Source organism: Durio zibethinus, chromosome 22, assembly GCF_047325235.1.
Source record: "Durio zibethinus cultivar Kanyao isolate XHJ-2024 chromosome 22, ASM4732523v1, whole genome shotgun sequence".
NCBI lineage: Eukaryota > Viridiplantae > Streptophyta > Magnoliopsida > Malvales > Malvaceae > Durio > Durio zibethinus.
Genome location: NC_143183.1, coordinates 793,451 through 1,010,606, shown reverse-complemented (window position 1 = coordinate 1,010,606; position 217,156 = coordinate 793,451). Strand labels below are relative to the sequence as shown.

The following is a 217,156-nucleotide window of genomic DNA, read 5'->3' as shown; positions in this document are numbered from 1 at the left end:
CTAGATGAGAAATTTCTTTAAATTTATCCCAAATGATGAAAGAATTTAAATGAAATTTCAAGAAAAATAATAATCATATTATTTTCTTTAAAAAAAAGGGAAATAAAAATAATTTCTAAATAGGCTCAAACGGTGGATAATTTAGAAATTCAAAAAGAAAATATTTTCAGTTTTATCCAAATTGTGGAATAATTGGATATATTTTCAATAAAAATAAACATTAAAAAATTAATTTTTTTTCGACGACGGAGCTTCTTTAAGAAATCAATAGGATTCTTAAATACTCTTGAATTAAGAAAATATTTTTAAAAATTTTACCAATTTGATGGAGAGTCTTAATAATTATTTTCAATATTCAATACATAAAGATTTAAACCATTAGAATCGAGACCTTAAGATAAATTTAAAATAAAACAGTATCATCTTGCGAATGGGCATGTAAGGGTGATATAATCTTTCACATATGTAACCAAACACTCGAATCTTGTTACAGTTAATAGACCTGAACCTATTATTTTAGAGACCCTTAATTAAGCTTAGGAGCTCTTTAAAAAAATAGATTCCTTAAGTGGTCAATCACACATAGTAAAATAAAATGGTGGTGACTCAATTTATTAAGTCTATTTATAGATTTTTCGATTTATATGTTATGATAAACGGTTCGATTCAATCTATTTATAAATTTTCAGATCTATATGTTATGATAAATGGTTCGATTCGGATTGGATTCAATTCAATTTTTTTGATATTACATATTATTATGAAAATTTAAAATCTTATCCAAATCCAAACCAAATCTTTATTCAATCCGAATCGAATTAAATTTTATCAGTTCAATTCAATTTATTGATTTTTAATATATAATATTTTAAATTTTTATATATCATTTTACTATAAAATTTTAATATATTTAAGTAGATTTTGATTTAAAATTATTATTTTTATTTTATAAAATTTTAAAAAATATATAAAAACTTAAAAAAATATATATAATTCGATTTGGTTCAATTTTTTTCGATTTTTTTACTTCTCGATTCAAAATTTGATCTAAATATAATATATATATTTAATATTCAAATTTAATTTGAATTGAATAAAAAAAATTGATTTGAATTAAATCAAATATTACAATTTCTAATCGATTTTTAGATTTTTTGATTTTTTTCTTACCCTTAAGTAAAAGTGAACTAAACTAAACTTAATGATTTTCTTAATTTAGATAAAAGGTTCAAAGTGGCTTAGAAACAATCCAAGTTTCCTAAAAGGTATGAGTTTTCATGCAATTAAGTTTGTATTAATTATCACATCATCATGAGAACTAATTAGTGCTACTTGAAAAAGCATTTCTAATATATTAAGCTTGAAAAGTTTGATGTAATTTTTACCTTTTTTTTTTCAATGTTACACATTAATCTCATTTTAATGATAAATTACATAATAAAATATTTTGAACTTTTAATCATTTAATGGAGAAAGAAAAAAATAATAAAAAAAGATTTTATCTTTTCAGGGAAAGACTAGTCATGAGAGATTTAAAAAAAAAATAATTTATTGAATTTATTTAAATAAATTTATCAAGTAAATTTATTTAATGAAAGTAAAATTTTTTATTTTTAAATCAGATGAATCTTATTAATATGTATAATAAAAAGTTTTTAAATGATAATTTTGAAATATAATGAACATAAAAATTTATTTTATCAATTTAAAAAATTTTCACATTCGTGCTTATATATATTAATATAGATTAAAGATATATTATAAATTATAAATATAGATTAAATTCAAAAATTTAATCTCAAAGTAAAAAATATGTATCATATAAAGTGTTTTAAGTGTCTTCGATTTCTTGATTTAATGATTAAAAAATTTAAGAAAACAAACAAGATGAAAGTACGAACCTCAATTTTTATTTCCTTCCGAATGGATAAAAAAAATATATAATGTTTTTGAATAGTTAAATTTTGAGTTATATATATTATATATATACACGTGTATATATATGTATGTATATACGTATAGAGTTTGCCACCGACTCTGAGTCTTCAATTCCAAAATTTGGAGGATTTACGCGAGTTTTTGGAAATGAAATGCAAATATCCAAGGCCATTAGATTTAAGCCTTGACGTGACAGTCGTCCAACCAAACCAAACAAAACAAATCCGGGGCAAGTCCTGTGAATCGTGGAGGGCCATCCATGGCGGGAGAACCCACCCCTGCGGCAACAGTGTTGCAGTCAAATTAAAGAAAGGTTAGATGGGTCATCGTCCTTCCTCACCCGTCAACAGCCATGAAAATTGCTGGACCATATATACATAGTTACATATATATTTCAGAAAGTGATGGGTGACGAAGAGTGTACGGGCCATCATAATAAGCCCACCAAACTTCGACATGCACCACCACCTCCATATCCATATAAAAGCCACCTGTGATCCAATGTTGATGACTTGTGCTTTGACTTCCTTTTATCCATAATTTTTATAGTAGTGATAAAAAAAATCAAATTGATTTTATTATGGTAATAATTAGTGATTTACATTAAAAATTATTTTTTATTATAAGAATACAATTTTCCTTTAAAATAATAACATTAAGTAGGTAAGTGTAGAATAAACTAATTTTTAGTCAAGAGGCAGGCCAATTTATATATGTTAAACTAACACTTAGCGAGGAATTAATTGGCTGAGATTTTGGACGTACGGTGATAATTTGGGTCATGAGGCAATATACTTGAATACGTGTTGACAGAAATGAAGAAAGAAGTGATCACTCTCCCATTACCATTTCAGGATATAAATGGAGAAGGAATCAGGAGGTGGATTTGGTTGCTGATAATGGGAGATTGACAAGTCATCTTGAATTTTGTCATCTGAAAGTGAAAGTGGAAGGTTAAGTGATACAATTAATATTTATTTTGGATGGGTTAAATCAAATCTTCACTCATCATCTTCCATTCTCACAACAATCATCCAATCCAACCCTATAGGGGTTGACTCAATAATAGTAATTCTGGCCTTTTGCTTTGCTTTGCTACTCTCTGATAGTTTTCGAAACAATCCAACGAAATTATTGGTTGGACATTTGCTCACTCCCATTGGCTAATGTTGCCTTATGCATGCATGCTTGAAGGAGTTTGAAGATAGATTTCTACTCCACCTGATGCACACTGTAGAATTAATATATATTTCAAAAAGTAGCAAGCATTCTTCAAGAGGATCATATAAATTAATCAAGCAAAATTCTTGCATTGCCAATTACGTTCTAATACAGAAAAAAAAAAGAAAAAAATAAATAAATATAAGCTGACTTATAACCTGTAATTGGACACACATTAGACTTGCAAGAAACCAATACTAAAAGTCAATGCATTAACAGCACTAGTACAGTAGAATTGGAACGAGGATAATCACGCATGCACCACCCCCATTGCGCTTCTATATAATGGTAATGGTGGGAATGAAATTAATCATGATGATGATATATATGAATATGTTAGTGGCACTGGTTTGTAATGCTACTAATATCATCTTTAAAGCTCCCCAAATATGTGTAAACCCTCCTACCTACATGGGATCGATTAAGTAATAAAAATTTATATTCAGTCGTCTCTTAGATCACAGTTTTTTTTTAATAAAATTACAAATACAAATAAAAATTTAAATCAAAATTAACTAAAATATAAAATCAATGTGTAAATTATACAATAAGTTATTGAATTTTCATTTAAATCGTCGAGTTATGATTTATCAATCGTTTTTTAAATCACAATTTTTTTTAATAAAATTACAAATACAAATTAAAATTTAAATCAAAATTGACTAGAATATAAAATCAATGAGTAAATTACACACAAAGTTATTGTACTTTCATTTTATTTTCATTTGAATCGTCGGGTTATAATTTATTTCAATAGGGTTATTAAACTTTAATTTGTAAATCAAATCTAGTTTCCCTAACAAAATCTATCCAAATAAATTATGGAAAATGACGTGGTAGTCATGTAATATGCCTATTCTATTAAGAGGACTACATTTGGTACACAAATAAAGTGATTTTATCGAGAGAAATGAAAGTTTAATAAGCCAAATGAGTATTGAGTGAAAGTTCATTAATGACTTTGGGTGTAATTTACTCTAAAAGCAATATAATAAACTTAACAAACAAATAGATTTTGTCAACAAAGTTACAGCTAGACCAAATTCAACATTGAATTCGATCAAATGGAATCTGATACAATGTGAAGGGTATCAAGCCACTGAGAAAACACCTCGTTGGTTTCTTGAATCAAGTTCAGACTATAAAGTAGGTTGGCATCGAGATGAGAAGCACCTAATTGTTATTATTATGATAAATTGTTAGCATTGGTACATTGAACAAGGATTGGAATACAGAATAAGTAAAATATTTACAGATGCACTCGATGAAGATGGAAGACTTGAGTGAGCAGCGGTAAACACATGCATGGCAAATGCTAAAGGTAATTAAATGGTGAAAGGAAAAATGGAATTGGGGATTGTATAATTAATAATAGACTAAACACTACGTAAGGAAGGCTAGCAGTGCATCCACTTTGTGTGGAAGTGTATGTGCTCTGACTCCAACCCCACTTTTGTGGTTAACCCTTGCTTCCTTGCTTAATGCAGACCCCGGCGGTTGGTTTACTCCCTCGCTTTTATTTGATCATCAATATTTTCACTGGCACATTCCTCTTCTGGACCACATCATCACAACCCTTTTTGTGATATTTTCACTGGCACATTCCTCTTCTGGACCACATCATCACAACCCTTTTTGTGCTCTCTGACGACACCCGCACCCACATTTTTGCTGCATAAGTAGAGGGTTTAAGGTTTCTGCTCTCATCTCATCTCATCTATTCTCTCTTTATATATATATCAACCTAATCTTGGTTGTTGGTTGTTATCGTTTGCTTTTGCTTTACATTGCAAGGTCTTTTTGTAAGTACCATCCTTCCTTTCTCTAACCTATTAATGTTTGCAGGGTTATTCATTTTGCATTTTTCTTTGGATTGTGCTTTATTTCTTTTTCCATTTTCTATATTATATATATATATATATATATATATATATATATATATACACGCGTGTGTGCATGCATCGCTTGACAGTGGGGCTGCCCTGCCATGGTTGTTTATGAATAGCTTTCTGTTATATCTTCATGTTTTAATTCAATACAATTATGATTATGTTTCTCAAACTAGCTATTCATAAATGATATATTTCTACTTGTATATATGTGCAAGAATAATGTTTATTCTATTGTTAATTTGATCACAACAGTAATCTTAATTTATCATGCATGTATAATTAGTACAGGGAATTGTGAGTTTCATGTAATTAATTTTTTATGCAATATTGTGTTTGTTCAAGTGATGTTATATTGCTTACGTTTTGGATTTATTTTGATTTTATATTCAAATCAATTCTCTCCATGCATTCTTAATTAACTGATTTTAAATCAGATGTTAATACAAAATTAAAATTAAAATTTATCATGGTACTTGTTGTTCTTGTGTTCATATCCCTTATAATTTGCTTTTCCAAGTGTCAAGGCCATATGCCTATAACTAACGTGTAAGTTTACCACAGTTAAGTTTCAGATTTATATAATTTAAAAAAAAAGTTTTCGAATTTATATTTTGATGCATTTATATTTGTATATAAATATTATATTTTATCAGTACATTATAAATCTTCATATTATTATTTAATTTCAACATAATTACATATTTATTTTTAAAAATTTTAAATTTTTTATAATTATCTAATAATTTATGATATACGGATAATGTATATCTCTACTCCCTAATCTTGCATTTGACTTGGTTGACTAATTATTTGCAATTGATTTATACTATATGCATGCCACGTGCTGAAAACTTAGCAAAAAGTGAATTATATATCTAATCTACCCGTCACTTCTTTTCATAGTTGGCCCCTTTCGGCCTTCAAATTATTGTACCTTCGAACACTTCATTGACTAAGAAAATAAATTAAGTGATCGGAGATCCTCTTGGAAAAAGCAAAACAAATAATCCACTCCATATAGAATCAGTTCAATGATAAAATTTCGCATCCATTCAAGAATTTTGTGAACGTGGATGATGGGTTAAAGACTTAAAAGAATAAAACCCGTTCAACTGTCAGTTGAGAGGAGAAGCACAGTATAGTAGTTAAAGCAGTTCAAACACTGCACTAAAATGATCTGATCAGATGCTGTGTTCTTTTGTTGCCGACATATAGCACATTTCTTGCTCTTTGCAGGCCACAGCCTCCAAAGAGAGGTTGCTAATTTTGTGCCCATCTATATATATATATTTAACATCTTTCATTATCCTTTTGAGATCTCTTCCTTTATTCCAAGAGTATTATTTGTGTTGTTAGGATAACTTGTTTTGAGCACACAGTTTTTGTTTGCTTGGCATTGGATCTATTCTCCTCCTTATCTTTCACGCAATGCTATCAAAATTAAGTTTAATCAATTGTCTTTTTGTTTGATGAGTACAACAAATGGCAAGAATATGCACTCAAATTGTAAGGTTGGGAAATTAAATAATTTGATCTTAAATTATGTCTGGGTTTGGAAATAACATCTTCTTCCATTGGATTCTTTGTTTAGTTGAAGAAAAAACAAACAAACAACAGCCATTGGCACCGTCGCTTTTTGGTTTTAATATGATATCTATGGCTATTAATTTCATTCCCAAGCCACTTATTGAAGCTTGCTTATGCACCTTTGCTTCTGAAATTAGCCAAAAATGCAAGACCAGAAGTCAACCAATAATAGCTTTTTATAATTCGATTGGTGCAAACTCAAGTACGTGGCAGACAAGGCCTTGTTGTTTGGGCAAAAGTGCCAGGAAGATGAATATATTTTCCACAAAAGCTGCCATTTTTCCTTCCTATAGCTAGCTTAAAATTACACAAGAATATAATATTCTTCTAGATGTGGACTTAAACTTCCTGCCCGCAGCTTACGTTAATTCCATTGCCATCATCTAATGATGGCTGCCAAGTGCTCGTCTTGCCTTCTATTAACTATATAAAACTAGCCAACCCTGACCAAATCCCTCAACTCCATTGTCTCGTTCTCTTTGGCAATTCGTGTGCCAAGAAATACACTAGTAATGGTGATTGCCCTTTTTATCTCTCCTTTTGATCCATTTGTTTTCTATTTATTAGTTAATGATTAAATGGGGGTTTTTTTTTTTTGGGTGGGGGGGGGGGGGTGCGCTAGGGCTTCCTGTTTATTGAGGTGAGAGATATATGCGCCAATAGCTAAGCCAAATATTCGAAATTCCACTAAGATAAAAACAATATTTTTCTATCCATTTTATCCAAGCAGTTAGTATAGCAATGAAATAATCTACTAATTGTTATATAGCTGGTTGACATCTTTAATTTTCTCCTTCATCTCTCTTAATTTGCCTATGATTAGCTTAAGGCCATTAGAGGCTTGCTGTTAATTATGATATAGATGCTATAAAACAATAACATAAATATGCTATGAAGTATATATTTTATTTATAAAAATTTTCTTCTTTAAATTATAATTTCTCGTTCCAATTATAACTGAGACATATATTTTGCATTTGGGTTTTGATTCGTAGGAACAGCATATGATTTCAGCAATGGTGAAGCGGGTGCGAGAGATGTTCATATTTTTCTTCTTAGCAATATTTTCCAAGGCAATTGGTACAAAGCCCTACTGGAAAACGATCGCACCAGCTGACAGTGGCTCTAACCAGTGCTTGAGTTGGCGCCTGGCGGTGGAGGCTAACAATGTCCGGGGGTGGCGCACCGTCCCGATTCATTGCCTTGGCTACATTGAAAATTACATGATTGGCGGGCAATACGAGCAGGATGTTAACTATATCGTGGAACAAATACAGAGTTACATTACTGATCTAGTTGTGGCTGACGATGGCATGGATGCATGGATCCTGGATGTTGATGACACCTGCCTCTCAAATATCTTTTACTACAAGGGAAAGAAATACGGGTAAACAACTGATTTGCTCAACAGATATTCCTTCCTAGCTAATATACTTTCAACTTAATTTGTGAGCCATTTTGTAGGTGTGATCCTTATGATCCTTCAGGTTTCAAGGCATGGGCAATGAAGGGAGGGTGTCCAGCGATTCCTGCAGTCCTTGGACTGTTTACCAAGCTGGTCGAAGGTGGATTTAAGGTGTTCCTGGTCACTGGGAGGGATGAAGAGACCTTAGCCCCTGCTACCATTGCCAATTTGCATAACCAAGGATTCATTGACTATGAAAGGTTGATTTTTAGGTAAGATGTTCATTGGAATTGGCACGCCAGCTTTTACTTTTCTTCTGATCTTATATATTCATGTGGAGTACTAATTTCTTGGCAAGAATTAATCTCCTTATTTCTGGAGAAATTTCCAGGAAACAAACTTAAACTTTCCTTGAAACCATAATAGAAGATCAATTAGATTGAATAGTTGCAAACAAATTATATTATTAATTAATTAATACTTGTTCCAATTAGCATATATAATTGTCAGATGCTATTTACAACTTTTGAATCATAAATTACAAAATAGAACGCTGCTTAGTATAGGGGTGGAAAATTAGTGTCAGAGTCAACATCCACGCAAGTCTTAGTTATATTAATTTGGAGTTATCAGGCACCCAAATGTCATACATAAGACGCACCGAATCCAGCCATTTGAGAATCAGGTCCCTCTTCATCCTCAGCTGTCCGACCACGCAACTTGACATTGACATATAGTGACCTGCCTCCCCTTGCTACCCACCTGTCCAATCTTGAAATCGGAGTCAGTGTGTAGTTTTTCATGATTTGCTTTATCTTATTAAAGACGTTAAACAAGTAAATGTGATGAAGTTTGAGGATACTGAGTTTGTTTTTCTGTTTGAAATGAACAGGACCCAACCTTTCAAAGGGAAAAGTGCAGTGGTTTTCAAGTCAGAAATCCGAAAGCAATTAATGGAAGAAGGGTACAGGATATGGGGGAATGTTGGTGACCAATGGACGGATTTGCAAGGAGAATGTTTGGGCAACCGAACTTTCAAACTCCCTAATCCAATGTATTGTGTTCCTTAATAGAACAAAAACAATATGGGATGCCTCTGCATCTGCTTATGCAATCAACTTGTCAATTGGCTTTCTTTACTTGAATCGTTTAGACAACCACATAACCCAAGCCAAGCAGCAATGGCCAATGGACTTCTTCATATTTACTTGTTCACCAAAATCTCAACAAAAGTCAATCACGTGTAATCATTGCCCACAATGAATTAATGTAACCATATATGGAATGGAATTAAAGGGTGTCCAGCAATACTCACTTGACTTGCTATTTTCAAATAAAAGAAAAAAAATTAGCCATACTGATTGGTTGGTTGGTGAGAAAAAAATAATAAATTACTTGAAAAATGGAAATGTGGAATTACCCACGGTTGGTGCATAGAATAATAAAACAAAAATTATTTCCTTTTCAATTTTCTTAATAAATAAATTAAAATATCATTTAAGGTCCAAAACCGAAATAAAGTTAGCAAGAAATTTCGCCATAGACAGAGGAGGGAAGCGGTTCTATTACCAGTGTTTGACATGCACGCCTGGATGTTGCTTTCAGAGAGAATTAAACTACCTCAGCTTTCTTTCTTTCCATTTTTATTGAGACGGTGGCCTCTGGGCTGCTAAGTTTGGGTAAAATCAGCATAATCTACTTAGTCAAAGAGGCCATGGTCAACAAATCCAGGCTGAACATACAACATATAGCACATTGCTTTACCATTATGAAAAAATAAATGCCATTGCCATTAATTGCCTCCTCAAGAAAGGTATGTATATACATTCAGAAATCACAAACGTCAGGTCCTACTTTCCTACCGTTAATTCAACACAACAAAGGTCAAATTAAGTTTCAAGAGACAGAATACCTTCGACTCCTTCCGGTTTTGGCGTCCGATCCCCGAGACTTCCGGCCTGTTTTTTGCCCTTTCCCTCCACCCGCCCCGCTAAATATCCCAATCCTTCCAATTCCTTTAGATAGAGAGGTCAAGAAAGTTTTTCCATTTCCTGATTTATCCATCAACCCCCGTTTCATGAACATCTGCTCTTTCTCCAACTCGCTCACTCTAACTCTCATTCTTGATATCTCAAGCTTAAGTTCTCGGTTTTCCCTTCTTAGAGATGCATAATTATCTCGTGGTGACATGGCTGCACTAGGGACACCACTGCTTACTTTCTGGGACAGGAATCCATCTCCGGAGCTTCCACACAAGGCATTCTTCAATCGAAGCTGCTCAAAGTATAGGACTCGAACCGCCATCTGTACAGGGAGTCGCTCATTCTGTGCAGCATGATTGCTGGCTTCTTGAGAGAGTTTCTGGCAGTCTATTAATTTGCAGAGCTTTTTACACTCAGGATCACTTAGCATTGGATGAGCCTAATCGAAACCAATAAAAATCAAGTCAATGCCTAGAATACATGTATAACATTTCGGCGCTAATATTCATCCAGATGTTATTCTTACAATTAAAATTTAAAATGAGCAAATATAACATTAATCCATGGGATTAAACAAAACAAGGTCATCTTTTGACATCATAAACACACGTTGCCAAAGGAGACCCAAATTTTCTTTTAGAATCAAACACACGATCTTTCAAACCCCAGATAAAAGAAAATATAAGAATTGGCAGGCAATGAAGTTCCCATTGGGAAAGGGCACAGAAATAACCCCATTTCTGAGGAAACTGAACCAATAGAATAAGAATATTTAAGCAATTGAAGAAAAAAAAAAAAAAACCCCTGGATGGAAAACAGCCAAGATTTTTTTTTTATTTGTGATATGGTCCGTTGGAGCATAGAATGTAGGTCAATATATACCTTCAGTTCTAAAATAGACAACGAACATTCTGCTCATAGATTCTGACTATATGCTTGAAAGGTATCTCAACCACAAAAGGACACCATAGGTACAAGATATTAAAATGAGAGAAAATACCCATAACTTTGAACAACATATGCCCTTTAGTTAAAGGAAAACATAGAATAATTTCCAAGATATAATGAGTTTATATTGAATTGTGAAAGGAAAATTACCTTCAAGTATATATCAATTGCTCTATAAAGACCGTCATCAATAACTCGAGCATAATCTGGTAATATTTCTATCATAGCAATGAATTTCTGCAAACTCAAATAAGGATCAGGAGCAATTTCTGCTAAATATGTGTCAATAAGTCGTCCCACCTTCAACAAAGAACCATGGCCCAGAGAACCAAGGCCATCTGACGCATTCTCACAATCTTCATTTTCTTCATCTTCAATCCGCTGCAGAAAATTTACAAGTATCCTGTGGACAGTATCGACATCAAACAGAGAATCTCCAGTCCGGAGAGATGGTATAAGTAAATCATCAATTGAAACCATTTCTAATCGAAAAGCTATCCTCCTCTCAAGCTCAAGCCTGCAGGCTATGGTAGCTTCCACCATAATTGCCATCCTAAGCATCCCAAACAGGAAAGTCAATGGAACAGAAGAGCTCTTCTCCGTTGGCAAAAGATTTACAAGGATTTCAACAATTGTTTTCTGGTCATTTTCTCCCATGCCAGGATTTGCCTTTATTCGTACTGGATTCCAAATCTGGCATTTTCCAATATCTTTCAATGATGCTTGAGCATAATGCATCAATGATTCAACAATACTGTCTGGTCTAACACCTATTCTTCCCATGGCACAGATAACCTTCTGATAATAATCAATCCTTAGAACTGAAAGATCCTCAATCCACCACTCCAGACATCCACTCTTAAGCTCTGTAGATTCACCATCACAGTCTAACCGAGACAAACCTGACACCAACTGCTCTTTGCATGCATTCATGGCAATAGCCTCCACACATCTATTTGAAATTCCCACTTCCTCTGCTATTGGTGGTAGTGTCTCACAAGTACAAAGGACTTCCACAGACTTCTCAAGACTTAGAACTACAACCTCATTCAAGTAAACCTCTGTTCGTGCAATAAGATTTTCTTCCCGGTAGTCTTCTGTCATTTCCAAATATTCTGCAGCACAGCGCAGGAAGGCAACGTTTGCGGTTGTGATCTCAAAGTTCATGCCATAGCAAAATTTCATGGCAAGTTCAAATGTCTGAGGTCCACCTGGAAAGTTGAGGAGCTCCAATTTTGAAGTATTATGATCCTTACCATCAGCAACCATTTTCCGGATCTTTCCACTTCGAGATACCAATGGAAACTTGAGAGTACCAAAACAAAAAACATGCTTCAATTAATTTGAAGTACTTAAGAAATGTGAAATTCACATATTCTTTCTGTGCAAGGCAAAAATTAAGCCCATTATTTCAATCACTAACCGAATACAGTTGCAATTGCCAATGCATATCTACCCTCATGTACAACTAATTACAGAGTAAACACATTCAAGCTTGGTGTAGCAAAATAAAGCTATGTTTTGAATTGTGCAGGGATGCATGGTCATAAGGTGGTTAATTCTTTTTTTACTTTTACCTTTTACCAATTTGGATTGAAAGATCTGATTCCCCATTCCTTCTGTTAAACTTCAATGATATCAAATCAAAAACAACAGCTAAACATTAAATACCAAAGTGCTTTATTGAAATTATAAACTTGAACAATAAATATGAAATAGAACTCATTATAATGTACAAACAGAATGACTAAAAGATTTTGAAAGAAAAGCTTACCTTATGCAGTAGAAAGGACTCTCCACCAACAGCAATTGTAATATCCCCTGCAACATCTGAAAAGATTCTGCATGAAGAGCTTGAAGTCAGGAATGCCAAATAGGGTAAAAGTATACTATTAAACAATATTGCACCAGAAAGAATTTTAGGCCAAGTAGCACAACCACAGAATTGGAACCATATAAAAGCCTAATATTCCATTGATGGTTCCTTATGGACAATAATATGCAGGCTGATAATATGAACCCTTGTTTCCATTTCCTTCATTTTCCATGACTTGATAGACATTTTTGTTTATTACTAGTATTTGGACAGTAAGAGTAACAGTAAGAATTACAAATTTTGGTTGGTGTTGAGGTTTATAACAAATTTGGCTTTGTATTTGATTAGCCAGTTGTTTCAACTTTTTCAACAGCAAAGAAATCATCGCCAGCTTCATTCTCCATCTCGAAAGCGAGATCATTGTCTTCACTCTCAATTAGGGAAAGTAGAGAGCCTAAGGAAAACTCAATCAAACAGAATCTTATACAAAAAAAAAAAAAAAATCCTAGCTATTAATAACTGTAAAAAAATCGTATTTAATTAAATCCCAAGTCCAACATAACATTTGAGTAATGAGCTGATCTTAATCTAAAAAGAAACGTATGAAGAAGACAAGGGATCTCCTTATTATAATGCAAATCCTTAACATAAAACAAAAAGGAAATGTTTTAGTACCTAAAACGATTTTTATATATAACCACAGAAAGCAAATGTACTAATCATTAAGAAAAGAAAGAAAGAACCAAATTATAGTCCAAGAAACATGATCAATGTTTGCCAGGTCAAGCAGTAAGATGATAATGCATGAGGGTGTTGGTGCTAAGACTTAAAAGAGGAATAATTAGTAAGTAAAGATTACCGAGTGGTGAAGGAGTTGGCAAACTTGGGAGCTGGGGAAAGATTAGAAGAAGAGAGGGAAGTGTTGTCTGAGACCATTTTGTGTCCTTTAGCTTTTTCTTGGTTGACGTTTGATTTTCAGGTCCAAAGCAGAGCAGAGTGCAGAGCCATTTGCAGGCAGGAATATGGGAATGATGGTTGATGGCAGAGTAAGATGTACTACATACTTGTGTCTTATATGATTGTGATCTATGAACATAACTGATACGAAAAGGGTACTGGTTTGCCTCAGTTTACGCAAATAGCCTCCTGGTGAGTGAGGATTTTCTAGACGCAACCTTTATCTTTCTCACCTTTTCATAATAAATTTAAACAAAACAAAATCAACAGTGTTTGAGTGGAATGGAACAGGCAGCCCAAGCCACGCCAACAATCCATATTCTCTTTTGCTTTTCTAAAAGGACTAAAGAGGTATGACTGCTGACTCACTCACGCCATTCTTAAAAGCCGAAACAAATTATCAGTTTCCAAGTTCAAGGGCTGCAGCCTGCGCCATGTTAAGTGACTGACACCTAATTAAATCTCGGTGAATTTATATCATATTAAAATTTATATATTTATATTATATTTTATATAAAAATTATATATTAAAATTTATATCAATAAAAAATATAAAATATATATTTTTAATTTTGTTACACCATATATATTTATTATAAAAATTTTAAGTTATCATTTTAATATTTTTATTTTATTTATATTATATTAATATTATGTTTAAATATATTAAAACCTTTAACCCTATTGCATATATGTGTCATGTCATTTTTATGTTATTTTTAAGTTTAAAAATGTATACTTAAACCCTTATACCTTATTATATATTGGATTAAAAAATACATTAAACATATAAATTATTTTAAACTCACAATCTTTAAATATCAAATCTAATAATTAATTTAAAATATAATTTACATTACTTTTTTCTTTTCTTTTTCTATATTATTTTTTTATTTTTTAGAAACAAACTCAAAACACTGCCAAAGTTAGTAGGCAAAGGCATTGTAATTAATATAGATAAAATATAATATAATAACTTTCAATCATTCAATTCAATAATTGATTTAGTGGCTAGAGATATTAAGAATTTGATTTTGAATCAACTTTCTTTTTTCTTTTTATTTGTGTTAAGGTTTTATTTTCTTGATATAATAAAAAAATTCAATAATTAATGTGGGATTCATATTCAAATATAAATTAAAATTCACTTTTTGATTTCTTTTAATATTACTATGAAATCATGTTATTTATCTTTTAATTCGTTGCTTTTATACCAATAAATATTTTAGTTAAATGATCCGCCTAACACGAAAATCTCATAAATTTAATATTATCATTTTTTTCAAAATATTAATTATTTAACCAAAAAATAATATATAACAAAAGAGGAACTAAGGTTTCCCTTTCTTTATCAATAAATATAATTTCTTTTATATATAATTACATATGTACAAAAAAAAATCATATCCCATCTTAAAATTATATTTTTATTTTCTAAAATTCAAAACCAAAATCTTAAAAATAGAGTACGAAGTTTTTACCAGCTGCAACATTGATTAGAAATGATTTTGTAAAGTTTTTTCGAAAAAAAAAAAAAGAAATGATTTTATAAAGCTGGTCATTGATCAAAATCAACGGCCACAACAGTATCTTTTTACTTTTAGTCAAAAAAAAAAAAGAAAAGAAAGTGAAAGGTTCACATGTGTTGTGGAAGTGGAGGGCCCGGGAATTTGGATGGCAGTTTAGTAAATAGAAGAAAATCCATGACGAGAGTTGAAGATGAGTGGATGCGACAGGAGTGGCACGGAACTCTATAAAGACGCTATTATTGCAAACAAGTACATTTGCATTTTTTATTTTTATATTCATTTCCATCAATTATTTGTTCCTACCACTAGTATTTTTTTTTATAGTAAATAAAAATAAATTTTCCAAAAATTAAAAACCATGAATTTCTGCCAAAGAAATTTTGCTTAATTCCCTATCCTCCAATAATTTACATTATCAGGTCTGATATTGATATGTTCAAGATGGACGTATTTATGAATCAGGTTTAAATTTGGGTAGGAGCAAGACCTAGACATGGTCTTATTACTATACATATCTTTTAAATTCATTCGATAATTAAGACTTCATATATATTATATTATTGTATTTAGTAATTACATATTATTATATTGAGTATTATTAAAAATTAAAAATTATTTTATTTAAAAAAACGAAAATATTCATATATATTATAATGATAATATATCACAAATTAATGATTTTAATGTTATTTAAAGATAATAATTTATAAAAATTAATTTAATTTAATAATAAAATTAATTAAACTATTGAATTAAAAATATATTTATTAATAGGTAAATTAATTTTATAATATAAATTATGTAAAAAATATTTGAATTAAAAAATAAAATTAATCTATTAAATTCATAATAAAAATAAAATAAAATATTATATTATATTAAATATTTAAAAAACACAAATTAATTTTGAATTCATTATAATAAATATTAATTTTAAAATATAAAATTTTATAATGAAAATAATTATAATTTTAAAAAAAGTCAAATTTTCATTAACATATTAAATAAATAATATTAATTACTATTTGATAAAAGGTTTCTCATTCTTTTAAATAAGAATTAAATGACTCTCCATAAAAATGATTTGATCATTTTTAATAATCAAAGACTGTTATCACATAAAATCAAAAAATGCTTATAAAATATAATAATTTAATCATCATACATAAAATTTTATAATTTTAAAAATGATCATTTGTACCAAACACTATTTTAAAAATTTATTAATATATAAACTATCAAATCAAATCAAACATGATCCTAAATAAGAAATCCAAATAAATCTAAAACATGATTTTTTTGCAAAAATCAAAATGAAAGACTAAATGTGTTTTTATGCAATGAAATTAAAATAAAATCCTAAACCAATATAAATCCATAATTAATCATAAAAATTAAAAATATAAAAAATAAGACATTAGTAATATAACATAAATTTTATTAGTATAATGTTATATTTTTAATTTTAATGATTAAGAATCAAATTTGATAACTTCAAATAAAAAAAATACATTCTAATTATTCTCGGTGCATTGCCCCAATTTGATATTCCCTTTTTTATTTGCTTATAGCCAACTGCAATCAAATTAGGGATAGGCAGGGGCTCAACATAAAACTAAAAAACAAGAAGGAAAAAAAGGTAATATAGAAGAAATGTTTGACTGGGAGATGATACTTGGCATCTGCGGTGTCTATGTCTCTATGAGGATGTCGAGTCGACCAGGATAAGCAGAAAGTGTCCTAACTATACACCACCAAGCACAAATAAACATAAACAAAAAGAAATGCTTACTCACAACGTTGCTACGCCGTCTTCTCTGTAAGAACTCAGTTTCAAAAGATTCTCAATTTTTTTTCCTAATCTTTTTATTTGATGGTGTTTCATTTGTTCTTTTGCAGATGCCCAATTGTTTCCTATGATTGTTATCGCCAAGTATCTAATCGGTTGTTATTTCCTCACAATCTAAATCATGAGATTTGGAGGGGTATTTACTTTTGCCCCATCTCTGGTTTTCTTTTCTTTTATGGTTCCAAAGGTCTTAAAGCTGCTTGTTTTATTATTTACACTAAGTTAATGGAAAACTACTTGTTCGTTCCTTTTTGTGCTGGCAGTTTTTCTATTATTTGACTGTTCTATTTGTGAGTTGACTTCATAGGTTTTTTTTTTCCCCAGATTTTGTTATACCAGACAAGATTGAATGATACTAACATATTTAGGATTTAAACAGTTCTGTTTTGTTTTTGCAGCAAACAGAAAGCTTAAGGGATGTCGACTTAAGGCTAGCTTTTGGGAGTCCATCAGATCTGGGTACTTTGATTTGTTTGTTGTTATAAACCATAGACACTGATCACATGCGTGTATGCTGAGATTGGTAATCTTAGATTGTTTCAGTTTTATCTGTTCCTGTGATCATTCTGTTAAGTGTTATGTTAATCCCAAAGGATAATATGGGTTTTAGTCTAAATTTCATCCAAGCGAATGAGGCCTTCATCCAGCGGTAAAAAGGACTGGTTAAGGCTTTGGGACGCCCTAGATACTGATCCCCATTCTTTTGTGTTTGTCGAATTCACTCTTCAATTATCTAATTTTTTCTCTCCTTAGCGGCTAGCTCAGGTTCACCATAGTACCAGTAGAACAAACACATTTGTCTCATTTCTCTAGTCTCATTGGAGAAAGCCTCTGCTTTGCTTCTTGTCCTAGGATTTTGAAGAACAACACAGCACAAATCATTGAACCACCCTCCACACTTGAGGAAGAGGAAGAACCATTGCCAGAAGAATTTGTGCTTGTTGAAAAGTCTCAACCAGATGGAGAAGTTGAACAAATAATATTCTCTTCCGGAGGAGATGTGGATGTCTATGAGCTTGAAGCCCTGTGTGATAAGGTAAGGATCTTTCTTAGGATGCTTGCAGAGAATGCCTCATGGAGTATGTATGCTGTCACAGTGATTGCAAGTGTATTGCCTTTAAGTAACGCCGTACTCTGCACCTGATTTGTAGATGTTGGATTTATTGACACCCATAATCTCATGTTTCAATAGGTTGGCTGGCCAAGGAGACCATTGTCAAAACTAGCTACAGCTTTAAAAAATAGTTACATGGTTGCCACATTGCATTCTGTTAGGAAATTGCCTAGTTCAGGTATGCGGTTAATGTTAAAATGCCTGCTATTTGATTTTAGTAATTCATGTTAATCTCTATTAACTATATTTCTATTCCTAAAACTATTGATAAATATCTTAGTGTACTTGGGGAAGTTCTTTGACAGAAGGGAATGAGCAAAAGAAGCTAATTGGCATGGCTCGTGCTACATCAGATCATGCGTTCAATGCTACAATATGGGATGTTCTTGTTGATCCTAGCTATCAGGTACTTGAGTGTGGAAAACATGATTGTCTTGTATGTAAAGGTTATCTTCCTGAGCAGAAAGCTCTATATGTACAGCACAATAGATCAGGATAGATCCTCAAAAATCTTAATAGTTAACTAGGAAGTCTTTGTAGATGAACTGTAATTCTCTGTTAAAATCAGTATAAGGTATTTGTGCTTTCTGGTTGAGGAGAGAAGGTATCTACTTATTACTGGAATACCTAATCTGGCATGATCTTGCCTTTGATGTGTAAAATAGAGAATTTGGCTGCCTTGGGACAAAGACCTTGGTATTAACCAACCAGCAACAGCTATTTAGATCAAATGAAGTCCAGATTGAATAGGTCTTGATCATCAAAACAATGTTCTTTTATTTTTTTAATTTGGGATATAAAAATTTTTTCAATGCTCTTAGTAGGATCTATAAGCCAAGTGCTTGAATCCTCCCCACCCCCCCCCCACCAAACACACACACTTCCTGGGAGAAAAAAAACTGTTTGATAATCTTCAGTATTGCTTTCTAAAGCATACACACAATGCAGGGCCAAGGCCTTGGTAAGGCCATGGTTGAAAAGCTGATAAGGCATCTTCTACAGAGGGATATTGGTAACATATCACTTTTTGCGGACAGTCAAGGTATGCTTAAATTTAACTTAATTGCCATGAAATTGAACTTCAAGTCCAATCTGAAAAGTTAAAACAGATTGGCTCTTCAATTACTGCTCAAAAGTTATGCCGCATATGTATATGTATGTAAGTTGTTGAATTGCTTCAAAATAATTGTGTTATACTTCATTGCAGTTGTGGAGTTCTATCGGAATTTAGGTTTTGAACCTGATCCAGAGGGCATTAAGGGTATGTTTTGGTATCCAGGGTATTAAAGAATCAGTTCATACTTCAATTAGGTGCTTTCATCATGGTGATTCATCTATTAGAGTTCACAGGGGCTTGGGACATAAGAGGAGGAGATCTGTATGTAAGTCTTAGTCATACTTTTTTCATTGTAACACTTTGTGCCGATGTTTTTTGTTACCAAGTGATTCATTTGCTATGGATTTGCAATACCAATTACATTAGGGGGGCATTTTTATCTAGTCTTTATCACTCGCTATTAGACCAGCTCAATGCATGAAGGGTTTTTTTAAAGCCTGTAAATTCATAATTTTAATAAATTAATTTTATTTTTATGTCAATAATTTTTATCATAATTTATACTATAAAAATTAAATTACTTGTCAATGAATATATTTTTTAATTTAATAATTTAATTATAATTGTAAGTGATGTTATGGAACCGTTTACTTTAGCATTTGGGATTTCTCTTCTCCAAATGAAGTCTTACTGCATCATAGAAAAAGACCTTAATTGAATGGTGAAACAATTAATCGAACGGATTTTTTAATACTACTCCATCAAAAGGAAAAATAAATGAGCAAATAAAGGACAATTGATGATGATGATGATGATTGGCTATATTAGAAAGAATAATTCTTGCCTAGGTGTAGGGTTATAATTCACTGACTCCGTCAGGATCACTCCCCAGTCCTACCTTCTTTTATGAGTTAATCGGACATTGAATATTACAGTTCACTGTTTCATAGTATTTCAATTTTCAAGGCTATTGGCTGTATATTGCAAAATGAAAAGGATTGTTGTCATATTCATTTTCATAGAAGAATTCCTTTGTCTATGCTGAATGCTGCTGCTGCTGCTGCTGGCCTGCTTGTCTCACTCCCCCAGATGCCATTGATACTTGACATTATTTGCAAATTGTCATCACAACGAATCAGACAAGCAAAGGAATGGGAATGCAAAAGCCTGCCTGCCTTCTCTACTACTTGATTACAAAAATAACTGATTCCTTTTGCAGTATGGATTGATTCCAACTTTCGACTATGAATATCTGGGAATTCGTATCTTATTATGTAGTGTTTAGGAATCACCTTTTCCGATCTCTTCCGCTCCACTTATTTGTTCCTCACCATTAGATATAAAGCTAAAAAGTCTATTATTGTTCAACTTCCAATTACAGAATTGCCTTGCGTTATTACAATAATAGTAATAATAATAAAGAACAGAAGATGGTCACAAATGGGCCACAAGGTGGAGTTGACTTCAATTTCTCCATGCCCGCCTAGTGTTGAAAACTTCTAAATCTCAAGTATAACTGTCACGAGGAAAGACTTGAAGTATAATTTCAAGTATTGCACCTATATGAATTAAGATGTCTCTAAACTCCAATCTCTAAGCAAGCATTTAAATCTTAAAACACAAAGTCCTTGATTCTGAAAACCACATTTAAATCTTAAAATTTCCAACTTGGAAAGTTCCATTTTACCTACTCTTTTTACTTGCTATATTTGACAAGAATGTTCTACATTTACCACTCATAGGCCTGATGTAACTCCAACCCAAGAATTAAAAACGAAACAATAATTGTACTTAGATCAATTCACACCTAATAGATTAGGATTTTAAATCCACTACTTCCCCCTCGTATAGACATTTGCTCGCTTGGCACACTGAAGCTTGAAAGCCTTTTCCCCTTGGACAGCTATTGGAATGATACCAATTGGCACCTTCGCTACTAGTTGAATACCTCGTTTACACGCGCGCCAATGTTTTTCAGGGGAGTCTATCATGCAATCAAAAAAAATTGATCCTTTTGAGAAATCGATGTCTGCTTCTCTACCTCATTATATATCCAATTTTCTGCATAATTAAACCGTCAAACTTCTCTTGAACTACAACCTCTTTTACATCTTGCCTTTGCATTGCATTGGGGTTTCATTTCATCATTCCTATGGCTCGTTAATGCATCTACATATGTTGTTGACTCTGTTCTTTTTGTTGCTCTTTTATTCATCAACACTATCTAGTTCTGATTCCTAGAAAGAATTGAGAGAAATGGAAAGAATGGATACTGTTCTGCTAATTAATTAGTAGTGCTGTGTTTGTTTCGTTTCCCTCCTTAAAAAATATTACACCAATATAATTTATGTGTCTTTTTGAATTGTTTTATGAAGTAATTTATTGATTTTTTTTTCTTTGTATAGATTTTAATGATGTTCTTTTCATTAATATATTTGCACTGATCATAAGAATGTTTTGCGTTGAACCTTTATGCTTGACTGATGGCAAAGGCAATATTAAGTATTGTTCTTGTTTTATGTTACTTTGCTCTTCTTGCTTCACCACAGGTTACTTCTCCATCGGAAGGTTGATTTTGTTTTGGTTTAAATCCTTTATTTTTGCTCATATTTTGTTAGTTCATAAGAAAAGAAAATGATATATTCTAGACACCATTTGGTACTTCATCATTTTCCAATGTTTATCATTTTTAAAATGATTTTTTTTTTGTGTTGAATTACAGTTGATGCACTGAATGTCATTAGGAGAAAACTCAAAGATCCAAAAAAAAATCTCAGAAATTGGAAAAAAGGTGATCCATGTACATCAAACTGGACTGGAGTAATCTGCCCACGAAGCAAGATGATGGTTATTTCCATGTTCAAGAATTGTATGCTTATTCATTTATTTACCGGCTGCTATTGATTATTTTTTTTTCTGCATTACCGATTGAACTAGTATTCTATATATCAGTAGTGGGGTGAAATGATTCCCAAAGCGGGTTTGATTCTTCACAAGTGGCGTTTAAGATAATAATCCTTAACAATGGTGAAATGCTAGACTTAAGATGGTCTATTTTACTGACACATCTTTCAAAATTATATCAGGGTAATGTTCTAGTAATGTTTTTTGCATGGTTTCTCCTGTGATGCAGGCGGATGCTAAATTTGAATCTTTCCGGAAATCTTACTCCTGAACTTGGCCAACTATCTAATTTAACTATATTGTAAGTGGTATCAGGTCAACACCTAAGTTTTGGGTTGATCTTGGTGGAGATATTAAGTCTTCATCTATGTCTGTCATTGAGCTATCGTCAAATTCTTGCATCACCATCAATAACTTATTGTTTCTGTTCGTTCCTTTTGGGCAGGAATTTTATGTGGAACAATATTACTGGCAGTATACCAAAGGAGATAGGCAATATAAAATCATTGAAATACCTGTAAGTAATTCATATTTAGAAACTAACAAAAGGCATTTTTTCCTATAAAAAACTTTATCTGTGGTATTACTTCCTTGCCAACTGCTGTGACAAATTTCTAGCTTTTTCTCTTGTTTTATAGATTGGAAACAAAATTTGTGCTTAGCAAGACAAAATGCTTCCGCTGTCAAAACATGTGTAAAGGCAGTTTTGATATGTTTGGAATTCCAGATGTTTCTTTTTACCGATAAAATACAAAGAAAATGATGATACATAATCAATTAAAGGATGGAAGAATTTACAGATTGACTACATATTTTTCCTGTACAAGTTGAAGTTTATGATGCATGATGCACAAATATTGGCAGATGGGAATACCTATATCCACATTATTTGGAGAGAAAGAAAATTCATGCTTCATCAACATCCTTGTCAGACAAATACTAAAGTTTTCAAGCTAATAGTTGATTCTGTTCAATGTAAAGTTTCTGGTTTCAACTGGATCATAGATTCTCCTAGGAACAGAAATTTGCTTATTAAACGTAGGATTAGTCAGCAGGTTTTTTGGTTCTCAATTTTTGTTTCCATGTTTTGGCTGTCATCCCAAAAAAAAAAAAGAAAACAAAAAACAAAATCAAAAGAAAAGAGAGGGTGCTGGCAGATGGTGACTGGTATGGATTAGAAGGTTGATTAGAATACCATAGACTTTGTATGGATACGATTTCTAAAGTTTATAACTAAAGCTCATAATAAGTTAATTACACTGTGGGACATATTAATTAGAAACAGAACTTTCAAAAACTAGTTTGCATTTTTCTTCTTTAAGTTTAATACTACTTTGTGAGGCTTAGTCCTATTTCTAAATTTTCTTAAATTGTTTACTTTGTGCAAGTAACTTCAGATTGGATTCTGTGATTTCATCTATCATCTGATTGCAGATAGATACGGTTACATAATCACTAGGAAATAGTTCCTGATTTGTTCTCTCTTTTTTTTTTTTTTTTTTTTTTTTTCCAGTTTTTCTTTATAATTTTGACACGTTGTAACGACGGAGCAAGAGATTTTTTGTTAAAGATACGACTTCAAGTAAATGATTGCAGAAAGCTTACACCAGTACTCATGGTTGCAGGTTTTTAAGTGGAAATCAGCTTTCAGGATCTTTAGCGGACGAACTTGGTTATTTGCCTAACTTAATAATGTTTCAGATAGATTTGAATCAGATATCAGGATCACTGCCCAAATCTTTTGTGAATCTGGTCAGATGCAAGCATTTGTGAGTAAATAATACTAAATTAAATGCTTCTATATTAGGAAGTAATTGCATTAATAATCTTTTTTGAGCATTTTGTTAACTACAGTCACATGAGCAACAACTCAATCAGTGGGCAGATTCCACCGGAGCTCTCCAACATGCCTCAACTTCAACACTTGTAAGCTCACTAATAATTTCTATTCTTGTGTTTGTCACTAATTTTAGAAACTTATAATCATCTTATAACCATGGATGTGCAGCCTGTTGGACAACAATAACTTATCGGGCTATCTATCACCAGAACTTTCACAGATGCCAAGCTTGAAAATACTGTATGTGTGCTTTTCCTTTTAAGTATTCTTATGCACTACTATTAGATTAATTCTCTTCTACCGGGGTACAAAATATCATGGTTTTGGGTGCTGGTTCCTGGTCAATTCCTTTTGTATCTTGCTGCTATTAGATGAAGCATATCAGCAATTTAGTTCATAATTAACTAATAGTATCATGTAAATGCAAAGTAAAGGATCCCATATTTTTGTTTGTTGCTGGACAGTACTATTACTGTTTCTATCCTACATGCCTTTGATACATCCAAACAAACTAAAGCCTTTGATGCAGTGAAGCATCTCTATTAATCTATTTTCTTGTGAAATGAATTAACCTGTGCAATTTTACTGATCATTAGTTGAAGGGTTATTGAACAGCTTCCCGTCCGGTGTGAGACACTCTTTCCGAAAGTTCTTCCATCTTAATGCTGTCTATTGAAATAAATATGGTTTCCTTGAATGGAATTATGATAATTCTCATATGTTTCTTTTTATTGTAGCCAACTTGATAATAACAATTTTGGTGAAAATCAGATTCCTGCTTCTCACGGTAACATGGCCAACCTGGTAAAATTGTCAGTTTCTTTCTCTCCCTCTCAACTGACTTTCAGTTTAGTCATGGTTTTCATATCAAAGCATACCGTCAAACATGTTCAGATTGGGGAGAACTGAAAGTATATGAAGAATGGTCAAATGTTCAGAGTTGTAGCAAGGGCTTTTATGGTCTTATGTCTTCACCATTCTTTTACAGTTTCTCTCTTTAAATTTATACTGTTCCTCAAACTGCTATTCCATTCATCTCAACAGAAGTCTTAGGAACTGCAACTTGCAAGGAGCTATTCCTGATTTCAGTAGTACACCACTTCGTTTTCCGTAAGTCTTTGAGCACTTTTTAAGAGTGTTCTATTGCTTTTGTTTGTAATATTTCTGCATGTGTGCTGATATTTTTACCAGTAATTCTGTTCTATATTTTTTATATCAAGCTTGTCATACTGAGATAATGCTAATTTGTGAATTTGATATGTGAGTATTGATGTTTTCCTGTACGCAAATGGTTTAAGCAATACAACCACCGTTTTTTGCAGATTAACAAATTTAACTGTATCTCACTTCTTTGTGTTGTCCATATTCCAGTGATCTGAGACATAACCAACTTACAGGAGGGATCCCAACAAATAAGCTTTCTGATAATATCACAACTATGTAAGGGTTGCTCATGTACAAAGTCATCAAAACTCAATTCTCTCTCTCTCTCTCACTCTTTGACACACGCACACAAAAAAATTTTAGCTGCTGGTACCTTTATATGAATTTTCCTTTGATTTGTTATGCTAAAACGAGTCATTATTGTTTTTGTTCTTTAAATGGGGCAGTGATCTATCCTATAATTTGCTGAATGGATCTATCCCTTCAAATTTTTCTGGCCTTCCTAATCTTCAGAGATTGTAAGAATTATTCTTCACTTTTTGTTGCCAATTTCCTTTGCAGAAATTTTATATTGCATGTTTCAGCAATGTTGATTGATTGCTTTTATAGTGGTTTTTGAAAATGTTTGAGAAACTATCTTACTCAAGTCGAATGATATTATGACCAATGGACTTAACGAAGCTAACCTTTTGTTGCAGGTCAGTGGAAAACAATTCGTTAAGTGGAGATGTTCCCTCCAATGTTTGGCAAAATGTGAATTTTACTGCTAAAGCAACACTTCTCATGTAAGTCATTAGGGCAGAAAGCTATCATTTTGAGCTGCATGCATTTATTGCAAAAAGGTTTCTTAAAGAAACAGGAAAGTAGGATATTGTTGAGATACATATGATATATTTTCTGCTATTGAGATTAATTACGTCCAGCTAGTTGGAGGAATTGCTGGACTTGCCTGGTTCATGATAACATATATACCTGACCCTCTGTGCACATGCTTTACTTGCAGAGATTTACGGAATAATTTGCTTTCAAATATTTCTGGCAGTATAGATCCTCCTTCAAATGTTATAATTAGGTGAGCCTTGTTTGATATTTATTTCTGCATATGAAAAAGTATGTAATATACTTTAACATAACAGTTGCAAAATACTTTGATAATCTCTGATTAGTGCTTCCTGGATACTTAGGCTTGAGGGCAATCCTATCTGTGTCTCAGCAAATCAACTAAACATAGCCCATTTCTGTGGAATTACAATTGGAGATGATTATTCTGTGCCTGGAAGCTCAAATAACTCTACTGACATCTGCCTACCTCAAATTTGTCCAGTTAGTGAGAACTGTGAATATGTCCCAGAATCTCCTGTTGGCTTCTGTGCTATACCTCTTCTAGTTTGGTTACTTTTAAGAAGTCCTACCATATTAGATTTTCGACCATATATTGATGCATATAAGGAGCTCATAACAACCAGTCTTGGCTTGGATTTTTATCAACTATTTGTGGAATCATTTATATGGCAAACGGGGTTCTAGGCTACGGCTGAGTTTAAAATTTTTCCCTCAATACACCAGTAGGAAGCATAAATTCAACCCATATGAGATACAAATGATCATTGACATGATTGCTACATTTTCAATCCCTCCGAATGACACCTTTGGTCCATATGAGCTGATCACTTTTTGTCCTCCACATTATTCAAATGGTATCTTTACTATGTCTTTCCTTTCTTGTTCTTTTTTCTTTTTCAACCAAGCATCTAATTTTTCCTTTACAAATTTCATTTTTCTTTTTTATTATAGTTATAAATGACTCCTATCCTTTTTCCATTTTTTTTTAAAGGAACGTCTGACCAAACCAGCTAATTAAAATTGTTAGTCTAATTTTAGGCATGTGCATAAATGCTTTTGTCATTTGCTCTTCCCTTTCCAATGTTAACCCTCTGATTAATACGTAGTCTAGTAGATTGTATGTTGAACAAGGTGCTCCAGTAGTTTCAACTACTCTAATTTCTTTAGTGGAAATTAGCTTGATGATTCTTGTTATTGCTGTGAAATCAGGAATAATTAAAGGTGTCTTAATAGGAATAATCATAGTGGCCACATTTGTACTTGCACTATCTTTGGTTATTATGGTCCTCTTCTATAAAAGGCGCACCAGTTTCGGGCAGGAAATGTTAAAAAAACAGTCAAGTAAGTGTACATATAATTTCTCAATCGCCAGGCCTGGATATCATCTCTTGTTTACCATATATAACGGCAATGATCCTTGTTCCTTTTTTATTCCCACTGCAGCTTCAAAAGTTCCATTCAGAACTGAACGTGTTAAGGAATTCAGCTTTGTAGAACTTGAAGCAGCTACAAGCGGTTTCAAAGATACCTCTCAAGTTGGTCAAGGAGGCTATGGAAAGGTTTACAGAGGCATTTTGGCTAATGGAACAGTAGTGGCAATTAAGCGTGCCCGACAAGGATCTTTGCAGGGTCAGATAGAGTTCATAACTGAAATAGAACTGCTGTCACGATTACATCATCGGAACCTGGTTATTTTGGTTGGATACTGTAGCGAACAAGGCGAGCAGGTGCAGTCATTGCATTCCGTGCCATTTCTTGGAAAAGTATGATATAACAAACTAAATTAACTGAACACAAGGGGAACGAAGATTTAGCAAGAAAAGAAAAAAAAAAAAAGCCATCCGTCACCGAAAATCATGAGAAAAGCCTATGTATAGATACCTAAGCCATCGAAATTTCACTTGAGCGCAATACATTTTATCTGATAAATGTAGGATCTTGGTGCAGACCTGCTGATATGCTATATATTTTAAGCTTTATTTGCACATTTTTAATTGGATAAATCTTTCCTACTACATTTCAAGGCTGCAATAAACTTGGATATTCCCTTAGGAACCCTTTAATGCTCCTTTGATTATATTGGCTGATTATGCATGTCTTAGACATGGTGAATTTATTTCCCCATTGTATGAAAAGATACCAATTCAGCTTAAATCAGATGCATCTAATATTTGCATAGAAAAAGAAAGATAATGTTTGGCATTTTTCTTTGCAGATGTTAGTGTACGAGTTTATGCCCAACGGTTCTCTCCATGATCTTCTCTCAGGTAAATTTGTCATGTTTTTCTGATGTTAAGGGCTCAGTTGTATCAAGTAGAGGTTTTTACTTTTCAGAATGAAACTATTGATGCCAAATAAAGCAATACTTTTCCTTTGGCTAAACTGTACATGTGGTTTCTTTCAAACGTATAATTTCTGAAAATCCTGGCCATTTTTCTAATTCCACATGCTTTTTGACTTCGTCTTGATATTTGTCTGGTTCCTTCAAGATGAAAATCTACCAAAATTATTTTCCAGTTCACTGATTTTGACAGTTAATGTATATTGTTGCAAAATTTTACATTGTTTTAAGTGAACCAATCACAGATAGATACAGACATACCTTGAGTTTCTCCATGCGATTGCGTATTGCATTGGGTTCAGCCAAAGGCATCCTCTACCTTCATACTGAAGCTGATCCGCCGATCATTCATCGGGATATCAAGGCAAACAACATTTTGTTGGACTTCAAGTTTACCCCTAAAGTCTCTGATTTTGGAATCTCAAGGCTTGCACCAGTACCAGATGTTGAAGGAGCTTCAGCTCATGTATCCACAGTTGTGAAAGGCACACCAGTAAGATATTTGTGATAAATATATCACGTTTCCACAAGCAAACTAGCATAGCTTAGTTCTACACTCACACCAGGGATAGGGATTTAATTTTTCCCCAAGAACAGAAACCTTGAACTTTATCTGCCAATTTCTGAGCGACCTGGAACTCGTATATTGGTTTGAGCTGCAGTTAAAAATATATTTTATACACATCATTTTTGAGAAATGTTACAGCTGTAATTTGATGCATGAGTTCTTGCTTGCAGTGGAATGTTATCATGAAATTCACTTCCATTTTGTATTCTATATAGGGCTACCTGGATCCAGAATATTTCTTGATTCACAAGTTGACAGAGAAAAGTGATGTCTATAGCCTTGGAATAGTGTTTCTGGAGCTTTTGACAGGGATGCGGCCTATCTCTCATGGCAGAAACATTGTTCGAGAGGTACCAATTGCTAAGCTTCTTTATCTTTCTGCCACAAGCACTTTATTCAGTTTTCCTGGAAGATTTTTCTTCCCTTCCCCCCCCCCCCCTCCGGGGAAAAAAGAAAAAACAGTTAATCTCTACACTATATCAAGTCTGTAATGTAAATAATTATACTTGTGAATATAGGATTGATTTTGTATCTCTAAATTCATCACAACATTCTTAATTGAACAAAACAGTTAGAAACACCGTGATGCTATTATTAAGTCGAAAATCTTCTACTGTGGAATTTTCTCATTGGTAAATAAACATATTGTGGCAAGCAATCTGGAAATCTAGAACCCTTCTTTTCTTTAGTGAAATCATAAGTAAACACTTACTGCAGGTTTATGGAGCTTGTCAATCAGGATTGATGTTTTCCATCATAGACCAGAGAATGGGTTCATACTCTTATGAAAGTATCAAGAAATTTATGGCACTGGCGCTGAAGTGTTGCCAGGATGATCCCAAGGAACGACCAACAATGTTGGAAATTGTGAGAGAGTTAGAGAACTTATGCTTACTGCTTCCGGAGCCTGATATGATTCCAATAGAGCCAGATGCATCCACTTCCGAATGGTCAGGGGTTGGCTCATCGCTTCTCAACTCTGGAAGGAAATCCAAATTAAGGACCACTGAAATCTTAGGAAGTGAACTTGTCAGCGGTGAAATCCCCACCATCAGAGCTCGCTGATACTCAATGCAGGAATCAAATGTGGTCTTATCAGTTAATCATGATGAAATTAAGTTCATAATGTTGAATATTAGGAAAACAAATGGCTGCTAAGTTTATTATCTTTGTACGGCTTTGTTTTTACACATAAGAACTGGAAAATAAAATAAACATAGAATATCATGTTAATAATGAAGACAGTATTTTGGATTGATGATGCAAAAATCGATGTGTGCATGAGATAGTACAGATACTATGAATCCGACAGATAGCCCCTTCAACGTGTCTTATCATATGTCAACTTCCTTTTGTATCTCTCTCGATCAACAAGTTGATGATTTGATAACAAAGTCAACTAGTTGATCACATTCACAACCCCTTGCACTAAAAATGCCATCGTGAATCCACAACGAACTTCAAACCACGTGCACCGACTAAAGGCAACTTTTTAATAAATGCATCTACATATATTGCTGACTCTGTTCTTTCTGTTGCACTGAGGTTCATTAACACTAGAATTGAGAGAAATGGAAAGAATGGCATGCATTTCACTCATTTTATTTAACTATTCTGCTAATTAATTAGTAGTGTTGTGTTTGTTTCATTTTCTTCTTAAAAAAATATTAATGTATTTGTCTTTTTGAATTGTTTTATGAAGTAATTTATTGTTTTTTTTTCTTTGTATAGATTTTAATGATGTTCTTTTCATTAATATATTTGTACTGATCATAAGAATGTTTTGTGTTGAACCTTTATGTTTGACAGATGGCAAAGGCAATACTAAGTATTGTTCTTGTTTCATGTTACTTTGTTCTTCTTACTTCACCACAGTTTACTTCTCCGTCGGAAGGTTGATTTTGTTTTGGTTTAAATCCTTTATTTTTGCTCATATTTTGTTAGTGAAGAAATCTGTAGAATAAAATTATTTAATTTTTCTATATTTTTCTTATTATAATGCTAGAATTGCATGAAAATATAAGTTAAAGGCTGAATATTTTCAGTTTTAAAATTGAAGATTTTCATGTATTAAAACAATTAATCAAATGAGTAATTTACTTTGTACTCCTAATAAAAAAAATCTAATAGATTTGGTATAATTATCCAATTCACTCCTTATTCTAAAAATATGATATTTAACTAAAATAAACAAAGTCAATTAATCAAGTAATAATAAACATTAGATTTTCACACTCCCCCTCAAACTAGGTGGTAGATGTCAATTATACTCAGCTTGGACTTTAAATTCTCAAAGTTGTTTTGAGAAAGAGTCTTAATGAGTATATTTGCAGTTTGAAGGCATGTCGGAGTATAAACTAATATAATAATTCTTTCTTCTATCTTTTTTTTGATGAAGTGATGATCAATCTCTACACTTTTAGTGCTATCATGATGAATAAGATTCTTTGCTATACTTAAGGTAGCTTTGTTGTTACAGAATATTTTCATGAATTCTTCCGCAAAGACCTTTAACTCCCCTAGTAATATTTTCAGCCAAATTCCTTCACATATAACATGAGACATAGCTCTAAACTCAGCTTCTGCACTACTTCTAGCCACCACAGATTGCTTTTTATTTCACCAAATTTCATGAATTCTTCTACAAAGACCTTTAACTCCCCTAGTAATATTTTTAGCCAAATTCCTTCACATATAACATGAGACATAGCTCTAAACTCAGCTTCTGCACTACTTCTAGCCACCACAGATTGCTTCTTATTTCACCAAATAACCAAAATTTCCCACATATAAGTACAATAACTAGTAGTTAATCTTTGATTAATAACAGATCTAGCCCAATAAGTATCAGTGTAAATTTCAACGTGATATCTTCTTAAAAAATAATCTTTTACCATGACTTTTCTTTAGGTACTATAAGATTGGATACATAGCTTTCGAGTGTTCTTCAGTTGGGTTATTCATGAATTTGCTTACTAAGCTAACTGAAAAACCAATATCTAATCTTGTATGAGAGATAGAGATGAGTTTTCTAACAAGCCTTTGATATTTGCCCTTGTTAGTTGATGGACTTCCTTTTTTCATTCCTACCTTATTCATTGTGTCTATAGAGGTGTCAGAAGGTTTGCATCCAAGCATTCTAGTTTTCTTTAGTAAGTACAAGACATACTTACGCTGTGAAACAAATATGCCATTCTTTAAGCAAACTACCTCCATGCCAAGAAAATATTTGAGGTGTCTCAAATCTTTGATTTCAAATTCTTTAGCTAGGAGGTTCTTTAGGTTGCTAATTTTTTCTACATAGTCTCCAGTAAGAATAATGTCATTCATATAAACAATAAGATTGGCTATTTTTTCTTCAGGTGAATGTTTGACAAAGATGGTGTGATTGGTCTAGTATTGTGAAAAATCATACTTTTTTTACCATTTTTGTTAGTCTATCAAACTATGCATGTGAGGATTATTTGAGACTATATAAAGATTTTTGAAGCTTACATATCTTGCTAGAATTAACCTGGTTTTTGAATCCTAAAGGGATTTTCATGTGAACTTCTTTTTCTAGGTCTCCATTAAGAAATGCATTTTGGACATTTAGTTGGTAGAGTGACTAATCTAGATTTGCTGCTAATGATAATAATACCCTAATTGAATTAAGTTTAGTAACTGAAGCAAATGTTTCCTCATAGTCAATACCATAAGATTGAGTAAATCATTTTGCAACAAGGCAAACTTTGAATCTATTAATACTTCTATCTGCATTATGCTTGACAGTAAAAATCCATTTACACCAAACTAGATTTTTCTCTTTGGATAGTTCTAAAATCTCTTATGTTTTGTTCTTTTCTAGGGCCTTGATTTCTTCTAAAATAGTTATATTTCATTTTGGTAGCATGAGTGCTTCATGAATATTATTGAGAATTTGTATATTGTTTAGTGTGGTAATAAAAGTTGGATAACTGGGTGATAAACCTCTATAAGAAACTATATTACAAAATAGGTTTTGAGTACATGATTTCACACTTTTTCTTAAAGTAATCAATTGATCAAGATCATCAAAAGATTTAATTGCATCAGATTCAGTAAAAGTGTTACCTGTGCTGGTTTCAAGTATCTCTGGTATTAGTTTAGATTCTTGATTTTGCTTTGAAGGTGTACATCCTCCTAGATCCTTATGAGTTTTATGTCTTCTTGAATAGATAATCAATTCTTTGTTTGTTTTCCCTTATGTAGACTTTAGGCTTGGAGGATCTGGTTGGATGTTTTGAACTTGAAAGGAAGTTGAAGGATTTCATTAATATTTTGGATGTGAAAGAGAGTTTGAGAAGTGTTTGGTGGTTTGGTAATAGGATCTTCCCAAAGTTGATATTTCCTTGTGATTGGATTTTCCCCCTAAATGACAATTTTGGAAAAATATGGTTGATTTTCAAAAAAGGTAATATTCATGGAATGATAAAATTTCTTTGTTATTGGTGAGTAATACTTGTATCCTTTTTTATTCAGGGAGTATCCAAGAAATATGCATTTGATGAAATTGGGGTCTAAGTTGCTTTGGTTTTGTTGGCTAGTAAGAACAAATCAGTGCATCCAAACACTTTAATGGAGTAGACAAGATTATCTGAATGTGATGATAGGAACTGAAAAGGGATTGGCAAAGGTTTTGAAATTTTAGAACTAAGGCATTCTATTTATTAGATATGTAGCAATAAGAATAGCCTCACCCCAAAAATACTTAGGTACATGGGCAGCCTTCATGAAGGATCTTGAATTTCCAACAAATGTCGATTCTTTCTTTCAGCAATACCATTCTACTGAAAAGTGTCAACACATGAGCTTTGATGAATTATACCATGCTTCATCAGATATGATCCAAGAATTGAATTGTAATATTCTCCCCCATTGTTGGTTTTCAACACTTGGATTTTGGTTTTGAATTAATTTTGGATCATATTGTTGAAGTTTTGGAATAGTTGGCTCACTCTCGATTTTTTCTTCATAAAGAATACCCAAGTAACCTTGGTGCAATCATCAATAAATGTGCCAAATCATTTAGAGCTAGCAATATTATTTACTCTAGAGGGACCTTAAATGTCATTATGTATCATTGAAAATGGATGAGATGATTTGTAAAGCTAATTAGAATATGTGGTATGAGTATGTTTGGATTGTAATTGAATAATGAGGGAAACAACCTTTTGAGGTATAAAAAATTTGGATGACCTAATCAATAGTGCTACAACATTATATTATTATTTTATTATTACTGAAGGATGAAACCACACAAGAGGTCTTTTGATATTGTTTTTTTAGAATCATTAGCTTTTGGGATGTCACGTCCCTAGACCAAGATGCAATTCAATCATATTACCTTGAAGTAAAATCACAAAATAATACGAAGCTTTCTTTCTTAATCATTGAACAACTCTCAAATAAAATAAGGTTCTCAATAAGTAAAATATCTATATAACAAGTCTTCAAAGGTTTAATGTTGAGTATTACAACTAAAAGAAATAATACTTCATAAATCTTATTCTCTAAGTAGTTCTTCAGTGTTTAGATTCTTCTAGCTTTTCATAAGACCAATCATATTTAACATTCATATCATCTGTAAAAGAAAAGAAATGAAAAATAAGCAAATCACAGCTCAGCAAGTATAGGCTCACACACCTTATCGGATCAAAAATCATTTTTATATATATCATATAGAGTGTTCAAAATAGTCATCAAATCATAATGTCAAAACATTTCAAGATCATCGTTTTGTCAAATATTTCGTAAATTCATAAATTAATGTCAAAATATATCAATTTATCAATTATAAATCACAAATCACGGTCAAATACATATTTCATACAAATCATAGATCAATGGTTAAAATCTTCATAAATCATCATCATCATAAATTATCATTATCATTCATTTATCGTTAGCTACAATCATTGCTATAACTCGTGACATTGGCCGTATCGATAATTTTATCATCATGAACATTGCTAATTATTATAACCTGCTAGCTAAGGCCTTACGCTATCTACTATTACCCGTTAACAGAGTCGTATGATCATGTCTTTATTAACTACTATTACCCATTAGCCAGGGTCTTAAAATTAGTTCTAGTATCGATGATCTCACTTCTCATGGATGTAAAAACATAGCTATCATAAAATCATTCTTTAAATATAAATCATTTTCCCATTTCATTCATAAGCATGATCCATAATTTACATAGCAAAAACACAAAATAATTATATGTTTGATCCTATTTTCATATATAAAAAATAAAGAAATAAAACATTTACTCATTTAAAAACATACATATATACATAGGTTTGAAAATAAGAAAAGTGTATGAGATTCTACTTACCTCCTTCTGATTCCACCTCCTAGTTTTTCTTCTCAAATAATTAATAGCCTATTCAAGATAATTTCAACATAACAGTAATTAATTAACCAATTTGAGACGCTTATACTAAAACAATTAAGTTAAACAAGAATTAATTCGAGTAACTAATTCTAGCAGTTTGCACTACTTTCACTAAAATGACTATATCTTAAGATATCCAACTCAAAATTAAAATCTTTTTAATAGTTAGAAACTAGACTTGATAAGCTTTCTAACCATGTATGGCTCATCTCGTGATTCGTTATGGATTAATTATAACCATTTTTGCAATCCATATCATATGCTACTGCCAGATAGCCTGTTTACCTTCTCATAAAAATTATGTATTTGTTCATAAGAAAATCCAAATTCAATTCCACTTATTTCATTGGAAAGTAGACTCAATAAGCTTTCCAAACATATATGGCTTAATCTATAAATCCTTAAATAAAATTTAAGATAATTTTCGTAATTCAACCCTAATGCTACTGTCTTACAACTTGCATATCCTTAAGCACAGATTAGGCAACTTTTCATAAGAAACTCAGATTTGACTTCCATTGTTTTATTGGAAAGTAGATTCAACACGTTTTCCAATAATTTATAATGATCATAGCAATAACCTATCCATTATTACAGAATTCTATTTTATTTACTATTATAGATTATAACATCTCATCCAAAAATAAAATTTCTTCTTTATCTTTAAAAACTTAAATCCTCATTTTCAGCTATTAAACTCCATTTAATAATTATTAATAAATCTTAAAAACATGAAATAAACAAAGCTCAGTAATTTAACCAAAGGGATCATGAAAATTAATGAAAGATTTCATAATTTTCTTAGTTTTTCTCTCAAAACTTTAACTCCATATAATAACAATCAACATAATAATTTTTTCTTAAAATAAAGGATGACATATACTCATATTTAGGGATTAACTTGATTGTAGCCTCTGATTTTGAATCGCCAACTTGATTTTTCATTCTCTCTAGCCTTAAGGAAGATGAGAAAGAAGAACTCTTATTTCTTTTGTATTTCATAATAGCTAGGTTTTCTTTCATTTAATATCTCAGCAATTTTTCTTTTATTAATCAATCTCTTAATAAACTGATGGGTTTTGGTATTAGTCTAGCCCTATTATTATTTGGGTTAGAGTATCACATAGGATATAGAGTCCTGCACACATCTTAGTAACACATTTAAGGTCTGTTGTAAGTTTTCTTATAGAAAGTAGATTGTAACTTAGATTTGAGACAAACAGAACAGAATCAATTGCTATCTTTTTAAAAATAATAATAGAACTTGTACTAGTTACTTTTGAAAGTGACCTATCAACAATTTGAACTGTAAAATTTTTATGACACGGGTTGTATTTACTAAATATAGATGCATCTCTAGTCATATAATTTGAAGCATCTGAATCCATAATTCATGAATTTGATTTCTTTAGTTTTACACTCAAGGCACTTAGAAAATTATCTTTTTGTGCTAAAAAATTTGTTCAATAGGAGTGGTAATGTTTTGCAGTGATTGGAAAACACTAGCTTCGGGATTAGAGGTAACCTCCGATGTCAACCTCTCTTTTTCGCATGCTATGCTAGACTCTTAGCAAAAATTTTCAACAATTTAAATCGTATTCTGATACCATAAAGAAATCTCTAGAATAAATTAATTTTATTCTTTTATGTTTTTCTTATTATAATGTTAGAATTATATGAAAATATATAAGTTAAATACTGAATATTCTTAGCCTTAAAACTAAAGATTTTCATGCTTTAAAATAACAAATCAAATAAGTAATTTACTCTTTACACATAATAGAAAAATATCTAAAGAATTTAATATAATTATCCAAATTACTCTTTATTCTAAAAATAAGATATTTAACTAAAATAAACAAAGTCAACTAATAAAGTAATAATAAAGATTAAATTTTTGCAGTTACTTTATGAGAAAAGAAAATGATAAATTCTAGAGACCATTTGGCACTTCATCATGTTCCATTATTTATCATTTTTAAAATGATTTTTTTGTGATGACTTACAGTTGATGCATTAGGTGTAAACTCAAAAATTAAAAAAAAAAATCTCAGAAATTAGGAAAAAAGTGATCCATGTACATCAAACTGGACTGCTGTAATCTACACCACGAAACAAGATGATGGTTATTTCCATGTTCAAGAATTGTATGCTTATTCATTTATTTACTGGTTGCTATTGATTATTTTTTTCTACATTATCGATTGAACTAGTATTCTATATATCAATAGTGGGGTGAAATGATTCCCAAAGTGGGTTTGATTCTTCACAGGTGGCGTTTAAGATGATAATCCTTAACAATAGTGAAATGTTAAACTTAAGATGGTCTATTTTACTGACACATCTTTCAAAATTATACCAGGGTAATGTTTTAGTACTATTTTTTGCATGGTTTCTCCTGTGATGCAGGCGGATGTTAAATTTGAATCTTTTTGGAAATCTTGCTTCTGAACTTGGGCCAACTATCCAATTTAACTATATTGTAAGTGGTATCAGGTCAACATTTAAGTTTTGGGTTGATCTTAGTAGAGATATTAAGTCTTCATCCATGTCTGTCATTGAGCTATTGTCAAATTACTGCATCATCACCATAACTTATTGCTTCTGTTGTTTCCTTTTGGGTAGGAATTTTATATGGAACAATGTTACTGGTAGTATACCAAAAGAGATAGGCAATATAAAATCATTGAAATACCTGTAAGTAATTCATATTTAGAAACTAACAAAAGGAATTTTTTCCTATAAAAAACTTTATCTATGGTATTACTTCCTTGCCAACTGCTGTGACAAATTTCTAGCCTTTTCTCTTATTTTATAGATTGGAAACAAAATTTATGCTTAACAAGATAAAATGCTTCTGATGTCAAAACATGTGTAAAGGCAGTTTTGATATGTTTGGAATTCCAGATGTTTTTTTTTACCGATAAAATACAAAGAAAATGATCATGCATAATCAATTGAACGATAAAAGAATTTACAGATTGCACTACAGCAAAATGGTATTTTAGCGGTAGTTTTGTAATAGCCTTTCACTTATAAACGCTGCTAGCTTCCGTGATTTTATAAAACTTCAAGCGTTTATTATCCAAATGCCACTAAGTATTTAAATAGCGGCATTGTTACTTATAAACGCCACCCAAGACTTGATATTATAGGCGTTTTTCGAGTAAAACACCTTGAATATTTTTTATTAAAAGTTTCGGTGAATAGTTAAGGCATATTTTTTTATAGACAATGCCTTCAATAATCACATCATAAGGTTGTTGGTTCAATCTGTCTTTTAGCATTTTTTTGTTATTGATTATTCTAGGCATTTTCTTGGCAAAAATGCCTTCACCAGTTGCTTTAAAAAAATTTTCATATAATATTGAAGATATTTTTTGTGGAGAGATGCCTTTAATAATCTATAGAAAAAATATAGAGTCGTTTCTTGAATGCGTTTTTGACCGAACTCACCTTTTATAATCCAATCAATAATTTTTTTTTTATTTTTAAAGGCAATTTTGTAAGAAACGCCATCAATATTTCATAGACAAAACTTAGATGGGATGGTTGAATGTGGTTTTGGCTCGATACACCTTTAATATTCCCAACGATAAATCATAATGGTAGGATTATTGGAGGTGGCTATATCCAAAAATGCCTTGATAAACATTTTATTGGGATTATTAAAGACGTTACCTGTAGGAAAATGCCATTCATAATCTATTCTATTAATTTTTAATTGGTATTATTGAAGGCATTTTTTACCTAAAATACCTTTAATATTTTAGACAATAATTTTCTTAGAGGATTATTGAAGGCGATTTGGGTAAAAAATGCCTTCAATGTTTTCAGTTTGGGTTGATTGAAGGTATTTTCTTGCTAAAAATGCCTTCACTAATCGCATCAAAAAAATATAATTGATATTTTATATGTGAAGACAATTCTAGATTTATGCTTAGAAAAACGTTTGTTGTCAGTTATATATTTATGCCTAGAAAACATTTGGTTTATATATCTGATACTATGAATTACATTTTGAAATTTGCATAATGAACATTGTTGTATTTAAAAAAATTGACTACATATCCGAAATTAAAACTGATAACGTTGTCATATTAATATACTTTTTTAAAATAATCGTACTCAGTAATTTATTCAGTATACATAGTGTATTCATATTAAGTATAACAATAATATTAAACCAATACCCCCAATATACAAACTTAAAGTTTCCATTCAAAATGACATGTTAAAAACATTATAACAATTTGTTCCATATATATTTACATTAAACCAACAATGTCTAACCTGAAGGTTTATCCACATTGATAAATGACTGTAGACACCTAATTTGGTCCAAGCTCGGATCAATTAGGCTTGATCCAAATGGGTAAGCTCATTTTATTTTATTTTATTTTTTATTTTGTATTTTGTATTTTTATTTTTTGTATCTTATTTATTTATTATTACTATTTATTCATATATATTTTTTTATTATTATTTATCTGTTAATGTATATATACTTTATTATTATTATCTATTAATATTTTTATCAATTAATATATTATCTTTGTTTTTTTTCTTTTCTTTATTTCTTTTTCTACTTACCTGATTAGAATTGAGATTATGAGCAACTGAAATTCTGACGTGAATTTGGGGCTGGTAGAGTTGGGATTGGATTCAAAGATTGAATCTAAATCCCAGAGGAAATTGGGATTGATCAGAAACTCTTCTGATCAATCCCTATAAATAGGTGCTAGAATAGAACAGAAAACACACTGATAGAGAAAATAAACACTAGGAAAGAGGGAAAGTAGAAGAAAAGAAAAAAAAAGCGTTCAGAAATATCAGAAGTAATTTCAGGAATTTTTTAGAAATTTTGGAGAATTTAAGGCGATTTTTTTCTGAAAATGTTTGAAAAATTTTTAAATTTCGGTTGAATTTTTTGACAAAATTTGAATTTTTCGGCCAGCTACCCAGTTTCTAATAACTATTTCCAAAAACCGACCAACTTTCCAATGAACTTTCAATGAAAAACTCAGATTTTCACGATATTTTTCAAAATTCGGTGAGATTCAATCAGAGTTCTTCATTCGGATAGAGAGAGAAGAGGAAAAGAAGGGAAGAGAGAGAGAGGATAGGGGAGATCTGTTAAAAAATAGAGGTTATAGCCTTTTATACCTATTAAAAATGACATCATTTTGGCATTACTGTTCCCAGGGGATCTGCATGTTTTGAAATCGGATCACCCGAGCTCTAACCCAAGTGTGACCCGAGTGTGAGCCATTTTTGAATTTGAGCCGAGCTGAGTCGCGTGCTCCCTAGCTGCATCTCCGAGCTGTTTTCTTTTTCGAGCCGAACCGAGTCGAGTTGAGCCGTTCCAAAGTTTTATTTATTTATTATTATTATTTATTGATTAGATTAGAATTATTTAGTATTTTTTATTTTATTTTATTTATTTTATTTTCTTTAAATAAAATTCAAAAAAAATATTTTTAAGGAAAAGTTGAAAGTATCAATTTTCCTTGAAAATAAGTTTTCTAAAAAATATTTTTGAGAAAAAAATTGAAAGTATCAATTTTTCTCGAAATTAAAGTTTCAAAAAAATATTTTGGGGAAAAGTTGAAAGTATCAATTTTTCTTGTACAAAAGCAATAAATTTTTGAAGAGAAAATAATTTATATCTAAAGCTGAATCATTTTTTTATTTTATTTTTTTCTTAAATTTTTTAATGTTAAATAATCCGAAAATGAAGCCTCTGCAAGTGAAACAGTAGTTTCGTTGCATACTCTTGAGGTGAGGAAATTTTTTCAATTTTCTACTAAAAGTATTGGAGTCAATTGAGAATAATTTTTAATAATTAATTACTTGGTAATTTTTAAGGCTTATTGGATAACACAAAATTAAGCTGGTACCATCTTTCGATGGACATTGTGAGGGGCTATAACCTTCATCACACGTAACCGAATTCCTGAACCCTGTTCTGGTTAGTAGACCTAAACCTATTCTTTTAGGGACCTTTAAGTTTAGGTGTTCCTTGAAAGGATAGATTACGTAGGTGGCCAATCGCACCTAGATAAAAAAGATTGGTGGCGACTCTTTCAAGTCAACGTCTAGCGATAGATCCCTGGATTCTAGACGTTATGATAGTTTGGCGACTCCACTGGGGACATTTAAGAGTCAGGCCAGCAAATAAATTTGTGTTATCCAAAAGCCTAATAAAATTGAACCTTTTGTATAGATTTTTTTATTCATTCATGTTTATTTACTTTATTAATTATATCATTCATATGCATATGCATAACATGAGCTCTATACCCGAGCTCTGTCCCTCTAAGAGAGAGTAAAGTACCTATTACTTTTATGAGGTTTAATGCCTTCGTCGTTGCTAGCAAAATACTTTTATTCAAATTGAACTTTTTTCGCTTGTAGCTTGTAATGAGTGAAGATTAGGGTATCTTACTAGTCTGTGATAGACAATGATGTAAAGAGCAATTTGAAAACCTTTAGACTTTAACCTCAAACCACATATAGTGAACCTTAAGAATGCCTAACTTATAGATAGAGCCATCATTCTTCCCTTTTAGAATTGACCACAAGCATAGGGTTCATTCCTCTTATTCTGTGTGATGTTTTAATTTACTTAGTTATTTATTTATTTCTTTTTTCTAGGCATACTAACCTTTTCTCTCATTCTTTTGCATTGGTTCATACTCATATCATAAAGTTGCATAAAAAACATTTGCTTGAAAGATGGTCTTCAACAAAAATTTTTCATAGACTCCACAGAACGACTAGTTTGTTCTTCATCTGTATTAACACCTTGTGAGTCACCTAACGAAGTAAGGGTCCAGTCAGAAAAGATTCAACTGAAGATAAGGGATTACTTACCAATCGGATATGATTCTACCTTGTCTCAGGAAACATTTATCCTCTTCAAATAAAATAATCTGAAAGATTTGGTTGATATATGGAAAAAGATGAGTCTGTTAAGACAATAGCAGTTTTGCTAGAGACACGAGCATATAGCACACATTCTCGTAGTAGTTGTCGATGATGAACTAATCAAAGCTGTAGCATAATTCTGAGATCCTGCATACAAGTATTTTATCTTCAATGAAGTTGACATGACACCAACCATCGAAGAATATTCGACTTTGTTGGGTTTGCACCTCAAGGCTCATGATAAAATATATGTCAAAAAACATTAGTTAGAATTTCATAAGGGTTTGGCTCGACTCATGGAGATAGACAAAGAAGTTGTGGATTCTCATACAAAGAAGAAACAAGAACAAGTTTGCCTATCTTGGAAGTTCTTTCATGAGTTTCTAGTGCAACATGCCAACGAAGAATAAGGGTTAGATGTATTTGCTTTAGCTATATATGGAATGGTAATATTTTCAAAGGTTTTGGGTTACATTAAAATAGCAGTGGTTGACTTTTTCAAGAGTGTGATCAATGATTGTAACCCTTCAACGGTAATATTAGCAGAGACTATCAGATTTTTGAGTTACTGTTGTCGAAATGAATGATGCTTTATAGGTTGCATACAGTTATTATACTTATGGATGAAAAGCCATTTCAAATGGAGAAAAAGTGCTTTCTCGAAGCTTTATGTCCGTAATTGAGCTCTGATCAAGAAATTCTGTGAAAGTGGGTGGTCAGAACAAAAATCTAAAAAAGAGTGGATAGCTTTCTTACAAAAATTGACCAGTATCGAAGTAAGATGGTCGGTCCCGTGGATAAATCAATAGCCTATTTTGTATTAGTGTGGGGATAATACTGTGGTCTCACTTTTGGGTTTATGGGGAGTAACAAATTATGCACCACTCCTAGTGAGAAGGTAATTTGGGGTAGAACAGTTCATTCTTATGACGTATGGGCTTCATCAGTTAGATTTCTCTTACAGCGAGCCAAAAGCATTTCAGAAGATGAATGAGATGATTAAAGCATGGAAAAACCCCCGAAGAATGAGTCATGGACCATTTACTGATAAAGTCACTCTAGAGTATTTGCCTTGAAGAGTAAAATGAAGATAAAAAATGGTATTCATTTATGAAAGCTTTCAACCGCCAATAGGAGAAAAGTTTGAAGAGATCCCATCAGAATTATAGCTTGCAACAAAAGAGTTTGAGTCTGAAAATGATAAGTTAAAGCAAAAAATTTAGAAGCTTCAAGACAAAAAAGATCAGTGAAAAGATAGAGCTGAAAGTCATGAAGCCAGAGTTTGTAAAATTGCTAAAGAATGTGATACAGCTGTTGAAAACTTAACAGAGCTACACCAAGAACATAAAAGGTTATGTGTGAGAAAAAGGGCCAAAGAGATAACCATTGTTGAGCTGACTGAAGAGAATGCAAGATTGAAACAAGAATATGCTGAATTGGAAGAAGAAAGTACCCAAGTACAGACAAAGAATAGCATGTTGAATAACTACATAAGTAGGTTGAGGCAAAAGTTAAATGAATAAGAAGATCATATTGCTGTATTGGTTAAAAAGCATAGAGAGTTATCATACCAAGTTTGGTGTGGTAAAAGAGAGAACTTAAGAAGATAAAAGTACATTGAGCACCTAGCAACCCAAATTTGTAAAGGGGTATGCAAGGTAAGAAAGATGATAGATGAGACAGAGGTAAGAAACAAGTGGCGACCCCAGTAGAAGAGCATGGACAGTGTCTATTAAACTTCATCGAAGAAGCCAAGGCCCAATATGAGCAGATAAAATGATTTTATAGTTATAACTCTAGGATGATAAACTCATTGTAAATAAAAGTTTTTTGGAATAAATGAAATTTTTTAGTTAAATACCATCTTAAGGCAAATGTTCTTTGCATACATGCATTTTCGTTCATTGTATTATCACTTATTACACTTAACAAAGTAACCATGAGATAGTCATATAAATTTACTAATTCTAAAATATGGTATTCAAGGTTCAAGGATAGCTCCATCTAACAAGAACCCTGTCCATCGATATAACACAAGAGCTAGAGCCAAACAAATAGAGCAAGAAAATTCTCACAGATTTGAAAAGTTAGAAAAAGCACAGAAAAAGATTGAGAATGAGTTGAGCAAGATTCTAAATGCTCTCAATAAGCTAAACAAGGAAAAAAGAATAGAGGAAAACACAAGCCAATAAGGCCTTTCATCATAAGAAGTGGTCGACCCTTTGTATCCTCTAGGTTTCAGTCCACAATAAGCTCAGCCCACATAGGATATTCCATCACAACAGTTCTCATATCCTGTATACCTTAGAATATCATCAGCTTGGAATCCAGGGAATTACCATAGCTATGTAAATCTTGTATTTACTAAAAAGACAGTAGAACTGATTCTTGATCTAGATGACTTGAAAAAGAAAGAGCAAAAAAAAGTAAAGGTGGTAGAGTCTCAGGAAGATCCAAAGATTAGTATGCTTGAAAAAAGATTACAAGCTATAAAAGAGATTGAATTTATGGTTCTATTGATGCAGCTGGGCTGTGTTTAATCCCAGATGTAGTCATCCCACCAAAATTTGAAGTACCAAAATTTAAGAAATATGATGGTACGAAGTGCCCAAAAATTCATATCACCATGTATTATAGGAAGATGATAACCCATACCCATAATGAAAAAGTACTAATGCATGTTTTTCAAGATAGCTTTACAGGCTCTGCTGTCAACTGGTATGTCTAGCTGGACAGAACCTACATTCATTCTTGGAACGATATAACTCATGACTTTATCAATCAATATCGACATATTATCGATTTGGTTCCTGATCGTTTGTCTTTACAGAACCTGGAGAAAAAGGTAAATGAGTCTTTTAAAGAATACATCCAGAGATTGAAGGATGTAACTTCTCAGTACAACCTCTTCTGACTGAGAAAGAGACTACAGTACTATTTGTTAGCACTTTGAAACCTCCATATTATGAAAAGATGATAGGAAATGTAATCAAAAATTTTGTTGATATAGTAATTTTGGGAGAAATTATTAAGAGTGCCATCAAGAATGGCAAGTTGAAAGAAGGTGAAGCATCCAACAAAAAAACCCCAAAGAAGAAAAAAATTGAAGCTCAAGATGTGAGCTTTGATAGGCAACAATTCAGGGGTTATCAATCCTACCCATCACAAGGATACCCCCCATATTATCCTGCTATAAACAACACCTCTCTTTATCCATACCAACCCATCTCACAGCCATCCTACCTCCAAACATATCAACCTTCTTTTAGGCCCCAGAATGCCATATATAGTCCTAACATTCAACCTACCTCAAGGCCTCAGACTCGTCTAGCTAGCCCAATTGGAGGTTTACGGGAGCAAAGAATTACTCGTGAAAAATTTGTATTTGATCCAATTCCAATAACCTATACAAAATTATATCGTGAACTTTACAACAGTTATCTGATTGCTCATAGTAAATTAGAGCCCCTCAAGTCACCTTATCTTAAGTGGTATGATCCCACAGCCCATTGTGACTATCATTATAGGATTGCTAGTTACTCTACTGAAAATTACACCGTTTTGAAACATAAAGTGTAACGATTGATCAAGGATGGAATGATTAGCTTTGATACAGGAGGGTTGACTGCACCAAATGTTAGTGGCAATTTTTTGCCTAATCATAATGTGAATGCTTTGAGTGAAGAACAGAGTGCCATTTGAAGAAAAAAGTGACAGATATTAAGACACCTTTTAATAAGCTATTTGATATTTTATGAAAAGCTGACATGATACAACCAGTGAATCCACACAACTATCATGAAGTATATATAACAGGCACTAGTTATAAATATCATAATAGGGCAATGGGCCACTCTATCGAAACTTGTAAGCAATTTCACCAAAAGGTGCAAAAACTCTTGGATTCATACCAGATGAAAGTTTACAAAAAGGGAAAAGATTTAGAAAGTGTTGAAGTATCCATAGCTGATAAGCCTATAAAGCTGTTTCTAAAGTCAGTGACAATTCATTGTGAGAATAAGCTAAAATCAATTCTAGATAAACTTATTCCCAGGCTGATAACTTTTAAAGTTTCGACTCTATTCTTATATAAGGATGATAAAGCTATACCCTAAAAATATGGCTGTAATACAGTAGTTTAGCGTTAAGAAGGGGATATCTCTAAAGCTAACACCTCCAATATAATTGGTGTATGAGGCATTACCTAAAGTGGAAGGTGTTACGCTCCAAAAATATTGGAGAAGGCTAGAAGAGAAAAAGCCAAAGAAGAAAAAGGATGAAATAACCCTGAAGTAAAATCTGAAGAAGATTGCTCGAAGTCGGTGTCAAAAAAAGAGACTTGTGAATTCTTGAAGTTGGTAAAACACAATGAGTATTCAGTTGTTGAACAGTTGAACAAAATGCCAGCATAAATCTCATTATTATCACTGTTATTGAATTCAAAACCATATCGAAATGCCCTACTGAAAGTATTGAACCAAGCATATGTGGCTGGAAATCTAGTCATGCCGAATTACATTTCATTTAACGATGATAAGATTCCCTCGAAGGGAAAGGGAAATGCCAAAGCTTTGCATATCACAATCAAGTGCAAGTGCCATATCATAGCTAAAGTTCTTATTGATAATGGCTTCGTTATCAATGTCATGTTTATGTCAACTTTGGTAAGGTTACCCATTAACTACTCTCATATAAAAGATAGTCAGATGATCGTGAAAGCTTTTGATAGGATTAAAAGAAAAGTCTTGAGAGATATCGAGATGCCCTTACAAATTGGGCTGTGCACTTTTAATGTGAAGTTTCAAGGGATGGATATCTCTCCATCCTATAGTTGTCTATTGGAAAGGTCATAGATTCATATGACAGGTGATGTGCCCTTTACCTTACACCAAAAGATCAAGTTTAATGTAAAAGGTCAATTGGTAGTGGTAGTTAAGGAGGAAGACATACTAGTGACCCAACCGTTGAATGCTTCGTATGTAGAGGCTATCGAAGAAGCAGTAGATAACTCCTATCGATCTTTTGAGCTAGTTAATTCTGTAGGTGAAAGATTTAAAAATCAATCTTTTTCAAAGATAGTGACGAGTCAAGTCATTAATAAGGGTTGGTATCTAGGATTAGGACTGAAAAAAAACTTACAGAGAATAAAGAAACCCCTAACAGTGATAGACAATAGTGAAAGGTTAGGTTTAGGCTATGAAGTAACAGAATGGAAGATCAAGAGAAGGTAAGTAGGTAAAACAGTAAGACTAATGGTTATCCCACACCTGTACGAGACTTTCAGACTTGAAAAATTCATGTACCCAAATACAAGAAAAAACATGAAAAGAACTTTTGCCCAGTTAACCATTCATGCTATTGAAGATGAAGTGGAGCTTAATCAAGAAAAGTGGGTTCGTCTTTGTCCGTCAGATTATAAGCTGAATAATTGGAGTGTCATTGAAGTGCCTTTGACTTTTAAAACTAATTCAATATAATTGTACATCTCAATAGTTATTGCCTAAAGCATTAAGGTGATCTTTCTTGTTTAGGTCATTTATCTTTTATTGTTTTAATAAAGATTAGGAAGGATGCATTTTCATTCATTTTTTCTTATGTCTTCATTATTGCCATTTTTTCAAACACATATTATCAACATATCCCATTTCATCCAATTTCAAGTCTTTAAATGAACATGAAGATAATTATGATAACAATCAAGAGGTTAGTTTTGAGAATTCAATTAACACTGATGAACTTGACAATGAAGAGAATTTTGAAGAATATGTTATATTTTTGGACCTAATGAGATTGATCGAACAAGAAAATAAACTAATTGAGTCTTATCAAGAGATAATTGACTTAGTGAATTTGAGAGATAAAAAAAATAAAAAAAATGTCAGAATTGGCACTTCACTTTCATGAGAAGATAGGTAACATTTGGTAGATCTACTTTGAGAATTCATAGATGTGTTTGCTTGGTCTTACAAAGATATGCCAAGGTTAAGCACAGAGATAGTAGAGCACAGATTACCTCTAAAGCTAGAATATACGCCAGTCTAATAGAAATTGAGGTGAATAAAGCCTAAAATGCTACTAAAGATCAAAGAAGGGATGAAAAAATAGTTTAATGCAAGTTTTCTACAAGTGGCTAAGTGATGCAGATTTTCTACAAGTGGCTAAATGATGCAAGTTTTCTACAAGTGGCTAAGTATCCAGAGTGGGTAGCCAATATAGTATCAGTTTTTAAGAAAGAGGGAAAGGTACGAATATGTGTAGACTATCGTGATTTGAATAAGGCTAGTCCAAAGGATAACTTTTCTTTACCTCATATTGACACACTAGTAGATAACACAGCTAGGCATTCAATTTTTTCCTGTATAGATGGTTTCTCATGATATAATCAGATAAAAATGGCTGCAGATGATATGGAAAAGATTACTTTCGTGACTATGTGGGGAACCTTTTGTTACAAAGTCATACCTTTTAGGTTAAAGAATGCTGAAGCAATATACCAAAGGGCTATGGTGACATTTTTTCATGATATGATGCACAAAGAGATTGAAGTATATGTAGATGATATGATTACAAAATCTTATGAGAATGAAGATCATGTCACCAGCCTCAAAAAGATATTTGAGAGATTGAAAAAGTTTCAACTCATGTTAAACCCAGCCAAGTGCACCTTTGGGGTAAAGTCAGGGAAGTTACTAGGCTTTGTGGTCAATAAAAGAGGAATTGAAGTTGATCCAGACAAGATACAGGTCATTCAAAATTTATCACCTCTGAGTACACCAAAGGAAGTTTGAGATTTTTTGAAAAGATTAAACTATATTTCTCGATTTATCTCTCAGCTTACCTACAAATGTGATCCCATATTTAAGCTTTTTCATAAGAATAATCCTAGAAAATGGAATGAGAAATGTCAAGTGACTTTTGATAAAATTAAACAATACTTGTCAAATCTTCCAGTGTTAGTGCCACATGTTCTAGGAAAACCTTTAATCCTATACTTGACAGTATGTAAAAATTCAATGGGATGTGTGCTGAGGCAACAAGATGAGTCTAGCCGAAAAGAGAGAGCTATTTACTATCTGAGTAAAAAGTTCACAGAATATGAATCCAAGTATTCTTCATTAGAGAAAATATGTTGTACATTAGCATGGATTGCTAAAAGACTCAGATAGTATATGCTCTATCATACCACATGGCTCATAGTAAAACTGAATTCAATTAAATACATTTTTTAGAAGCTTTTTTTGTCTAAAAGAATTGTTAGATGGTAAGTAATGCTCTCGAAATATGATATTATATATGTAAGCCAAAAGGCAATAAAAGGGAGTGCTATAGCGGAGTTCCTTGCAGATCGTGCTACTAAAGAATATGAACTAATGAGGTTAAAATTTCTTGATGAAGATCTAATGACTATTTTTCAACTGAAAAAAGGGAAGCATGAAGAAAAGTGTTGAAAAATGTATTTTGATGGAGCTAACAATGCCTTGAGACAAGAAATTGGGGTGATTATGATCTCTTCAGAAGAATAATACTGTCCTATAACAGTGAGGTTAAATTTTAATTACACAAATAACATTGCTAAATATGAGGTATGTGTCATAGGTTTACAAGCTGCTATAGATAGAAGAGTGAAAGCATTAAAAGTGTTTGGAGACTCAACTCTAATTATATATCAGTTGAAAAAAGAATGAGAGACGAGAGATTCAAAACTCGTTCTATATCATATGTATGTTTTAGAGTTGATAAAGTAATTTGAAGATATCCAGTTTGATCATTTACCTCGAGAAGAGAATCTGATTATCGATGCCTTAGCTACTCTGGCTGTAATGATTCGAATTAATGACAATACTGATATTTAATCCATCAGGCTAGATGTTAAAGATATGCCAGCTCATTACTCCAATGTAGAAGAAGAAGATGATGGAAAACCCTGGTATTATGATATCTTATAGTATATTAAAGATCAGCAATACCCAGTTCAAGCAACAAAAAATGATAAAAGGGTTATCCGAAGATTAGCTGTGAGTTTTTTCCTGGATGAGAATTTTTTGTACAAAAAAAATCATGATCAAGTATTACTAAAATGCGTTAGTAAGGCTGAAGTAAGAAAAATCATTGAAGAGATACATGATGAAATATGTGGGGCACATGCCAGTGGACATATGATGGTGAGATAGATCATAAGAGTAGGATATTACTGGTTGATAATGGAGAGTGACTGCATTGACTATGCTCGTAAATGCCATAAATGCCAGATATATGCTGATAAGATCCACGCTTTGTCATCTGCTTTACATGTTATGGTACCACTTTGGCCATTCTCAATGTGAGGCATGGATGTCATCGGTCCTATCACCCCAAAGGCTTTTAATGGACATAGATTTATTTTTATGATGATAGATTACTTCACGAAATGGGTGGAGGCAGCATCATATGCAAATGTAACACAATCTGTGGTTTACAAGTTCATAAAGAGAGAGATCATTTGTAGATATAGACTTTCAAAAAAAATTATTTCAGACAATGCCAAAATCTAAATAGTAAGATGATGCAAGAAATATGTGCTCAATACAAGATCAAGCATCATAACTCAATACCATACTTTCCAAAAATAAATAGGACAGTTAAGGCAGCCAATAAGAACATAAAAAAGATTTTTGAAAAGATGATCGAGACTTATAAAGATTGGCATGAGAAGTTACCATTTGCAATGTATGCATATCGAACGTCAGTGAGCACCTCTACTGGGGCAACCCCATTTTCTTTGATTTATGAGATAGAAGCTGTACTACCAGTGAAAGTGAAGATCCTATCCTTGAAGGTTATAAAAGAAGTTAAATTGGAAGAAGCTGAATGGATTCAAGAATGCTATGAATAGTTAAATTTCATAGAAGAAAAGAGATTGACTACATTGTGTCATGATTAGTTATATCAAAAAAGAATGATGAGAGCTTATGACAAAAAGATTCAACCCCATTACTTTCGAGAAGAAGAGTTGATTTTGAAAAGAATCCTCAAAACCCAGCACGATAATAGAGAAAAATAGACTTCGAATTGAGAAAGGTCGTATGTGATGAAACGAGCTTTCTCGGGTGGAGCACTGATACTGACTGAGATGGATGGAAATGATTTACCCCATCTTATAAATTATGATGCTGTGAAGAAATACTATGCTTAAAAAAAAAAGAAAAAATGAAATGAAAAAAATGAAAAATGAAAAATGAAAAAAATGAAAATGAAAAGAAAAAAAGAAAAAAAGAAATGAAAAAGTAGGACTCAAGGTGAAAACCCTAAAAGGGCAGTTTGAGTTATAGGGGGTTTATCTAAGTTGAAAACCTGAAAAGGTAACTTAGATAAGGGGAATACAACATCAAATTTGAAAATTCGTTGACATGGAGACTAGCAAATTCAGAGGAATTCTAAGTTGTTGAATGCATCAGATGGTTGAATTTTCAGAAAAACCTTAAGATGTGTTATCATGATTGTCCGATTGTTCATTTTTCGGCTTTGTCGCCTCATACTTATCCTTATAATTCTTTCTTGGCCAAAGTTTGTCAACATCTTGCTAATAAAAGATATTCTATTTCACTCTTTGTGTGCCTCTTCTGTTGACTATTTCTCAACCATTCTTATTCTTTTCTTCTTAATATCCTACAATGGAAGAAATATGCAAATGCATTCTTACTTTTTGAGTTTGGAATAATGATTGATAAATGAATAATGGCATGAAAGATTTTTACATTACATTAAAGAAGTCAAGAGTGATAAAGGCAGAATCGAGATGTTCAGTTTTTAATAAGGACATTGAATTTGGAAAGAGATTTCTTACAGGAAAAATGTGAGAATTGAATGGAATAGATGATTGAGAGCTACACTGGCTTGATCTTAAAAAATCAGCGTAATTTTGTCTTTGAAGAATCAAGGGTTTGGGGCCTAAGAAAAGAGCTTGAGAAACTTAAGTACCACAATTGAATAGGAATCAATTAGCCAATATTTGCATAGCATGCATTGTATAGCATATACTACATTCAAGAAAATATAGTGCATAAATTCAAGAAGTAGGGGTATTCCAACATCCTACATAGAGAAGACAAATGTAAATGCATTTTTAAATTTGAGAAAAAGCTTGTCAGGTAAGTTTTTAATCTTTGAAATAGGATATTTCTCGGTATCAGGGTTGATTTGTAAGACCTTTGAGCATAATCTCCTGAAATTCTTTCGAACATGATTTTTAACTCCTTTGGACTTGATCGTCAATGAGCTTTATTTATTTTTTCAAAGTCGTGATGCCTCTGTTTAGAGGAGCAATTTACTTTTCGAAAGTCATTAAGCCTCTGTTTAAAAGAGCTTTATTTATTTTTCAAAAGTCATTGAGTCTCTGATTAAAGGAGCCTCTTATTTTTTAAAAGTAATTAAGCCTCTGTTTAGAAGAGTTTTATTTACTTTCCAAAAGTTGTTGAGACTTTGTTTAGAGGAGCAATTTACTTTTCAAAAGTCGTTAAACCTCTGTTTATAGGAGTTTTATTTATTTTTTCAAAGTCGTTGAGCCTCTGTTTAGAGGAGCTTTGTTTATTTTTCTGAAATTGTTGAGCTTTTATTTAGAGGAGTAATTTATTTTTCCAAAGTCATTGAACCTCTGCTTAGAGGAGCCTTCGTTTATTCTTCCAAAGTTGTTGGGTATCTGTCATTGAGCCTCTACTTAGAGGAGCTTTGATTAAAATTTAAAAAAAAAAAAAGAAAAAAAAAGAAGCAAAAAAAAATGTGCCAAGTTGAGTCTTGAATGAGTGTCTACGTCTTTGCAAAATTCCTGTTTCATAGAAAATATATAATGAGGGGCAGCTATAGACACCCAATTTGATCCAAGCCCGGATCAATTGGGCCTGGTCTAAATGGGTTAGCCCATTTTATTTTATTTTTATTTTGTATTTTGTATTTTTATTTTTTGTACCTTATTTATTTATTTATTATTTATTTGTTTATTTTTTTATTATTTATCTGTTAATGTATATATACTTTATTATTATTTATCTATTAATATTTTTATCTATAAATATATTATATTTATTTTTTTCTTTTCTTTATTTCTTTTTCTGCTTACCCAATTGGAATTTAGATTAGGAGCAATTGAAATTCTGGTTTGAATTTGGGGCTGGCAGAGTTGGAATTGGATTCAAAGATTAAATCCAAATCCTAAAGGAAATTGGGATTGATCAGAAACTCTTTTGATTAATCCCTATAAATAGGTGCTGGAATAGAACAGGAAACACACAGACAGAGAAAATAAACGTCGGAAGAGAGGGAGAGCAAAAGAGAAGAAAAAAAGAGGTTCAGAAAGATCAGAAACAATTTCAAGAATTTTTAAAAAAATTTGGAGAATTTTGGGTGATTTTTTTTTTGAAAATTTCTGAAAAATTTTCAGATTTTGGTTGAATTTTTTGACAAAGTTTGAATTTTTCGGTGACTTTTTCGGCACCGTTTGAATTTTTTGATCAGTTACCTAATTTTCGGTAACTATTTCCAGAAAATTGATCAACTTTTCGATGAACTTTCAGTGAAAAACTCAAATTCTGACGATGTTTTCCAGAATTTGACAAGATTCAATCGAAGTTTTTCATTCGGGTAGAGAGAGAGGAGGAAAGGAAAGGAAGAGAGAGAGAGGGAAAGGGAGATCTACTGAAAAACAGAGGTTATAGCCTTTTTATACCTGTTGAAAATGACGTCGTTTTGGCGTTACTGTTCCCAGAGGATCGGTGTATTTTGAAATAGGGCGACCTGACCCGAGAGCCAACCTGCGTGTGACCCGAGTGCGAGCCGTTTTCTTCCTCGAGCCGAGCCGCTAAGCCGAGTCGTTCAAGGTTTTTTTTCATTTATTTATTTATTATTATTACTTATTGATTAGATTATAATTATTTAGTACTTTTTATTTTATTTATTTTATTTTCTTTAAATAAAATTCAAAAAAAATATTTTTAAGGAAAAGTTGAAAGTATTAATTTTCCTTCAGAATAAGTTTTCTAAAAAATATTTTTGAGAAAAAGTTGAAAGTATTAATTTTCCTTGAAAATAAGTTTTAAAAAAAATATTTTTAAGGAAAAATTGAAAGTATCAATTTTCCTTGAAAATGAGTTTTCTAAAAAAATATTTTCGAGGAAAAGTTGAAAGTATCAATTTTTTTTAGAAATAATTTTCTAAAAAAGGTTTTTTTTAGGGAAAGTTAAAAGTATCAATTTTTCTCGAAATTAAAGTTTTGAAAAAATATTTTGGAGAAAAGTTGAAAGTATTAATTTTTCTTGTACAAAAGCAATGAATTTTTGAAGAGAAAAAGATTTATATCTACAGCTGAATCATTTATTTTATTTTATTTATTTTTCTTTTTTTTCTTGAATTTTTTTTAATCTTAAATAATCCAATGATGGAGCCTTTGCAAAGAAACAGTAGTTTCCTTGCATACTCTTGAGGTGAGAGAATTTTCTCAATTTTTTGCTAAAAGTATTAGAGTCAATTGAAAATAATTTCCAATAATTAATTACTTGATAATTTTTTAAGCCTTATTGGATAACAAAAAATTAAGCTGGTACCATCTTTCGATGGGCGTTGTGAGAGCGCTATAACCTTCTTCACACGTAACCGAACTCTTGAACCCTGTTCTGGTTAGTAGACCTGAACCTTTTTTTTTAGGGACCTTTAAGCTTAGGTGTTCCTTGAAAGGATAGATTCCTTAGGTGGTCAATCGCACATAGATAAAAAAGATTGGTGGTGACTCCTTTAAGCCAACGTTTAGCGTTAGATCTTCGGATCTAGACATTATAACAATCACAATACATAATCACACCATTCTTTACGGACTTCATCCAGCTCCTCTTTCGTGAAGCTTTCTTTACCCTCCTACTAAAAAAAAAAAAAGAAGTCAATGTTAACAAATGGGAACATAATGTACCATTTTATTTTTTTAATATATAACGAGTATATGAAATTTATACTAACCATGAATGGTGTGGTCATAAAATCATGTAACAGTATCTCTCACATAAACCGAAGGACATAATATCCACATTTAGTATTATCAGGTTGATGAGGTACTTGAAAATTAAATTGAGTCTATTTAAAAAGTATTTATCTACACAAACTCAGTATTAAAAGAATAAATTTGACATTTACCAGTAATGACACCCTTTTCGATTTCTTTATCTTCTTATTGAATACAAATATTATCCTAAATTGAAAAGAAAAAAAATTAGTGGTACCATAAATAAAATTTTTTATGAAACAACAGAACATGTATAATATAGTAAAGTATTGTAATATCTCTTTATAAAAGTTTGAATATCGGGGTTAGGCATCGCCGTTGGATTAACTGAATTAAGAAGGTATGACATTAAGGATTTGGTGTCAATCACAATAAGCACCCAATGACGACTGAAAAATAATAACAATGATATACTCAGAATATGCATTAGATCATAGAATGGAGCAGGTTGGAGTAATTAAGGTTGGAATATAACTTACTGCGCATTATATGGGAGCAAATAATAATCAATCAGTCTTTTCATGCATTGAATCACATGATTAGTACGATACACAACTGTGTCATTCTGCTCACTAATGAAGTTGAGATCAATGAATATAAATCTATTCGTCAATTATCTCCCTTTCAGCTCTCTGTATAGGAAGCTATACGATACCAATCAACACTGCTGGTTAGTGTGACACTATAATACTAACTTACTACATATTGAATGTGCATAGTTGTATTTATAAGCTAACTTTATATAAGTAACAATTTCAGCAGCTGATAATTCATTTATTTCACAAAATTCATTTATTTCACAAAATTCATTTATTTCACAAAATTCTTTCACCTCATCTACACCAATGAAAGAAAATGATTGTTTATCAAATAAGTCTTCCTTAGACTCAATGGATATGAAGTTTCTGTCAGTACAATACTCCAACGAATATTTTATTAACTCATCCATAGAAGCTTAGGCAAAGGTCAGATTTTGAGTCTGAACATCCTTTTACAATATGTAATGAAATATAAGTATTAAAACCAAATCAATCAATGTAATAAACAAATTAATATTCAAATTATAAATAATTTCATACTTTTTAAGTGGTAACGAATGATGGGATGGCTTCCTTACTTGCATTGAAAGCTTTTCATACGGGGATGATGCTATCAGGCTGGGGTACTGACATAGCCTGTTGCATTACTGCTAACATAGACTCTAAAGCAGTGAGTCTTTGCTGTTGGTCATTAAGGCGTTGCTCCTAGTCATTAATTTGTTGCTATTATTGCTCAATTATTGCTTTATATTGTGCATTTTTCATTCGTGAGATTTTAGATTGTTTACCAAAATACGTTGATGGTAAGATAAAATTACCAATCCCATGAGCCCAACCAGGCCTTTCTTTAGTGCCTAATGCTAAAGACAAAGGATCTTCGTCATACTAGGTTGCCTGTTCACCAGATTTTACTTTGGCAGCATAATCATCCTGAAAGACAATAATAAGTTGGGCTGTTAGAACAAATCTACACAAGCTAGTAGACATTCATGCATACATCCACAATGCCAATCATACATTATTTAAAAAAATCAGTTATACATACAATCTTTTTTACCATTTCCTCGGTTGCTTCATCTGTGAAAGATCCATCCTTTCGTAGATGTTCTTATTTCCAGATATCTCATCTGAAAACTTTTGTGTTTGAGCTCACCGATTCTTATTAAATTATCATAATAAAAGAATCAGAATGTATGAAATGAATATTCATAATTATTCATTAATGAGTATAAATCAAGTATGCGAATACATACAAGCTCATACTTTACATTTGCGTATCCTTTTCTTGCTGTCCGATGGTGATATTACTGTTTGGCCCTGATGTTGTTCTTTAATTTTTATAATATCAAGAAATTACGTCAATCACATATGAAGATCAAAGGCTATAATGCATAAAGACTTATAAACTTAGACTAATTTGGTAATGGTTTTGCTACCGAGAAATCTTCTGAAAATTGATATTGAACAAAATTTATCCAATCTTCAACAGTTATTATCGTAACGATTTTGTGTTCACTCGACGAATTTAGAAATGAAATAAAAAATAACGAAGAATGGAGTCGCCACCAATCTTTTTTGACTAGGTACGATTGGCCACCTATTAAAATTTATCATTCTAATAAGATTTTAAAATTAATTAAAATTTATTAAAAATATAATTTCACGATCTGCAAAACAGTTTGGGTTCGGGAGTCAGTTACTTGTGGGGAAGGATTAGCACCCCCATGACTCCCGTTTAAAAATGGTACCACTTAACTATATGTTATCCTTTGATTTTGATTAAAATAATCTCATTCTCAGTGTTTGGAAAAATAATTTTCTTGATTTTTTTTATTTATTGAAAATTAGTTTGTTTTGTTTTTTTTTTTTAAATTATTATTCAAATTTTATTCGAGAAAAATAAATTAGAACCTTTTTATTGAAATAATTCTTAAAATATTCCATTACGTTGGTAACATTAGAAGAATTTTTTCTCACCTAGAGATTTCTTAGGCATCGCTTCTTGAAATACCTTAGAATCTCATCTTAGGAGGTCTAAATTTACTTTTCGTAAAAATTATGTCATGTATGCAATGCAGAATGTTATCATGTTGATGCATATATTTTATGGTCTTTTTTTTTTAAGAAAATGGGAACTTTTGTTATATTGAAGATTTTATATAAATATTCCAATACACTGGTAATATTTTTAAAAAAATCCTTTTACCTAGGGATTTTTTAAAGCATATCTACTCGAAATACTTTTAAAATCTTATCATCGGATAAAATTTCCTTTTTGTCTCATTTTTTATTACTTATTCTTAATTTATTAATTAGTTTTTATTTATTATTATTTTATAATAAAAAAAGAAAATTTTTTATTTTATTGAAAATTTTTTATAAATACTCCAATACGCTGGTAGTACTTAAAAAAAAATCTTCTCACCTAGAGATTTTGTATGTATCACTACTCGGAATACCTTTGAATCTCATATTCGGATAAAATTTCCTTTTCTTATTTTTTTTATCAAATTTATATTATTAATTAATATTATAAAATAATAAAAAATTATTTTGTAAATTTAAATACTTTTACATGCATAAATATCAATAATAATAATTAAAATAAGAAAAATAATATATAAAAAAATCTTTAAAAAAAGTCAAAAAAAAAATTTTTTTACCTAAATCAGACCGATCAATGGTTAGGTCAAAGCGGATCCGATCAAATTGGTGGTTCGATTTAGTCTGATGGTTCAAGGATGGTTAGGCCTGGCCTAGGTTAGTTCAGATGAATCAGTCTGGGTCTGAAGATGAGTCTGGTAATCGGGTCGGTTGCACGGACTTAGGGTCGGGTCACGGGTTGACGCGCAGATTTTCAAAGACTAAAACGACGTCTTTTTGGCTTCGACAGTTTCTATAAAAGGCCCAAAATTTTTTTTCTCATTTTTTCTTCTCTCTTTCTCTCTCTCTACATTTAGACCATCTCTCTCTAGACCAGTTGGTCGATCACTGTCCGTCGTGTCGATCGTCGTCAGTGGTTATGAACCGATCATCGATCAGTTGCTGAAAAATCCCAAAAGATGCCAAAACGTTTTCCTCGACATGTGCTTTCTGGATCCAATATCCTTTTCATAAAAAAATAGCCTCGATCGACGTAGATCGGGGTTCAAAGTTTCGATCTCTTTTTTTTTTTAAATCAACTGACTTTTTGTTTGTAGGTAGCTTTTTTGGCACTAGGTTCCCCATTTCAGGGGACTGTTTCTGCCCCTTTTTTTTTGTTTTTGCAAAATGGTTTTGCTTTTTTTTTTTTACATAAAGCTCTTTTTTAAAAAAAATTTTTTTACCTTTTTTCTTTGATTCCTTTCCCTCTTTTTTTTTTTGCAGATTACAAGCTCTATTTATAGAGCTTACTTGGATTCAAATCTCAGATCTTTAGGATTCGAGTCCTATTTTTTTAATTGGCGTGATAAGTTGATATTCACGCATTGGCTAGTGTCAGTGGTTGCCTGTGGTGGTTTTGGATTTTAGGGAGAGTGCATTTAATGCACTCATGCCTAGTCAACTTGAATCGGATAAGGAAGAAGAAAAAGGAAAAAAAAAAAGAAGGAAAGAAAAAAATAAAAAAAAATAAAAAATGAAAAAAAATATAATAATAATAATAATTTAAAAAAATGGTGTTTACAGTTGTCCCTCTTTGCCTATTTTTGAGAATCAAGAATAAGGCAAAGACAAACAAACAACCATTTTTGTTTTGAAAGAAAAAGAACATTGAGCACAAAAAAAATTATTTTAAGACTCCAGAAGTTCAACAACATTTTTGAAAATTTAAAAGGCTCTTCTGAGCAGAGGCTCAATAATTTTAAAATTCTCTTGAAAAAGCTCTTCTCAGCAGAGGCTCAACAACTTTAAAATTCTCTTGAAAAAGCTCCTCTCAGCAGAGGCTCAACAACTTTAAAATTTCATTTTAGAAAAGTTTTTCTCAGCAGAGGCTCAACAACTTTTAAAATTCTCTTGAAAAAGCTCATCTCAGCAGAAGTTCAACAACTTTAAAATTCTCTTAAAAACGCTCTTCTCAGCAGAGGCTTAACAGCTTTTAAAATTTTCATTTTGGAAAAGCTCTTTTGAGTAGATGCTCAACAACTTTAAAATTCTCATTTTGGAAAAGGCTCCTCTAAGCAGAGGCTTAACAATTTTAAAAATCTTGAAAAAGCTCATCTCAGCAGAGGCTCAACAACTTTAAAAATTCTTATCTTGAAAAAGCTTCCCTCAGCAGAGGCTCAACAATTTTAAAATTCCATCTTGGAAATGTTTCTCTCAGCAGAAGCTCAACAACTTTAAAAATTCTTATCTTGAAAAAGCTCCTCTAAGCAGAGGCTCAACAACTTTTAAAAAAATCTCATATTAGAAAAGCTCCTCTCAGCAAAGGCTCAACAACTTTAAAAAATTCTCATCTGTTTTTGAAACTGAGTTCTCATCTTTGAACAAGTAAATTTCTATCTTTTGAAATCTCTTGTTTGATTATTATCTTCATCCGAATATCAAAATCTTGTTTTTCATTTATTATTAGAAATGAAAAGTTTTTATCTTTATTATAATTGCTCATGGATGCATGTACTGAGTGCTCTGGATGTAATGCATGTAATGCAATCAAAATTATCCATTGTAGTAAAAAGGTTTTTGAAATCTCTTACTTTTTTTAATCAGAATTCTCAACAATTGCCATATAACCAATCTATTTTAAACATTGTAATCTTCCTTAACAATACTTTTCTTCTTCAAAGGTCTGCAACATCAATGTCTTGTTATGCTTTTCTCATTATTTTTCATTTGCCTTTGTTAACTTTTTTTTTTAAAGTAATGCTAGGATCTTTGGTATTTGTCTTTCTTTCATCATTTTCAGTTCAAGACAAACGAAATGTAATCACACATCTCTCCTATTTGTACGGTGAATGAAAATATCAAATGAGAATAGAGGAATGGATAGGCATTATTTCTAAAAGAAAGTTAGCATATTTCATTAGGCTGATAACAAGTGCATGGAAAAGTGTTTGAGTTGAAACAAAGGTGCCCTAAGTAATGATCAGAAGATAATCACGAGTAAAATATTCTCAGATTTTTTTCTAAAACTAAATCAGATGATTTTTTTAATCCTTCAAAGTTTGTCAAACTACATTTGCCCCGATGTTGTGGGATCTTTTTTTGGTGATGCTTCTCCTTCATATCCAAGTCATCTTTTTCAGGTTTTCAGCTTAGATAAGTCATCATTTTTTTTCTCTTTTTTTAAGCAAAATATTTCTTTACAGCATCTGAATTTATTGGAATAGGCAAATCACCTCCGTCTATTTTTATCAAAATCAATGCCCTACCAAAAAAGGGTTTTTTTCACCACATACAGGCTTCTCAATTTGGTGTCCATTTTTCTCGATTATCATGTTGATTTGGAAGGATTCTTTTTAGCACTAAGTCTCATTCTCTAAAGCAACAGGGATGAATTTTCTTGTTATGTGCTCTCATCATCCTCTTTTGATATAATTGACTATGACAAAGTGCTGACAGTCTTTTCTTTTCAATGAAAGTTAACTGCTCATAATGATTTCGAACCCATTCTGCTTCCTCTAATTCTACCTCCATTAGGACTCTCAGTGAGGGAATTTTTACTTCGATCGATAGCACAGCTTCCATTCCATATACCAAAGAGGACGGGGTGGCCCTAATAGATGTTCGGACTGATGTTTTATAAGCATGCAAAGCAAAAGGCAACTTCTCATGCCAATCTTTATAAGTATCAATCATTTTCTTCAGGATTCTTTTGATATTCTTATTCGCAGCCTTCACTGCCTCATTCATTTTCAAACGATACGGTATCGAATTATGATAATGGATCTTGAACTGGGTGCATACTTCATTCATCATTTTATTGTCTAAGTCTTTAGTATTATCAGAAATAACTATCTCTGAAAGCTCATATCGAAATATTATCTCTCTTTTTATGAACCTACATACCACAAATCAGGTCACGCTAGTATATGATGCAGCTTCTACCCATTTGGTGAAATAATCAATCATCACAAAAATGAATCTATGCCCATTCAAAGCTTTTGGAGTGATGGGACCAATGACATCCATGCCCTACATAGAGAATGGCCACGGATGAGCCAGAACGTGTAATGTTGATGGTGGAGCATGAATCTTGTTAGCATAAATCTAACATTTATAACATTTTCTAGCATAATCAATACAGTCACCCTTTATTGTCAACCAATAATAGCCAGCTCTCATAATTTATCTAGCCATTATATGACCATTTATGTGTGCCCTACAAACTCCATCATGCACTTCTTCAATAATTTTCTTTGCTTCAGCTGCATTTACACATCTTAAAAGCACTTGATCTCGACCTTTTTTGTAAAAGATATCTTCATCAATGAAAAAACTCATAGCCAATCTTCTGATAGTCTTCTTATCATTTTCTTTTACATGTTTTGGGTATTACTGGCTTTTAATGTATTGTATGATATCATGATACCATGGCCTCCCATCAACTTCTTTTTCGACACCTGAGCAAGTGCTGCTACATCATTCACATCCAGCTTGATGGGTTGAACTTTAATATTTGCATCTATTTTAATCATTGCAGCTAGAGTAGCCAGTGCATAAGCAATTTGGTTTTTCTCTCTGGGTAAATGCTCAAATTGAACTTTTTTAAATTGTTTGACCAACTCAGAGATGTATTTATGGTACCGGATCAACTTAGAGTCTTTTATCTCTTATTCACCTTGTAACTGATAAATAACTAAAGCTGAATCTCCAAACACATCTAACACTTTGAACTTCTTTTCAATTGATGCTTGTAGACCCATAACATAGGCCTCATATTCAGCCACATTGTTTGTGCAATTAAAATTTAACCTGGCTGTGATGGGGTAATAATGCCCATCAAGAGATATCAAAATTACTCTAATACCATGTCCTAAAGCATTAGTAGCTCCATCAAAATACATCATTTATGATTTTTTAATAGGTTTATTTTCTTCAATGGCCATCACATCCTCATCAGAAAAATTTAATTTCATTTGCTCATAATCTTCGACTGCACGATCCGTAAGAAATTCATCTATTGCACTCCCTTAATAGCCTTTTGAGTCATATAAATAATATCATATTTTGAAAGCATAACTTGTCATCGTGCTATTCTCCTTGTCAATGAGGGCTTTTCGAAGATATACTTAATAGGATCTAGTTTTACTATAAGCTAAGTAGTGCGATAAAGCATGTATTGTCTAAGTCTTTGAGCTGTCCAGGTTAATGCACAACACATCTTCTCTAAAGGTGAATATTTGGACTTGTAATTAGTGAATTTCTTACTCAAGTAGTAAATTGCTCGTTCTTTCTTATCAATTTCATCTCTTTGCCCCAGCACTTTCTTACTCAAGTAGTAAATTGCTCGTTCTTTCTTATCAATTTCATCTCTTTACCCCAGCACACATCCTATTGAATTTTTATGCACTATCAAGTATCAAATCAAATGTTTTACTGGCATCGGTGGCACCAACACAGGTGAATTTGACAAGTATTCTTTGATCTTATCAAAAGCTTTTTGGCATTCATAATTCCATTCTCCAATATCATATTTTCTAAAAAGCTTAAAAATAGGATCACACTTATAAGTGAGTTGAGAGATGAAACGAGCAATATAATTTAATCTTTTTAAGAAACTTCGTACTTCTTTTGAGGTATGAGGAGGAGATAAGTTTTGGATGGCTTGTATCTTATCTGGATCAACTTCGATTCTTTTTTCACTGATCATAAAACCCAATAGTTTTTCTAATTTGGCTCCAAATGTACATTTGGTATGATTCAACTTCAACTAAAATCTTCTCAACCTGTGGAATAACTTTTTAAGATTGACTACATGATCCTCTCTTTCACGAGATTTTGCAATCATATCATCCACATACATTTCTATCTCTTTATGCATCATGTCATGAAAGAGAGTCACCATTGCTCTTTGATAAGTAGCACAAGTATTTTTCAACTCAAAAGGCATGACTTTATAACAGAATGTCTTTCACATGATCATAAATGAGGTTTTTTCCATATCATCTTGAGCCATCTTGATTTGATTATAGCCTAAGAAACCATCCATAAAGGAAAATGTGGAGTGCCTAACAGTATTATCTACTAGAGTAGCGATATGGGGTAGAGAAAAGTTATCCTTAGGACTTGTCTTATTTAAGTCTTGATAATCGACACACATTCTCACTTTTTCATCTTTCTTGAGAACGGGTTGGCTACCCATTCAGGATATTTTACCACTTCCAAATATCCAGCATCAAATTACTTTTTCACTTTCTCTTTTATTTTTAGCAGTATTTTTGGTTTTATACGCTTTAGCTTTTACTGTACTGGTTTAAATTCTGGTTTCAAAGGTAACTTATGTTTTACAATATCAATACTGAGTCCTGGCATATCCTGGTAAGACTATGCGAATACATTTACATATTCTCGGAGTAGCTCTTCTAACTTCTATCTTTTAACTGGTAAAAGAGATGTACCAATTTTAACCTCTCTTTTATTTTCACCATATCTCAAATTTACTGATTCGATAGTTTTTTGGTGGGGTTCAATTGATTTATCTTCATGTTTCATTAATTTTAACAAATCAAGAGACAGTGTGTAATTATCTAAATCTTCCTTATTATCAAGTTCATCAACATAAATTAAGTTTTTAAAATCAAATCCAAGATTATTGTCATGATTATCTTCATGTTCATTATTTGGGACCCTACAAAAGGGTAAGATAAAGAGAATATTGGCACACAAAAATAGAATGGCAAGAAAATGATGGAAAAAGTAAATGAAAAGCAAAATGAAGATAAAAATAATAGAAGGAATACGAATGCATCTTCTAAGTCTTTTAGTAAAATAACAAACATAAAGACACTACAAAAGATCACCAAATGCTTATAAAAGCAATTAGAGATTACTTTTCAGAAGTTTTAAAGACAATAGGCAACTCTACTACTCTTCAGTTATTTAGCTCAAAATTTGTAAAACAATGGTGCAGAACAACTCTTCATCTCGATTTTTTTTTTCTTCGTCATCCACCATTTGAATGGCTAGCTCAAAAAACTCTTTCATGAATCCTGCATTTAAGGCTGTAGGTAGATCTGGATAAATATATCCTCTCGAACGAAAAGAATCATAGAGGTATGGAATGACTATGGGCTCTACTCCGGTTCATATCCCTCAAGATTAACCATCCTCTTATTTTTCTTTTCATTCACCATTGTCACTTTGTCCCTTTTTGTTGGCTTATACCTTGAGCCAAATCTATCTTTCTTATCATATACGGTCGATGGCTTCGTGATTCCTTGCAGGTTCTTTCCAAGTTCAGCTCCAAGTCGCCATCCCATCTTGATAAACTGTTTGACAACCATTTCAATTGTCGTAGATAAGTGTGACGAATATAGTTTAGATCCCTCAACCATATATGCTGCATTAGCAGCTCAAAAAAATTATATGTGCATTTTAAAGCTTTATCTGCTGCTTCTACATAAGAAGTATTTACTAGTTGGGTGACTAATAAATCTTTTTCTCTTACTACACATATCAATTTCCTAACAATAATGAATTTGACTTTCTGATGTAATGAGGATGGAACAACATCTATCATATGGATGTCTACCCAATAAGCAACTGTATGAAAGAGAAATATCTATAACTTAGAATTTCACATTAAAAATGTACGAGCCAATCTGTAATGACATTTTTATGTCTCCCAATACCTCTCTTCGGGTTCCATCGAAGGTTCAAACTATCATATGACTAGGTTTCATATAAGATTCATCAACATGGAGTTTTGCTAGAGTAGTCATAGGTATAACATTGATAGATGAGCCATTATCAATCAAAACCTTAGCTATTATATGACTCTTACATTTAACAGTAATGTGAAGAGCTTTGGTATTTCCACGACCTTCAAAAGTAATCTTTTCATCACTAAAAGAGATATAGTTTGTAATTGTCATATTACCAACAAGCTGATCCACATATTCAATAGAAGCATTATGATACACATATGCTTGATTTAGCACTTTTAATAGAGCATTATGGTGTGACTCTGAGCTGAGCAATAATGACAATAACAAAATTTTAACTGGCATCTTGTTCAACTGTTCTACCATGCTATACTCACTATGTTTTATTAGCTTTAAAAATTCACAAGCTTTACTCACAAAGGCTAGCTTTTAAAATTTTTTTCCTAAGGCTGTGACAAGATTATTCTAACTTTTTTTCTTCTCCTACCTTTGCTTTCTCTTTCTTGGCTTTCTCTAAATCTTCTGGAGTATAATATCTCTCACTTCAGGTCATGCCTCCTACGCCCATTATGTTTACAGTATTTGGATTAACTATGACATCATAATCATACTTTCATGGTACTACTTTATCATTCTGATATGACAAAAGATCATAAACTTTAATTGTCACCATTGGTCAGGAGATGAGCTTTTTTAACTTCAATGTCAGCTTTTCATCATAATAGATAGTTATCGATCTACGCATAAACTTATTCTTTGAATCAATGGTAGACATTTTAATTTTTGTCAACTCTTTTCTTTCTTCGTAAAACTTTATTTGGCCCATAACCATCAACTTCTACACCTTTTAATAAAATTGGTAACAACTCTCGATAGAATGCCCCAAAAAACCTTTGTGATAATTGTAGCTCTTAGTTGAGTTAATTACTTTAGAGCAATTCTGAGATTCTATTAGCTTCAATATGTCAGCTTTGACTAAGGCTTCAAACACTTTAGCCATAGGAGTTTTTACCTCTTCTATTCTTTTTTTCACATAGCTTGTTTACCCATCAACCAAAGCATTTATTGATGGCCTAGTATGATTCGGTAGAGGGTTCCTATTAACATTTGGAGTCTTTTGTTGGTTGGTATCAAAGTTTAACACCCTTTATTGATTAAACCCTGCACTTTGCACTTTAAAGCAGTACAATTCTCAGTGAAATGACTTGGATTCCCATAGTGATAATCACAATGCGAATTGGGATCATACCACTTGGGAAACGGAGGTTTCAAAGGTTAAACAATAATAGGAGCAAGTAAATATTTCTCAACAAGTCAAGGATACAAATCTGTGTATGTCATGAGAATGGGATCAAAAGTGAGTTTTTCTTGGATATTTTTTAGGGCTCTTGGATCACTATTAGTTCTCCATTTTGATCTTGTAGGTACAACAGAACGGTTATAAGAATAGGTGGGTGTCTAAAAAGATAGCTAAAAATGATATGAATAAACTAATGGTTATAATGGTTGGTATGGTTGATATGGATGAAAGATGGATGTAACGTTGTTACGAAGGGTAATGGGTTTGGTAGATTGGTATAGAGTAGGGTGTGAACCTCTGAATTGTTGCCCCACATAGTTTACTACTTGGGCTTCATTCTCTTTCTTTTTGAGAGCTCCACCTTTATTTACTCCATTTGTTTCTCATGTATTAAGCTTGCCATTCTTTATGGTAGTTTCGATAATCTCACCCGATATCACCATATCTGTAAAATTCTTGGTTGCATTGCTTATTAATCTATCATAGTATGGTGTTTTCAAAGTATTCATAAATAAAACAGTTATCTCTTTCTCGATGAGAGGAGGTTGGACTTGTGCAATCACGTCTCTCTATTTTTGTCCATACTTCTTGAAGTTTTCAGTTGTTTTCTTTTTCATACTTTGTAGAGATAGACGGTCTAAAACTAGATCTGTGACATGTCGATATTGTGTAAGGAATACCTTTGTAAGCTCTTGCTAAGAACGAATACGAGTCCTATCTAATTGAACATAACATCTAACTGTAGAACCTGTAAGATTATCTTAAAATATGTGTATTAACAATTTCTCATCGTGAGTATGTGCTATCATCTTTTGATAATACATGGTGATATGGGTCATCAGACGTTTTGTGCCATCATATTTTTTAAATTCAAGGACCTTGAATTTAGGCGGAATGACCATATCAGGGACTAAATAAAGCTTGGTTGCATCTGTGGAACCATAAAAATTTATTCCTTCCACTACTCTAAACCTTTCTTCTAATAACTTTATCTTTTCTTGGCACTATTATCTTTTACTTTCTCAGATATCTTTATCTTTAGCTTTTTTTTTCTTTGGGATCGTTCAAATTAGGAACTAGGATTGGCTCGGGCGATTTTTCCATCATAACAAGATTAACAAAATTTTAAAATTATCCCAAAATAGGTGTGAATGTCATTCCTGGATAAGATCCATAGGGAATAAGAATTTGTACTATAGTTTCTTGAGAAGGTTGAGTCGGTTGTGGCTCAAAACCTGGAGGGTAAACAGGATCCACCATGTCTGACGATTGCTCTTGAAAGCTAAGATTTTTTTTCTACTACTTTTTCCTTGTCAAGTTTCCTGAGCATATCCATTTATTGTACTGAGATCCTCTCTTAGTTCTTCTTAAGCTTTCTCGATTCTTTCAAATCAACTGGTCTGTTCTTATTCTATAATTCTTGTTTGAGTCCTGGTATTATATGAATGACAAGTGGGTTGAGTTAAAATTTTTGAAGGGTGAGCTATTCTTGAACTTTTATTACCATAAAATTTTTAGAAAAATCAAAATGCCATGTGTCAAAAATTTTATTTTTTTTGAAATTTTTTTTTGAAAATAAAAACAAAAATTATGCAAATAATGCATGAATGCAAGTAAAAAATATTTGCCCATGGACAAATTTCAATATTATAAATTTTCATTGATTTCATACAACTTTGATTACATGAGATTTATCATTCTAGAATTATATCCATAGAAGCGTTTGACTTGCTCATAATGGTCTTTTGCCTCGTCTAAAAAGTTCACTAGGTGCTGTCCATATTCTCCTACAGGATTGACTTCTTGTCTTAATGCTTATACCTTTTAAACCATCTCTCATGCCTTTTTTATTGCCTTACAAACTTAACTAGTTACATGCTTTATGTACTGTTACCTCTCTAAACTTTTTACTTTCTACATCATATGAGCATCTCTTTTTGAATCACATGTAAAGATTCAATCTTTTTCCCTTCTATGCTACTTATCTATCATTACTAAAATATAATTCTTGTGATCTTACAGTTGTAGCTCTAACCTTCGGATTATCCGATGAAGTGATTCTGTCTCATTTAGTACTTCAAAGTGCTTTATTTTCTCTTTTCTTTTCTTTTTGGCATTCTTCCAATCTTGCTGAAGTTGTAGAGTATAACATTTTCCAATTCTAGCATTCTTAAAAAATTCTAGTGGTCTCCTCTTGCTTTTCTTATGCTTTGCCTTTTCATTGGTTTATTTCTTCTTGGAGCTCATCCACTTCGTGTTGTTGACTAAGGTAAGACTTAGTGACTTTTTTAATTTTGAATTAGATTTGTAACCTTTTATTTTCCTGGTGTAAATCTTTCAAATCACTATTAACCACATCTCATTCTTTTATGGTTTTTTCTAATCTGTTCCCTTGTATCTCTACTTCATACTTTAGTTGTCCCATCTTCTTACAAAGTCTCAAATTCTCTCATTTTATTTCTTTTTTTCAGCTTCTAATTCTTTCTTCACAAGCTCAACTTCTGATAATTGTACTTTTATTGAAAGATTAGCTGATTGGTGTAAGCTATCATCAGGAGAGAGTACTATGTCTCTAGGTTGTCTTGCTTTCCAAATCTGATAATCATGAGTGACTTTGTCAATAAGAGGCCCTAATCTCATTCTTCATGTTTTTTTTCAGGCTTGGATTAACTGCTCTGAGGTTCTTAGTGAATTTAGTTTTCCACAAATGAATTCTACCTGAACCAAGCCATGAGTGGCATGAATAAATTGTTTTGTACCAAATTGCCTAAGCACCATCAACGGAGCGTAACTTATAATACCTCATAATCTTAACAACGGTATCCATGGCTCATTTCCTTTATAATACAACAAAGGCACTTGAGGCATCCAAGGTGTCATCCATTCAATTTCATCATCGGTAATCTTTTATAAGAAAAGGACCCACTCTTTCTTAATCTTCAATGTTGGCCATTGACTCTTGTAGAACTCTTCAATTGATGCTTTGTTTTGTAGATACGGCTTTAAAAATGCACTCTTCCCGCATTTAAAACAACTTATAACCCACACATATAATAGCGGTACACATCCTATGAACCATCCCTTTTCATTTTTTCAACAGAAATTCATTGATCGAATGCTTTCTGCTAAGATTGCTGGTGTGGGATTAATTGCTTGGGTTTCAATTTGCTTAAAAAAATCCATCACAGTTATCTCAATGTAACCCAAAGTCTTTGGAAAGATTACCATGCCATACAATGATAAAGCAAACATGGCCATGCCTTTGTCATCATTTAAATGCTCTTGAATGAAGTTTCGAAAAAAGTCCCAATGAATGCCGAGATGTTCACCTTTAGGCTTCGTAAAAGAATCAATGGTTTCCACTTTAACCCCATAAGCTTGGTCAACTTTTTGCAATAACCTGATTTTGGCTTTCGAGTGAATACTTTATCTAAACACTATAGTTTTGTCCCGAGTAAAATCGAATACCCTTCAATAGTTGGCATCAAATTTTTTCAATTAAAAGTGAAGCATCTATAGGATGGATCCTAAAATTGTATAACTGCCCTTATCAATTGCTTATCGATCACTACTGAAATGAGGGATACAATCTGCCCATACTTCTTACAAAAGCTTTCTTTTCTTTTCTCATTTAATTATCCCTAGATAGCAGCTAAATCTTCTAAATCATTCTGTGTGAGATCCAAATGCATCTTTTCAGGCAACTTTGACACATAGTCGATAGGCAAGCAATCTTCATTATTTTATTGGGCTTCTTTTGACCAAACATATACTTCATTATACGGCTCACATGGGACATTGACTGAAGATGAGCAAATTTGAAGTTTTATGGGATCCATGAAAACTTCTTGAGGAGAAATATGTCCTAAAGCAAATATCTCAATGCAGAACTGTATGATATAATTTATGTAAAAAAAATAAAAATAAAATTAAGTTAGTGTGAGGATGGGGTTTGAAAATAATTTTTTTTTTAGATTTTTTTGTTTTGTTTTGTATTACACATAACTTTTATTCTTAGGCATTTCTTACAAGAAGGTAGACGAAGCTGTACCTAAGGTTGGTTTCCTATGCTTATTACATGCTGGGTTTGGATTGACACGTGTCTAAAGGTTTTCAAATTATTCCTTACTGTCATCCACGCTAGACTAGTAAAGGGCTCCCATCCTCACCCATTACAGGCTATGAATGGAAAGGGTTCAATTTGAGTAGAAGTATTTCGCTTGCCATTGAAGAGGTTATCACCTCACGAGGGTATAGGTACTTTACTTCCTCCTATAAAGGACAGAACTCGGGTATCGAGCTTATGCATGAAATGCAGCATGTCATTATGTGTGCAAATGTATCCTAATTTATTGAAAGTAATATATACAGAAAAATAAAGTATAAAAGAAAATAGTAAAAGAAATGTGTGTGAACTTTTTTGTTTTTGAATTTTTTTTTACTTTTTTTTGGTTGAAAATGAAAAATAAAAATCTAAGAAATCAATTAGAACTATTTAAATTAAAATTTGAGGATAAAACTAGTTAATTTTGGCCTGACTCTTAAAAACAATTTCTTTCCAGTGGAGTCGCCAAACTGTCGTAACGGTTTTGTGTCCATCCGACGAATTTAGAAACGAAATAAAAAATAATGAAAAATGGAGTCGCCACCAATCTTTTTTGACTATGTGTGATTGGCCACATATTAAAATTTATCCTTTTAATAAGATTTTAAAATTTATTAAAATTTATTAAAAAGATAATTTTATGGTCTGCGAAACAGTCTGGGTTCAGAAGTCAGTTACGCGTGGGGAAGGATTAGCACTCTCACGACGCCCGTTTAAAAATGGTATAACTTAACTATGTGTTATCCTTTGATTTTGATTAAAAATAGTCTCATTCTCAGTGTTTAGAAAAATAATTTTCTTGATTTTTTTATTTATTGAAAATTGGTTTGTTTTGTTTTATTTTGAAAAAATTATTATTCAAATTTTACTCAAGAAAAATAAATTAGAACCTTTTTATTGAAATAATTCTTAAAATGTTCCATTACGTTGGTAACATTAAACGAATTTTTTCTCACCTAGAGATTTCTTAAGATCGCTTCTCAGAATACCTTAGAATCTCATCTTAGGAGGTCTGAATTTACTTTTCGTAAAAATTATGTCACGTATGCAATGCAGAATATTATTATGTTGATGCACATATTTTATTCTCTTTTTTTTTTTGAAGAAAAGGGGAACTTTTGTTATATTAAAAATTTTATATAAATATTCAAATACATTAGTAATATTTAAAAAAACTCCTCTCACCTAGGGATTTCTTAAAGCATCTCTACTCGAAATACTTTTATAATCTCGTCATCGGATAAAATTCTCTTTTTTGTCTTATTTTTTATTACTTATTCTTAATTTATTAATTAGTTTTTATTTATTATTATTTTATAATAAAAAAGGAAAATTTTTATTTTATTGAAAATTTTTTATAAACACTCCATTACGCTGGTAGTACTTAAAAAAAATCTTCTTACCTAGAGATTTCGTAGGCATCATTACTCGAAATACCTTTGAATTTCATCGTTGGATAAAAATTTTTTTTCTTATTTTTTTTAGTAATTTTATATTATTAATTAATATTATAAAATAATAAAAATTTATTTTTGTAAATTTAAACATTTTTACATGCATAAATATCAATAATAATAATTAAAATAACAAAAATAATATAAAAAAATAAAAAAATATTTTTTTTACCTGAATCGGACCATTCAACGATCCGATCAACGCGAGTCTGATCGGATCGATGGCTCGATTCGATTTGGCGATTCAGGGATGGTTCGTCCCGGCCTGGGTCTGTCAAATGAACCAGTCTGGGTCTGAGGATGAGTCAGGCAATCGAGTCAAATACGTGGACCCAGGGTCGAGTCACGGGTCGATGCACGGATCTTCAGAGGCTAAAACAATGTCGTTTTGAAAGTTTATTGAAACGACGTCATTTTGGCTTTAGCAGTATCTATAAAAGGCCTAAAAAATTTTTTATCATTTTTTCTTCTCCCCCTCTCTCTCTACACTCAAACCCTCTCTTTCTAGACTAGTTGGTCAGTCACCGTCTGTTGTGTCAACCGTCGTCGATGGTTGTCGGTCGATCATCGATCGGTTGTCGAAAAATCTCAAAAGATGCCAAAACGTTCTCCTCGACGTACGCTTTCTGGATCTGATATCTTTTTCATCGAAAATAACCTCGATCGACGTAAATCGAGGCTCAAAGTTTCGGTTTCCCTTCTTTTTTTAAAAAAAAATCGATTAACTTTTTTTTTGTAGATAGCTTTTTCTAATGTTGGGTTCCCCGTTCCAAGAGACTGTTTTTATTTTTTTTTATTTTTGTAAAATAATTTTTTTTTACAGAAAGCTCTATTTTTTCGCCCCTTTTTTATTATTTTCCCTTCTTTTTCCGCAGATTATAAGCTTTATTTTATAGAGCTTGCTGGGTTCAAATCTCAGATCTTCAGGGATTTGAGTCTCATTTTTTCAACTGGCATGATAAACTGATATTCACAGTTGGCTAGTGTTGGCGGCTGCTGGTGGTGGTTTTAAATTTTAAGGATAGTGCATTTAATGCACTCATGCTTAGTCAACTTGAATCGGATAAGGAAAAAGAAAGAAGAAAAGAAAAATTAAAGAAAAATGAAAATGAAAAAAAATTAAATAAATAAATAATAATAATAATTTTAAAAAATGGTGTTTACAGTTATGACATTTGCATATGCTGCAGGTGAAACAGCCAAAACATCACCTTCACCAGCCAATGGTAAAATATATTGGGTTGTCAATCTATTTTTAAAGTCTTTGAAAGCTTTCCCAGTAGATTGCAACACAATATTTTTACACTCAATTGGGACATCGAACTGTTCCTAAATAAGTTAACACAAATAGTATCAACATATTGAATTTCAATTAAATGATCATGTAACAAATTTTATGAAATAGTTAAATAAACATACCACAACGGACTACCGTATCTCATCTTTTAGATCATCAAGAACTCGTCGCCAATCAGTGTATGTAATTAAAATCTTTCGACAAACAATGGCTCCAATATGAGTAGCCATATTGGTAGCACCTTTCAACATAAGTTACCCACTTTGATTGAAGTCAATATGAATTTTTGTGTCAGTCAATTTGATTTGTTTATTTGGGCCCCTTTCCTTTCTTTTTTGGCCTACATTTCTTTCTTATATATGTTCATTAGAAGGAGAATGATGTTGTTCGGAGTTCATATTACTTGCAATATTGATCATAATTATATGAATTACACAATATGACCCTCTAAATTTATAATTATACTTAATTTAATACAATCAATACCATACTATGTACAGAAACAGAATTTAGCACACCATTCAGCAATATGGTCATACACACCATTCAGTAAACCACTCAGAAACACCATTCAGCCCCTATTCAAACCCATTCAACAAAACAATATTAGACAATAAGGTTTAGCAAACCATTTAGCATGAAAAATGACTTTTCAAACCCCCAATATCATACAATACCATTCGGTAATACAATATCAGTCAACAAGGTTCAGCAAACCACAATATTTAATGCGTATTACATAGAAACAACATACTAGTAATATGAATAGAATCTTAGACGACTATGCTGACGATGATGTTAATGAAAATATATAAATGCATATGTCAATATTAAAGAACTGAGAAAACAAAAATTCTCTATTGAAGGCGTAAATAAAACAGTAAACTAAAACAAAAAAGACTTATCAGTTAAAACAGAGGTTCGCAATGGTGATTTGTTGAAGGTCGGTGATGACGAATGGGAGAAAGAAAGGAATGGTCTGCTAGAAAAGTGTTTAAGGGTTTGGTTTGTTTGGTAGAATAATGCAACTTTTAATCGTTCTATGTACCAACCCTTTGTAAATTCCTATATTCAAGGTAGGGAAATGAATATAAAATTAATTATTAAAGGTATTTCCATGGAACAACGCCTTCAATAATGACCTAAAAATTTTATTCGATATTATTAAAGGCGTTTATTACAAAAAAAACACCTTTAATTATATGCCTTTAAATTAGTCCAACAAACTTATTAAAGGCATATGTTAAAAAAAACACCTTCTAAAAATTATAAAAGGTATTTTCAGTAAAAAATCACCTTCAATAATTATGAATTTAGCAAATTATTGAAGACGGTTTATAATAAAAGATGCCTTTAAGAATCTGAGTAAATTTTTTTGAGAAAATTATTGAAAGCGTTATTATCTAAAATCGCCTTCAATAATTATCTACAAACTGTGATAGAAATTACTAAAGGCATCTTTCTTGGATATATGCCTTCAATAACAGTGTCATAATTTGTGTGGTGGTATATAAAAGGTATTTTACAATAGAAAACACCTTTAATAATTCTCAAAATATTTGGTGAAAAAATTTTGAAGGCGTCTGTTATTAACAAGCGCCTTCAGTAATGGATTACTAAATTTAAAGGTATATTGAATGCGTATTTTCAAATAAACGCCTTCCATTACTATCGTGGTATATTGAAGGTATTTTATAATAAAAGACACCTTCAATAATTATGATACAATTTGGGTGGCTGCATATAAAAGGCATTTTTAAGTAGAAGTCACATTTATTAATTCCTAAAATATTTAGTGAGAAAATTTTGAAGGCGTCTATTATTAACAATGCCTTCAATAATGGATTACTATGTTTAGAGGTATATTGAAAGTGCCTTTTCTAATAAATGCCTTTCATTACCATCGTGGTACATTAAAGGTGTTTTATAATAAAAGACGCTTTCAATAACAGTGTCATAATTTATGTGACGGTATATAGAAGGCATTGTACAGTAGAAGATACCTTTAATAATTTTTAAAATATTTGGTGAAAAAATTTTGAAGGCGTCTGTTATTAACAAACTCCTTCAATAATGGATTACTATGTTTAGAGGCATATTGAAGGTGCTTTTTCTAATAAACGCCTTCTATTACCATCGTGGCATATTGAAGGCATTTTATAATAAAAGACGCATTCAATAACAGTGTCACAATTTGTGTGACAGTATATAGAAGGCATTGTACAATAGAATATGCCTTTAATAATTCTCAAAATATTTGGTGAAAAAATTTTGAAGGCGTCTGTTATTAACAAACGCCTTCAGTAATGGATTACTAAGTTTAAAAGTGTATTGAAGGCGTCATTTCTAATAAACGCCTTCCATTTATCGTCGTGGTATATTGAAGGCATTTTATAATAAAAAATACCTTTAATAATATGGAAAAAAAATTTTAGGAAAATTATTGAAGGCGTTATTTTCTGCAATCGCCTTCAGTAATTATCTATAAACTATGATAGCAATTATTAAAGTTGTCTTTCTTGTATATATGCCTTCAATAATAGTTTTACAATTTGTGTGACGATATGTTCAAGGCGCCTATAATATATTTAAAAAATAATTATGTGGGAATTATTATTGGCATTTTTTGTTAGTAAATGCCTTCCATAATCCTGTCCAATAAAAATCTTCCCAAACTTAGTGCATCCAATCACCAACTTCAAGCTTCATTTTCATTATTATACTATTTTTCTTTTCAGACCAAATATAATTTACTTTCCTTTTCCTTCCGCTTTTAGTATTCGAGCACTATTTTTTTAGAACCTTATTTTGACTATTCATAACTTATTGACTTTAGCTTTTACTTCATTCGACTATTCTTTCAGCTTTTGCAATTCATGATTTTTTTTTGTGAAAAAAATTTTCTACAAAACCCACCTTATTTCACCTTATGTCAACCTTAACTACAAATACTTTTAGGTACTGTCTACGTTAGCAACAGAGTTTTAATAATCATAATATCTGGTAGCTAATATCTAGTAGCAGAGTTTTACAACTACAAAGAGTTCTCGTTTTGTGTAAGTACTAGTCTTGTTATTATCTTTTGTTTAAAACATAGTAAACTATGCAATTGTACATGTTCGTTTTCATATTAATTATTTATATACATTTGGTCTGATAATGTAGCAACTAATAAATGGATAAGAGTTGGATGCAAAAGTCAAGATTAAGTCAAAAGTACAGAGATAAAGTGAAAATTTTTTTTAATTTTGCATTTGAGAATACAAGTGAAGATAATATGATATTATGCCCATGTGTGAAATGTGCTAATATTTAGTGACAAATGCGTCAAGTTGTTTATGAGCATTTAATTTGTATTGGATTTCTATTGGGATATATTAATTGATATTTTCATAGAGAGTTTGTACCGTCAAGGTCTTCCACTATAGTTTTTTCAACATTAAAGGCTCCTCATCACCGACATGATCCATTTATAGCAATGACATTGAAGGCATATTGTGATATGCTTTTAACATTCATAACCAAAATTTTCATAATTTTTTTCCCTAAAATGAAGGATTTAATCAGTTCAATGTTGAAATGCATGAATTTAGTGAACTTAGGATAGGTTTATGTGACCAACAACCTAGAGAAGAAGATCAAAGTTTTATAAGTTGCTTGAAGAGATGAACGAAGAACTTTTTAAGGGATCGAAGCATTCAAAGTTGTTTTTCTGTGTTCGTCTTTTTCACTTGAAATGCTTATGTGAATAAACGGGAAACTTTCTAACTTTATTATTACAGTTTATGAAAAAAATGTTTTTTTTTGCAAAAATTCCTAAATCTTGTAAGGAATCAAAGAAGATGATCAAGGATTTAGGTCTCGAATATGAGAAAATTCATAGTTGTCCCAATAATTGCATGTTGTATTGGGGGGATAAAAAAAATCAAGAATCTTGTTATTTGTGTGGTATTTCTCGTTAGGTCGATAAAAACTTCGATGAAAGTTTGAATGATGATGGTGATGAGGTATGTGTAAAAAAAAAGCTTGTTAAGATTTTACGCTATTTTTTATTAATACCAAGACTTCAACGACTCTACATGTCTTCCAAAATTGCATATAATAAGGTGGCATTATGAAAAGTGAACGGATGATGGATTATTGAGGCATTCTGCAGATTCTTTGGCCTGAAAGTCATTTCATTCTAGGTTTCCAGACTTTGCATCTGATCCTCGAAATGTTATACTTGGACTGACATTTGATGGATTCAACTCATTTCAAATGATTAATACTTCTTATAGTACTTGGTCAGTTGTATTAATTCCCTACAATTTATCATAATGGATTGCTATGAAGCAATAGTCATTTATATTGCCTATGATAATTCTCGAAGAAAAAAGTTCGAGTAATGATATAGACATCTACTTACAATCTCTTATTAAAGAGTTAAAGCAATTATGAAAAAGAGTTGAGACCTATGATGCGTCAAAAGCAAAGAACTTCAATATGCGTGCTGCTTTATTATAGACTATCAATAATTTTTTTGCTTATATAAATTTATCTGATTAGAGTACAAAAGGTCATTATACTTGTCTATGTTGTGCTACATAGATATGTTCGATGTGGTTACGTAACGGTAGAAAGTTCTGTTATATGGGATATTATCGATGGTTAGATGATAATCATCGATTTAGATTCCAAAAACATCTATTTGATGGAACTGAAAAGTTGAGAAGATCGCATTTACCCATTAGTGGGTCTAATATCTTGTCAAAGTTAAAAGATATAAATTTGACATATGAAAAAATGACTCCATCAAAGAAAAGAGTGAGGGAAGTCTTTGAAGGTGTATGGCCTCGTATTATGTAAGTTGGTGATAGTCATATAAAAGTTATTGATTTTGATGTTCAAAGTGATGAAGAGGACAATAAAATAGATAACCCTAATGAGTATGAGTTGGAAAAAAAAGTAGATTTTTTAAGTTGCCTTATTAGGAATATAATTTATTACATCATAACCTTGATTTGATGCACATAGAGAAAAATGTTTACGAAAATTTTATCAGGATAATTCTCAATGTGAATAGAATATCCAATGATGACTTAAAGAGTTAGCTTGAATTAATTGATATGGGGATTTGCCCAGACCTTCATCCGATGTTACTTCCTAATGGCAAATATCAATTGCCTGCTGCTTGTTTTGAGATTTTTAAAGCTGAAAAAAATGTGTTTTACAAGGTTTTAAAAAATGTCAAAGTTTTAGATGGCTATGCATCAAATATATCAGGATGTGTGAATATGAAGGAGCAAAAAACTTTCTTCATTAAAGTCACATGATTATCACATTTTGATGCAAAACTTACTTTCAATTGCTTTATGCTCATCAATGTTAAAGCAAGTGACTTCTGTGGTAATTGAATTAACTAACATATTTAAATCTCTATTTCAGAAATGTATGAATGTGGAAGAGCTTGACAAAGTTCAAGATCGAGCTGTAATTATTTTATGCCATTTAGAGAAGATCTTCCTTCCAAACTTCTTCACTATTATGATGTATTTGGTTATTGACCTTTCATATGAAGCAAAAGTCGGTGGCTCGATTTATTATCGATGGATGTATCCTATTGAAAGGTATTATTTGTTAATAGATTGATTATATTTTTATTGATTAGCAAGCCAATCTACTTAAAATGACATATGACTAATGTTTTATGTTATAGGCTTTTAGGGAGGTTAAAGTCTTATTATCGCAACAAACGTTATCCAGAAGGTTTTATTGCTAAAGAATATTTAGTAGAAGAGTGTATGACATTTTGTTCTCGTTATTTGGAAGATGTTGAAATGAAATTTAATAGACCTTCGAGAAATTTTGGTATGCAGTATACAGACTCAGCCTACAATTATCTTTTTCAAAGTTTTGACAACCCATATACAAAGCTGAATTAGTGGAGTTAGATGATAAATTTTGGGCAAAAGCACATCGATATGTTCTTTTTCATCATGACTCAATTGAATCGTTTCGCACGTAAGTTGTTTAGCAAGAAAATTATTCATTACATTAGGCATAATTTATTGTGATTTTTTTTAGTATTAATACTTTATCATGATGCTCTATAGTGAGTATAGAAATAATTTGAGACATCATGCACATTATCGACGATTAAACCCTCGAGAGGTTGATAAGTTGTTCGCTGAAAACTTTATGAATGGTTAGGAGCAACTGTAAGTAATGTCATACTTCTCATTATTTTTTATCTACATAAAATGCTTACGGTAAAAATAACATTAATAACATATATATATTTATTCCACTTTTATAGGTTTGTAGTGGAAGGCTTGTTAGTGAAAAGGTGAAATATCTTTCACATGGTCTAAACTGGATTGCAAAACGATACAAAGGTTTCATCATCAATAGATTTAGATTTCACGTAAAATCCCATGAGAGATTTTGAAGTACACAAAATTCAAGAGTTATTGTGACTTCATCAATTACTAGCTATGCTAGTGCTAAGGACACAAACTCTTTAGAGGGAAATGTTGACTATTATGACATGATTAATGACATCATTGAGTTAGATTATTATGGCAAGTGAAAAGTTGTCTTATTTCAGTGTGATTGAGCTTATGTGAATAGTACGAGAGATCTTAAGAAAGATCAATACGGATTTACACTTGTGAATTTTTCTCGATTAATTCACACTAGACAACAACTCATTGATGAACCTTATATATTTTCATCTCAAGTCAAACAAGTATTTTACTCTAAAGATTCGAAAGAATTAGGTTGGTTTGTTGTTCTTTGAAACACACCTAAAGACTTATTTGATATGGGGCCAAATACCAAAGATGATGTTGATCATGGAACTGAATATTATCTTTTTGCTGAACAAAACTTGGATGAGAATATCTCTAGTACCTACGCTAAGTGGGTCCATGAAGATGTTACTCAAGACATTTACGAACCATGATTTCGTGCACCTATAATTTATAATTCGAGTGTTTAAGACATAATGTAGTAAATAATAGTATATAAATAATGTCACATTCGCTATTGTATAATTATTGTCTTTATATATCTTCTGAACTAACATTTTTTATATATTCATTTTTATGATGTAGGTAAGCTACAATGCGAAAAAGTAGGTTGAAAAGAAAATATATCAGAGATATTAGTTCTGAACCATCTACGGCACCTGTAGATATTGGCTATGGACTGCATCCTTTGAAGGTAAATGAACGTACTGTCAAATCTAACTCCAGCACTTCTAACCTTTCAACTGATATTGGATCTGGTAATACGGGAGTTCCAAGTTTAGATAGTACCCCATCAATTGATTATGCTTTAAATTTGAATGCATGTATGGTATATTGCAATTTTAGAATTCGAGTATAATGATAAAAGTATTATGATTTTACAAATATATTTTATATTTGTTATAGTTGATAACAATGGTCAACGGAAGACTAGAAGGCGGACAACTTTGAAAGAATTGTTTGCACTCCCTCATAACGAGTGTATTGTAGTGTCTGCAAATTCTGATAGGCAACCAATTGGTGAAGAAGCTCAACTATTGGCTAGATTTCTAGGCATGCTAGCCCGTAATGGAATGAAATTGCCTATTCATTATGAAACATGGCACAATATTCCATAAGAAGTTAAGGTCGATACGTTAAACTTTATTGAAGTATTAGAATAATTAATTAGATATATTCAAATTTTTTATTTTACATTTTGTTTACTTATTCAAACTTTCTTATTGTATTATTACAGTCAAGATTTGTACTTGAAATACCAACTTCATTTGTGCTTAAGTCATTGGGAAATAATTGAAAAGATTATAAACATAGTTTGAAGAATAAGTATTTCGATCGAAATACTACTATAGAGGCGATGATGCAAAATTTTCCCCGTAATGTGATTAGGTGGCAATATGAATAACTTGTTAGATTTTGGTTCTCAAGAAAAAAAGAGATACTATTTTATAACTTTGTATAATAAAATGAAATGATGAAAGTGTTTGATGGTTTCAGTTGGTAATATTTGTATTTTTATCATATACGCAATTATTTTTTATGACAAGAAGGAGAACAGATTGGAATTGATAGCAAAAAGCAACAAAATATAGCCACACAAGTGGATCAAAAAGTTTTGTAAGAAAGCAAAAAGAAATCGTAAGTTTATGATACTTAACTTATTCCAATGAATGAACTTTTTCTGTCATTAAAAGGTAAATATGGAAATTAACATTTATTGTTCTGTTTTAATAGATTTCATTATTTTGATACCTGATATAAACTTATCGAAAGTTTTGAACTTAGTTACACAGATGATATGTATGAAAAGTTATTATTTACGCATATTTATGCCTTTATTATCTAGTTGTTGTTATTGTTGTATTTTAACAGTTTCGATAGCTTCAATACTTGATATTAAGTTTGTCTGATTGATTGAACTTGATTTCTATAATTAATATAGGAGAAAAAGTTATCAGTTATGTCTGTTTGGGAATATTTTTGCATATAAAAGGCAAATATAAAAATAAATTTATGATGGCTTTCAACATATTAAATGGCTTCAATCCTTCATAGTAAACCAGGAGAAACTAATTGAATTTGATTTTTATGATCGATATGTGTGAAAGCCCAAAATGCTTTTATTCTTTGTGTATATTTAAGACTATTGTGTTGTTACAGGGCCAAAATATAAATAAAGGATATTAAAGTTATTCGAAATTTTAATACTTAACTAACATGATTGATATGCATAAATAAGTTATGGTTGATATGTATCCTAGCAAATAACATATGTTTTTGTATAAGAGAATAAGATGGGTGGTACAATTGGACATGTGAAACTTTTTCGCGTAACACACAAAAAAAAGATGGATTTTACATGAATGTCAAAACACAAAAAATTATGGTAATTTGTATCATCTATTTTAACATAAAGTAAATATTAACACTTTTTAACATATAATCAATTAATCATTAAACTTGATAATTGTATATGACAAATTCACAAGAAAAAGTGAGAGAAAATGACTGTTGAGATTGAAGTAGCATATGAAGGTTCTCTCAACATGCAAGAAATAAAAAATTGGATATTCATAGAAGTTGTGGAAAAGAAAGGCATGAATGGGTCCGAGGCCTTGGATTGGGTCCAACACCATCTGCCTACTATGGACATAACTCTCCGTAATTTACCTCGCAAGACATTTCAATATTGAAAGAGGAGTTGCAAACTATGTAATAATGTTTTTAGCAAATGGAAGCAGAAAGAGAATAAGAGCGTGCCAAAATTGAAGAAGAACGTGCTAAAATGGAGCTAGAGTGTGCAAAATTTCAGCAGCTGCATGATCGATTCGATCATCTTATGAATTTTGTGCAACAACAATTTTTAAGAAATGATCTTGGTGCTCCATCAACTCAGGTATTATATTTAATAAATATTAAAATTTTTAAATAAAAAATAAGCATACAATGAAGTGTTAAAAATTATATGGTATTATTTAGTAGGTTGTTGAACACGCTAGTGACCAAGGTGGAAAAGTTTCTTCATCAATTGGCAACCAGCAAAATGTATGTAGTCATCCATTTCATACATTTTAATTTTTTTGTTTGGTTAATGTATTTACAATATTTGAATGTTATTATACTAATTATTAAACTTTGTATTAATTATATGTATATTTAATCATGAATGAAGTTAAAATTAATTTCAGTTTCTGAATTTAAACTTTTTATTGAAAATAAAATTTATTATAAGAAATTAAAAAATATATATTTTTACATAATGGCGGCGTTTGCGTTGAGCATTGTCAGTAAATGAATAATTTAGTTGCGTTTATAGTATAAAACGCCACTATAAGTAGCGGTGCTCTTTCCAGCAAACGCCGCTACTTTGGTGTCTTTTTTTATAGTAACGCCATTAAAACAACAACGTTTTTCTCATAACAACGCCACTGAATTAGCGGTGCCTAAAAGATACAAACGTCGCAAGTATTGAGGTGTTTTCATATTCAAACACTTCTAAAGTAGCGGCGTTTTCTATTACAAACATCGTCAATATAACGACATTTATCTCATAAAAACGTCATTGAAATAGCGACGACTAAAAGATATAAATGCTGCTAATATTGAGTCATTTTTAGATGAAAACGCCTCTAAAGTAGCGGCGTCTAAAATATATAAACACAGCTAAAATGACAACGCTTTAGATATAAACGCCACTAATATTAAAGTGTTTTTTCGAAAACGCCGCTATTTACCACGACGCGTAAATAGACAGCACTTTGTGTGGCATTTTTCCGCAAATGCCACAATCTTATAGCGGCGTTAATAAATGCCGTTAAATGATGAAAAAAATGCCGCCAAAAACTAAAACCCCTGTAGTGTTGACTACATATTTCCCTGTACAAGTTGAAGTTTATGATGCATGATGCACAAATATTGGCAGATGGGAATACTTATATCCACAACATTTAGAGAGAGAAAATTCATGCTCCATCAACATTCTTGTCAGATTGATACTAAAATCTTCATGCTAATAGTTGATTCTGTGTGACTTAAAGTTTCTGGTTTCAACTGGATCATAGATTCTACTAGGAACAGAAATTTGCTTATTGAATGTAGGATTAATCAACAGGTTTTTTGGTTCTTAATTAGTTTTTGTTTCTATGTTTTAGTTGTCCTTTGCGAGTTGTTCTATAGTTGCAGGTCTCCCTGGTTTGGTATTGGTTAAAGGATTACTTCCTTCATCCAAAAAGAAAAAACAAGAGAGTGTGCTGGCAGATGGTGGCTGGTATGGATTAGAAGGTTGATTAGAATACCATAGACTTTATATGGATACCATTTCTAAATTAAAAACGAAAGCTCATAATAAGTTAATAACACTGCGGGACATACTATTTAGAAACAGATTCTTGTTATTGCGGTGAAATCAGGAATAAGTAAAGGCATTTTAATAGGAATAATCTTAGGGGCCATATTTGTACTTGCACAATTTTTGGTTGTTATGGTCCTCTTCTATAGAAGGCGCGCCAGTTTCGGGCATGAAGTGTTAGAAAAACAGTCAAGTAAGTGCACATATAATTTCTCAATCGCCAGGCCTGGATATCATCTCTTGTTTACCATATATAACGGCAATGATCCTTGTTCCTTTTTTATTCCCTCTGCAGCTTCAAAAGTTCCAATCAGAACTGAAGGTGTTAAGGAATTCGACTTTGTAGAACTTGAAGCAGCTACAAGCGGTTTCAAAGATACCTCTCAAGTTGGTCAAGGAGGCTACGGAAAGGTTTACAGAGGCATTTTGGCTAATGGAACAGTAGTGGCAATTAAGCGTGCCCAACAAGGATTTTGCAGGGTCAGATAGAGTTAATAACTGAAATAGAACTGCTGTCACTATTACATCATTGGATCCTGGTTACTTTGGTTGGATACTGTAGCGAACAAGGCGAGCAGGTGCAGTCATGGCATTCCCTGTCATTTCTTGGAAAAGCATCATATAACAAACTAAATTAACTGAACACAAGGGGACCGAAGATTTAACAAGAAAAGGAAAAAAAAAAAAAAAAGGCCATCTGTCACTGAAAATCATGAGAAAAGCCCATGTATAGATACCTAAGCCATCAAAATTTCACTTGAGCGCAAGACATTTTATCTTATAAATGTAGAATCTTGGTTCAGACCTGCTGATATGCTATATATTTTAAGCTTTATTGACATTTTTAACTGAATAAATCTTTCCTGCTACATTTCAAGGCTGCAATAAACTTGGATATTCCCTTAGGATCCTTTTAATGCTCCTTGGATTATATTGGCTGATTATGCACGTCTTAGACATGGTGAATTTATTTCCCCATTGTATGAAAGGATACCAATTCAGATTAAATCAGATGCATCTAATATTTGCATAGAAAAAGAAAGATAACGTTTGGCATTTTTCTTCGCAGATGTTAGTGTACGAGTTTATGCCCAATGGTTCTCTCCATGATCTTCCCTCAGGTAAATTTGTCATGTTTTATCTGATGTTAAGGGCTCAGTTGTGTCAAGTAGAGGTTTTTACTTTTCAGAATGAAACTATAGACGCCAAGTAAAGCAATACTTTTCCTTTGGCTAAACTGTACATGTGGTTTCTTTCAAATGTATAATTTCTGAAAATCCTGGCCATTTTTCTAATTCCACGTGCTGTTTGACTTCGTCTTGATATTTGTCTGGTTCCTTCAAGATGAAAATCTACCAAAATTATTTTCCAGTTCACTGATTTTAACAGCTAATGTATATTGTTGCAAAATTTTACATTGTTTTAAGTGAACCAATCACAGATAGATACAGACATACCTTGAGTTTCTCCATGCGATTGCATATCGCATTGGGTTCAGCCGAAGGCATCCTCTACCTTCATACTGAAGCTGATCCGCCAATGATTAATCGGTATATCAAGGCAAACAACATTTTGTTGGATTTCAAGTTTACTCCTAAAGTATCTGATTTTGGAATCTCAAGGCTTGCACGAGTATCAGATGTTGAAGGAGCTTCAGCTCATGTATCCACAGTTGTGAAAGGCACACCAGTAAGATCTTTGTGATAAATATATCACGTTTCCACAAGCAAACTAGCATAGCTTAGTTCTACACTAACACCAGGGATGAGGATTTAACTTTTTCCCCAAGAACAGAAACCTTGAACTTTAATCTGCCAAATTCTGAGTGACCTGGAATTCGTATATTGGTTTGAGCTGCAGTTTAAAATATATTCTATGCACATAATTTTTGAGAAATGTTACAGCTGTCATTTGATGCATGAGTTCTTGCTTGCAGTAGAATGTTATCATGACGTTCACTTCCATTTTGTTTTCGATATAGGGCTACCCGGATCCAGAATATTTCTTGACTCACAAGTTGACAGAGAAAAGTGATGTCTATAGCCTTGGAATAGTGTTTCCGGAGCTTTTGACAGGGATGTTGCCTATCTCTCATGGCAGAAACATTGTTCGAGAGGTACTAATGGCTATGCTCCTTTGTCTTTCTGCCACAAGCTGTTTATTCAGTTTTCCCGCAAAATTTCTCAAAAAAAAAAAAAAAAAAAGACGTTATCTCTACACTATGTCAAGTCTGTAATGCATATAAATATACTTGTGAATATAGGATTGATTTTGTATCAATGTCAGAGAATTAATTTGAAATTAACCCTAGGTGAAACATATTTTTCCTTATCTGATTCTTTCTCTAAATTCATCACAACATTCTTTATTGAACAAAACAGTTAGAAACACTGTGATGCAATTATTAAGTCGAAAATCTTCTGCTGTCGAATTTTCTCATTGGTAAATAAACATATTGTGGCAAGCAATCTGGAAATCTAGAACCCTTTTTTTCTTTAGCGAAATCATAAGTAAACATTTACTGCAGGTTTATGGAGCTTGTCAATCAGGATTGATGTTTTCCATCATAGACCAGAGAATGGGTTCATACTCTCATGAAAGCATCAAGAAATTTATGGCACTGGCCCTGAAGTGTTGCCAGGATGATCCCAAGGAACGACCAACAATGTTGGAAACTGTGAGAGAGTTAGAGAACTTATGCTCACTGCTTCCGGAGCCTGATATGATTCCAGTAGAGCCAGATGCATCCACTTCCGAAGGATCAGAGGTGGGCTCATCGCCTCTCAACCCTGGAAGGAAATCCAAATTAAGGACCACTGAAATCTTAGGAAGTGAACTTGTCAGCGGTGTAATCCCCACCATCAGAGCTCGCTGATACTCATTGCAGGAATCAAATGTGGTCTTATCAGTTAATCATGATGAAATTAAGTTCATAATTTTGAATATTAGGAAAACAAATGGCTGCTAAGCTTATTGTCTTTTTACGGCTTTGTTTTTACATATAAGAACTGGAAAATAAAATAAATATTAGAATATCATGTTAATAATGAAGACAGTATTTTAGATTGATGATGCAAAAATCGATGTGTGCTTGAGATATTACATGGACTATGGATCCGACAGATAGCCCCTTCAACGTGTCTCATACGTTAACTTCCTTTTGTATCTCTGTTGATCGACAAGTTGATGACGATTTGATAACAAAGTCAAGAAGTTGATCACGTTCATTTGCACTAAAAACCCCATCGTTAATCCACAATTAACTTCAAACCAGTTGTGCCAAGTCCAACTTTTTAATTGATTGTCTGATAAATACGAGGAGGAGCAGGTGGAGGAAAACAAAGTTGATGCCATTTTGTCATTTTTTTTTCTCCTTTAGGAAAGCAACATGGCTAATAATTATAAAATATCTAAATAAAATACTCGGCTCCCAATCTCCAGTGTCGATGATCGTTGAAATGTGGGCTTTGGTAACAAAAAGTCAACAGCAATCTCCATCGATATTATTTTTGTCATTTTCGCAAACACCGCGGCTGCACAGCTGCTGCTGTTCAAACTTACACGCTATTCCTATCCCAGCTACTTTCTTCTTTCCTTCTACCTTCCAACCTAGCTACTAATAAAGTAACAGATAAAAATTTCATAGCTTTTTTTTTTTTTCAAACTAAATTTTGAGTGTTTTATGATCAGCTGAAGTTTGGACTTGGATGATGATGATGACGATGATTATGATGAGAGTGGGGGAATGCTTATTGGCCTTCTGGCTGTGGTGGTGTTGTATTCTGCTCCTTGCTGCCGCTGCATCTGTAACGGATCCTTCCGAAGGTCAGAGTTATTAATCAATATCATTCTCATCCTAAGTTTAGATATTTTCAACTCTAGTTCCAGTTCCAATCGAAAGCTGCATCTTTACATTTCCTAACTGTTCGCACAGTGAAGAATCTAACATATAACACACAAAATTTTCTCATATCAAGTATCAACACTTTCTTGGACTATATACAATATTAAAAATATCATAGCTAAGGTTCGAGAGAAAAAAAAATGAGAAATCCGAAAATTTGAAAGTCGAATTGAAATGTAGTATTCGATTCGGTTTGGATTGATTTTATTTATTCGAATAGGATTAAATTTGAATATTAAATATATATATATATTAAATTTGAATCGAATTTTGAATAAAAAAATAAAAAATCAAACCGAAATTTTTTTAAAATTTTTATATATTTTTTAAATTTTTATAAAATAAAAATAATAATTTTATATTAATATTTATTTAAATATATTAAAATAATACTTAAAAATTAAATTTTGAGAAATTAAACAAAACGGTAAATTTCAGTTCTATTTAAATAAAAATTCATTTCAATTCAAATATAAATTTGATTCGATTCAGATTGAAATCGAATTTGAAATTTTCATAATATTATATAATATCCGAAAAAATCAAATCGAATCCGATAGAACTGAATTTTTATCCACCCTAATCATAGCTTTAGAGTTAGCCATTATTGTATTCATATCATGTTAAATTTTATACGAAAATTACGTATTACAAAATATGAAATATATATTTTTTGTTTTATTAAACTTATATATGATTATTGTAAAATTTTAAGTTATGTTATTTTTATGTCCTATGTTCATATTATGTTTGTCTTGTATCACGTGTCATGTTTTATATTGTCAGATTTACGTAACTTGACTTGATTAATTATGAAATTACAAATTTAATCTAAATAACAATAATATTGATTAGATTACCAATATTAAGTTTATTTTCTTCTGTCCGATTCTGCTCTGCTACAATTCAGGATCATACAATCGGGTAAGGGTAATTTGTATTGATTCTACGTCTAATCTAAGCATGTTTTGGTGAGATATACATGGTTCTGCTTTTGACCAATGCTACCCTTGAAGCCCAGGCTAAGCCAGGAATTTATTAGTTACTAGTATTACGTTATTCGATTTCTTTTTCGGTTAAAGTCAGCATATATGTATGTTTCATTTCCCACTTGCAGTTAGTGCATTGCTAGCAGTGAAGAAGCAATTGGTTGATCCCATGAACCATCTCAGAAATTGGAACGACGGGGATCCTTGCACATCCAACTGGACTGGACTTCTATGCAAGGATAATCTTGGCAATGACGGATATTTGCATGTTCAGGAGCTGTATGTTTTCTCTTACCACTCTTTGCATTCTCTGAATCTACTTGTGATAGGATTGCTGCTCTTCCTTTCAGCATTATTGTTGGTGAAAATAATTATTACTAACTGCCTTCTGTAAATTGATGCAGTCAGCTGCCAAATATGAATCTCTCGGGAACTTTAGCACCTGAACTTCTTCAACTTTCTCATCTTAAAATACTGTGAGTTGATAAATAAAATATATCTTAACCATTGCTGATAAATTTCCAGTGGTGCTGACACCTTTTTTTCCTTTTATTTTCTGCAAGAGATTTCATGTGGAATGAATTGACGGGCAGTATACCCAAGGAGATAGGAAACATCTCTACCTTAAGACTCCTGTAAGTTGGACTTTCTTATTCCTTCTTCTCTTGAATAAAGATATTAGAGTAAAATTTCCTTTTCAATGATAGATCAGAAGGATATTTTATGGAAAAGGGACATCTTTTTACTATTCGAATTTTATCTCAATCTAAGCCCTCAAATAAATTTATGGTGGAGAAATTCATTCAAAGTTGTTAAAATATCCTTTTTAGTTTTAACTTTCTGCGTGGCATTATGTATGCAGACTCTTGAATGGAAACAATTTATCAGGTTCTTTGCCAGATGAACTCAGCTACCTCTCAAATCTGAATAGACTTCAAATAGACGAGAACAACCTTTCTGGTCAAATACCAAAAACATATGCTGATTTGAGCAGTATCAGACATCTGTAAGTAAGCTAAATGCTATGTCAACTTAACAAGAAGATTAACACTTTTCTACATATATATCTGCTTGTTTGTAATGTGCAGCCACTTCAACAACAACTCACTTAGTGGCCAAATTCCCCCTGAGCTGTCTCAGTTATCCACTTTGCTTCACTTGTAAGATCATAAAAAATATGCTCTCATTCATATTGTTTTTTCTTTTTCTAACTTTTTTGCGTGGTTATCTATATTTTTTTTACTTTTATCTTGTGGTGAGTGATTGGTGACATAAATTTCGATTCTCTGCAGGCTTTTGGATAATAATGACTTATCAGGAGATCTACCACCAGAATTCTCAAACATGCCAGAGTTGCGCGTACTGTATGTTTCTTCTCTTCAATCATCTTCCTCATTATGTGATTTAGTTATTGGTCTATTATCTTCCTGGTTTAACTTGCTCCTTTATTGATGTTATGCCCTTTCCTATCATAGTAAGTGTTAGACATTTACTAAAGTTTTAAGTAGCACACTTTGATAAGGCATGCATGTGTCATTTTTCTTTATGGATGTTAATTTTATCGACATTAATTTTTTTCGTCATCTCTGCAGTCAGCTTGATAACAATAACTTCAATGGATCTGTTATTCCAGCTTCTTATGGGAACTTTTCCAGATTAGTGAAATTGTGAGTGTTAGTAAACCATTTACTTAGTCTTGCAGGTTATTTAGTGAAGTAATATCAATGTTTATGCTTGCTAAGGTAACTATTTGTTGTGTCTCTCAAGATTTAAAAAAATCATAAAGACCAGGGAATTGCCCTTGAGATATAAATGCATCAATTCCAAAGTCGGAGATTACATACTTTCTTCGCTCTTCAATGTTTAATTCTGTCTGGCTTTTGTAGTTAATACAATGGAAAATTTGTATTAGCAATATGTTGCACAATCTACTCAAGACTACTGATGCTATTTTATTTCTCCTGGTGGCTTTCAGAAGTCTTAGAAATTGCAGCTTGCACGGAGCAGTTCCTGATCTTAGCAGGATGCCTGACCTTTCCTATCTGTATGCCTGGGTTTCTGTTTAAATTATTGTGTGGATTTTGATATTACCTTCATGGGCCGCATTTATTTTATGCAATAATTTCCATCTTGTTGCTGCCACCAAACTTAACTTCTATTCTTGTTGCTGTATTCGTGTGGCAGGGATCTCAGCCAGAATCATCTTACTGGACCCATACCATCAAATAAGCTTTCAGATAATATGACAACCATGTAAGTAAATTGCTAATTTACACTTATCAATTGTTCTGTTTCAATAAATAAATAAAGTAACCTCTTGTCGATTTTTACCTGCTTCAATCTGGATATCCCATTTGGCCTCATATTTAAACTGAATGATAAGTTAATCTTGTGAAATTTGTACTATTACCTTCTGTTGATTATTAAACTAAAATGCAAGGCATACAAATTCCCAATATGAAATTACTTCTTGTTAATTGCAGTGATCTTTCAGATAACCATCTAAACGGATCTATCCCTGGAAGTTTCTCGGACCTTCCTTCACTTCAGACTCTGTGAGAATCTATATGCATATTAAAACTGTTCTGTATTTCCTGTTGTGGAATGATGCTTTTAATATCTATATATGATGCTCTTATGACTTAATGGACAACTATATTTGCAGAGTCTAGAATCTAAATGATGGTTTATTGCAGATCACTCGAGAATAATTTTCTGACAGGTTCTGTGCCTACCAACTTTTGGCAGAACATGTCCTTCAGTACAAGTGCTAGACTTAAGCTGTAAGATCTAAAAGTGGAGAAATCATTAATCTTAAACCATTTTCTTTGACGACTTTTGTATTCATGCACATTGCAAACTAATGCAGTTATGAAATATAATGTATTGGTAATAGTTTTCCTCTATTTGCACATTCAAAACACAGTGATCTCAGAAACAATTCATTCTCAAGTATTGAAGGAAATCTTAATCCTCCGGTGAATGTTACCTTGAGGTAAACTTCTTATTTCTCTGGTATCATTCATTAGCCTCGGTCAAGTAATGGTTTAATACTTTAATTTGTTATTAATTGGATATATTATCTGAGTTTGTAGTAAAGTGAAATTTTGGGTAAACTATAATAGAAAATTAACACTTTCTTGTTTATTGTGCCCTTGGGTTCATGGACTTGCATAGATCTTTTACTTTTCACACAACCTTTTTACATGATGCATTTGGTTTTACAAATGTGAACTTTTCATCTTCTTTTGTTAGTGTATTTCATTTCATGGTAATTTCCCATATATTGCCTATTAATAAAATAAAATACTTAGACCATTAGTAAAATCTTGTGGCAGGAAAAGAAAAAGTAAAAGTACAATAACAAGTTAGTTCTGAATTCATGCAATGCACAAGAAATGCAATATATCGAAACATTAAATGTATAAAAACATATGTTAATAGTTTGTAATAATGTATCTATAAATTTCGTTGCTGATCTCAAAAAAAATTAAAGATATCCTATAATTTAGTTATTAAATTGATCAAAATTTTGAATCAAAGGTTTGTTAAAAGAAATAGGATAATACTTGATTTTGCACTTGAACTTTACTTAGCCATCTAACTTCATTGCATTCAGTCAAGACTTTGTAAAGTAAGCCATGCCTTGGAGCAGCTTTAAAATATCTTAAGATACTACAATAGCATCCCACAACATACTTAAGATTAGAAAAGTTGACTAACCACACTTACTGCAAAAGAAATGTTTGATACCATGTTAAATTCAAGCTACGCAAGAAATGGCTCATAATTGAAATGACAGGATCTGTTGTTTCTTTTGTATTTTCTCCATGCATTGTCTTGGTTAATGGATTTCATGTTAGGCTTATAGCATATTTTCTCTTTTCCCACTTATATGTCTAAATGATTTCCTTTCTTTTCTTCTTTCTATATTTGTTTCCTTTCTTACTTCCAGTTGTAATGAAAAGTATTGGCACATTAACAGAAAGAATCTCATCCTTTTTCATGCACTGTCTTGAATTTCATTTCTCAAATCCTTACAATTTTAGCAGTTTTACTTTAGGCTTGGAGGCAATCCTGTCTGCCAAACTGCGAACTTACTGAATATAAGCCTGTTCTGTGGATCTGAATCCGGAGAGGAAGATATGCTTACAAACTTGAATAACTCAACAGCAAAATGCCTAATTCAAGCATGCCCAACAGACAATTTCTACGAATATGTCCCAGCATCTCCTGTTCCATGTTTCTGTGCAGCACCTCTTAGAATTGGATATCGTCTAAAGAGCCCTAGTTTTTCTTATTTTCCTCCATATATCCAGCCTTTTGAGGTGTACTTGACTATTTCTTTGAACTTAAGCCTATATCAACTGTCAATTGATACATATATTTGGGAAAAAGGACCACGTCTGAGGATGTATTTGAAGCTTTTTCCTAGTATCAATAATAACCATTCAACTTTTGACGTTAGCGAAGTTCAGAGAATCAGAGACATATTTACATCATGGGCTTTTCCTGGTAGCGACTTGTTTGGACCATATGAGTTGCTCAACTTCACTCTACAAGGACCTTATGCAGATGGTACGTATTTCATTGTGCAATTCTTCGGGTACTTAATGGAAAATATGCTTTCTTATTATAGTGACATGGTTGAAGTAGTAATTGAGAAGCTGATTTTTAGTACTAACCTGAAATAATTTAATACCACCAAAATCTATTCATTCTTATGCTTGAAACTTTTAGGACAGAACTGGAATTTCAGTTTTTACAATGTTGAGAGCGCTTCTAGTTAGTATAAAAATTGTTAGAATATCTGTTTATACAAAATGAGACAACCAACACGAGCAAACTTTAGTTTCTTGGCATGTAATATAGATGGTACACATTTGAGATAAGCAAGACTGTGCCTTTGGTACAATAAGGTGGACTGTAACTAGGAAATCCGGTGGATATATATCCTTTTATTCTAAGAATAAAATAGTAAGCCATTTGATAGATTAATTTTGTGTATAATATTTTGTATACAGTTTTGTCTTATTATTATTATTATTATTATTATTATTAATGATGTGTTGCTTGATTTGTTATTTCTGTAGTGAACTTCGAGAATGAAAGTAAGGGTATTAGTAAAGGCATTTTGATTGCCATTGTAGTCGGGGGTGTTGCCTGTGCTGTTGCAATGTCTATTTTAGTAACAATTCTAATAACAAGAAGACATGTTAGAAACCACCGTGCAATGTCAAGAAATCGATTATGTAAGCTTCTTAATATAAGTATTTAAATTTTTTCCCCTATAATAAGTCCCCATCTATCACCAGAAAAGTAGTCCAACTTTTTTATATCACTTTGCAGCTACAAGGGTTTCTATGAAAATTGATGGAGTGAAAGACTTTACGTTTAGAGAAATGGCACTTGCTACTGACAACTTTAACAGCTCAACTCAAGTTGGACAAGGAGGATATGGAAAAGTGTATAAAGGCACTTTATCTGACAAAACAGTAGTTGCTATAAAGCGTGCACAAGAAGGATCATTGCAGGGACAAAAGGAGTTTTTGACAGAGATAAGGCTTTTATCGAGGCTGCATCACCGGAACCTAGTTTCATTGGTTGGATATTGTGATGAAGAAGGGGAACAGGTTTTTTCTTGCGGTCCTGACTACTAAGTACCCTTATTATGTCAATTATGTGTGTAGTCTGGGGTCTGCATGCACGTCTGTTTGTGTCCTTATGAAGTGGTTTTAAAAATTATAAGCATGGTATTCATCAGGTTTTAGGTACATAAGGTATGACTCAATTAGAGATATAATTCATATATTTGGTTTATTGGTGCATTTGCAGATGTTGGTATATGAGTTCATGCCCAATGGCACCCTGAGGGACTGGCTTTCTGGTATGAATTTTTCAGGATTCATTGCTTTTCAAGTTTTATATTATTATCTTACTTTGTATCTTTCCCTTTTTTAATTCTTGACAAAATATTCCTGATTAATTGGCTACTTAGCTCGTAAATACCTGAAACATTTTTTAGGGCAAATGTCACTTCTCCCATCTCCCTCCTAAAGATGCTTTAAATTTATTCGTCATCCAAGTTGAGACTATATCTGAAGGTGACAACTAACTTTACATTTAAGGATTTATCTTTGCCAATTTCGAAATTATATTTGCCCTCTAGACTCGACTATTTGTTTTTGAACAGCTTGATACCCAAGTTGATTTTGAAAGTAAGGTATGTATAGGTAAATTAGGTTTTCAAGTATCTACATATGGGTCTGTGTGGCCCCCCCTTGATTTTGAACTGTTAGCTTTGCCAATGCCATAACCTGTCCCTTTCAAAGTTGTATGAATTAATTTTCTGTTTTCATAAGATACAAATTTTGGGGGGAGGGGGGGATTTGAACTGGCTCATTCAGCTGGAGTTAGGCCTAATATCCAAATGCTATGAATCAATTTTCTTTTGAATCTTTTAGTTTATGAGCATGTTGATACTGATATGTTTTCAAATTTTCTTATAATAAAATCGATGTAATCCATGATATGCAGCTAAAGCTAAAGAAAGCCTAAATTTTGGAATGAGATTACGTATTGCACTGGGTTCAGCCAAAGGAATTCTTTACCTCCATACTGAAGCACATCCTCCGGTATTCCACCGAGATATCAAAGCAAGCAACATTCTTCTGGACTCCAAGCTTATTGCCAAAGTTGCTGATTTTGGTCTCTCACGGCTAGCTCCAGTCCTGGGAGAAGAAGGGACTGTGCCAGATCACGTGTCCACAATTGTGAAGGGAACACCAGTGAGTTTGGCTCTGTTTAGCCTCTAGTGTTCATTGAAGATATTGTAGGAAAGTTTGTCTTAGACTTCAGTGGGAGTTGTCAGTGAAAAATGGCTACAAGGCATCCCATTATACATTATACTTTCTCATTGTAGGATGAAACTCTAGTAAAAATTATCAGATTAATCAGGTAGGAGAAAAATTATCAGATATATGGTACAATAAACACAGAAGTATAGTTTATATTTTTCTTCCAGGAAAAATTTCACCATTTCAGTTGTACTATTGGTCAAATATGAAGTTCCAATCTGCAGATTGGATCCCCTTGTTTTAGAGATAAACTTCTAGATGTTAGTCGCTATATTGCATCACTGAAATTTACTTTATTGCTCTCTTGTTATGTGCAGGGTTACCTTGATCCAGAATACTTTTTGACCCGTAAGTTGACGGACAAAAGTGATGTTTATAGTCTTGGAGTCGTTTTCCTGGAGCTGTTGACGGGTATGCAACCAATATCGCATGGCAAAAACATTGTCCGTGAGGTACTTTCCCATGTAGTGCTCTCAGTAATCGTAGCTAAACGCTGTTTGTTTGAAAGCTGCAAGAACATTTGCCTTTGCAAATTTTAAAATTTTGGTCAATCTTATTGTTCTTGTGGATGTTAAAGTTAGGTATTTAATCTGAAATCAATATTCAGGTGAATACGGCTCTTCAGTCGGACATGATGTTCTCTATAATAGACAGTAGAATGGGTTCTTATCCATCTGAATGTATAGAGAGATTCGTAGGCTTAGCCCTCAGTTGTTGCCAAGAGAAGCCAGAGAAGCGGCCATCGATGTTGGATGTGGTAAGGCAGCTAGAAAACATACTGAAAATGATGCCAGAAAGTGATTCGGTTTATTCAGGATCCATTTCCTTAAATTCTGGCAAGGCAATGCCATCATCATCGTCCAATAGTAGCAGGGAGCCATATGTCTCATCTTGGAATGTTTCAGGAAGTGATCTGAGCAGTGGCTTTGTTCCTTCTATCACACCTCGCTGACAGGCATGTACCTGACTGTTCATTGTTGCTTCGCCTAGTGTTTTTGGTGTAAGCAAGAGATGAGTGAAAAATGTTGTGTAAATATAGTAGATGTTTTTCCAGTTGGAGAGGACTTTTAGTTATGTTTTAAGGACTGAAACAGTGAGTACGTATTAAATATATACAAATATAGAAGCTTATAACTAAGAATAAAGCATATTTTCAATTATTATTATTTTAATCCAATCAAAATTGATCCCTCACCCTCACCGATTCATTGACAAAAAAACCATTATTTTAAACGCGTTTTTCCACTCTCTACTCTACTGTTTTTATGATAATTAGTAAGTAACATAATAAAAAAAATTTTAATTTTGGATGGCTCAGAGTAATTTTTTATACGAAGGATTGATAAATATTATATACAATAATGTTATTGGCTGATGCTGTTGGTTTTCGGTGTCAATGGAAAACAACGTGCGGACAGTGGTTTTTTCCTTAAAAAAAAACTTAACGCTTTGATTGGTTTGAAAAAATAAAAATTATTTTTTAAAATATAAAAATAAATAAATAAATTATTCAAAATATTATTATTAATGTCATTTAATTATAAATATAATATTTATTTATCAATTAATAACATTAAAAAATATTTAGATATAATAATTTATAAAACATAAAAAATATTAATATATATATCTTATTTTTATAATAATTTTTTTTAATATATTTCAATTGATTTTCACTTTTAATTTTTTATTCATATTTTTCATTTTTTAAAAAAATAAAAACAAAAACTGACTCTGCTTCTTGAAACCCAACATTACCTAAGTCTTTTATTTTCTTATAAGTAAACGTCAATTAATTATGAAAATAATGAAATTGATTATTATGTGATCCGTAGGGTATACATTTTTGCAACCTAATTGCCTCTTCTTCCTATGATCAGTGACAAATTCAAATAAACAAAAATAAATCGTTGAAGATCGTTTCTTTAATTGTTTGGAAGCGCTTTTCTCCTGCAGGTAAGTTTCCTTTAATCCATCTACCAAATCAAAAACTTTGAATTCTGTCCTTGATTGCAAATTCCAGCGTTTTTCGTTTTCCGCCATTAAATTTGTTTCGCTCATTGTTTCATCCTTTTGGTGACCAAAAAAGAAAAAAAAAAAGTTTTATCATTGAATTGGGGGATTCTTGAGGATCTTGCTTCATGTTATTGTCTTTGATTGTTCATTTTATCAATTAGGGTTTTGGGTTCAGTTTTTTTTTTTTTTTTTTTTTTTTTTTTATCTTGCGGAGTGTCTGCTGAGTTGATTGTTTCAGATGACAATGTACTGTTTCTTCATGATCATCTAATTTTCATTTTAGCCTCAAATTTATTAGACTATAGCTCTGGAGGATTTTCATTACAGTTGCTTTTGCTAGTTTTTTTCCAATCATTTTCATTCTTAAAGCCTCAGTGTCAGTTCCAGGCCATGTTTGAGTCATTTGGTTGACAAAGCTTTGTTCTTTTCACCAAATTTGTGCTGTTTGATTACAGCTTATATTGCTCAGGTGCGTTTCCAAACATACCGCAGGATTGGCTTCGTTTTGCTGACTTCTCTGGATTCGATTCACGCCAGAGGGAATTCCATTTGATTAATAACTTTCATTATCCGTGATAGATTTGTGGGAAAAATAAATTCAATGCAGTTCAGAGTCAAACATCTCCTTCTTTTATTCTTCTTCATTGTCTTCCTTGAATGCATTACAGCAGATGGTCAAAACGAAATTTCAGAAAGGATAAGAGCTCCCCACAAAAATGTAGGGAACAATGTTATAGATGGCACTGGTACAGAGAAGGTGATAAGTTTTGAGGAGGACGACAAAACAATGGGTGACTGGAAGGGCAGTTACAACAGAGTTTCTGTGTCCACAGTTGCACTTTTTACATTAGCAATGGCTGCAGCAACTGGTTTAGGTGCAGTTCCATTTTTCTTTGTGGAGCTTGATCCTCAGTGGGCTGGGATATGCAATGGAATGGCTGCTGGTGTCATGTTGGCTGCAAGTTTTGATCTCATACAGGAAGGGCAGGAACATGGTGCTGGAACTTGGGTTGTAATTGGGATTTTAGCAGGTGGCATTTTTATTTTGCTTTGTAAGAAGGTGATCACTGTCTCTCGTATCAGTTATTAGGTTTGATCTACCACCATTATAGAATTATTATATACCTAGGCTCTCATAAAGGTCCAATATTCTTGTCTTGCCTTCAATGCATTTTGTAAATATACCATACGCAGATTAAATTTCTGCTTCGGATCTTGCAAATGTAAAAAGGTTTCCATTTTTTCAAAGCTTATCACAGATGAGGATCATTATTGCTTTTGCAGAGAGTTTAAGACTGCTGATATTGCATGCCATATACAATACTCTTTTTTTAATTTGTATTCTTATGATTTCTTTGTATTTTAGGTGATATTAACATTTTATAATTTTTCACATTGTTTTTGGGTTTCAGTTTCTTGAACGATATGGGGACATAAGTATGCTGGATATAAAAGGAGCAGATGCAACTAAAGTTGTTCTTGTCATTGGAATTATGACCCTCCATTCATTTGGAGAGGGCTCTGGTGTTGGAGTTTCCTTTGCTGGCTCAAAAGGTTTTACTCAAGGCCTTTTGGTAACTTTGGCCATAGCTGTACATAACATACCAGAGGGATTGGCTGTGAGCATGGTGCTTGCTTCAAGGGGTGTTTCTCCACAGAATGCAATGCTATGGAGTGTAATTACATCCTTACCACAGGTATCTAATCGTTTAATGCTGTCTGTCAGGCTTTTAGCATATCTGTCTGTATCCGAGAAATAGTTCTAACTTAGAACTTCCAAGATCAGGTTGAAAAAGAAAAGTAAAAGAAGCAATGATGAAATAGAAATGTTAGTTAAAGTTGTTAAATATATTCAATGGAGGATCCTTTGTCAACGGACAATGAGTGAAGAACCACTTCTTTTTCTGCGTAATTCCAAACCATCTTACAAACTGTCAAGTGCATGCTTGATTGATTTTACAGTAGTAAATGACTGCATCTTGATGTCATCTGTTGGAATTGGCAAAAGAAAGAATAAAATCAATTAAACTTTTGTTCTTATTTGAGCCTAATTTTTCTGTAAATTTAGTTTCCTCAAATGGTTGTTTATTCCCTTATCTTTATTTATTTATTTTTAAACATTTTTGGCAGCCCATTGTAGCAGTTCCTTCTTTTATATGTGCTGATGCATTTAATAAATTCCTGCCCTTTTGTACTGGTTTTGCCGCTGGATGTATGATCTGGATGGTCGTTGCTGAGGTTCTCCCTGATGCATTTAAGGTGACTGGACTTATTGCACTTGAAATTCATGTTTGAATCTTCAAGAATATGGATTTTCTTCTGCAATAATCATTCAAGACCTTTTGTTCTATTTTGCTTTGTTCCTATCAAGACCACCTTCATTGGAATTTTTCAAATCTAGGTTACTTCATAATATAAAGAACTTCCCAAGCTTTGGTAATGGATAACTACTACTGCTATCTTCTTCAATTTCTCTCTTGTGCACAGCCTAAAAGGCTAAAACAACTTCTATTTGAACAGCAAATTGTAAATTGCAAGAGATTAATATTGTTTGTCCATGTTTTAATTTCTTAAGATTTATTCTCTGTTCTAGAGACATGATGTCTTCCCCCCCCCCCCCCCCCCCCCGCTTTCAATAGGAATCTTCGCCAACTTCAGTGTCATCAGCAGCTACGCTTTCAGTAGCATTCATGGAAGCACTTAGCACTCTATTCCAGAACTTCAGCCATGACTACAAGTGAGTTAATTGAACCATAGTTTGTTGAGAAGAATATGGCCAATAATTACATCATTGCATGAGTAAATGCAACTACTTTGGGTTTCTTTGTTATAACCTTTTTATATTAAAGATGATTTCTTTTTTTTGTTTGAATAAATATTATGCCTTTTTATCCTTTTTGAGCATATATTGCATTTTGAAGAACTCTGATTGCATGGTCATAGCTGTGCATGATATAACTATGTAAGTTGATTCTGATGGATTACGCCTGATATAGCTTGTATTAGGCTTTCTATGTGGGTTTGTTGCCCCTGATACAATCTGGCATCTACTTTTTCTGTTCTTAAATGCTGGTCCTACACTTTTAATGCTTTATTGTGTTTTCATTTTGTCTCTTCTCATTAACTAAATTATATTGTTTCAAATTTCCAGTTCTGAGGATGCTTCTGGCTTCTTTGTTTCATTACTTTTTGGTCTTGGTCCTTTACTGGGTGGGCTTGTTCTTGTTGCATTTGCTCTTGCTTTCCACCTTCAGCATGCCCTTCTCATGGGTGCTGCATCTGGCATTGCCTTCGTCCTTGGAGCCTGGCGACCAGTACAACTACTTGTGTATTCAAAGATGGGATTCTTCCCACTTATGTCACTACTTATGATAGGCGCTGCATTTGTCCATGTTTCAAGCTCTAGTATTTTGAAAATTTTATGTAACAAAAGAGCTTCTTCAAATAATCTACCATCAGTACCAGGAGTTACAGTGAGTGTTCTTACGCTTCAGTCATTTTTAGCATGTGGAACAGTGGCTTTCCATGCACTGGCTGAGGGGCTTGCACTAGGAGTGGCTGCACCAAAAGCTTATGGACTTGGCCGGCACATGGTCCTTCCTGTCTCCCTTCATGGGCTTCCTCGAGGTGCAGCAGTGGCCAGCTGCATCTTTGGTGCTATTGACAGTTGGCATGGCTCTCTTGCAGCAGCTGCTCTCATTGGCTTTGTAGGCCCAATATCGGCAATCGGAGCAATATTGGCAGGTATTGACTATAGTGGTCTGGACCATGTGATGGTGTTGGCCTGTGGAGGTTTGGTCCCATGCTTTGTTAGAATAGTTCAAAGAGCAATAAGGTTGGATATGCGAAAAAGCAGCTGCGGACTTGCTGTAGGAGTTGGTTTTGCTACTTTATGTTTAACATGCACCAGGTTAGTTTGCCTGCACACACCTTACTGCAATTCTGCTCCAGAGGCTGTCAGATAAGATGATGCGCTCAAGCACCATATTGCTTTAACAAATGCTTGAATATGGCCTTTGCATTAGCGTTTACTGCTTTGTTTGTAGAACAGAATCATGAAAGAAAAAGATGTAAAGGAAGGCCTCAAATAGGAATAGGATTTACAGTTCCACATGATAAGATAGGGTTTCTAGTATAAACTAGTTTTCATCTTTATACACAATTTTAATGCTCATAAGGGGGATCGGGATTTCCTTGTTGGGCTTCTCCTGAATATTCGTTTCATATGATATCTTAGTTCTGATTTAAGATTTTAAGAATGTTTAAATTGAGACAGAGTACATGTCAGACTGTTCATGGATTCTCGCACTTGTGTTCCATTTAAGATACTTTGTACAAAAATTACTGAGATGATAACCTCCACCTCATTGAGGTAAGCATCTTTGAAACTTTGAAAATAACGTAGAAAAATGCAACTGAAAAACAAGCTGTGTGCGAGCTATCTCAACCAACCCATGAAATATCGCATCAAGCCCGGTACATCTTGGATCTTATTACAAGTACATCCAACATCCAAGTTATGGACAAAGGCAGGGAAAATGCCTAAAACAGCTAAGCTAATGAAGAAAAAAAAAAAAAAAAGCGAAAATCACTTAAAAGTCGACTGATTGGTCTCCAACTTGTCACCACCATCCACCAATTTCTCCCTCTCGGCAACAGATCCAACCTCGGCCTTTGCAGGCTTCTCTTCAACACTCTGTGACCCTGTCATCCTTGCCAATATTACAAATGACATTCCTCCAAGTATGTTATTTAAACATCTCAGAACCACCACTGATGACTTAAATACCAAGGGTGGAGCTCCCTTGGCCAACAGAAACTCAACCCCATTCAAGGTTTGGTACCTCAAATTGCTGCTAACACCCATGTGAATAGCCCAGGTGAAGGCATTCAACAAGGTAGGCGGAGGTTTGTTGGGTGTTTCAAAACTGGGATCCATTTTCTTCCTCATCTTGATCAACCCATTTGAGATTGCAGTTCCAACAAGGCCTGCAGCAAATCCAACAGCTGCAAACACAGCCCCTTTGAAGACAAAAGTCCCAAAACGGTTCATGAAGCTATAAGCACCTGGTTCAAACATATGACTTTGTGGACAATTTGCAAATATAGCAGGGAGACTCGATGAAGAAGCTGAGGCTGTTGGTGCTAAGAGATACATAAGAGTGAAATTCAAAATGGAACCCACAATTAGAGTTGAGAAAACGAAGTCAAGCTCATTAAGACCAAAATTAGGACGTGAAGCCATGTCCCCAAGAACACAAGCACTGACTCCCACCAACTCTTCCATTAAAACCTTGAATGGGAACTGGGGATCTGCTGCAACCCTGTCTCTCCATCCGCTTAGGAAAAGACCCAGAACGCCAAAATCCTGCCATGAATTATCGGTGTAATTGGAATCGTCATCTCCTCTACCACCTCCGCCACCTCCTCCAGTACGACCAACCCCATTGTTTCCATCGCCTCCTCCAGCGCACGAAATGTTTAGGTTGGAAATGGAAATCTTGAAGGGCTGAAAACGGATTGGTTGATTTAGAGGGAATGAAACAACATCAGCCGATTGTGATTTGAGACGGCGGATATCACTCATGTTAGGGAATTGCCTCGTCAGCATCGAGAAACGATACCGATCTATAGCCGCCATCCGATCGATCGATTGACTGATTTGATCGTATTTGATTCCGCAATCTCAACTCTCCAAAGAGTTAGAAAATTTTATTATTTATCAATACAACTATAAGCTAAATATTACGTAAAGGAAGGATAAAAAATAATAATAATAAAGAGATCCATAAAGCAAAACCTTTGTTAGTCACACCAGATACAATTCAGGCAGAGTCTTTCATTTTTACATTTGAGGAAAAAAGAGAGAAATTCTTTTTTGGTGAAAAAAAATTGAATCTTTATTGAAGCAAAAAGAACATAACAGAATATATGAATTGGGAAATTAGAATTAGATGATGAAAAAAAAAAAAAAAAAAAAACAGAGAGAGAGAGAGAGAGAGAGAGAAATGTACCTAAAGAGATGGAATGGGACTATGATAGTATTTGCAGAGAGGAGTGGGGGAGAGGGAAACCTTAGGTGAAGAGTGAATTTATACTATAATAATAATAATATAACAGAGTGAGAGTGAGAAAAAAAAGAGGCAAAAAAAAAAAAAAACCCTAAGTAAGGCCGAAAGTTTGGCATTACCCAAAACTGGACGTCTTATAGTTCCCTACCAGAACCACCTTTCCTATTCACTCCCTTGGTATTTTTATCGTTATCTCCCTGAAGAGAGATGGGTGACTGTCAGTTCATTCTTTCTATCCCCTTCAACAGTAATCCAACAATTCAATTCCATTTTGTGTCGATTTTGTTCTATTTGCCTCAACATTATTTCAAAAAACAGTAATCCCCTTAGCTGCTTATTTACTTATCGAATCCAACATAGGAACTGGACTGATGGCATGGCATGGCATGGCCTGGTCGGGTCAGCCGGTCCTCCTATATGATAACTCTACCATACTAATAATACATATATAGTTTTTGCATTTAAAAACTGTCAAGGATCGAAACTGGCTAGTGATATTAATTTAGACTCCAGAAAAGAGTTCAAAGTTTAAGTTGGAATGTCATTGTTTGGACAGGGTTGGGTGATCTGGCATGTCTTCCGAGGGTAAAGGACTCCTGAGATGAGAAGAGAAGCAGTGCAATGCTCTCAGGCCAGCAGCACATGAGCATTGGAGTGTCAGCCATGTTCGTTTCTTTTCCTTAGTTGGGCATTCACTTGCTCACCTGAAAACTAACGTTTTCTGCTCCTAAATCCAGAATTGTAATCCTAGTCCTACTCCCTGCCACCATCCAAAACTCTCTTCCCTAGTTGTAGTTGGCATATAAAATTAATGAATCAAACCCCATGCTTTGATTTCTTAAAATCCTGAATCAGCGAAAAGCGAGTCGCTTATCTTAACAACTTGATAAGGAATATATGAAGAATGTTGGATCCAATGTTACTTTCCAATTTCCTTTTTCTTTTGGCATATGCCGCATTGTGCAAAGGCTGCAAAGCAACAGATGACAACCTGAGAATATTAAACAAATTTTCTTCATTAAAGCTTTAAAGATACAAATTCAAGGCTTCATCCAGCCATCAAGGGAGGTTCAAATGCTGCTTGTGCATGGTCCACAATAAATCATAATAATCTCTCAAGTGACATTTCTAACTACATTCAAGTGTGACTGAAGAGAGAAGATGAACATCCATGCGAAGAAAGAATATAGACCCAACTTACATTTCTATGCTTCATATAAACTACAAAAGGAACAACAAAAATGACACACCTACAAAACTCGATCCGACCTGACCAGACCTATTGCTTGGAACAGATATAAATATATATTGCACACTCCTTATAGCCACTAACACAAGAATAAATCCAATGAATGTATTGAGTTTAAAGGAAAACTGACCTCACCAAGCCTAAACTGCCAGAACCAACTATATAATTCTCTTTTTTTTTTTATGTTTTTCTTCCTTTTTTTCACTTTTTGTTTTTCTCTTGTTTGAAACGCAAAACAATTAACAATGAAAAACCCACCAGAAAGCTCACTAGCAAGAACTGTTAGCCTAATCTTTTCAAGTTGTGCTCAACTGATATGTATCAGATGGTATACTTGGCTTTGAATTCTGGAGCAGGGTAGAAACATCTTTAAGGTTGAACTCTCAGCGTCCTGTTTTGGGACGTTTCATTCCACTGGAATTAAAAGGAGAAACGCTACCACTTGGACCAGGACTCTCCTCTCTGAAATTCGAGTTTAGCATTGCCAGTTCACGCAACTGCTGCCTCTTGATAAAATCTTGCGACTCATCCTACGTATGATGATATGAAGTTCAGAAAATACAAGATGAAACTATTTATTAACATTAAAAGTTTAACACCATCATGCCTGCAAGTTGATAAAAGAAGGGAAGGAAAATTGTTCTGCAGCAAAATCGTGAGGATACCAAAGATTCTAAAAGAGGAAAGAGCTTGCACTAGCAAAAGCCAGTAACTTTATGACAAATAATGGAGTTTCAAGTTGGAAGCATATAGGAGAGCAACCTAAGACTAAAAAACTTTCTAAAAGAGAAGAACATGATTGCCGGACATACCACAGGTTTGAGTAATTCCTCGATGATTTCCTGTGCCTGTCTAAGCCTTATATCAACAATATTAGCAGGTAAATCAGCCTCAATTAAGATGTGGAGTGGATCATTCAGGTGCTCATAGCCAGGTCTGCCTCTGAGCTTATCTTCCTTCAGGTGGAAAAAGATGGGAAATTATTATCCAAAACTATTCAATTTTTATGTCAAAAGAAAATGATGAGGAAAATAAAAGAAAAGGGGAGGGGGGCTTCGATGCAGCCATCCAGAAACTTATTGCATCTGATCTTCCTGCCAATTTCAGCTGAATCACAATTGAGATATATTCCAGAAACTAGAGGTATCAGACATTTACAACAACAGTAAACCTTTTGTAGCTTTACCTTGTCTGGATCCTTTATTGATCCTTTGCCTCTAATGTATACACGGCAGCCAGTAGTAGCTTCTACCCGCTTTAATGAATTGCCTCTAGGGCCTAGAAGTCGCCCAACAAAATTGAACTAACAACAAAGGAAAAGCAGAGTCTAAACATCAATACTCAAAATCGTATGTTTCATTCAATTGAAATATGAGAACATAATCAATAAACAAATTTTAATGTAATGCATTAGCATTTTTTGTGTAAAGCTTACATTTGGATATGTATCAACAGGAATTTCAAGACGCAAAATCCTCTTCACAGTGTATGAACTAGGGCTTGCTGGTGCACCTTGCCAGTCCATTGTCATCCCAGGAGGTCCACTTAGTCTCTGTCAAAATACAAAAAGCAACACTAGCACAAAAAATCAGAAGGCTCAATCCACAAAACAGCGAAGCAAGCATATGAAAACAAGTTTTAGCATGAAATAACCCTTTTGCACACTCCCTTGACTTTCCAAGAGAATACCTTTTCAACACTTCATTAAAGAATAGTTACTAAAATGTGACAAAATAGATTTAGAATGTTAACCAATAGAAACAAGAAATGGGAAAAAAAGAAGGAACAAAAGTTGAATACATCTTAGCAACCAGATATGAACTGATAGATAGCCATGATATTTAGTAAAGCTTTCTGCACTTAAGCACATTAAAGTTACCATTTGGCAACCATAGCATTTTGGAAAGGAAATAAACTTGGTTCTCATCTATGTTACTTCAGAGGGTACATCATTAAGTAAAATATTGGAGATTAAACAATCATTGTGTTTTAGTCATCAACCAGATGCAAGGACGATTAATATGAAATTCAGATGTTCACCATTTGGCAGGAATGCTTTCATTTAGTGACAATTTGGCCATTTTGCTTTTTCTTATTTACTGAATTGAACTTAGCTACCAGAATCAAAAGCCACAGTTTTACAACAGAAAAGTAGTATTCACATTAACATATATGACTATGCAGACTCCGATACATATTGAAATGGGTCACTTGGCAAGTATTTTGTTGTCTATTTCCTGAATAGAGGAATGTTACATATAATGTGCCAGATAAAGTATAAATGAAAGTAGCAGGAAACTAAAATCATAATTCCTTTCACAAGGTCTGCAATTTGAAGCACAAATATAAGTGTAAACTGATTTTAAAGCTGGTCATACTAGTAAAGCATGAGAAACTACTTCAAACTTTATTGTTTGTTTGTGATCTTTATGATGCCAACAGAAAACAAGACATCAGCATGTTATGATTCTCCTTTCCAAAGTTTTAGACACTCAAATTACAATGGTGTTTACCAGAAATAATCTTAAAGCGTATGTCAAAGAATTACAAGTATAAACAACTTTTAACTTAGTTTACCAAAATTGTCAACTTATAGGTCGGCATGACACAAATATTGTGCACATAAAAGCACTCAATTAACCAAACAAGAAAAAAATGTGAATAATACGCATGTGTGTGTATATATTCAAAAATAAGGTGCTAAAATGAAACTTTGAAAATAGTTACCTCTTGAGGAAGACTATTCCAGCCACCTAATCCTGTCCCCGAAACATTTGACATAAGGTTTGAAGAAGCCATGGGACTGGGGCTTCTATGCCTCATCCGGTCAAAGTCACCAAATCCTTGGTTGGACATCATTCCTGACACGCGAAATATCTCTGCATATGAAGACCATCATATATGAGAAACAGATGAAGTTATGAAAACATGTCAATCCATGAAAGAAGTATAGCATCCAAAATCAAATTAGAAAGACATAAAAGGACAAGTTTGTAATGTATGGATAGAACATTGAACAAAAATAATATAAAACAGATCTCTGTTAATTAACCTTTTCAAGGCAAGACCAAAAAATAAAATAAAATTTTAAAGCATTGTACAATACGAAATGAATAAAAAAGAAAAAAAATACATTTAGAATGCCAATTTTGGTTGTGGGAACGTCAGCTAGCTAGAAAAATATATAAACTTCTATTTGCTGCTAAACAAGGGATGTGAAAGACTTCAGAAAATCATTTCTTGTCCAAACTAATCAATATAATGAGCTCAACGTTCTTCCACTCAGATTAAATGTCAGCAGTTTTTCTGAAATTCAAATTTCGCAGAGCAACTGGTCTTGTGTTTTTTTTTTTTTCTCTTTTGATGCACTTTCACCTACATTAACTTTCTTTCTACCTACAATTCTACTTTCTTTCTACCCTAGCTTCCCATAGTTAAACTTTCTTGTAAAAATCAAAACGCAATAAGCTTTTTAAGTCCGAAACTTAAGACTCTGTTCAAATGCATAATGGACAAATATATAGCACTAGAATCAAAAGGGAAAAGGATCACAACATAACCGAGGCAGACCTGAGGCTTGGAGTTCATGATACTCAAAAACGTGTGCCGGCTGAAGATGATAGTATTTTAAGCCCATTCAATTTAAAGCATCCACACGAAGTGACAATTGTAAACAACTAATTCCAGCGTTGAGGCACTATCCAAAACACAATGGTGTGATGGGAGTTGTGTTTCAGCATTGGAACACATTTCTAACTAACAAACATTGGGTTAAATACATGATCAGGCCAAGACCATCACAATCAAAGAGAGTAGGTATTAGAAAAAGGAAACACACTTGAATATCTCATCACTACTCTCAATCAGACTGATCTAACATGGGTAATTAAAAAGCAGAACAAAAAACCCCGAAAAAACCTAGATCCAAGAGTGAAGGAGTAAATAAGTAACCTTGGTTTAACAGTCGGTTACATATCGGAAGGACTTGCACGAAAGGTCCAAGCTTTTGATGCTCTGCCAACAGCTCTTGTAAATACGGACTGAGGAAAAGAAAAAGAACCCAAAATCCCACATAGATCAAAAATCGTTAAACCCCAAAAGAAAAATAAAAAAAATTAAAATTAAAATTAAGGAACATAAGCAAGAGTGAAGCTTTTTTTTATATTATTAATACGGTTGAATAGATGGATTTGAGAAGTGAGGGTGTACCTGTCAACGTCTGGGGTGCTTCTAATCTGTGGAGAAGCAGCTCTGGCAGGGGAGAAGTTGGGATTATACAGACCTGACATGGCTTTGGCCTTTGAGGATCCAATTCTTACAAGAAACAAAATAATAGAATTTTTGGTTAAAGAAAAGAAAGGGGTTTTAGTTGTGGCTGTTGCAGAAGAAAAAAAGGAGAAACACAACACACCATCAATAAAAGCTTACAAAAGAAAAGTAAAATAAAATAAAAGGGATCGACAGCTCTCTGTGAAATTTGCAGAAAGGCAAAATCTTTATTAATTTACTGATATTTCCCCTTCTTTTCCCACTAATTCCCTTTCTAAGTATTTCACCCTTTGTCCCTTCCTTAATCCTTCCTCTCAAAGTCACAGTAACAGAAGTGGGTGCTGCAAAAACAAACGAAATAAAAGCCTTGGAAAAATAATAAAATGAAATTAAAAAAATTACTAATAGTGCAGTAAAGATTTGAGACAGTGAAACAACAAGTGGATCTTTTTACTTTTAAGATTGGCAGCAAAAAGTTTATTACTTTTTTCTGCAAAAATAACAAACAAATATCACAGTGGGCATTGGGCAAGCCCAAGCCAAGACCAAGAGTAGGAATAGGAAGAAGGTACGAAAGAGAGCTTTTTCACTGGCTTACTACTTACTGCTGACTGCTGAGAGGTGAGAGGGTGGGTGTGGTGGCTGATTTGGGAGAAATTTGGGTGTGTGCAGGAATGCAGTGAAGCCCTGCACATCAAATGACACGCGTCAAACATGCAGAGAATCAGATTAGCATTGCCATTGAGAGGAGAAAGGAGACCCCACATAAGCAAGAGGCCAATGGCGAGTGATAATGATGTTTGCCAACGCAGTTTTAGCTGGACTGTGAGATTAGGTGGCCACCGCCCAACGCTCCCCCTTGCATTCCTTTAAAAAAAAAAAAAAAGAACTCAACGACGTCGTTGAAAAATTGGTCTCTAACTTAAAGAAAGGAAATTTCCTTTTACGTCTTGTTGTTAACTTTTTGGTTTGCCATTTCTTTTAGACCTTTTTAGTAGCTTTTTCTCTTCCGTCTGTCGCAATTTGTTTGGATATTTTAACGTATTTGCCGTTGACCCCTTTTTTGACAATAAAGGTCGTTAACACAATTTATTTTCTCGATTTGATGTGATTCGATATTTTAAAATTAATTTTTTATTTTTAAATTAAGTTTTCGATAAGATCATATTCAGATTTTAAATAAATTTAATTCAATCTAATTTGATATTTATATAAAAATTAATTTTTAATTAATTATTTAATTTTTTATTTATATATATTTATATAATTATATATTTAAATATTTATATTTAAAAAAATAATATTTTATTAATTCAAATCAAATCAGATCGAATATGAGTTATACAATGTCGGATTAGATATGAAAAAATTAAAAACAATCGAGTCGAATTCGAGTTTGATAGATACAAAATCGAATTTAGTTCGAAACGAACAAAAACTCATCCCGATTCAATCCGTTATCAACCTTATACATACGATATGTTGCTCTTCTTCTTTTTTTTTAAATATGTTTATTATTGTCTAATTTTTTTTATTTTAAATATGATAATTTAAAATATGATAATACGACATAAAAAATATAAATATAAATTATATATAAATTTAATAAAACCTTAAATGTATTTTATATTTTTTATTAACATAAATTATAATAAGTAATTTTTATATAAAATATGATATAAACATATAAATTATTGATATTTTATATAATATAAATATACATATTATTATATTTAATTTTAGTTGTGAGTTTAAATAATAAAATAAAAAATATATGTATGGTTTAAAGTGAAGTAGAATACAAAGTGGTGCAAATTAAAATGAAGAACCTACTTTTTAGTTGATAATAATTTTGAGTGAGTCACGTGAAATGAAATGGCCTTGGGCTTTGCATTAAATGAGTGTGAGGAGTTGTAGCAGTTAAAGAGCCACCAAAAAAAAAGTTGGACGGCCCATTTAATAATGGTTGGGCTAATGCCCTAAAAACTGTGTACTTCTTTTTTTGAGGTGCCTTTTCTTTCATTTTTGGTTCAACTGAAGAAAAGCCAGCGAGAGAGCAGAAAGAATGGCGTGGATATGGTTGGAAGCAGCTCTTCCCCTTGGAATCATAGCTGGAATGCTCTGCGTTATGGGCAATGCTCAGTGTTACATCCACAAAGCTTATCATGGCCGGGTCTCTTTTCTTTCTCTTTTCTTTTTTTTTTTTTAAAATGGAGATTTGGATTACTTCATCGGGTTTTGACTGAAATTATCTTATTAAACTGAAACAGCCCAAGCACATTGGAAACGATATGTGGGATGTCGCCATGGAAAGAAGGGATAAAAAGCTCTTGGAAAACATCTCTGCCGCTTCCTCTAATTGATATCTTTTCACTACTGGTACTTTCGATTTCTCCCTTTTACTGATGTTTTCGCTTTATCTTTATGCACCCGCAGGTTTTCCTTTCCTTGTCCTTCATTTCATCAGATGTCAACTTATTAGGGTTTTCAGTTGAATTTCTGTTTTTTTAGCCATTGGGGGTTTTCAATGTAATTCCTTCTTTATCCACAAAAGAAAAAAAAAAAAAAAAAAAAGAAGATATTTTCCATCAAAATGTATTCATCAAGAGACTAAAAGGTACATAGATAATTACATGGGTAACGAAAATGTAAATTAGTCTCCAACCGAAAGCTTGTCTTGAGAGTGAGATAAAAATAAAAGCACACGTAAGAATAGAGTCAAAGTGAAAGTAAAAATACTAATGATAACAGTAAACTTAAGTACAATAATAAGCAATAATGAAATTGCGCAGCAAAGTATAAATTCTTATCCATGAGTCAAGAATACTCAAATGTCAAACTTTATATATTAATTGTACACATACAAGATTGAGTAAAAATTAAAGTCTTAATGTAAAAAATAGAAAAACCAAAGTCTAACTAATAATTAAAAAGCAAAGGAATTATCTAACTTTTGTGCAAAGAGTTATTTCATAGCTGATTTTGTTCAAAGATTATGGAGTAGTGTTATTGAATGCTCCCCCCCCCCCCCCCCCTAGCTCACCTCTGGTCTCATATGGACAGTAGCTTCATTCCTGTAATGATTTGTTTACTGCCAAGATTAACAACTCTAGAAATGATTTTGATTTGTTTGTCCATTTCAAATGTGTGTCGAAATGGTGGTTTTGTCTCAGGAGCTTACTATTGAATATATTTTTGTAGGAAATCTTACTTTCTACCCACAAGGCAACCCTTTGTTTTGAAATGTTACAACTTCATCCTTTTTTTGTATGTCTTATGTGTATGTGACAGAAAATGCGATTCCTTACTTGTAGGAGGTGATTATGGTTTCTGCAGACTTGCTTAAATTAAAGATTAATGCTACATTCTATTCCATAGTTACTAAACAGTTTGACTCTTGTGATTTTTTTTTTCTTTTTTTATAAATTTTTTAATGGTAGTTCATATATCAAATTTTAACAAGAATGATAAGCATGCTTGAGAGAAGACTACAAACAAGTCCGTCCTCCAGAAGATAAGTTTTGGTACTGCATTTGTTTTAGTTACTCTGCACATCATACAAAAGGAAGGGGGATTAGTAATGCCACAAGTCTATGCTTCTTGGACAATTCTTTATGTTACACACATGCATTTAGTTGTGTGTCCATGCATTGAAAGTGGTAGGTTTCCCCAGAGTATCCATGCAGTGTTATTATATATATATATATATATATATATTGGCCGAAAGGGGGGGGGGGGGGGGCAACACCCCTTTTCTTTGTCTCTGTCTGGCCTGTAAAAAAGAAGGAAAAAGGAAAAAAAAGAAAGAAAAATGTCTTTCATCTGCCTTGTGTGCATGGTTCTGCCCAGTTTGCATTTCTTTGATCCTGACTTAGAAGCTCATGATGTATGGTGCTAAATGCAGGAAACTTGGCCAACGGAGTGCGGGAGAAGAAATAAAAGTGCTCTATGATATTCTGTCTTGCTGAAGGAGACCGAAGAGCGGCTGGACTTTAGTATTTTTTGTTTTGTTTGTAATGTGAATTTGCATGAACTCGTAAAATCTTGCACTTTTTGACAACACTTGCTAATGTTTACCCTGCTCAACTGGTAGTGTATGGGAGATTTGTTGCTTTCATTTGCCTTGGGCTTATGAATTTAAAAATAAGATTAAACTTTAATTTTATCTGAGTTTGGGAATGGTAATTTAGTTTTCGGAGAAGGATTTCTTTCTTAATTTTGTATACAAGCAGTTTGCTGTTTGTCGTCTGTCCTCGTTAGACACGGGAGCTGCAGGAGTGGCATTGTTTTTTTTTTTTTTTTTGGCATAAATTCGCAAACACATGTAATGTTGGTTTCTCGTTTGCTGAACATCTCTGTCCTCATCTCAACTGCACTGAGCAATCGCCTAAATATTATTATTATCATTTATTCAATACACGAAGGGGGAAAAAAAACAGTAACAGAACAGATGCTGTGCATTATAAATAACTCGAGTCATGATTCTCAAAATGCAGTTGAAAGAAACAAAATGAAGAGCTTTTACTTAATCATTTTAATTCCTTGATGTTTCATCGACAAGACTCAAGTGAGTGAGAATAATTGAAACAATTAAAGCTCAAAAGGTACCCTATAAAATCTAGGGTACAAGAAATCCCATAGAAAGTATCTAGGGGGATTCTGAGCCATGTAAAATGTTAGCTCTCTGCATTTGAAATGAAGATTACATGGCATTTTTCAGAACTTATTCTAATGATAATGAGTCACAATAGAACTATCCAAAACTTTTCTAAACAAAAGGTAAATTAGCTAGCAACAGTCGCTTGCTTCTTCCCTTTCTTTTTTCCACTAGCTGCCTCCCCTTCTTTCATCATTCTAGAGAGTATATCTGCTTGCTTTGTGTTCCCCTCCTGGTTAAGGCTCTTGATCAAGTCCTCAAGGCTACTCCAGTTAGTGATCCCTCCTTTCTCCATTATTTTACACAATATGGAATATGCATTGAGAGTCTTTCCGGTAGCTAAGAGAGCATCCAACACCTTCTCATAACTTGAAAAGTCTATGCTACAGTCTCTCTCTAAACCAAAATCTAACAACTTGAGAGCAGCAATAGTCTTCCCTTTCTCAGAAAGAATAGATAGTAGGCTATCCAAATTGGGTGCACACCCATTTTGCATCAGTAGCTCAATTCGTCCAAGGGCTTCTTCAACATGGCCTCTCATTAGGAGAGCTTCCAAGATCTTAACAACCAAGTCCATATGCTCCTTCACTCCCTTCTCCACCATGCTGTTCATAACTCTGCTTGCAGTCTGAATCCTACCATCTTCAAATAAACTCTCCATCACTGACTTGAATATGCCAGACTCAGGAAGATGCCCATCCTCAATCATACTGTCCAGAGCTGTTTTAGCATCAGCAGGCTCGCCTTTCCTTAGGTAGCTTTCAATAAGCAACCTGTAAGCATCTGCATCTTTGGGCACCCCTCTCCTACCCATAATCTTTAGAATTTCAAAAGCGAAATCAGGATTCCCTTCTTTTGCATGCCCTCGGATCAAATTATTAAATGCAATAGGATCCAAAACACCCTTCTTCATCAATTGCCGGAAAAAGACTTCTGCTTTTCCTGTCTGACCATGGTAGCATAGATGCTGAATCATTGGATTATAAGCAATAGCTTCCATTTCCAAAGAATTTTCAGGCCTCAAGACAATTTCCTTCTCAACAAGCTTATCCAGCAACTTGATTGCCCGATCAAACTCATTTGCCTTGCAAAAGTTCTCAATCAAGACACCATAATGACCAGCCTCTGTAGGAATACTCAATCGAATCATTGCCTTGAGCACATCAGCAGCTGCATTCAAATCACCAGATTTGCACTGACTATTTAACAGCTTGATGAAAATCGAATTATCCTTCGGTGCAATATACCTCTCCACCATCTCCTTCAAAATAGTCTTAGCCTCAGTCATTTTGCCCGCATCACACAGCCCTGGCAACAAAGTTGAATATGTTGTTGCATTAGGTTTAATACCAAAGGACTTCATCTCTTCAAACAATCTCAATCCATTGTCAACTTGCTCCACTGCAACATACCCCTTTATCATGGTAGTATAACTGATCGCTGTAGGTGCTAAGTTCTTCCCCTTCATCTCTACAAACAACTTCTCTGCCTCCTCCATCATCTTGAATCGAGAATATCCATTAATCATTGTATTATATGTCACAACATCAGGTGAAATTCCCCTAGTCTTCATATCCTCATAAAACCGATTAGCAGTGTCAAGTCTGAGAGACAAAAAGAAACCCCAGAGCATGATGTTATAGGTATGACGAGTGGGCTCTATCCCTTCACTCAACATCTTATTAAAATACCTTTTGGCCATCATATATCGACCACGTCGTAATATAACCTTAAAGAAAGTATCATAAGACTTGATAGTCCTGTCCACACCCAACTCCTTAATTTTCAGGAAAATTTTCACAGCCTCTTGAACTATACCAGCTTTCCCATAACTATCAATCAAAACAACAAAGAAATCTTCATCCCATTCAACGCCCTTTTTGGGCATGTCTAGAACTATGCATCTGGCATGATTGAGCTTGGAAGCTCGACCCAAAATCTGAATGATCTTCATGTGAGCTTCACGGTCATGGTGGATCAATCCGGCCCGTTCCACCCACCGGAAGAACTGGAGGGCATGTTCCGAGTTCTTAGCACCATGAAGTACATTATAAACTAATGAGTGATCAAATTCAGGGACTAAAGCACGTATGGAATTCTGTAAGCGGGTGGTCCACGCCCGTTTCTCCATCATTCTACAAATAATATCCTCTACTTTTTCTGGGTTTCGAGTCTTACCTCGCGAGGTTCTCTGGTTGTTGACCACTTTTTCTTCTTGTTGAGAAGGCGCATTGTTTACCTGTTCTGAAGCTGTGTTGGGATCGTGGGTTGTCGTGAAGAAATAAGAAGGGATTGAGATGCTGGGATAAACCCAAGGATTCAGTTGGTATGACTTGGAAACGGAGAGGAAAGCCATTGAAAGTTGAAGACGTGGAGATCCAATTCCAAACCCAGGAAGCATGGGAGAGAAGCAGAGAGTAGAGTACGGAAATGTTGTCTAGGGTTTTAGGGGGGGGGGGTTTGAGCACCCGCTCTGACTGACTTGTGAGCTTTAGGATGGGCCTCACTGTATTTGTCATCAGGCCCAAAAGAAACAAATGGGATTTTTATATTCATTAAATATTTTTTAATGAGTGAAATACGAATAATTTGTTTAAATAGTAATAAGTATAAAGTTGTTTCAATTTATCAGTCTGTCCCCTATTATTACTCCTATCTGAAAAAACTTGCTGTAAATCCCTATTTTGGATCGAGAGTTAAAAAACAAAAATAAATAAATAAATAGAATCAAATCAAATCGAATTATATATATTTTTTAATTTTTTATATATTTTAAATTTTTATAAAATAAAAATAATAATTTTAGATCAAAATTTATTTAAATATATTAAAATTTTATATTAAAATAATATATAAAAATTCAAATAATAAAATTCAAATTGATTTAGATTCAGTTCAAAATTTAAAATTTTATAATATTATATAATATTTAAAAAAATTAAATTAAATTCAATCCAAATCATTATACCGTTACTATTTGCAAATGCGAGATTTATATATATTGAGGCATATTCAGACATGGCATGTGATAATGGACATGGAAGAGATTATGTGCCCAGTTTCTCATTAACCTTCTTGGATGTAGTTGGTTTTTTGCTTGTCAACTAAATTTTACAAATTGCATGTTTATTTCTCAGTGATCGGCTGTGCCAATACCAACACATTGGAATTTTTATTTATACCTTCTAAAAAAAATATGGTGGCAGGATCTTAAATTATTATTATTGCAGGGCCTGCCTTAGAACATATTTTGTTGGCCCCAAAAATGAAATTCCGAGTGATAAATGTAATAAACAGATGACATCCTGTGGCTGTGGAAGAAGGTTGGTAAGAGCAGTCCAAAATTCATTGACAAAAGGATGAAAACAACAACACAGCAGAGGAGGCGTTTCAATCATTCTTTTAAGACTCGTATTAAAACTAATCTTTTGGTGGTGGCCAACACAACCACTGATTCCCTCATAGACATTTAAAATCTTTCAGGTATGCTTTCTCGGGGGCCATTACTAACTTTATAAATGTGAAATCAATTTAATAGTAATAATATCACAAAACAACAAGGAAAACCTATGCCAACTTTTATTTTTCCACTTTTAACTTTGGTGGGAAAGACAGACAGGCTCATAGGCATAACTTCAACTAACAACGAAAGAAAGCAATGAGAATTCTGTAGGGTACTATCACTGCTCCACTACCTGCTGCTGATAAAGTCATAGCTGAAAGGATTCTTTGGCCATTTACAGTTATATTAAACAAAACAATAATGAAAAAAACCAGAATCATAAAGCAGAAAACTACCAACTGAATCTGCCCATAGGTTTCGACATGGATGTTTGTATTATGTTCTTGTTCGGCTTGACAGATTAGCCCCATATCAACAGTCAAATTAATTACGATTCTGTTATGTATTCATTATCTAGTTACATTCAGTTAAAACTTACACCTTCCTCTGAGCTCTCGGGGTGTAGGACTCCGCTAGGAATAGGACCATGTAGTTTGCCATTGTAAAACTTAGCGGCCGAATTTAATCAATTGAGTTTGAATTATTATAATATTAAATTTGAATTCGAATTCGATTGAAATTCGAAATTTAAAATTCGATCTGAATTCAATTGAATTTTTTATTTTTAATTCAAATTTAATTTAAAATAAAAATTAAATTATTCAAATTTATTCAATTAGAATCGATTAATATATAAAAATAAACTTAATTTTTATATTCGTCAAAAATTTGATTATTTATGTTTAAATTCGAGTTAAAAATATTTTATTAATTAAAATATATTAAAATATAAAAATTTGACTCGTAAACTACTCGAATCAAGTATCAAAATGTTCGAACTCCACTCGATCGATAAGTCGAACTACTCGAACTCGATTTAATAATAATCGAATCAAATTTAAATTTTATTTTAATTAAATTCGAATAATTTATAAATATTAATGTATAATTTATAACCTTAAGAACCGCTCAGTACCCTGCCGCAGTTAGGGGCATGCCTAGGTGATAAGGGATCCAATAAGCCTTTAAGAAGAAGGAAACCAATTCTTATTTGGCATGAGAATAACTAAGAAACTTAACTAGGCTGCTATGTATTATTATTATTATTATTATTATTATTATTGTTGAGAGGGTAGTATCTAGGTATATTTTTAACAAGAAACTACTTTGTATTACCAAACCTTCAAGAATATTCCAAGATGAAAAATTATATGCTATATTACTTCAGCACTAGGTAATAATAAATAATTGTTGTGGCTGCACCAAAGTTTCTAATTGATTTCAAAATGTTTCTTCTGTTATTATTCTCTTAATTTCACTTGCTACTTTGCTACGTTGTATCTGGTATCGGAGCCAAAATTTTTTATTTTGAAAGATCAACTACTTACTCAAACGTTGTATGCAACTAAGAAAAGGAAGAACTTATACAGACATGAGTTCTCAGAGTGCTTCAGATCAGGAAGCATCTAAATTAGATGAGATTCAGCAAACAAGAAGCTAAAAATGCAGAAATTGCAACTTCAATAATCAACCCAAAGAGATGATGAAGTTGTTAGAAAGAGTATAGGAAAGAAGGGAGTTGATGTAGAGTCAATCAGCAAACTGAAGTCTCTGGTACAAGATTCAACGAAGTTAGTGGCAGTTTTGCTACTACAAATCAAGGTATATCAGCACTAGAAACAAGTTAATGCCTTGCTAACTAGAGATATGACCAAGAAAGTTAACATAGAAGTTGCAAACTTTTTTCGGAATGCTGAACCCTACATCCTTTCTTGCTTGGCTTTTATCTATATCCATGTAAGATCATTTTGACGGGTATTCTATGCCAGATGACATGAAGGTTCGCTTCACAAAGGCAAAATTGAAGGAACCAACAAGACTATCGTGGCACAATGTAGAAGAAAAGTTCGTAAAACTGGAGAAAGGGCTACAGACTGGTGGGATGAAATGAAGTTGAAGATGGAGAACTTTCGTCCTACTGATTATGAACAGAACTTATACAAAAAGCTATTTTTGTTTCCTTAGACAAGGAGCTAGATCATTTGAAGAACACAGGAGTTTCACTAGTTAATAATTACAAACCAAGTAAAGGTAAGAGTAGTACAGCTTGCTGTAGCAAGCCTTCAAATGGAGATCCAATTGGAGGAAATTTACCTACGTGCTTTGAAAATTTGAAGAAGTTGAAGATCCGCTTGACTAGACACCCAAATTTTAAAGCCAGGGAGAATCCAGCAGCTCCAAAACCTTCAAACATGGATGACCATTTTAAGCCAACTTGCAACACTGCACACAGTTTTAAACCTAGAGAGTCAAATACAGCTTGAGCTCTTGATTCTAAAGGAACCTCTGCTTCTGATCCAACAAATAAGGACGAGCTTTAATTGTTTTTAGATGTGGGTACCAAGGTCAAATATGTTTTCCAATGCCCAAGAAAGAATCTTCACTTGGGAATTAAAAAAAAAAAGCAGTGCTGAACCAGAAGAAGGTGAAACATTTGAGCATGAAGTTGGAGAATACATAGATGATGAAGACAATGATCAAGGCGACATGAAACTAACTTTATCAATGTCCTAAAGAGTTTGAGTGGTAAGGCAACTATTAGCAACAAAAATGGTGGAAGAAAAGGAAGATTGGCTTCAAACACTCTAGTCAAGAGCATTGACAGGTTTTATAAGCACATAATTGAACGTGGCACTACTATGAATGTGATCTAACAAGCTACTATAGTCTACAAATTGAAGCACAATCACACGCACAGCCTTACAAGATCACTTCGGTTGACAAAACTATCATTCCAGGAACACATCCAATCACGTTCCTATTTCTATGGTAGCTATAAAGATTATATCTGGTGTGATATTGTGCCTATACTCTCCTTGGTAGACCATGGTTATATGGCAGAGATGTATACCAAGAGGGAAAGCCAATACTAATTATTTTCTGTTCAACAATAAGAAAGTAGTCTTGAAGAAGTCTATGTCTGATGAAGACCACAAGAAGTATATGAAGGAAAAGACTAAGATTACTGAACCATTAAAGATATGTTAACCAAGGTATCCAAAAGGCAATTTTAAGTAGAGAGTAAAGAGAAAAAGGCAGTTGAGTAGAATGATCTACATCTTCAATTCTATATCTGTCCAAGTATTTGGATTTGAGCAATTGAAGAGGGATCATTCAATATGCAAAGATTTCAGCATTATATATGCCGCATTAATGGCTGGACAGCAAGGTGAAAATCCATCCTATTCCATTCATGATAGTCACCCATTCAAAGATACTCGCTTCTGTCTTCCAAATACTTCATCTATTTCAAGAGATGAGGTTGTATTGGACTTACATTCTAGTGACATTGCAGGACATTTTTTATGTGACAAAACTATAGCAAAGGTGGAGGACAGATTTTATTGGCCAAGTTTGAAGGCAGATGTAGCATGCATTGTCCAACAATTCCACACTTCCCAACTTGATGAAGTTCGTTGGAATTTATATTTAGCAATGAAAGCTACAAACAAAGGGCAGATTTACATTCAAGACATGCAGATTTCAGAGAAGGTGAAATGGTTGTGGATTATATCCGTCCAGAAAGATTTCCTAGAAGCACTGTCAAGAAATTACATTTGAGGGGTGTTGGACCTCAAAAATTTTTAAAGGAATCAGTTCTAATGACTATGTTTTTGAGTTACCTCAAGATTTTAGAGACTAGTCCAATGTTTAATGTAGTCTTACCACTTATCATGGTCCTAATGATGTTACAAAAGATGCAAAGGGGGCTTGGCAATTGCACACTTTAAGAAGCAAGCAGAAGTAATTAAAGATGTTATAAATGACCAAATCGCATCTACCAAAGAAGATGGGTTCCAAAAGTTCCTAATCCTTGCCATGATTACAATTAAGGGGAAAAGTCTTGGAGTCTGCTCCACCTCCTCCACGTCTTATACCTTACTTTCTTACTGATATAACGCTGTTTTTTATTTTCCTTTTTTTCTAGAATCATTCCCCTTGGAAATGATTAACCTTCTTCAGAATCAGACCTACCTTCATAGAAAGAAAGAAAAAACATTTGTCTCTATTTCATCCACCTTGTGAAAGAAAAAAACATCTTTTAGGAATGTTCACAGAATGCAGAAGGTTACCGAGATTGTCTAAAATGGAAGAACTTGGAATAAAGTTCTCTGCAGCACAGCTAACCTAAAAATATAGCCAGAGTATATGAGAATTACCGATAACAGAAAAATTTAACTCGAGCTACACATGACCAAGCCTAACATTTGCCTCAAATCAATGCCAGTTGGAGCCAAGCTTTAACATCAGCTTGCTTTGATTACAAAGCAATCTTCCTCCTACATTCCATAGAACAGACAAAAGTAAATCCAAAAAAACAATGCACTGCAAGAAGAAAAAGAGGTTTTATTCGTCACAAATGAGACAACTAAATAATTCATAACATATAGAATAGAATCACTTTTGGCTACATGCACACCACAATGAATCATAAAACTGTGAAAATATTTGTGAGCAATAATAACAGACCTAGACAAAAAATCTTTATATTACCCACACTACAACCAAGAGGCTACCAAGAACAAACCACCAGAAGGAAAAATAGGTGTGAGGCTGTGAGCACAAGAAGAATTTCTGAATACATGAATTGAACTTTGATTAATAAAATGCTTGTACAACGCGGAGGGAAGGGAGTTAAGGCACATATTCGTTCTCAAGAGTTGGTTGAGTCCGAGTAACTGTTGCCGATGGTGCTTTTGTGTCCCCAACCGAGGTCATATGTAGGGCTTCTCCCACTTCTGCAGCTTTCTCCATCTCTTGCATTTTCTTTCTCTGCTTGCATTTGCGTGCCCACAGTACCAGGAATGCCAACAATGCCAGCAATGCCAATCCACCCACAACGGAACCAACAATTATCCACACTTTTTTATTACTCTTCTTTTCTTCACCTTCAGTTGACGGTGGCGGTGGCGGTGGCTGTGGCGTTGGCGTTGGCGGTGGCGGTGGCGGTGGTGGCGTTGGTGGAGGAAAAGACTCAGTAACTATAGAAAAATGCCCCTGCTGGATGGTAGAACATTCATTGCCTGATGTCAAGTTGCTGAGTTTGACCATACCAAGTAAATCAAACCAAACACACATAAGAACTGACCCATTTGGAGCGGATTGCACATCTGAGAACTTGATTTTTATAGGATCCCCAAATACCCTAAAATCCAATTCTGGCAAATTTGTAGCTGATAAGTTAGAAGCATCATAAGCAAGAAGACCCAGAACAGGAGCCAGGAGAGTGTAGTTGGGAAGCGAATAATATAGCTCAGACCAATTGCCCAAGTTTTGGTACACCAAAACAAGCCTTTCCACATAAGGCTGCTCTATAACTCCAATGGGGATCTCAAACTCCTTGTACATTTCCACACCTTTTCTCCTCAAGCTACCACTCCTCAGCCTCATTGCTGCAATCTTAATCCCACTCAAATTAGATGGAACAAACCCATCGTAGGGCACTCCTGTCCGAGGACGTACAAAGGCCCTGTAGGCATAGTCTTGGAGAAGAGCATCAAGGGCTCTGGCGGCGCTTATTGAAGAGGCATTAGGATTAATAGATTGAGCCATGAGAGTTGGTGGGAAGCAGAATAAGCACATCAATGGAACAAGCAGCGCGAGACTTGGAAGAAGCACCATGGATGCTTGGAAGTCTTGAAATTCATTTACAATGCAACTCAGTTGGCGTTGTAAATGAGAGTATTGAGTAATGCATTCAAGCAAATTAATGGCATTCTTTTGAGTTTGTAACGAAAATAGTAGCAGAAATAAACAAGAGAGGAAAGCCTGCTTTAACAAGAATAAATTCTGTCAAAGAAGCAGATCCATACTTGAAAAGAAGGGTTTGAACCGTTGCAGAATCAGAGTCGAACTTAACTTTGGATTCCTTTTTCCCCTTTTTCCTTGTACTTGTAGAAGAAGCTAAGAGAGTAAAGTGAAGAAGCTGGAGAAAAAGAAATCCTGGAAATGGAAGGAAGAGGCTGAGAGTGGATTGATATTGAGATTAAGACAGAAATCTAAATCATAAGGATGAGATGGGCATCGGAGTGAAGTAGAAGTGGGACGGTCTAAACAGAACAACCCCAGATAAAAGAATCAAAAAAAAAAAAAAGAAGAAATAAATGGGGAAACGCTCTGCCTATATAAATGCGGGCTGGATCCAACGGACAGTGATGAGAGAAGAGAAAGACAAAGGGGGATTTTTCTTTTTTTGCTTATTTACAGGTTGTATAATGCGGTTAAAAATAAATAAATAAAACTCTCCCTAAACCCCACATCCACATGCTTCCCTTTTGTTTTTTTTTTTTTCGTTTGGGGTTTCTCTTCTTTCTCTCTCTGTCTCTGCTTCGCAGTTCGCTTAGTGCTTACACATAATTTGCTTCAACCCCAAGGCCAACGTGTCCCTCTCAAACTTTTGTCCTTCTTTCTCTGCCTTTTCCATCCATTCTGACAAAAAGCCACGACCTTCAGTTTTCTTCGATGTCCAAGTCTAAATCTGAAAATGTAAATGTAAACTCGTCGAGGAAGCTTTATTATTGGAAACTTCATTCATTCTTTCTTTCAATTGCGTCTTCTCATTTGCTTATCATCATGTAAAATGTAAATGTATTCATCCAGATCCAATTCAAGTTTTCAATCAATATTTTTTTCAATTAGTTCTTCTATACTAGCGCCAATGCCTATATAAAAGCAAATGATCCTTTAAGTCGGTGATTTTTTTTTTTTTTTTTGAAGTCAGTGAAAAATTGAACTCAATAAGCAAGGATAGAAAATAATTATTTCTTTCTTAAAATATTTGTCATGCATTGATTTTCATAAATTCTTAAAAGAGTCAACTATATTAGAGTAATTTCAATTATATTAAAATAATTATGTTGAAGTTGAATCGCATAACTTTTCATTTATTATGGCTTAAACCTTTTATGACCAATATTGCTGCACAAACTCTTTTATATATATATATATATATATATATATATATATATATATTCAGGAAAAGAATTATAATATGATTTATTCGAAGCTATCATTGGGATAAGAGTGATCGGAAGAGTAGTAACTGATTTATCTTATGACAAGATAGATAAATGTTTAAATTTTAATGATTATTTTTAATAAGAATTGTTGAATATAAAAAATTTATTACGTGAGATCCTTTTTCAAAACGAGTTGAAGGGGTAAGGGTTATTGATGGAGAAGATGAAGTTTAAGAACAAAGTTTGAATTTTAATATATTTAATATTAAATTTTATAATTTTTAATGTAAAAAAATAAAAATATAAAAAAATAAGAGTTTTAGATTTTTTAAAAAATAAAATATAATTTTGAAGCATCTCAAAAAAAAATAAATAAATAAATAATGGACAAAAAGAATTATATTACATCATGAATGAATTAATAACTGTTGATTTATAATAAAAGGGTTAATGTGATAAATTATTTTTAAATTATAATAAAATATTAAATTAAATTTTTAAAATTTTTATGAATATATTAATTAACATTATATTAAAATTTGATAATACTTAATAGAAAAATAATTTTTCATGTATCATATTTTTATAATTGAAATATTATATTAAATATTTTATTATAATTTAAGAATATTTTTATAAAATAATGATTATTAGTAACAATAGTAGCCAATAATGCAGAACAAAATTACACCAAAACGCAAATTGGAAGCATCCCATCCCATCTCACCAAACAAAATTAGAAAGCAGCCAAGGACCACTCATTTATTTGTGTTATTACCAAGTGCTGGGCTCGTGATGCATTGCCGTCGTGTTGCTAGCGTTTAGAAAATGGCCACTTTGTTTCTTTGTTGTCCTTAGGCCCCACTCACGCTTACCCCCTTCAAAAATTGTCACTTCAGCTGCTTTCCAGCCTAGTTTGCCAAATCTACTTTGCCTCCATTTCTATATCTATTAATTATTAATCATGTAATAATGTTATGATAAAAAAAAAATCGGATATTTATTTTGTAAAATTTAAATTTGATTTTTTGCTTTCAATAGGCTTTTTTTTTTTTGTATGAACGATTTGTAAATTATAATATAAATTTTCACCGAAATTTGCTCATCAGCTCGTTCTAAAATATGATAATCTCATTTCACCTAAATTTCTTTCTACAACAAAAATTATATAATAATGTTGCATGGGTTATTAAGGTAAAAATCATTTTTCTTAAACATTAGCTTTGTCTTTAGGTTGATGGGCCGATTCTCCTTCATGCATCTAGCAATTGGGGTTCGCAACCAAATTGCATCCTGTTCTGCGAATCTTATGATTATGAATCTCCCTTCAGCATTTATATGAATTTTTGTTGTTTGTTGAATATTAAGTACCAGTTGGTATTTTTTTTATAAGATTATTGTGATAATATAATTATCATAATGATCTTATTATTAATATGATTTTAATACTCCTAATTTAAAATTTATTTGATTAATAATAATTAAGTTTTAGAAATTAAATATCATTGTATTTTGTATTATTTAAAATCAAATATTATTTTGTTTAAAAGATTGAAAATAACAATGCATATTATAATAATTATATAAACTAATAATTTTTATAATATTGGTAATATTTATTTGTTTTATAATAAAATATAATTCAATTATTAACTTAATAAATATATTTATTAATAGGTAAATTGGATTTTATAAATTATGTAAAAAATTTTGAATTAGAAAATAAAATCAATCTATTAAATGCATAATAAAAAATATATATTATAATATAAAATATTAAAAAATAAAAAAATACACAAATTATTTTAAATTTATTACAATGACTATTAATTTAAAAATATAAAAATTTATAATATAAAATAATTATAATTTAAAAATATAATAATTTTTTAATTCACATATTAAATAGATAAAATTGACTATAATTAATTTTACATATCACTTCAGTTTCATAATAAAAGTTTCTCATCTTTTTTATGAGAATTAGAGAATAATCTGATTAGATAATTCAGTGATCCAATATTACTATCATATAAAATCACTAAATTCTTATCAAGCACAAAAATCTATTCATTATAAATTTTTAAATAATCATCTCATATCAAACATTTTTTTAATGAATAAACTTCATTTTCCTTTTTACTTAATCTTACTTGAAAAACGTAAATTTTTTTTCCTCTTAATTATTGATAGCATATATATCGTACAACAAGAGCATATAATTAATAATCATGATCCTTTACTTATCGAACTTTTTTAAAAAATGAATCACGAAAACACTGCCATCATTTTTTCAAATCACACGTACATATAAGCACATGGTAAGCAAAAACGAGCTGCCCTAAAACAGTGTGCAAAACATGACCATGACTATCAAGTCTGAGAAGAGTAAATTAAACAAGTTAAGAGGGATTGATGAGATATAGAAATAGGAATATATATATATATATATATATATATTTTATATATATCCAAAGAACAATTAGATCAACTAAGCTTTTACAACTTTCCACAAGCTTAATGCTATCCCATAATTTGACAAAGAATAATGTTATCATCTGCGGAGATTTAAATCATTGTGAATTTATATCACAAACATTAATTTAAGGTGAAATGAGTAAAATAAATATATTTAAATTTATTTAAAGATTAAATTATTTATTTAAATTCGAAAATTTATATAAATTTTGAAAAAATTTAAAGAACAAATTAAATTACGATAAAATTAACTGAAAAATAATTTTAAAATTTATTTAAATTTTAAATTAAATTTAAATAAATATATAAATTATTAATATCGGATACGAGCCCCGTTCAATCATGAACACCTTCGGGTACAGTAATTTCAATGTAGAAAGAAAAGTATGCGAGTACTTGCAAATGGGAATGGTAAATAATAGCAGTTGTTGCTGATTCAAGAAAAGTATGTTAATGTTAGCGATGCTTTTTCTTTTGCAATTCCGGAAACGTTAGCGATAATTCAAAGGAGCGAGTGAAGAAAGAAACCGTGTCAAGTTGCTATTGCTTATTGGCAACGGTGATGGAATGCCATTTCAGAAACCGTGTCAAGTAGGTATTATTACGTACCATACTACCATTCCTGACGACTCCACCAGGTCAGAAATTTCCAACCAAACCAGCCAATAACAGACCATGACTTTCGAGAGGGGACCTTGGAAAATGTCTAGAAATACATGCGAAGGCGTCGTGGCTGGCTGGCTATTAAAAGCCTGAACAACCGTTGAACGCGCCTTATCCCTTATAAAATAGCACAATTAATATTTGACAATAGCAACCAGTGCAATAGCTATTTCCGCTTCACCCTTCTCCATTGTCAACGCTAATACACACTTCTCCATTCCCATTCCCATTCCCATTCCATACCGTTCCACTGGGAACCTGCTTGTTGCCAATTCCATCAACAATATTAAGAAACCCTAACTTAGATTGAACTAACAAGCCATAAATGGAAGAAGAAGCAGCAGCCTCAGGGAATGGAACTTCGCAATGCAAACGCAGCCTCAGTAGAAAGGCCTCATCCACGTCATTTCGTCTACGCTGTCCTAGCCTCAACTCCCTCCGTCTGCGACGCGTATTTGATATCTTTGACAAGAATGGTGATGCCATAATCACCGTCCAAGAGATTAATTTGGCCCTTTGTCGTCTAGGCCTTGAAACAGATATCTCTGAGCTGGATTCAACCATCAAATCATTTATAAAGCCGGGTAACATAGGTCTCACGTTCGACGATTTTGTTGCTTTGCATCAGTCATTGGACGAAACTTTGTTTGGATTGGAGTCGGAGGAGAGTATTGAGGAAGAGGCAGTTGAAGGAGAGGCGAAGATGTCGCAGGTGGAGTCAGATCTGACGGAGGCTTTTAAAGTGTTCGACGAGGATGGGGATGGTTTCATCTCTGCCCAGGAATTGCAAGTGGTGTTGGGGAAACTGGGATTGCCAGAAGGGAGAGAGATTGATAGAGTTCAACAAATGATCTGTTCCGTTGACCAAAATCATGATGGGCGTGTGGATTTCTTCGAGTTCAAGCACATGATGCAGAGCGTTGTCGTCCGCGGCTCTTGATCATCTTCTTTCTTTTGCAAGCTATATAGGTCAACTTTCGCTCATAATTAATTTTCTATTTGCAATATTTGTTGCTGGTTTAGTCTTCTCGTCTCCTTGTTAAGAACACGAAACAGAAACACCCTTGTAGTTTCACAGGCTCTGGTCCATGAACATACAATCAATTATGCAAATATTGTGTGTGTTGATATAATTACACATATCATATATAGCTAGATGACCATGATCAGGCTTATGCTATACATAGATCTTTTGTTTCTTTTCTGTGATTCTCTTTTGATTAGATAAAATTTGCTTTGATACAGGGCATATGTTAATTTCTTTGTTGATCGCTGTGCGCTTGGCCTGTGTGGAACAAGGAAAAATTGAACCACAATTGTAGCCCCTAAGCAATTCACAGTTGACAATGTTGAACGGGCCTAGGCCCAGCCAAAAAATTAAGTTTAGACTAAATTTTGAGTCAAAACTTGGGCTACAACTCTAAAGTCTGTTCTTCAATCGACCTAACTCTATCTCTGAACGTTCTTAATTCTAACCTACCCGTTAGAATAAATAAACAGGTATTCTAGATGGAACAATTTTACTGTCCCAATGATCGATTTCTAGGTTAGCATGCCATGCATGCAATAATCCTAATATTATACTAATGCAAACCATAATGTTATATCATGTCATATAGAGATGGTAATGAATTAAATAGGGATAGATTTTTGCTCACATCGAATTCGATCGAATTTTTATTTATAATATTTGAATTTGATTGATTCGATAATTTTTTTTTATTTAAATTTAATTTTATATTATATAAAATTATATTTGATTCGATTTAAAATTAATAAAATATTATTTTTAATATAAATATAAAATTAAATAAATATATGAATGTAAAATTAAATAAATAATTTAAAAATGATTATATATATATTGAATGGATTCGCTTTACATCAAAATTTGATTTTATCCGACTTCAATTTTATTTTATAATTATCTAATTCGATGTGGCTTAAAATTTAAATAAAAAAATTGAAAACCCGTCAAATATGGAGTGGAGTGTCATCCCTAATGCCCTGTGATGCTACACATGCGTAGAGGCAACACTCCCGAGTGATGTAATTCTCCCAGACCATTCAATTTATTCACTTTGATCAAACATTACTTTTTCTTGGACTCGTAATGAGACTTAGTGTCTAAGGTGAAGAAAGAAAAGATGGGCTCAAAAAATAATGTCCTGACTCCACATTAAGTTTCTTTGGTTGGTGTTTTTAAATTTTTTACTTTTTACTAATTGTTCCTTTTTTTTTTTTTCACTTTCTATTGAAGAAAAAAAAAGCAAGAAACAAATAGTAAAACCGTAAACCAAACAGAACCTTAATCTTTGCAATGGTAACCTTTGAATAGGTGAGACATATGAATCGGTTGTGAAGTGTCTCTATCTTTGATCTGTCTATTTTTTTTGTGATAGATCCTTATTTTATTGTATGAAAAACTATATATTGCTATTAGATTACAAAGTAAAATTTATGCATAAAGAAATCCAACAGGATTCACTTGTGGTTTTATAAAAACAAATACATGATGGGCATGTTGATAATGAAAAATTTAGACGTATACCTAGATCGAAGAGCCTGTCCTAGAAAGTGAAGAAGTTGGGTGAGATAATTTAAAGAGTTTTTAACGAGCTTTCCAAGATATTTATTTTAAAAAATATATCTTTTGCCTTCCTAAAGTAAAAAATATCATTTTATCAAGCAACTTCACCGCCACACCATTTAACATTTGCCTAGTTTTTGAAAACATTAGTTTATATTTATTAAGCATACAATAAAAAATCAAGTGATTATAAGTGAAAAAACTAAACTTAGATATAAAATTTTAAAAATGCAATCTTAAAAATATTTTATGGCAAATTAATTAATTCTCTAACCTCGACTTAGGCTGGACTGCCTGTCTGCCCTGCTTCATTCATATATGTATTCTTCCAGCTTGGATAATAGAATTGATGACTGAGCTCTAATTAAATGGAAAATTTGATAACTGTTTAGCATATCTGTTTATGATAATAAACCAGCAGCTAATACTACATCAAGTGCTGAGCAGTACTTTGGAGACAAAAATGTCACGACTGCTGCTGTAATTGTGGTAGACATTGGCAGATGTAGATCATACACAGGTGAAAGCTTTGCTGCTAAAATTTCCTGGAAACTAAAGAGGAAACTTCCTTGTTGTCCCTATTCATAAGAGATATATAGATATAAAGGTTAACGGGGTATTCCAGATTTTTGTTTTGATATGCGGTGGCTAGCTGCTTCATTTGGCTTTCGTAACTTCAAATTTGGAGCCTTTTGGCGCTGAGCAGATTCAGCAGACTGGAATTGGAGCAAACGTCTGCAAAAGCATATAATATTGTTCATACAATCAGGAGCATCATTTAATTTCCCTGTCTATATATGTATGTATATCTTCATGCTATATATGCTAACAAACAAAAATCATCACTGAGCCAGCCAATATCATTGATTTGGTAGGATTTAATTTATTGGATTATCAATTGAACTTAAACATAAATTTTAATAAAATTTATTGAGTATAATTTTTTTATAAAAATTTTTTTAATCATAATTATAATTATAATTATAATAATAAATTTTTTTTTTAATTTCTTCGTAATTAATCTTATTACTATCCATCCAAATGCAGCCTACGATTCTTCCGACGCGTGCCTATCAACCAAAAGCACCTTTGTTTGGAATTTAGAGCGTCAGCGCTTTCCCGTGCCCTTCTTAAGCGCCACATGTGATCGTCATGGATGGTACAACTACAATGATGGATTTTTTTGTTACATTTATGGATCTTGAGCTACACAAGTTAGGAAAGGTAATCATTTCCGCTTTTACAAATCTCATCTCACCGTTCTCTTAATTCAAACACTACCACCTTACAATAATAAAAAATAATCAAATTCTAATCGTTAAAACTTGCATGTCCCTTTGAAATGGCCGGTTGCAATTACAATGTGTCGCTAAAAAAAAATTAAAATTTTAAAATTCTTTTTAATTTTGTTCTTAACCTTTGGCCTTTTCCAAAAAAAAAAAAAAAAGATAAATATAAGTAAAAATATAAGATAAATAATTTTTCAGGAAACTTACAATAAAATTAGCATGAAGAAGGTCTTTCCTTTTTGAATTTGGGATTTATCTTGCTTTGTGATTTAAGGCAAATTGATGTGGTATTGGTAGGTTTAAAAAGGTACGCTTATTTGACATGCCATGGGTGTTCATGGTTGATATGTATGTATGGTTTAAAAAAGTGACTAAAAGTAATAGATTTCCTTGATTGAACAAATTTTTTTTTTTTTGAGTGTATGAATTCAAATCTTTGAAAATTTTTTTTAGCAATTTATATTAATGTCAAGGCCCCATAATTGAATAAGACAGAATAAATTAAACATTTAGAAAAAGAATAATGCGATATTCCATTATTATTTTATTTTTAATCTAATTAATCAGTGTGCTTAATAATGATGCATGCAAGTGAGCTGTCAATTCTCTCCCAACCAATTCAAATAATAATAATATAATAAAAATAATGGTTCGACAGTGGTGAAGCAAAAGCAAATGATCTTTTAAATTGTTCCACGGGAATAATTGCAGTTGTTGAATTAAGTCAAGATGGTTGCTTAATGAAAATTTGGGACCATTCTCCTCCTGGAATTACAACATCAAAATGGCAAAACAATTACTTATGAGAGATATATATATATATCCACACAAAACAAATATTCTAACTCAAAAAAAAAAAAAAAAACTTTCAAGCACCACATTTGATTTATGACTAATTTGGTTGTATAATTACATTTGATTTATGAGAGCATTATAAGAGCATGTGATTTGAATCTAACGTATTATTATTTTTGTCCTTACGATATATTTTATTGACATGCGACAACGATCTCAAAACATAAATGAGGTAAATTAAAAATAAAAACATTTACAATAGAATATTAATGGATGAATTTTTTCCCTTTTTGTAAAACAAAAAAAATTTCTTCAGTTCATTGATTTAATTCAATTTCCTTTGATTCCTCATAATTATCCAAGTTCTTTAGTTTCTAAAATTCATTGAATCCTTGCAAATTCTAACGGACTAAACCTTCATTCGGCAAAATAAAAAAAAAAAAAATCCAAAAAATTCCTCCCTTCCTCTCATTCATTGATATAACCCATTTATCTAGAATCTTAATAATTATTCAAGTTTTTTTATTTGTTAAAATTCACTGAATCCACTAATATTTTCACAATATTCTCTTAAATTTTTTCAAAACCCTAAATAGTTGAAACGATTCATATTAATTCTTCCGCCTTGAAATCTCCTTTCCAACTATTTATAGCCCCATACATGGATTTTCTTTCTTTTATCAATGCTCATTGTTGTCTTGTCTCTGCTATTCTAATCCTCCCTTTTTTAAACTAAGGCAAGTAAATCCATGTCATTGTATCCTTTTCTGGTATTTGGCAAGCAGAAAGCACACTTAAATATAATTACTTTTTGTTTTTTTTTTTGGGTGTGTGTCTTTCCCCCCTTTTTTTTTTTTTTTTTATTTTATGTTCAAGAAATTTGAATGTGGTTGAGGATGTAATTCCAGATTTGAAACTATCTTAGAATTTAGTTCATATGAAAGGGATCTGACATGTATGCATACTTTTGGAATGATCAAAAAGGCCATAAAAAGTTAATTAGAAACTTATATATATATAGTAAATTTGTCACTATATTTTATATGAATATCGAATTTTATCAATGTATTTTCATTTTTATGATTTTTGGACCAAAATTAATTAAAACAGAATGTTATGTTAGTATTTTAAAATAAAATAATATAAATATAGATATTTCACATTTACCAAAAATATACACTAACACTTAAAACAAGTTCTTAAGTTATTTAAAAAAAAAACAAGTTCTTAATTATTTTTTTTAATTTAGAATTTTAAATTATATTAAGATCATCTCAAAAAATCAATTTTTAAGCATATAATAATAACAAATCACATCATATTCTTTAAAAAAGTTTTAATTAATATCATACACCCTCTAACATTAAATCAACTCCCCTTAAAATATTTAACCATAAGTATCCTATGCCCTTGTTTGTATTAATTAGTTAAATAATAAAAGTAGAAGCAAATAGTGATTAAAACATTGACCCAAAAAAAAAAAAAACAGAAAAAGCTTATTTTCTTCTTCTTTTTCTTGCCACAGCTTTTTTTTTTTTTTTTTTTTTTCCAAAAAAGCAATTCCTCTCACATTTCTCCTTTTTCACGACCAATGTGTCATTTAATATCTTCATTTGTGATGATTATCAAATAAAATTATAGTATTTAATTTTTTATTTTTTCAGTTTATTAAATAAAATTTTTTTGAATATGTTAAAAATAAGAACATCATAGTGATGCTAATTTTTAAGAATGCAATTTCATTTTATAATAATAAGAATAATAAAAAAATATTTAAAAAGAAATAAATAAAAAATAAAGAATACACGAAACAGTGCTGGAAAAAAGGAGAGAATGAAATAATATAATCTTAAAATGAAAAAAAATAATATAGTGAATATACAGGTTGCGGCGAAGCAGCGCCACAGAAAAGGGAGTTAAGGAGAAAATTTAGGATGTTGTAAAAGGACGAAACGCATGTTGAACACGCAAGATCTGACCCCAGAAAAAAGAAAAGGACGGAAAAGGGACAGAGCAGGAAATTTCCAGTAACACGGAAGGTGAGGGTAAAATAAAGAATTCATCTACACAATGGAGGGGCAATTTTGGTAAGCAAGAAACGTATAATTTGGACTAGAAATTCTTAAACTGATTGAACATCTCAAATTTCCTTTGCTGTTCAATTAATTTTATTTGATAGAAAATCAGGTGCTTATTTGAACTGCACTTCAACGAGAGTTGACATCTAACTCTGAAACATAAAGCGGGAGCCGTGGAGTAGAAACAGACTGTTTGGGTACCGGGATTTTCCCCTAAATCACCACTTTAATTTTCTTCTTCTTCGTCTTCTCTTTCTGTATGTCATTCAATTCTTCTTTTTCTTATGAATCTCTCATTGTTTGGAAATTCTATATCTAATTAATTATTTTGTTAGTTTTTTGATGGACGTGTGTAAACTAGATAGAGATTAGAGATAGACATTCAAAATATTCTCTTCTTTTTAGTGTTTGAATTAATCAATTAAACACGACTTTTAACTGATGCGGTTCAGTTTTTCTGTTTTATTCTGATAACTGAATTATTCCTAAGGATTAGATTGGATGCCGGCTTTGGAATTGCGTTAGAAGAGAGAAATAGTATTGGTACGAAGGGCTAAGGAGAAGAGATGGAAAGGCTCCTGTCGGCGGTGATGGAGACTCCGGCGGCAGCAGCGGGAGGACAGTCTTTGTTTGGAAGCATAAAGATAGCAGTTTTACCAATAGCAAAAGTATTTACCATGTGTTTCCTGGGCTTTCTAATGGCGTCCAAGTATGTTAATATCTTGCCTACGAACGGCAGAAAGCTTTTAAATGGGGTAATCTCATCTATTCCCTCTTTGAATGGGTTATTTGTTTACTTAATTCAATTTCACTTGGCAAATACTGACTTAACATTCCTTCAATTACATTGCAGTTAGTATTTTCACTGTTGCTCCCGTGCTTAATCTTTTCTCAACTCGGACAAGCTGTCACTATACAGAAAATGCTTGAGTGGTATGAATCATTTTTCTTCTTTCTTGCATCTCTACATCATCAAAACTCAATGCTATATCTTAATCTTCTTTTCTATTCAATCATTTTGCAGGTGGTTCATTCCTGTGAATGTTGTTCTCGGCGCTATCTCTGGCACTCTAATAGGTTATCTTGTTGCAACCTTAGTCAAACCTCCATACCCATACTTCAAGTTCTCAATCATACAAATTGCAATTGGTGAGCCACTGCATGTAGAAATATGCGTTATTTTAACACCCTAAAGATAATATCAGCCAAATGAGACATTATTGGTGTTTTATTCACTGTTGATGGTGCCAATAAATCATTATGATTTTTTTTTTTGTGGGAGATATTTTGTTGTAAATTTGTATGAAATTGGAGTCTGATTGCTTTAGCATTGTCTTCTATATTTGTGTTTACAATTAAACATGCCGAATAAATTGAATTATTTGACACTTGATGCAGGAAACATTGGGAACGTACCACTTGTTTTGATTGCAGCTTTATGTAGAGATGCATCCAATCCTTTTGGAGACACTGAAACATGTAGTACTCAGGGAACTGCATATATTTCATTTGGACAGTGGGTATGTTTACTTTAACCAATTAATCTTATGTGGCCAATGTAGTCACTATATGTTATGCTCTAATTTTGATGGATATGTATTTTGATGCACTAAACTTTACCAGCCTTTTTGTGCCGATGAAAAATCTGTTTGGGCTTCAGTTTTCTTGTCACCTATCCATACAACTATACGTTTTACGGCCAATAACCAATTTAAGTTCAAAGTGATGGGGAAGAATTGGAGCAAGAAGCTTAGACAGTTTTATGACATGTAAAGGGGCAAAGTCCTGTAGACATGGACTACCCCCCTTTTCCTTATCTTTTTTTTCTTTCTTAAAATGAAGAAAAGGATCAAGAACAGCAGGAAAAAGAAAATATCTCATTTCATTTTTTTGGTTTTTCTTTAATTCTGATTCAACTGTTTATCTTGATACGCTCTTCATGGAAGAAACTTGGTAGCTTTTAATTTATACAAGTAATGGACATTATACGAATGAGTTCTGACCTATAGTTTATGTTAGGTTGGTGCAATTATTCTATACACATATGTATTTCACATGTTTGCTCCTCCACCGGAAGGTACATTTGACCTTGAGGATGGGAATCTCCCCTTTAAGATCCCTCAGAAGGATGCCTCTCCTGAGAATGTTGCATTGCTGATGCAAGAGGCTGCACCAACGGATTCAGATAATTCAAAGAAAGGAAAGGTGAGGATCCTGTTTATTTTAATTTTTTTGGTTTTATGCTTTTCTTGCAATAAACCTTTCCTGATTCAATATATGTGATTTTGGTGCAGATTAAAAGTTTTCTAGTTTTTGTTTATGAGAAGTTAAAGCTCAAGCAAATCCTTCAACCCCCCATTATTGCATCAGTAAGTTTCAAACATTTTGTTGGTTTCTCTTTCATGAACTCTTCACTGGCTTGTGGTGCAAAATGTTAGTTTCACTTCCAGTTCACTGTCAAATCTCAAATTTTAGATTTGGTAATGCAATATGGTTCAGAAATATTGCACATTTACACTTTTATAATTTGAATATCCGTTAAGTTATAGAGAGAAATGGTAGAATTTTGTCAATGCATTATTGAACTGATTTTGCGGTCTTTTATTTGAATGGATGGTTAAAAAGCCAAAAGAGCACTCGCAACCTTGATACCAGTTTTCCTAGTCCACATGCATTTATTTGTTTGTGTTGTTTTTGGATGGGCAGTTTTTTAGTTGTGAAGTCAGAATTTCTAGGTGTCTTGTCTCTGTTCTAGTTTTTAGCATGGATCACAAGATTTTCAACAGTTCAGGGAAACAAAAGACGAAGAAACCGTAGTTATAGATCAGGTTTTACTTTTTCAAATGACCATAAATATTTCTTTAGGGGATGCATGGTGTTTGAAGTTTCAGTGGTTTAGTTTGTTCCACATCCATTTTGGTGAACCAAGTAACATGGTTCTCTTTTAAGTTCCATTTTTTTGGCATGCCTATGAATTGGCAATCATATACTTGCTGCAGATCCTAGCCATGGTTATCGGTGCAGTTCCAGTTCTAAAGAGATTAATATTTACAAGTGATGCTCCACTTTATTTCTTCACTGACAGCTGCATTATTCTTGGGTATGTTTTGCTTGTCTCAGGAAAATAAATTGCTTCTTATTCTTTAGTTAAACTTGGTAGGAGCATGTTGGTTATTTTCTGTTAATGCCTATGTCTTGGTATTTGGTTTTATGATGGGTTAATGATGTTTCATGTTAACAGGGAAGCCATGATTCCATGCATCTTGTTGGCATTGGGAGGCAACCTTGTTGATGGTATGTTAAACATCTTTGTGGCAGTTGTTTTATTATATTTATATACCTATATAAGAGTTTGTATACTGCTTGTTGCATTTAGGCCTTGTTCTTATACCATCAGCTTTGCCGCATGGTTTTAAGTGTGGGAAGCGATTTGTTTTAATTTTTTTCTTACTGGTGCTTCATGGTTCTCCCTCCATGTGTTGGGAAGAAATTTAATGAATTCTGGCCTACCATGTTTCATTTGCAGGACCGGGGCCAGGAAGTTCAAGAATTGGTCTCCGAACACTTGTTGCTATTATTTTTGGGCGCTTAATCTTGGTGCCTCCTGTAGGACTTGGCATTGTAATGCTAGCTGATAAGCTTGGTTTCCTTCCTGCTGGTGATAAAATGTTCCGATTTGTCCTACTCCTTCAGCATTCAATGCCAACATCTGTCCTTTCTGGTAAAAATGCAATTCTCAGTCTTAAAGATTTTCTGTAGGAAATCAATTCTGTGCATATAAAATATCTTTATGTCACAAAACTTTATTGCCTCATATGAGCTGTCTAAATCATAATTATATTAGTAGGTCAATAAGAAGCACAGATCTGATTTCCATGGATTGCTTCTGCTTAGCCTAACATCAATAGATCAATGATTCTGTCTATTTTAAATGTTGGAACTGTACCTGATAATATTATATTCAAACTTTTTGGTCTATAATATGAAAGTGAATTGTGCTGATTTACATTTTCCCTTGTCTGCCTGTTTGTAGGTGCTGTTGCTAATTTAAGAGGTTGTGGAAAGGAGGCAGCTGCTGTGCTGTTCTGGGTTCATATTTTTGCAGTTTTCTCCATGGCAGGATGGATTATTCTCTATCTGAACATACTCTTCTAAAACTGTGCCAAGCCACCACTGCATTTGAACCATAGTCGTCCTTATGGTATTTAATTATTTCCTTGTTAGTCAGTGTTGATAGCCTGAGTAGTAGATTAGTTGGAATCTTCAAATTCTTTGAAAGGAGAAGGTAACAGCTTATGTGATTTGTGAGCCCGGCAGCCATGAAGAGAGGCATTCCTGTGCAGACAGGAGCTGTGGAAGATTGTTTGGCAATTGTTTTTTTCTCTTGATCTCATGTCAATATGACAGCGAGCTTGTTACATGTTCATGTTCATGTTCATACCTTCTCACCACCTAAATGGGGATGGACTCGAAGCTGTTATATTTACCTGGTAGAAAATTTGAAAGTAATCAATTCCATGGCCTCCTGAGTGGGTGTTGCCTGACGAAGTTCAGTGCAGAAATCTAGATCTGGAAATTAATCGTTAGGTGATCTTGTTTAGCGGTTAATACGTTATTCAATTGTGTGATATATAGTATCTCACCTGGGCTGCTCATTCAAATGCCAGCATAGAGGGAGGGAGGGTGAAACATTTTCTTTCTTGCATTCTTCTTTTTCTCAGGAGAAAAGGCATGCACGCACTTGAAAACAGGAGGAAAGGGTGTTGTGGGAAGAAAGGATTTGAGGGTATAGGAAGATGAAAATTTATTCATTTGAAAGGAAAAATCACTGCCCTTTCACCTCCTTTCCTTCCTATTGTGGCTGAGTTAGATGGGAGCTACAGATAGAAAAAGATCCTAGTCTCAATTCTCAAACCTCTGTTGCTTGGTTTTTTAACTATGTTACATAGTTAACCAAAGCCTGCATCTCCTGCAAGGTGATGTTCTTCCTTCCAACACCCGCCCACCCACTCAAATGCAAATATACAAATTTAACCCAAGAATAATAATAATAATAATAATAATAATATATATTAAAAAAAAAAAACAGCTTAGACATTTGAATGCATCATCAAGCAGTAATCGATAACAGGCAACTCAGTTTTGCTTTATTGATAATCAAAATCCAGTTGAATTGAAAGAAATCTTGCACAAGCACTCCACTCTTGAGGAAAGGAAACTATAACCATTCCCAATTCAATTTCCTGAGGCCATAAGTTGGGATTAGAAGATACACAATAAACCAAAAAAAAACACTAAAAGTAATCACCAAATAGATTCCCGAAACTTCTCAAAAGAAAGACCACCATCTCCTGCTTCTGCTCCCCCTTTGGCTCAGCGATGATGAATCTGAAACCTGAATTTGCTGCTGGCCCCATGAAGGTAGATTGCAATGGCTTGTTGATCCTCTTCTTCCAATTAGTGGTTTGCCTAACCATAAAACAAGAACAACACCAATAATACCAGCAACAGGAGCAGCAGCACGAAAAATCCAGTCTCTACCACCCTCCCTGGAAGAGCTACTGACGGTAGGATCCAAATGTGGCACCTCCTGTAATTGATATGGGCCGAGTTCAGAGGCTTCCTCTGCTTCAGCTTCATCAGAGTCCTCAGAAGAACTATCCTCACTTGCATCTCGCTGCAGGATTTCATGCATCTCCATCCTACTGTTCATGTGTTGCTTCCCCTCTTCATAATCTTTGTCATCAGTAGGAAGCTCATAGCGGCAAAGGGGGCATGAATTCCGTGCACTCAACCATGGCAAGATACAAGAAGGGTGATAGACGTGAAGGCAAGGAAGCTGGTTTACTTCAATGCCAACAGGCAAAACATCCTTGCAGATTGCACAGGCCAAACCATCATGCTTCTCGTGTTCATCACTGACAATCACACGAGGCAGATTATTCACAACAAATACAGATGCAGGCGGCGCTCCTCTCCTTGAGCTATCAGTCTCAGCCACATGGTCAAGCAGTTGTTCAAAGCCAGCTCTGGAGAGATGGAAATTAAAAACAGGGAAATTGGTTTCATTTGGACTTGAAATAAACAAATCTTGAAGTACAGCTCTAGATATAGTAAATTCGACCAATTCTTCCTCAGCATCAGCTTCTTCCCATTCACCATTGTCATCTCCATCTCCTTGTGGTTCATCCCAGTTCCATTGGTCCAGACCAGCATGCATTGGATCAATATCAGTGTCACTGTCAATGTCACTCCTATTCTCAGCTCGAACAAATATATCTGTATCCAGGAAACTATGTCCATCCACAGAAGCATCTGAGTCCCCTCCATAAGTACTAAAAGATATTGCATCACTCTCACTGCGAAAAACCCTGTACCAACTAAAACTAACATTTGATTCACTCTCACCATAAATAGAATCCAGGTTATCAAAACCATCACTTTCAGAATCAGAGAGAACACGTTGCCATCTTCTAGAACTACTAGGAGTTGTGCGGGAACTACTTCGTCGTAATGACCTTGCAGTGGAACCATCATCCATAATTTGATCCTCGAGGCCAGAGACAGTGGATTGGTTCTGCCTCGCCAGATTAATCATATGTGAAAATTGTTGTGAGAAAAGATATTCAATTGATTCAGAACTGCTTTGCCTGTTCCTTCTTCTTTGAGCTGGACGTCTGGGATGAGAGGCTTGAGGAGGTGTAGCAAGATCCTCAAGCAACAAAAACTTGCAGTCCCCACAAAGACTAACGGTTTCAAGATCGAATGTTGCCTCATATTCAGGTGCTAGACTTGTTCGACATAAAGCACACAAAGCTGGCTGATCAGAATGATCAACGACCAAACCTCCACCCTCCATGTGGCCAGGAGCACCGGGTAAAGGAACATCTTGAAAAATCCTTTCCGAGTCTTCATCCATTAATCCAAAGAGAACAATGAAACAAGCAAAGGGCAACTGAAAAGAAAAGAAATAAGTTACCAAAAAAAGACAGGCAAATGTCACTGAAAATGAGAAAGATGATAAAGCACCAGCAAAAGCATACAATTAATCCCTCTCTACGCAAGCAATAAGAGGAAAAGTAAGAAATTGGGCTGAAAGGGCAGGGAAAGAGAAAGCTGGGAGCTTAGAGAAAGTAGTAATTGATAAGTATTATAACGAGGGTTAAGTGTAAGCAAGAGAAACAAGAGGAGCATGAAGAAACATTCAAAGCATTATCATTCTTTCACATAGGAATAGGATGCTGCATTGTTACGAATACTAAACTTATCATAAAATGGGTACAGGTTTTTTTTTTTTTTTTTGGCTAAATTAAAATAATTTCTAGTAAAAGATGATTGGCCGATAATAGAATGAAAAAGTTGCAATGAGGGATCCTCTCTTCTGGAACAGTATAATAGATGCAAACATGAAAGATAAATAATAATAATACTAATAATAATAATAATAATGAAGAAAGCCAAAATTTTGAAAGGCAAGAGCAAATGAAAAGCTTATAGAAAGAACTCGATGATTACCAGATAAGGCGATAGAAAGCTCCGATCTCCAGAAAGGGGAAATTACAATGAAAGAAGAAAGGTGGGTAAGGGCTGAAATATACAACTGATTAGGGATCGGCGAAAGAAGAAGAAGGAAGGAAGGAAGGGATGGGAAACCAATGTAGGAAGGGAAGGGAAGGGGAAGAGATATTATAACAAAGAGAGAGAGAGAGATTAAGGGAAGAGTGAGTCAATTAAGCAATTTGTATTTATGATTTCCACATCCACGGCAGGAAGAGGTCAGCGTTGTTGACCGCACCCATTGAAACCGCTTTTTCCTTTTTAATTTTATTAATCACTAATGGGCCTTTTTTTCCTCCTATGAGGCTCTTTTGGGCTTTTTGGACTCAACTCTCCGTCACCCTCCGCCCAAACCACCCTTGAAGGAAAACGGCACATACGTAAATGTAAATTACTTACTAATTTTTATTACTTATAATTATTAATTAACTAATATTAATTATTCCTTTCATCTCATAATTAGTATGTGGGTTTGATTTTTTCAATTCCAGAATAGCTTTGTCAAGTTCATTACGAAAAAATTTTAATTCTCAAATTATGTGTGATTGGAAAACTTGAATATCTAGCTTTAAATCATAATTTTTTTTATAATTCTTAATTACCTACAAGAAAATATATTTGCAAAACAAGGAAGTAAGGTAAAAAAGCTCTCTATATCAAGGAAAAGATGCAAAAATAGTAAAAAAAAAAAGTGTTTTTTTTTAACGTTTGCAACCCCTTGCAAAATACCTTAATTTTTAAGTAGGTTTTTGTCATTTGACATGATATTTCAAAGGTAAATTTGATCATCCATTTTGTCTCCTTCATTAATCAATATTAAACTACACTTACTAATATTATAACAAATCGCCTTTATGTTATAACATTAAAATTATAAAAATTAACAAATAATTTTTTAATTGTAAAATTAAAACAGTAAAAAAAATACATCAAAATATTTGTTGATACAATGATAAGAAGCACATATTCTTTCGTTTTTCAAATAATATTAAAAAAAAAAAAAAAAGCCTGCTAAGCAATTTGGTGTCAATTATTTTTTTATTTTTTATTTTTGGTGCGGTGAAAAGACAAAAGAGTAGCGTTAAGTGCACGTTCTTTTCAGCGCGTCACACTAATTCGTAGGTTAGAGAATTCCGAGAGGACCTCAGATCAGAGTTCAGAGGGTAAAATACTAAAACATGACATGTATTGTATTTTTCATCCTTAATAGAACTTAAAACCTCAGGCCTAATGCCTGTCATGGGACAGACATGCTTATAAGCTGTAATCAAACCCCTTTTGTACTGTCCCAGTTCCCATGATTTCCTCTTGTTCTTTTGAATATTTTCAGTTTTCACTTGGAAATTAAGAAGAAACTAAAATAGGAAATCAGGAAGCAAATGAACGCTACGGTTTGGGGGGTTTAATGATTTTTCCTTGTCAGGAAAATTCACCTTATCTCTCATAAACACTAAACAATAGCTGTACCTCCTAATATAATAATGTGACATAAATCCCCTCTTCTCTTCAGTTCCAACTCCCTTTTCTTCTCCCCATTACCATTACCATTTTCTTCGTCTCTCTGTTAGGAATGGCCAGCTCAAGGTTGGTTTCTCTTTCTCATGTGTTTTTTCATAGCAGCGATGCAATGTGTCTGCTCTGTTTTGCTCAGCTAAATGTGTATTTATGGGTGCACTGTGTAGTAGAAAAGTAGGAATGTCCAAGTGGAAAGAAGGGCAAAGGAGGAGCCCGCGGATATCTGCATTGGATGCTTGCAAGGCCCAGCAATCGAGGCGCGTGGGTGGTACTGCCTTGGCTTCACTGGCACAGGCAATGAGTTTACAAGTACAACAGTCCCTCCCTCAGGGACCAGCCTCCCGGACTAGGGCCAGGAAAATAAGAAAACTCAGACCACTAGAGGATGTGTCTGCTACTTCCCTTTCACCCTTTGCTCAGCAGGTGTTGTTTATTTATTCCCCATTTTCCTTTTCTTTTTTTTTCTTCCTGCTATGAATTTAACGATTCATTCTTCTAATCAAACAATAAAAAATATGGTTTTCCTTTCACTTGTGTGAATGTATTTGTGTCCTTTTTTTTTTGGGGGGGGGGGGGGGGTGGGATATTGGGCAGGAGCAGGACATACCAATACGAAAGGCTTCCTGAAATATGGCAAAGGGTTTGTTAATGACAGTTGATTTGTCGTCATTTAGGTAATTAAGCAATAAGGTCAAAACAAGTACCAGCCGACCGACAAAAGGCGAAGGGGACCCTCTTTTCCTTTGCACATGTCCACCCCGGCGCTGCTTCACTCTTCTTTCTTTCATCTTCATGGAGTTTGTTTTAATATAATGTTTCTTTTTCTCAAAAGAAAATTCTTTTGCCCTTCTCTTTTCAAAAAGGTTTGTGCGTTCTACGATCCTTAGGTAGATTTTTAGTGTTAGATTTTTGGTACTCTCCTTCAGCAGCTATTGCAGTTCTTTTGATTTAACTCCATTTCATTATTTACATTTATCCTTCTTACATTTAGTGTAAGAAGTCAAAGCTCCTGAGGCACTAAAGCTAAGCTGTGTGAGTTTATTTAAGGTGCTTGAAAATTTATCCAAAATCTTGATGCTTGGATTATGTGATTAGAGGTTATATTCATTCTGATCATTCAAATCAACACTCGAATAGCATAATGATCAAATAATGTTCAATCCTGTTCATAGAGGAAGCTAATTTGTAGTTACTCATCATTGTCAAGAAGCATGTGGTTTAGTTTTGATAGTTTTTCTGAGGGTTTGCTAATTGTATATTAATATAAGTTAAAAGGTCTCTATTTCTTGTGTATATACTAATCTCAAACCCCCAGCAAAACTAAATGTCGTGCAGGGCAGCGACCAACAAAGCCATGAAGACCATCCAATTGGTAGTGGTGAGTCTTGTGGTCTCTAAGAATTTAATTATCAACACTCTTTTTCTTTACTGTCTCAAGTAACGTGATTAATTGTTTCTTATTAGATCGACCAACTTCCCAGGTTGACAATAGCCCGAAATATGATGATAAAGCAGCCTCCACTGGTTATCCTCGTTATCTATATTGAAATTTTCAAACGTCCCATTATGTTAGGATTTTAATCATGAATGCAGATATATTCATCCTGACAAAGATATTCTCATAGCAGATCAACTATCGAGTGTGCCACCATCTACCAAATGGATGCCAGAGAAACGAATACTGGAGCTTATTCTTGACATATTACAGAGGTGGGTCTTCCAGGCTTCAGCAATTCCAGAGTGATGAGTTGTGTACAGTTCAAGAGTTAGCATTGTCTGAATACTATCAGAAACAGTAGTAGATGTACACTTAAAGAATACTAATTTAGAATAATATCTGCGTAAATAATAAATTGATCTTTGAACCTTATCTTTCTAATATTAGGAGGGACACCTATGAAATATTTGCTGAACCTGTTGACCCGAAAGAGGTATGTAATTAGTAGTTTGCATCAGCATTTGGTACTGTGAAAGTTCTTTACTCTTTTGATGTACCATGCTGATGGATGTTGCAACTATGACAAGGTTGAGGATTATTATGAAATCATTAGAGAGCCTATGGACTTTGGCACCATGAGAGCTAAACTTCATGAAGGGATGTACATGAGTCTTCAACAATTTGAGGTGTGCTCTTTTCTCAGGAATTAGTTCTTGTTTCTTTAACTTGAAGGTATATGTGTTTCTCATTTGTGAAATGTATAGTTCTTGCATTTTCTTGTTTCAGACAGCTATAGTATATGTCACTTGGTCGCCATCATGTGAACTGTAGCTTATGAATGGAGCATCCAGAATTTTTTGTTTAAATTCAGATCAAGTGTGATAAGTGTGAATTATACTGTGTATTAAACATTTTATTGGTTTTGTGACTGATCGTGTTTGGACTGTTGTGCAGCATGATGTATATTTAATTCCCAGAAATGCAATGCATTTTAATTCCTCAACAACTATATACTTCAGACAGGTACCAGTATCAGCTAAGAGTCGCATGCCACAATATCTAGATAATTCTTACCACCAAATGAAAAATTCTGGTTTTGCAGGCTCGAGCTATTCACGAACTAGCAATAAAGGTCTTTCATTCTCTTAAAACTGCCCCAGAGAATTTTGAGTTGGAATTTTCAGAGACAAAACGAAGAACTAGTAGAAGGTTCATGAGTGAAGCTACGGCTCCAACAAATAGCTCAAGTTCTAAGCTTCCAACAAATTTAAGACCCAATAGCAAGACTAATATATCATCAAAAAGTATGCCATGTTTTCTTCGTAATTCTTCAAACCTCAGGAAAAGTATTAGAGGAATTTGTCAACACTCTGATGCTGCTGCTGATTTTAATGCAAGAGATCATGAAATGAACTCTGGTAAGAAATAAATTTTGGTCTTAATGTTCCTAATTGAAATTTCTTGGACTATTCCAGGAGTTCATTTTCAAAAATTATGGGATGGCCAACTTCATTTCTGGAGGTTCCACTTATGGCTTTGAACTTTAGAAAATTTCATGAAAACATTTGCCACTTAGATTTGCTTTTACCTTGCATGATTGACTAAGATTTATTTACTTTAAAACATGAATTGAAGACATTGCTGACTGATTTAATTAGTGATTCTCTAGCAGGTGCTAAAAGTGGTAGGAGAAATAGCTTTGCTGAAGTAGATAGACGTTGTACGTATACACCCTCGATGTCTCTCCTCACTGAAAATGGTTCAATTGTTTGCACAGTTTATAGTGACTCAAAACAACTAATTCCTGTAAGTTAGTCTTGCTTTTGTTTGTTTCTGCACGTAGATGCATCTTAAACAACTAAACTGACAGGTATATGGGATATTGTTCTGCTTGTAGAATCGAGTCATATGGAATGCTAAGTCCATTAATTGCAGATGTTTGTGTCAAATTTCTCAATCTTAAAGTCTAACTGAAAAAATTGTAGTCAGTTATAGATCACTTGAATGTTCATTTTTAGTTTTCACAACTTTACATCCCTTCTTTATAAGGTTCTGAATAGTCAACGTTGTGTTTCTTTTCTTATACTTTTGTGCTTAGGAGCATTTCTTACTTTCAATCAAGTAGGGGCTGTTCCTTCTATGGAAGAGACATGGATTACAAGTCCCTTGCCAGTGCATGATTCCTTCCTTTATTCTCTTTTATTCTTGTTGGGCCATCGCACAATTCATATGTTTTTTAATCTGTCTATTATTTTGGGTCAACCGCATATCTTTTGACCACCGTTCAAAGCAATGAGGGAACACTCCACAAAGGATGTTTTCCAACCGCAAGCTGAGTTGATGTTAGGAGGAGGGGCTACGGAATTTTTAATTTTGGATGAGAGTTGACCACTTTTTTACCTTGCTTTTGTAGGTAAATCAGCAGGATATTGGTTACAGAGAAAGCTTAATGCTCTTTGTTAAAGATTTAGGACCAACAGCCCAAATGATTGCCAAGAGGAAGTTGATTGGATGTTCAGTGAATGCTTCTAATTGTTGGACTCCAGGATCAAAACATTTGTTTCAGCAACCCGAATGTCAAAATCCTAATGCATTTCGTTCCACCCAAAGGGGACTTCCCATTCTGGATTCTGCATTTACTGCAGAATCTGAAAATTTATTTGACCATCTTCATATGGGTCCAAATATCTCAGGAAAGAACAATTATAAAGTGGATACATCTTATGCTGGTGCAGGAGAAAAAGCTTATGCCAGGAACCAAATGCTTATCCCTAATGCTTCAATGGAAGTGGCATCAAGCAGTGATGAAAGGAAAATACCAGTTGCCTTCGGAGGGGATGCTCACTCCAGTAATGCTGTGGATGTTTTTGGCCTTTTTGGTTGTGACAGGTTACATCAGGATTGGTGCTGTGAGATTCAGTTGGACTCCTATCCTTCCAGTGTTGGGGCCAGAGAGTTGAACCTCTCAGCTGCTGGAATTGAGAACTCAGGCAAAAGTTCCACACCAATTATAATGGTCAAAAACAATTGCTATAGTGAGGCACCACGGTTGGAGTCATCATTAGCTCAATCTCAGGCAAATATATTGGATTTGAGGCCGAGAAACAATTATAATTTATCACCTTCAAGACCCCAACACACTATGTGGAGTTCAATTTGTGGTGAAACGAATGGTTCTGGACACAATAAAAGGTCAACTGTTCTGAGAAGTGGTGGGCAACACATAACTGCAAAAGATGACGTTGAAGACAGTGGTTCTGTAGTAGCAGTAGGCCAAGAGTTGAAAGCAAGCCAACGACTGGGTTCTCGGTTCATATTTGATTTGCCATTTCTGAAGAAGCAGCTTGATCAGATTAATCTGTTGGGAAAGGATAAAATTTTCCAGCAAGGTTCTGGTACAGAAGATCTGTTTCTGGACAAAGCAAATTGGAGGAGGCACTTGGCTCGTAGCCATCACAAGGAGCTTCGGACTGAAACATACAATGATAGTTACAAACAGTTCTCATTGGATGCTGAGCATGGAAATCTGGCTCCCCAGTTGTGAAAATTTTAGATGGTGCTTGTAAAAAAAGATGAAAAAGGAAGAATCATCTTTAAACTATTCAGTTTGGCTTCATTTAAGTTAAGTGATCTAAGATTAGTATTGTTTATGAGCACAGATGGTTGATTGCTGAGATGCAGGTAGGTGCAATATTTCTCCAACTGATAGAAAAGAGGTTTTGCTTTGGAATGTTATTAGAGCCTTAGAGATGATACATATATATAGGGAGGGAGAGAATTAATATTTGATTTAATTGTACAGATTCAGCGTAGACTTGTTTTATGTATTAATTTCTGTTTTGGTGCTTGTCTATGGAAATGCATCAGCCATGGACAAGAAGTTGTAAAAATTATGATTAAATGAAGTCTGAAACTTTTAATCTAAAATTGAAGCTTGGGTGAAAAGAGTGGCTGTCGTTTACCAAAGCCATACGTACAATGCATCTGCTTTCGTTTGGTATTTAAAGACAATCACGTCGTCATGGCTATCTCAATTTAAATAGTCAAAAGGGAAAGAAAATGGGACCCAACCTACAACATTAGGGAGTTGTCGGACCCCAGAAGAAGAAAGCAACATTTAGGTGGGATTTGCCGTGAAGCTTGAGAGACTCGAAGGTGATTATACCATTGTGTTTGTTTGAGAACCTTGCCTTTTTATCCGATTCGAAAGTACATACATACATATATATATATATACATATACATGTCTTTTACTTTTTTTGAAAGTACATTTTTTGTTTCTTAGAAAACATATCAATATTAATAATATGTTTAGTTCCATTTTCTCTTCAAACTTTATATACATTTCAGAAGTTAGCTTAGACATTAGTAATCAATCAATCAATCAATCATAAACATAAGAATTGAATAAGTTCAACGTACACCTTATGTAATTTATTTATATTTTAAAAGTAAGTTTAGCTATTGTTATCTTTACATAATTTTAAACCTATTAAGATTATTGTACCACCTTCAACTAAATTATATTTGATTCTTATATCATACCAAATTCAATGATGTCTAATTCCAAAACTAAATATGACGATCTGATCTTAAGGCAAAGGCAAAGCCAAAGATTTTTCTTCTGAAGAATAAGACTGTTTCTGTTAGTGTATATACATACATGTAGGCTGGTTCGTTAAAAAAGGAGGGGAAGTTTGTTAGGCTCTAATTCCAAAAGAATAGAATAGAACAGAATAGAACATAATACAACAGATTTCCCCATCATTTGCTTTGGGCGCAATCCCATCTCTCCTTCCCCTTCTCTTTCTCTCTGTTCCCTAAAACTAAGAAAAACACAAAACAAATGGCTTATAGGAGAAGGCACGGAATAAGCAGATCGTCGACTTTCAAGGAAGAGATTCACCACCCACCACCAGATGACAATCACAATCAAACCAAAACCTTTACCTCCTCCAATTCTTTCTCTTCATCGTCATCACCACCCATTTCTCTCGCCGCTCAGGCCATCCCTGCTTCCTCCGCTGTTCGCAAAACCGACTCCCTTGTTTTTACTGCTGATTCTGATTTCGACCCTTCAAGATCTAAGGTTTTCTTTTTTCCTTTTTTTTTTTTCATATTATTATCATTTATATCAAATGCCATGTTCTTTTTGCATGATTCCATTTTATTGCTGCTAAATCATGAATAAGTTACAGTGATCAAGTATTATAGGCTGCATTTTAGAGATAAACGCCTCAAAATAAAATCGATTATTTAGAAAAGAAAAAGAAGATCTGTTTTGCAGCGTGTAATTGGATGGTCAGAACCATCAAAAGTTCGTCACTTTTAATCGATTTCTACGTGCCTATAATCGAACTTTTTTGGTTTTCTTTTGTTTTTTCTGTTGGCTAATTTCGTATTGAGATGCTTAATTGTAGGGCTTCAATGCCTATGAAGATTCAAGAAATGATTCGAAAGGGTTCTGGGGTGTTCTTGCTCGAAAAGCTAAGGCCATTCTCGATGACAACACTATCTCTGAGCAGTTTGAAACGCCTGCCAGAGTGGGATCATCGCATATGTTGGATGCCTCAACAGCTTCCCAGGTGAGTTGATCTATTTTAATTCTTTGTTGGCGCTAATTATCAGACGAAAGGGTCTCAAAGTAATTCGATCTACACCTTTTGCTATAGCTGACGCAATGCCATATTTAAGTGATGCATTTCTGTTTTGTTTTATGTTCAAAGTTTGCACTTGTGCTTATCTTTCTTCTCAATAACAGAACCAAGACCAACAGCCAACTGAGGGTTTTAGAAGAATGGACAATCCTACAATACGAAGGGGCTTGGATAAGCTCACCTCTTCCCTCAATCAAATTGGTGACACATTTGAAAAGGCTTTTGAAGTAAGATAGATGTGAACTTTTTTCGACTACAATTTTTTTATCCTCTTCTCATGCTCTTTTTTTACTTACAAACTTGTATAATTCATTCTAACCAAAATTTTTTACTCCAGAATGTAGCTTTTCTTTTGCTTTTCCGATCTCAATTAGTAAACAAATTCATTGATAGTTTGTATCTATCTAGATTTTGTCAATGCTAAATTTGTTTGTAAGCTGAAAGATTATCGATTAGAGATCCAAGATAAGAATGAGTTCTTAAGACACAACTAGAAACATTTTGTAAGGAAACCTCTATTAATTCATTTGATTATTCTTTCTGGTGTTGTAGAAATCAAACTGTCTTCTTCAACACAAGTTCTTGTCTTTGCAGGAAGGTCGAACAATAGTGGAAAGTAAAACCCAAGATATTATTCAGGAAACGCGCAAGCTTCAAATCAGGCGGAAAGGAAGCAGTCCCGTGGCAGAAAATCAGGTCAATAGTTTCAATAGCACATTGCAGCAACCTCTGGTGCAACCAACACAGCTACAGAATCAAACCAATCATGAAACCCAACTCAAGGCATCTCGCGACGTAAGGTGGCAAAATTGCGTGTCACTGAATCATATAGTAAAAGCATTGATTGTTTCAACTTGAGAACCAAAACAAGGCTGTGAATTTCTCAAAAACACTTCAGGTTATCAGTTTGAGAGACCATGGTCTGCCCGCCACTCAGCCATCTGACAAATTTCTCGTCATAAATTCATGCAATCTTGACTTTACTGCATTATTGAACTTTTCAGTGTAAAAATGATAAAATACCCCTTTTTAGGTTATTTCCACAATAGTTTGGCTATTGCCAAATGTAAGTTGCATTATGGGCTATGCATAGAAGATTAAATCTAAATTTTTAATAGGGAATGCGTTCATTAAGGTTCAACTCAATTGTTGGCACTAGAAGTAGCTTATGAGCTAAGTTTTTTCATCTCCAGTACAGTGAAATGCATGATTTGGCTTTGTTTTTCTTCACAGGTCGCAATGGCCACAGCTGCTAAAGCAAAACTTCTTCTTCGGGAGCTGAAAACTGTTAAAGCAGATTTGGCTTTTGAGAAGGAACGATGTGCTCAACTAGAGGAGGAGAATAAACTCCTTCGGGAGAGTCGAGTGAAAGGGGGTAATCCTGCAGATGATGATTTGGTACATATAACTTTTCTTTTCTATATGGAGCCAGGATGATTTTTTTGTTTTTTTGTTTGCTGCCCCTACCATGAGATCAATATTCTTTTGTTCAATTTCTTCTTTCATGATATTTTTTCCCTTTTTATTTAAGAAAGTGTTGGGTTATAGATGTAGTTGAGTTAGAGGTATATGCAGGATGGCAGAAACATTAGTAATTGTTTTTATGTTGCAAATGTGATATCAGATTCGGCTTCAACTGGAGACTCTTTTGGCAGAAAAGGCCCGTTTGGCGCGCGAGAATTCGATATACGCTCGAGAGAATCGGTTTTTAAGGGAAATAGTTGAGTATCACCAATTGACCATGCAAGATGTTGTGTACTTAGACGAGGGCGCTGAAGAAGTTACAGAAGTTTATCCCATCAACTTCCCCTCTTCAAAAATGCTTTCTGATTACCCACCCTCACCAAAGTCTCCTTCCGAGGTAGAGATTGAGGTCGAGGACACCCTTTCTACAAGCTCGACACCGACAAAGGAAACCTTACCACTAGAGGAAGCAAAGGATGCCTCCAACTCCAAATCTCATGTCTCACTCCCACCTACTCCAGCTACTTCCCCACCTGATGTAGACGATGCAAGAAGACCTCCACTATCTTCTTACCATATTTAGTATTACCAATATACTATTTTGCATGTTAAAAGACTTTTGTAACATGGGATTGGGTTTTTTCCTTTCCTCTTTTTTTTTTTTTTTTTGTATTTTTTTGGGAAGGGTTCCTTTTTTGTTTTCATTTATTTATTTATTTATTTTTGGTGCGTGTAATTGTGCATTCCCGTTTTTTTGTCCATGATTAAATAAGAATATCAAAATTCTTTACCTTTTTTTTCCAATGCAAGTTGTAGTTTTCCACCTATAAATTCTCTAATCATGGACAAGCCTTTACTTGCTTTAAAATTTTGCTAGGTAATTTGAACACAAATTCTGCTATTTAGGTCAAAATTTTTAGTTCAAAGGACGTGTAGCTAATCATAATAACAATGGCCATTTAGTTATTAACTTCAATGGGCATTAAGGTTCTGGTCATGATTGTGGAGTGTTTGTTTCTTTACTTATGGTCATGATTGTGAGAACCGTCCAAAACGAAGAATTACAGTCACCGTGCGCTAAAAAGGCATTGCAATACAGATCGTTTTTAGCTAAAAAGCATGAATATGAACTCTACTGGAGTTTTCAAACTTAATAAGTCAATTACCCATGTACGTTTAAATTCGAATTATCAATTTTATAATATTTAAATTTAAAACATTCAAAAATCAAAAAGATTTATTCGAAATTGCCAAAAATTAAACTAATTTAACTTTTAATTTAAAAAATCTTAATCTAAATTGAATAATTCAAATATCAAATCTAAAATATCCAAAATCAGATCTAAAACAATCTGAATTTTTTTGCTCAAAACTATGTCAACCTTTTTATTGAAAATCTAATTCAATAATATCCCCTTTTTTTTCATAAAAGATTAATATTATAAAATACTTCTCAAATTATAATGAAATATTTAATATAATACTTATATTTTAAAAATCTCTAATATAATATATTGATTATAAATTTATAAATTAATATAATACTTATACATATATATAATTAACTTCAAATGATAATATATCGCATACAAAAACTCTTCAAGTATTACATTAATTATAAATTCATAACTCAATTATCATTTTTTAAATTTTTATAATTCATTTACTGCATTTAATGTTTCAATATATTTCAAAACCTATTCTTATCTTTAACTCTTTCGTATACTCAACATGGGTAAAATTATGGGTTTTTCCCTATTAAGATACTTTGGATATTTCACGTATGCCATGTCAACATCTCATGGCTGCCTCTAGCTGGAATAACCGCTCAGCTGTAGTCTGGCAGCTTGTGCTCTGTAGGAGGCCATTGGGAACACCAGCTTGCAAACCGCATTTCAAACCAAATTGTTCTAGAAAACTTAAACCAAACCAAATTTCCTTGAAGCCAAAAAGAAAACACAGTAAGGGGTGCAAAAGCAAGAACACAGAAACCGAAAGAGGCTTTCACTTATGCCAATTTAACAGTGACATATACCGTTGTGGCTTGGAAGGCCCATTAGATAGATACATTCAACCTTTCAAATACAACATAGTAACAGACGGCCAATTTCACTTTGATCCAGTTGTTTTGAATTCAATTTCTTTGTTAATTCATTGACAAGACAAAACCAAAAAAATCAAATTTACCCATTTGGATGATGACAAGGATACGGCTGCTTTAGATAAGTGCATTTTAGAGCATCGAAGCGGAGAAACTTCACAGATTGTACAGCAATGATCTTAGAATATCTGAAAAAACAAACTAGTTGATCCATCGCCATATGATCTGAGATCTGCAGGTTTAACCAATGCCCTGCACAAAGGACATGTTCTTTCCCTCTCAAACCTGGAAAACACAAGAGCATTCATCCACAGCACAAATAAACTAAAAAAAAAAATAATGCACACAGAATACAGTTCTTGAATGCATAATCCATGTGCAGCAAGAAAATAACAGATTAATGCAGCATAAAAGGCTAAGTATCAACAAACTAACCACTCAGATACACAATCTTCACAAAAGATGTGTTTACAACGTAGTAGGATAGGAGCATGCATCTTCTCCTGGCAGATTGCACACATGTCCCCAGCTGCATTCACCTGACATCAAATAAGCGACAAGTTAAAACAAAGAAATATTTCTTTCATTAAAATGAGCAATCACCCTACAAAACACCACAAAGACAGTTTAATTATCAACCAATGAGTTACAGCTAAGGCACACCGGCCGATAACTGCCTTGGTACTTTATCCTTTCAAACATTAAGCAAATCATCTCACAGTAAGCCAACCAACATTGTGCAATTAGAGGTCAAGAACCCTAAGTGGATGTAAACTATGGAGAAAAAGGAGCAGTGAAAAGATTAAGAAGAATGAGAAATAGTGGAGTGGACCAGTTTTGATGCCAAAGATACAATATAGGTTGGTTATAAAAAAGAAAGAAATTGATGAATCTCGTCAAGACAAACTAGAAACAACAAGGGCTTTGTTTTATCAATTTGGTATTAATCATGCCATCAAAGATAGTCAATTTAGTTTTTCAAACACAAAAACCTAGAAGATACACAGCTACTTTTACCACAATTTAATTCTGGTAGAAAACTTTAAATAATTGCACTAATATGGTGTGCAATTCAAACCACAAGTAACTCTCGGCTCAATCCTCAAGCTCAAATCTGACAGGGATCAACTTGTTAAATAAATGCTACAAGAATATTTAGGCAAACTAGACATCTTTCCTCCAGAGTAACCAACCCCCTACCCAAAGCAAGGAAAAAAAAAAAAGGAGAGAGGGAGCGAAAATGTTTAATAAGCAGCAAATGAAACTGTCAGTATGTCCAGGGAAGTCAACCATGTGCAAAGTCTTTTAGTACAGAAGAAAAAAAATATACTAAGCATAACAAACTATCATCAAATGTTGGTGTAACAAACAAGATTCTCTTTCTGGTTAAAACATGTTCTTTGAAATGCGTTCCCTATTTTCTGCATCAAACTCTCCAATTCTTTCCCGCAGTCTGAGTCTTTTATTTTTGCCCTTTCCGTAAACTTAAAGTTCTCGACTTCCAAATATGCAGTAAATATCAATAAGAACATTTTTTGGTGAGTACCTATTAGCTTGCAAGCAAATAGGCACCTAAACTTTTTCTACATATACACATAATATCAGTTCATTAACACCAAAATGAAATCCAGAATACCTGCTCTGGTGTTGCATAAGCACCATAATGTACCTCTTTACGAGATAATGCCTTCAATGAAGCAAAGAAGGATTGCACCTGCAATTCGCCAGCCGTGTAAGGGAAAAAAGGCTTAAGAAGAGAAAAGCTATAAGTTGTTTGACTTGCCAGATATCCATCTTTCACAAGAAAAATAGATTACTCATGACTTTCAAATGTACTCAAACAATTTATATTAGAAAAAAAACAGACCTTCTCAACAACAGATGTGAGCTTGAAGGTTAAGTACAACCCTGTCATTAGTGATGAAAAGAGGCTTCCATACTCTTTGTTTAAGAAGAAACGGTACCAAACTGGAGTTGGCAATAAGGCACGGTAAAGTAGAATCATATATTCAACCAACGTCAACATTTGACCCTGGAAATAAGTACTCTTTTAGTCAGTATGAAGCAGGGTATATAAATATAAATATATATATATATATATATATATATATATATATACACACACACACGTATGTATGTATGCATGGTTCTAAACAGCGGCCATGACAAAGCATCAGGACTGCTATTTCACTGTCATGGCAGTGCCCACAAAATGCTATAAACCGCTATTGGGTGAACGAGATTGCCAACAGTGTGCTCCATAGCAGCCAGAATGTTACAGAGTAATGGTCTCTTACAACCATAACAGATTGCAACATTCACTCCATTCTCTGATGTGGCATAATTTTTTATAACAGACAAAAATAGAGAAGATTCATTGGCCACTGGAAAAATCATGTTGCAGTGAAGTGAGGAGAAAAAACTTGGCAATTTCATAATCCAACAAACACAATCATGCAAAATCACATCCATAGTTCAAGATTCGAAAATGTATGATTTATTCTTTCAAAATCAGTATGGAAGGTTAAATAAGAATATTAACATAAGAAAGAACTCTCTGTCATTGAAGATGGCTATTTTAAAAAATAAAATAAATTAAATAAAAAGATGAGGAATAGGGGGCCTTGAAAAAAATATTAAGAGTGCGTTTGCATAGGGAATGTCAATGAGGGATTTTTTTCTAGAAAGAGTTAAAATCCTAACAAAAGAATTACTTGTTTAGCAAAATAAAAATAGAATTGTCAAAATTCTTGGAGTTTGAATGAGGGATTTTGAAGGTGCCAAATTTCTCATTTTAAATGACACTTTGCGAATTTCTTGATTTTTTTTTAAGGCATCAACTTTATTTCTCTTTCTTTTCTTTTCCTTTTTTTTCTTTTCACATAAGTTTTATTTTCTTGCCCTCTAACTACAAAAACTCATTTTTAAATATATTTCTTGATTTTTTTTTATTATTAAACATTTCTACAAATCTAAAGATGCCATATTACATATTGTTCTCGATCTTTTTCTTGTTCTATATCTAGCATCAATTTTCTTTTACACTTGTTTTCTTTATCTCATCAAATTTCAATACTCAAAATTTCATGCATACACATAAATATAGACGAGCATGCATGTGCTATTTATACACATCTACTCCATTGAAAAAAAATTATCTCACCTGCTTACGGTAGTTTCTGCCTCTACTATTCTTGTAATACATTAACAGAAAACACTTTAAAACCATTGCCTCCTGCCGAACCAATGTATCTGAAAGAAGGCAAGATTATGACCCAACAACAAGGAATAGTACAAAACAATCCATAATAGAAAGGGTAAAACAAACATCTTGAACAGAAGGGCAACGGTAGGGGTGGAGCAGTATGCGCATGCATGCACATGGAAGGAATTCAAAATATAATGATTAATGTATGAATTACCACTCCCTTGGATACAGATGATATCACGAAAAGTACTCAATTTAAGAGGTGAAGTAAGCAGCTATTCACTAACCCATGACATTAATCCAAACGACAAATTTATATGGGCAGACATAGATATAAAGAAAATTTCCAAAACATCTGTTTTCGTTTTTGATGCAAGAAGAAAATTTGGTAAGAAAATTTAGTGAAGCATATTCCACTTATAGAAAGAAAAAAAGGGTCTGGGGAAAAGGTTATAACAACTTGCTGAAAATTGTAGTCTTCCCTATCCTAGAAAGGTGCACTTGCAATAGACATCATATAAACACATAAGGCTGCACAACCATTTCCACAAAATGTTTCTTTTCTAGTACAAGACAATATAAATTGCATTTCATTTGATAAAGATATTAGTGGAAAACAACGCACCATTAACCATTATAATAAAAATAGCATGCCAGAAAGGTGGAATAGATTTTGGAGGAAGCATCACTAATGGATACAAAAGATCATCATTCCAATACCACCAATAGACAGCAATAACATGAAGCGTGAAAGCAAGAGAGATGCCAATCAGAACAGAGATCTTCCTCTCCCCCTGCAGCCACCAAGAGAAGGCATGCATAATATTTCTTACATTAAAAATGGTAGAAAAACTTTTTAACTCCTGAATTCAGATAAAACATAGGACCCATAAAGAAATGCAGAACATAGATGTTTATATCACCTTTAAAGCAGTTTGTTTCCGTAAAATGTCATTTGACTTGAACATGACTGCAGCAATCCAAATCGTAACAAAGAAACCTGTAAATAATTGCAAAAGACAATAATCATTAACTTGAAAAGAACAGTATTTCAGTTTGGGAAGCATAATTAGCGTACAACTCAGAAAAAGTTTCATTTTAACCTTGCAGCAGGCATAAAGCCCAAATGTACTCAGTTTCTCTCTCACACAACATGTAGTCCATCAACTTATTAGTTAGGCAATTGCAAGTTTGAATACAAAATTATTACAAGAAATAAGCATTGATGTGAAACAAAGCAGGTGGAAAGCACACTCTGCGCTATATTGCTCAAGGCATAAGGAAAAAAAAAGTACTTCCCAATATAGGCATTAATTTCTAAAAAATAATTAGTATATAGACGATACAATGAAAATTTATGTATGATTAAACTAGATAACTGTATTGGTAAACATAAAGAGTTTGCTTCATCACATTGCCTGATATGTTGCAAAGATGAAACTGTCATAATTAACTAGTTGTCATCATCACAACATTAGCTCAATTTTCCTTCACTTCCATTTTCAACAAAAAGCAGAGCATGGACTAAATTACCTATCTTGTCATTCTTCCAAGGTGAGTTCGTATTTTCTTTTTTCACTATTGAAGGTACAGCTAATAAAAGAAATTAAAAGGAACCAAAAGAACACTTAAATCAGGGCACACTTTTTATATGCTTACACCTTAGAAAAGTCAGGTGCAAAAGGTGAGCAGAAGTGACTGATCTAAGGCACCCTACTTGAAGCAGTGCAAGGTGATTCTGTTAATTTTTGCTGCACCTAGGCATGCCAGACAGCAATAAATAAGCTTTATGATCTACACCAATTGAAGATTAGATGAACAACACTAAAAAGACGCTAAGAACTAAACCCATGTTCATCAACTATTCTTCAAGAGGAACTTTCTTCATGCTAGTTTTATCACATTTACATACAGTAGGTGAAAAAAACCTGAAATTACTCAAATATAGAAGTAAAACCATGCATTTATAATCTCAATAACAATTAAAGGCCAACTCCAGTGAATGTCTGTTAAATGCATCTACAAACTGACCACTGTCTATGCTTAAATATCAAATAGCTACATTTAACAGCAAAACTGAAACAATCAGAAAAGTACATAAAATGAGATGAGTGAGTGAGTCACCTTGCAAATGTTGGCGGATAAAAACAACCAAGAGAAGCAAAGAGAAGGGCAGAACTTGCTCAATCCACCTAGCAGCCTGCTGAATATCATATCTTTGATAGGAGGAATCTCTGCTATTATTAGCTCCGGTCCCAGTCCCATCCCCAGTTTCCACATTAGCATTAACACTCCCATTGGGTGAGGAGTGGGAAACACCTTCCCCTTCTCCAGTAGCCGCCCCACGATCGCTGCTCCTGGAATCTCCTCCTTGACCATCAGACGTTCCCAATCCCAGCGACACCTCACTCTGAGGAGTAAATTCCCTGAGCTGGCCGATCACCATACCAGAGGCATCCCTCTCGCTCTCATGGTCTCCCGCCCCAATTATCCTAATAGCAACCTCTCCATTGTTGGCAAGGGACGAAGTCGAATTTTGTAGATTCTGATTGGGGATAAGAGGTTCGGGTTCTTGGTGGATAGAACGTGCTGTACGGAGAAGACCTGAGTACTCCAACAAGGCTGAAATAGGCGCTTGGATTATATTCGAAGCAGACAGAATTCCATATCTTCTCGAATTCGTAGAGACACCTCTATAGGCGTCCGGATTCGTACTTGACGCTTCCATTTGCGCCGATGATGCCGATGCTGTTATCCTAACCCTAACCATCATTTCATCATCTAAATTAGAATTTTTAGTTTTTCTTTTTCCTTTTTTTGCCCATTTCTTTGTATACCAAGAAAATTTTAAAAAGGACAAGACAAAAATTTTATTTTTATTTTTATTTTTTAAAAAAAGATACATATAAATGATAAATCGGCGTACCTTCTAAGGCGAAACTCCGTGGAGAAAATTAAAAATCATCCGATAAGAAAAGAAAAGTACCCTAACCCTAGGAGGAGTTTCCTCCCTATTGTCGGAATCAAAAGAATAGAAAAAGTCAAGAAAGTAGAGAGCAATTTGACTGAATCTGAATCGGATTGGGAGAAACGCTGGCGTAGGCTCAATTGAAATTGCTGGGACGAACAAAGAGTGTTTCGATTGTAAACAAAAAGAGGGAAACAGGAAACGGAGAGAGAGGAGAAAGAAAACGCGAGGTTTCGTTTTTTTTCTTTTTAATTTTTATTTGCCTCCCGACCTTTTCTTTTTCTCTTTTTCTTTCTCCTTTCCTTTCTCGCTCGCGCGTGTAGAAGAGAGCATTGCCTTAAATACTTTGTCGTCAACTTGTTTATATTCAAAGGCCCAGCCCATTTGTCTTCATTTCCTTAAATACTTCATTTTTTTTCTTAATTTAATTTTTGAATAATTTTCCCTGTACAGATCATTGTTGACATGACAATCCTATATATTTAATTACTAATCTTAAAGTAATATACTGAATTTAAATGTAATGAGAAAATAAAATAGGCTGAACTATAATGAAGCCAGTCTTTCACACGTTGTTCGCCTGTGCTTAGCACAGATATTATTTGAGTCTAATATTAGTCTAAAAGAAATTTACTGTCTACTAGTACCAGTAGAGTAGTAGTAATTCATTTTCCTTTTATATATATATATATATATATATATTAATATCTTTTGAGCTTTTGTCTACGTCTTTCAATTAAAGTTGGTAATGTGTTGAGTAGGATGAGTTTTTATTCGATTTAAATTTGATTGATTTTATAATTATAAAATTAAAATTTTATTTGATTCAAAATTTTTTTTATTTTTTTATATTTAAATTTAATTTGATATTTATATAAAATATATTTAATTTAATTTAAAATTAATAAAATATTATTTTTAAAAATATAAATATATATAAATAAAAATTAAAAAATAATTTTTTATATAATATTAAATCGAATCAAATTAAATTTATCTAAAATTTAAATTTGATCTGAATCTAAATTTCTTTTAATAATATTTTATCTAAAATTCGATTTAAAAAAAAAAAATTTGATCGTCTAATGAAGTCGGATCGACGGGCCAACCCTACTTCCAACCCAAATCCCAAACCCATATTTTTCTTCTACTTTGTTTGTGTCCAGTTGTCTCGCGTTGTCTCTCTCTTTGTCTGGGACAGTCACAGAAGGGAACGCTACAGAGATAGAAAGTAATACATAGGAGAGACGTATGAAAATTTTCATCTTCTCAAATCCAAGGAATTAAAGTCTGCAAAAGGGGTTCTGAAATGTTTAGTTGGTTTGGAATAAATAATGCAGATGCAAGGAAGGAGGATATCGGCCAGCCATAGGCCGTGGCCATGCAATGGGAGGAGGCTCTCATTCTTGGCTAATAAGAAGAGGCCTCGTCCTGATGCTTATGTCAATACCTTCAATAAGCTACTCAGGCGTGAAATTTCTTCAAAGCCCTGTTTTTATATCTCAAATGCCCACGAGAAGTTCCGCAACATGCGTTTGATGGTAGGTGTCTCTTCACTTTTTCCTTCTTTCTTTGCTGGGTATTGAAATGCTATTCTTTACCGGGATCCTAAAAATCTACCTTTTTTGGGTACCATGCTTTTAGTCTGGAAAGTTTTAGTCGTGAGGAAGAAAGTCGATGTAGCTGACACCTACTGGCTACTAGTTTCCTGGATCAGGGCCTCATTGAGTCGCGGAAAGCTCTAATTGTTTAATCACGTATGAAAAATACTACTATATGAATACTTGATGCAGAAGATCCTAACTCACTGGCTTTTAACAACTTTATCGAAGGAGAAAACTGCAAATTAGTCCTTTTTAGCATTCCAACTACTCAAAATTACATCAAAGTAACCCCAGCTTGATCTTGAATCTTGAATTCATGTTGCCATGGCCAACTTATCATTTAATTCTTTGCTTTTGCTTCAGGAGGAATATGACATGCATGATTCCAAAGGCCATTGTCCAGTAGCACTGCCCTTTTTGATGAAGAGGATGAAAGTAATTGAGATAGTGGCTGCACGTGACATTGTTTTTGCTCTTGCACATTCTGGTGTATGTGCTGCTTTTAACAGAGGTCATTGACAAACATGATTCTAACCTCATAGCGAAATTTTGGTCCTATTTGGACTTCCATGTACTAGGGAAATAACATGTTTTGCTGATATATATTCTAAATGCAGAGAAAAACAAGAGGATATGTTTTGTAAATGTTTGTCCTGATGAAGTCATCCGAAGCTTGTTCTATAACAAGAATAATGATTCACTTATTACAGTTTCTGTAAATGCTTCTGACAACTTCAGCTCTTTGAAGTGCAGATCTACAAAGATTGAGTGTGTAGATATTTTGTGTCTTGTTTTCTTTATTTGTCCATCTCTTACTAATGATTTCTCATATTGATGTTTTTCTCTGATAAATGCTTAGATATATTCGGAGGGGTAAACCAGATGCAGGTTTCGCCCTTTTTGAATCAGAATCTTTGAAGTGGCCTGGCTTTGTAGAGTTTGATGATGTTAATGGAAAGGTGCTAACTTACTCTGCGCAAGATAGGTACATTTTCAGCCCACCGTGTTATAAATTGTGATCACCTATTATGCATTCTAAACTTGGATTGTGTTGGCAGCATATACAAGGTGTTTGATCTCAAAAACTATACCATGCTGTACTCTATATCAGATACGCATGTAAATGAAATTAAGATCAGGTAAGAGCTCCCCTCCTGGTGTGCACCAAGTTTGTCTCTCTGTTTGTGCGCACTGAGCATGTAGCTAGAGAATCTCTTTGTAGTTCTTATGTGTTTAGATTACCTTTTTGCATACTTTCTCTTCTACAGTCCAGGTATCATGTTATTGATTTTCAGTAGGGCTAGTGGTCACATTCCTCTTAAGATTCTCTCCATAGAAGATGGGACAGTTCTCAAAACCTTCAAACATCTACTTCATCGAAATAAGAAGGTAGACTTCATTGAACAATTCAATGAGAAGCTTCTTGTTAAGCAAGAAAATGAAAACCTCCAGATTCTTGACGTAAGTTATCTGTCTTTTTTCCATCTAGCTTTCATTTTTTTTAGTTCTGCTATTAGTTACTGACCATTTCTATAGGTTCGAAGCTCTGAGCTGATGGAAGTTAGCAGAACTGAATTCATGACTCCATCAGCATTCATTTTTCTGTATGAAAACCAGTTGTTCCTCACATTTAGAAATCGGACTGTTGCTGTTTGGAACTTTCGTGGAGAGCTTGTAACCTCATTTGAGGATCACCTCTTATGGCATCTTGACTGTAACACAAATAACATTTATATAACCAGTGACCAAGATCTTATTATTTCTTACTGCAAGGCAGAATCTGATGATCAGTGGATGGAAGGAAATGGTAATTCTTTCTGCATTTTTTTGACATAGAATGGTGTAATAGTATAGTGAAAGTCTGCCCTCGGTAAGTTGCATTCCATTTCCTTCCATCTGGTTTTAATCCACTCTTTTAATAGGAAGCTTAGACTATAATGAACATCCAGGAATGTTATGTCTTATGCAGAAGTCAGATGGTCATATTAGTTTAATTTATGGATTAAACCCCCTTAAATTGATTCTAACACAGAAGCCAAATTGTCCTGTTATGTTAATCTAATGCAGAAGCCAGATGGTCAGATTAGCTGAATTTGTGGATTAAGCTCATGTAAATTGAGTTTCTAAAATATGTGTTTCATGATCATTATACTTTAGAGAATTACTAATCTTTGGATCATTTTTATGTCTGGCTACATTTTGTCTCCTCCAATAAGAATAACATTATCACTGCTGTCTTATCTTATTGTTTTGTTTTTAATGCAGCTGGATCTATCAATATCAGCAATATCTTGACCGGAAAATGCGTGGCTAAAATAAATGCATCAAATGGAAGCCCCAAAGTTGACAGCTCGCAGATGAGAAGCACAGTTGCAGAAGCTTTAGAAGACATAACTGCCCTTTTCTATGATGAAGAGCGGAATGAGATCTACACTGGAAACAGACAAGGTTTAATTCACGTATGGTCCAATTGAGGATCAGATGGTTCCATTACAGGTTGGTTAAATTTTAGTGTATTACTGAATTGCTTTTAAATTGTATGATTAGATGATTCTTAAATTAGTTTCATGGCATTTTATAGATTTGTATTTTTTGCATTTTTTGCTTAGGCTTTCTGCTTCAGATGTAAAGCTTCAGCCTTGAGCCAAATTGAAGAGTTTTATTATCTGTAAACTTGAGCGTATTCTTTTAGTTTGCCTGCCAAAGTTTAGCGTATTATGGTTTTGCCTTTTTGTAATGGGAGTGAGATATTGACCATGAATTGAATACGATATGAATGTTGATTGTGAATTTAAATTTTAGTGCTAGAGAAAGATGTGTTGCTGAACTATCTTGATTTGAAAATGTATATTTGTGATTAACAGTATTAATTGTGGCACTAAGTTTAAAGATTGCAACTCAAATTTAGGACACATAAAACCATGTCCTGACTGTGAAACACAATTGGCGAAATCTAAATAATGAAGTAGATTCTGGGCCTGCATTCATGTTCAAGTGCGCAAGCAGTTGCTCTTAAATTAGTTACTGCTTTAAGCATATCCTGTTTGGAGAAACTCAGAATGATGACTTAATAAGTTTTCCTTCTCAAAAAATGGATGCATGAAGAGTTAGAAGCGTGCACGCAGACATAAACTAGAATTCAAAAATAGATTGGACATTTGGACAAATTATGTACCACCGGCATCTGTTGCTGTTTTTGCTTTGCAACTGCTTTTCTGTTGCATAAGGTATATTATATGCTGTTTTCTGATGCTTGGTCAGCTTCATATACAACAGTACATCCAAAAAGAAGGCAAAAAACCAAAGGATCCTTACATTTCCAACCCACTCATTGGCTGCAACTTATTACAGTAGCCCCATCTCTTGCTTTACTGATCAGGGCAAGCTTGCATCCACGCTCATTAGTGCACCTACAATAGTTTGGCGCACAAAATATGGTAACAAGCTGCCTTTCCGCAAAAAATTCATAACCATCTTCCACCCATCAATTGTTTTCAGTAGGAAGATGAGTCAATCCCTCTTTTTTAATGTATATTACCAAGAAAAAACTAAAGCAACACATTATTGTTTAACTGATATAGTGGAAAACATGAGAAAGACCTGATGAGCACGGCATATGAGATCAAAGGTCATGTTTCTTTAAGGACTCGGCTACCTTGTCGGCTCCAAAGATATTATAGGAGACGCCCCTATCATTCTCACCCCAACGCACTGATGTCTCTATCCCAGAGGAGGTCATAGAGAAGACCTTGGTCTGTAACATCTATTGGCCTTTCTATAACTTTTCTAAAGCTCTTATTTGATCCAAGCTCCGGATATCTAATCTGGCCAGAGTTGAAGCCACAATAACGGCAGATTAGATCAAATCATCAAATAACCTGTGGCTGCAGAGGATTTTCCCATCAATAACGGCAGTCGAAGCAATCTGTGAGTACCTTCCGCAGACGGACACTGAAACAGTGCTTGCACTCATCATAGAACCCGTAGACTCTGTTGATAAAAGCACATTCATGGTTTCCCCGAAGGAGGAATCAAGTTTGTTAGATTCCTATATATTCTTGCTGTCATTGGCCTTGGACTTGGATAACTACTCCCCACTTTCCAAAGGTTCGAAGACATTTGCCGTCAAGGTAAAGAAGAGAATGTCAAAAATCAAACACATTATTCTGTTTGTATTTCCAAATTACAAAGATGCTAACAATAGTTAGTCACCACGAATCAGCATATGCAATGTTAGCTCTTCCTTGGGTGAAGAAAAGGTATGGGATTAATTGCAAGTCTATTTAGTATTTACCGCTCGCTTTAATCCATCTTTTGCTTGCTTTTCCTCTGTAGGCACAGCACAAAGCTGTATGGACCTACACTCGTAGGTTTAGAGGAACATGGGGCCGACATAAAGATACGAGGACAACAAGCAGCGGAGTTTATGAAACCTTTGCCAACAAACATTAGGACATACTCGTTGTCATCGTTGCAATTGGTTAGTCTTTCTTTTGAGTATTCTCGTTGTCATCGCTGCTGTCAACATTTTTCATGTCAGCCATCTTGATCGAAATTAATCTCGCAAAAAGCATTACTTACAAGTCTCCCATTGCATGCTTACGATGAAAACAATTTTCAAACAGGAAATTCCAATGGCAAAGGAAATTGTGATACAAGCTTCAGTTAAATAGCATAATCAACATCAACTACGGATAACATACACGTTAGGTACAATGAAGCAAAACCACCCTTGTTTTAGCAAGCAAATTTGTCACTTTTACAGGGGATCATGGTACAAAAGACACACCAAAGAAGTGTACAAGTAGGTAACATTTTCATCTAACCCTGCATGCTGCAGGGCCACCAGGGGAACAATTTGGATTGGGCGACCTACAAATGGCACCTGGACCAACATTGTTGGAAAATCTATGACGCACTCGGTAATCTGGAACTCCACCCATTGCAAATGGACCAGCACCACCACCTGTTAGCTTTGGGTTTAAAGATGAGGAAACTTCACCTGCACTACCACCGCTGCATTGTAGAGGTTCCAGTGTTTCAACTACATCACTCATTAATGGCCTTGCTTTCGGATTCTGACTCAGACAGTAGTATGCCAAGCTGCATGCCTTCTGCGCTGCCCTTACTGAATATTGGTTCTCCAATCTTGGGTCAATTATTTGCAGTAATTTTCTCTTATCATTCAGTTTTGGTCGAGCCCAATCCACCAAGTTTTGCTCCTTGCTTGGTCTTGTCTTATCAACAGATTTCCTTCCTGTCAAAAGCTCCAAAAGAACAACCCCAAAGCTGTATACGTCACTCCTGGCAGTCAGATGACCTGCGCATTTATACAGACAGAGAAATAATCAACTGCGCAAATCAAACACAATAGGTTTTTCACTTGTTGAAACCATCAGAAGCCAAAAATAGAAGCCCAAAGAAGTAGTTGACAATATGATAAATGCTCAAATGTACCAAAGTCCTAGAACTTTTACAACAGCCATTTAAGAAGTAAGGAATTATAATCAGCTTGAAGATTCAGACTGTGTAAATCCTTGATATCTCTTTATTTTGTTAGACCTAAATCATAGCTTTGGATCTTTTTCATGAATCATAAGAAAAATGATCGGGTGAATTTACTTACATTTGTTTTCATAGGTCTTCACAAATAGAAGGGTGAACCACTTGGAGTAAACTTTTGTTTTCTTTAAACAAAATTTTACATCCCATACCATATTGACAATAAGGAAATACAAAATTATCTTCTCATTTCACACCATCAAAACTAATGCAACAAGTTCCTTACGCATTCTCATATCCAAGAAGCAGAAGGCACAATTATTACTAACAGTGAAATTGAAGGACCTATACTTGTCTATAAGATGAAGCAGCTAAATTGTCACTGGTGTTGGTAGCTTGCACCCAGCATGACCTGACTTTCTGTAAGGCAGCTCAGAAAAGTGATGTTTAGTAAATGATGCCCTTTCTCTATTCTTATCAAAGATGGATCTCAACTCATTTCCCCAATAGGTCGGACTCCTATAAATGTTATGATGATGTAACACATTTCTTAGATTTTGGGAGGTCATACCAGTCATAACGTATTCAGGTGCAGCATAACCATATGTTCCCATCACCCGAGTTGAGACATGGGTCTCATCACCTTGTGGTCCAGCTTTTGCAAGCCCAAAATCAGAAAGTTTGGCTGTATAATCCTGCATATTCAAGTGGCAACTAGCATGATTTAAGAGGAATAAAGATCCCATCGAAATCATGGTCATATAGTACCGCTATGGATTCTTATTTTTGCCAAATCAACTAGCATGGATTAAAAGGTACAAAGAATTCAACAATCAAGAGAGATAAAGGCTAGAGCAAGGTCTTAGATGAACGATTTAAGCAAATACTTACAGAGTCCAACAATATATTGGAGGTTTTAAAATCCCTATATATTACTGGTCTTTCAGCATTGTGAAGGAATGCAAGCCCTTTAGCAGCTCCTAGAGCAATCATCATTCTTGTCGCCCAGGTTAAAGGAACAGTTGCCTCTGATTGGAACAGGAAAGCAACATCAACTTTAGTTAACAGTAAACATAAACATTATCACAGACAAGAAGAATCATAAAAAATAGCAAAAAGGGAAAAGGAGGCAAAGGAATCCATCGAAGCATTAAGTGGCTTTTGGTTCTAACTGCAATATGTTCCAATAAGGATGAGACACATCACATGGAACCTAGGATGACTGTTGGAGGAGGCTACATATAGCAGTCCCAATGAGGAAGCGAGCAAAGATGATGACCGACATATAAAGCGAACATTTCTATTCCTGTGAGTGCATCATTAATCAAATAAGGAGAAGAGAGATTCGGATGATGTTTAGAGCCTTGCAATAAAAGAGATGGCAAGGATTATCTCTCATAATTTAAGTTCATTCGGTGGTCTAGCCTTTTAGAAAAACAGAGTTGCTGATATACCAAATGCTGTTGGTTTGAACATATGCCCTTAATTCAAGTGTCACCCTACTAAATTTTTCTCCGGATTACTAGCATGTCAACTGCACTTATCTGGTTCTCTTCCACACAACTCTGCAATATCGATGAAATTGAGATGAATTTGAAACAAAATTTCTAAAATAACACCTCTTACATAAAGGTGCTTACAACAGGTCATAAAGTCCTATCGCACACATGAGCCTATGCACTGGGTTGGAGCTGCAAAATATTTTTCTTTTCAAGACAAGATTCCATATTCTAATAATAGTTTTAGTTCATCATAAAGAAGCTTAACCAAAACATTTTAGGATGCTCTACACTTCAGAATTCAGTCATGATAAAGTGTGAAAGCAGAGGAAAAAGTTGCACGGGCAGGCTTATGTATTCATAACATTAGCTGCTAGAATTGTTTTAACAACAAATTGATGAGTTATTGAGTAGATAATAAAGCTTCTGGAGCCTAGTTGTTGACCAACGATAGCAGCAGAAAACAAAAGGAGTTTGTAATAATTGAGTAATTGACAGACAGGGAAAGAACATGAGCATATAAGCATGGATTAATAAACGAATCAAGTCCAATGTAAATTGGGAAGGGAAAAAAGAGAAGTGAAGAAATGCCTACTTCGGAAAAGGTGGTTCTCAAGGCTTCCACGGAACATGAATTCGTATACCAGTAACCTGTGATCATCCTCACAACAATAGCCGATGAGCTTAACCAGATTTGGATGCCTGAGCTGGCCGAGAAAGTTGACCTCGGTCTGCAGATAGAGCGTGATTTTAGGGAATTGAGTGCTTTATTTCTTAAAAGGGAATAATAGAATATGAATGTAAGAATGTATATACTACATACAAGCCATTCGCGGTGACCCTGAAGGCCCTCCTTGTTGAGGACCTTGACAGCGACAGGCAGAGATTTGAGACCAACCCTTACATTCTCATCAATGTAACCTTTGTAAACGGTTCCGAAACCACCTTCTCCAAGAATGTAGTCAGAACGGAAACTCTTGGTAATAGTCTCCAGCTCGTATAGAGTGAAGGCAATGACGTGGGTATAGAGTAGCGCATTTTTTCTCGAGTCTTCGAAGTCGCCCAGATCTGATAGGGTACGATTCTGACTCTGACTTTGCTTCTTCTCAGATAACAGTTGAACTGCGATTTTTAAAATTTCAGTTTCACAGGAATGGAGAAAAAGAAAAGAAAGGCGAAGCCCTAGGGCTTAGATCTGGAAAAAGAAATGAGTAAATGAAAACCTTGAGCATGAGAAACAACAACAGCAGATTCCTCTCTAGTGCCACAGTTGCCCATGTCGGAATGAGTTCGCAATCGCAGCTACTTTGGCTTCCAAATCCCACCAGGCTGTGAGTTTCATTCTATGGAAGGTTGGTAGTGATTAGCTTTTTTTTCCGCCCCGCTGCCGTGGATGTGTGTGGGCATCATATCATATCAGCATTATCGCTGTCTTTCTCACTCTTTTCACTCACACACAAAATATTATACCATACTATACTGTACAATACAATGTAATGCCTTTTTCTCATTATTATTATTATTATTATTATTATTATTATTATTATAAAACTATAAATATAATAAAAATTACATTTATTATGAAATATTACATTTATATATAAAAAAAATTATTGAATAACCAACCAATAAACTAAAAAATAATCAACACAAATTAACAAAAATTAAACTAAATTTTTGCATAATGAATAATGCAAAATAATAAAAAAGATATTGATAAGTTTTTTCAATTCAATAGTAATGTCGCTTATTCATTTATTGTACGTTTTTCATTAATTTGATTGTATTTTCCATCTTATTTCATAATTTTAAGTATTACTTTTATTTCCATTTATTCTATATTTTTCTTTATTCCATATTCCATTTATTAATTCATATTTGGCTTAAGAATTTTCTTAGAAAAAAGGCTTTACAAACTCCCTAAAATCCACCAAACAATCATTTTTTATTCCCATGTATTTATTTATTTACCAAACAAGCTAACGCAGCATCTATGAATTTGATTAAGAATATAATAATAATAATAATAATAATAATAATAATAAGAGCTTGGAAATTATACCTTACCAATAATAGACATGATACATCTACTTTTAAATTGATTTCCAACATTAGTTTCGACACAAGCAATTTGGGTCAAACAAAAAAAATACCAAGCCCATCTTGGTGGGATTGAGCACATTATTCGTATTAATTTTGTACCTTAATAATCTATGACCATTCTAAGGGGATTCGAGCAATCATTAAATCTTCTTAGGAAATTATCTCAAATATTAATGCCAAACTCGGGTTTGGGCTAAAATAGTTAGATTTGGATTTACACATTCAAATTTTTTGTTTGGATGTCAAATAAAAAGATTGGATTTGAATTTGGATCATAGAATTTACAATATCAAAATCCTTTTAAAAATTAAAATACACAGCCAAAAAATAACATGGAATTCCCTTTTTACGTTGTATTTGATTGTGATTAACATGAGATTCTGGATGGTTGTCTTCTTTTGCTTCCTATGGACAATTTGCATGGTTGGATAACGACCTATGTGCTTTTGCTTGGTGGTTTTAGACCTTTTCCGACATTACTTTACTTTTGCCTTTATTATTGGAGAATATCTAAATTGTTAATGCTTGTGCTTAGCCTTCGGAGGATTTTGAATGAATAAAATCTGCTCATTATTTATTGTTATTATATGATTCTATGCTTTGGGTTATTATGACTTGTTTAATATATTTTCCATGTACATTACTAAGCATGGTTTTAAGGCTTGGTGCGTACAGTTTTGTTGGTTGTTCAACTCAATTATTAGGTAATCTTATAATTAGGGTTGTGGTAGGGATTAGGCTTTTTTTTTTTTTTTTTTTTTTTTAAGGTTGGTGTTTTGAATGGGAAATTTTAAAATTTTGAAATATTTGAAGTGCATCAATTTAAAATAATACAGTTTTATAATTGCATTGTTTAAACAATTATTTTTTTAGAAACAAATTTTAAATGTTGGAATTTGATGAGATAAAAAATAATTACAATTGAAAAATCATGATATTGGTGGAAGAAAAAACAAAATACTAAAAAATATCTATGCAATCTGAATGTCATTAGATTTATAATTGTAAAAATCTATAGATATTATTAATAATATAAAAAAAATTTTAAAAATAAATTATATAATAAATTTTTGTAGTTAAAATTGAAAAAAAACAAAAGTTGCGTAAAAAAAAAAAAAGAAACGTGGAAAATGTTGACTTCTTACTATAAAACCAATGAATTTCGCAAATTTCATTTGAAAAGATAATTTGAACCCTCCAAAATTATTCATTAAAATTCCAAGAATTTTGAAAATCCAAATTATTTTGCCAAATAAGGTAATTCTATTTTTAAAATTTTAATAGTCTTTCTGCAAATTAAATCCCTCCTTAAAATCTTTTAACCAAATGCACCTTAATGGTATTTATCCTTTAAGTTTATGCATTTGTGCTACTATTTTGAGGTTTTATTACCACGAATTATAATATGTTTACTTATCTATTGTGTTTGGTTATAGTTATCTAACTTTTTGTTTACTTATTAACAGGGGTTGTCGCAAGTAATTAAATTTTAAAATTTAGATGTAAAATATCGAGATTCAAACCTTCACAATCTTTTGTTGGTAGATGATTTGTAAATTTAAAAAATTTTCAAAATATTCGTAAATCACCTTATGAGTTGGCGGCTTGCTCTGATTTTAAAGATAAAGTAATCTCTTGTGCTCCTAAACTTTTTTTTCTTTTTACCTAAATCTTGATTTCAATTTTCGTAATTATACCTGCAGGATTAACGTTAAGCATAATTTTATTTAAGACTCTATGGTTTTAAACAGCTATTCTTATTGGGATTGCATGATGTAGATTCCATTTTTTACTTTAGGATTTTGTGAATGTTCCAATATATAAAAAATTTGGTTTTCCTTTTGTAGAGCTTTTGGACTTCCACAATCTCAACAGGAAGCAGATAATTTCCTTACTATCTTCTTTTTTCATTTGGTATAACATTAAATGTTGCTTGGATTTTTGAACTATTGAATTATTTGTAAAAGATGTTTCAAATATCAGTAGTATTGAATTCTTTTAGTTTAGTTTGTCTTTACTTATGAAACAACAATAATTTGAATTATTTTTTTTGAAGTTACAATCGTAACGAAGTATTACATTTATATATTGAATTGAATAATTAACTATTATATCATAATCAAATTACAATCATTAAATAATTAACCTAACAAATTAAAATATAATAAAAATCAAACCCAAAAGATTTGAACTTAAGACTTTAGGGTTCTAGGGTTTCCTTTTTACCATTAAGCTAAGGTTTCATTGGCATAACTTTAATTGTTTTTGATTAAAAGATGAACATAAAATGTGATTCCTTTTTTATTTATAGTTAAATTTTTAATTATCATTTGATGTCATTCTTGATGAATGCATGCTTATCTTAAAAGCTATGACGATGATGAGATTAGGTTTTCACTCTAAATGGACTTCACTAATCATGAAAAGTATATCTTTTGTCTCATATTCGATTATTGTGAATGGATGTATTACTAATAAATTTTGTCCAAGAAGAGGTCTTAGACATGGAAGTCCCATATCCCTCAACTGTTCTTGATATGCAGTGAAGGACCGTCATCTTTATTAGCAAAGGCAAAAAGAAATGGTTTACATGTAGGAGTTCAAGCAAGCTGCAATAGACCCAGAGTCACTTTACCTATTTTTCGCAAATGACAGCTTATTCTTTGCCAAGGCAAAGAGAAGTGAAGGTGAAAAGGTGAAGTAATTTCTACAGAAATACAAATAAGGCTCAGCCAAAAGATAAATTATGACAAGTTTACTCTACTCTTTAGTAGTAATACAATTGATGTTCAAAACGGAGGAAATGAAAAATCTGTTTGGTATGCAAACTAATACAAAACCGGAGAAAGTAATTGGGCCTACCCTTAATGATGGGGAAATGTAGGACAGCCGCATTTAGGGAGATTAAGGAAAGAATAAAGGCAGAGCTGAGGAGTTGGAGGAATAGATGTCTCTCACAAGGTGGAAAAGAGATTTTTATAAAGTCAGTGCTTCAAGCGATTCCATCTTATGCCATGAACTATTTCATGTTACTAAAATCTTTATGCAATGACATAAATAATATTTTTAACAATTACTGGTAGAAACAAGGTGGAGGTACCAAAGGAATCCGTTGGCTACTAACATAGATAAGCTTTGGAATTTGCACGTAACATGGGACTTATATTAACATAATAATTGAATGAAGAAACTCCAAGCAACAGACATGGCCTATCCCCCATTAGAAATATTATTGAGGAGGGTAAAATCAGTATGGCCTCCTTTCACTCATATACCATATCACATATATTGAGACAAGGAAACATGGCAGCTTACAAGTTAACCAAGCCAAGTATAGTTTGCATATTCAAGAAGACGAATATTAGGTAAAAGACTATCCGGATATTATTTTGTAAATTATACAAAACGAATGTACTCTTTTTTAATGAATGAATTATTTTCTTTTCAAAAAAGAAAAAAGTTACACATCATTTGTAGTTTCGTTGTTGTTATAACTTCACAACTTATTTTTCTTTTTCTTCCACTTTTTTTTTTTTTTTTCAAAACCTTAAAGAGTGAAATAGTATTTCAATTTTTATTTGATTAATGACTTTCACCATCACATTTTGTTTTTTTTCTTTTATCACTAGATCTAAGAAATTTTTTTATTTTAATCTATTTATTTATATTAAAATTTTTTAATTTTTCTTATAAATTTATTTTTAATGATTTCTAATGATAAAAAGTAAAATAAAAAAATGAAAAAAAAATAGGGATGGAGTATCAAAATCTTCATTTCCTTCCGCATTTTTTTTCTTTCTCGAGATTTCACTAATTCTTATAATTTTCTTCCGTCACCCCAGTTTGTAATTCCTCAAAAAAAAAAAAAAAGGTCATTGTCAGGTGGCGTAAGCTGAAGGCTACAGTGATATTACACATCGCGATTCCAAAGGAAAACCCTACAGAAAGCACCTAAGCGAAAACAAATCTGTACTTGGGAATTCGCAAAATCAAGCAATGAGCAAGATACCATCGACGTACCTGATAGGTGGAGCGGTGGCGGTGGCTGTGGCGGTAGGGCTGTACCTTGGCGTAGCCAAAAATGGCATACCCCCTCAGGGACTGGGACGGGGTTTGTGGAGGAAAATAAAGAAGAAGAAGAAGGCAGTGCGCGTGTATATGGACGGTTGTTTTGACATGATGCATTATGGCCACTGCAACGCGCTTCGTCAGGCCCGTGCCCTCGGCGACCAATTGGTGGTGGGAGTAGTCAGTGATGCCGAAATCATTGCAAACAAAGGCCCTCCTGTTACCCCTCTGCACGAAAGGTACATGATTGATTTATAGATTGGTTCACCCTTGATTTATAATTAACTAGTTTTCATTTATTCATTCATTTTTTGTTATGACTTGTAAGGATGATCATGGTGAAGGCAGTCAAGTGGGTGGATGAGGTTATTTGCGATGCGCCGTATGCAATCACTGAAGATTTCATGAAGAAGCTGTTCGATGAATACAATATTGACTACATTATTCACGGAGACGACCCCTGCGTTCTTCCTGATGGAACTGATGCTTATGCTCTTGCTAAGAAGGCTGGTCGTTACAAGCAGATTAAGCGCACTGAAGGCGTCTCTAGCACTGACATTGTTGGTCAGTATTAGTATTAATTTCCATTTCCATGCTTTTCTAATACATATGTATGTATTTGGATGAAACAAACTGCTAATGCATTTCAATCTCATTTTTATGAGAAACTTGGTTTACATTGACGTTAGATTCTGCTTGTTATTTGATAATTTTTTTTTTGGGAACAGGTCGGATGCTTCTCTGTGTGAGAGAGAGATCAGTTAGTGACAATCACAATCATTCCTCCCTGCAAAGACAATTCAGCCACGGTCAGGGCCAGAAATTTGAAGATGGTGGATCTGGAAGTGGAACTCGCATATCTCATTTTTTACCAACGTCTCGCAGGATTGTGCAATTTTCAAATGGAAAGGTATGCGAAATGTGCTCTCTCCTTTCTTTTTTAAATTCTATATTTTTATTGTTGGGTTTCATTTGAGTCATTTCTATGTTTGATTTGGTTGCACTTTGTCCTTTTCAGAAATTTCTGGAAAAGAAAGTTAAGGCCTTTCATATAAGCTGTTTATGCGTAAGGGAAAAAAATTAAGCTGTTTTCGTATAAGGGAAAAAAAATTAAGTGCCAGTTTAGTTTTTGATAGATATTTCCATTTTCTACCTCCACTTTCATTGTATATATGATCATGGAAATAAGGTAAAGAACTAAGTTGTAAGAGCTTCATTTTTTAATTTTTTAAGAAAATTAAAACAACTATTTTAAATTGTTTTTCAACTTTTTAAATGAGAATGGAAACACTTGTTTCCATCCCAAATTTAGTTGTTTATGTTATTGATCATGTTTAGTGTAAAAGTGGACATGGAAAAAGGAAAAGATTAATTTTGTATGTGAATTACCGAAAGTAAAAGTGGGAATATTATATGAGAACGCTAAATTTAAACATGATGATAGTGTAAACAATGTATTGATTTCTTTCAATGAATAATAGTATTAATTTTAAAACATTATAATACATATTACTCATACAAAGAATTGGATAAAAATAAATGTCTCCATGTAAAAATAAAAGAGTCTAACTAACAAAAAACAACATAGGAGTACATAGCTTTAATGAATAATTGATTTGTATAAAAGAATAAAGTGATTGAACTTTCTTTAATTTTTTTTTCTATTACTAGTGTTAAAGAAAGTTGCTAGCGCAATATTTAGGGTCAATGTTTTTATTTGATTGATTGAAAAGGAAATTTCTAGTTTAACAGATTAATAGATCATGTTTAATAATTTTTAGATTTTAAAAAAATAAAGATAATAAAGTTAATAATGATGTTTAAAACTAAAAACATTACTAACAAGTTTACCATAACATCGTACAAATTTTACAAAGGGGTTGGAGGGGCCCTTGAGTTGTGTTTCTTCTTCTCTTCATCTTAAGTTTGGTTGGAAATCACTTGACCAAGTGAATGATGAGGGATGTTTATAGTGGGTTTCTTCTTCACTCAATATTTTTAGACTTTAAAATTCAGCTCAGACAAAGAAAGTGCATTTTGTAAGATAGCTATTTCCAGTATCTTCGAACGCGTTTCTCTTTTCTACTGCTTCTATATAATTTCCCTCTTTTAATTTCTTGCAATTCTTGAAATTTGATTCTTCATGCTGGTTATTTTTGGCTTTTAATCCTTTCGAGCAAAATTGCTTCTGTTCTGTTTTTAGTCTTGACAACAGATCTATGCTGGTTGTTACAGGGCCCTGGACCAGATGCTCACATAGTTTATATAGATGGTGCATTTGATCTTTTTCATGCTGGACATGTTGAGGTATGTTGCATGATCTTGTTCCCTTTTACATATATTGGGTGAATAGATGTCTAGTAATGTGGTATGTGGCATTGGGTAATGGTCCCTAAATCCGATGTTATTTGTCCTTGGTAATCTAAATCTCTGTAGAAAGTTGATGATCCTATAGCAATCTTAGGTTATAGAGAAGAGTTAGCTCACCAAGGGAGTGATCTAAATCTCGTCTTAAAGGTTGACAAAACAATTTAATTGCAACTATCTAGTGTTTATATTTACAGTTAATTACACATATGGTACCTGAACTATAATCAAATTCTTGATTTGGTACCTAAACCCTAAAAAGTCACTATTAGGTACTTGAACTTTGCTTCTAGCCATTCGTTTGCTCATGAGACTAACACTGTTATTCAAATGGATGACATGTCTAGGAAAAACCAATAAAACCATGCCATGTGTCTCAAAAAATTTCCTATGTCATAATTTGATTGGGTGTTTTGGACATATCACTATTTGAATAACGTTACTAGTCTTGTGCGCAAACTAAAGGACGGAAGCAAAGTTAGAGTACCTCATTTTCAATTTCTTAACTTCAAGTATCAAATCAATTTGAATATAGTTCGGGTAGCAAATCTGTAATTAATAGTTATTTTACTGTTTTGTACTTTTTAACTTAAGTATTGATGGAATGAGTTTATTTCATTTTATCATTAATAGTCTTTTGATTGGTTTAATTTGTAGAAGTATATCTAAAGGTACGATTCTCTAACTTAAGAAATATTTGTGAACACATTCTTCATGTTTGTTTATTTCACTCTAATGATATCTAACCAAGAAATAGAAATAGATAAATGATATGCAGATTATCTATACTCTTAAATACTGGGAGCAACTGAGTTTGATGTCACCTAACTTGTGATGCGAACTCAATTATTAAAATAACAAAAAAGTTATCACAAAACAATAAAATACATATTAAAATGGGGTTATATTAATATTCTAATTAGGGTCTATTGTAAATTAATTTTTCCAATTAAAACTGTTTCATTTACATGTGTTCAAAAATTATATTTTTGCTTAAAAAAATCTTTCTACTTTCTCACTCCATGACCCACGAAGTGAGTGTGAACAAATCCTAGTTATCTGAATACAAGATTGAAATTGTTGTCATTTTTACCTCCTGTTGTAAGTATATTTTTGGATATTTTATAATGAATGATATATAATTTCCATGACGTATCAGAAACAAATTGATTTGTATTTATTGAATGATATCTTGCTATCAGGGTGCCTAGTGGTGAAATCACCATGATGATGTTATTGCCCTTTCCTTTCCCCAGGTGCAAAATGAATAAAAAAATGTTTTTAATTGGATAGATCGACACTCATGTTAGGCCAAGATAGGGTAAATGGTAACACAATTATGACCTCTGCCCCCTTTCCCCCCTTTCCACACACGCACACAGAGAGAAAGAAGAAATAGAGAAAATGTTTCTAACTCTATCTGATATAGATTCTGCGGGTTGCTCGGGAACTTGGAGATTTTCTTCTTGTTGGGATCCACAATGATCAAACTGTCAGGTAACTGACTCTCTTGAACTTAATTTATTATAATATCTTTCTCCCTCATTTTGTCTTTTCTATCCTGAATAAGACATTGGAATAAAGGCCTCTTTGCATGGTAGAAAGGTCATGTTTAGTTCTCCTTTTCTGCCGTGCCAACTCTCTGCAGCCAGCATCCTTCTCTACTCAGGTTCTAACTTTGGTATCTGGAAGAGTATGTTAGAGGCTTAGAGTTTTCTCTTTTTCACTGGAGGATTGGTCTATATTTGGGATGTTTGTGATATATTTCCATAAGTTTTCTGTAGATTTATAATAAATGCTGCTTTTTAACTCAAATAGTTTTTAGGGAATTTATTGATTTTGAGAAGGGATTAGCCTAGTTAATTTAAGAGGAAGCTCAATTGAAAGAAGGGAAGGGAACAACTGCTACTGCTGGAAGATCCCCAAATTTGGCTTATATCTGGGTGATCATGCATTTCTTTATCTGAAAAAGCTCATATTGCTAGAATCTAAACTTTAAAGTGATTGCGACAAAAAAAAAATCAGTTTTTTGAAAAAAAGAAAATTCTTCATGTTTTTGAGATTTCTTTGTTTTAGTGGTATGTTTATCTTCTGACATCATTATGATGTTTTATTTGAGAAACTGTAATAACCTTGTTCTGTTCTGAAGATTTTCAAAATTATGCTGTTTCTTACATGCACACATTTTGTTCCTAGAATAGCTTTTCTAAGATTTGAAATGTAAAAAGGCAGCTAACGATTTATTGGCTCATAAGAACTTCTCTTTCATGACTGATTGCAACTTTATTGCAACTTCTCATAAGCTCTCATAAAGCTGGAATATTTTAATTAAAAATTAGTTCAATTTGATAGACATTAGGTGCTAGGAGGTTTTGTCATTTCATTTGGAACTTTTGTATCATATATGTTGTGCAGCGCTAAAAGAGGTGTGCATCGCCCTATCATGAATCTACATGAAAGAAGCTTAAGTGTTTTAGCTTGTCGCTATGTGGATGAGGTGATAATCGGTGCTCCATGGGAAGTATCTAAAGACATGGTTAGTACCTTATTTTCTTAGGGAGTTATATAATTATCATTCTATAGTTTCTTTTTTTTAAGTAGTATATGCTGCTTGTCAACTTTTTTATGTTGATTTTAGTGACATTTAAAGATTGAAATATATGTAAAGGATAAAGCTTTGATGTATGCTATGAAACTTGTGGAACTGTTAAATCAGAGGTAAAGCTAGAAATCATTTCTCTTGATGAAGAGCAGGGTGCCATTTGTCTAAGATTATGTATTTGAAAATATGCTTTGTTTTCTGTTCATCACTTCATTTATAGAATATACAAATTAAAATAGAGCTAGGTTAAGAAGTCATAGTTTCATTGGTGAAAATTGTGAACGTTCATCCCTGCACTATATGTGGCTTCTTGCTAATGTTAAGAGAAATTTGTATGCAGAAATCTGCCTAAAGAAATTGCAATAATGAATGCCAAAGCCATGGACTTTCTATTGTTGTTTCTCATTAGTCAATTATGTCTATCTATTCATTTATCTTTTCTCTAGTTCTCATTTTCATGAGACAGGAGTGATGTAATGGAGGTGTCTTCCTCTATATATTTCTTTATCTTTCCTCTACTTCTCATGTTTTATGAGACAGGACTAATGTAATGGAGGTGGAAGTTTGTCAAATAGAGGTGAAGGGGATGGGTTTAAGACTGAGGGATACTGCCCCATTGAGTATGCTTCCTTATTGATTGCATCACACATTCACAAGAGCAATAATGCTGGAAATGCTTTGATAATAATTCTATTAATCAAAAGGTGCAGAAGTTGGAAAAAAATATAGTTATTTATAGTCTAACTTCTAAACCCTAATGTAATTGCAAAATACCAATTATAACCTTGATACTTGGAAAATAAGAACAGCACTCTTTAATATAATTAACGTAATTAATTTATAAACCCTGTACCTAGAGAAAGAATTACAATTCAGAATAAAATACAAAAAAAATCTCGAAATAAACTATTAAGTTGTTTAATCTTTGTATTAGCTTCTTGGCATTTTGTGTCATTCTCCCCTTGTTCAAGAAAACTCAACCTTGAGTTAAGAAATGTTGGAGTAGGAAGAAATTTCCTGCAGAACCCATGGATACCACTGTCAATAACTAACTTTTCTTGTTCCACTACCATTGTCAATAAGGTACTTGACATGGGAGAGCTTGGAAGGCTAGGGTTTATAATCATTACAATATGAAATTCTTAAGAAAATATGGAAAGTTGAATAAGAAAAAGGGAAACAGGGCAGAAAAGAAAAGATCCCTAAGTTTTATACCTAGGATTCCTTGTTTGCATCATACAACCAAGAAGAAAGTAAACATAAACATCAAATGTACGATTTCTTAGCAGTCACACCTATGGTGATTGCATCACACAATCACAATAGCAATATGCTGAAGATCTCATATCATAATCTGATAATGTGTCTCCAAAAGAAAGAGTACCTCAATATGTATATAGGCTACTAACCTACTACCAACCCAAATCTTAAAAGAACTAGAACTCCTATCCAAGCTAGACTTTAAAGAAAATACATAAGGCTCTAAAAACTAAAAAACTTTTCACTTAAAGACAAAACCTAATAGGATAAGAAAAACCATGCTAAGATACTAAACGCTAATATAAATGTAAAATACCTAATAGTATCCTAGACCTATAAAATATTACATTTAATCTCCATAAATACGACAAAGTAACAAAATATAATCTTAGATAGGTTAATTCCTCATTTAGCTTCTTAGCGTTCTGTATCAGTGTTTTCATCTCATTCTCAAACACACTTGGAACAATAAAGTCAATGGAAAATTTCACTGATATTCATAGGTTTTGAACTCCAAATTTGGAAGAATAAAATTAAAAGAATTTTCACTAGTAAACACTTAACCAATTCATTTGCTTGGATTGTTACAAAATCAGATTCTACTTCTTTGAATACAATTTGTATATTATCAATGTCTTTTATAGGGAAAAATTTAAGCTTAGAGTTTACCTTTGAGTGCTAATATGAATTTCCAAGGCTGTTGAGCTAATGTTTGCTTTATGAACCTCTAAGAAATTAGGCCATGATTTTCCTTGAATTGCTTCTTCATCTATGAAGCAGCTACTGTAGTTTTTTCACAAACTTCCACACTCCCAAGACCTTGGGCCCTTGGTGGCTATCTGAGTAGGCTTGAAAGAGTTGATTGGGACAGACCACTTAACTGTGGAAATTTGGATTTAAGTACTTATATGGTGTTTGATATGAGGTGATCACTTTAAAACTCACAATATACACATGGTAAGTACTAGGTGATCTTGTGTGGTGGTAATCTTGGATTATCGAGAGTAATCACTGCTTTGGAGGATAATATAATTCTCATCCAAAAGGATGGAAAACTTTTCACCGAGATGAATGAGATGTAAAATTAACAATAGTCAATATTACCCATCTAATATGCGAATTATAAACTTACTTCCTTTTAGAATCATAATATAAATTTATATATTTTCAAACTAATATTTATTTTAATAAGTTTAAGAATAATTTATGTGATTTTTTAAACTTTTTTTAGTGTTATATATATAATATAATCTTTTTTATTTTTCTTTTGTTATGATTTTGATAGATTAATTTTATTTTTTAATTCAAATATTATTTATATAATTTATATTATAAAATTAGTTTATTTATCAATAAATATATTTGCTAATTTAATAATTTAATTATATTTTATTTCTAAGTAAATAAAATATTATCAATATATTTTATAAATTACTATCTTTAAACAACATTGAAATATTAATTTGTATAACTATTACAATGTACATGGTTGCTTTGGTATTAATAAAATACTGTTTAATTTTTTTAGTAATACGAAACACAATGATCTTTAATTCCTTTGAATTAATGATTGTTAATAAAATAAAATGATTTCAAATCACAAGTGATAAGATTGCCTTAGTAATAAGATCACCTTGGTGATTAAATTATCATGAAGATCTTGAAAATGATACTAAATGCTAGCTTAGTTAATTCCATGTGTATGGTTGTAATTTTACATCCCATGTGTTGGTGGTTATTAAGTTAATCTTGATAGGAATTGAATTATGACTCCAGCCCCATTTGGTGTTGAGTACACATTTTAACTCGACTTTAAGTAACCGCTATAACCAAGATGCCCATGTGGATGTTTGTGGGAAACTCGGTTGTAACTAAGTGTGTAATGAGTCGAATTCGACTTGAGGGATACTCGAATTCAACTTGTTCACTTTCAAGATGAGCTTGAGCTACTCTAGTAGCAAGTCAAGCCGAGTTTAATTTTTGTAATACTCAGCTTGAGTGGCCTGCTAGCCTTACTGAGCTTTTGAATTTTTTAATATTACATACATACATACTTATATACATATATAAATGAAATATAATTTTATTTACATATTTTAAAGTTTTATTTGAGTTTTTTATTTTGATCTTGAGCTCGACTTGAGTGTAAAGCTCTTTGTACAAAGTATAGTACAAATAAATGTATATTTATCTATATATGTATATTTGTGTGTGTGTGTCTTTATGCATTGCGGTAATCTGAAATGCAATAATTACTTGGTTTTGTAGATGAAGTATGTCAAATAAATTTTATTGTGGTACTGTCACTAGTTTGTCATGTTGTGATTAGTTATGTGCCCTAGGATGATTTGATTTCTGATGCTGAAAGCTGTGCTGTGCTTTGTTGTGTTAATTTTGTTACTCAACAAAATCTTGCAATTGCAGATCACAACCTTTGACATATCTTTAGTTGTCCATGGAACAGTGGCAGAAAGCAATGATTTTCAGAAGGTAAATCGTAAAAACGGTTGCTCTTGCAGACTGATTAGAATGTGCTAAGCTGCATTCATTCGTTGCTTGCTTTCTTTTCATCTCATGCAGGAAGAAGATAATCCTTATGCTGTTCCAATCAGTCTGGGTATCTTCAAAGTTCTGGAAAGCCCACTGGACATTACAACTACCACAATAATTAGGAGGATTGTAGCAAATCACGAAGCTTACCAGGTTCACCCTTTAGAGTCATGCTTTGAACAAAAGTTATGATTTAACCATCTTTCATGTTTAAAATGGAGATAGAGAGTTATAAGCATGTAAGTGGCTTAAGCATTATAAAGAAGAGTAATAACTCAAGCAGATGCACTTATTCCAGATAGTACAATGATTGTCACCAGTTAAGTTCATGTGGTGCCAAACAACTATGGTCTTTATAAAAGTTTATGTTGAAATTCCAGGTTGAAAATCCTAAGATATGTTTCCATAATGCAGAAACGTAATGAAAAGAAGGCTGCAAGTGAGAGAAGGTATTATGAGGAGAAGACTTATGTTTCCGGTGACTGATTGAGTTGAGGCACATGCATGGCCGGCCTATTTTATTTGGTTGAAGTAGAGCTGAGAAGGATATACTAACATCCAAGAGGTTGCTAGTTGCATGTGTATCTGATCAATTTTTCCTAGATAAAATGCAATTAAGTTAGCTTTTTATTCAAATATCTGTAAAATCTATGGCACTTTTAACCTATTGTTCAAGTACAACTCTTATCTTCCTAATATAAATAGCAATCTTTTTGTCCAGTGTTATCGTATTTTGCTATGCTAAACCTGCTGTTGGTTCTTTTCTTTCATGGGATAGTAAAGGAAGAAAAAAGATGGAGGGGCGGGGGGGTGGGTTGCGGTTTTGAAGGTTGTCTTGTGAGTTGACCGTGAGTTCTGGCCAAAAGAACAAAATAAAATCAGAGTAAAATTTCGCCCTGGGGGATTTGGTTGCCTTGGGGATTTGCCTTTTTTTTTTTTTTTTTTTGTGTATGAGTATTCTAGTTCCTTTTATTGCCAAAATATTGCTTTCTATAGTTTGGTATGGATAACATTGTTAATACATTTGGTTGTTGGTACTATGTTCCCTCCCTCTTAACTTTTTTTCTTTTTACGTCTCGAAATTATTATTTTTTAATTTTTTTTGAGTATTTAAATTTTAAATAAATATGTATAAATGATATTTTAGTTAGTGTAATTAAAATTCTTTTTTATTATATTTAAAATTTGTTTTTAAAGAATTTTAAAACAAGTAAATCATATTTAATTGAACAATCTTATTATTATGAATTTATAATTAAGCATAAAAATACAAAATTAATTGAAAATAACAAATGTATATAAAAAAAAAAAGTTACGCACATCCTTTTATATTCTTACTCTTCATCTCCAGATCCTCTTCCTCGATCTCACAGCTGCATCTCTATTTCTCAGCTGCCTACAAAAAATCAGATTAATCAATTAAACCAAAAACCAATTTATTATCTTCAAACTAGACATGCAGCAAAGAAATCTGAGATAAAATACAATTCAGTTTTCCAATTCAATCACAGTAAAAGATGATAAATTGGGAATTTCCATTTATACCTTCTCCGTTTCCAGTACAGAACTCATAAAATGAATATTGGCTGAGTCTACTGCCAGAAAAATAATTTCTTTATTCATTGGTAAATTTGATAAATAGTTTTTGAAATAAAAAATAAGTAAATGGTAAGATTTTTTTTTTTTTTTTGGCAAAAGTTAGAGTTTAGTCGATCCTTAAAAGTAGAGATATATTTAAGTTTTGTTCAAGTTAATTTATTTGGGTCATTTTAAAAGTCTACTTAAAATTTAATTTCAATGAATTTTGATTGGGAAGGAAAGAAAATTCATTTTTTTACTTCAAAACTTAAGTTATTATTAAAGGTTAGAATAAAATATATATATTTTTGAAGAGTTTAGAATAAAATTGAATTTTTTTATATTAATTCTTAAATTTTTACATTAATAATTAAAGATGTTTGAAAAATTATTAAAAATTTGATTTCGAATCATACATTTTTTTTTTCTCTTTTTTATTTATACTAAGAGTTTGAGATTACTCACTTTTTTTTCTTGTTTCTTTGTGTAAATTCCTCGTGCATTAATCAATCAATCAATCTTGATTAACGCTAACTCTTTGCGATTGGTACCGAACTCTACGTAAACCGTAGGAGGCTTGAACTTGAATTGAAACTGAAAAAAAGAAGAAAAAAAATTGCAAAGTTGTAAAATCAATTTATCTCAAAATGGGCCACTCAATCCCTAGGAAAGCCCACACAACCCCTAGGAAAGCCCACACAACCCCTAGGTAAGCCCACACAACCCCTAGGTAAGCCCACAAACTTTACGAGAAATGTCGACACACGTGTGACTTCCCAACCCCAGAAAAACCTTCACAAACCAAATAGTGCTTAAAATAACTCATCTTGTCAATGAAACACGCTCATTTAAACCCTCAAAACCTAATGAGGCAACTGCCGACTGCCGACTGCCGACTGCAAACCCTTCTTTGCCTCTTGACGTCTATCCCCAAATAATTTTATTTATTGCTTTATACCTTTAAATTGGAAGATCATTGTTGGTTTTACTGTAGCCGCCACAATCCCAATGCTCCTCAAGTCCTACCGAACCAGCTCAATCGACTGGAAGCCTTCTCCGGTGGTCGCCCTTGCCACCAGCGCTGATGACTCCCAGGTTGCTGCCGCTCGTGAGGATGCCTCCCTCGAGATTTGGCTTGTGTCTCCCGGCTCCGTTGGTTGGCACCATCAGCTGGTATTCAGAGCTTTCTGCTTCACCTTGTTATTGTTATATATTTTTAGTGCTTTCTGCTTATTATTATATATATTTTGTCTTAGTTTAATTTGTTGGTGGCTTTGTGTAGACTATTCATGGGAATTCTACTTGTCGTGTTTCGTCGCTTGTGTGGTGTTGCGTTGGTTCAAAAGGTCTGTCTTCTGGCAGCTTGTTCTCCTCAAATATTGATGGCTCAGTCTCTGAATGGGATCTTTTCGACTTGAAGCAGAAGGTTGTTTTTGGTTACTTTTTTCTTCCATTCTTTCGAATATCTCGTATCATTTTTTGTGGATTAGCATCTGGAGGTCCTTTGATGGGCATAAAGAAATCGTCTTGGTAGCAACCACCAAACCAATAGAACAAGGGTTAGCTCCGTAGCTGGTCCACAAGCAAGGTAAGTAGGTCCATTACCGGCCTGCTCCGGACCGAAAAGACCTAACGGAGTAATCCCTTATCTCAGATTGGAGATGCTAACGGGGCGGGAATGGAAGTGGGGGACCTATCTACCGCCTGTGTCTATCTCCTGTCAAGTATGCTCCCCAGCTATAGACTACGAACAGGGTAGTACTTTTGGAATCATTGCCAGAACATAACATTAAGTTACGAATGTAATTCCTGGGGGATCGACCACTATTCTAATTATAGTAAGGCGAGGAACTGTTGTTCATAGGAGCGCCGGAGTGCAGAGGTTGTTTCCATCATTGAAGTCAGAGTGTGGGACCGAGCCTTCCGAATGAAAAAAAACAAAGAAGTGCACTTCAATGAATACTCATTTTTATTACTTTCTTATGATTTTTTTGAATAATCAGAATACTACCTGAGGCCCGCTCCTGTCATTTTCTTCCAGGGGATTTAGTGTATTCTTAATTTTTTATGTTGCTTAATTTTTGAGATAATGCTATGATTCAATGAGAGTATATATGGTTGCTTATATTTTGTTGATAGAACCCCCTTTTCTGCATTTCTTTCTCTTTAACTTCTTTCTAATGTACAGGAAGCTTTGAAGAGAAGTCCTCTTTTATTCATTGTTCATTTAATGTGATTAAACCATTATGCAGATTGTGCTAGAGTCAATTGGGGTTTCAATCTGGCAGATGGCTGTGGCACCCATTAATAAACTGCCAGCTCTTGAAGAGCCTAGGTCTCAGCATTTTGGAAATGGATATTTGGATGATAAATATGAATATAATGATAACGATGATGTGGCAAGCTGTGAAAGTGAAGATGTTTCAGACTCAGAACAAGTTCGTCAGAAACTAGTTATGGAGGATAGACGGGTAGCGATTGCCTGTGATGATGGAGCTGTGCGGATATACACTATATCTGATTCACATAAGTTAATCTACCATAAATCATTGCCTCGGGTCAGTGGTGAGATATCTATACCTGAGCAACTATTCTTGCAAGGTTTTCTTCTTTTCGTTTTACTTAGAGCTTCTTGGTGCTAATATTGTTCGCAGGACGTGCTCTAAGTGTGACCTGGAGCCATGACTCAAATAGGATATATTCTGGGAGTAGTGATGGGTAAGTTTGTCATTAGAGTAAATACTATAGGATATATATTAGTTTATCTGACAGCAAAATTGTTGATGCATAATGTAATGATATTCCTGTGCATGCTTGTATCATTAATCTCATCCTCTAAGTAGCAATGACTTCATTAGGATATGTTCAGGGAGTATAGATGGGTAAGTTTGTCATCAAAGTAAATACATAGGATACATGTTGGTTGATCTGACAGCAAAAATGTTGAGGCATACCCTACTTATGATATTAACATGCTTATATCATTAATTTCTATTTCACTGAACTTGTATGAGCTGATGGGGCATGCTTTACAGAGCATTTGCTCTTCTTTTACCCCATTTAATCTTGTTTAGGTTAGTAACATCTGCACAAACCATCTTGCAGGTTAATCAGATGCTGGAATGCTGATTTGGGTCATGAAATTTTCAGAAGCACAGTTGCTCTTGGAGGTTTGGGCAGTGAGCCTGAGCTTTGCATATGGTCATTACTTTCTTTGAGGTACATGTGGGACCTTCTATTTCTACAGAGACATGCATGTGTGCGCATGTATGCTCACATAAATGATAATATGGTGAAATGTCAGTGCTTGCTGGATTATGAATGGTTAATGTGCTTCCTTTTGATGATTTGATTATTATTGTCATTTTCAGTTGTGGAACTGTTGTTAGTGCAGACAGCACTGGCTCTGTTCAGTTCTGGAATGGTGATAATGGAACTCTTCTGCAGGCGCATTCTAACCACAAAGGTGATGTAAATGCCTTGGCAGCAGCTCCAAGTCAGAACAGGGTGTTCTCTGCCGGGTCTGATGGACAGGTAATGGTTAGCAAAGGGGTGGGGCTGCTCTCTTCACACTTTGTTTTAAGAAAGGCCAAAATATTAAAAAGAAAAAAAGGAAAGAAAATTGTAGTAGCATATAGTTTTCATTTTTTCAACTTTAATGTTTGTGGGAAATTTTCTGCATCATATTAAATTTAATCTAGTCCGCTGTCGCCAATGTCTACTTTGTTGCTACAATTTGTAGGTTATTCTTTATAAGCTTTCTAGTGAGACGCTTCAGTCTGGTACCGACAAATCGTCTTCTGAAATGATGAAGAAATGGGTATACGTAGGTTATGTAAGAGCTCATACCCATGATGTCAGAGCCTTGACAATAGCAGTGCCCATCAGTTCTGAAGGTCTGTTCATGTTTTTGATTCCATGTCTATTTATTATTTTATTTGGTTTATTAGAATTTAAAGTTGCATTTTTACCTTGTTTTAGTTAACCATTTTGTGCACTTGTACTTGACTTTAAACATTTTTCTTTCTAATTTCTAGGTTCCTTATCTGATGAGGCTAAAGAGTTGCAAGATGAAAGGGGGAAAAAGGTAAAAAGAATTCGATGTAGTGGGAAGAAGCTCCTTGATTTCAATTATGGTAAGTGGGCTCATGTTGGAGTTCCCATGCTTGTCTCTGCTGGTGATGATGCGAAGCTCTTTGCATACTCTGCTAAGGAGTTTACTAGGTTCTCTCCGCATGATGTTTGCCCTGCACCTCAGAGAATTCCAGTACAACTGGTCATTAATACAAGGTTCAATCAAACTTCTTTTCTCCTGGTCCAGGCTTCTTATTCGGTAGATGTTCTCTGTGTTTGTGTTCCTGATCTGGCTTTGAGTACCTTTGGTGGTCTTGCAACCACTAATATAGTGGTTCGGGTTAAGAGTAAGGCCTGCCGAAAGATCATTTGCAGTGCAATGTCTAACTCGGGAGAGCTTTTTGGTTATTCTGACCACATCAGGCCCAGCTTATTTGCACTAAGTAGGCAAGCTGGCCAAAGTACATGGACTATTACTAAAAGGCAACTTCCTCATGATCTTCCATCCGCACATTCTATGGTTTTTACCTTTGATGGGTTACGGTTGTTGATAGCAGGGCATGATAGAAGGATATATGTAAGTCTTCCCTCTTGGCTTTCTTGTATAATCCTTCCTGTAGTTTATACACTTGTGAAATTATCGGCCTGAATTACAAATGTCATGATATTTTTTACTTTAGGTGAATGGAGTGAGTGTTTTCATCCTCCGAAATAACTATTAGGTTTCTGAGGTCTTTCACCCCTTTTCTCATGGCTTACTCAAGTACTAGATGTGCCACCTCAAACTAGAAAACTCGGTTGTCACCTATAGAAACATTGTATTACATATTCCAGCTTCTATGTTGTGTTTATAACAGCTCTGGAACCCTAGTACACTTGTTTCTTGTAGCATGTTCTGGATGTATGAAGGAGCAAACAAGGAAAAGAGTTTCCAATGGCAATGTATAGAAGCTCTTTTATGTAAATTAAATAATAAAACACAGAATATGAGAACCACAAAACGCACTTGTTTCCCATGTGTGAAAGTTGTCAATTACTTACTCTTCTTCTTGTTACAGATTGTGGATGTTGAGAGCTTGAAAATACTGCATACCTTCATCCCTTGTCGTGAAGAGCATGAGAAGCAAGGACCACATGGTGAGCTTCCCATAACAAAAATGTGCACGAGTTCTGATGGTCAGTGGTTAGCTGCCATCAACTGCTTTGGAGATATATACATATTCAATCTGGAGATACAAAGGTAAGAAGTTACATTTGAGACAATTCTTAAATTGATGTTACTTAATAGCTATCTAGTTGACAATGCCATATCTGACTGAAACTCACATGTGACCATGTATGTGAGATTGGTGAGGTTGAAAGCTTTTTGATTTTTCATTGCTTTAGTTTCTTTTATTTAGTGTTGTTTTTCTGGAGCAGGCAACACTGGTTTATATCAAGATTGGATGGTGCCTCTGTTACTGCTGGTGGCTTTCCCCCTCAGCATAACAATGTGCTTATTATCACAACATCTTCAAACCAGTTTTATATATTTGATGTGGAAGCTAGACAATTGGGAGAATGGTCAATGCAGCATACATTCACTCTTCCCAGAAGATTCCAAGAGTTTCCTGGGGAGGTTATTGGTTTATCTTTCTTCCCTTCATCATCCTCCCATCCGGCAAAATCGTCATCAGTTGTTGTTTATAGTGCCAGGTGCTGTTCTTATGTTGTTTGTTTTGCCATGCTGCAGTGGTTTAACATGTGCTTTTGTCATGCCGTATCTATACTTCTTTTGTAATTGTAGCTGAATGACATGACCAAAATAGGACATAAATGATGGATCTAGGTGCTTTATTTTGTTCTGTTTTATCTTGAGTTCCCGGCAACGGTTTTTACATTTGGCCTTGGTAGCGTGGTGGTTTCTTCCATTTCCTTCTCATCCTTATTAATGTGCTATCATCTTGCTAATATATTATCTTAAAACTGACAAGCTTATCTCCCACCAAATTTTTTGGGCAGATTAAGGGTTTTTTTTTTTTTTATTGCTTTAGGCATTTTGGAGATCTAGTAAATATAGTCCGTTCGAAATTAAGGGGGAGATATGCTTAATTTTGGGGTGAGACATGGAGAAATATTCTTCATGGCTAATTGCGTGGCATCTATTGTTCTGTTTTGCTTTTCTTTTTCCAGCTTGATTGTTTTACAATAAAATGCTGCTAGTGTTCTTGAAATGATTATTTTGCATGCCATGGAAAAATTGCACTTTTATGGGTGCTTAATTTATTTCTTATTAAGCATTTTATGGATGGCATTTGTAACTGCAGGGCAATGTGTTCAATTGACTTTGGGAAGCCAGTAGATCAAGATGATGAAAGTGACTTGGTAAATGGAGCTTTATTCAAGTTTCAAGATTCTGTCACCAATAAGAAATGGAAACATTGGTTGAGAGATAGTCAAACAGAGTCTAAAGTTACCAGTAGAAAAAATAATTTTGATTTAATTGTTTTCCGAGACCCTGTTTTATTTATTGGGCACCTTTCAAAACATTCCATCTTGATCATAGACAAACCATGGATGGAAGTGGTTAAATCTTTTGATGCTGCACCTGTTCAGAGACATATTTTTGGGACATAACTCCTAGGAATCGCGCTTTAACTTGTTTCATCAAATGAAGTGGGGAGATGGGATCAAAAGCACGCTGTGTATTGTATTCCTCAATTTTTGTTAACGAGCTAAAGTAGTTATTCCTTCTTTGACAGGTTTATTGTTTATATCGCAAAATAGACTATTATTTTGCGACTCAAATGTTGTGTAATGTGCTATTGCTGTTGTGGTGACTGAAGAGATGGAAAGTAATTTTTGGCGATTTAGTTTTGTAAGGCACTTTTCAACAAAGCAAAATCTATCAGTTTCTTTTGAGACTTGTGTAGAGCACTTTGTACATTTCGTTTGCGTGATAGAAGAAAAGAAAAGAGATCAAAAAAAAAAAAAAAAACTTAAACAATTTTAATCACTCAAAAATAACGATATACAGCGTTATCAATCAAAACATGGATTTGAATTCATTATGATAACATATATCCTTGGCATACCAAACTAATCCAAGTAAAATCAACACTTGAATATCCAAATAAAATCAACATAATCCATAATTAATCAACATGTAGATATTAATAAAAAATTTGAGAAAATCAACCAAAACGAAGTAAAAGTTTTTATCGCATATAGAAGTGCATAGAGACTCAAAATAAACCATAAACAAACATGATTAAACTTTATTTAAAAAAAAAAAAAAAAGGCATGAAAGGGTAAATCCGAAGTTAGTACATTAAATAATTAATTCATAATTGTCATAAATAAATACTACTCCATAAATTAATTAGTGAATAATTATTTATTTCACAAAACAAAAGCCAAAGGTATAGGGGTGGATAAATTTCCCACGTGCAACGAGTTTCGTCAGCCTTGGCCCTCTCTCTCTCTCTCTCTCTCTCTCTCGCTGCAGGTGAGTGTCTGTCTTTGAATTAAATTCTAGGCTAGGCTTATTACTTATTGGTTTAGTAGGAAATAGGAATACAATGCGTCCATGAGATTGAGCAACTGCAGGCAGCGCCAGCGGCTCAGAAATCATAAGAAAATCCAGAGCTGCAAGCAATTGCACTGAAAAAAAATAAATAATATTGATATTTGTGCTCCAAAATCTAAATTTAGCTTATATAATATATCATAATCATAGCGTTAAACGAGAGGGAAAGTAGGAGTGAAGGTTCAGAAGGAAGGAAATGAAAGGTGCCGGTGCTGGAGTTGCTCACGCGAAGCGCCGATGGAGAGGTCTGGCCATTGGCGTCCTCTTTCTTGTGGTCCTCTCAATGCTTGTTCCCCTTGGATTCTTGCTTGGTCTACACAATGGCTTTCACTCTGCAGGTGCATCAATCTTACTCCTACAGATCTGTTTTTGATTAAGGCATCTGCATCTGTATCTGCTGCTCTCATTGTATTCGATCGGAGTCGGAATCGGAGTCCTAGTCCTAGATCTAGATTTCACTACAATCTTTTCCTTATATTTCTTATTTCTCCTTATCAACTCTGCATTTCTACTTTAACGCACTTTTATCTATTAGCAACGTGAACCAGATCTCTGATTCTAGTCAGTCATCCTTGCTCTTTTACCTCTTCTTATTTCATTTGCGCTTTCCCTCTTCCTCTGCAGGATTTATGCCTCTTCAACACACTTCACCTTCGGTAAGTATTTTATTTGTCCATTCCCTTTCACTTCATTTCTCTTCATGCACTTTCTTCTGTTACACTTTTGGGCTATAGGGTCTTTGAGATTGTGATCCCTATTGAACCAAAAACTTTAATTTCTGGCCTGTCATTAATTTTAGTTGCAAAAATTTGAATGCTATTACATTATTAGGCTTTTAAATCAGTTTCTTTCTTAATTCTTAAATGCAAATGTATTTTGACATCATGTTAAAGTAGAAAATGAAATGATCAATTTATGTCTTTTGGAAAAATTAGTATAGTCCTACAATAATAGTTTATGCTCTGAATTTTCTGACAGGGGGATCGTTCAAGCCATATAGATAACCTTGTGAGAAAATTAGGACCCACTCTACCAAAGGTTGGTTTTTCATGATGCTCCTTTATGCATGTCTTGTTTCTGGAATATGATGTATCTTTCTTTTTCCTTCCCCCTTCCACTTGCCCTATAATGTTTATGATTGGTGTTGATAACACTCGAGTTTTTGCAACAAGATTATATAGTGATGATCAGGTACCTATATCCTTGTGTTAGCTATGCCAGATGACTTATACAGGTAAAGTGTAATTAGAGGTCTTTTTCATAGATTTAAACAAGACCGTTTCACATGTCTGGACATCTTAAATGGGAATCAGAAGCTGAAATGCTTTTGGTATCTTGTTTGGGGTTATACATTGGGTCTACAGTAGAGTGATTTGCTGGAATTTGGATATGCTTTGTTTGGCTAAAGTACCGAAAATTAGCTTCTTGGCAATGACTGAGACATAAGACAACCACATGTGGGCAACTAAACTCTACTAGTTTCAAAGTTTATCTATCCCCACACAATTTCTTTCTTCATCGAGACTGTAGATGATATGGTCATGGAATGGACATAAGACTAATTTCAAAGTTAACTCTTTTCACCTCTTGATTGGTGTTTTTAATAGGGTATCAAAGAAAATGAAAATGAACGAAATTTTTTACTGTGTGAGTAAGAAGCTAAGTTATTCAGTCATATTTCAAATAGAATAAAATTATGTTTGGTTCTCTATTTGAGAAAAGAACATAAGAAAATTAGGATGTTAAATGAATGTGAAAGATGATCTGCTGTCATGGAATTTTTTTGGAAAAAGTTTTTCCAATTTTGGTATAGCTTGTATCTTGTGTTAAGATGTTGCTACTTCACTTCTTATCTTTATTCTTATCCTAGTTCTTTCAAAGTCTCACTTCCTTCAGTAGAAATTTCACAGGCCCAAAATTCTATGGAGAGTCTTTCATATTTGTGTTCTTATTCGCTTTTATTTCAAACTAAGCACTGGCGCCTTTTTATTTTTGATAACTATTAATGCCTAAACAAAGAAATTTGATATATGTTTTTATTAAAAAAGAAATTTGACAGATAGATCTTATCATATAAATGGCAAGTCCTTGGATAGCAATCTCAGTTCTGTTGTCTTTATCTTCTGGATATACCAGCAAAGTTCCTTCGAGCAGACACCTCCTCTGGACATAAGTGGATTATTTATTCTTGCTTCTTTGTTTTGTTTCCTCATGACATGTTCTGGTTATTTTGATTGCATAGGAGTTTTTTCACTACCATTAAGATAATATAGATTATGGTTCCAAGATGATAAGGTTCACAGATGTATGTCTATTAGATATAAAACGGACAGGTTTCACGTGCGGCAGCTGCCATAATAGATGAGAACTTTGGTGACCTCTTAGTTTTGCTCCTGGCAAATTTGGAAAACTGTCATTTTTATATTTTAAAAAATAGAAAATATTCAAAATAATCCATGTCAATAATTACTCCACTTAAAAGTTTAAAACATCAGGTGATCTTATTCATATAGGGGACACACTTGTGCAAGCCCATTGAGCTATGCAAACATGTTGACAAGAAGGGATTATTGCTTACTGCTTTTGCACCCTGCTGAAAATTATAAATTTAGCATATAGAAGTAGTTAGGATTCAAATTCTGGATCATTTGGGACCATTTCAAAAGCCACTGAACCAAAAGACTTGAATTATTTGGTGAGAGTCCAAAAATTATGCTTGTTTGCCAACAAATAATGGTAAGCTCCGTATTCATTTTCATAAAAACTAAAGTTCCACTTTGTTATCAGTTTAAAGTGATATTTACCTTTTGTTAATAAAACTACCAGTAGATAAATTAAAGGCAGCAATGCTATGAATGGTTCTTTGATCATTTGATGCAGATACCAATGTCAATATGGTGATATATATAAATATATATAAATATATATATATATATATATAATGTTATTCATGAAAATGAAAATTGAAATTTTAGTTTTTTCTTTTTCTTATTGTATCTAAACTTATTATTTTTGCCTTTGAACAAGTAGTAAAATTGACAACTAAACCAAATTTGTACAGCTTGAACCAATGCTTAATATCCTTTTATATACCATTTAAAAATTCATATAATCCAGTTGGGTAGATGTTTTCTGCATCTCTCCCTATATATGCATATATTTTTGTTCTCTAATTTGTATCTATGTGTGGATATATATTTGCATGGCTTCTTGTTTTCCTTGGGTGAGCCAGTTTTAGCACCTTTGTCTCAGGTGATACAAAGGTTGTTGTGCTTGGAGGGTGCCTTTCGCCTTTTACTTATTGTTCCTTATCTTTTGGAATTAAGCAATTAACTTATATAGACTATTTAAGGAGAAACTGAAAAACAAACCCTAAGAAACACATTGAGAACTATTGAAAATTTACTGGAAACCTATACATTTAAATTAAAAAGCATGTCCTTAAAGCGGTTGTAAATCCTACTGAGGATTGATTCAAGTTTAATGCTACTTCAAGAAAGGACACATACTAGATCCTGTTACTTCGATGTTTAATGACAAATTCTGTACTATTAGTAAAGCCCCATACAAGCTTCTTAATATCCTGGCTCCTCGCCTTTTCTTTTTTTTGTTGTCTGAAGTCAGGTTTTCCAACATTAGTTGTATCTTTGATCCATAAATGCAATTACTTTTTATGAAATAGATGCAACTCTTTTTCCCAAGTTTGTGAAAACACGTAATTGATTTTACCTCAGTATCTAACTTGTCTTTTTCTGTAAAAACAAGAAACTAAGATTTGAGGTTTTCTTTTGATTTGCTCTTATGTGTTATATGCACAAAACGGATGCCTGAACATTTGTTTGAAATCAAAATTACCAGATAAATTAGAAAGTTGATTAGCCTTGATGCCCCTCATGAAGAAACTATTCTACAAAATATATATTTTTTATTGTTTGGTGACATCTTGAAAATTAGTGGAAAACATATATACCCTTTTTGAGGCAGGCAAATTCAGCTAGAGCCCTTCATTGAGAAGCTGTGTTCTTGGATTTCCTTCATATTTTCGTCTTCAACTCTAAAACATTTTCCTTTTGACTAATTTTTCTTCATACATTTAATACGGTGCCTAAAAAGTTATATTCCTTTAGCAAATGGGATCGAGGTTGTCATACTATTCAATTTATTTTGTGTGTACGTATTATTTAAAGTGTTATTTAAAACTAGAAACCTTGTCCCGCTATGCTCAGCTTCTAATTTTGTTTTTTTTAAAAGAATATATTGAAATTTTACTTTGATGGTAAGTGTATATATCAGCCTTATTAATATATATATATATATATATATATATACACACACACACATACACACACATATATATCATAGTAATTGATTGATAACATATCTATATTCTTTCAAAATTTTTAATTATCTGAAATTCTAATGTATTTAATAAATTCTATTATTATATATTTTTAAATATTCAAACAATTATTATATTCTATTACTTTTATTTTAGAGGAATGTATTGATTTTTTGCTTTAATGATATGTGTATGCATCAATCTTATAAAAAATATTTGGTTTGAATTTCCTCAAAAAAAAAAAAAATGATACTAATCGATTAGTAACATATTTATAATCTTTCAAATTATAATATATTTAATAAAATTTATTATTATATATTTAACTATTCAAACAATTATTATATTCTATTTTAACATTTTTATTATAGTTTTTAGATTTTTTTTCAACACTTTGATGCAATCCATTAATAATAAAGAATTAATTAAGCATTTTCTCTTTGGCAACCTAAATTTTTTCTCAAAAAACTATCCAACCTAAAAAGCCGAAGATAAAAATCTCAAAACCCACACAAACAAAACCAAAAAGCCAACCTAAAAGCCATAACCATGTGGCACTGATACTTCAATACAAAAAAACTGTAAACTTAGGATTAATTATATTTTTAGATGCATAGTGCCTAAGAATTTCTTCAATATTTTCTTCTTATTTTAATGTTTCTAATGCTTTTCTATTTCTGGTTAAACTTCTAATAGGCTTTGCATGAAAATAATGCTTTAAAAATTGATCTGCACTTTATTGATTTTGTTGACCCAGATCCATCTCTGTACTCGACCATCAGTAACCCTAGAAACTAAATGACCTTTTCAAAAACAGTTGACTCTTTCATTGCACCACTTTACTGTTCTTCAACCTTAGCTTTTCCTTCTCTCTCCAGTGGCCTTTACAATTTAAAACATTTTCTTTGTTTTCTTATATCTTTTCCTTTTCTTTTTTTTTTTTTTTTTTTTTTGATTGTCTCTTATTTTCAAGAAATTATAGATAGAATTTAAAAGGAAGAAGCCATCTGAACAATTAACCCGAAATACCCATACACTAAACTCATCTATCTGCTTGACCAAGAAACTTCTACAATCCAAATATGCCCGAAACTTGCTGGAAGAGATGGTATGCACCATTGCAAACTGGAATGTAAGTAAGAGTGAAACAAACAATTAAATTTACTGGTTTGGGGCAAAACCTAGACATACTGGCCAGTACAAACAGTACTGACAACCATGAATGGAATGTCAAAAGACAAATGTACTTTTATCATTTTATGCGAGACTTGCATATGCTTGAAGTATAGGTTAGGCCTGCCCAACCTTCTTAGGACCTAATACTTTAGGGTAGACTCAAAGCTTTTTGCCCATTATGCAGGAAATCAGAAGATAATTTTTCAAATTAACCGGTAGTAATGAACCTAAATTAGGATTTGACATATAATGTTGGAGAATAGATTCTGTAATTTGCTTCTAGTATGCTAGCTTTAGAGGGCTTCAGCTCCAACCTTCAGTTTCCCCCTTCTCTTTAGTCCTTTCTCTCCTTTTTTTTTTTTATTCTTTTATAATATGGAGAAAATACTAGTAGCACTGTCTACCACATTCTGCATCTGTTGGGTGGGAAAAAAAGATATGGCCTAAGGATTCCATCTAGCTTTGCTAGTATATTCTCTTGGCATTTTACTAAAAACTTGTGGTTAGATCCTATGTTCACTAATAATTCTCTGTTGTGATTGGACATTTACTGGTGAAATGCTCCCATAAAAGTACCTCTTCCATGTTTATAGTTGGCTCATAATTTTTAAAATCATACCACTGTAGCCTATGATTATATACATGTTCGCATTTAACCTTTGTCTTTTTTTTTTTAATACTTTTTACTTCAGGATATTCTTCAAGGCTTTGTAAATGAAGCTAAAAATGAAACCAGCAGTACAAATGCCACACCTAAAAGTCAGCAGAAGAAAGGTCTGGTTGAACTCATTTTTCTTAACTGCGTCTCAGATAATTTTTCCTTGCCTTTTTATTAGGTTTCGGTTGGAACCCACTTTTCTTTTTTTTTTTTTTTTAATATAATCAACAGGTATTCTAGCTCCGCCTCAAATTGTGCTGCAACCACTCACCAATAGAAATGTATGCATATCGATGAAAAGTTTGTTACGTACTATGTAGTAAATCTTTTTATTGCCTATATATAACATCTCAAAATAATTTGATTTTCTCTCACAGATTAGTAGAGTTACTGGTAAAGCGGGAATGAAAGGTGGTGTTGATGAAAGTGAGGGATTATGTGAGTTGAAATATGGGAGCTACTGCATTTGGCGTGAAGAAAATAGTGAAGAAATGAAAGATTCTACAGTGAGGAAATTGAAGGACCAGCTTTTTGTAGCCAGGGCATATTTTCCTAGTATTGCAAAAATACCAGCCCAGAACAAGTTGTCTCATGAACTGCGACAAAATATTCAAGAACTAGAGCGAGTCCTTAGTGAAAGTACTACGGATGCTGATCTTCCGCCAGAGTAAGTGTGGTGCTTTCTTCATGACTTCGTAAACTTTCGTGAATAAGGCCAATTATTACAGGTTTGATACCATGAGGATACCAATCCTTTTACTGACTAGAAATGTTAGTTTACAAATAAAATGTTGTGCTCTCTCCATTTGAAAATTTTCCATTAGGCACAAAGCTTTATGGGGTATGTTGTCCCTTTACAACTTTTACCCTTCAAGTGTCATAAAATTTAGAGGGGCCACCTTAAGTTAGTATTTCAGCAAAGGGAAACATTGGAAAAATATATTCCATTTAGGGAAACTAGACATTATTGGAACATCCAAAATAGTAAAAATGAAATTTGAAATGGATGTAATATATGGACGATTTGTCCTTTTACACTCCCATCTGTTTGTTCATTTTCTCTCTGTTGTGCTATTTTGTTCAAATCCAGGAGTAGGGACTTTATCTTTCAGCTTGTTAGATCATTCTTCTAATTGTCTTTCATATGTTTTCCTGAAAGACTATGCTGTATGAGGTGTTTATCTTTCACCTGATATGTTAATGTGTTGCATCTGGTAGAAGTATATCATATGCCTGTATGGTTTTTAAATTCATCTCATAAGTGTTCCTGATGACTTGACATAACCGCAGCACTCTGGAGCAAGCTTCTTATACTTAGTATTGATTTATTTAGTCCCGAGTCAAGCTGCTATGATGAGCAGTATTTTGTTAAACTGCCTGTCAGTGTTTAACTTATCATTACGAATTCTAGATCCCTAAGAGTTAAGATATCACAGAGTGGGTTCAACATCTTTGTGGGTAATGTTGTGTGCTGTAGTCTAGCAGTTTTCTTGGCTTCCCTCCATCGCCCTCTTCTCTTTCTCTATTTCTGTCCGTTTGGCAGATTGGTCAGATAAATAGTGGTCACAAAAATCTTGTGTTCTTTTAGCTAGCTAGAATGTTCATAATTCTTTCCTAAGCACCAAGTCAATTTTACTGGCTTGTATCAGGATTCAGAAGAAGTTACGACGGATGAATGCTGCAATAGCCAGATCCAAATCAGTTTCTGTGGATTGTAATAATGTTGACAAGAAATTGAGACAAATATTTGACCTGACTGAGGATGAAGCTAACTTTCACATGAAGCAGGGTGCCTTTCTCTACCAGCTTGCAGTCCAGACGATGCCTAAGAGCCTGCACTGCCTGTCTATGAGACTAACTGTGGAATATTTCAGAGACCATTCATTTGATAAGGAGCTGTCTGAGAAATATTCCGATCCCACATTACTACATTATGTTATATTCTCCAATAATGTCATTGCATCATCAGTTGTAATAAACTCAACTGTTATGCGTGCAAGAGTATGTCTTAGTTATTCTTTGACGTCATTTCATTGTTTTATGCCTCAGTTCTAGTGGTGACACTGACTGTTTATACTGCTATATTTCAGGACAGTATGAACCTGGTTTTTCATGTGCTGACTGATGGACAGAATTACTATGCGATGAAACTTTGGTTTCTAAGGAATGCTTTTAAGGATGCTGTGGTTCAGGTGTTGAATATTGAACATCTTAATCCAGATTACTTCAATAAAGCAACTCTATCTCACCTGTCCTTACCTGTGGAGTTTCGAGTTTCCTTTCACAGCAGTGATAATGCAGCAGCAATGCATAATAGAACACAATACATATCTATTTTTTCTCATTCTCATTATCTTCTTCCTGAGATATTCAAAAACCTGGAGAAAGTTGTGGTTCTGGATGATGATGTTGTTGTCCAGCAAGACTTGTCAGCACTATGGAGCCTTGACATGGGAGGGAAAGTGACGGGTGCTGTTCAAATTTGCTCAGTGAGATTGGGCCAGCTACAGAGTTATTTGGGTGAAAGCATCTTCCACAAAAATTCGTGCTCTTGGATGTCTGGATTGAATGTAATTGATCTGGTAAGGTGGAGAGAGCTAGGCATTTCTCAAACTTACTGGAAGTTGGTGAAAGAGGTGCGTGTCTGCTTATGTTGAATAATATCTCTTATCAGTTCAATTACATGTGCAAAACACTGTTTAAAAATGGCATTAATTGCATGACTGGGTATGAAATCAACCTCTAACCTAAATCCATTTTATCAATTTCTGACGGTTTTGACTTCATTTCATACGTGAACAGCAGGTCAGCATGAAAGGGGGATCTGCTTTGCTTGCTAGCTTGCTTACTTTTCAGGATCTAATATACGCACTTGACAGTGAGTGGGTTTTATCGGGCCTTGGTCATGACTATGGGGTTAATATTAAAGACATCAAGAAAGCTGCTGTGTTGCACTATAATGGAAATATGAAACCTTGGCTTGAGCTGGGAATTCCCAAGTACAAGGTGTACTGGAAGAAGTTTCTGAACCATGAAGATCAATTTCTAAGTGAGTGCAATGTAAATCCATAATGAGCCTTGACTCTTTGAATCCTTGGAAAATTTAGAGCTCAAGGAAGTAAGTGCTGAGAATTTTGACATTGAGCTAGAGTTTGAAGGGTATTAGATGGCAGCAAAGTGCAGCTGTGATGACCTCGGTGCATATATTTCTGATCTTTTTCAGTAAATAGAAGGACTTTGAAACCTTGGGTTGAGTTCCCTGGAGTTGGCTACAGTTGCTAGGAAAAGATGGATTTGAGGTTTTGAAATGATTGTTGGAGAATGCAGAGAGTGATGGAGGAGCTTCATTGTCTGCTTCTAGCTTTGTCTGGTACAGTGAATTATGTGACAAATAATCGCATACAGGGAAGGGTTTGATTTGCAAGTCTGTTCCAGGGATTTTCAATGGCCATTCAAGACAATGCATGGTTGTTGATGAGAATAGAGAGTGGTAATTTGCCCTTCAAATTAGGATTTTTTGTTTGATTAAAATTGTGTTGTTTAGGTCTAATGAAAACAGTCAACTAATTAATTCTCCAATTAATTTGTATTATTTGATGTTGGATTTCTCGATGTTCAAATGAATTCGACGTAACGCTTGCTGGTTTGGCATCATATATACTCGTATTTATTACCCCCTCTTTTATTTATTTATTTATTTATTTTTTGGGTGGGGGTGGGGGGGTGACATTATAACGTAAAATATACACAGATCAGGAGCTGTCCGGAGCGCTTGATTACATAATAGCGTCTTCTCTTACCCTTTGAGTTGGTCAAAACTCAAAAGTAGGTTGTGCTTGTGCATACTGGATTAGGATATATATATATATATATATATATATATATATATATAGAGAGAGAGAGAGAGAGAGAGAGAGAGAGAGAGAGAGAGAGAGAGAGAGAGAGAGAGAGCCGTCCTGAATATTTTTCTTTTTGTTTTCAATTGTAAGGGCTCCGTTTAGTTTGGAATTGAAATCCATGGTTTGGCGCAAAATAGTAATTGGCTTGCTAGTGTCTGTGTTACTCTCAACCGCCAATGTTTCGTGGCTGCGAATTATTGGAACCCTTCTTCTATTTCTATTTACGGTGGCTGTACTAATTCATACACTTCGATAACCTTTGCTCTTTTCTATTCCTTTTGTATGTAAGAAACTAAATTGAACATCTATCTTCATTTATTTAGTAGTTGTCTTGTGGATTCCATATTTATGAAATAGTAATGAAAAGCATAGAGTCTCTAAAACGTTGCCATGATGATGAAATGGAAATTTTAACTTAGTTTATGCTAGTAGGGAAGGGTGCAGGGGATGCGTCATCTGTTATATCGTCAACTAAAAGCTTGAAACCACTAATAAATACTAATAATAACTATGATTTCAAACCTAAAAAAAAAAAAAAAAAAACTATGATCTCAGAATAATACAAATTGTAAAGTTAATGATGATTGGCAGCACACTGGGATCCCTTGAAGGCTGAAGTAAGTAGTGTTCCCTCAAGAGTCCAGACATAAACAAACATATAATCTTAGCGACAGAGCAAAGAACCTAGTAATACAAAAGGAAAATTAACTAGTGGGAACAGCGGTGGATAGTTGTGGCACTGGCAGCATTAACATGGAAGGGTCTCCAGGCAGAAGCTGTAAGCAAGCAAAGGTCTTTCCAACCAAGCTTGAGGGCTCCATTGTCCTCAACCAAGGTATAACCATCAGATGGGAACATGCCTAAGAGCAGGGTGGCCTGCGTCGCTGCATTGCCAGCAAGAGAGATACCCTTGAACCCAGACTGCTTCAGCTTCTCCCTCCAATTATGGAATTTCACGTCCTCACTTCTGGAAGGGCCTCCAAGTGCCAGCACATTTCGTATCTCCTTGGAAAGTAGCTGCTGCTCCACCACGTGCCTCTCTTCGCTCTCCTCCCCGTAGCTTGCCCCCAGGGAATCAAACAGGGCCGAGTAGTAGTGTATGGCTTCCACAAACCTCGCCAAAAATGATCCGGCGTGGCTCAAGTCCTGCTCTACAACCGTCACTACTTTGGGTGCCAATCTGAGTACCTCAAACACATATTATATTCATCAACCCAAGCGCACGTGTTAGGCAATATTGATTGAATATGTTTTTAAATTTAATCAAACGTACGTTATTAGCTTCAAAAATCATAGCAAACCATAAGAAAAACAATCATTTTCACTTATCCAATAACAAAGGATTGATCTGCTTTCGCATACGACACCTCAGTTACATACATTGTATACGTATCTCACCAAAACTAATTAATATTCTTGTTCATACTTGTTAAATGAAAACTAAGATTAGCAAAACTAGATTTCTGACGAAGAGGACAGACATAGCAAAACATGCTCTTTTATTTTCATTTTTTAGTCATGGACAGTCATGCTTCAGACCATCGAAGACTCGAAAACAAAACAAAATAAAACAAATTCAATTTATAATTAACAAAAGGGCAACAAATTAAGGTGAAAAGAAAAAGCGGTATGAGTGTGTTTGTGATCGTGGCCTTGTGCATGTATATAATTATTAATAATTATGTGTTAACTATGTCCAATGAACAGTAATTAAAAAATGAAAAAAAAAAAAACTTTAAAAGAAATTTATGGAAGCAAAGGCAAGCAAGTTAAGGAGTAAGAACGTCATGCTAGTCACCTTTGCAAGAGCCACAGCGTATTGGTATCAGAACCAGTTACGTCGTAAAGAGAGTGCTGCAGCCAGTGAACTGCTACCGCCTCCCTCTTGCTCACGTTGAGCCTCTCGGGTTCCAAATTCCCCACCTTATCTGCCACCGGGCAGAATTCGAAGGGAAGACCCAATTTGTTAGCAAAATCAGATAAACGATTCCCGGTCGCCTCCAGGGCCTCCAAGGAGGTTCCCAGCCCCGTGAGGCGCACGTGCGGAGGCCCGCCTTGTCTTGAGGCAAGTATGTGAAACAGCCCAGGCCATTGCAGGCCTTGCATTATGTCAAGATCTATTATGTGCACTCTCTCTTCCCTCTCGAACGCTTCTTGTATGGCTTGATTGGCTGTGAAATGCGAGAACTTGACGAATGGACTTACCCCGTTGAACACCTGGAATGCCGACACCATCTTTTGGGCATGGCTCGGTGGAATCGATGGAAGCGCAGCGCATATTCCCAGGCATGAGTTCAGAAGCCTCGCCGACATAGCCTCTGAGAAATATGCTGCCACGCGCTGAGCAGACGTCCCAAACGGCGTTGACAGTTGCGAGAGCTCTAACAGCATCCTATTTGCTTCCTCAAAGTTATTAGCTGATACTGCCTCAGCGCACTGCAGGAGTAAGGTCAAGAGATGCAATCCTTCTTCGTCTCTCTTTTGCTGCCGTAACTCCTCTTTCCTGTCTCTAGCGCTGCATGCTTGGACTGTTTGGACAGTGGACGTGGGCGTTGTAGTAGTCATCGGGGTCGTCGTCTTCTCCACTAGGGAAGGGTTTTCTTCTGGCAGCGGCTGCTCCTGAGACTGGTGGTGATGAGGTACTTGAGTCTGTGTCTGAATTAGTGAAAGAATTGGAGGTGTAGTCGCAGAAGGGCTACTGCTAATCTGATTGTGATGGTGTTGTTGGTTGTTACCTATAGCTGCTGCACTGTTAGAGACGGGAAGTGGATTTGTCCCCCAGCTCAAGTACTGACTCATAGCACAAGATTCGGGCAAGGAGTAATTAGGAAGGCTATCTAGGGCGGAGTCCAAGTTAAGCGTGAGACCAGAAGAGCCTTGTTGTTGCTGATTATGGTGCCCCTGCAACAAGCCTTCGGGCAGATGCAAAGATGGTGCCTCCTTCCCTCTCCTTTCTAGTGGATCCATTAGGGAGCGAAGCCTGTACTCGAGGACGGCAGCGAGGTTTGGGTTGCAGGGGTAGATGATCTCCCGGACATTGTGGACGAGCTGAGGAATGGAGACGTTAGAGGAGGTGTGGATGAGGTCCCTTATGACGCCGTCTATCCATGCCGTGGCCGAAGTGTCGTCCATAGAATTCGAGACCGGAGTTAAAGCAACAGGGGTAGTAGTTGCGGATGTGGTGGGGGCGGCGGGGATGACGGTGTTTCTGTTTCTGTCTGTTGGTGGAAATAAAGGCAAACCCGAAAAGCCACAGACGGCAGGGGTCTGAGGATTATTAGTGGAGAGGGTGTCGATGCAAGTAAAGTTGGAGTTGGTTGTAGATAAAAAAGCAGACCCGCCTGACGTCACGGCGGTCAAGTTTGCAGAAGGGATTATCGTCGTATTCATATTGATAGTGGAGTGGTTGAGAAGTGGATTAGGGTTATTAGTAGTGGTTGCCGCTGTCAAGAAAGAGCTACTCATGTTGTCAGAGGCAAGGCTGCGGCGAGGAAACCTGTGGTAGTCAGCAATCTCAGGAGCCATCCTCTTCCTCATCATTTTCCCCTCTGATGTATTGCTGTTGGATGCGCTTGTTATTGGGCTCTCTCGGCTGTTGCAGCTGCCATTGATTTCACTGCCATTTTCTCCTACCAAATCACAAGCTGCCATTTAACTACAAAGTATTCGCTCTTCATAGAGGGGATCGAAGCTTACTGAAGGTTGTACCTAATATATTTAAAGTAGTCTACTAACACTAATAAATTAAATTCTAGTAGTAGTACTAGTATATAAATAGTACACCAGCTGCGAGAGAGAGCGAGAATAGGGGCCTCCAAACAGAAAACGGTATTAGAACTGGGACAGTGGCTTTGGGATTCCTCTCACTTGCCCAACTCTCTAATCTCAGCACGACCTTCTATGCTATGTAGGCCTAGTAGTACTTAATTTTTAATGCATTAATAATTATATATTTCTTCTTATTTCTTGCTCTCTTTCTTCTCTTCTCTTCTAGGAAGGGTAAATATAAATATTTTAATGCAACTACGCCATAGCCATGTCTTTTGGATGCTTGTAAGTTCTGAAAAACTGAAAATTGCAAAAATAAGAAAAAGGAAGAAGGGAGAATGGTGGTGGTGGGTGGCGGTTAGCTAAGCGTCCTGGTGTGGATGAATTTATTGCGACTGGCAAAACCAAAATGGAAAGGAGCAGGCAAATATTAAGAATGAAACATGACATTATTCATGAATGATATTGACAAATTATATATTCATCAATATTGGTGATAATGGGAAGAGTAAAATTAGGGAGCGAATTAAGAGAGGAAGGGCCGGGCAGGTAAGGTAATGGGCAAAGCGAAGTAGCAAAGACTTTGTGGATTTGATTGGTGTGCTGTTGCTGGGGATGATAGCCTGTTGTTCGTCGTTGTCTGTTTGACGTCTTCGCGACCTCTCTTCCAACGACCATTTCTATGATTCTATGTCCTCCCCTGGCCTCCCCCTTAGCAAGCAAAGCAGGCACACTGCACACCCAATTTCTTGCATTCTTTATTTATTAAATATTTTCTTTTTCAAATTAATCACCACTTGCTTCAAAGTGAATCAATCATTCTTAGTTACATTTTATAATTTCCGTCATACTCGAAATTATCTTACCATAGCCCAGAGGGAACGGAACGTATTTTAACTTCTGAATTTTATTAATTCGGACGATAGAGTTGGTCCATGGAGGGGTGATTAAGATTTAATGTTCCAGCTAGCAAAACTGATTTCCTGACTGAAAATGACCCATTTTATGACCTCCCCTTCGAGGCTCAGTCATTGAATTTGCAGCAAACAAATAGTCGTTGAATATGTTATGAAAAATTAAAATTTATGGGCATTTATTTTGAAAGATCTTTACACTTTTAACTTGGCTTATCGCTCTATAATTCATAAGCTTATGTGTAATAGATTGGGAATAGTGGCATAGATTAAAAAAAATTGGATAGAGGTTAGTTTGAAAATTTTCATTAGATATTATTTGATAAATAAAAAGATTTGTAAGAGAAAAATTTTAAGAGAAAAAATTTTTTTGATACCCAAATTAATATGCTTATAAATTATGATAGTCTTAATAAATTTAAATATGAAAGAAACATGTAATAGAATTGTAGAGTTTATTCATATTGTATAACATATTGCAAATATTGACTCAAATCTTAAAAAATTTTAGATAGAAATCAGTTGAGATTTTTTCTTTATATATTACTTGATATATAAGAAGATTTATAAGAAAAAAAATTTAAGAATAGAAAAATTCTTGATAATAAAGTATATTTATAAATAGTGAAAGTTTTAATAGGGTTAAATATGAGAGAAAAATACACGATTAGATGAGATTAAGATGATTCATATGGGGGTGTGTGTTTGAATGATTGGTGTGTGGATACTTCATAGATTATAGGAGAATGTCTATGAGTATTTTTTGTGAGTGAATTAGAGGAGAATGGAGAGTTAAAAACATAGATATGTGTGAATATTTGAATTGGGATTGTTAGAGATCAAATTAGGATCATTAGAGATTAGTTTGGTATTTTTGAATGTCAAATTAGGATCATTAGAATTCAACTTGGGATTGATTTGATTGTATGTTTATAATTCTTTATAATTAGTGAATTTTTTCTCTTATCCATAGAGAGATAGGCAAGTTGAGTGTTAAATTACATTAAATTGATTATCTTATGTGGATGATTAATGGTTTAATTATATTTTTGCTTGTTTGAATGTGAATGGATTTGAGGTTTTTGTGCTTAACAATTGGTATCAAAGCAATGATTCGAGACGTGAGAAGAGGTAAGTCTAAAACGGATTAATTTAATAGAGCAGTTTGAGTTTGTATTTGAGAGATCGGTTTGCATGAAACTCGAAGACACACAAGAAAAGATTGCAAAACTTTCATTGTAGGTGAAGTTAAGCATATCTAGTATAAAGAATGATAGTTTAATGAAATTTAAGTAAAAAATGGAGATTATTGAAAATGCTGACCAAATTTAAAAAAAAATTGGTTGAAGACTTTCATTATAGGTGAAGTTAAGCATATCTAGTATAAAGAATGATAGTTTAATGAAATTTAAGTAAAAAATGGAGATTATTGAAAATGCTGACTCAAATTTTTAAAAAAATTGGTTGAAGATTAGTTTGAGATTTTTCACTAGATATTGCTTCATGTAATAGAAAACTTGTAAAAGAAGAATTTTAAGAGAAAATAAATTTTTAATAGGCAAATCAATATTTTTATAAATAGTGAGAGTCTCAATTCGATTAAGATAAGAAAAAAAATGTAAGAGAATTGTAGAGTTATATAAGACTTGATATGATTGAAATGGTTTATATGAATGTATATGTATGAATGAATAGTGTATGTGAATACTACATATATAAGACTGAAAGGGAACATCCATGAGTATTATTTGTGAATCGATAAGAGGAGAATAGAAGGGTTTACATGAGTATACGTGAATTAATGTTTGAATTGAGATTGATAGAGATTAGATTGGGATCATTGGAGATCAGTTTGGGATCATTAGAGATCAAATTAGAATCGTTAGAAATCAGTTTGGGATTTAGTTGATTTTATATTTGTAGTTTTTTATAATTAGTGAATCTTTTCTTTCATGAGTTAGGCAGGTTGACTATCGAATCATATTAAATTATTAACTATTGTATGAATAACTGATGATTTAATTATGTTTTTGCTTTTGTGAATGTTGAATTAATTTAGGACTTTTTTGCTTTAACATAACATCCATCATATGTTGATATATATTGATAATGTATAAACAACTAAAACTAAAATATGAAAAGAAAAGCTTTCCATCAAGCTAAAATTGACACAAATTAAAAAAAAGAAAAATTCAAAAAATGATTCCTATAATATATATATATATATCTTGTGTAATTAAAGGTTTAATTTATTATAAGCCTAGTTCTATTTCTTTATTAAAAGGTGAATAATGCACTTTTTAGTTAGATCTATAAATGATATTTAATAATTTTAAATTAAATATGAAAAAAATAAAAATTAATTAAAGAGATAAAGATAATTTAATAAAATGCATTATTCACCTTTAAATAAAAGAGTGTAAACTTTCACTACTTTTTAAATAGGAGAAGATAATTTCCCATAAGGCTAGATATTCTAAGAAGATTGATTGAAAATTTTAAAAAACTAGTAATTAATAAAGGCATTCAATTGAATCTTAACATATTTGATATAAATAATTTTATTTATTTCAATGCATTTGATAGTTCATTTTTAGAAATCATTCAATGGAAAATTTTCAGTGAAAAGGTTCTTAAAATGTTATATAACTTTTAGCTATTTAATGTAATAAGTTTATTTTATTTTAAAAATGTTTAATTAGATTAATATATTTTCTTTTAACATTTTTTTTTTATTTTAAACTTTTACTAATTTAAAATTTTTATACAATTGTATTTCTCTTTATAAAAGATTTAATAAAAATTTACTTTTCGGTAGCACATTAAATAATTTGATATCATAAGTTTATTACTCAAAGTTTTTAAAATTAAAAATTCAATATTTAATTTTTAATATTGAATTTATTCAGCTTATCAAACAACTAAATTTGAAAAAAAAAAAAAAACTTAATCCAATATATTTATAGGTCATCCAATATGAAATAAATATAGAGCCAGTGTAAATTAGGAAAGGTGGGACCATATGCAGATTGCATGTGTTTCATAAAAAATCCCAAAGAATAAGAGTTAGTTGTCAAAAAGGCATGGGAATAGGCGACGTTAATCGGCAGCCCAATTTGGCAAATTAAACCTCTAAGTCTAGATTTTGGTCAACTATGAAGCGGAAGTGAGAAATGCACGGACTGTGAATTTCAAAATAATTCTTGTCCTAAGCCAAACAATTATTTGAACCCAATATAAGTCATTTTTATGTCTATTGAGCTACAGAGAACACCATTTTAATTTGGATGGTCCTTGTCTTCTCCTCCCTCTCCTTATATGAAGAATGAAAGATCCTTACATGAAGAATGAAAAATCCTTATTTATGATAAGCAGTTTGATGATGTTGAGTTTACAAATTCAAATTTTATTGTTAATATTTTACGATCTAATTACTTATAGATCGTTGATGCTAAGAGCCAAAACTTATGAATTAATTGAAACAAAATGCAAACATAACTTTTCATTTCCAAAAGGAAAACAAAAAAGTACAAGGTCATCTATATAATTTACACTAAGCTAATAAAAGTTCCAACTGTTTAAAATTGTACAAGCATGCCTTGAATTATATATGATATTAATAATTCTTAGATGATAAATGGCCATAACATTTACAAGAATATGAAAAAAGGTAAAGATTATTACTACTCATTCTATTCAATTATTTAAAAAAAAAGGTTTTCTTTTCTTTTTTTTTTAGATCACTTTAGTCTGTAGGTGATCAAATCCATTTCGAGATGCAACATTTTGGAGTTAAGTCTAATCCATTAATGGATAAAAATAGTCAACGAACCTTACAAAGGTCTCTTTATTATTGGCAATTGGCGACTTAAGTAGAATTACATTAGAGAAAAGAACAGAGAAAAGAGTGCGTGCGTGTGTGTGTGTGTGTGTGTGGTATATTCAACATTGCAACGTATTGGCTTTAGCCTTATGGTTTGATTGGGGTGAAAGAATCTAAAACTAGAGAATACTAGGGATAGAAACACCCCTCACATTAGACAACAAAAAACGCGAATTCAAAATACTAATACTCTAACAATAGCATAGAACAACATGTAAAGTTAAGAACCTTAAGGTTAGCAAGTAAAGGACAGAAGAGGAAGGCAAGCAGTGTGGTGGTCGAGGAGGAACTGTCAAACCCCGGTTCCAAAAACTGCAACCTAGTGTTTGACATTTTGCATTAAGCTGAAGCATCGTCTCCGTTCCCCACCAACTTTTTGCTATTCCCCTTTTTTTAATACTAATAATAAACAATTCCTTACTATGTGAATACAGTGATGACTATATGTGTAAAGAACTAAGAAAGGAATAGAGTCCATTAATTAAGTTAATTATCTAATAGACCCGATGATATTTTCTTGTATATATATGTATAAAAAATGTAAAGCCTGTATATAAGTTAATTATCTAATACACCCATTTTAATTTTCCTTATACAAGCAAATTAAAGAATGGTGTCTTTCAAGATATATTTAAAAAAAAATTATTAATCATTAAATAAACATCTATCAATAGTGTAATTAAACTTGCTAATAAAAGTAAACAACTGTAAAATTTATCATCGGATGTACAAAACAATAGTTTATACTCGTTCCGTCTCATATATAATGTATTGTTTACTTATCTTTATTTGTTTTCAAATAATGCCCTTTTTTAAATAAAAAAAATCGTTTTTATCTTTTTCTTATTATCTCCAAGGACAACTCTTTTTTTTTTCTTTTTGTTAAAGGTAAGGGTAATTGAAAAACAAATTTTACAATAAATTAAAATCAAAATTTAATTTAAATATTGTAAAATTCTATGCAAAATTAAAATCCGAGTGGAAGAAGTATACATTAATAATTATAATTTCAATATAATAACGGTAATACAAAATTTGTTGTTTTTTTTGTTAGTATTTGATATATTATTAATATAATTTTTAATTTTATAAATAAAATTAAGAGAGTAATAAATATTTTATTTTTAATTATTTTTTAAAATATGTCTTAACAATATCTATCATTTCATTAATTTCATCGGCAAAATTTAAAAACATCACTAATCTTTAACAGTGAGTGATTATTTTACTTTCTTTTCTGGTCGGAGGGTTGAGCCGGCCTCCTTTCTCAAGAGTCAAGCTCCAGCGCCAGGAGCGAGCGAACCTATAGATCGTAGACTAGATTTTTTGGCTTTTGAGTTATTCAGTTTTCACAAATGATGAGAGGAAATTTGCAATGGTGTAGAAGTTGTAGCGATCCATGAAAAGGTGACTGCACACTGGCAACGAACCAAAAAAAAAACAGAGCACCCATTTTACGAGGACAAAAACATTATTAAAATTTAATCTCACATGGAGATTTGGAGAGCCCATAGGCGCAAAGGTCACAGTAGTCGTTTGGCGTGAAAAAGTTGGACGTCTTTTTGGGAGGGGGGAGAGCAACGATCGCATTGTCGTTTTCGGAGCAGCAGCACAGGTCTTCTCTCCTCTTCCCTGCCTGGGCCGCACCACTACTACTATTACTACTACAACTTCAACACGTGAGAGGCACATTCTCCGAGGCAGACAGACCTCTGATTGCGATGAAAGATCTCAGCGGCATCAGTCCTTTTCAAACCTTCTGATTTCTCATTCGTTTTTCTCTGGGAGACTGCCCCACCGCTCACGTCTCTGTTGCTTCACTGTCTAATTGTGCGCTTCTGCTTATGGCGTTTTATCCTTTCAGTTCCATCTTTGTTACGACTTTTTTTTTTTTTTTTTCTTTTTACCGTGTCCATAACGGTTAATTTCTTTTTCTTTTCTGTTGTCCCTATTGCTGCCCAAGAGAAAAAACAAAAAGATAAAGTCAATACAGAGTTACAGACAATGTTATAGGGATTGTGTGATAAAATATCATCTGTAGTTGAGCTTGACAAATTCAAAGCGACCTTTAATTTGATGTATGCACAAGCACAAGATGGGTTGGACATTTCCATTTGTACTTAATTTACAACATAAATAATAGATTGGATGTAACATTTTAGACATTAACAGGTACGTCGCACCCACACGCACCGCACCTCTATTTGACAATCTCATTGACAAGTCCAACTCGATCCATATATTGATGAATTGAGGCCACTCAAACAGACAACTGTTGATGGATGGATGGATGGATTGGGTGGTAATTGCCCAACTGTAATGAGTATCCAATGATGAAGGACATTATGCAAGGAGGAACGGAATAATTGATATTTGAATTTGTTTTCTTGTTTTTGGGTGTGGAAGAATTTTGCGTGTCTTGTTGTGTCAAACAGAGCACGTACAAAGAGTTGGATTGGATTTGGATTGGGATTGAGATTAGAGGTGTGGGCAGAATGGACTGGGTATCTGGTACATGGCTTGGGCAATGCATATAGGGGGCAAGGCTAGGACACAGGTGAGACAGGCATGGTCATGTCAAAGTAGGGGTCACACTCACACTCATATGACGCTCGTAGACTAAGCGAAATTCACATTACGTTAAAATATATTCATGCAGAAGCGATAATTTGTATTGATAGCAAAAAGACGCAAAAACATTCGAGGCTTTGCAACACAACAACGGTGTCCATATAAAATTAACACGCAAAAAGTTGCATGCGTTTCATAGCATAGGCCAAAACCAACTGCTGCTAAGTGCTAAACCCTAAGCTTCCCCATCTAAAACATCACCACCCCATATTTATTTATCACATCCATTTTCATAATTCCGGTAGGCTGTCAAATGGCGATCCCTTTGGGGGCCTACCACACTCCATTCACTTAGATTTGTCAACAATTCGAATGCGTAAGCATTTATCATTGCCTACTTTTATTTCTTTTTCCACTATTAACCGGCTAGATTTATGGTTTCAAAAGACTTTTATTTCTGTTTTCATTCATAGTTAATTTTTTTTTTTTGATTTCTTTGTATTTTATGCAAAATTTTAGCTTGTTCATATAAAAATGATGTTTTCATGAATTTATTATTAAAAGTAGAAAAAAGGACTATATAAATATAATAAGATTATTAGGTGTCGGAAAAAGGACATAGGAAATAATTTTTGGCAAAAAAATTTGTACAAAGAAATTAACACAAAGGGAATCCATAATATAAATCTTGCTTTTGTATGGAATAGGATTGATAATGGTTCTTAATTCAGTTCAATTCATTTGGATACTACATAATATTATTAATTTTTAAAATTTAATCCGAATCTAAATTAATCTTTTATATGACATAATCCGATTTGAACCGAATTTTATTAATTCGATTTGATTCATCGATTTTTAAAATTTAAAATTTATTTTTATATATATTTTAATATGAATTTTAATATATTTTAATAGTTTTAGATATAAAATAATTATTTTATTTTATAAAAATTTAAAAAATATATAAAAACTAATAAAAATATATAATTAATTTTTTTTAATTTTTTATTTTTCGACTTGAAATTTGATTCAAACTTAATATATTTATATATATATATTTAATATTTGAATTTAATCCTAACAAAAAAAAATCCCAATTTGAACCGAACCGAATAATACGATTTTGAATCTAATTTTGATTTTCTCGATTTTTTTCTCACTCCTGGTACGAAGCATGGGATTTCTCATTAGAGTGCCTTGTGGCACTATCCCATCTTTTCTTTTTTTTTTTTATCTTTTTTTTTATTTATAGTTTTTAAAAAGATTTTATAAAGATTTAATATTTAATATTTTATATTTAATTACTATTCTTAAAAATTATCAAAAAAATTAACAAAATTTTTAAATATTTTATTTTTTATGTGAGACCCATTTATACCAAACTTCCCCTTTTTTGCTTTTATTTTTTTACCATTCTTTTACTTTCTTTTCTTTTTAAATTAATAAGGTTTTTTCAATTTTAATTTTTTATGTTGAACTCACATGATACTAAATATATGTCATTCGTTTGTTTTTTCGTTCTTTCTACTTTTCTCATTTTCTAACTTTTTTATATATGTACTAAATATATTTCAGAATTTTCTTTTATTTTGAATTTTTTTAATTTAACTAATTCTTATTAAAAAACCAAAAATTACTATATTTTTTTCTAATTTTTTTATATATGTACTAAATATATTTCAGATTTTTCTTTTATTTTCAAATTGATTTTTTAATTTAACTAATTCTTATTAAAAAACAAAAAATTACTATATTTTTAATGATTTTACTTTTTTGTGTATAGGATCCACTTATACCAAACTTTTTTTTTTTTTTTGCTATTTTATCCTTCTTTTACTTTTTTTTTTTTTTTAATTAATATTTTTTTGGATTTTAATTTTTTGGTGAGACCCATTTGATACCAAAAGCATACCACATGTGTTTTTTTTTTTTTTTTTTTTTTAATTTTGTTACTTATCAAATAAATATTTTATAGATTTCAATTTCTTTTGTGCAACCCACTTGCTATCAAGGGTATGTTACATGTCAAGCCATTTGATTTCTTTTATTCACTTTTTTTTTTTACTATCTACTTTTTTCTCTTTTTTTTTTATATTAAATAAATATTTTTAAATATTTTAAGATCATTTTCATATTGGCACATCCTATATA

General features: G+C 33.3%; 21 protein-coding genes, 1 long non-coding RNA gene and 3 pseudogenes across 59 annotated transcripts; 16 read left to right on the top strand and 9 right to left on the bottom strand.

Annotated features, from left to right (window-relative positions):
• Positions 1-7,014: 7,014 nt before the first annotated feature.
• On the top strand, positions 7,015-9,351 carry LOC111307602 (acid phosphatase 1-like). 3 transcript variants are annotated; one of them, XM_022905639.2, is made up of 4 exons: positions 7,015-7,153; positions 7,634-8,025; positions 8,103-8,315; positions 8,936-9,351. In XM_022905639.2, exons 1-4 carry the CDS (start codon positions 7,151-7,153, stop codon positions 9,111-9,113), a joined length of 786 nt encoding a protein of 261 aa, XP_022761374.2. In that variant the 5' UTR covers positions 7,015-7,150; the 3' UTR covers positions 9,114-9,351. The 3 variants fall into 3 exon arrangements, with proteins under 3 accessions (XP_022761374.2, XP_089608032.1, XP_089608033.1); XM_089751906.1 differs by having other exon boundaries at positions 7,077-7,153; positions 7,640-8,025; XM_089751907.1 differs by lacking the exon at positions 7,015-7,153 and adding an exon at positions 7,423-7,534.
• Positions 9,352-9,809: 458 nt separating this feature from the next.
• On the bottom strand, positions 9,810-13,846 carry LOC111307601 (BTB/POZ domain-containing protein At3g08570). Of its 2 annotated transcripts, none has more exons than XM_089751905.1 (4): positions 13,649-13,846; positions 12,748-12,803; positions 11,124-12,278; positions 9,810-10,464 (listed from the first exon to the last, which is right to left on the bottom strand). In XM_089751905.1, exons 3-4 carry the CDS (start codon positions 12,240-12,242, stop codon positions 9,940-9,942), a joined length of 1,644 nt encoding a protein of 547 aa, XP_089608031.1. In that variant the 5' UTR covers positions 12,243-12,278; positions 12,748-12,803; positions 13,649-13,846; the 3' UTR covers positions 9,810-9,939. The 2 variants fall into 2 exon arrangements, with proteins under 2 accessions (XP_089608031.1, XP_022761373.1); XM_022905638.2 differs by having other exon boundaries at positions 12,748-12,814; positions 13,649-13,835.
• A 3,083-nt stretch (positions 13,847-16,929) lies between these two features.
• On the top strand, positions 16,930-19,728 carry NSI (nuclear shuttle interacting). The gene is made up of 8 exons (XM_022905640.2): positions 16,930-17,094; positions 17,175-17,260; positions 17,523-17,583; positions 17,977-18,160; positions 18,317-18,416; positions 18,544-18,644; positions 19,187-19,280; positions 19,446-19,728. Exons 1-8 carry the CDS (start codon positions 17,060-17,062, stop codon positions 19,523-19,525), a joined length of 741 nt encoding a protein of 246 aa, XP_022761375.1. The 5' UTR covers positions 16,930-17,059; the 3' UTR covers positions 19,526-19,728.
• Positions 19,729-22,428: 2,700 nt separating this feature from the next.
• LOC111307556 (putative LRR receptor-like serine/threonine-protein kinase At5g37450) lies at positions 22,429-30,213 on the top strand (annotated as a pseudogene). Its single transcript, XR_016332115.1, has 18 exons — positions 22,429-22,500; positions 22,645-22,716; positions 23,825-23,968; positions 24,054-24,125; positions 24,208-24,279; positions 24,777-24,851; positions 25,084-25,149; positions 25,411-25,479; positions 25,650-25,721; positions 25,902-25,988; positions 26,207-26,275; positions 26,388-26,900; positions 27,256-27,387; positions 27,490-27,773; positions 28,262-28,313; positions 28,633-28,880; positions 29,171-29,305; positions 29,673-30,213. The product of XR_016332115.1 is annotated as a putative LRR receptor-like serine/threonine-protein kinase At5g37450 (transcript).
• A 54,590-nt stretch (positions 30,214-84,803) lies between these two features.
• On the top strand, positions 84,804-87,692 carry LOC111307555 (putative LRR receptor-like serine/threonine-protein kinase At5g37450; annotated as a pseudogene). The gene is made up of 5 exons (XR_016332116.1): positions 84,804-85,263; positions 85,755-85,806; positions 86,127-86,374; positions 86,667-86,801; positions 87,213-87,692. The product of XR_016332116.1 is annotated as a putative LRR receptor-like serine/threonine-protein kinase At5g37450 (transcript).
• A 522-nt stretch (positions 87,693-88,214) lies between these two features.
• On the top strand, positions 88,215-97,601 carry LOC111307600 (Leucine-rich repeat protein kinase family protein). Of its 3 annotated transcripts, XM_022905635.2 has the most exons (20): positions 88,215-88,510; positions 89,707-89,857; positions 89,983-90,054; positions 90,142-90,213; positions 90,441-90,584; positions 90,667-90,738; positions 90,871-90,942; positions 91,171-91,245; positions 91,554-91,622; positions 91,763-91,831; positions 92,062-92,133; positions 92,275-92,361; positions 92,505-92,573; positions 93,642-94,156; positions 94,672-94,830; positions 94,928-95,211; positions 95,414-95,465; positions 96,116-96,366; positions 96,753-96,887; positions 97,043-97,601. In XM_022905635.2, the coding sequence occupies exons 1-20, from the start codon at positions 88,393-88,395 to the stop codon at positions 97,385-97,387; spliced, it is 2,883 nt and encodes a 960-aa protein (XP_022761370.1). In that variant the 5' UTR covers positions 88,215-88,392; the 3' UTR covers positions 97,388-97,601. The 3 variants fall into 3 exon arrangements, with proteins under 3 accessions (XP_022761370.1, XP_089608029.1, XP_089608030.1); XM_089751903.1 differs by lacking the exon at positions 91,554-91,622 and having other exon boundaries at positions 88,221-88,510; XM_089751904.1 differs by lacking the exon at positions 94,672-94,830 and having other exon boundaries at positions 88,221-88,510.
• Positions 97,602-98,241: 640 nt separating this feature from the next.
• LOC111307597 (putative zinc transporter At3g08650) lies at positions 98,242-102,752 on the top strand. Of its 3 annotated transcripts, none has more exons than XM_022905630.2 (6): positions 98,242-98,391; positions 98,921-99,511; positions 99,864-100,148; positions 100,582-100,710; positions 101,091-101,188; positions 101,603-102,752. In XM_022905630.2, the coding sequence occupies exons 2-6, from the start codon at positions 99,053-99,055 to the stop codon at positions 102,414-102,416; spliced, it is 1,785 nt and encodes a 594-aa protein (XP_022761365.1). In that variant the 5' UTR covers positions 98,242-98,391; positions 98,921-99,052; the 3' UTR covers positions 102,417-102,752. The 3 variants fall into 3 exon arrangements, with proteins under 3 accessions (XP_022761365.1, XP_022761364.1, XP_089608138.1); XM_022905629.2 differs by having other exon boundaries at positions 98,907-99,511; XM_089752012.1 differs by lacking the exon at positions 100,582-100,710 and having other exon boundaries at positions 98,907-99,511.
• Positions 102,753-102,793: 41 nt separating this feature from the next.
• Positions 102,794-104,593, bottom strand: LOC111307599 (protein RETICULATA-RELATED 3, chloroplastic pseudogene; annotated as a pseudogene). Its single transcript, XR_016332153.1, has 2 exons — positions 104,466-104,593; positions 102,794-104,143 (listed from the first exon to the last, which is right to left on the bottom strand). The product of XR_016332153.1 is annotated as a protein RETICULATA-RELATED 3, chloroplastic pseudogene (transcript).
• Positions 104,594-105,520: 927 nt separating this feature from the next.
• LOC111307596 (KH domain-containing protein At2g38610) lies at positions 105,521-110,671 on the bottom strand. 2 transcript variants are annotated; one of them, XM_022905626.2, is made up of 8 exons: positions 110,495-110,671; positions 109,981-110,381; positions 109,723-109,811; positions 108,499-108,650; positions 107,207-107,323; positions 106,958-107,074; positions 106,584-106,727; positions 105,521-106,301 (listed from the first exon to the last, which is right to left on the bottom strand). In XM_022905626.2, exons 2-8 carry the CDS (start codon positions 110,058-110,060, stop codon positions 106,155-106,157), a joined length of 846 nt encoding a protein of 281 aa, XP_022761361.1. In that variant the 5' UTR covers positions 110,061-110,381; positions 110,495-110,671; the 3' UTR covers positions 105,521-106,154. The 2 variants fall into 2 exon arrangements, with proteins under 2 accessions (XP_022761361.1, XP_022761362.1); XM_022905627.2 differs by lacking the exon at positions 110,495-110,671 and having other exon boundaries at positions 109,981-110,085; positions 110,200-110,323.
• A 1,363-nt stretch (positions 110,672-112,034) lies between these two features.
• Positions 112,035-114,210, top strand: LOC111307595 (NADH dehydrogenase [ubiquinone] 1 alpha subcomplex subunit 1-like). Its single transcript, XM_022905624.2, has 3 exons — positions 112,035-112,213; positions 112,311-112,419; positions 113,945-114,210. The coding sequence occupies exons 1-2, from the start codon at positions 112,106-112,108 to the stop codon at positions 112,401-112,403; spliced, it is 201 nt and encodes a 66-aa protein (XP_022761359.2). The 5' UTR covers positions 112,035-112,105; the 3' UTR covers positions 112,404-112,419; positions 113,945-114,210.
• A 326-nt stretch (positions 114,211-114,536) lies between these two features.
• On the bottom strand, positions 114,537-117,160 carry LOC111307594 (Tetratricopeptide repeat (TPR)-like superfamily protein). The gene has a single exon (XM_022905623.2). It carries the CDS (start codon positions 117,096-117,098, stop codon positions 114,825-114,827), a length of 2,274 nt encoding a protein of 757 aa, XP_022761358.1. The 5' UTR covers positions 117,099-117,160; the 3' UTR covers positions 114,537-114,824.
• A 5,426-nt stretch (positions 117,161-122,586) lies between these two features.
• LOC111307592 (uncharacterized) lies at positions 122,587-124,585 on the bottom strand. Its single transcript, XM_022905619.2, has one exon. The coding sequence runs from the start codon at positions 123,879-123,881 to the stop codon at positions 122,895-122,897; it is 987 nt and encodes a 328-aa protein (XP_022761354.1). The 5' UTR covers positions 123,882-124,585; the 3' UTR covers positions 122,587-122,894.
• A 4,099-nt stretch (positions 124,586-128,684) lies between these two features.
• On the top strand, positions 128,685-131,587 carry LOC111307593 (putative calcium-binding protein CML43). 2 transcript variants are annotated; one of them, XM_022905621.2, is made up of 2 exons: positions 128,685-129,328; positions 131,371-131,587. In XM_022905621.2, the coding sequence occupies exon 1, from the start codon at positions 128,685-128,687 to the stop codon at positions 129,297-129,299; it is 615 nt and encodes a 204-aa protein (XP_022761356.1). In that variant the 3' UTR covers positions 129,300-129,328; positions 131,371-131,587. The 2 variants fall into 2 exon arrangements, with proteins under 2 accessions (XP_022761356.1, XP_022761355.1); XM_022905620.2 differs by lacking the exon at positions 131,371-131,587 and adding an exon at positions 129,605-129,877.
• A 3,399-nt stretch (positions 131,588-134,986) lies between these two features.
• Positions 134,987-139,655, top strand: LOC111307591 (Auxin efflux carrier family protein). Of its 9 annotated transcripts, none has more exons than XM_089751911.1 (12): positions 134,987-135,120; positions 135,221-135,308; positions 135,564-135,866; positions 135,965-136,044; positions 136,136-136,260; positions 136,510-136,631; positions 137,131-137,316; positions 137,406-137,480; positions 138,111-138,211; positions 138,353-138,405; positions 138,638-138,832; positions 139,145-139,655. In XM_089751911.1, the coding sequence occupies exons 3-12, from the start codon at positions 135,678-135,680 to the stop codon at positions 139,264-139,266; spliced, it is 1,248 nt and encodes a 415-aa protein (XP_089608037.1). In that variant the 5' UTR covers positions 134,987-135,120; positions 135,221-135,308; positions 135,564-135,677; the 3' UTR covers positions 139,267-139,655. The 9 variants fall into 9 exon arrangements, with proteins under 9 accessions (XP_089608037.1, XP_089608039.1, XP_089608038.1 ...); XM_089751913.1 differs by having other exon boundaries at positions 134,995-135,120; positions 135,608-135,866; XM_089751912.1 differs by having other exon boundaries at positions 135,102-135,120; positions 135,602-135,866.
• Positions 139,656-140,236: 581 nt separating this feature from the next.
• LOC111307590 (uncharacterized) lies at positions 140,237-142,908 on the bottom strand. Its single transcript, XM_022905611.2, has 2 exons — positions 142,627-142,908; positions 140,237-142,066 (listed from the first exon to the last, which is right to left on the bottom strand). Exon 2 carries the CDS (start codon positions 142,028-142,030, stop codon positions 140,441-140,443), a length of 1,590 nt encoding a protein of 529 aa, XP_022761346.2. The 5' UTR covers positions 142,031-142,066; positions 142,627-142,908; the 3' UTR covers positions 140,237-140,440.
• A 959-nt stretch (positions 142,909-143,867) lies between these two features.
• On the top strand, positions 143,868-149,560 carry LOC111307589 (uncharacterized). Of its 6 annotated transcripts, none has more exons than XM_022905610.2 (11): positions 143,868-144,252; positions 144,351-144,606; positions 145,519-145,561; positions 145,648-145,707; positions 145,812-145,893; positions 146,069-146,114; positions 146,209-146,307; positions 146,576-146,644; positions 146,724-147,039; positions 147,294-147,427; positions 148,035-149,560. In XM_022905610.2, exons 1-11 carry the CDS (start codon positions 144,239-144,241, stop codon positions 149,163-149,165), a joined length of 2,250 nt encoding a protein of 749 aa, XP_022761345.2. In that variant the 5' UTR covers positions 143,868-144,238; the 3' UTR covers positions 149,166-149,560. The 6 variants fall into 6 exon arrangements, with proteins under 6 accessions (XP_022761345.2, XP_089607700.1, XP_089607698.1 ...); XM_089751574.1 differs by having other exon boundaries at positions 144,354-144,606; positions 148,035-149,544; XM_089751572.1 differs by having other exon boundaries at positions 143,878-144,252; positions 147,291-147,427; positions 148,035-149,544.
• A 373-nt stretch (positions 149,561-149,933) lies between these two features.
• LOC111307587 (heat-inducible transcription repressor) lies at positions 149,934-153,532 on the top strand. The gene is made up of 6 exons (XM_022905608.2): positions 149,934-150,710; positions 151,042-151,206; positions 151,383-151,505; positions 151,873-152,073; positions 152,512-152,676; positions 152,903-153,532. The coding sequence occupies exons 1-6, from the start codon at positions 150,468-150,470 to the stop codon at positions 153,323-153,325; spliced, it is 1,320 nt and encodes a 439-aa protein (XP_022761343.1). The 5' UTR covers positions 149,934-150,467; the 3' UTR covers positions 153,326-153,532.
• Positions 153,533-154,723: 1,191 nt separating this feature from the next.
• On the bottom strand, positions 154,724-161,332 carry LOC111307586 (RING/U-box superfamily protein). Of its 2 annotated transcripts, none has more exons than XM_022905605.2 (9): positions 160,978-161,332; positions 160,176-160,832; positions 158,975-159,051; positions 158,677-158,845; positions 158,007-158,095; positions 156,711-156,875; positions 156,480-156,557; positions 155,279-155,382; positions 154,724-155,128 (listed from the first exon to the last, which is right to left on the bottom strand). In XM_022905605.2, the coding sequence occupies exons 2-9, from the start codon at positions 160,822-160,824 to the stop codon at positions 155,023-155,025; spliced, it is 1,437 nt and encodes a 478-aa protein (XP_022761340.2). In that variant the 5' UTR covers positions 160,825-160,832; positions 160,978-161,332; the 3' UTR covers positions 154,724-155,022. The 2 variants fall into 2 exon arrangements, with proteins under 2 accessions (XP_022761340.2, XP_022761341.2); XM_022905606.2 differs by having other exon boundaries at positions 160,176-160,813.
• An 855-nt stretch (positions 161,333-162,187) lies between these two features.
• On the top strand, positions 162,188-165,413 carry LOC111307583 (uncharacterized). 5 transcript variants are annotated; one of them, XM_089751381.1, is made up of 10 exons: positions 162,188-162,560; positions 162,664-162,907; positions 162,987-163,134; positions 163,241-163,391; positions 163,483-163,608; positions 163,682-163,762; positions 163,892-164,084; positions 164,160-164,430; positions 164,889-165,119; positions 165,233-165,413. In XM_089751381.1, exons 3-9 carry the CDS (start codon positions 162,999-163,001, stop codon positions 165,095-165,097), a joined length of 1,167 nt encoding a protein of 388 aa, XP_089607507.1. In that variant the 5' UTR covers positions 162,188-162,560; positions 162,664-162,907; positions 162,987-162,998; the 3' UTR covers positions 165,098-165,119; positions 165,233-165,413. The 5 variants fall into 5 exon arrangements, with proteins under 5 accessions (XP_089607507.1, XP_022761335.2, XP_022761334.2 ...); XM_022905600.2 differs by lacking the exon at positions 162,664-162,907 and having other exon boundaries at positions 163,922-164,084; XM_022905599.2 differs by lacking the exon at positions 162,664-162,907 and having other exon boundaries at positions 163,919-164,084.
• A 486-nt stretch (positions 165,414-165,899) lies between these two features.
• On the top strand, positions 165,900-167,549 carry LOC149512427 (uncharacterized). Of its 2 annotated transcripts, XR_016331878.1 has the most exons (4): positions 165,900-166,060; positions 166,205-166,753; positions 166,959-167,103; positions 167,249-167,388. It is a non-coding gene; the product is annotated as an uncharacterized LOC149512427 (long non-coding RNA). The 2 variants fall into 2 exon arrangements; XR_016331877.1 differs by having other exon boundaries at positions 165,900-166,882; positions 167,249-167,549.
• On the bottom strand, positions 167,271-171,102 carry LOC111307584 (Protein kinase superfamily protein). The gene is made up of 6 exons (XM_022905601.2): positions 170,848-171,102; positions 170,448-170,746; positions 170,220-170,355; positions 169,017-169,153; positions 168,697-168,820; positions 167,271-167,943 (listed from the first exon to the last, which is right to left on the bottom strand). The coding sequence occupies exons 1-6, from the start codon at positions 170,900-170,902 to the stop codon at positions 167,441-167,443; spliced, it is 1,254 nt and encodes a 417-aa protein (XP_022761336.1). The 5' UTR covers positions 170,903-171,102; the 3' UTR covers positions 167,271-167,440.
• Positions 171,103-175,667: 4,565 nt separating this feature from the next.
• Positions 175,668-185,294, top strand: PECT1 (phosphorylethanolamine cytidylyltransferase 1). 5 transcript variants are annotated; one of them, XR_016331876.1, is made up of 9 exons: positions 175,668-176,034; positions 176,124-176,359; positions 176,524-176,705; positions 178,031-178,102; positions 179,592-179,659; positions 180,578-180,698; positions 184,449-184,514; positions 184,605-184,893; positions 184,989-185,294. XR_016331876.1 is itself a non-coding variant. In XM_022905602.2 (9 exons), the coding sequence occupies exons 1-9, from the start codon at positions 175,724-175,726 to the stop codon at positions 185,058-185,060; spliced, it is 1,251 nt and encodes a 416-aa protein (XP_022761337.1). In that variant the 5' UTR covers positions 175,668-175,723; the 3' UTR covers positions 185,061-185,294. The 5 variants fall into 5 exon arrangements, 4 of the variants coding, with proteins under 4 accessions (XP_022761337.1, XP_089607509.1, XP_089607508.1 ...); XM_022905602.2 differs by having other exon boundaries at positions 184,605-184,727; XM_089751383.1 differs by having other exon boundaries at positions 184,605-184,813; positions 184,955-185,294.
• A 1,700-nt stretch (positions 185,295-186,994) lies between these two features.
• On the top strand, positions 186,995-193,127 carry LOC111307582 (WD repeat-containing protein PCN-like). The gene is made up of 11 exons (XM_022905597.2): positions 186,995-187,325; positions 187,435-187,578; positions 188,405-188,717; positions 188,807-188,870; positions 189,258-189,371; positions 189,524-189,686; positions 189,895-190,048; positions 190,190-190,803; positions 191,285-191,466; positions 191,646-191,921; positions 192,533-193,127. Exons 1-11 carry the CDS (start codon positions 187,161-187,163, stop codon positions 192,840-192,842), a joined length of 2,499 nt encoding a protein of 832 aa, XP_022761332.2. The 5' UTR covers positions 186,995-187,160; the 3' UTR covers positions 192,843-193,127.
• Positions 193,128-193,609: 482 nt separating this feature from the next.
• LOC111307580 (putative galacturonosyltransferase 7) lies at positions 193,610-203,622 on the top strand. 3 transcript variants are annotated; one of them, XM_089751931.1, is made up of 10 exons: positions 193,610-193,713; positions 193,945-194,132; positions 194,419-194,450; positions 194,773-194,832; positions 200,002-200,083; positions 200,199-200,248; positions 200,345-200,634; positions 201,617-201,968; positions 202,058-202,603; positions 202,773-203,622. In XM_089751931.1, exons 2-10 carry the CDS (start codon positions 193,991-193,993, stop codon positions 203,037-203,039), a joined length of 1,821 nt encoding a protein of 606 aa, XP_089608057.1. In that variant the 5' UTR covers positions 193,610-193,713; positions 193,945-193,990; the 3' UTR covers positions 203,040-203,622. The 3 variants fall into 3 exon arrangements, with proteins under 3 accessions (XP_089608057.1, XP_089608056.1, XP_022761330.2); XM_089751930.1 differs by having other exon boundaries at positions 202,770-203,622; XM_022905595.2 differs by lacking the exon at positions 193,610-193,713 and having other exon boundaries at positions 193,760-194,132; positions 202,770-203,622.
• A 639-nt stretch (positions 203,623-204,261) lies between these two features.
• On the bottom strand, positions 204,262-208,228 carry LOC111307188 (protein SCARECROW-like). The gene is made up of 2 exons (XM_089751886.1): positions 205,665-208,228; positions 204,262-205,046 (listed from the first exon to the last, which is right to left on the bottom strand). The coding sequence occupies exons 1-2, from the start codon at positions 207,515-207,517 to the stop codon at positions 204,575-204,577; spliced, it is 2,325 nt and encodes a 774-aa protein (XP_089608012.1). The 5' UTR covers positions 207,518-208,228; the 3' UTR covers positions 204,262-204,574.
• Between the last annotated feature and the right edge of the window lie 8,928 nt (positions 208,229-217,156).

Coding starts and splice junctions, on each gene's coding strand:
- LOC111307586 (XM_022905605.2), bottom strand. CDS start 160,824: ATGATGGTTAGGGTTAGGATAACAGCATCGGCATCATCGGCGCAAATG. Junction 156,876..158,006: donor GCAGAAACTACCGTAAGCAG/GTGAGATAATTT, acceptor ACTTATTTCCAG/GGTCAAATGTTGACGTTGGT. Junction 155,383..156,479: donor CTTATGCAACACCAGAGCAG/GTATTCTGGATT, acceptor ATTTGATGTCAG/GTGAATGCAGCTGGGGACAT.
- LOC111307594 (XM_022905623.2), bottom strand. CDS start 117,098: ATGCTTCCTGGGTTTGGAATTGGATCTCCACGTCTTCAACTTTCAATG.
- LOC111307601 (XM_022905638.2), bottom strand. CDS start 13,725: ATGGTCTCAGACAACACTTCCCTCTCTTCTTCTAATCTTTCCCCAGCT. Junction 12,815..13,648: donor GCCAACTCCTTCACCACTCG/GTAATCTTTACT, acceptor CTCTTCATGCAG/AATCTTTTCAGATGTTGCAG. Junction 10,465..11,123: donor CAATTGATATATACTTGAAG/GTAATTTTCCTT, acceptor GGTTTCGATTAG/GCTCATCCAATGCTAAGTGA.
- LOC111307583 (XM_022905598.2), top strand. CDS start 162,354: ATGCAGATGCAAGGAAGGAGGATATCGGCCAGCCATAGGCCGTGGCCA. Junction 163,763..163,891: donor GTAAATGAAATTAAGATCAG/GTAAGAGCTCCC, acceptor TCTCTTCTACAG/TCCAGGTATCATGTTATTGA. Junction 164,431..164,888: donor TCAGTGGATGGAAGGAAATG/GTAATTCTTTCT, acceptor TTTTTAATGCAG/CTGGATCTATCAATATCAGC.
- LOC111307592 (XM_022905619.2), bottom strand. CDS start 123,881: ATGGTGCTTCTTCCAAGTCTCGCGCTGCTTGTTCCATTGATGTGCTTA.
- LOC111307593 (XM_022905621.2), top strand. CDS start 128,685: ATGGAAGAAGAAGCAGCAGCCTCAGGGAATGGAACTTCGCAATGCAAA.
- LOC111307580 (XM_089751930.1), top strand. CDS start 193,991: ATGAAAGGTGCCGGTGCTGGAGTTGCTCACGCGAAGCGCCGATGGAGA. Junction 200,635..201,616: donor GATGCTGATCTTCCGCCAGA/GTAAGTGTGGTG, acceptor GGCTTGTATCAG/GATTCAGAAGAAGTTACGAC. Junction 202,604..202,769: donor ACTGGAAGTTGGTGAAAGAG/GTGCGTGTCTGC, acceptor ATACGTGAACAG/CAGGTCAGCATGAAAGGGGG.
- LOC111307600 (XM_022905635.2), top strand. CDS start 88,393: ATGATGATGATGACGATGATTATGATGAGAGTGGGGGAATGCTTATTG. Junction 91,832..92,061: donor TCAGATAATATGACAACCAT/GTAAGTAAATTG, acceptor TGTTAATTGCAG/TGATCTTTCAGATAACCATC. Junction 95,212..95,413: donor GTGATGAAGAAGGGGAACAG/GTTTTTTCTTGC, acceptor GTGCATTTGCAG/ATGTTGGTATATGAGTTCAT.
- LOC111307596 (XM_022905626.2), bottom strand. CDS start 110,060: ATGTCAGGTCTGTATAATCCCAACTTCTCCCCTGCCAGAGCTGCTTCT. Junction 107,324..108,498: donor GGAATAGTCTTCCTCAAGAG/GTAACTATTTTC, acceptor GTATTTTGACAG/AGACTAAGTGGACCTCCTGG. Junction 106,728..106,957: donor CAATAAAGGATCCAGACAAG/GTAAAGCTACAA, acceptor TTCCACCTGAAG/GAAGATAAGCTCAGAGGCAG.
- LOC111307597 (XM_022905630.2), top strand. CDS start 99,053: ATGCAGTTCAGAGTCAAACATCTCCTTCTTTTATTCTTCTTCATTGTC. Junction 99,512..99,863: donor TTATTTTGCTTTGTAAGAAG/GTGATCACTGTC, acceptor TTTGGGTTTCAG/TTTCTTGAACGATATGGGGA. Junction 100,711..101,090: donor TTCTCCCTGATGCATTTAAG/GTGACTGGACTT, acceptor CGCTTTCAATAG/GAATCTTCGCCAACTTCAGT.
- NSI (XM_022905640.2), top strand. CDS start 17,060: ATGCTTACTCACAACGTTGCTACGCCGTCTTCTCT. Junction 17,261..17,522: donor AAATCATGAGATTTGGAGGG/GTATTTACTTTT, acceptor TTGTTTTTGCAG/CAAACAGAAAGCTTAAGGGA. Junction 19,281..19,445: donor ACTTTTTGCGGACAGTCAAG/GTATGCTTAAAT, acceptor ACTTCATTGCAG/TTGTGGAGTTCTATCGGAAT.
- LOC111307582 (XM_022905597.2), top strand. CDS start 187,161: ATGCTCCTCAAGTCCTACCGAACCAGCTCAATCGACTGGAAGCCTTCT. Junction 187,579..188,404: donor TTTTCGACTTGAAGCAGAAG/GTTGTTTTTGGT, acceptor ACCATTATGCAG/ATTGTGCTAGAGTCAATTGG. Junction 188,871..189,257: donor TATTCTGGGAGTAGTGATGG/GTAAGTTTGTCA, acceptor ACCATCTTGCAG/GTTAATCAGATGCTGGAATG.
- LOC111307587 (XM_022905608.2), top strand. CDS start 150,468: ATGGCTTATAGGAGAAGGCACGGAATAAGCAGATCGTCGACTTTCAAG. Junction 151,207..151,382: donor ATGCCTCAACAGCTTCCCAG/GTGAGTTGATCT, acceptor TCTCAATAACAG/AACCAAGACCAACAGCCAAC. Junction 151,506..151,872: donor CATTTGAAAAGGCTTTTGAA/GTAAGATAGATG, acceptor TTGTCTTTGCAG/GAAGGTCGAACAATAGTGGA.
- LOC111307591 (XM_089751911.1), top strand. CDS start 135,678: ATGGAAAGGCTCCTGTCGGCGGTGATGGAGACTCCGGCGGCAGCAGCG. Junction 136,261..136,509: donor AATCATACAAATTGCAATTG/GTGAGCCACTGC, acceptor CACTTGATGCAG/GAAACATTGGGAACGTACCA. Junction 138,406..138,637: donor GGGAGGCAACCTTGTTGATG/GTATGTTAAACA, acceptor TTTCATTTGCAG/GACCGGGGCCAGGAAGTTCA.
- LOC111307589 (XM_089751571.1), top strand. CDS start 144,334: ATGGGTGCACTGTGTAGTAGAAAAGTAGGAATGTCCAAGTGGAAAGAA. Junction 146,115..146,208: donor AACCTGTTGACCCGAAAGAG/GTATGTAATTAG, acceptor AACTATGACAAG/GTTGAGGATTATTATGAAAT. Junction 147,040..147,290: donor AGATCATGAAATGAACTCTG/GTAAGAAATAAA, acceptor GTGATTCTCTAG/CAGGTGCTAAAAGTGGTAGG.
- LOC111307595 (XM_022905624.2), top strand. CDS start 112,106: ATGGCGTGGATATGGTTGGAAGCAGCTCTTCCCCTTGGAATCATAGCT. Junction 112,214..112,310: donor ACAAAGCTTATCATGGCCGG/GTCTCTTTTCTT, acceptor AAACTGAAACAG/CCCAAGCACATTGGAAACGA.
- LOC111307590 (XM_022905611.2), bottom strand. CDS start 142,030: ATGGATGAAGACTCGGAAAGGATTTTTCAAGATGTTCCTTTACCCGGT.
- LOC111307188 (XM_089751886.1), bottom strand. CDS start 207,517: ATGGCAGCTTGTGATTTGGTAGGAGAAAATGGCAGTGAAATCAATGGC. Junction 205,047..205,664: donor ACGCTGTGGCTCTTGCAAAG/GTGACTAGCATG, acceptor TGAGGTACTCAG/ATTGGCACCCAAAGTAGTGA.
- LOC111307584 (XM_022905601.2), bottom strand. CDS start 170,902: ATGGGCAACTGTGGCACTAGAGAGGAATCTGCTGTTGTTGTTTCTCAT. Junction 170,747..170,847: donor TGTTGTTTCTCATGCTCAAG/GTTTTCATTTAC, acceptor TAAAAATCGCAG/TTCAACTGTTATCTGAGAAG. Junction 170,356..170,447: donor AGGGTCACCGCGAATGGCTT/GTATGTAGTATA, acceptor CTCTATCTGCAG/ACCGAGGTCAACTTTCTCGG.
- PECT1 (XM_022905602.2), top strand. CDS start 175,724: ATGAGCAAGATACCATCGACGTACCTGATAGGTGGAGCGGTGGCGGTG. Junction 178,103..179,591: donor TTCATGCTGGACATGTTGAG/GTATGTTGCATG, acceptor TATCTGATATAG/ATTCTGCGGGTTGCTCGGGA. Junction 180,699..184,448: donor GGGAAGTATCTAAAGACATG/GTTAGTACCTTA, acceptor TTGCAATTGCAG/ATCACAACCTTTGACATATC.
- LOC111307602 (XM_022905639.2), top strand. Junction 8,026..8,102: donor TACAAGGGAAAGAAATACGG/GTAAACAACTGA, acceptor GCCATTTTGTAG/GTGTGATCCTTATGATCCTT. Junction 8,316..8,935: donor TATGAAAGGTTGATTTTTAG/GTAAGATGTTCA, acceptor TGAAATGAACAG/GACCCAACCTTTCAAAGGGA.